Consider the following 288,358-nt stretch of genomic DNA (forward strand, 5'->3'; position numbering starts at 1 on the left):
TTTTGCACAAATAGGCATACACTTACTGAATCAGATAAATACTTTGAATTGAATCATGTCATTGAACTGAACCCTTGAAGCAATTTTAATTGACTTAGGTCTTTTAAAATGATTGCAAACTTGGATTTAATCACAAATTGGAATCAGATCTTGCCTGATTTACACATTCCTACTAACTATATTCATACATAAAATGTGAAGCTAAACCAATGAACACAAAAGTTATCTGATGATGGATCACTACAATTCTCTATCTAAATCAGCCTTGTCTACTTCAAGCACATACAACCTCAGGGCTGCACATGATCCTTTGATCATTTTTGAAAGTTCTGTCATGCCCTTTTCAATCACAATCCTGAAAAAGCATTTCAAAAACTGAAAATGGATTGGGAAGCCCTAAAATAATCTCTATTCATTTAAGCAAAGAAATCTTAAGCAAAAAAAATTCCCCACACAAATTAGGGAACAAAACCAACCACATTTGCATAATGTCTCCAACCACTGAGGTTCTTGGTTTTCTCTAAAGAATGTTATGGTTCCCAAACATCAAAACACTGCTCAGTCCTCTTTTGTTTTTCCTGGCAATTAGGTTGTCAAGTTGGTGTCTATGCTATAATTTACTAATCTGACCATCTACTGGAGATGCTAGGGATTTAATTGAGAAGACCTATTAAATGGTAGGGAATGTACTCTGTCATTTAACAAGATTATTTCTTTCCAAAGGGCTTAAGTTTGGCAATACTGGAGAAAAAAAATAGGATAGTACTGAACCTAGGCAGTCCCAACAATAACAACATTAATAACAATAGCAAAGTGAATCCAGTGACCCTGGATTCACAGAATGAATGTTGAAACAAAAATATTTAAAAAGGTATTTTAAAAATGCTATATGTAGAAAGGAAAGTAGAACCCCATTTAATTGCTCTCTCCCCAGCACAAGGTATGGTGTTTAGATGGTTTGAGTGTCAACATTCCAGCTTCAGTCATACATGGGAGACAATTCTTCATCATTTATTGATCAGGTAATTGATGTTGAACTGATAATGCCTATGGCGATTGAACGAAGTGTGTCTGAAAATGATAAAAGGCATAGAACAGATTAGTAGTTTGTAGTTCTGGATTTGTAGTTTTGCTTTATTCTTTTTATATTCCATTGCTTGATTGTAGGATACCTAAGATTACTGTAGTACTTAATCCAAAAAGGAAATCATACAGAATCATTGATCCATATCAATATCATTAGAGAACTTTTTGTAAAAATTCAATTGAGAGATCTGTAATTAGGGTCTGTAATGAGAAGAACTGATTCCAACTCAATCCTATCAAGGTCAGGTTGATGTTGTTATTATTGGGACTGCCTAAGTTCAGGCATCTTCCATATTTACTCCTAGATGAAGTTACACTTCCCTATTTAGAAGTGGTGTGCGATCTGGGGGCATCTTGGAGCATTGGTCCTCTAGGAGCCTTTTGGAGGGAGCCTTTTAGCAGTTCCATTGGGTGTGCCAATTGTATCTCTACCTGGATTGGGTGATCCTCAGTTACTCAAACCCTTGTCACCCCATAGCTCAATTATTGCAATGTGATCTACATATGGCTGTTCTTGAAAACTACTCAGAAGCTTCAACTGGTACAGAACATAGTAACAAAGCTATGAATAAGCCTTGGTATGCCCATGCTCTATGGATTGTACTGATTGCTGGTATTTTCTAAGTATGATTCAAAGCTAGTTATCACCTATAAAGCTGTGCATAGCATGAGACCTGGTTACCTGAGGCACCACTTGTCTCTTGTAGCTTCTGCCTAGTTGTTAAAACCTACAGAGTTGGTGCACTCTGGATCCTCTCACTCAAACATTGTTATTTCTTGGACCTGGGAAGCACACCTTCTTTTTAGCAGCACTTGCCCTCTGCAATGAGATCCCCCATGAAATCTTGAGGGCTTCCACCCAGAAGGTGTTCAGAAGGCTTTTGTAGGGAGTAAGGAAGATAATCTTGAAAGAGATATGCAGGATCTGTTTATTATTATTATTTTATTTTATTTTTAAAATTTATAAGCCGCCCCACTCCCGGAGGACTCTGGATGGCTAACAAGAAAAAACACATAAAACATAACAAAACAAACAGTACAAGAACAGTCATCCAGGGGTCAGATTTTATAAACCCCAGGCCTGCCGGAAAAGCCAGGTCTTAAGCAGCTTACAGAAAACCAACAGGGTGGGAGCGGTCCTAATCTCCGGGGGGAGCTGGTTCCAAAACGTGGGTGCCATCACAGAGAAAGCCCTCCGCGGCCCTGCCAAATGGCACTGCTTGGCCGACGGGACCTGAAGGAGGCCCAGCCTGTGGGATCTAACTGGACGTAGGGAACTATGAGGTAGTAGGCAAAGCAATGGAAGCAATTTTTAAGTCCACAAGGAGATGTGGCAGATGTCCTCCCTTTACTGAACCATAAAAAGGAGGAGGGGATAACAGAACAATCAGACTCTCAAGATTCTGTTATTATCTGCCTTGGGGAAGGGTTAATTGGACCATTGTTGTGCAAGGTTTCTGACCGCTTCAGGGTGAGATTAATCCTAGGAAACATTGAACTAATGAGTTCTGAGAATGTTTCAATTCCTATAATAAATATGATTCAAATCAAAGATGCAGCTCAGTTGCAAATTTTAGCTATATGTCTCTGGCCAATGATTAATACATGATATCCTAAGTAAACAATCTCTTTAAGGCTGCAACTAAGAAACACCAGTCCTAGATTTCCATTTCATATAAATTCAAAAGCTCTTAGATTCTTAATTCTAGAATAGGACTTTTTTTCACTTGCATCAAGCTTATATAAGTCAGATTTTAGCCTAAAGCAAACTGATTTTTTAAAACTTTGCATTCATCTAGAGAGTTACAGAATGAAATTACAGGATATATGTACTAATAACATATCCCTCTTTTCCTGAGATGATCCTTTTAAAATATGATTACGAGCAGAAACCAGGCATTAAATTAAATGATCTTTGGGTCACTTCGAGCTTTAAGATTTTATTCTTTATTTTTGTGATTTCTACAGCTAAAGGAATATATTCAGACTTAATGCACAATGTTCAACTGGCAATGAAAACTGGTGTCAACTGGATCAAGTCAGAAATCTGTAACTACCTGCAGTTTTTTCTAAGACTCTTTTCAGAAAGACCATCTTACAGAACTTAAAACCTGGATTTCTGTATACATTTCAAATTCTGTCTATAGCAAATATGAGCTATGTTAAGCCTTTTGTAAACTTTTGGAAAGGAGGATTGAGAAGATAAACCATTATTTTTTTTCTCTGGTAAGGTTTGAAAGCTGGTAACATAACAAGAGCAGCTCCAGGACCAGATGAATCCAGCTGGGCATATTATCTTTCTCCTCACCTGGAAACACTGATGATGTGGCTGTTTATGATGGCCCACAATATGAGCCAGGCATGCAAACCACACACACTTTAACAAAGCAAGCAAGAGAATATATCTTGGGGTCCACTTGCAAAGCTGAACTCAGAGAAATTTGCACATTTTCCAATAAGCTGCTTTAGAACTGGAGTTTTATACCAGGGTTAGGGTTATCATAAAGCATTACAAAGTCTCTGTTCTCCATTGCCTTAGCTGGAATCAAGAGCCAAGTGGTCTCTTTCTTCAAAAACAGTGTGCAAAAACAGTTGACTTGGTAACATTAGAGGGAAAAAAATGACAGCAAAGCCCAAGCCAATGGTATTTAAACAAGAAAAGGTCTTACCAGGAGGCAAAATGCTATAGAGTTGCAATGGCAATGTTTTGACCCCTATTCTTTCATTTTATTGCAGAAAGAGTTATGAAGTCCTTTTTTTTTTCTTCCGTTCAATCATGTCCAATACTTGGAGACTGCCTAGCCCTAGACATGTGCCTGCAATTTTCTTGGCAAGGTTTTTGCATTGCCTCCTTCCTAGGGCTGAAAAGAAGTGACTAGGCCAAGGTCACCCAGCTGGCTGTGTGTCTAAGATGGGCCTAGAACTCCTAGTCTCCCAGTTTCTAGCCTGAAGCCTTAACTTCTATACCAAACTAGCTCTTGTGAAGCCCATATAGCTGCCTTGAATCCAGACTAATTTCTATCTCCCAGGGATGCTGGAGCATTCATTTCATCATCACTGTTAAAATAGAAATCTGCTGATGCTTGAAAATTCTGCTGTCTGAATGATGACACATGGGGGAAATTATTATTATTATGTTCATGCTATTCATTTTCTGTGTTTTAATGTTCTGTTTGTTATTTATAAAACACTTAACATCAATGGAAATGTAGTAGCATATAAGAGGAAGGAAGAAGGGGATTTAACTGACATTCTAGCTAGTTTTTATCTGAGGAATGAGGGAAAGATATCTTCAGGTTCATTTCAGACAACAAAATTGCTCAAGAAAAGTCCTAGATTAATTGCTATTAGGTGCCTTTCTTTCCTGTTTTTATAGATTCATATGGTGTAGCCATTTTGATTGAGAATGGTTCAGGTCAAACAATAATAAACCTACATCAAATGAACTGATACTTAGTGAGAATACTCAGAAAATAAGACTTTAAGATAAGGATCAGAAGTGCTGAACTAAAGCTTCCTACTATTAAATATGACCACTGCTGAGGGATACTGGGAGTTGTCATACAGCAATCTGTCAGATGCTAATAACCAGGAGCATTTGTTGAGTTCAAATTACAGAAAAGTTTATTATTGTTACCTCTGTTCAAGAATCTAGTCAACTAATGGTCAAAATTAAATTGGCCCTAGATAAAGGTCAACAGAATTCATGGTGTCTGGCTGGACTTGGGTCTCATGGTAACACAATGACTCCAAACGTATGACACATTTAACCCCACCTTCCAGCTCAGCCTGCTCTTCTTCTACACAACCTATGCTATACTAATTGTGTTTTTTCTCATCAAATTCTATATCATAGTTGCTCACTATTACTCAATATGAAAGTAAAAAATTGACCTTTTATTTACAGACCTCAAAGGGAATAGTGGAGGTCAAAGACCTCAGAATATTGTGTGAAAAGAGCACTCTGCTTAGAAGATTTCAGCTACCAGGCCATACCTCTTACTAAGTTGTTGTGATAACAGTGTGATATCTTGTGAAACATACTCCTTTACTTTTAACAAGAGAGAAAGATTTTGCATGTCTCCTATTTGGATTAAAAATGCCTTTTGGATTAACAAAAGATTCATAGGACAGGTTCTGTTCACATGACTTTCATAAGTAGGTCAAAGGAGAAGCTATGTGTCATGCAAACATGAAATCCCAACTGTAAAGGCAAGAAAAGGTCAGTTTTATTACAAAACAGTTACGGGCTTATTTTGGATAAATAAACTCTTCCAATTAACTAGATACAGAGACAGAAACCCACAGCAGCTCTGAGAAACTGAAGCTTCTTAACACTCTGTTGCTTTTAACATTATTTTCAATTTCTAAGGAAACAATTGCTTAGATCACTTGAAGTTCATATGACTTGCATGCTGCTGAATAATCATCCCTAGATTCACTTATAACTAAAGAATAGAAGTTCTGAAGACAAAGGTCATTTGAACTTTCTCAAGATTCTTTTCACCAAGAGATTGGTATATTGAGAGATCTTAACTGATTTTAACACCATGAATCTTAGGATAAAATATGCCAACCATGCAAAGTGTCAGTGTAATCATTTGAAGTGGCCAAACATTTGCACAAAGTTTAGGATGCAAAAAGCTAGTCTCCTTCCACCTTAACATCTTTTGATGATGAAAAAGGATTGTTCTCACATTATTGCCCTTCAGCACAGCAATAAAGTAACATAGTTTTTCCTTGGTTATCTGGAAGCAGAATTCAAAATGGTTTCACACAGGCAAGAGTATGACAATTCCTAAATGAACTAACTAATTAATTGCCTATGTGTCAGGGAATTGCATAGCAAGTGTCCAAATGGAGCCAGAGACACTGACATGAACTTGTAGTTTTATATAAATATATTTTATATCTATATATACACAGTAAAGACGATAGTCAGGCACATCACTACATCATGAGGTAAATCACACAGTACACAAAGGATACAGAAGAAAAAGGTGGGAAAAAGGGGAAACTCCCCCTCCTCGCCCACAGCAACCAATCACAGCACAGATTGCCTCATGCAGGAGCCAGTAATTTCAAACCAATCAACTATAACTGTGTGCTCTGACTCACTGTACAACCCCACTGTTCCAGCTATTAAATTTAAATATCTTAACTATTTGGACTAAATATCTTAACTATCTGGACTATTTGCCACTGGATATTGTGGTAACAATTATCAACCAGCTTTGATTACATTCTTGCTTAGTTCCAGCTGTATTAGTATGAAAAAATATCTGTTTTATAGGAACAGAGTAACATTCTCTTGGTCTTGTGCTGGATGTAGAGAAGGTTTATGTCCAGTTGGAGCATTACCTCAACAGACTAAACTGTCTTTCATCTTCTCCTATTTCTCCATTTATTTGTTACCAGGCTAACAGATTATTTTCTATCTGTCTTGGCTTTCATTAGGCTCAGATTTCTCTTTCAGGAACTGAGCAAGCAAATATCTATCTCCAAATACTCCTCAGGAACAGCTTTTCACCAATGAAGAACTGAGTTGAAACATGAGGGAGGGAGAAAAGTTCACAAATCTGGCCAATGGACTCTTAATAGAAAAATAATTCTAAGGAAACAACTGTTTTAAATTCTAGGGAAAGGTATAGAGCATGGATGTCAAACTCAACCGCGTCACAAGACATATCTTGACATATTGTGATGTTTTTTGCCTTTGTGGAGCTGGGGTGGGCATGGCCTATGCGTGACACATCCGGCCATGGGCCGTCAATTTGACACCCTTGGTAGAGGAACCTTTGAGAAAGAAGTTAGAAAAAAGCTGTTTGCTTCTATATAGGATATTAAGATTCTAGGAAACAATTTCTCATTACTGTATAGGAGGATGACCTTGTTACCTCCTTCCCCAATGCCCAAGGGAGCAAATTCAACAAGAGGACAAAAAAGATCACAGATCAGCATACATTCAATGTATGCTAATTTATTTAAATAAATGATTTGATATATAATTTCAACAGTCTTTTTTATAATAAGGATCAAATGGGCCTATTCCTTCTGAGTTTGTTGTTTAGTTAGACATTGAAGGACAGTTTAAAAACCCTGGTACTTAAAAGGACTTTATTCTTAAACCAAACTTGGACCATCCTGTATTTATTGTATTTTTATTTGTGAGTTCACAGAGAATAAGGAGATATACTAAGGAATTTTCATGGATGCATTTACAACTATCTGCTGTAAATAGAAATCTATTTTATATTCTGAACCAGAAAATAACTTTAATCATTCTTGCTTTATAATGCAGCCATATGTAACGAACTGGGGAAAAACCTATATTCCAAATCAGATAATTACAGAATTAAGATACTTATTTTCTAGACACAATGGGTAATAAGAATGGATGGATTTTAATTTGTCTTAATTTCTCATATTTCCAATGTTAAATTCAATTTTTCCCATTTCTGCATCACTTTGAGATCTCTTTTGCAATCTTGTTCATTTCAAGTGAAAACAAAATGTATACCGGTGAAACAGGAAAAGGTTTTATTTGACTTGGTCAGCTTTTTCAAAATTCTTAAAAGGTGATGAAAAGTCTGCATGCAAACACCAAAGTTTTAGAAGATAAAATGGAGTCAGAACAAGGTTCACATTTTATTCATAACAGGAAGAAAATTTACATACAAATGTGTGTAGTTCCATAGAGGATGGTAAAAAAGATACACTGATTATAACACAAGTTTCAGAATAGTTCATTCTAAAATGCAAATTTAAAACTACATATTTTTCTGGGCAATGGCTGACTAACTCTACCTCCTCTCACAGATGTTTGATTAACATGCATTATTGTTTTTCATATATTTACCCATAACAAATACTTCATATGAATACACACACACACACATGAACTCTTTGTTATGGGTAAATATATGAATAAAGGGGACATCCCTGGTCTTAAACAGGTAATGATTCATAGCCAACCAGTAACATCCTGTCAAATATAAACGCAACTCTAATCATGAGAAAAGCCAACATCTTCTGGAATAGTGAGTTCTTATTTCTCAAGGGAAAATATTTGGGATTGAGAAGTGAAATAGAAAAGCCGCCTCAAAGCTAAAACATCACTCTGAGATTGGAATTTGAAGGGTGATGCATTCTGTTTCTAAAACTTTCCAGTTGGTTTCATTCTATCTAGGTTCAGCTCTTTCCTCACCTCAAGCCCTTTTGTCCTTAGCTTGCCACATCCTGGCTAATAGTGTGCGCACACCGAGACTAAATAAGGCCAGACAAGCAGGCAGGGGATTTTCTGAGAGTTGTCAGGTGGATTGTGATGTGCTAAGTGGAGTGTGTAGAGAGAAGAGATGGAGAGGGAGGAGAAAGGAAGGAGGGAAGAGGAAATCTGTTGGGCGGGGTGCCAAATCAACCTCTGGTCGGGTGACAGCCTCACAAGGACACCAAGCCAAACGTGACTGACTGAAAAGTCATTCCGAAGCTGGGCACCATCTCCCCCCTCCCTCCTTCCTCTCTCCCGCTCCCTCCCTCTCTCGCTCTCTGTGTCATCTCCAGCAAGGATTTTCAGCTCGGTTGCTGAGTTGCTGCTTATCAAAAGCCAGATAAAAGTATGCGCGGATTAGTGATTGCCCCCCTCCTTTCCTCCCAATAACGGGGGTAGGGAGAGAGATCCTCTCTCTGCTTCCAAGTTATTGCTTTTATATGCCGCACCTCTGTGCATTCAACTGGAACAGCTTCCTTTACGCATTGAAGTGAAAAGAAAAAGGGAGGAGAAGGAAGCCAGCCAGCGAGGGAAGAAAAGAGCACCAAGCGCCGCTCCCTCTTCTTCCCCCTCCACGCTTTCAGGCCTCAAATAGTTCCGGGCTTAAGGGGGAGTGGGGGAGCAAGAGTAGGGTATTCTCGCGTGTACATGTGTGTGGTGGTATGGGTGTGTGTGTGGGGGGGGTAAGGATAGTTGGAAGCATTATTGATGATTCTGGTTTCGTTACAGCAAACCTAGGCAGACAGGAGATTATAAGTGATGAGCTGAAATAATTATATTCTGACAAAAAAATAATTTGGATAGCTCTCCCGCCCTCCTCCACTCCATATTCCAAGCAAGGAACGGGATGAGCAGGTATCATCAGCGCCATCATTTTAAAAAGCATAAATGGGACATTTGTACACTAGTAATAAACAAACCGTTTCTCAAAACGGCAGGTCCCTCCCTCAGATCTGATGAATGGATTCTTCAGTTTCACGTGGCAGCTCTGGAATTTTCTTGACACTCGTGGACTGGGATCCCTTCCCCCATCTTTTTCCCACACTCTGACACCTACAATTTGACACTGCCTTTCATGAAGTTTCCTCCCTCATTAAAACGTGGATTTCTTTTCCCCAACCCCACAAGAGGCGGGGGAGGGGAGAGAGACAGAAAACATTTTTTCAGCAAACCAATTCCCTCTGCCCTAATATATTTTAACCCTAATTGCTTTTAAAACCATAAAACGATCGATTAATTTATTGATCGGTGATTAATAAGCGGAGCTGCACCCAAGGTGACCCATCCCAAGAGAACCCTCTTTATAATTGCCGAGGGGCTGGCTTCCTGTCTACGGGTGCGTGAGAGAGCCGGGGAGGTAATTGAAACAGCTACATTTAGGTTCCACCTTAACAGCGCACCTTAAAAGATTATCTCGGTTATTTCACAGGCACCGAGCCGGCACTAATAGTGCAAGGCAGATATTGAAAAGCAGCGCAGGGCCAGGCAGATCTATTAGAAATTCCCATCCACGCGTCTCATACATATTGATTTCTGACACCAAGCAGCAGTGAAAGCCCCCATGGGAATAATATATTTAGCAGAGTTCGCTGCGAGAAGGTCACAGGGTGCATACAGATTAGCTTCAGAGGACCAAGACACTAGTGTTGGAGCCAAATGGTAGATTTTATATCATTTTAATCTAAACTTTTATAATCCTTTTAGCTCTTCCTTCTCTGGGTGGCAGAAGGAAGAGTCCTCTCTCCACTACCTTGCATCTTCCTTCCCCTTTGCTTTTAACTCCACATCTCGGTGTGCTAATGCTGTTGGGGAAGGAAATACTCCTTGTTCTAAAGCAAGGAAAGTCAAGAGGGGCTTCCCCTCCTTCTTTTTAAGAGGAAGGGGGGATCGTCATCTGAAATGAAGATATTCTAGCCGAGAGATTTCCTTGCATTGGGGGAGATTAAGATGACAGGGACGGGTGGAGAGAAAATGCACCAATCTAGTTAATGCTTAGAAATTCAAATCCCATTTATTTTCTTTGGCCCTGTTCCCACCTTCAAACCACATGTCTTTCAGATTTCTTAAAGCTTTTTTTTAGTATAGCCAGAATTGTATAGTGAGCATGGGGTAAACAAACACACAGAAAAACCAATCACAAATGATTTTTAATTACCTCTCTGGCTTATTTGTTTTTTAAAAATCTATTTTATTATACAAAGAGTTGTTGTGATTCTATCAGTTGAAAATGATACTTGTAAAGACTGGAAGATGCCAGGAGTGCCAAAAAAGAAGGCTTTGGATTGACACATTTTAATGCAAAAATGAAATGCAGTCAGGCAACAAAGGGAGTTAATAACATTTTTATAAAGAGACACATGTAATAAAAATATATCCACATAAACCCTCTGTATTTAAGTCAGACATTTTGTCCTTGGAAAGGTTAACTTTTACTGGCTAAACAAATGAGCAAAACAGAAATAACTGTGTGATCTTCAAGGAGAGAAATCCCATTTAAGCCTTATAACCAGCTCCCTTCGTCCTTGTCAATTAAAATATTCAGTTTGAGTATGGAGGTTTTTACTTTCCCTGCATTAGGAGTGTCAAGACACTATTTTCAGAAATATCTCTTCTTGGGAAAGGTGGAAGAAGAGTTCTACATTTCAAAGTTAGAAGAGGAGAAAAAAAATCTGCTTTCAGTAATTCCAAACATCTGACATTTTATTCATGGATGAAGTGTCTACCTGGAGGCAAGTAGATGGGTATGGATTTTGATATATTGATTTTTAAAATTATTTATCATGGTGTGTTTATTTGCAAAAAAATAGGACATCACATCCTAAATGATAGACTTTCTGAGAAAATGTCTTCTTAGGTGGAAGTAATTAGGAAATACTAACAAAAATGTATTCTCTCTCTCCCCCTTCCCTCTCTCTCCACACACATACACACACAATTCATGAAGAATGGAAATTGCTTCCCTTATTGCTCCTATCATAAAGTGCAATAAGAAATAACAAATTCAGGAAGAATTACCTGTTCTGCCTATTAAAATGGAATATTAATATATGAGAAGTTGGAAAGGAGGTAAAAAAAAGGGGGGGGAATTTAATTCTTAGAGGTGAATCATTAATAACAATAAAATCTGTGGCAAATATTTATAATAACAACTAAGCTGCTATCTAATTCCTCAGCATATTTCAACTGAAAAAGTGCACTTTGATTTAAATTGAGAGGCTTTTAGGGTTAAGGATGGAGAAATAAAATTGGTGTGTATTGTATTGTTTTGAAGTAGATGCGCATTTTTAAAAATAGTCCCTATCTTCTGTTTCCTGTTCCTATCTCAGTTAACATCTTAAAATAATTCAATGATTTGCTTTGCATTATTTAAAATGATAATAGTAATTATTCCAGGATAATTTCTAGATTTAAAAGGAACTAAAAATATTCAAAAGTTTAGGAGAATAAATGTTTCTGGAATAGAAAAAGTAGTTTACTTCAGAATGGGGAGGAACATCAATGAACAAGGTCAACATAATTAATAAGGCCATCTTGAGAGCTGCCCCCTGATTAAGAAAGTCTTCTTTAAAAAGCTTTCATAGATGAATTCAGTTGCTCCTCTACATAACGTTTAATTCCACTGGGTTTGTCTTGCTTTTTTCTAATATTTAGATGCACACCCATTATTATTGCCACACTCTAATCTTGCTTTTGGTTGATTATCACAATATTCCAAACTACATATAAATCAGTGTGGATGTGAAATATATCTTTGCTAATTATACAGTGAAGAACCACAAATTGACAGCATCTTTCTTTTGACAAGGCCATCTCTATGTATAAGTTTGTCTCTCAGGTAGCCCATCTCACCAATATCATGCTGCCAGGACTGTGTCTAAATTCCCACAGTTGCTGCCTCTGCTGTTTTGGTGCAACCATAAATCTTTCATGTTAAACAGTATTTACTGTTGTAAGAAAGTGTCCTCATATGCTACTAGTCAGATTTTCAAAATGCTTACTTTCTTATGTTTTAATCAGCCTCTGGTATTGTTATAGCAAAACAGTCATAACACCAGCCAGGACACTCAGTTTGAGGAAGGAAATAGTTCTGGAAATCAGAAAAATGTCTCCTTGCTGACTCTATGAATAGTTTAAAAAATGAAGAAATCAGCCAAAAAATAAGTCTAATGGAAAAGGAGGAGGCAACAATTGACATGGAAGAGAGGAAGATTCGCAGGTAATAGAATAAGTACAGGTACTTATTCTTACAAAAGTTCATTTAGTGATGGTTCAAAGTTGCAACAGTACTGAAAAAAGTGACATGACCATTTTTCACACTTATGACCGTTGCAGCATCTCCATGGTCACGTGATCAAAATTCAGACACTTAACAATTGACTCAGAGTTATGATAGTTGCAGTGTCCCAAGGTCATGTGATCCCCTTTTGCAACCTTCTGATAAGCAAAGTCAATAGGGGAACAAGATTCACTTAACAACCATGTTACTAACTTAAGAACTGCAGCGATTCACTTTATATGTGGCAAGAAAAATGGGGCAAAGTTCACTTAACAAATGTCTTGCTTGACAACAGAAATTTTGCACTCAATTGTGGTCATAAGTCGAGGATTACCTGTAGTGGTAGCAGGCTCACTACACAAACCTTGTATTGATTTTGTCTGTCAAGTGTGTATGAGAGAGAAATAGAGAGAACGAAAGAGAGAGAAATGGGCAATATTTTTCACTGAAACCTGCACCTTTTCTATATTTTTGATCCCTGCTTGGGCTTGGGAAACATCAATTGAATAGAAGTAGTTGAATTTGGAAGATTTCCTTTTTATGCTTTATTGCAGGTCAAACTGCCGGCCCATGGGCCGGATGTGTCATGCCAAAACCGCGCCCACCCCATTGCTGGCAATGGAGAAAAAATTGCAATACGTCGCGCAAGTTTCACATGCCTGCTTTATTGGGATTAAGAACCAAAACGCCCACTTAGTTCCTCACTTTCATGAAGGAATTCAAACAAAATCTGTCTATCCTTTTCTTGGACAGTTGCCAACTCTATTCTAGAAATTAAAATGGGATCTCAAAATACTTCCTCTTTAGATTAAGGTCAGCAGGAGAAAAATCTAGAAACAGCACTGTAGTAGCTTTATAGTAGCTAACAAGAATTTGCATATAAGTTTAATAAAAAGCAATAGGTATTTACTAAGTGATACAAACATTGAAGTAAAATAAATTACAGTTTTAGTTGAAAAGGATTGGAAGCATTATTTAGTTACAGTACTCAAGCCTTCACTTCATTGTCTTTTCCATTGAACTTTAGATGTTATTGTTGTTTTAAAAAAAATCTCACAAGCCTGAAAGATGCCTATCACTGGCCCAGAACAGCTTTGTTGTTGTTAATTGCGAAGTCATGTCCGACCATCGCGACCCCATGGACAATGTTCCTCCAGGTCTTCCTGTCCTCTACCATCTTCTGGAGTCCATTTAAGTTCACACCTACTGCTTCAGTGACTCCATCCAGCCATCTCATTCTCTGTCATCCCATTCTTCTATTGCCCTCTCTTTGCCTCAGCCCTAGAAGGAGACAATGGCAAACCATTTCTTAAAAATCTTGCCAAGAAACCTGCAGGGATTTGTCCAAGTTATTTCAGAGAACTGGACAAGATAGAACAGGATAGGAAAAAGGAAAAAAAATCTGTCCTTACCAGTCATTAACTATTTCAATCAAGGTCTCCTTATTCTTTAATGTTTGAGAACAGCTTTACTAGCACACCAACATTAAAGAATAAGGAGACCTTGACTGAAATAGTTAATGACTGGTAAGGACAGATTTTTTTTTTCCTTTTTCCTATCCTGTTCTGTCTTGTCCAGTTCTCTGAAATAACTTGGACAAATCCCTGAAGGTTCCTTGGCAAGATTTTTAAGAAATGGTTTGCCATTGTCTCCTTCCTAGGGCTGAGGCAAAGTGACTGGCTCAAGATCACCCAGCTGGCATTGTGCCTAAGGCAGGACTAGAACTCACATACTCCCATTTTCCAGACCTATGTCTTTGCTCTACTTTATTACTCAAAGTCAGATTTACCTTCAGCAAGCAAAACAAAACAGAACTTTTGGTGATACCAACAGCTTTGATAAATCTCCAATTCAGGGTAGTACAGAAATAAAACTAAAGAACATTATGCATGGATGGTACAACAAAGATCCACATTTTTTATCCGAGCTTGCCACCAAGGAGGTCTTCTGTGTTCACAGCAGTCTTGAATATTTTTTACAGATAAAATGAAGGAATAAGCCGGACCACTTAATAAGAAGCCACATGAAATTTCCATATCATGTTGGGGGTGGGAAGTGGTAATTCATTACACCTATTTAATATTCTTCTTTAGATAACAGCATAAAAAAGAGTTTAATTTTCATAGTATATTATGATTTCCAATACTGCTAATATTACTTCTTTTCTTAGGATGCTGTAGAATTAAGTGTTTCTGGGAATAAAATGCAAGCGCATAAACAACTGTGTGGGGATTTATATTTGCACATTTGTTATGTGTGTGGTCTGCAGATCCAGAGGCTGACAGTATCTGCCACCAAAAGACTATAGAGATATAGTCTCTTTTTGTAAAGAAAAGCAAGAAAGGGTGGGGGTGGGGGACATAGCCCAGCAAACATGCATTTACTTTCAGCAGAAGTAGACCCACTTCAGTTCCTGCTGTGCAGGAGGGAGAGCCTGTCTGCTCTGTCTAAAAAGGCATCTCTCCTTCCTATTATACATAAATATATCTCACACTCCAAATCACCAGTCTGCATCATGAGGTGCAGCTCAATGGCTTTTTTGCAGGAAGAAAAAAAGCACCAGGGCTGTTAAGAAAAAGGCTTAATGCATTCTCATTAAAGCAGGTGGGGGAGTACAACTCAACCTTTCTGGGAAGCACAACAATCTTGTGCCTTCCTGGAGTCCAACTCCCTCAATCCCTGAGCTGTACATGGCTTTTTTTTTCATGCAGTTCAGAAAAATACTTCCCAAGCTTCATGTAAAGAGAGCAGGACTGAGCAGAGAGACCCTTATGGCATTAACAGTTTGTTTGCTTGGACCTTTTGGAAAATGGCCCCTCCCTTTTCCCCCTTGGTGTTTCAATGACAAGGCTCTACATTCATTCATTCATTCATTCACTTTATCAGACATAAGAAAAAAGGGGAGGGATGGTAAGAGACGAAGGGGGACGGAAAATGTTGGGGATAAAATAAATGCTGCTAAATCCTTCTGATAGGTGTAAAATGAAGGGAGCCTCAAATCTATCTGCAAGTGTAAAAGGAGGCTGATCTCAGACTTGGAAAGATTTGTGGTTCCCTGTGGCAATATTGCTTTTGCTCCAATATGCAGGCAACCCCAGCTGTTTCAGATTGTGGAGGGAAGGAAGATGAGAAGGAGTTGGGCTACATTGTGGCTGCAATGTGGATGATTATATAGAAAACAGGATGTGAAAATCACGTTTTGGAGACCCAAAGGAAAATTAGGATATGATGGTGAGAGGAGAAGGAACAGGGGATGGCAAGCAAATTTTCCATTGAGTGCAGCCGGTTCCTCAGAAAAGAGCTATCTTGAGAATTAATGCCAACTAGATCTCAAAATTTGGTTGTTTCATTATTGGATGAATTGGATTGGATTCCTTATTTATAATCATGCTTTAGCGTACATAGTACTTTGCAAAGTGCAAGAAGACAGAGTCCAGTCTAAAGAGCTTAGAATCTGAAATTTAGCACAAAGGAAGGGTAACAAAACATTTAATGATATGTGGCAGTGACTTAGAACAGGGCTTTTCAACCAATGGTACGGATACCACTTGTGGTACATTGGCACCTGGCAGGTGGTACGCGACCATCCTAGAAAAGTGGTAGCGGGGGAGAGGAATGAGCTGAACTGGTGGCAGCACCGCACAAGCCTGAGTGAGAGACGGGTGGAGCTGCAGAGCTGTCAGGGCTCAGCGGAAGCGCCAGGATCAGTACCGCTTTCCAGCTGATCGGTGCTTCAGGGCTGTCAGGGCTCAGTGGAAGTGCCAGGATCAGCGCCAGGCTCTAGCTGGAGCTTGGTGCTGATCCTGGCTGTTCTGCTGAGCCCAGAAGAAGCGTCAATCAGCTGGAACATTGCAGCATCTCCAGGGTCTTGTGATTTACATTCACATGCTTGGCAACTGATTCATATTTATGACGGTCACAGTGTCCCAGGGTCATGTGAAGTGACCAAAACCTGCTGCAACCATCCAGCAGACGGGGAGGGGGAATAAAAACCAAACACCCCACCCCCGCTGCCAATCTTCAACAGAAATGCTCACAACAATGAAGCCTCAGACAGGAGGAAGAGTGCCGCCGGGTGGGCAGGCAGGTGTCTTGCTCGGCTGTGGCTTGGGAGAAATTTTTTTCAGTGCCATTGTAACTTTGAAAAGTCACTAAGCGAACTGTTGTAAGTCGAGGACTACCTATACTTTATCACTTTTTTTCCTTTTTTGGGGGGGGGGTCATCAAGTTTTTGACACCGTGCTAGGTGACTGGTGGTACTCGGATGTTGCCATATCCTAAAAGTGGTACAATGGGTGAAAAGGTTGAAAAGCCCTGACTTAGAAGAAGGGACACAGATTAGACAACCAGCATATAAAAGATGCCACCGAAAGAGGGAGGGCACGGAAATCATTTCAGAAGAGACCAACCCGTTTTCCAGAGAGTAAAACAAAGTGTGTGTGTGTGGGGGGGGAAGTATTCATTTTTTTTGTCTGAATTACCTCAAAGGGCTAACAAAAAGAGAAAAGGGGTAGAAGAAAGTCATGCAAAGTCATTTCAGGGCAGTTTTAAATACAATACACAAACTGCACATCATACAACTCCATTTTGTTATTTTATGCTCTACTGGACTACCGGGCACAATGCTATAAGCATTTAGTCATGACTAAAGTCATGACCCCATGCAGTTGTCTTCATTAGTGCCAGTGGAATCTTTAGTTTAGTCTAACTCTCAAATCTATTTAGATGAAGTTCTAGATGAATCACAGTAGCATATTGGAAATTTTGAGAAACTGAAGGAAAGTAGAAAAGCTGAGCTTGAGAAAGAATTTGAAGATGACTAGTGATATCATACAAATATTTCAGGAAACCGTTCAAAGTTTAAGGAGCAGCTATATAATGTTGGGTGGTGGAGTTAAGGAAATTAAAATTACAGATGTGGGCGGACTAGAGCATATGATGATTTTATAGATAATATTAGGTGTTAGATTAGTCTCCCCTAATATGTTGCTCTCTAGGATTACAGTTCTGTGAAATCCTAGTAATGAGATGGGAAAACTGCTTTACTTGACTTATGACCACATATGAGCTCAACATTTCCATTACTAAGCAAGACAGTTAAGTAAGTTTTGCTCCATTTTACAACCTTTCTTGCCATGGGTATTAAGTGAATTACTGCAGTTATTATGTTATAAACATGGTTGTTAAGTGAGTCTGGCTTCCCCATTGGCTTTGTTTATCGAATGGTCTCAGAAGACTATCACATAATCCTGGGACACTGCAGCCATCATAAATACATGCCAGTTGCCAAGCTTTCGAATTTTGAACATATGATCATGTGGATGCTGCAACCATTGTAAATGTGAAAAAGGATCAAAGTCACCTTTTTTCAGTGCCATTGTAACTTTTAATGGTCACTAAACAAGTGGTTGTAAGCCAAGGACTACCTATATTTTCTTATTTCTGTCCACTGCAGTTCCTAATGTTTTTAGAATTTGGCATCGGGATTATATCCTAAGATTTTTTCATGAACCTGAGTAGAGGTTGCTAATTTTATAGACTTTATAGAGGAGAGTCATGTAAATAAACTGTATACCCATACTCAGAGGAAGAAACCAGGAAGAAGAGGAGAATTTACTTTCCATTGCCTAAACAACACAAAAGGATCTCTGACCATTTTGCTGAAATCTATAGCTAGTTTACCTAGTACTGAATTTTATATAATTAGTACTATTTCTTTTGGTAGGATGACCCATGGTGGCGCAGTGGTTAGAATGCAGTATTGCAGGCTAACTCTGCTCACATTGCCAGAAGTTCAATTCCTTTGATCCTGATCGACTCAAGGTTGACTCAGACTTCCATCCTTCCGAGGTCGGTAAAATGAGGACCCAGATAGTTGGAGGAAATGTACTGACTCTGTAAAGTGCTTAGAGAATGCTGTAAAGCACTGTGAAGTGGTATATAAGTTTAAGTGTTATTCCTATGACCATCAATAAGGCTTTATGTAAAAGATATTCATATTATTGCAACCAGGCTTGTTGACACAATAAAGTATTCTGGCATAGGTAAACATCCTGGAAGAGCTTGTTTTATCTTTCATGAGCATGGTCTGAGCATACATGATTCACCTTGTTGAAACTAAGCAGGTCTGAGTTGTCAGAAGCTGAATGGGAAACCACCTGCACATTCCTACCTTTGTATCCTCTGTGATAAAAGGCACTGCACCTAACAACACAAAAACTTCCCATATGTTTTTACAATCTCAGTGATTGGAACAAGCTGGACGACAGTCAATAATCTAAGGTAAGTTTATGGCATCTATTATTCCAGTAAAGTGGATTATGCAGACAACATCCAATCATCTTTAATGGATATTGTGCAGTTGTTGAGAAAAAAGATAACTGGTTAAAAGCACTAAATGTCTAACAAAGATCACTGACTGAGATACCCTGGAATTGCCCTCTGTGCATATTCTTGTATTGACAAGTAAAGACAGAAAACTGGTAAAACAGCTTTTGAATTTTTATTGTATGAAGGACTGATAGGAACCATGTATTTCTCTTGTTTTTAGCAGAGCTTAAAAAAATAACCCAGAGGAATTTCTTATCATTGACCTTGTAGATTCATATATTATCAGTAAATCTCTCACAATTATCTGCTTCTTCTCCTCAGATTCAAATGGTATGTTATTCTAGGTTATTTCTGATGATTATCCAGACTCTAAATGCACTGCAGCCATTGATAAAGGCTGTTACTTTGCATGGGGAAAGATTCAAGAACAGAAGTATCTTTAACCCTTTCCCCCAAACCATTGCTCCCTATTAAAACAAACTTTTCCTAGTCTCCCCTCCATCTAAGTACCTGAGTCTTGCAGTGTTGGGCAAAATCTAGAAAAGTAATATAAATAAATATCTATAAATTTTTCATTCTTGAATGAATGAAGCACCTATGTCTTTTAGTTCAAACAAACAAACAAACAACCTTTGTAAGACAATCATAGATTTTCCAGCATAGCATAAAGTTTCATCCTCATTTAATTATTTGTGCAGAGTTAGATTGGGGTCAGAGAAGGGGATGAATAGGATAGAATTGAAAATTGAATATAAGAACAAGAAAAAGGGAAGGCGGCTTTCAGATAGTTCAATTATTCTGATATTGTTTATCTCTAAAGGAGAGGGAGACTGTACCATGGGATCTATGTGACACCTTTTAATGTATGATTGATCATAAAGCTGCAACTCCTAAGACAAACACATTGGTTCAATGTTTTAAAAGAATTTAAGTAGTTTGAAAATGGAGACGTAATAACCCAGGCCTAGGACCATGTACTGAAGCAGTGTTGTAAACCTGAGGCTCAAGTACCATAGGTCACCATATAATGTCTTAGATTTGGCCCCTGGAGACCTACCAAAGCCATCACTTTATTCTGATTGTTTGAATAAATATAATTATATTGATTAATCTATTTTGGCATACTTCAAAATATATGTATATTTTGGATATGCATATATGTGCCATTTGGGGGGTGTCCTCCTAGAGTCATGATTCCTGCCTGAACAGGTGGCATTTGTGGCTAGGAGGCTCTTTGCTCAGATTAGTCTTGTTCACCAATTATACCAAGTCTTGGATCAGCAGGCCCTGCCTACAGTCACCTTTAGATTGAATTACTGCAATGCAGTCTACATGAGGCTGCCCTTGTAGAGTATTCAGAAGTTTCAGCTTGTACAGAATGCAGTTTTGTGCTCCTAGAAGAGTGCATGTTACAACTCTGTTCCACACACTGGACTGGTTGCTAGTTTGCTTTTGGGTCCAATTAAAGTCCTTCATAGTATGGGAGTGAGATATTTGAGGGACTGCATTTCTCCACTTATATTAGCCTGTCCCATCAGAAGGCAAGCTGCAGTTACCATCAGTTAGGGATCCACAACTGATGGGTCCGAATAGACATGCCTTTTCTGCTGTGCTGTCCACCTTACGGAACATCCTCCCCCCCCAAAAAAAATTAGATTAGGCACATCTCTTTTAACATTCCATAAGGCCCTCAAGACCAGGTTATTTGATCAAGCCTGGGGTTCCCATGGAACTAGAAACTTGTTTAGATGGGTCCATTGTTAAAGGGGCTTGTTCTCTTGTTCTCCTTCCACTTTGACTGTATTTTAGACTTTTTAGAATATTTATTATTAGGGTTTTTTATATTTCAAGTCACTATTTTTATTCATTTTGTCAATGTAGTGCATCCCCCTTGTGAGATAGACTGCTATATAAATTTGATAGATAAACAAACATTTAAAAAATAATTCTCTATTCAGAAATATAAGTGAAAAAACTTTCTCATAAAAGTTTCTAGTAGACCAAATGATGTTTAAATATTTCAGTCTACTTAATAAAGTTACATCATATCAGTAAGGTTGTAATGATAGTTGCAAGAGAGAAAAAATGGGAAATCATCTATTTTAGGGATATTCCTCCTCCTCTTCTTCTTCAGAAGATTTACATGGAATTTTAAATTTGGTAACAGATTATTATAATTTTTTTTTTCAAAAATAAGATATTCATAACTATTTCATAATTGCAAAGCATCCATTTCACCCAGTGCCTGACAGGTGATGCACTAATCGTATCTGAACTAATAATGAGTCCAACTGCATAGAAACTCTGTAGTGAAATTCTTTGTCCTCATGCTTGATGGAGAATTTTGATGGACTTTTTGCTCATTGCATAAAATCTGATTTCTTGTCCAAGTTTGGGGTAAAATAAGGAAATGCTCAAAAAGCAATTTCAAAACTCCACTTCCAGCTGCACAAAAAATGCAAAGTCAATAGAACCTGAAACATTTTCTTAATGTGGATGCTATTTAGTATAAGGAAGAAAGAAAAGATAAACAGGAAGAATCATAACAGATCAATCCTGGTAGAAATGGATGCTAAGCATTTGTCCCCAAGTTCTTCCATAAAAACACCAGCAGATCTTTCCCATGTCTGCTATTTTACTGCAAGCTGCTCATTTTAGTCAAATGGCTACGCCACCTCTCTTTTGTATTTATTTACCCGTTATTTTTGATATTGTTCCAAAATTGTGCAGTAATCAGCCCGGCACTAAATGGCCTGACGGGGATGTAATTAATTATTCTCAATGCCTTTTCAATGAACGTGTTAAAAAGCAGGGAATCAAAACCTCCCTCTCCCTCCCCATGTAATCGTATACCTCAGCTGGCTTTATTGGCTCAAAGGGAGGGGGAAGAAAAAGGCACATTTGCTTCCCTGCTGATAGCATGTTAAGCATGCTCACTTCACAGGCAGCACAGATGAAAGTATAATTGCATGGAAGGTGAATTGATTGCAATTAACCTCAGGACTTGGCCCCAGGCTGGGTTCTCTCACCTTCTTCCCAGGAAAGGTGTCATCAGAGGCGTAATAGGAATGCACATATTGCAGCAGAGAACATACATTTTGGGTGAAAGTACATAAATCACAAGGGGAGAAACATGCATTTGTAACCAAATGCTCAAATTTAGAAATGAAGCACATAAATCAGAGACTGATGCTGTTGAATTATATCAGGAAACATAAATTTATAGTAGGATCCAAGGGTCAGCAAAGAGTTCACTGAATAATGAAATGAGCTCCCATAAAAAGAAAGGGCTACATTTCTGTGAAACCAAAGGTATTGCAACACAACCTTCAGAAAGGTTGAGGCTGGAAATAATTCCACGCATCCTCTCCAAATGTATTAAAGTTCCAGTCAGTCTATGTAGATTGAGAAAGAACTATTCCCCTTACTAACTGTGAAGTCCTTTACAGATGAGGAAGAGGAAGTTGGACAAAACTTGCACATCTTCTCAGAGCAACCTTCTTTCTCCTGATTGCTTTCTTGATGTTTAGTTTTCAAGAATGGTTGCAGGAATTGGGTATGTCTAGTTTAATGAAAAGAAAGACTAGGGATAACACGATGGCAGTGTTCCAATATTTAAGGGACTGACACAAAGAAGAGAAGGTCAACCTATTCTCCAAAACACCAGAAGAAAGACAAGAAACAATGGATGGAAACTAACCAAGGAAGGAATTAAGTTAGAACTATGGAGAAATTTCCTGATAGTTAGAACAATTAAACATGGAATGACTTGCCTCCAGAAGTTGTGGATGCTCCAACACTGGAAGTTTTTGTAAAGAGATTGGACAACCATGCTGGAAAGACTACAGAGAAGAGCAACAAAGATGATTAGGGGACTGGAGACTAAAACATGACAAAGAGCTGCAAGAATTGGATTTGTGTAGTCTAGAGAAAAGAAGGAGAGAACAGTTAACCAGTTTAACAGCTTGTGAGTGCTTAAGAAGAGATTGGACAACCATTTTTCTAAAATGGTATAGAGCAGTGATGGCGAACCTTTTAGAGACCGAGTCCCCAAACTGCAACCCCAAATCCACTTATGCATCATCGGGTGCCGGGTGGGTGTGGCTGTTGGCTGGGTGTGGCCCATTGGGTGGGCGTGGCTATGGTGGTAACGGCAGACTCGGTGGGACTAAAAAGTTCAATCAATCAATGCCAACTTTACAAGATCTTTTTTTTTCCCCCCGCAAGGTTGAAATTGACTGATTGATTGAACCTTTTTTTTTTTTTTTTGCACATGGTGGCGGAGGCCTAAAGCAAAAAGGTTTTATAAAACCCATCTGAAGGCCTAGGACTGGGGCAACGACGTGCTTGCCCACAGAGAGGGCTCTGAGTGCCGCCTCTGGCACCCGTGCCATAGGTTCGCCACCACTGGTGTAGAGTTTCCTGCTTGAGCAGAAGGTTGGATTAGAAGATCTCTAAGATCCCTTTCAACTCTGTTATTCTGTTAACTCCGAAAAGGGCATGATTTGAGAAATTCTGCAGAGGAAGTTGAGGAACCGTCCCCATCAAGATAATTTTGAGAAAAATTGCTAAGGAGATTCTCAAAAGTCCTTATGTTTTGCAGCTTTCAGACCCAGATGTTTTACCCTGCATCACTGGGGCAGCTTATTAGAAAAAAAGAATTGCTGGCCTGTTTTCAGGCTACTCAAGCATCACTAATACACACACAAAAGATGGCACAATGGTTTCTAGCTGAGCAACTAGGGTTAGAGATAGGGGAGCGGTTTGTTAGGTTCGCATTACCAAATGCTCACTTTTCAAAGCACAGGCAAACTAAAATGTAACTCAGTAGTTACACTACTGCAGGTTTGTGGTGCAGGTTTCTTAATTAAAAACAAGAACAGATTTAGCAACTAGGCATATATTAGAAGAGTATGAAAATAATATGCAAAAATGTGCTAAATCAAGGAAAATATTTGCACTAAGTATGGGGTTTAGAAAACACTAGTACAATAGTGTAGATTAAGAGAAGTGCAGAAAACTGCTTATATACTTTCAACTGGTTTCTTAAAAAAACTAGTATACTGATCAGAAATGAGATAAAATGAATTTAAGCATGGAAGAATCGAAAATTGAGTAAAGATCGATTCCTTCAACTACATAGTGGATCACGTAACACATGTAATTGGTCACAGGATTGGAAGGATTGGATTGGTTCATAGGAAATCTGAATTTCTGGGAAGCTTGTCAAATAAGTCACAAAATACTCTTTCATAACACAATGATTAATTTAATTTTTGAGAAAGAGTGAACAAGCAAGCAAAAGGGAAAAAGAAAAAAAGAAAAAAAATTAATTAGTATAGAACTATAATATCTGCTGACAACAGAATTACCAAAATTTACTGTTAGTGCTCACTATATTGTAGATTTAAAATTAGCCATAAAACATTAAATTACATTTAAATACATTATTTTTTAACAATGTAAGAACAATCTTTAACCATTTTTTACCAATGTAACAATGTGCATTTTTCTTGTTTTCTGAGAAAGGCTGAGAAGAGGGCTGCCCTGTTTTTTTTAAGCCCCTCCTTTCCCAATTAACTATCATTGGTTAATATATAATTGTGATTCCTAATGTAGTTTGAGACTATATGAGTCATTCAACACTCACTTCGATGAGCATCAGTTTCCCTGTCTCTTCTGTTTTATTTACATTTAAAAGAGATGCTTTTAATTTAAAAATAAAAAACAAAACCAACCTCCAGTATATTTTTATTTCCACGAATTCCTCTGAGCACCAAAGGGATACTGTAATATATAAATGATAACTACTGTGCTGCAGTTTTAAGTCTGGAAACGTGTTTACCTACCTAAATAAAACAATTAATCAGGAGAAATTTGCGGAACAGGAAGCTAAAAGAAATAATAGATAACATTCTCATAAATCAATACTTTATCACCATTAATTCTCCACAAGGGAGCCATTTTATAAATGGGCAATTTCTCCCCAGCATCCATTTTGTGAGAGAAGCACTCCATGCTCTACACATTTCAAATGAGCCCACCAGCTGAAAAAAGTTAAGGACCCATTTTCTATACAGTGGTGGCATCAATGTTGTTGGTCTTTGAATCCAGATGCAGATTTCCTTCTATGATATGCTACTTAAGATCTAGGAAGGCATTCTGGTGTAACAGTATGGTTTGTAAAAACTCTTCTTGTTAAATCTGCAGGTTAAAAGCATTGCGAGGAAATGAATGGTGTAACAAGTCTTCTTTATTGATTACTCCAACACAACAGCAACAGAAAAAATGGCGTGCAGGCCTTTTATAGTGTTCTTGCAAAAGCCAGCGTCAGCCAATGAATGCAAGGCTGTTTTCGCACCTTGCGCATGTGTGCAAGGCTGGAGACAGCCAGTCTGGTCCCTGGCTGCCTTGTGTTTTGCCGGGGACCCTTTGCAACATTTCTGAGCCTGCTGAATGATTTAGCAGGCCCAGGACATAACACCCCTCCCCCCTAGATAAAACAATAAGTACCCTTATTGTTATAGTAGCACACATATATGTGTTCAATTCGCAGGTTGATGTTGTTGTTATACATTATGCCTGCACACAGGCAGACCACTCATCCATTGTTTAATATGTATAAGAATACAATCACAATGCTTAATACCTTGAGGTGTAGCACCCCTCCATTTGAGTGTTTGTTCTGCAATTTGAAGAACTAGTAAAATTTCCTTATGCTTGACAGAAACCTCACATAATCTTTAAGATGTTTAGGTGGACCCTTGGCCCGCTTGACCTTCTTATGGCCAGTGTGTGTGTGCCTGGACTGCCAGCTCACCTACCAGGCTAGGCAGACCAGGACTTTGGTGCCCCAAAGACCCAGGTGATCCATCCAGCTGCTGACTGGCTGGATCCTCTAAATCCAAGCCAAGGTTCCTTTGGGGGGGGTGGAATTCGTCAAGTCCAGTGGTGGGGTGGAATTCCCCAAGTCCACAATAGACTCCTCTTGGGAGCACTGTCCCTCGAGCCTAAGACCAGAGGCTGGAGTGGCCTGAGTGGCGGATGTGCCCCAATAACCCATGGCCCCCGTATATGTGCTGGAGGTGCCAGAGTCAAGAGCTGCCTCCATGGCAAACCCCCTTTCTGGAGACTCCCTGTCTGGAGCAATAGCTGAAGTGTGTGAATGCCCCCTTTCTGCCTGTGGAACATGTGCGGTAGCATGTGAAGAACTGCTAGAGCAGGGAGACTGTGGTCCAGAATTATGATTATGGTCCTCCTCCCCTCCGAGAGCAGAGCCAGGAGTGGAATATTGCTGGGAAGTCTCCAGCGCAGTTGGTCTATGTGACATCGGATGACACACCCATCGTCCAAGGCCACTTTGTATGACAGCGGCCCAGAGACCTTGCCTACCACTGCTGTGACCCAGAGATGTCCAGGTCCATAGTTCCTTGCCTAGACTGGATCACCCACCTGTAGTCTCCTAGGTGCCCGTGGCTGCGACACTTGTGAAGCCACCCAGTCTGGGTGCAACCTGTCCAGTTTTTTGATGAGGCGACGACCCCAGCAGAGTTCTGCTGGGCTCTTTCCTGTGGCTGTGCAAGGTGTGGTGCATTGTGAGAGAAGGAAATCAGCTAACCTGTAATGCCAGCTGTCATAAGTGAGTCTCTTGAGGGCATCTTTGGTATTGCACACCATCCTCTCTGCCTGGCAGTTGGAAGATGGGTGAAACAGTGCTGAAGTTGCATGCTGGATCAAGCTGATCTGTAGAAAAGCCTGAAACTCAGAAGAAGTGAATTGGGGGCCATTGTCTTAGACCAGGACATCTGGAAGTCATTGGAGGCGAAGATCCCTCTCAACACCTAGATGGTCCTAGCAGTAGTAGTGGAGGAAACAGGTACAACCTCTAGCCACTTGGAATGGCTGTCAATGAGGACAAGGAAGAATTGCCCCTGAAAGAGTCCAGCGTAACTATATGCACCCTTGACCAAGGGGCTTGTGTCTCCTCCCACCTGCGTACAGGGGCCTGAGGCATTTCAGGCCTTGACTGTTGGCACACTTGGCACCCGTGAACCTGGGCCTCGATGTCTTTATTGAGCCCAGACCACCAGAGATGGCTGCACGCAAGCGCTTTCATCCAGACTATACCCGGATGTCCCTCATGCAGAGAGATCAAGACTCTAATCCTCAATGAGGCTGGGATGACTATCCTGCTACTACATAGCAGGCACCCTTTGAATGTGGAAAGTTCATGCTTCCTTTGCCAGAAGCTTTGAAATTCAGTATCTGGACATGTGTCAGGCCATCCTGACAACACCCATGTCAGCATGCATGTAAGCGTGTGACCAGTGGCAGTTTCTGCAGCCACGTGCCTAGCATTGAGGGGAGATTCAGGCAACTCCTGAATAGAGAGAATGTTAATAGCAGGAGCAGAGTCTGCCTCTATCTGTTTTAGAGGTAATCTGCTGAGGCCATCTGCGTGACCCATTTCATTCCCAGGTTTGTGAATCAAAGTGTAATCATATGCTGACAGGAAAATTGACCATCTCAGCATTCCAGGAGATATTATGTGAGGGGTCTGCTTGTTTATGGTAAACAAACCCAGCAGAGGCTTATGGTCTGTATAGACAGTAAAGTGGCGACCATATAAGAAATCATGAAATTTCTTTATGCCAGCCACTATGGCCAAGGCTTCTCTATCAATCTGAGCATAATTGCGCTCTGCAGATGACAGAGTCCTTGAATAATAGGCCACAGGGACTTGTGTCCCATCAGCCTTCAGGTGGCTAAGTACTGCTCCCACCCCATAAGGCAGTGGTTTTCAACCTTCCTAATGCTGCGACCCTTTAATACAGTTCCTCATGTTGTGGTGACCCCCAACCCCATCCAGCTGGCTGGGAAGGAAGGTTGGGGCAGGAAGGCTGTTCTACCGGCTCCGCTCAGCCTGGTTGGAGAAGCGCCATTCCTCTCTCTCTCTCTCTTTCCTCTCTTTCTCTTTCCTCTCTCTTCTCTCTCTCTTTCCTCTTTCTCTCTTTCCTTCCTCTTTCTCTTTTTCTCTTTCCTCTTTTTCTCTTTTTCCTCTCTCTTTTCTTGTTTCTCTCTTTCCTCTCTCTCTTTCTCTTTCCTCTCTTTCTTTCTTTCTCTTTCTCTTTCCTCTGTCTTTCTCTCTTTCTCTCTCTCTCTTTCTCTGTTTCCTTTTTCTCTCTTTCCTCTCTCTTTATCTCTCTCTCTCTCTCTCTCTCTTTCCTCTCTCTTTTCCTCTCTCTTTCTTACAGCAGCATCGTCGGGGGTCCCCACCGCTCCTGGCCCGGCCTCCACCGCATCCTCAGCCAAACGGGCAGGGAGGGGGAGCAGGACGGGAGGCAGCAGCTCCAATGGTGGCAGCAGCACGGCTGCATTGTCGGGGGTCCCTGGTGCCCCCGGCACAGCTGCTGCCACTGCCTCTGTGCTGCCCGGCCTCGCCCTCCGCCCATCAATGGAGCCACGGTGAGGACAGCGCCCACCCGAGCTGCCTGGGGGGCAGCAGGAGGAAGAAGGAGAGGAGGAGGCAAGAAAGCAGCCGCCCCAGCCGGGACTCTGCGCTGCCCAGCCTTGCCCTCTGCCCATCGATGGAGCCGAAGTGGGGGCTGGTGCTGCATGGCCCCTGCCATCCCCTCTGCCAGCCCAGCTGCTCCCCCCCCCAGGCACACCTCTTGTCCCGGCGCCCGCCCGAGCCACCTGGGGGGCAGCAGGAGGAAGAAGGGGAGGAAGAAGAGGAGAGCAAGGAAGCCGCCACCAGTGCCAGGCCCCAGAAGGAGGCTTTCCTATCATTGCTGCATCTCCTTCTTCCTTTCCGGCCAGCAGGGGCAATGGTCGGGCTGGCTGAGGATCGCAGGGGCTGGTCTCCCTTGGGCCACAGCGTGTGGGAGGACTGGCCTGCTCAGTGGAGCTTCCAGTGGGCCACTCCCAGCAGGCATCCCGGGGCTTCCCCTGGCGGCTTCAAAGCCACGAGGCCCTGGCCGCGCTTCTCCCAGCGGATGGGGCACCCAGGCGTAGGGCCAATCAGGAGCCCTGCAGGAGGTAAGTCCGCCTGAGAGAGAGAGAGAAGGGAAGCGAAAGTGCCTCTCTGTCTCTCTCTCTGCAAATGGCGGAAGAGGCCATGCGGAGATGGATGCGGAGCGGTGTCTCGTTTCTTAAGACCATCGGAAATATGTGTTTTCTGATGGTCTTAGGTGACCCCTGTGAAAGGGTCATTCAACCCCCAAAGGAGTCATGACCCACAGGTTGAGAACCGCTGCCATAAGGGGATGCATCACATGCAATGCACACTTGCAATTGCTCATTGAAATGCGCTAAGACCACATTTGAAGAGAGCAAGGCTTGATCTCATTGAAACTCCTTTCATGGACCTTTGTCCACTGCCGTGGAGCCTGTTTATCCAAAAGCCAGTGTAACGGCTCAGCCACTGCAGCCTTGTGTGGAAGAAATGCATGATAAAAATTTAGGAGTCCCAGAAAAGCCTGAAGTTCGCTTTTGGACTGGGGACTTGGGGCCTGCTGAATTTTTTGGAGCTGGATTCAACAGGGTGGATGCCTTGAGCATCAATTCTGAAGCCTAAGAATTCAGTGGAAGTGACTCCAATTTTACATTTATCTTGCTTCAGTTTCAGACCCGCTTGGCGGAAACAAAAGAAGACAGCCCTTAATCTTTCAGCTAAGTTTAGAGATGATTCTCCAGCAATGAGGACGTCATCGAAGTAGGGACAGACCCCAGAAATACCATGGAGCTCCATTACACTTTGGAAGATGCCAGGGGCTACATTAACCCCAAACCGCAGTCTTTTGACCTTAAAGGTTCCCCGGTGTGTTACAATTGTTTTTTTTTTTTTTTATTGAACATTTTTATAAATTTTTACAAAAAAGACAAAAAGACAGAAAAACAGAAAAAAATACAACAATTCAAAAACAAAAAATACAAAATACACAAAAAACTAAACATAACATCCCCTTCCGCACCCCCCCCAGAACACCCCCCTTCCCCCCCCCTGAGCTTCCCAGAGCAGAATATAGGCTTAATTGAAAAGGAATTAGAAAATATATATGTAAAAAGAAAATGAAAGTTTAAAACTAGGAAATATATATATATATATATATATATATATATATATATATATATATATATATATATATATATAAATAAATAAAAATTATAAAAAGGCAACATGGTATTTTTTTATATCCAATTTAAATTGTATAAATTCTATCCATTTATCCCAAACAGCAAGAAATTTCTCTTGCGTTTGATCCTTTAAAAAAGCCGAAATCTTTGCCATTTCCGCCAGATAAGACACTTTGGAAAACCATTCCTGCAGTGTAGGCAAGGATTCCTTCTTCCAATATTGTCCTATTAACAGCCTTGCGGCTGTGATCAAATTTAACATCAATATAGCCTCCTTTGTATCACAATCAATAGTTATACCCAATAAAAATAACTGCGGAGTAAATTTTACCCTCCTTCTAAAAATTCTCTGGATATTCCACCATATCTTAATCCAAAATGCTTTTATCTCTTTACACGACCACCAAATATGATAATAAGTGGCATCCAAACAGTCACATCTCCAACATTTAGGCTGTAGGTCAGGGTACATGAAAGACATTTTTTGTGAGTCAAGGTGCCATCTATAAAACATTTTGTAAAAATTCTCCCTTAAATTCTGTGCCTGCGTAAATTTGACATTTCTTACCCATATGATTTCCCATATGTCCAATGGGACTGGTTCACCAAAGTTTTGGGCCCATTTAATCATACAATCTTTAATTAATTCCGTTTCCGAATCCAGTTCGACTAGCACCCCATAAATTCTCTTAATATGGGCTTGTCTTTGATCCTTCACTTGCTTAATAAGATTTTCATCTTCTCTAAGAAAGCCCACCTTACAATCCACCTTCCATCTATCTGCTAGTTGCCTATATTGGAACCAAGAATAAATGATATTTTCTTGTGCTAAATCCTCCCGTAGTTTTAATTGCCAATTTTGTCCATCCCATCTGAGTAATTGTCTATAAGACACCATGTCCATTTTGACACCTCTTTTTATTCCCTCTATCGCATGCCAGGGTATAGCCCATAATGGTACTTTAAAATCATTTTTGTAATACTTTCTCCAAACCCTAAGTAAGGAAATTCTTATAATGTGAGATTTAAAAACCCAGTCCACTTTTTTGTTAAATATTAAATAGGCATGCCACCCATAGAGTAAATCCCATCCCTCTAGATAAAGTATCTCGAGATTTGTCAAGTTTACCCAGTCACTAATTATTGTTAAAACCGCAGCATCATATTGTTTGAGCCTCAGCTGTTGCCTCATCAACAGGTAACTGTTGGTAGACCTGTGCCAAATCAAGTTTTACAAAAAGTTGCCCCCCCCTCAAGGGAGGCCAGAATGTGGCTAACTACAGGCACTGGATATGCATGCTGTTGCAGCGCTTTATTCAGTGTACATTTACAGTCCGCACAAATTCGGACTTCTCCATTAGCCTTTAGAGGCATTACAATGGGGGGTTCCCATGGACTAGAGCAGGGGTAGGCAACCCAAAATACTCAAAGAGCCACTTGGACCCGTTTCCCACTGAAAACAAAACACAGGGAGCCGCAAAACCCTTTGGATATCTAAAATGAAGATAAGACTGCATATATCCACATATATATGGATATATGCAGTCTTATCTTCATTTTAGATGTCAAAAGGATCTGTCTCTCTCTCTCTCCCTCTCCCCCTCCCTCTTTCTGCCCTTGGACTGCTAGTCTTCTTCCCCCTTTGTGTGTGTGTGTGTGTGTGTGTGTGAGAGAGAGAGAGAGAGAGAGAGAGAGAGAGAGGCACTTGCGCTTCCCCCCCTTTCTCTCTTTCCTCTCCCTCTTTCTTCTCTCCCTTTCTTTCCTCTCCTCCCTTTCTCTTTCCTCTTTCTTCTCCCTTTTTCTTTCCTTTCTCCCTTTCCTCTTTCTATTTACTCTCTTCCCCTTTCCTCTCCCTCTCCCTTTCTCTTCCTTCCTCTTTCTCCCTTTCTTTCCTCTTTCCTTTTCTCTTTCTCCCTCTTTCCTCTTTTTTCTTTCCTCTCTCCCTTTTTTCCTTTCTCCCTCTTTCCCCCTTTCTATTTCTTTCCTCTCCCTCTCCCTCCCCTTCTTTCATCTCCCTTTCTCTTTTCTTTCTCCCTTTCCTCTTTCCTTTCTCTTTCCTCTCCCTTTCTCTTTTCTTCCTCTTTCCTCTCTTTCTCCCTCTTTCTATTTCTTTCCTCTCTCCTACTCTCCCTTTCTTTCATCTCCCCTTCTCTTTCTCCCTTTCTTTCCTCTTTCCTCTCTCCCCTCCCTTTCTTTTCTTTCTTCTTTTATTTTCTCCCTTTCTTTCCTGTCTCCCTCTTTCTATTTCTTTCCTCTCCCCCTCTCCCTCACCTTCTTTCATCTCCTTTTCTCTTTCTCCCTTCGTTTCCTCTCTCTTTCCTCTCTCCCCCTCCCCCTCTTTCTCTTTTCTTTCCCTTTCTTTCTTTCCTCTTTCTCCCTCTTTCTATTTCTTTCCTCTCTCCCCTCTGCCTTTCTTTCATCTCCCTTTCTCTTTCTTCCTTTCTTTCTTTCCTTTCTCCCTTTCCTCTTTCCTTTCTTTCCTCTTTCTCTTTCCTCTCTCTCACCCTCTCCCTTCCTCTTTTCTCTCTCTCCCCCTGTCCCTTTCTTTCATCTCCCTTTCTCTTTCTCCCTCTTTCTTTCCTTTCTCTCCCCTCTCCCTCTCTCTTTCCTCTCCCTTTCTCTTTCTTCCTTTCCTTTCTCTTTCTTTCCTCCCTCTTTCCTCCCTCTCTCCCTCTCTTCACCTCCCCCCCTTTACTAACAGAACCAGTTCACCTACCAAAATGTTTAACTTCCTCCCTTAGAAATGGGCAATGTAGATTCACCACATTCTGACAAAGAAATGCCAGCACCTCTCATCAATTCTGCTGCAGGAACAGCAAACGCTGTTTGTTAGCAATATCTGGAGAGCTACAGTTCATCCGCACCCTCCTGAAAGGCTGTCCCATCCATTGCAATGTCATGCTTTGAAAGGCCCCTCCCCCTCCTCCGCTTCAAGCCGACTGCACCCAGCAGGGAGCCTCAGTAGCCGGCGTGGAAGAGAGCAGGGGAGGAAAAGAGACAGACCATCTCCTCGCAGCTCACTTCCAATCCCAAAGTGGTGAATCCTGCTTGGGATTTGGGACTGAGAGGGGGGAAATCTTGGCTCCTAAGCTGCAGGGACTTCCAACCATAGAGCTTGCTTGGCTCTGTTCCCAACCAGCGCCACGCGTGCGCAAAACAACAGCAACAAAATACTGCGATTGAGACTTACCCGCCTGCCTGGCTCCCGGGCCTCGGTAGCAAACCATTTGAAGCAAGCAGCCTCGTCCGCAGAGAGAGGAGAGGAGAGGAGAGGAGAGGAGAGAGTGAGGGCGGATGAGATGAGTTTGTGGCAGGGATAACAAGGATTCAGGAGAAGCTAGCACGAAAGTTCCGTGTCTTTTGACTTAGCTCACCTTGTCCCCCACTGGTTCTTTGCCCGAACAAGTCACCCTCTCTTTTTCTCTCTTTCCTCTGCCCCCCCCTCTCCAGATGAAGAGAGAGAGAGAGAAAGAAAGAAAGGCAAACGGCGCCAAAGGGGCAGGGAGGCAGGAGGCAGTAAAAGTCGCTGAGAGGTGCCCGGGACCCCACGGACCAGCCCGGGGAGATGCGTGGTGAGCTCGGCTCCTAGGGAATGGCCTGGGGATGGACCAGGAAATGATGCCCCCCTGCTGAAGCCTGCCCAGCCCAGGGAGACATATGGCTGGGTGAGTGGCCCAGGGACGGCACAGGAAGCAATGTCCCTGCCGCCGCCCCAGCCAGGACTGCCACCTGGCCCGGGCAGACACGTGGCCGGCTCAACGGCCCAGGAAGTGATGTTCCTGCCACCCCAGCCGGGACTGAAGCCTGGGAGGGCAGCAGGAGGAAGAAGGGGGGAGGAGGGGGGGAGGAGGAGGCTCCGGAGCCGCAGGAGATGGCTCAAAGAGCCGCATGCGGCTCCGGAGCCGCGGGTTGCCGACCCCTGGACTAGAGTCTACAGGTTCTAATATGCCCTGCTGAAGCAGCTTGTCCAGCTCTGCATCAATTTTGCTTTTGAGAACAAAAGGCACCCTTCTAGGCTTAATCCTAATGGGTGTGATAGTTGGGTCTAAGCGTAAGGCAATGGGAGGCCCCTTGTATGAACAAAGCTCTGTGCTAAACACATCAGCAAACTCCTTGCAGACTTCTGCAAGACCTAACATTTGCAGGCTGTGAAGCCCAGTCACTTGGATCCCAAGGACCTCGAACCAATCGAGTCCAATGAGACTCGTGTGATCACCCCCAATTACCACCACATCTAGTAGGCCTACAAAAGCCCTATGCTGCACCTTGAGCATAGCCTCCCCCTTCATGCTGACTCTGGAATTCTGGAAGTCAGTGAGAATTAAGTTTAATGGCCTGAGTTTTACTCGAAGGCCACTACTGCTGCAAATCCTTTTGAAGATGTCATGAGAAATAATTGATAAAGCGGACCCTGTGTCCAACTCCATCAACAAAGGAACCCCCTGCAACTTCACGTCAATGTGAAGCTTTTTTTAAAGTGGCTTATGTGTTCCTGTTCTTAAAATGCTCCTGCATGATGTGCAGAAACCCACCCTGTGTTGGCTGGGGATCCTGGTACCTTTCTGAAGCAATTCTTCCCTAGGCTGGACCTTCTGGTAACCCAAACAGATGGAGGCAATGTGGCTTTGCCTGCCACATGCCTGGCAAATGACGGAGCAGAATCTGCAGTCAGCATGCTTGTGGCATCCTCCACACCCGAAACACTGAGAAGATACAGGGGCCTTGTCTGGATGCTCCTTCAGCCTTCTCTCTGCTGACTGGTGTAGCCTATCCACCTCCTCTTCAGGACCTGGTCTGGATCTTCTTGAGCGACCTCTTGATGGATGGTAACGGTGGCTGGAGGATTTCTGGTGAGCCGCAAGGCCTTCACAGTGCCGCCCACTGCTTCTTCAGCTGCAACTTCTCAAGCCATCTTGGAACAAAACATCTTCCTTGGCGAAGATCTTCTGCTGCAGCTCAGACGAAATGGTCCTGCAGCCTCTCTTCCAGATCCTTGAATTCACAAGGCCTCGTTATTTGCCTTAAGGCAGCAATAAAGTTCGCAGCAGACTCACCAGGCCTCTGGTCCCTCTGCTCGAACGTGTGTCGCCAAGCAATCACTGAAAGTTTAGGTTGGAAATTTTCTTTCAGCCTCTTCTTTAAATCTGCATAAGACACTGACTACAAATCTGGGACTACCAGATTTTCTGCAAATGTTTCTTGTCCACACACACACAGCAGGGTAGCCGCTTTAAGGCCGTCTTCTCTTATCTGATTAACCCTGAAGTAATTCTCCTCCCGCACCACGTATGAGTTCCAGTGTTCTGAGTGGGAAATATCAAAGTCTGACAACTGGCCTATTTTAGACATCTTAGCCTTCTGCAACCCTCATCAACGCCTTCGCTGCAAACCTCTTTTTTGCTGGGAAGAGGTCCTTCTGCCAAGCTCACCTTCACGATGCTGTACTGGCAGGTAGAGTTGCGATGCTGGACACCAAACTTTCCCAGAGCTTCAGGACTTCCTTGGTCAGTCCTATCTTCTTCTGTTGGTAATCTTGTTTGCAGCGATCCCACCTTCGTCGCCACTGTTAAATCTGCGGGTTAAAAGCATTGCGAGGAAATGAATGGTGTAACAGCAAGTCTTCTTTATTGATTACTCCAACACAACAGCAACAGAAAAAATGGCATGCAGACCTTTTATAGTGTTCTTGCAAAAGCCAGCATCAGCCAATGAATGCAAAGCTATTTTCATGCCTTGCGCATGCGCGCAAGGCTGGAGACAGCCAGTCTGATCCCGGGCAGCCTTGTGATTTGCCCGGGACCCTTTGCAACATTTCTGAGCCTGCTGAATGATTCAGCAGGCCCAGGACATAACACTTCTCATCCTGTATTATTCATTGTACTTATTTCTTAGGGTCTGACTCTATTTGGAAAAGCAAAAACAATACTGGAAGTTATAAGATTCTGAAGAAAAAAGTGACAGATAATTGAGAAATTCAGAGTAAAGTTGAATTGGAATTTTAAAATATCAGTGACTAAGAGAGATTCAATATTAAAACCCGAACGAAGAAGTAACATGTCTGGCAGAATTTGGTGGAATTGAAATTTAAGAAGGACGAGAAGAAAGAGAAAGAGATATGCCAAATCAGGAGTCAGGCTTCGTAGATCACAGGCATAGGAAGATAGAATGAGAGAAAGCATGCCATGTCTTCAAACTGTGTTAATGATTCTGCATAATTCTTAAGTTTAGATCCCTTCCCTTAGTGTTAGAGAATTATAACTCAAAATCCAGATTTGAACCAAAAATTGCAGAAGTATTCCTGGTCATTTCATAAACTGCATTCAACTTCCTATTCTGTGATCAATGAAGTTAGAAAACACAGTGAAAGTTGGTGTTGATGCTTTCGGATCTCAACAGTCTATTGTGCCTGGGCAGCATATGATTGGACCGGCATATTTTTTTAAAAAAATTGTGCATACCCAATTTACCAAACATCTTTAATCTTAATTTTTTTAAAAAAATAAATTAAAGAATTAAAAATGCAAACTAAGAAAAAAAAATGCAGAAAAAGCCCTACCTTATATTTTATACTTATCAAGAGTTACTGGTTTACTAATGAATTCACTGCTATACTATGAATAATAAAAAATATTGTAAATAATAAATCTTGTAAATCTTTGGTTTGGGGCCATTGTGAAAATCTATATACACCACTCCCCAAAGCTTTCAGCAATCTAAAGCTGACCTAAGTCTTAGTATAATGGGTCAAAGTCAAATTACATGCACTATACATTTATTTCTGCCTGTATGCCTGTATGCATGAATTATGTTGATGTTAAAATTCATATTTTAAATGCACATACATGCTTGGTAATATCATGGGTTTTGCTCAATGAATCAGGAGGTCTTTAGTTATAAACAGAGTATATGATCCCTTCTATTTTTTTATGCAGAAAGACATATACCAACCTTAGTTTGTTCACTGTGCAAATTAGAAGAATGTTTATTCTGCCCTCCACTTGACCCTAACACATAGGTTTCTCATTCCTGAGTTGCAGTGGCTAAATCTTATAGTTAAAGAATATTAGACAAGCAAAAAGACAAAGTCCCCAAGGGAATTTTTGGTACTTTTTAGTCAGTATTGGTTCCTGGCAACTGCTAGATATGTCCCTGCAGGTTTTTGGCAAGGATTTTCAGTAGTATTCCTGTAGTAGTTTGCCATTGTCTGGTTCCTAGGGCTGAGAGAAAGTGACTGGCCCAAGGTCACCCAGCTGACTTCATGCTGAAGGCAGGACTAGAACTTGCCATCTCCCAGTTTCTTTTCTTTTTTAAAAAATATTTTATTAATTTTCTAGTTTTACAATCAAATACTTAATAGACAATGTGTTGTCTGGGTCTATTAGTAATTCAGTGGTTGTTGTTGTTGTTAGTTGCGAAGTTGTGTCTGACCCATTGCGACCCCATGGACAACGTTCCTCCAGGCCTTCCTGTCCCAGGCAAATACAATTATTATTATTAATAAATAGACAATTGAATATCAAAATCTTGTTTCATTTTTCTCATAATATCAATAATGTCAGTTTTAGATAACTTTTCTAACCAAAACGTATTTTAATTGCATTTGCACTTAATATTCATATGTTCAATCAGTATCCTGTTTTTGCTTTAAAAAAATAATAATTTCCCATCAGTGTTCAAAATGTCTCTATTGTTTATAATTTCAAAGTAAGTTATATTTGGGTAACCAAAAGCTTCCCTTATTCAAACTTCATAGCATTTTCCTGTTTCCCTTCTCATACCAAAATCTAATATTCTAATTACAAATCTTATCTTTCTAGTTATAATAGTACTTCTGTTTCTAGCAATTATCTTTTCTCCACCATACTCAAACATCTAGTTAATAATATAATATCCCATCTAATGGATCAAAACCTCTATTTTCTTCAGTCTTACTCTAGCTTTCTTCCTTTGCAAACTAACTTTCGAAGTCAGTACAAGTAATTTTTCCTCTGTTTTTGTGTATATTGTTTGGAATAAGAAAGACCATTTGGTTAAAGTATTTTTGGAAGAACGAACCCATTGATATTCATTTAACAGCCTCCCTCCTTCTCCAATTCCCCACAGTTCTCCTAACAGCTCTATCTTCTATTCAATCAGCTCTTCTTCCTTTTCCTCAAATGTGTCCTGAATTCTTGATTGGTAAGATGACTTTTCCATTTCCGATATTATCGCTCCATTTTCTACTTCTTCAATTGTCTGAATCTGTCATTTAGTTCCTTCCTTTAGGTCCTCCATCTTTGGATCTGCTTCCTCTAGTTTTTCTTCTATTTTCTGGGTTGCTAGTTCCTTCTTTGTAGTCATGTTCTGGGTTTGTAAATTTAGATTAGGAAATTGTTCTTTTATCTCCTTTGTGTTATTTCTAGTCTCATCATGAGCTAAAGCAATAGTCTCTTGTACTGATTTCAACATGAAGAGAATTTCTTTCTGATCTTCATCCATATTTTCTTGGTGGTATATCAAACTGAAGACTTTGGGGACAGGTATTAGAGATGGGTTTTTTTCCATTTAAAACTGAGTATGGGGCACCTATTTTATTTTTTTGTAGGTGTTATTTATAATAAAAATTGTTCATCAAAGATTTGTAATCCAAAATATTCCATCATCTCAAGCAATGAAGTGTGTTTCTCCTGCAGGGAAATAGTTCCATAACACAGCTCTGAAAGTCAGTTAATATTTGGACTTCTGGTTTTGCATGGTAATGACCTGTCAGAGGCTTGCAGATTCTCCACACCCTAGTGGCTAATTTCACCTGCCAGGGGACCCTAAATGGGTCTAAGTCGCCCTGGAGAGGTGACAAAGAAAGAAGGGTGCTCCAGCGATTATGGAATGGTGGCAGCTGTTTTGTTCGACTTGGGGAAAGTCTTCTAACCCAACAGGAGAAAGACTGCCGTATTGCATCGACCAGCGCAAGCTACTTGCAACCAAAGTCCAAAAGCACTACCAGCACAACTGTGAACAGCGTGCTTGAAACTGGGTGAGGAATTTGATCTTCTCTTTTCTATTTTACATTTAATTCCCTGGAAAAGATCCCCAAGAAGCAAAATATCTCTGAAAGGGAAGGAGGTGGATTTCCGCCCCACCCTTATACTAACGGAAGTGGCAAATTAATCTTTTTATGGGGGATCAAAATATATGGAAGTGAAATAAATATAAAACCTGAAACTTAAAACTTAAATCTGGATAAATCTAAAATTGTTTTAATGGTTAAAACTCTCATTTCAGAGATAATTGTTCATTTTGGAAATTGAAAAACAAATAGTTGCTGACACCTAATCAATCAATTAGATAGATGGAACACCTACATAAACATGAACACAAAAATTTAAATTGTAATTATATATGCACTGTTAAAGCATCCAAATATAGATATATGTGGACACAACACTGAGACATCTTTTAAAATCCTTTTTTACTGTTCTTCATGTTTCTAATGCCTTTTAGAGCTATCTTTAGCAATGAGTACTTTAACAGTACAATGGTTATGACTTTTGCCTTGAAAGTAGAAGGTTGCTAATCCAAATCCTGACAGAAACATGTAATTTACATTATTATTTCTCTCTTCCTTAGCTTCTTATTTTATCCTGAGCTTTTAAAAAGAAAAATCCCATTATTCACTGTTTCATTCTTCTTTCATTCTTCTTCACCTGTTTCAGAAAGTTTCAGTATTGGCTCAAATCATTTTGACAGTTAACAAAGAATTAATAGAGGGCAATATCATCTGTTTATGCCCTCCAGTTGCAACCAAAAGATGTTGTGTCATCTTTAGCAAAAAAAAAAAAAAAAAGTACATGGTGTCAATATCCAGCTTGAGAATCTAAATAAAATTCCAGGTTCATTCTGTTTCTGAAAATCCGAACCTCTCACGTAGTTTACACAAACAATTTCACTTTGTTACAGGAACTGTCTGCTTCTTCTCCACACCTGCTGCAGTATCCTTGGAAAGGTTTCAGGCTCTCATGCTCTTCAACAGAATTGTTTGTCCATCTAACCAATTCTAAAACAACACCTCCCCCACTTACTCTAATGGCAAGTTGAAATGAAGAGGCATGTAGCTGCCAAAGTTTCATTCTTGACATATCGACCCCCTCAAAAGAAGAATGAATCTGGAAATATATAAAAATGCAAATATGCATATATTTTATATATATATTATATATATATTATATATATATATATATATATATATATATATATATATATATATATATATATATATATATATATATATATATATAAAATAAAACTTAATCACCAGGAAAAGTTAAAACATTAAAAGTTTTAAATATAAAACACTAAAAGTTTTAGATATAAAACATTAAAAGTTTTAATAATAAAAATAGAAACCTAGCTTTCATTGGCTCCTGCCAACTTTGTCAGGGCAAACATGAATCAATGGGAGTAAACATTTATAAGTGAGTTAACGCCTGTGCTCGACTTCTGGGCCGCATAACGGGCCCAGGTCGACCAATCGTAGCATCTGTTGTAATTGCTGCATGATTGAATGACTCATCCACTTGTGTCACGCGTCCCTTATCAGAATGTGCACAAGCCTCCGACTCCCCATTCGTCCACATCCGTGGTCTAGGAGGATCATCGATCTTGTTCCAACTCAAAATATCATCCCCACCACCAAGTAGTTTCCCCCTTCTCTCTTTTTTGGGATTCTCCGTGTGTCCAGGGCCCTCTCCCCCTCCACCATTCTGGAATCCATCCTTAACATTGTGGTGTTCATTATTACGGGGCCTCACTCTAGGTATTCTGCACATACTTACACTACATGGTTCACCCCCACACACCATTTTCCTGGCACTTCCAACCTCGCCAAGCTCCGTAACAATTGTTCTTCCCCCCCTTTTTTTCCCTGACAGTTGCCAACTCATTGCAGGGGCTGGACTATAAATTCTGTCATCCGGTCACCGAGGTAGTCAAAATCCCCAAAGGTTGTTGCTTGCATACTTTAATGAGTTGGTTCCTCTCACTCCTCCCCCAAGTAGGGTGCGATAATACAGTGACCACGCTTTCATTCCCCACCATTGATTGTGCTGCCTTCCGAGAACGTGTGGTCATTCCTGCGGTAGGGGATTTACGGTAGCTTTCCCCTTGTGTGTTTGTAGGGGGTATGGTTAGATTGTCACTCCGAGCTCTCGTCTCCCTCCATGGAGGCGAATGCATCTCCGATCGACTGGTATGCAAGCTGGTCGTCACGAGGGTTCCCAAGGGGGTGGGGAAGATATCTAGTGTGTCGGAAATTAAATCCTTAAAGCTGACAGGTATTTCTTTCCGTGACAGTCACATTTCCATTGCGACACTCCAGGGGGTCTCAGGTCATCGGCTGTTGTTTGCCTGGGTATTAGTCCTTTCCAATAATGGAGTACAGCCATCATTATTGAGTTGCCTGTGGTGCAGTGAATGGGTGCGGGCTTCCCATGCCCTCAATGTTAAGCCCACATATATGCATAGGAATATGAGGTCGCTTGGGAGCTTGGCTGTGTTCTGATTGGGTGGAGGTGTGTTCTGAATGGTTAGGGGCTTGGCTGTGCTCTGATTGGCTGGGGGAGTGTTCTGTTTGGTTGTGCTCAGGTTAGTCTGAGTTGCAGGGGGGTTTAAGATGGTGCCTTGCTATTTTTTGGCTTCGCGTTCGTGGTCATGCCTCATCTTCATGGTGGGTGTCAGTTTGCTTTTTGTATGGATTGGAGGGGTTTAAAGTGGCTAATGATGCAGCTGTGGTCTGGCTTCTGGTTTGTGGTCATGCCTCATCATTGGTGTGGCTTTGGGTTTGCTTTTTGCATGGATATGTGGTGGTGACATCCTGTGTGGTTTTTGTGAGTGTGGGTCTGGTGTCATTTTTTGTGTTAGGGAGTCATTTGTCAATAAGGGCGGATTTCCAAATGGCTGGTAGACGGGAGGTATCATCTCGCTTGTTCATGCTGTGTGGGCGTTTTTCTATCTCGATGGCTTCTCTGATTATTCTGTTATTAAAATGTTCAGTTTTGGCGATAGTTCTGGTATTTTTAAAGTCAATTTCCGTTGTCATGGATAAGACGCTGTATACCACCAAGGTGCTTCAACTCCTCAATGATAGAACTGCCTAGAGAATAGTTGAGAAGGATCCCTCAGTTACACTTAGGAATAAAATCAACAAACTGCTTAATAACCTTAAACGCAGTAAGAAAATTGGAGATGATAGCCTAAAGAAGATATGCCTCTGTGACATGGCACTCGCAAGATTTTATGGGCTTCCAAAAATCCACAAGGAAGGCATCCCACTTTGCCCTATCGTATCATTTATAGGTACCCCTACATCGGGATTAGCGAAGTGGCTTAGCACTCGTCTGGGCCACCTTGTAAGGCAGCCCCACAACAGTCAATTCTGCAGAAGAATTCCTCAACAGAATTAAGACCCTTAGGGTGGAGGATGATGAGAGGATGGTATCGTTTGATATTACCTCCCTCTTCACCACCATCCCCCAGGACTTAGCCATTTCAGCCCTGGGAGAGCACTTGAGGAACACAGAAGGAAGCCACCACCAGGACTCCCTTCAGACAGACGACCTCCTGCGATTAGTGGAAATATGTCTCACCATCTATTTCACCTTCCAGGGTACCATCTTCGAACAAGTTAAAGGGACACCTATGGGCTCCCCCATTTCTAGCACTATAGCGGAAATAGTACTCCAACAGCTAGAACACAGGGCTATGGCCTTATACCAACCCAAATTTTGGGTTCGGCTACCTTTATGAGAGCACTAAACTCAATCTGCTCCGACATCCAGTTTACAGTGGAGGAAGAAAAACAAGGTCACCTAGCCTTCCTGGACGTGTCAATATACCGTCAGCTGGATGGGACATTACTTACAGGGGTGTTTCGTAAACCCACCCACACGGACAGAATACTCCACTATAGGAGCAACCACCCAGTGTCTCATAAAGCTAGCTGCATTAAAGCATTGTTTAAGCGCGTGGACTCCCACTGCAGCACTGAGGAGTTTAAGAAGAAAGAAAGAAAGGCAATATCTTTTCCGGATTTGTCAACGTAATGGGTATCCTTTGAGGTTTATCAGACAGTACAGTCTTACACCCCAGTCCCGGAACAACCAAAAGAGAGAGGAACCATCATTACAAAAAATGCGTGTCTCTTTACCATATATTAATAACGTCTCGGAAGCAACAGCCAGACTGCTGGCCCCCCATGGAATAGAAGTGGCCCACAGACCCAATCAGACATTACGGTCCAAAGTCATTCGCCCCAAGAACCCACTCCTTGCCATGGATAGATCAGCAGTAATCTACAAAATCAATTGCAAGAACTACGATGGCAATTATGTGGGTGAAACAGCTAAGCGTTTAAGATCTCGCCTGCATGAACATCATAAGAAGGGGCGAACAGCATTCTCAATTGTGGATGCATATGGCACAACATGGCCACCAGTTTGACTTTGTGAATGTTCGCGTTATGTCTGAGGATGCCACTAAGGGAGACCGGCTACTGAAAGAGGCGTGGTATTCCAACAGAGACACGGTTAATCGTCACATTGACTTACATCCAGCGCAACAAGCATTGAGGAAATGGGATTTTAAACACCATGCCAATCGTTATAAGTGGTCTGAACAATGCTTGTATAGCTATAAATGTGACGGGATACCTGGCCTCTATCCTGAACACATAGATGGAACTTTGGCTAACCCTTGACACTCCAGGGGCACCCCCGTTTCGCCTGATCAACACCAATACCATTCTAATGAATGTCTGGGGAGGCCACCACTGCTAAACACATGTAATCATCCACTGATGGAAGACCTCCCCCTTCCCCAATATCACCACGATAAACCCCCACCCCTGGAACTTAACAACAACTATGGAGAGTGTAGAAGATCCAGCATGAGGAGTTTACAGCCCGACACTGTGAAGAACGTCGACGGAGATCAAAAGAAAAAAGGGGGGGAGGAGAAGAATGAAAGCATGGCTCGATTGCCCAGGCATACAGTGAAAGGGAGAGACACGGTGTTCTGCCTAGACCCTCTCCAGACAAGGAATACCCCCACCAACGATCCAGCCCCCCCCCAGACGAACACTTTGAAATCCCCCCAAAAATGAGCACAAGAGAGGAGAGTGAGAACACAGGGAATCAGAATGCAGAGATCCGGAGACCTGGCATCCACCTGAATGCCACTCCTACTAGCAATGGGGAAGAGTGTGTGATAGGGAGGAGGGGGGATGATGAATTGAGAGGTGGAGTAAGCACCCGATCATGCAGCAAACAAATGGAATGGTGGAGAACTTTAAACCCCTCCAATCATTCCCATACTGTGTTATAAGTTCTAATAAACCATCAATCTCCTGATTCGGTTGTTCCAAAATTAAAACCAAATCATCCGCAAATGCCCGCAATTTATACTCATTCTTCCTTATCTTTACACCCTTAATTAACTTTGATTCCCGAATCTGAATCAATAAAATTTCCAATGTTAAAACAAATAACAATGGGGATAATGGACATCCTTGTCTTGTCCCTTTTTGAATATTAAAATTCTCAGTCAATCCCCCATTTACAACAATTTGTGCAGATTGCTGCTGATATATAGCTTTAAGTGCATGTAAGAAATTATCCCCAAAATTCATTTTCTCTACCAAAGAGAATAAAAATTGCCAGTCTGGTTTTAAAGTTAATAATCATAGGATTAAGATATTATCTAAGAATATGTCAGTTAAAGATAGGGAAAGTTTGATTAAAGCCACAGGTTTTCAGATGGTAAAAAAGGTTAAATATTTGGGAGTATATCTAACTGCTTCAAATGGAAAATTGTATAAGAACAATTATGAACCACTATGGGCAAAAGTCCAAAAGGATTTAAGAGATTGGAAAAAATTGCAATTGTCATTGTTGGGGAGAATTTCAGCTGTAAAAATGAATGTTCTACCAAAGTTTCTTTTTTTGTTTCAGATGATACCTATTCTTAAAAAAGAGGCAAATTTGGAGGAATGGCAAAAGGGTATCAATAATTTTATATGGGCCGGGAAGAAACCAAGGGTTAAATTTAAGATATTACAGGATGCTCGAGAAAGAGGGGGACTTAAGGCACCTAATTTGAAATTATATTATGATGCAGCCGCCCTAACTTGGTTAAGTGATTGGCTTAATTTAACAAATATGGATATTCTTTTTTTGGAAGGTTGGGATTTAATATATGGTTGGCATGCATATTTAATTTTTAATAAGAAAGTTGATCGGACTTTTAAATCACATATTTTGAGGAATGCCTTACTTCGTGTTTGGAAGAAGTATTATTATAGATTAAATTATAAAATACCTATCTGGGGGATTCCCAGACATGCAATTGAGGGAACTTCTAAGGGGACAAATTTTGACAAAATCTCGTATAAAGAATTGTTAATTTGCTCTGGTTCGAACTGGCATTTGAAATCCTTAGATGTATTAAGGCAGCAAAATATTCTACAGTCATGGTTTCAATATTTACAAATAATGGATAGATGGACTGTAGATAAGAAAGAGGGAATAACACTAGAAGATAGACAATTGGTTATTCAGATTATGTGGTGGTCTCCCATGGAGAATGAGACACGCAGGCAGGTATCTCGGGATGAGAGCCCAGAGGTCTCTATAGTTCATGGCAACTCCTAGATTGGGTAGAATCCCTCTGCTGATTTGAGTCTCTAAACTACCACCCAATGTTAGGGGTGGATCCGAGGAACCAGTATCACGTTTGTTCCGCAGGCGTCCATCAGGGAGATGAGGCAAAGCATATACAGCAGGAGTCAAAAGGCCCAGTGTACAGGTGCCTTTCCAATCCTTAGGCACCTGACGATAGGCTCTAAGGCCACATAGTAGCCACATATCGGGTAACTCATAATAACCCTGGTGAGACTCATTAGCAAATGTTATTATGGATTCCATGTCAAGGCAAGCCATGTAGGTACTGATGTTTGCCCATTGATTGCTTCGATAAGTGTCATTTACCTTAGTAAGGTTGCTTTTGATGGATTTGCATTTCTTTGCTGAATTCCATATAATAACTTGTTGACAATTACTATAAGTTCCCAAATAAATGGCAGTACGGAATAGTCCTGTGCTATAAAAACAAAATCTGGCAGGTTCCATTATACGAGCGCCCACAGCATATGTCATATTCAATGTCTCTGTAGTTATGCTCCACAGCTGCTTCCATCCTGTTTCATTGAACGGGATGGCATGGAAAATAAGGCCACCACGACTGTCACCAGGAATTTGCATGCAGATCCAACAGTTCGTGACATTAAGTGTAAGAGCAGTGCGCCTGGCATCCCGTACAAAAGCATTAAAAGCCCACAGTCCCTGATCCTCATATGTCTGGCTGAGGTGGTGTACGTTGAGCCATATAAGGACGAACACAACGAGCTGGAGTCCAAATGATCTCGCCATGGTCGTCTATTGCAGCATAGCCTCGACCCCAAGTAATGAGGGAGGCAGGCCCTTTCCAGGTGGGATCAGGCAAACGTCGATAGTATACCTGGGGGCGTGAAGAATCTGTGGGAGAAGCAGAAAAATGCCTGCTTGCGGCAGTTGAGCCAGGGGTGCCAGAAACATTCAAAAAGTTTAAGGTAAAAAGTACAAGATTAAGAGTGTTTTGTATCCCAGGCAAGCCGGGGGTATTTTCCCCTTTCTTTTTTGCATGCATGTCTAGAGCCCTTTTTACGGTCTGATTGGCTCGTTCCACGATCGCTTGACCAGTGGAGTTATATGGAATGCCATTGATTAAAAAAGGCATCACCAGTTTTTGGGGAGTAATTTGCTTTGTTAGTGCCAATAAATCAAAGGAAGAATTCCCAGGGTGAGGTGCATATGCAGCCTTTGGAATAGGTGGTGCTGGACGTGGTAATAAAATCAAGCGTGCCACCGTATCCCCCCGGTTCATTGTGACAGGGAGATTGGTATAAAATTGGACTTTTAGGGTGTCTTTATATGTGGGATCTATCAAACCTGGAAGCACAAACACTCCTTGTTCCCGAGCAACAGGTGTGGGAAGGATTATTGCCTCCGTTTCCGGAGGCAAGGGTCCAGAATAAAGGGTTTCAGCAACCGTGAGTAGGTTAGGAAAAGTAACAGAAAGATCAGAAGCCAATTTTAAATCAATGCCAGAAAAACATTGCGAAGCAGAAGAAGTAAGGTCTGAAAAGAATGCAGCCTTTGGAGAGGGGTTAGCTGCAGACTCCTTTGTTAGTTTAACAGGGAACAACTCTGTCTCGGATAGTTCAGAAACGCTTAAATCACCATTGTTTAAAGCCTTTTGAAAAGCATCACCGGGCCGGGAGAGAGGAGGCAACGTGGCAGGAACAGGAGAGGCTGTTTGCTGTTTATCAGGATCCATAAAATTTGCAGGGGCAGAAGGGTTAAAACCTGTTCCAGGGGGTAAGGGAGTGGCCAACATAACAGACGGATTTTTATACGGTGGAGGATCTAATAAAGGCTGATGAGGCGGTTCAGCATAGGTTTGAATCAGAGTATAGGCAATTTTCCAAAGGCACAAAATCTCTGGGGGGGCTCTCGGAGACTGATGGAGAACAGTACCAATTTTCCTCCATGTATCTACTTTTAAAGATCCAGACTCCGGATAGGATGAGCAGTTAGCCCATACGTAAGCAAGCAATTTAACAGCCTCAGATTTAGAAAGGTGACGGGTTAATTTCTGTTCCTGATCAGTAAGATATTTTTTCCTGCCAAGTAGCCTCAGCTCTTCCACATGCTGCTTTTGAGCATGAGACATTCCACCCCCCATACTTACGAAGAGGAGTCAGTTGCCAGCAACTTCGTCGGGTGCACCAAGCCTATTCCAGGCGATAAGTAAACAGTTGGCAGGGACGTATCCTTCAGTGGATCACGTCGGGGTCACCAGATGTGGTGGTCTCCCATGGAGAATGAGACACGCAGGCAGGTATCTCGGGATGAGAGCCCAGAGCTGACTCCAGCACCCTCTTTTATTGTTACTAAGGTTTTTACATCACACAGCATAATCAAAAGACGTATATAGGGGTGGTTACAATGTATCAAATAACAGACACTTTCCAGATGCAAGGCTAGCAGGTGTTCTTATCAGAGTCTGTCCAAATGGTTGATATATGCATCCTGTGTCTAGAGCGGTCCGTTTATTATCTCTGGGGCCCTTGTGGGAGATGCCTATGGGCAGATGCCCATGGACATTTTTGTACAATTAATCCCACAAGATTAAAAACCAAAGTCCGGCTCATATAAAAAGAATATACAATGTTTTATTAGAGTTAGATTCGGAAACAGAATTGGTTAAAGACTGTATGATTAAATGGGCTCAGAATATACAGGAGCCGATCTCATTGGATTTATGGGAGACAATTTGGATAAGAAATGTTAAATTCACACAAGCTCAAAATTTGAGAGAAAATTTTTATAAAATGTTCTATAGATGGCACTTAGATCCTAAAAAATTATCTTGTATGTATTCCAATATACAGCCCAAATGTTGGAGATGTGGCAATAATGATGCGACATACTTTCATATTTGGTGGAATTGTAAAAAAGTAAAGGCTTTTGGGATTATGATTTGGTGGAACATTCAAAAGATTATTAGAAAAAAGATAAAGTTTACTCCTCAACTATTTTTACTTGATATTTTTGTTGATTTGAATGAAAAAGAAACTACTTTGATGTTGAATTTATTAACTGCAGCAAAGTTACTAGTAGGTTTATATTGGAAGAAAGATTCCTTGCCTACTTTAGAAGAATGGATATTTAAAGTATCTAGTTTTGCAGAAATGGCAAAAATTTCTGCTTATTTAAAGGATCATACACAAGAAAGATATATTATTGTATGGGGAAGGTGGATAGATTATATTCAGAAAACGTATGGAATTAAAAATTTTCATTTATTTTATGAATGAATTTTAAATATTATAGAGAATTGTTTTATAGGTTATGGAGTTAAAGGTTAATTATGATATTTTTTTCTCTTTTTTCTTTTCTTTTTTTTCTTTTTTCTTAATTATTATAATTTTTTTTATTAACCCTGTATTCTGCTCTGGGAAGTGAAGGGAGGGGGATTGGGGTGGGAGGGAGGGTAAGGTTTTTTTTTTCTACTTTAAAATTTTATTGTATTTTTAAAAATAAAAATTTTTCAATAAAAAAAAGAGATAAACCCCTCCAATCCATACATGAAGCAAACTGACAACCTCCATGAAGATGAGGCACGACTACGAACGCGAAGCCAAAAAATAGCAAGGCAGCCCAAAATCTTAAACCCCCCTGCAACTCAGACTAACCTGAGCACAACCAAACAGATCACTCCCCCAGCCAATCACAGCACAGCCAACCCCCCAGCCAATCAGAGCACAGCCAACCCCCCAGCCAATCAGAGCACAGCCAAGCCCCTAACCAATCAGAACACACCTCCACCCAATCAGAACACAGCCAAGCTCCCACCCAATCAGTTCATACCCCCACTGGCAGTTAAAAGGAAGAAACAGCTAAGACCACACATTGTTGCTTGAAGCACAAAGGTGAAAACAGCCTGAAGATGACGAATGGGACTTCGTCGAAACATCGCCAAGACACTTCCAATTTTATGCGGGAGAAAACCCGAACAACCAAAGACCTACATATAATTACATACATACATACATACATACACACACACACATACATACACACACACACACACACACACACACAAATTGATTAGGGGTTTAATTTCCTAATCTCCCCTCTCACAAGGGTCATTCAGGGTATCTAGAATGGAATTTCTTTATTAGCTTAGTGGCTCTAACATTATTTGCTGCTACCCATTGTGCCTCCACAATTGGTTATCCTTTCCACCTTACTTGATATTGCAGTTTTCCTCTATAATATCTAGAATACAAAATTTCTTCAATTTCGTAATGCCTCTCTCCCTCAACTAAAATTGGGAGTGGAGGTGGTTTCTCTACTGGCCTCATTCTTAAACCTTGAGCAGGCTTTAATAAGCTATAATGAAACATTGGGTAAATCTGTTTAAAACCCCTTGGCAATTGCAGTTTTACAGTAACTGGATTGATGACTCTTGTGTCTATAAAAAGACCTATATATTTTGGACCAAATTTTTTACAAGGTATTTTAAGATTCAAGTATTTCGTGGACAAGTATACCTTGTTGCCCACATTAAACTCTTTTTGAGTAGCTCTTTTCCTATCTGCCTGTTTTTTAAATTTTTGTATGCTTTTTCCAAAGTTTTGTGTATCCCAACCCATGTGTCCTTTATATTGTCCATCCACTCTATTAATGTTGTTGAAGAGGGGGTTTCTTATAGGAATTCAGGCATAGCCACATATTCGATCCCTGTAGCTATTTCAAAAGGGGTAAGTCCTGTGCTGCTATGTACCTCATTATTGCATTCTACTTCAGCCAATGATTTTGTTGATAATTTACATAGAATCTTACATATTGTTCTATCATTGCGTTCTTACATTCTGCCACTCCACTAGTACATAGGTGAAATTGGGAACTGATAGATCAGATGAACTCTCTCCAAAATTTTGCTGTGAAACACACCCCTCTATTGAAATGATTCTTTTGGGGACACCATATAGCCTATAAATATGCTGTATAAATATCTTGGCCAAGTTTTTAGCTGAGGGGAGCTTTAGACAAGCTACAAAGTGTGCTTGTTTTGAGAATAAGTCAACTATTATAGTATTTCCAGCACTCTCAGACAATTCAACAATGAAGTCCATTGCTATTTCTTCCCATGATCTCCTAGGGTTAGCCACTAGTTGTACTAAACCCAGGGTTTCCCCAGGCAATCGCTTCATGGAAGCACAAACTGAGCAACTAGCAACATATTCTTTTATATCCCTTTTCATTTTTGACCACCAAAACTTTCTTTTCATGAGATAAAGAGTTTTTACAAATCCAAAATGACCATTTGATTTTGCATCATGAACCATTTCTAACATTAGTGTCCTTTGATTACTTGGGACATACAGTTTAGTCCCTTTCCATGCCGTATCTTGTTTAATCATTAGATCATCTTTCTGGTTCTGGAAACAACTATCTTGTTCCAAAGCCTCTTTAAACTTTTGCCTCAGTGAATCTGACGCTAACCTGGAGGGGTTTTCCCCTGCGAGGAACCCCTCATGCTGGTGCTCCAAGCTGGCTGGATGGAATTATAGAATTTACCACTTCTTCCTTAGTACTCTTGTATTGAAGCAATGTGAAAGAGCATCAGTCAAAATAAATTCCCGTGGTATGTAACATAGATTAAAATTAAATTGATCTAAATATTGAGCCCATCTTACTTGTTTAGGGGACAATTTTCTTGGGGTCTATAGAAATTTGCAAACCCCAAAAAACTGTGCAATTGCTTTCTGGTCTGGTGAGCTTCCCACTCTAATATTGCTTTTACTTTCCCAGGCTCCATTTCTATGCCTCCTGCAGAGAAACTGTACCCCAAGTAATCTAATTTAGTTTTGTGAAAATCACATTTTGATAATTTGGCCTACAGCTGTTTTTCTAATAACCTTTTAAACACTAATCTTAGTAGTTTTATATGCTCTTCCATCATTTCAGTGTAAATTAAGATATTATCTAAATATACCAACACCCCCTTATACAAATATTCATGTAGCATCTCATTTATCAACTGCATGAATACTGCAGGTGCCCCATGTAGCCCGAATGGCATCACTCTGAATTGATAACACCAGTGGTGGTATTCAAATATGTGAACAACTGGTTCTCTTATGGATGCTGCTTCTGGAAATCCATTCTGGGCCTCGGCAATAAAAAATTAGCTACCGGTTCTGCTGAAGTGTGCGAACTGGCTGAATCCCACCACTGGATAACACCCTAAAGGGCAATTAAATGCAGTTTTCCACTCATCCCCTTCTTTAATCCTTAATCAATAATAGGCTTCTCTCAGGTCTAGTTTTGTAAGAAAAAAATCCCCTTAGATAGATACCTAATATGTCTTTCCACTGATATAGGGTTGAGATTTTTATAATCAACACACATCTTAAAGCCCCCATCTTTATTATCTCTAAATAAAAGACAGCCATTTTGATTTTTCAGATTGAATGAACCCCCGGCATCAGGTTTTTATCTAGAAACCCTCTAAGTTCTTCCATTTCTTTAGGCATCGTTGCATACATCTTCGGTTTAGGAAACTTAGCTCCTGGGACTATCTCTATAGCGTAGTCTTTTGGTCAATGAGGTGGGAGTACATTGGATTCCTTTTCACTAAATACTTCAGTTAAGTCTCTGTATTCTACTGGCAAACTGTGTTCTAGCTGCCTGTCTGCTTTTAGTGTAGTCGCTGACAACACTTTCAATTTCTTAACTGCAGGCTTGTGGCAAGTAGCTGGCGTTTCCTTCGGCTTTTGCTGATTGATTGCTCTTTTCCTCATTTGCCACTTATTGTTATTCCAATCTACTGAAGGATTCCATTTCTCTAGCCAAGCTAATTCTAAAATCATATTTTCAGTCACCCCAGGGCTACAATAAAATGAATGATTTCAGTATTTCCAAGCTTTACAGTCACTGGTTCAGTGAGACAAGTTGCAGGTTCTCTCCCCATAACAGACCCAGCTAGCTGCTCAACTTTCTGAGCTGCATCCTACTTTTTTCTATCATTTGCAAGCTGACCACACCTTGTGCACCCCAGTCCAGTAACTCGCTTCTTTCTGAATGGCCTCTGATAGCCAAATGCAGGCTGGGGGATGCCGCACACTTCAATCCGGAACTCCATTCTCAGTTGCAGAGGCATTTCCTGGAGGCCTCTGACAGCAAAATGAAGGCTGGGGGCGATACATGCGAGAAGTAGCAAGCAGCCGCAGAAGAAGTGGGCTGGCTGGGTGGGGCTGCCGTGTAGTGAGACTGTAGAAAAGACTCCCCCTGAAAATAAGACCTGGTGCCTCTTTTGGAGGAAAAAAAATAAGACCAGGTCTAATTTCTGGGGAAACACAGTAGGTCAATTCTGCCTGAACTGGTATAGGGTCTCCTGCTTGAGCAGGGGATGAACTAGGAGATCTCCAAGGCCTCTACCATCCCTATTCTGATTCTAATTGATCAGGGAATATGATTTTTGATTTGTACGTAATGAGACAACTGTAAAAGAATCTTCCTCCTACCAGTGCACTGTGCATAGAATATATTTGTGTACAATGCCCCCACCAAATTGAATTAAGTTAGAGATTGCTATGTCTTTGGTAACTTATTTCATTTCTCTGTATCTTGCTTTTCCCACAGGTTCATAAAACAGCTCAGTGAAAGATGTGACTGTATTAGACTTGTTGGCTGAACCAGACTCAAATTCTGCCCAATTATCATCTAAGATTATCCTATACATATTTTCAGGAAGTGTGAAAGAAATCTGAATCTGCAATCCTGAAGTAGAACCAATCCCCTTTGATGTATATTTCAAAGCTGAATATGCTTCTATCACTCATATGATTTATGATAGTGACTAAATCTCAAATTAAACATGTGACGATCAAGCCCATGTTGCATATTTATCAAAAGACAAAGCACTTTACAGAGATGTTCTTTAATCTTCTAAATTTTCCAATATGGGAAAGATAGATAGTTTCCAAGGCACGAAAGATAAACAATCTAATGAGAGTGAGCTCAAATAAACAGATCAAATGTCTTCCAGGTGATTCTGCATTTATTCAACAACTGGGTTATTCAGTAATTAAACAGAGGATGCGATTTTACATAGATTTGGGCCTCGTTGTGACTTCTTTTCTTAAAGAATGGTCTACAAAAGGGGTAGGAAGGAAACATGTTACACAATGAGTTAATCCCACAGTCTTTAATAGGACCCACAACTAAATAGATATGCTCAACACTTTGCATATATGCATTATAAATTGTTTAAGTTGTGGAAAGAATAAAACTAAGGGTAAGTGGTGTGGGAAACTTAGATTTATCCCAACTTGACTTAAAGAATTTTTCTCTGGTCTTCATTTTCAGTTAAACCAGCTTTAATTATACTTCTCAGACTAGTATCTAGAATGTAAAACAGCCATCCTTGGGAGGGTACAATATTTCTAGGGCAAAAAATGGCAGTAATAAAGAACAATGTCACAATACATTGCTGAGCTGAAAAACCCAATGAAACAACATAATACACTCTTTCTGCTCTTGTTAGCATGAGTTGGTAAATATTGTAAAAAAAAAAATATCCTATACATATGTACATACCCAGGTGCATAAACTAAAAAGGGCTGTGCAAGATCAGATTTCGCTTCATTTTCACAGTGTACAGAAATGCAAACATAGCATCTCTTTACAAATTTCTAAAGCAGCTATATCTTTCTGATTGTGTGTATACACACACACACACACACAAACACACACAAAAGAAACTTTTTAAAAAACATTTTTATTCAGTTATAAAAACAAGTTGACATTACTAGATCCTATTTTTTAAATTTCTTTGTTGGTTGTAATTTATTTTCAGTAATTAAAAAATGCAACTTTACTTGGTCAGAAAATTTATTTTCATGTAACAATAATTTAGGCTCTTATATTGAAGTTCAAGTGCATATTACACACATAGAAGAACAAACCACTTTTTCTTGACTATTCAGCAAATATGGTTGAATTTTTTATGGAGAATATAAAATTATGGACAAGTCTTAATTTTACAGAATTCCACAGTTCTGGGGAAAGGGTCACAAATAATATCAGGGTCCATGTAAGGCCTGCAGATAATTCTGGTGATAATAATACTCAGTTTCTTTTATTTTTCCTTTGTATGATAAGGCTCTGAATTATTAGATTGTGATTTTGAGGTATCATCAACATGCTTGCCTTTTTCTTCCATGTATTGATTTTAGGGTTTTGTTCAAGTCACTGAGCACACAGAATTAGGCTCAGTTTTAGCTTGAGTCTTATTTTCCTTTCTTGCAGACAATTGATGTGCACTGTGCACATACATGGAGATAAAAAAAATGCAAACAAAGAAATATGCAATAAAATCAAAATTCTTTATATGCTGTGGTTGAATCAAGATGCATATATGCCAGTGTGTGCCAGTGCTATTTGTAATAAATAAAATGATGTAAAGCAAAAATATAGCAGCATTTATGAAGATACTGATTATAATTAAATTTAGAAATTGTTGAATGAAAAACACCAAAAAATAATAACCCAATATGAAACATGCCATTTTCATAAAGTCTAATATGAATTAAGCCTAAATCTTGTGAATTAAGTGTAACCTAGCATATACTTACCACTTGGATTTTTGTTCTTCCTTTTCCAAAAGTTGCAGCACAATTGTATGATCATCATTATTATAAAAATTAATTCAGAGTTTTAATTTAATTTTGAAATAAATATTTTTAAATAGTACTCTTTGAAAGAAAATACAACTACTTTGAAACTGTAAACTCGTGTAAAGGTGTGGCAGCCTGGAGACGGATTTACACCTTTTATGAAATGTGAAACCACAGAACAATCAGATAAAATGAAAGCATTTGCTCATTCTTGCTTCACTCTCCATTATGTGCTGGGAAGATATCTCCTGTCAATCTTCAGGCATTCTCCTTTCTTCCTATACCTCAATTTTCCCATTCCACGATGCCTGTTGTGGGAAGGAGAGAATGAGTTAGCTATGAGTGTGGCATAATACATGTCAGAAGGGATGGTAACTTTTGGAGCATGCTGAAAGAAAGGCCATACAGTAGCAGTTCCAATAGCCTACTAGATGCCACAGCAAAAAGAAGGAAGCATGTGGCACAATAACGAAGACAACATGATGATGTATTTTTGTATACTACTCTACCTTTTAAAGAAGCCAAAGAGCTCATAGTTTTCAAAAAAAGAACCTACAATAAAATAGCAGACAATGTTAAATGACAAATATTTATCTTGATTATCTCTTAAAACATTTCTCAAAATTAAACTATACTAATTAATATTATTCTTAAATGTTGAGTCCTGGGATCATGGTTATTCTGCCAAAGTGCAGGGGAAGTACCTTCGTAAAGTAGACAGCATGAGATCCAGAATTTTGCCGGTTGTGGCTTTCTTAAGAAGAATTCATCATTATCCACCATGGACTAGAACATAATTTGTTGTGCAAAACTTGCAATGATATCATCATTACTCTACTCAGCTCTGGGAAGGACATCTGGAGTCACAGGTAGAGTAGACAAAACTATTTCTACCAACCCATTTGTGTGCACCTAAATTTGAATCCAACCTGTCCTAATTTACTCTTCTATAACTTTTTACTTATATTGAAGAAAAGAGTAACTGATCAGAGAGGGACTGATCAAAGGATTGTGTCTTTGAGATCTTAAGGCTGCTTTCAGAACAATTTGCCATTATAGCATTACAACCACATCATATGCTTAAAAAAAAAGATATGAGGAAAGAAAATAAGCAAAAGAAAGGACAGGCAAAATAATCTTTCTTGGGTTTTTTTCCCATTAAAAGGGCTATGTAGGTGGGAAGGATACAAATCAGGCATAGATTCACCCTAAAGACATTTTAAATGACTACAGGCATTTCTCCATGACATTTTGTCATCTTAGCTGACTGTTAGGGGCTTAATACATTCCTGGCGGCTGCAGTAATCTATCAGTTATTGGCATCTCTTGCCAGTAAAGCTTAACCTTAATGACAGAGGTTGTGTGAAAACTCCAAAAAACTAAATCTCTACCCTGGACACAGAGGATATATATCTGAGAAGAAAAGGGGGGAAATGCATATATTCCAAAACTCAGAAAGTGCCTTTTCAAACCCAAAAGTACACTGAATTAATAACATTTGCAAATGTTGTATATCTTTGCCTTAACTATGTATGATTGGATATTGCTACATTTGGTCTGTTTTCAGGCCATCATCTTTGAATGGACAGTAATGCTGGAAACATTGATATTAGTTTCTGCTGGAAAGAGAGGTTGGATGTTTTTATAAATTCATTTACTGTTTAAAACTCTTTTATATTGTGTGATTTAAACTTTGTAAACTATCATGAAGATAGAGAAAAAAGTATAAACAGATGACTAATACACCAAAACATACTGGATATCTTCAGGAGTAGATGGGATTTTGGGGAACTCAAATCAATAAGTTGCATTTGGATGAAATTTTCTTCAGGGGGGATTCTTCAAGTAAACCCATTTCCTCACCATCATTTTCACTTTCAGTGACCATAATTTTTGAAACTGACCTGCAATTGTCAAGTCTAGGGGGTGAAATGCAGGGGTGAAATGCAGAAATATGTTGAGTTCACCAAGAACCAATTATTTATCTCTCTAGCTACTCCAATAAGAGAATGGAAAACCTAGAATAATTAGTGCCCATCCCACTAAGCTCTTACAGCTCCTAGTGATACAAATGTCTATTCTCCCCACTCTAGGCAAAAGGGAAATTACAATTAATTGTACCTCCCCCACATATGCACCTAATATTGCTGTAATGGTTTCTATTATTAATCAATTCCATGCATTAAAACCATATTTGCAGTTTTCGAACCAGCCAAGTATAATTTCCTGTGTGTCTAACCACAATTGCCTGCTTCCATAGTGGCTTGAGTATTTGAAAGAGGAATATCTTGAACAATGCAAGCAAGCTTCAGGAGTTCTACTTTTAAAATGCAGTTTCAGATGGAGAGCACTTCTTGAAAGTCTTTCACGGCACAGAGAAGCATGGGTGAAATGAGCAAGGTGGAAGAGAGCAGAGATCTTTTTGTTCCCCTTCTTTTTAGCAAGGAACTTCCCTACCTTCAAGGCATCAGGACTGAGGATTGAGGAATAGCCTTGGAAGGGCTCGCTTCAGCTCAAGAGGTGGGAAAAGGCCCACAAATTCCTGTGTGGCAAAAGAAAAGGGTTTTTTAAAAAAAATTTCAGATAAACCAATTCAAAGTCTGAAAAGAAAAAGAACTCTCAAGTGAATGAACGTCTTCTGAGTAGACAGTTTTGGAGCTGATCCCGAGTGATACAAAGCTCCCATGTGGAGGTCCCACCACTGAGCCCGGGGGGGGGGGAATCACTGTTTAAGAATTCACATAATTGTATGTTTATTACCCACCTCCCCACCATTCTTAAACTTTCTTGTGTAAAACATCTGAAAAGGAGAAATTGTCTGTGCTCTGATCTCCCATGAAGAAAAAATGATGATGACACTGCAAACTTGTTCATCACACATTACATCACAGTTTTGACTAAAATCTGTCTGCCCCAGTGGCCGAAAGCTTAGAGGAATGTGTGCTAAACATTGTACTGATGTTCTTCTCTGTTAATTTATATGGCAATAATTAGCTCCAATTTCAGGATCAACCTGAAACATACAGTCAAACTAGGCTACGATAGCATAGGCAGAAGTATATCAAACCAGCCAGCTCAAATGACAGAAGAATGCCCTTGATTAATGAAGAGGGTGGCATAATGTTACCTTAGCAGCCCGGTACAGTTGCTACCTGGCTGGCTGAGAGAGATGTCTCCTGTAATTAATGCAACTTTCACCTTTTGCTTTTAACATGCCTCCTAATTAAGCTGCTCAGACTCTTAACTTTAGCATCTGACCAGAACAGCTCCAAAATGATTTATTTCAGAATGATACCGGTGGTGTCTCCCTCATCCATTCTGTTACACTGGCATATAAAGTCATGTATCTTACTCAAAGGAAGAAAGAAACACGCTGCGCTTAGAAGAATCTCATCTCCTCTTTTACCTATTAGACAATTGCCTAATTCATGAGAACTTGCAGGAGTCTTTTGTTGCTCAATATTTCCTAGATTTTAAATTTTAGAATAATATCCAGCATTTGTTCAAAATGTGAAAAGGCCTAAGGGGATATGATATTAGGGACTTAATTAGCTCTGTGTGCACAATGCTTGATTATAATTTTTTAAAACATAAATCTGTGAGGTTGCTTTAGAGGGCAAGTCAGAGCTATACGGTGGCAAGGGTTTGTAAGGAGTCTTTATGCCCATGCTCACAACAGAAGGCATGCTCTTACTGGTATTAATGGGATAGTTTTACCTCTTACAAATATTGTACTAATTTATTTCCATTTTGTCAATATGAAGAAAAGTATTAGAATGGCAGGGCAACAGAATTAAACCTTGGAGCAGTCTATATTTCTATGTTTTTTTTAAAGAAATTACAGCAAGGTTAACAAGTATATTAACTCTGCCTATAGAAATCAGTAGAAATCAGTAGAACTCAATTTAGCTGAATTATACCCAAAATCTCTATATGATATTTTAAAGACGCGTACCAACTGTATGATTCGGCCTTAATTGCATGAGACCAAGTCAGAAGCTCTGTAATTCAAATATTTGTGCTTCTTATCACTGGAAACAACAAATATCTTTTTTCTTTTATTAAATGGAGAAAAATTACAGAAATACTAACATGAAATCTGTCTCAAATAAAAGCAATTCTTAGCATGTTCTCTGGATCCAGGCATTGTGAACGGTAGGATGTACAACTTCTACCAGCTGAAAGGCTGCACCAGATTTTCCATGGCATGTTAACTGCCATATTCCAAACTATCTGCTAAGTTTAAAGACTCCCATTTTGTTCACTGTACTTCCCTAAAGCAGCCTAGCATAGAAACATTGGTGCATAGTTCTGCTTCTACCCACTCTGAGGAGCCTAGAATGTATGCCATATGACCACTGGGCCATACTTTTTGCACCCTCCATGTACGACTAAGCTTGTTGCATGAACCCAACCAACTGTGGTTATTCCATAGAGCATTATTAAGCAAACTATATCTTAGCCAGTCAGAAAGAATAATAGGAGGGGGGAGGGCAGATGATGGCTTTAGTGAAAATGATGAAAAAGACAGTTGAACATCCAGCATTTTTCAAGCAACCAACAATTTCCATAACGAGACTCCATAAAACCACACAGAATCCATAAAACCAGCTCTCTAGAAACAGAGCTGGTTGCCTTTTTCCTTGCCAGGGTAGCTGTAGGCAAAAACTGCTCAGGAGTTAATGAAGCATCTCCTATTGCTGCCCTACTTGTAAAGATAAATTTGCTTGGAAAAGGGCATGAACTGGGCAAGAATTTCAGGGGGGGATTAGGGTCTGACATTACATTTGTGCAATGAAAGTCATTTTTCATCATTGCCCTCATTCACCCTCACTCTGATATGCCTCCTAAAATATTAAATGCGGCCCCTTTTTTTCCCCATGCTTTAGTCAGAAACAAATCCTCACAGTGTGAAACCTCCCAAAGAGATTTTCTTCAAACAAGCAGGATACCTTCCTTGAAGGTGTCGTATGGCTATATGACCCAACCACAACTGACGAGCCTAAGTGGTCCCCAAAACTGGAGCCTTTTAACAATAGATGCTTCTGAAATGTCAAGGTAGGTTTGGCTGGTGTCATTAAACAAGTTGCTGTAATTACCCCTCTTTTTTAAAAAATGGTAGTTAAGAGGCTTCCAGCTGGCTGATTTGGAACCCCACCTAACTGTGTTTCTGCCTAAATGAAAAAGACATGAATATGATTACGAGATGGTGTCTGAATCCCGCAAGCAATGGAGCAGCGACTTCCTAATTGTCAGCTGGACTGTGCTATGCCTGCTGAAAATAATTAGAGTGCAGCAGCTTCAGCAGGCCGTTAAAAAAAAAAAACTGCACTGCACAATTTTTTTTTATCGGGTACCATCAGCTTCCTGTTCGTTTGTGACACAGTCGTTCTGCCAGGCTAGGGGACAGGGAAGGAAGGAAGGAAGGCATTATCTCTAATGCACACAAATAATGCAGCCCTCAAGGAGCGAAGTGGATGAACTGGACGTGACATGTGAGACAGACAGAAACAATTCACCAAATAAATTCAAAGCCAAAGTCTCCAGGGGAAAGAATAACTGAATGAATAAGTTGGGGGTGGGGGTGGGGAGGGAGGAAAACCTTCATTCTCTTTCTTTTTATCCCTTTTTTTTACAAAAAAGCAGAAAAAGCTAGCCAGAATCTTTCTTAATTACTTCTTCTTTCAATGACAGAATTGTAATTTATCATTTAGTTGTAATTTGACATATGTTCACACCTTTGCCATTTCCAATTTCCTCCTTCGTTCTAATTGTCTGTTTCACTCGCCTGTCATGCACTCCTCTTGGGATTAATTCGAGCTGTCTGTCTGCGCCACGCTACTGGCACACTTGGGGCTGCCGAGAGCGTGACAGCGCCAGCGTGCCCACAGTTTATCGAAGGCATTACTCAGCCATCATGCTTCTGCGTCCTCTTCCCTGGCTGCCCTTCCCCAGTGCCACATTGTTTATTGTTTATTCCATTCTCCCTTTTTCACACTGCTGGCTTCTCAATGTTTTATTAAGCTCTAATTATGCTCTTAGCTGTCAGTGGGGGAGGGGAGAGAAAATGTTGGCGTTAATTACTAGGAAGAGGCTACTAGAAGAAGTGATAAATAGACCAGTAGATGTCTCTCTCTGTCTCTTGCTTCTGGACTAGACTTAAATATACTTCTTCCATCTTTTCCCACAGCTGCTTGTACCCCCAGTTTTAGCCTCGCTTTCATAGCTGCTTAGTTGCTCCCCTCAGCTTTCACACCAACAGCCTTCCACAAACCACCTTTGCTCTTGGTACACGGTGACAGAGTATTCAATTTCTTCCACATGACTGCAGCCTTTTATTATGGCCACAGCTCTCTATTATCTTCTCTTCAATTTCATACTAACGTTGCCGGCTCCAGTCAACTTGAATGTGGAGTATGGGTTGACAAGAGATGGGAACATTGTTGGGAAAGATATTTGTGGCATTCCTGAGACAGATGGGTGATCAGAGCTAAACATTAACTTGCTGGTAGTTATGACCATGTGATAAATAGTCTCTGTATTTTGCAGATTGCTTCTGCTGAGCCTATCCCTGGTCTTGTTTCCCCACCCCCTTTTTTTTGGCTTTGCCCGCCTGTAAGACAGTTGTTTATTTTCTGGATTCATCATCCAAATGCATAGATGTAGGTGATGATGGCTTTCGAGAAGGCTTGCAAATAATGGAATTATCTCTTTTGTCAAGATGACAGTGGCAGGAAAACAGAACTAATTTAGCTACTGTCTGTTTCTCCCAGACAAGAAGCACACATATGTACATTTCTTATTTTCACCTTGTAACAATCCTATAACTAGGTTAGATAATGAGCACTTTTTTCAAACATTATGTTGTAAGAAAAATGGTTAAATTAAGATGTTAGTAGGGAGCTCCCTATTTTAAATGGAGAATCTCTGTTGCATCATATTATTTCATATCATTATGCTTAAAGTATACATTTTTGTATTCAGTCATATGTATTTTGTACAATTTATTCACATTTTAGTACACATTTTGTATTAATGTATCCTGTGAAAGGTCTGCACCATTCTGATTCAAAAGAAGAAAGAAAACAGAAAAAAAATCTGTGGTTGTTTTTATATATAGTATGCACTAGTATCTTATGTAAAAAAAAGTCTTAATATGCATTTTTATGTTAACCCTTTAAAATATGTATGTATTTGTGTATGCATTTTCTCCAAATATATACATTTTTCAGTGTGTTATTTGTGCTGAAAATATTTTGAATCAACATTACAGAACTCTTATGAATGACATGCCTATTTGTGCCATAGCAGATGCTGTTTTGGCAGTTCACACCATTTCATTTGAAAGGAAATCCATGACAGATTTCTCTGACATTCCTAGTGCCATTTATATATCATCATAGAAGAAAGAAAGAAAGAAAGAAAGAAAGAAAGAGAAAGAAAGAAAGAAAGAAAGAAAGAAAGAAAGAAAGAAAGAAAGAAAGAAAAAGAAACATAGCACCTAAAGAATAAGAGAAGATAACCCTGGAAAATAATCGCTATAACAGAAATACAATTTATCACTTCACAGTGAGAAAGACTGAATTTAACAGGCTTTCAATTTGAGCAGATATTTATAAAACTGCATTATTAATGGCATTTCTAATCTCTTCTTGTCTTAGAAGACACTTTACTAACGCAACATAGAAGCATATGCATGAATGTTCATTACAATATAAAATACACTATGCAAATGAGACAAATTAGGCAAATTTTAAAAACTATATAGTTTCATTTTAATTTTTTTAACACGTCTGTGACTGAACAAACTCTATGCTATGCCATGCCATATACTTTTACTCATTTTTACAAAAGTTACACAAGTAATCTATATCATTTTTCATATTTTGCACCAGTTGTACAATGATATCAAGATGCATATGATGTCACTTGCCCATTTATAAAGGTACCCATGGGCATAACTACCCTACTAAATCTGTGTCTTGTGTCAAAGTTCACCACATTTTAATCAACGCCCTTCTAAAATAGATTCCCACAAAATAGCCCTCTCAAAACTGATAACAATAATTATCTATCAGGACTGTGTACATTTAAAAATGATTCAGAAGTGTTTTAGATCTCAGTCAACCACCCATCTCTCTCTGCTACTCATTAAAGCAACCACATAATTTTTCCACCTTCAATACTGTTTGAAGAAACATGCCTCTTTTTTTAAAAAAAAATAATCATTAAAGCAGCTCTTAAAGTAGCAGTAATTTATTCCAGGCTATTTATTGTTCATTTTGTAAAATTGCAATTTAAGGAAAACAAACAGAAAACAAAATAATCAGAACAAGACAAAATGACCTGAGCTATATTTTATATGATTATGCAGTAATAATACAGGACAAGACTTAATGGATTAGATTAATAATATCTGAAAAATCCTAGATTGAAATGTATGGTATCATTAAAGATGAAACAACCCAAAACACCCTTTAAAGGGAAAAAAAAAAACCCCAAAGACAGTAAAATACGTATTTTTACATGCAGAAAATAGCAGAAGAAATACGAGAAATAAAAAAAAACAAATAAGAAAAATAAGCTCATCTAACCACTAAAAAAGAAATAATAAAAATATATGGATTAATTGATCAAAAAGATTCCATAGTAGATGGTATGTATGAGGCATAGTAAAACATTCTAGATTGTTAAATGGACTCTAGAAAATATTCTAATACTAAAACTTCAGGTTTTGATGAAATATCAGTAGGGCTGCTTAAATTCTAACAACAAGGTACTAATAAAGCGTTACTTGGTTTTTATAAGTGGCTATGCAATACATGGCACAGGCCAAAGGACTGGACAATTCAGATTATATTCTGATAATAAAACAAGGGCAATGCTAAAGAAACTTCAAAAAAACCAGACAATAACATTTATTTCATAAGTTAATAAAGTAACATTGAAGATTTTGCCACAAAAACCTCAATAATACTTCAGGCAAGGACTGCCAGATGTACAATATAAGAAACAGGGATATCTGAGACCACATTGCTAATCTAATGCTTAATGGAAAGTGGGATAAGCAAGGAAGTTCCAAAAACATTTTTTGTTTCATAATTACATAAAAGGTTTTTGATTTTGTAGAGGAGTACAGATAGACCATAAAAAGCCCTCATCTTGTATTAAATTATATTATAACTAGGAAGCAATGGTTAGAAAATAGCTCAGCTCCTAAACAGTTCAAAATTCAGAAGGAAATGTACTATATTCTATATTTCTATATTATTTAATTTACATAGAAAAATGCTGAAACATAAAATCAGACTTAAAATTTCTAGGGAAAATATTAGTAACCTCAGATGTACTGTTGATTGTATATCCAGCCATTCTGATTGTATATCCAGTCATTCTGACTTTAGGAACCTCTTGAAAGGACAGAATGTAAAAGTCAGTCTGCTGCTCAATATTTAAAAAGGTTAGATTATGCTCTACATCCTTGCATTAAAGCATTCATCCATGTCCATAGACAACTTTTGCTTTTTTTCTAATTTTACAAATTTAGGGAAAAGTGTGGCCTTGACATTTTGGAAATTAAACATAGATTAAACAATCTTTTATTGCAGGGTAGGGGCAAAATGCCTTCTTACTTTTTAAACTCATGTTTACATTATTCATCCATAAATATGACACCAGTCACTGATATTTTATTTATATCCTACCTTTATTATTTTTAGAAATAATTCAAGACAGCGAGCATTCCTAATACATCTTTCTCCTCTTCCCCCTCCCCACCACAACAATCCTGTGAAGTGGGTTGGGCTGGGAGAGAATGACTGCTCCAAAGTCACTCAGGCGGCTTTCATGCCCGAGATGTGGCTAAAACTCACAGTCTACCAGTTTCTAGCCTGGTGCCTTAACCACTAGACCAGGGGTAGGCAACCTTGGCTCTTTTATGACTCGTGGACTTCAACTCCCAGAATTCCTGAGCCAGCATGGCTGGCTCAGGAATTCTGGGAGTTGAAGTCCACAAGTCATAAAAGAGCCAAGGCTGCCTACCCCTGCACTAGACCAAACAGATTCTCTACATTTTGTAAAGATTCATCTTTGATTTATTCTCAGAAATGTCTTTTAAGAGCCTGATCTGGTTTCATTAAAAAAAGAAAGTAACAGAAAAAATTACGAACGAATAATTGAAAGTAGTAATTTTTTTAACATTCTTCTTTATACTTTGCCCTCTTATTTTACCATGTAAATTTTACTATGCAAATTTTGGAGTTAGGGGGTTGATTTAATAAAATATCAATTATATTCTATATTTATAAGCCCTTTCTGCAATCATGGCTACTTTTCGGAGAAAAGCAGAGAGGCATAGGCCTAAATATCAGCTTTAGCATAACGTGTAGGTTCGGCCTCAAGTTTGGACAAGATAGAAAGATAAAACTTATTAACATACACCTGAGTTTCCCAGTAATAGTTATTACTGACTTAGCTGCAATTTCTACTGGCAAATAAAAAAAACACTGAATTTTAAAATAGAATTAAAGTAAATAATGGCTCTAGACATTATGTTTGCATTTGAATAGTAGATGAAATTTGATAAGCAGACAATGTAAATGGACTCTCCATGCCCTTATTATGACCAAAAGACTGATACTGCAGCATTGAAAAGATAAATTTATGCCCCCTTTCATCCAATGGACTGAAGACCTGATTACACTTGCCACCCATGGTAATGAAATATAGGCCTCATTTATACAAAACACTGTAGGTTAAAAAAAAAAGATACTCATATAAATATATTAGAAAAACATACATCTGGAATAATATTTGCATTGGATGTGTGTGTGTGTCTGTCTGTATACATATACATATATGCATTTATGTTGCTTATTATGTCTTATTATGGGTGGGTTGTCATGAGGGGGACACTATCTGCTGGATGTGGTTGATGTGCTGTCTGTGTCCTTGGTTCTAGGAGTTTTCAAAATTTTAATTGCTTTATTTATTTATTTTACTGTTTGTAAGCTTCCCAGAGTCACTTTATTGGGGAGATAGACAGCATATAAATTTAATAAACAAACAAGTAAATATTTTTTTTCATTTTTTTCTTATAGCACTTTTAATGTTTTTTTTCTTCTCTTTCACAATGTATGTATCATTATCCCTATTATTTTTATCTTTTGCTCCTTTTTTGTTAATTAAAAATGATAAAAATAAATTTTAAAAAATGTTTGAATTTGGGCCACTTTACCTCAGAGAATCTTCTTTCTCTTGAAGCTGCTGGTAATCCACTCAGAAGTTTCCATGTGATTTCAAGTATGTTCTGGTACAGTAGCTTCTATTTTAAATAATCCTCCTTGGAGCACATTAATTGCCACTATGGACAGAGTAATGTATTCCCCTTTCTCTTTAAATTCCTTAAATGAATCATTAAGGCCCAGACTTTAAATTCTCTTCAATTACAGGAGCTTTGGGAACATTTTCAGTTAGAGGCCTACAGTGTATTTAGAACTACATTACTTACATGTGTTTAATGTTCTTTGGGAAAGAAGAATCTAAATCTATTGCCATGTTTCTCAACCTTGGCAACTTTAAGATGTGTGAACTTCAACTCCCTGAATTTCCCAAACAGCACGGCTACTGGTGAATTCTGTGAGTTGAAGTCCACCCATCCTAAGTTGTCAAATTGAGAAACATTGGATTAGGCACAAAAAACTGAACCTAAGTATCTTATACAAGATTATGCTTGAAAGGTTGTCTTCTCTTCTGTTTATGCATATCCTTCTTGCATCAGTTTTAGCTTCTCAAAAATGTGCCTTTCATTGAAGCAATTTTATCTTTAAAATAATGATTGTAAGATGTATATATATATATATATATATAGCGGGTCTGGCTGGCTGAAAGCCTGCTCGAGGAGAGGGAAGCTTGGACAGCTGCTACCAGTTTTGGGCACGGCGGGCTTGGATTGGGCAGAAGGAAAGAAAAAGGAGGAAAGAAAGGGAGTGGGGGTGGTTGCTGTTGCTGTTGTCAGAGACAGACCAGGTGAAGCGAAAGAGGGATTTGAGGTTTTAGCTGATCCCTTTCTCAGAAGGAGAGGGAAGGAGAGAGTGAGAAGGTAGAATTTTATTGCTTCTTTCGCAGGGGGGGGGAATATCCTGAGCGGCGGCAAGAGAGAGAGTAAGGAGAGAGAAAGTTGCTGGAGTTGCTAAATTCAGTTTTTAACAATAAAGAAAAGGGGGGAGGGGTTTTGACATCAAAGAAATAAGATTACCAATCTAATCCAAAAAGAAAACCCCACAAAAATCCAAGACAGAGAACAAGAAAATGGCAAAGCCCTCCTCCCATACATAAAAGGCACCACAGACAGAATCAGCAAGATCCTCCACAAACACAACATCATTCTGCACAAACAGAAAAATATCCACCATCCTAAGAAACCCCAAAGACAAAATTGAATTAGAAAATCAAGGAGTATATGAAATCCCATGCACTGCTTGCCCCACCACATACATCGGACAAACCAACAGAAGAATAAGTGCACGCATTGAAGAACACAAGAACTCAGTCAAAAAAGAGGAACCAACTTCTTCCCTGGTCCAACATCTTAAAGCCACAGGACATGAAATTGATTTTAAAAAGACCAGAACTATCGCCAAAACTGAACACTTTAATAACAGAATAATCAGAGAAGCCATCGAGATAGAAAAACGCCCACACAGCATGAATAAACGAGATGATACCTCCCGCCTCCCAGCCCTTTGGAAACCCGCCCTTATTGACAAACGAGTCCCTAGCACAAAGAATGACACCAGACCCACACTCAACGAAAACCACACAGGATGTCACCACCACATATCCATGCAAAAAGCAAACCCAAACCCACACCGATGATGAGGTACGACCACAAACCAGAAGCCAGACCACAGCTGCATCGATAGCCACTTTAAACCCCTCCAATCCATACAAAAAGCAAACTGACACCCACCATGAAAATGAGGCACGACCACGAACGCAAAGCCAAAAAATAGCAAGGCAGCCCACCATCTTAAATCCCCCTGCAACTCAGACTAACCCGAGCACAACAAAGCCCCCACCCAAACAGAACACTCCCCCATCCAATCAGATCACAGCCAACCCCCATCCAATCAGAGCAGAGCCAAGCCCCTAACCAATCAGAACATATCTCCACCCAATCAGAACACAGCCAAGCTCCCACCCAATCAGTTCATACCCCCACTGGCAGTTAAAAGGAAGAAACAGCTACGATCACACATTGTTCCTAGAAGCACGAAGCCGAAAACACCAGCCTGAAGATGACGAATGGGACTTCGTCGAAACATCACCAAGACACTTCCAATTTTACGTGGGAGAAAACCTGAATAACCAAAGACCTACATACAAACACCCACAAAAACCTCAGAAAACACACACACACACACACACACACGTACGTACGTACGTACGTATGTATGTATGTATGTATGTATGTATCACTACTCTCTCTAGCAAAGGGCAACAGAGCAGAGCTCCAGATTTCTGGATGGCCATTAGATGTAGCAAAGATTTGGGTTTTTCAGTGCTGACATCTTATGATTGGCTGGGTTTTTACAGCTAAGATCTGCCAGTGTTATCAGGGCAGTCTTCATGATATATTTATTTATACAATTTATATACTACCCACTACAAAGAGTGAAAACAGTTTTATAGCTTTTTGAAAGCAAAGATCTGTACAGAAAATCTGCATCTGTTTGCATTCTCAGCTTTTAGCTCCATAACATATGGAGTTTTCAAAGAGAATATACAGGTGTATATAGAGGAGGAGAATATTAAGCAGGGAAGAAATTAAATGAGAACTGATAGAAAAGGGAAAGGATGAAAAAGAAGTGCTACAAAAGTAAAACATAGGAGAAGGAAAAGAAACAAAAGGTAGAGATTAAGTATAGTTGCTTTAGACATAACTGAACAGAGAGCAACGTGATGGTCTAATGGTGAAGATGCTTGCCTCATGCTTGGAAGATTGAGAGTTCAATCCTAGGTAGAGGCACATTTTTCCCTCCTAGGGCACAAAGAAAAAATACCTGCTGTGAACTCTGCATGGCGTCTGGAAGGGCATCCAGCCAGTAAACGCTCAGCTCCAGTCAGTTGCCTTGACTATATCCCAAAGGAATTAAAAGGTGGTAAAAAGGTAGAAAAAAAGGGAAACATATCTGAATAGAAAAAATCCAGATGATCATTAGATGACAGTATGAGTTTTTTTTCCTCCTATATCTCTTTGGTTCCATCTAGTGATCTTTCATATTTTTGCAGTCCAGATCTGTTGCTCATGACACATTAAAAACAATTAGGTAAATCTCTTGCTTTGACTTTTCATAAGTAATACTGCACTGTAGTTTTAAAATGAACTCATTAGATTAAACTAGAATAGGTCTCATATGGATTCTTTTTCCTTTCCATCCTATCATTCCTTGTCAGCTTTTTCAGATAAAAATCTCAATTCAAAACAGCATTTATCAATGTTTCCTTATGAAGTTAAAGTGAAATTTCATGTAGCTGGAATTCTGTGATGATTTCTGAGTATTCTATTTTCATACAAAATTAAATGAATTCAAAAGAGAACAAAAATATGATCAAAAATATAGAAAATAAATTCTATGAAAAAATTAAGAAGACAGCATGTCTTAGATAGAAAATACAAGTTAAATTTTAAATAATAAAAATTTCAGAGACCTGAAGTTGTGTAAGAGAAAAAAAAAACCTGCTCCCAAAGTCTTGACAAAATGTAATGGATGGAAAATAAAAGTTAATCGATTTTAACTGAACCTTTAAAGAAGAACCTTTGTGATAAATGTAATTGGATAATGAAACTATCCAATTGATGCTGAGGATTTGGAAGACCCTCCCATTGAAGACTGACACTCTAGTTCACAGGTTGGCAACCTGCGGCTCCGGAGCCGCATGCGGCTCTTTGAGCCTTCCCCTGTGGCTCCCAGCCTCCTCTGCCTTTGCAGAGAGAGACAGAGAGAGGCAATTGCACTTCCCTGCTTCTCTCTCTCTCTCTCTCTCTCTCTCTCTCTCTGTGTGTGTGTGTGTGTGTGTGTATGTGTGTGTGTGTATGTAAAAGAGAGTGCACTCACAGTGTTCTCCGAGGAGCTGAAAAGCTTTCTGGGCGGAGCTCCTCCCTTTGCTGCGTCTCTAAAGGAAGCAGGAAGGGCAGGAGAGAGCTAGCTAGCCCAGCTAGGCTGACTCAGGAATTCTGGGAGTTGAAGTCCATGAGTCATAAAAGAGATGAGGTTGCCTACCCCGGAGGTTGTTGGACAACAGCTTGAAGCTTGCCAAGTGAGCAGCAGATGGGGGGGGGGAGAAAGAGAGAGAGAGAAAGAGAGAGAGAGGGAGAGAGAGAGAGTGGGGGAAGAGGAGTGGCAGACCAAGGGCAGATAGAGAGGGAGGGAGAGAGAGACCCTTTTGACATCTAAAATGAAGATAACACTGCACATATCCTTTTTTTATCTGTGTGTGTATGTAATTTTATTCTCTTAAAGCATTCTCTTGGTGATCATTGTTTTAATAGTATGGATATTCCCAAGAGTCATATTTTTACTTTTATTTTTAATGTGTATATGTGTGTGTGTGTGTGTGTGTGTGTGTGTGTGTGTGTGTATACACACATACACATACACATACACACACACACACCTATAATAAAGGTAAAAAAGGATATATGCAGTGTTATCTTCATTTTAGATATCAAAAGGGTTTTGCGGCTCCCAGTGTTTTGTTTTTGGTGGGAAACGGGTCCAAGTGGCTCTTTGAGTGTTTTGGGTTGCCTACCCCTGCTCTAGTTCTAGATTTCCTTCACTGAAGATGAAATCAGTCTGGGAGCAAAACCAGCCCTACCAAAAGGAAACAACAGATACTTGCTGAGGGCAGGGGAACACTTGATGGACTGCCATGAAATTTCTGCATGCCTTGGATGTCTTAAAATGTTTCCTGGAATGTGACAGAAGACACATTATTGCTGAGAGTAAGATTCATTTCTTAGTCCAGTCATGATGGAGGGAGTGTTATCTATTTTGCCTCAGGCAAAAAAATTATCTTGGTTTGGCGTTGGCTTGAGGTGCTAATAACTAAGATCCTTTCTCATTCTTTTCAGCTGAGATTTAGTATGATTCAGATCAGATACAAAAAATACCAAGTTCTTGTTTGTACTAAATGTATAGAACTAACACAAGTAGAATTCATATGGACTACACAAAGCCACCTTCTGGATGATTATGCGATGCTGAGTCTCAGGAAGTCTGGGAAGCTATTATCATGATCAGGAATAAAGGAAAAATAACTAATAAAACTGTTTGGCCTAATAAAATGGTTTCATAGATGTTTTAATGCTTAGCCAAAATGGTTTAAAATATACTAATAGCTTACTAGGAGAATGAAATTTAAAAATCAGGGTCTATTTGAAAAACTGGGAATGAAGAAATTGGTCCATGAGGGTTACTGAAGGCTTGCTGATTGAAATAAAGGCTAAAAGTATAAAGTTGATATGAGTGTGGGTTTGGGTGGACTACATTGTTAAGGGGTATTATTATCCTTTTCATATAAACAAAATCACAATATAAGGTCTTGCCTTACTCCCTCTCGGTGGACACATCCTTGTATTCTGTTTCCTGAACAGTTTAATAAATTTGTCTCTAGGAGATTGCATGGTCTGTACTTGTAAACTGGGTTGAGGGGGTGTTTCTCTTCAATGGGCAAGTCACATTTCACAGTTTGTTAATTTTTCACATTACTCATGTGAATGTATGGTAGTTTCTGGGCATTCATCCGTTGGACTCTTCTAACCTCCTTTTGACTAATTCCCCCCCCCCGCCCCCATCCAAAAACAGTATGAATGACAATGTCTGGCATTTACTCAGGGAATGACATGCACATTCTGCATCTACATTTGAACTGATCACCTTAATAATGAAGAATGGAGGTTAGGGACTTTGAGATTTAGACTGTGGTGGGAGGGATATTGTTCAATTATCAATCCAAAAACATAAAGGTTCTGCACAGACCAATTCATGTCTATGGAGATTGTCAATCATCCAGTTCATACTTATCCCAAAAGTGCTTTTTCAGGAGGCAACTGGACTTTCTTGTTTCTCTTTGATGATGTTTCACTTCTCATCGAAGAAACTTCTTCAGTTTTCAGAAGCAGCTTCTTGGGTGAGAAGCGAAACGTCTTCAAAGAAAAACAAGAAAGTCCAGTTGCCTCCTGAAAAAGCACCTTTGGGAAACTTATTCATGTATAAATTGCTATTTTCACTTGCTGCTGCTACTTCTAGGTAGCTTATACAAATCTTACCCTTTCACACAGGGCATCTGAATTAATGTTTGTGCAGACCACGTCCACCAGAGGTATGTCATATATGACTCTAAGCAAGAAAAATTAGTACATATATACTCATTTCCTCTAGAGCACATCTCTCCCTTTCTTAGCCTAACCATCTAGGAATCACCTCTACTTTTGCAGTCCTGATATGGTTTGCCTACGTTGCTTTAATTTATACCCAGCTCACAGTCTTCTCAGTTAATTATATCAAATGTCCTAATTGAGCACAAATGCTTTCTGGGTTTTTCTCTTGTCGAAATGAAAATTAGTTGTGTCTGGATTTTGAAAGACAGTCTGAAGCACAGACATTTTTTGAAGTCTATGTTAAACAGATATGTTGGGGGGGGGGAGCAGCCTGTTTCAATGACTTGGTTGGAAAGTCTATATTGTATCTAAGGTATACTTTTACTGTTGATCAAATTTGTTTCTGTTATGCACATATGTAGCTTATTGGCTACATAAATTCAGCTTCTTAAGAGCTGTTTGACATTATATATTGCCATAATATATACTGTAAGTCTACTTCTATCAATAGGTCATATGTTACATTACTACAAGATGCCTGTGGTGAAAGGAGCAATGATCACACATTTAACCTAGCCCCAAAGAAAAGATGCTTATATCACATCTTTATAAGCATTATCCTCAATTTCTATTCAGCATAATTAATACAGTGGAAAACCTCCAGCACTTGTGAAGGATCTTCTTAGTAAAGATCCTTTAAATTATTATGTAATGCTCTGAATATTTAATTTATTTATCAATTGTATGTCACATGTCCATGTGTATAGAATCCTATACGATATGCCACTAGTTATTGTAGAAATGGTTTATGTGACTCTGGGGTTAGGGATAATATATATCTCTGCTCCCCTTATTAGGTTTACCCTGTTCATGAAGGTATAGTGTTATTTGTTAAAGTAAGCTCCCACAACTATGTTGGTTTGGGAATACCTGACTGTAGTAAAATATTGGGATTCTCCTGTAACCCTTTTATACCGCTTTCAGTATGTCTAACAGTGTCCATATGATGACTCCATCTCAAGGAATCAGCAGTACTGACATCAAGAGAGAAGCCAACAAAATGTGGCTAGCCCCAATTAATAATAATAATAATAATAACCCGGGTCCTGGGTAAGGACTCGATAGGTAGACAAAATGCCAAATCCAGTCTGAACATCTGGCTGACTGTGCGATGATTGATAATAATAATAAAAGTTGGAAGGGACCTTGGAAATTATTCCTGCTCAGGCAGGAAACCCTATACAAGTCATAAAAGAGCCAAGGTTGCCTACCCCTGCCCTATACCATTACAGACAAATGGCTGTCCAGCCTCTTCTTAAAAACTTCCAGTGTTGGAGCATTCACAGCTTCTGGAGGCAGGTTGTTCCACTGGTTAATTGTTCTAACTGTCAGGAAGTTTCTCCTTAGTACTAGGTTGCTTCTCTCCTTGATTAGTTTCCATCCGTTGCTTCTTGTCCTGCCTTCAGGAGCTTTGGAGAATAGCTTGATTCCCTCTTCTTTGTGGCAACTCCTGAGATATTGGAATACTGCTATCATGTCCCCCCTTGTCCTTCTCTTCATTAAACTAGACATATCCAATTCCAGCAACTGTTCCTTATATGTTTTAGCCTCCAGTCCCCTAATCATCTTTGTTGCTCTTCTCTGTACTCTTTCTAGAGCAGACATGTCAAACACAAGGCCTGGGGGCCGATGCGGCCCACAAAGTGGTTTAATGTGGCCTGCAAAGCCATCCTGGAAACAGTGAGGGAATGGCCCCCTCTGCCTTGGCCCTGGCCCAGGCCAGCTGGGAGCCAATGTACAATTTTGTGGTGGCCATCTATGCTGAAATGCATTCAGTCTTAGCTCCATAAGCCTCCCTCCTGCATGGTCTGAGAGGAACAGTGAGGCTCCTCCAGTGGACCATGCCTTGGCACTTGCTCTGGTCCCACCCCCTTCTGCCAGAGATCCTCAGATCTATCCACTTCTGCCCAGGCCCTCACAGGCACCCTTGACGCGAACAATGTAGAGCTGGCCACACCCACCCTGGCCACACCCACCCGGTCCCCTGAGGGCAACCACAATGCTGATGCGGCCCTCAATGAAATTGAGTTTGACACCCCTGTTCTAGAGTCTCCACATCTTTTTTACATTGTGGTGACCAAAACTAAGACAAAGCCTGCTAAAAGTTCTGTTATGGCAGGGTTTTAAATAACTCTGTACCTTTCACAATTTTAGGCAATGTACCATATGAACATTCGTAGGGATAACAATGTATTCAGCTCAACAGCTACAGTATATTTCCATTCGTCAGCAAAGGATAGAACAACTCTGATGGGGTTTAAGAGCAAGCTGTCAGCTGTCCAGGGTACTGAAATGCTGGGTCTAGACTGCCTTTCTAGAATTTTTAGAGATGCACAATTGTCCCTGAACAACCAATATATTAAATATTTATTAAATCCACATATTTAGTAACTACATGAATTGCATTTAGTTGATGCAATTTAAATTACAATAAGTTATATTGATTTTTTTTTTCTGCACCATGTATTTGTAGTGTGGTCTCCAGATTACCAATAAGCTAAATGCTTCTCTAAGGTTGAAAACAGCGTGCATGTTGTCTTAGACTGTATTCCTTTTCCTTGAATGCTCCTTCTTTGCCTTCTGTGACCTTCTTTGCAGATTTGACTCTGTATAATTGATTAATATATTTTGTATCAGCTCAGAATTGTTTATCAGACAGATATGCTTCTTCTGCAGGACACTATCTATTTAACTGATTCCTTCCTCCCCCCCCCCAAAAAAGAGATAAGGCTCCCAGGGCATTTACTGTTTAAAGGTCAGTAATATGTTAGTCCCTCCTTCCTAATTCATAACATCAAAGTCATAACATAAAAGAAAAAGGGAATGGGGGGATTAGAATAAGTGTGTGCATGAAATTTTCCTTCTTGTATTTTTTTTTAAAAAAATATTCATCAATTTGGGAAAGGGAGAAATGTTCTTTTACAAAGATGAATGTACTCATGGAAGTAAATCATAAAGTAAAGTTGCTAATTCCTACTACAGTACTTACACATCTTGTTATTGTGCTATTCTAAGACACTTTTCCTTGAGTTTCTCCAAAAATCAGCACTTATATTGTTTATTTGGAACTTGGAGTTAAGCATTTTTATTTCTCTGAGCTTTGATAAATAATTAGTGTTTCCCCTTGAGTTTTCATAATAATTTGTGTTTTTTTGGTGTAGATTTTACTTTTATACTTTTATTTTTCATAATTATGCTCCACATAATGCCTAATGGATCCAACCTTGGGCAATGTATTTGTGAGTACACACAGACACACAGAGACAGACAGAGAGAAGAGATAGAAAGACATACTTCTTTTCATGCATATAAAATAATGTAAATGCTATTTGGTCTTTCTGACTAGGTGCTTTCCTGGAAACAAAGCCATTCAGAACAGAGAGTGGAGAGAACAAATAAACTGAAAAAAAACCCAGCTGTCCCAATGAAGAGGTAGAAAAAAAGGCATGTTATTACGGTAGAGGTTTGTTTGGCTTCTGATAAATGCAGCAGGATTGTGACTGAATACAAGTAAGGGAGAGATCCTAGAAATGATTTAGGCAAAGTAATAGAATTGGATTGGCTGTATGGTTTTATTTTGTTCTCCATAAACTGCATCTTGGTTGCTTCCACACAAGCCTGGACTTGTCAGTCACATCCTCCCTTACAAACAGAAGCTTATGAAAGCAAAAAATGGAAGAGAATGAAGAGTAATTCAAGTGGAAACCATTTTTAATTTCAGATACAACTCTGCAGAGGATCCTTAAAGGTGTTTTATTTGCTTTCTCTTTTGTCCAGTAGGAAAAAGTCAGATTCTGTGATATAAAATTTTTGTTTCAGCATTTTGCGTTCTCATCAGTGTGAGTGATGTTTCCAAAGCATCCTGGGTGAGGGGATGCATATGCTATTTTCCCCACGTGTTGTTTTATAGCTTCATTTAATCACTTAGCCTAATTGCACTGTTTGCCAGAGAGCTCAAAGAGCAATAGGACTAAGCAGGCTTTGCTCCCAGACATAATTTACTGCAGACAAACCATACAAATATCAGCATAAAAATACATGAAACAGAAATGCTATCTAGGATGGTAGAATACTGACTTTAAAAAGTGGCTACATTTCAGAGCCTTTACTTTTTTTCCCCCCAAAACAATTTTTATTAGTTTTCCATTTTACAGCAACACAACTTAAGAACCCACATGGAAACATGGTGATCAATTTTTTTAAGAACAAACAATAACATAGTAAATATATACACAATATTTCTTAAAAATTTCCCTCTCTATCTATATAGAATATTATAATCAAATTAATACATTTTCAAATAAATTTATTCATTACTATGTCTAACCATCAACTGCATTAATAATAAAAATTTCAATCTATAAAAACCTATATTTCTTCACACATTTAAACTTAAACTTTAAAAACTCTTCATTTATTTAAAAAATTATAATCAAGTCAATATCTTTCTAAAACCAATTCATTTAGTAATATAACATTTTATCCAGGTTATATAATTAAAAATAAACTAACATTCTCTATCTATTTATATTGTTATAAGCTTATTAAAACATTTCTAAAGCAAATTTTCATTGAATATATCGCTCTATATAAATTTCATTAATCAATAAAAATTTACAAACTCCTTATCCATCCCAAATATCCTGTATCATGCTTCCTTAATTTTGCAAATATCTAATCTTAAACTAACATATTCATTTACTATTCAGGTGCCCCAAGTGTTTTTTTATTTAAGCATTATTAACTCCAAAAATAAATTATTCTCTTTCTCACCAATATTTTATTGTTTTTCACTGTTTCTCCAAATCTCCAATAATTAATTCCATCTTTTCCCATATTTCAGTTCTTTTCTCATTATACCATCCCTAATATTAAAAACACATAAAGCTCTTTTAACAAAGTCCAAATCCAAATCAATCCAGATCGCTATAAAACCTTTATCACCTTACTATAATCAGATTTAATATTTATATCTTATTCTGGGTTTCTTTCTATTCCAAACAAGTTTCCATAATCGGGCCTCTGCCTGCCACACTATACACTCCAAAAAGGAAGCTCCCATTGTGCATTTTGTTAAGTTAGTATGAAAGTTATAGTTAATCTGAGTAACTCGTAACAGAACATCATTTCCCCTTTCTTTTAATGTTGAATAAATTTCAATTAAAATCCTTTCTTTTATATCGTCCTCTTTGATCACGTTTTTCTCTTCTTCCCGTGTTTTTTCCTTTATCTCAAAGTCAAATGGCATCTGCAGGCCAACTTGTCCTTCTGAAGCAAAATCCTCCAGTTCCTTATCATAAATCCTTTGTCCATTGATATCAAGTCTTTTTTCCAAAATCAATTGATAGTCCAACTGTTAGTTTACTTCTTCCAACTCAGTAAGCAGAGCACAAGTCTCTTGTGTATAAACTAATGTTTCACTTAATCCTTGTATTTTGCCTTGTCGATACAAAGAAATCTCATTTGAACAAGCAATTATCTTCTCCGTATTTTCCAAAATTTTATCCAAAATATACTTTAAGTAAGATCTACACCAGTTTCCTCCATTTTTACTATATTTAAAATCCTTATCCTTTTGAAGGAGACTATGTTTAAAAAACGATCACAATATGCATCTCCTCCCAGCTTCCTGGTCTTTTTCCTTTGTTCAAAATGAAAGCCTTTCCAGCAAAGAAAAGATAGCAAGTACAATGAATAGATTTGTCAGAAAGTGTCCCCCAGAAAATGATCAAGATTAGTCAGGTATTCAATCCTTCCGGACACCATAAAAGTAAAAGTAAACAATATTCTCCAAATATTATGAAAAACTTTCTTGAGGCTCCCAATATCCAAAAATAAAATCCTTTAAGCTTCTCTTCCCCCATTTAAAAAGCCGCTTCACCAGAAAAGGGAATAATTCCAAGAAAAAAAAAAACTTTTCACAGGTATAAAGAAAATAGAGGTGAAAGGAAAGTCTCACTGAGTTCTCCATGGTTGGTCCATTTGCTTAGCTGATCGTGTGGCTTGCAGTTGGCGCAGCTAAATGATCGGCCATTTTACTGGCCGATCTTTGCCCTGTCAGCCCAAAGGAGATACTCAGTGCACAGAGGATGCTGCTGCTCCTCTGCAACTATCCGAGAAGCTTCCTCAATGGTAGACACTCCTCCAGAGCATCGTTTCAACCCTCTAAGGGGTCTACCGGCAGGGGGCGACTCCCTTGACCCGACCGCACCGCCGCGAACTGCATTTCAGAGCCTTTTCTATGTCCGGCAATTGCTTTGTGGTCTTATTCAGACATAATGGTATGAACAAGCTTTAATTCTGCATTTCCCCTTTCTTTTTTTATACATACTGGAAAATTGAAAACACCTGCTTCTCCTGTAGAATGAAATGAAAGCCAATGTTTATTCTAATAATTGCTAGCTGAAAGTTAATGAATATCTATCAGATTTGCCTATATCAGTCACAATTCAAACTTTCAAATAGCCATACTTTCATTAAACAATTTAAACATGAAATTACATGAAGCAGTTTGCATTCAGTCTCCTATGCAGTTTTCCTTAAGCACATGTTGTTTTCCTAGTATATACAGAGAAAAAGATCACTGTAAAAGAGAAATTAAGTACAACTGTGTTTCTAGTCATATATTAGTCCTGGATGTGTAGATAAGCTCTCTTTGCTAAAAATATATGGCAGAAAATTATTCAACATCTCTGGAAATAAATCAGAACCTCATTCTGACTTGATATCCTGGTTGATAATCTAAAAACAAATCACATTTCCATCACCTGGAACATAAGAAAAAGTTCTTCTTAGATAAGCAGAGGAAACAGAAGATTCCTAGACTTATAAAAGGGACGACATGTGAATGTTATACATGCAAAATACTTGCAAAGGCTTGTTCCTGGAATATTAAACCATGGTTTCATGTTACATATGAAAGGAGCCTAAGAATACTTGCTTAGTTCCACTGAGAAAAAAGGAATATTTTTTACACCATGATAGAACTGTCACTGTTTAGACTCAAATTTCCTATTGCTGCAGTGATCACATCTAACTACATCTGATGTAACACATTTATGATATGGAAAAAAAATAAAATGCATATTGTTTATTAACCTTGCTTTCCCACAGTGTCTTGCAGCAAGATAAACAGGTGAGACAACCATCCCAAAAATTATCTGTGTTTTACAGATTTCTTTATCCCATAAAAGATACATATGTATTCCCACAAGTGGAGAAAATGGTTTCTTCTACCGTATAAGTACTATCCAACCATCACAAATTTTGCAAAGAAATAACAAGTCTCGCTTGACACCACATCTGGATTGATCCTTCTTCAACAACAGATCATTCAAATTGGTATAGGATTCCTGATTATTTGAAATAATGTTCTCTAAAATAAATAATGGGAAAATTGAAAATTAAGACTACAGTTCTAGCCAGAACTTTTGAAACTTTATTCTATCAAAACCCAGAACATGGGACTGAAAATACTTTAGTACTTCAATATTTATAGGAAATAATGTGATTTTGTTTCTCTTTCAGAAATGCTATCTGTAAGAAAATTGCATGACAACATCTGAATATACCTATCCCTTTAGCATTTCAGAAAACATACATTTTTCTCTCTCTCACTCTCTGCTTCTTTATTCATTCATCATGCATCCTTTTCCAATTTTAGTGTCCTTATAGTCAAATGCCGTTGTAACTATCTCTATGTTCATATTACTTCTGGTTTTTTAATTTTCTTTTCAAGAAAAAAATAATTAGAAATAAAACAGAATACTCTATGTCTTTTCATTGGTATTGCTAAAGGCACTAGTTATGAAAACAACTGGCGATGAACCAAAACTTTGAATTTGCTGCTAGAGATCAATATAAGTTTCGCAAAAGAGCAATTTTGCCAATGGATGATGCAAAGGCAAAAACAGAAAAGATGGGACATTAAGGAGGTAAATTTTTTCTCCTGCAAATTTCCTTTTTAATTAAGAACAATGCAAGGTAATTTAATATTTTAGAAATATTTTCCAGTAAAATCTTTCCATAGATTTTCAATTAAATATTTTTTGGTTCTAGAAAGAATTGCTTTGCTTCCAGCTATTACTCTGATTTAGGAAGGGTGTGATGATGAAAGATTATAGCTTGAGATATATTTTTTAAAATAAGCCTAATATAAAACTGCAGTCTATTTTCTTCACTTTATATGAGAGTGTAGATATCAAAATAATTTATATAACTTATGTAAATGTATAAAGAATCATTACTGGAAAAAGTTGCTTTTATTATTCTAGCTGAACATTTTATGAATTACTACTTTTAGATTTACACACAGTGCCCTTTTTAAAGATAGAATCAATATTGAAAATTATATAAACAGATGGTTTGATAAGGCTAGTTTATAAAGCCATTTCCTTAATAATAGTTTCTCATAGTCTTCAGAAGGAAACATTTCCCCTTCCACAGATACTAGCTTGGTTTATCATACCACTTGCACAGGAGCTGCATAACGCTAACTGTAAAATGTACAATCCCAGTGGAAAGTAAACTGGATTATTGAAAGTCCAGATTCTGGAAAAAATATATCTGATCTGACACAAAAATTAGTGGGTTTCGATGCCACCCACCAGTTCTGTAAAACTCTTAGTAGGATTTGCACCTTGCACAGCATCTGTCAAGGTTCTCAGTTTGAATGGGGCAGTGTCCTCCACTGTGATGCTCCACTGTGATGCTCCTCGTCAGACACCGGATCATATGGTGACTAGCTGCCATTTGAGAGCTTATATGGAGAAATAGCAGACTTTTCTCCAGCTAACAAATACCCCACTTAATTGGATAAATAGCCTAGATATTAATACATAGAACAATTATTCCATTCTCATAAACCAACATTTTTCAAAATGTAACCTATAAATTATATATAACTTCTTGAATTCTTCATACCTTACAAAATTCAATACATATTTCCATCGTAAGAGTTCCATTACACTTATTAGCATTAGTATTATGTGCTCCTTTTATATATTTTTATTATTGTTATCCATGTATTCTATGCCATGTGCTAAAGAAATAAATGTCATACCACATATGCAACTGTGCTGCTAAGTCCATTCAAGCAAGTCCTCATCTGTAAAACTCTTAGTAGGATTTGCACCTTGCACAGCAACTGTCAAGGTTCTCAGTTTGAATGGGGCAGAGTGTCCTCCACTGTGATGCTCCACTGTGATGCTCCTCGTCAGATACCGGATCAAATGGTGACTATGAATCTATGGTTCATTACTGCTACAATCAGATATACTCCATAATATATTAAACCATAGGCAGGTTGCAGCCTGCTTTATAGTGGGAAAAGGTTGAGGGCCTATGGAAGGGCATTTGATAGATGCAGTGGTGACACGGGGTCTGCTAAAGGACATATTGCTCCTGGCCTGCTCTTTCCTAGGTTTTGTGAGGGATGAGGGATAATTGTATTATCTTCTCTCACTATAGCAATGGCTAGATTCACATTTTGTAAGGTATTAGGTTATATTATTGACTAAGCAAACCTGTAACCTTGGATTTCGACTACCTTCAAGTGCTGCTATTCTTTCAGATTCACTGAAATTGGTTCTTTTAGAACAGGCATGTAAAACTGCCAGCCTGCAGGCCAGATGCATCATGTCGAAACTGCACCCACCTCATTGCCGGCAATGGGGGAAAAGTTCTGATACGTCGCGCGATGTCACGTGACGTCGCGAGTTTGACATGCCTGTTTTAGAAAGTTAAGTAAAGCAAGAAGAAGAAAAACATTTTCCAAATTCTAGTGTTTTTTTGTTTCATCTATACTTGTTAAGTTTTATATTTTGCTTTATCATGATGGGCAAACTCAGTCAGTTACTACTATTAAGCTTATTCTGCTGTGATTCTCACATCCCATTTTTGTGGGGTTATGCACAAAATGAGGGAATTAAGAATCAATATAGCTATGCCCTTCTAAAGTGCTATCCATGCTTGATTTCCAATGAGGATTTATGACAAACTAGACATCTCTGAAGAGGCAGAGATGGCATTACAGTGAGATTGGCAAATAGAAGTTACATTCTGGCCAGCAAAATTTCTCCAGAAAAAGAAGAGATAATGAAAGAACCCATTTGTACTCTGGACAGGTGCAGCGTTTTCTGCAGTCAGCTCATGAGTTGAGCAGTTGGGAGTTGAGGGATTTTCACCAGTCTCACAGCTTCAATATAGATTTATGGAAACAGAGTTCTGAAAAGACTCGTTTTTTTAAAATCACTTTTGGAAATAGTTTTTAAACTGCTTTTCAACTATTAAGAACCTCCTGATTGTCAGATTTTGCAGTAATGTATAGGAGACCCTATGCATTACTGCAAAAAATGCATTCCTATGCATTCTTAGCAAAAAAAAGTTTTAAAGATAAGATTGGGGGGGGGCAGGGAGGAGTAAACAGCAAAAAAGCAATTAGAATATAGTTTTTGGAAAGTTACAAACAGATTAAGGGTCCAGGTGAATTTAAAATACGATTTTGAAATTAATTATATGCATTCTTCCTGTGGGAACATTATGCTGTGAATTCTTAAAAGAAAACATGTAGGACAAGAATGAAGGTGAATATACGTGTCCCAGGATAATGCTGCAGGATCCAATCTGGGTCAGTCACCAGGACCAGAGGTTTAGTCTTCTGAGCTTTCTGACTCGTGCTGGAGCCCATCCTCAGGGAACTTGTCTCCAGTAGAGCGTGTGCTGTTCTCTGTGTGGTATTTATACTGCCTGTTGTAAGTGGCTTTTTAGATGTTGATGGGGTGTGTTGATGGTTGGCTTTTGTCATTAGCTGTCATTTGCTTGTGCTGCCCAGCCCTCAGCTTCTAAGTACTTGATAGGCTGGTGGTAAATCAGCACTTCTGTTGACTGACAAGGGGCCCATTTCCCAGGCTTCAGTCAAATTCAAAGACAAGAATTACCTGCACAACCCTGAAACTGTGTGGATTTAAAAATGACAAGCTACAAAAATGATACGGAAAAAGATGTTATCCTAAATATACAAATAAAAACACTGATATTTTAATAATTAAAAGGGATACACAAATAGCACACCAAAAGACAAACTTGGATAATACTCTTAGATTTACAAAGGAATGTTGTTAAACCTCTGAAGAATTTTGTGAGAAACAACAAAATAAAAAATAAAAATGCTTACTTGAAGTAATTAAAGAATATATTGTTAAAAGGAAAAGGAAGAGAAGGAAGAAATATAAACCAGGTGCATTTGATCAGGGTTAAAACAGATTTGTTACTTCTGATAACCTTTAAGCAACAGATGGAAACTAACCAAAGAGAGAAGCAACCTAGAACTAAAGAGAAATGTCCTGACAGTGAGAACAATTAATCAGTGGAACAACTTGCCTCCAGAAGTTTGCTCCAACACTGGAAGTTTTTAAGAAGAGACTGGACAGCCATTTGTCTGAAATGGTATAGGGTTCCCTGCCTGAGCAGGGGGTTGGACTAGATGACCTCTATTATGATTATGATTATTATTGTTGTTGTTGTTGTTGTTACTATAACTACTACTACTACTTTCTCTACTACTACTACTTTCTCTGACCATGACTGAGTGATGAGGTTTTAAGGATTAGGTTATAGTTAAGAAATGAGGCATGGAATGAAGAGATAATTTCTTGTACTTTAAGAGAAGGTGGTAAGTTGTTAAAATGATTAAAATGTGATGAAGGGGGAAGTTCTTTTATATATTTCTTCTTTGCTTTCTCTGTTTTTAATTTTTCTCTTTCTCTTTAATTTCTTCTTGCATTATTTTTATTCTTTTAATTATTGTACTTTGTATTAGTTTTTCTCTCTTTAACTTCAATGTTTAATAAAATTATTATTTTTTTAAAAGACAGTATTGTGCAATACGGTTATAACACCTATTTTTATATATAATAGATGCTAATTCTAATTAATTATGTGTCAAGTCGTGTTTACATAAAGTGTAAATGCTACACTTTATGCCCAGGTACATGAAAACAGCTCACTTGTTTAACAATTGTTTAGAACAGTGGTTCTCAACCTGTGGGTCGGGACCCCATTTGGGGTCGAACGACCATTTCACAGGGGTCGCCAAACAATGAAAAGAATTTAAGATGATTGATCTAACAAGCTTTGTAATTTTACCAATTAATATTTGCACATATCAGCATGTTTTATTAAGGATTCTGGTGATATATATCTAATACACAACTGATATTATTTTGGCATTTCTTCCAGTGTCAATGTGAAAGGAGATTGTTCTTTTCCCTCTCCCATCTGAAGTTATTTTAAATACTTATATTAAAAATATTACTTTTTTTTAAGTGATCTTGGGCATATGATTAACAAACTGAATTGAAATGAAATTAATTGAATGCCTTAGACCAGTGGTTCTCAACCTGTGGGTCGGGACCTCATTAGGGGTCGAACGACCATTTCACGGGGGTCGCCAAACAATGCAGTCCGCCATTTTTCCCCCTTTTCCTTAGCTGTGCTACTCCCTTTTATTCTATTGGCTTTTGAAAGCCAATAGAATAGACTCTCTTAAATAGAGTCTAATTCTATTGGCTTTCAAAAGCCAATAGGAATTGTCCAGGCTGTCTCTGCCCTGCTGAGCCCGCCAAAAGTCCCATTCTGCAAACGGTGCTGCACCAGTTGAGTAGTCCTCGACTTACGACCGGTTGAGTAGTTCTCGACTTATGACCGGTTGGGTTCGCAGCATTAAAAAGGTTGAGAACCACTGGTTTAGAATCATTTTACCTTATTCTATTGCATCAAAAGGAGTCAGATGTCAATGCTTTTCTTTTTCTTTTCCTCCTTAGCCTATACCACAGGTCGGCAACCTGCGGCTCCGGAGCCGCATGCGGCTCTTTGAGCCTTCCCCTGTGGCTCCCAGCCTCCTCTGCCTTTGCAGAGAGAGACAGAGACAGAGAGAGGCAATTGCACTTCCCTGCTTCTCTTTCTCTCTCTCTCTCTCTCTCTCTCTCTCTCTCTCTCTCTGTGTGTGTGTGTGTGTGTGTGTTTGTGTGTGTGTGTGTAAAAGAGAGTGCACTCACAGTGTTCTCCGAGGAGCTGAAAAGCTTTCTGGGCGGAGCTCCTCCCTTTGCTGCGTCTCTGCGGGAAGCAGGAAGGGCAGGAGAGAGCTAGCTAGCCCAGCTAGGCTGACTCAGGAATTCTGGGAGTTGAAGTCCATAAGTCATAAAAGAGACAAGGTTGCCTACCCCGGAGGTTGTTGGACAACAGCTTGAAGCTTGCCAGGTGAGCAGCAGATAGGAGGGGGGGGGGGAGAAAGAGAGAGAGAGAAAGAGAGAGAGAGGGAGAGAGAGAGAGTGGGAGAAGAGGAGTGGCAGACCAAGGGCAGATAGAGAGGGAGGGAGAGAGAGACCCTTTTGACATCTAAAATGAAGATAACACTGCATATATCCTTTTTTTACCTGTGTGTGTATGTAATTTTATTCTCTTAAAGCATTCTCTTGGTAATCATTGTTTTAATAGTATGGATATTCCCAAGAGTCATATTTTTACTTTTATTTTTAATGTGTATATGTGTGTGTGTGTGTCTGTGTGTGTGTGTGTGTGTGTGTATACACATATACACATACACACACACACACACACATACACACACCTATAATAAAGGTAAAAAAGGATATATGCAGTGTTATCTTCATTTTAGATATCAAAAGGGTTTTGCGGCTCCCAGTGTTTTGTTTTTGGTGGGAAACGGGTCCAAGTGGCTCTTTGAGTGTTTTGGGTTGCCTACCCCTGCCCTATACTTTGTCCTCTTCCTCTTTTCCTCCCCTATTTTCCCATTATCATCATTTTTCTTTGTATTTGTTTTTTATATTTTGACAAACAAATAAAAATATTTAAACCCAACAATTGGTTAGACTCTGTTTTAAATATTTATGATATCATAATCACCTTCCTTTTTCTACATGGATAACTAGTTTATGTTACCTTTATGTATGTTATATTTATAATCTCTACATGTATCAGGTGTAAACAACCAGGTCTGCATGTGAAGGTTCAAAATTGTTGTTTTATTGTTTAAGCCTATGCATAGGAATCTTCTCAGACTAATGATTTTCACCTGGGCAAAAATAGATAAGGGTCAACATCATACAAGGATGGTTGGACTTCATCCTTTTGTGACTATACAGAAACTCTAAACTGATGCCCTGCTTGACTCCTCCCCCTGGCTCTCCAATCTCTGCACTGCAACATTGCCTTCTCAAAAAACCCCAAATCAGCTATGATTACAGAAGGTATTTTGTCTTGTTACCTGACCAATGATCTTCAGGATTCACATTAATCACAGCCTGTAACAAGAGATTAATTTTATTGTAATGGCTATTTTTTCCAGTTCTCTGAAGTATGAACAAAGGACTGTTTAATTGACTTAGAGAAGGAGAGCTTCATTTTTTCATGCCTTCTATATAACTTAAAAATAGGCAACAAAAGAAATGTACTCCTTTACATTTGATATTTCTGCCTTTCTTATTAAAAAAAAATTACATTAAAGTTGGCAAAACCTTATTTTTTAACACTCTCCAGCAAAATCTTCTAGCTGTTGATTTTCATCCGGTGCCATTCCAGGAGGTTTCGGTGTTCAGCAATACTTTTTCCCACAGTTCTCCTGCCACCCAAAGCAGTATTTACAAGAGCTGTTTAAGCACAAGAGATAGGACATCTGAAAAGACTGAAATACCATTGCCAAAAGCAATCTAAATAACTAATTTTCTCTAACCATGTGCAGAAATTGCTACAAGAAAAACTGTTATCATTATTGAACCTGTGTAGGAGTTTTATTTTGGATTAGCTCTATACAGTCATTTTTCCTCTTTTCTTTTTAGCTGCTATAGTAGTTGTTCATCTAAACAAAATTCCTTCAAATACATTCAGTGGATAGTATTATTTCATACAAATCTCAAATCGTAACATAGAGTACATAACGGGATGCATACATTTGTGAATTTTAATGAGCTGTTCTCATTCTAAGCTTCTTACCATATATATGCAAATTATAGTCAGGTGCTGCCAGCAACCTAGAGGCAAACTATACTTTGAGTCAAACAGCAAATAGCATTCTGCAAGTCTGTAGTATCTTTACATTTAAAACACCTAAACTTTAAAGAAGAAAACAAATCCAGGCCAACCTTTTGGAAATCTTCCTTGGCTTCATATTTGGAGGTGCATAACTGTTTGATAAGACCGTGTGCATATATCTAAAAAGTTATGGAACCTATCTGACATTTTGCTGCACATCTTTGTGTCATTATCCATTTTCTTGCTCCTCCAGCATTTTCTTCCTTCCTTCCATCAGTGGCGGCAAGGCAGTCACATAGAATTACAAAGCAAACTCCTGTCTGTGGAAGAAGGAATGTGATTTTCTGCAGCACAAAATCTGGTGTAAGGGAGAATAAATTCTAGATATATTCTTGGCTCATCAAAGTGAACTGGGGAAAAAAAGTGCTGAATGCCCGATTTAGGGGGGAAAAAAAGTGGTTGATGTCAAAAGACCTGACGAGACAGGCAAAGCTTTTTTTAGCCCTACGGAGTCAGTGCCCATGAATTACATTGCCATGAAATGTTGGAAGCAATTATAAGCAATTTCCTTAAATATAGAGTTGAACAGCAAGAAAGACTTTAGATATCTTTGGCATTTTGCTTCTGAGGTACAGTACATCCGTAAGAAAAACATAGCATTTGGCTACTGATAGAATTATTATCGTTGGGAGATTTAAAATGAGAATTCACACCCAGGAAGTATAAACCAAACAAACTTCCCCTCTATTACTTGTAAACATTTGACTATGAAACTGCAGACAAATGCACAATTTAATATGAGATTGTTTAAGAAATAACACCAACAGAAACAACCTAGTTAAAGAATAGATAGGAAGGATAAGGCAGAGCCCTGGGCAGGATCCTGAACAAAACAAGAGCTATCAGGCAAATTGGAACCAGGTCTGAAGAGTAATTCAATCAGAAGACCAACCAGGTAAGGTAAAGATAAAAGATTAGCCATAATCAAAACTCTCTTTGTGTAGTGCTGGGTTTGCTTGATACTTTAAAACATGAACTAGCAAAATGAAGAATCCTTCAAGACAAGTTGTCTTCTGATGACTTCACCAATATGTTCGTGTACTTTTCTTGGCAACAGTTTAAATGGTTTGCTTTCCACAAGGATATCTATTTTTTTTATTTCCCAGTCAAAGCCCAATATTTGTTGGTGGACTTCCATTAGAGTACTTATCAGTTTGCAGGGATAATCAGAAGCTCAGATGTTAGCCATGACTTTAAAAATAAAAGCTCACCTCTTTTATATGCTCTAATTTTAAAATAATAAAAGCCATTCCATTGCTTGATGAAAAGAATTTAAGTTGATTGATCTAATAAGCTTTGTAATTTTACCAATTAATATTTGCACATATTGGCATGTTTTATTAAGGATTCTGGTGGTATATATCTAATACCCAACTGATATTATTTTGGCATTTCCTCCAGTGTCAATGTGAAAGGAGATTGTTCTTTTCCCTCTCCCATCTGAAGTTATTTTAAATACTTGTATTAAAAATATTACTTTTTTTTAAGTGATCTTGGGCATATGATTAACAAATTGAATTGAAATGAAATGAATTGAATGCCTTAGACCAGTGGTTCTCAACCTGTGGGTCGGGACCTCATTAGGGGTCGAACGACCATTTCACGGGGGTCGCCAAACAATGCAGTCCGCCATTTTTCCCCCTTTTCCTTAGCTGTGCTACTCCCTTGAATAGAGTCTAATTCTATTGGCTTTCAAAAGCCAATTGGAATTGTCCAGGCTGTCTCTGCCCTGCTGAGCCCGCCAAAAGTCCCATTCTGCAAACGGTGCTGCACCAGTTGAGTAGTCCTCGACTTACGACCGGTTGAGTAGTCCTCGATTTACGACCGGTTGGCGGGTTGCGGCATTAAAAAGGTTGAGAACCACTGCCTTAGACTGATGGACAATGGATTCATAAAAGAAAAGAAGAGGACGAATAACATTGAATCAATTCTAGTCAGCCTAACAGTCTTTCTCCACCTGCAGTTTACAGCAGCACCAAAATCCTGACAATCCCCAAAATTCTCATCTCTTTTCCAGCCTATGATTTAAGCAGCCTTATAATTTTACTCTGTTGAACACAATAAAAACAGTGTGCTTTCCGTCCATTCACTTAACCCATAACTGCCCTGTCACAACTTTATGTTGTGTAAAAGTTGTAATACTTTGCCATTCTTTGCAACAGAGGAAAGTCCAGCTGACGTGTAGTGGATGCAACCAGAAATTGTTTTAGGTGGCTTAGGAGGTGAACTCACAAGCTTTTCTGTCAGATCATTTGCCAGTTTCTAGTTTCTTCTCATATTTGCCTGTTCTGTTTTCCAAATATCTTTCCCAAGTACCTTGTATCATTAGCATCTAATTCACTATTCAGATTATTGTTATGCAACTCTGCATTTCTGTACTTCCCAAATGGGGTCAAAATGGTACAACTATTCTGCTTTTTTTGTCATTGCTGAAAATAAAATATCTTGAATTGGACTTTTGTTGGTTATTTGTTTATTTCCTTATATTTGTCAGTCTCAGTGACATCCAGCCCCTAAAATATGAAGCATAGCTGTTCAATAACTACTCAATTTTTATCTAGCCCTAAGTAACCCTGAAATAATGTCCTCCTTGTATGTGACTAATTATACCTCTTGAAGTTGGAACTTTTGGTGCTGTTTAGTTATTTTTTTCATAATCATACAACCAGGACATGGACAAGAGTAACTAGGTTGTCCCTGACCAAGAAGTAACTGATTCCTGGTTACAGTGGCAATGGTACATCTAGCAGCATCCTCATATTAAATTATTTTTGAGGAATTATAATCCTTTCGAGAATAAATATATTTCCCAATTCCCATTGTTGGAAAGAATCCATCCACAAATTCTCCATCTTGTTAGGATTCAGTTTTAATTGATCAGCTGTCATCTACTTCACTACTGCATCCAGGCCCTGCTTCAGAATATCTGCTGTTTCTCCTGATTCAGAAGTTACAGAGAAATAGAAATGAATATCATCACATATTGATAATACACAGACTCAAACTTTCTAATGAACCACTCCATTGGGCTTTATATTGATGTCAAATAGCGTTGAGAACAAAGTAGAGTCTTGTGGCACCACATATCATATTATTAAGCATCAGAAGTACAGTCATCATTCCTGAAACTGACAAATATATGAGCAAATATGTGTGCAAATAAGTGTGGAATCATCATAACATAATGCTCTACGTCTGCACTCATGAAGAGTGTATAGGAAGATGCCATAGCTGATAGTATCAGAAGTTGCTAAGATATCCAAAAACAGGGTTATACTCCATCTGTCTTACACATCAATCATGGGTGATTTTTTTCCAAAAGAGGTTTAACTGAAAAAGGTTGTCTCATCGAAGAATATCTGTAGTTATCTAGACAACACCCTCTGTAGCACCTTGCTCCCAAAAGAGATACTTATAAGAGTTCAACATCTGATGAAATCTTTTAGATCTAGGGAGGCTTCTTCAGACTAGACCATTGTTATCACTTCTTGTATCTACCCTGCCAAGCCAAGATGCATGCTAGTGTCTTGTCTACATTGCTAGTCCTCAAAAACTGGAATTGGCCCATTGCATTTAAATCAGCATAAAAATGAATGGTAAAAACTCCTCTCAAATCTATAACAAGATCTTTAAGAGCACCAATATTTGATTTTCTAGAGCAAAGAACCTTTGATTACCCTTAATAGTTGTGCTGAACAGCTACTTCAGATAATGAAGACTGTAAGATCTTCTTTAAGGCCTTCTTTGCCATGCAGTAGGCATGATGTATATACTAAAGCATATCAGATTAATTTCAAAGAAGCCTTAAAGACATGCATTCAAACCTACTTCATTGTTCAGAGTTGTATAGAAAAACAGAAAAAAAAGCCCAAGCTTTAAAGCACTTAGAGGGAATGATGTCAGCAGCTGACTCTATTTTTCTATTCAGTAGGTCAACAAGAGTAGGCACAATATTACAGGCTCTAGATTCTGGAAAATTCCACAGACCATTCAAAAACCAAGTTGCATAAATCTCCAGGAATGAACTATCTCTTACCTTTGTTAAGGTATTACAAACCAGGAGGAGCATAATGTTAATCCACCTTGGCAGTCTCCTTCTCCCAAGGTTCTCCCATAAAACTATTGGATAGATAGGCTAGTTTGAACCTGACATACTCTAGTCCAGGGTAGGCAACCTGACATACTCTAGTCCAGGGGTAGGCAACCTTGGCTCTTTTATGACTCATGGACTTCAATTCCCAGAATTCCTGAGCCAGCATGGCTGGCTCACGAATTCTGGGAGTTGAAGTCCATGAGTCATAAAAGAGCCAAGATTGCCTACCCCTGCTCTAGTCTGTCCAGCTGGGAAGTACTTAGTTCATCTATCAAGGACACCTATCTTCTGCCCAGTTCTAGAAAATAAGGGGACAAGGGCCATTGCAATCTACTTGTCCAAAGGCCAGAAATGCAAAGCTTAACATAAATAACCCAGAAACACAAGAATTGTTTGTGTAATTATTCAGTCTTTCTTAAAGAAAGTGTTAATAATAAACCAAAGAAGCCAAATCTCTGGATACAAAAAGGAATATGGTTAAATAAAAAGAAAACAAGGTAAGAGAAAACTTAACTACATTGTTGCTCATTATCTTCTTAAATAAACTCCTGGGTTTCAGCCCATCTTCACTGCAGAGAAGGTAATGGAGCGAGATGACCTGGTTCTCCTGCTTTGATCTTTACAGATAGCTCCCATTTGGATAATGCTTCCTTTTGAGCACTTATTCTCAATTTGTGTGAATGTGGGTGATAAGTAAAGACCAGTCACTTTAGGGAAACTGGACATTGGCTTTGTCCAGTCAAGACAATAGTCTATCTATGAAGCATTTGCCTTAGCCAACAAATTCAAAATATTTATAAACCCACCTTCCTAATGACACTTGGTGGAATTACAAAGGCACAGTCTGCTTTAATTTGTTGTGTTTTTGTATAAATAGGATTACATGGGAGAAGATTTTGGGAGGAGTGAGGTGGAGCAGTTTAATTCCATTGATTCAGGCTTCTCAGTATGCAGTCAATTTACCAGAAGCTTGAGGCATATCAAAATTACAAGTTTGTCACACCCGGCAGTCTTTTCTCGTTGATGCTTTCCCTTCAGTGCTAAAAACAAGCAAATACCAGGGGAAAAAAATGCTAAAGAGGAAATTGCTTGGGTAGACAGGAGGGGGGGAGGAGAGATGGAAGCATCATCTTCCCGCTGCTATTCTATTTCTAATTTTCATATTATGATCTCTCCAGTTTGCATGCATACATAAGTTCACACATACATATTATCATAATTTTAGAGACTTTTGTTCTCAAACCTAAACATTTATTAAATGACCAATTTCATCTTGAAAAAAAGACTGCTTAAAAATAGATGGGATAACAGGAGATATCAGTGATACTTTTGAGATTGCTTTCCAGCAACCTTTATTCAGATGTTTGGAAGACATTCTTGTTTATTTCACTAACAAATTGGCCAACTTAAATAGCTCCAAAATTTTCACTGTCACTTTGAATAAGTCCTAATTGGATCAGGACAGCAATACTGTGTGAGCTCCCACTATTTTACTGTCAGCATTCAATGCTGCAGATCTCTTGATCAGAGGAACAGTTTTTGAAGATTTGGCTGCAGTACCTCTGCCATGGGACCTCACTCTGAAATAAGACCAGTGGTGGGATTCAGCCAGTTCGCACCAGTTCAGCAGAACCGGTAGCTAATTTTTTGTTGCCCAGGCCCAGAATGGACTTCCAGAAGCGGCATCCACACAGAGAACTGGTTGAATCCCACCACTGAATCAGACCCTCCTCAAGTCCAGTGAATTCACTTTGAGAGTGTTCTGGAGGGCCTTAAAAGCATGACTGTTCTTCCACATGTTGGTTTAGATAGTTGGAGCCTCTCCAGGATATATGGTATACTCATCATGTTGACCAATTCTACCATGTAGTTATTAATATCGTCATATGTATTTGGTATATTTTTTGTTTGGTTTCATGCTGAGAGGCTCCCAGACTTATATGCAGTAAGACAGTGTCCAAGTTGAAGAGACTGAACAGGTTGAATTCTAAGAGGCAAAAGGCAAAATGTTTAATTTACCTCTTCTAAATGTTCTTCTGTTCTTGCATTCTCTATCTTGCTTTTTTCCATTACTATTTTCTTAAAAATATACTTTATTAAATTTCTACAAAAAATAAAATATGAACAATAAAAATGTGAATTAAAAAGGAAAAAAATAGAGAAGGGGAAAGTGCAAGGAAATAAAAAAAATAAGAAAAGGAGAACTTCCAACTTTCTTTGATATAATATATAAGATACATTACCCTTATGATTTAAAATTCAATACATATTATTTCTATAATCATAAATAATTCTATTTATCAAATTTAATTCCAAAAGAGCATTTATTTCAATTTCCAGCAAAAAGTCCAAAAGTACCAATAAAGAAAAATATTTGTAGCTCAGAGTTGAAATGAGGGGTACTTAAGCTCTCTGAGTTTGGTTGTTTTCTTGAAGATGTTTCATTACCCAAACTGATGATGTTACCTAGTGTGGGTAATGAAATGTCTTCAAGAAAACAACCAAGCTCAAAGAGCACTAAGGACCCCTCAAGTCCCAAAGTGGTTTGCTTGTAGAAAAAAAGTTAGAAACTCTTTTCTTTAATCAAGGCAGTTAATTTCACCATCTCAGGTTTTTTTTCCCATTGTTATTTGTTCATTCAAGTCAATTCCTTAATAAACACAAGGGAATGGAGAGACTCTCCCATTCTTGGGGGAAAAAATCTGGGATTATATCTAATAGCTGATTTTATTTCCTTGGATTAAAATGTTCATTCATCTGATCATTTCCAATGCTGAGATTTTTGGCCCCTTCCTTCCCCCACCATGGAACCCAAATGACCATGAGTTAGATTATCCATAGATCAAGAGGGTCTGCTTAAAGTTACTCATGCCCAACTTACCTTCTAATTGGATTGCTACAATGTTCTCTATATGGAGCTGCCCTTGAAGAAGTATGCAGAAATTTCAGATGGTGCAGTTATGTATATCTAGAACTACACATATTGCACTTCTGTCCAGTGTGCTGATTTGGTTACCTGCTTCCATGTCCAGTTCAAGGTACTGGTTTTGATTTTTAAATCCCTACTTGGCATGGGATGGTTATTTGAGAGACCACTTCTCTCTGATTACATCTGATTGTGCTCTGTGTAGCATGCTCCTCCAGGGAATTTGTCTGTGTGTGTGTAAAAAGAAGGGAGTCACCTGAGTCATCATCTAATATTATGGTTCGTCTCCTGGGGTTTCCAGGTCAATTTCATATGCAGAGTAGCCAGGATATGGCCAAAGATATTGGAAGCTTGGAATAACATCTAATTTATATGATCCAAAACAACCCTATCAAAAAATGGTATCCTCTGTACTGTCTCTGGGCTTCATTTTCTCCATTCTTTCTTTTTGGAAATGAAAAGAATAGCTCAGTGAAGACTAATTTGGCCCAAAGCGAGGAGTGGGCAGGTGCTGCCAGGCAGGTGAGAGAAAAGAGTTCCTTACAGCTCCATCTCTCAGGCAGGTGTCATTTGCAGCTGTAGCCCTTGCATCTTCCCTGGGTGCGTAAGTGCTGAAGGAATTATGTTACATACACAGTAGAGCCCATTAATTAAATTACAGATCCCTGACAGCAGCAGCAGCAGGAGAGGGATCATCAATCACCACACAAACAGGCTGGCACATGAGCAGCATCAAGTAAAAGGCAGGAACATAAAGCACAACGGAGTCTAGCTAATCTTGGGTTTCCTGGCTGTGGCCACTTCATTAGTTTGGTGTAGTGTTTAATTCAGGGGTGGATAACATTTTGAGGGCCAAGGGTTGCCCTTAACATTTCTGGGGAAGGCTGAGGGGTATAACATGAGGTGGTAGTGGGGTTTCTTTATATTTTATCTGTAAGGCCTTACAGATAAAATATAAAGAAATTATATTTTAGGAATATAATTAGGGATAATTATATTCCTAAAATTTTAGGAATATAATTAGGAATTAAACTGCAGTCTTTATCTGTTTCTCTTTCAAAATAGCAGGAATGCCACCAATTTTTAGTAATCATCGTCTGAGAGGCTTCTGTGGGCTGCAAAAAGGAAACTTGTAGAGAAATAGGAAGGTGATCTTGATGGAGATAGATAGGAACCATTACCTAGGCAAAAGGGGCTGAAACATGTTATTTAAGTCCAGAGACATGATATAACATTAGGAGACAGATCAGACAGACACTACGCTGATTCACTGAACTACAAGGAGAAGGTCTGATTAGCACAATCAGATTCTATTATTATACAATCTAATTAAAAGTAATTTTGGTCATCCTGTGAGTTGATTTCCTGGCCTGGTCTGCCTAATAATGCCTAGTGTTGCTTTCTAGGTGGAACAAGAGCTGGATGCCGCCCCTCCCCCCTATTGTTAGGAAGAACTGAAGACTCAGGCTTTCAGCAAGAGAAAGTGAGGCCCGGTGCTTCAATGTGCTTTCCATCTTTTATATTTAATTTTTATTGATTTTATGGTAATTTCTGATTGTTGTGAACCATCTAGAGTTGTAGAGAATTAGGCAGTGTATAAGTTTAATAAATTATTGTAGTTAGTCACACAGTCAGCTCGATGTTTACATTGGATTTGGTATTTTTATCCACCAATTGAGTCCTTTCCAATGACCTGCGATAGGCAGAAATTGTTGTTTCATAATATTAAAGATATCTTTGCAGGATGCAAGCAGTCCCAAGTAAATTTGCATTTTGCAATTGACTGGTGGTGATTTCATTAGTACTGATGATGTTCAAGTGATGTTCCAGATATTTTTGGATTGCACCCAAGACACCTATCACTATTGATATTATCTTTGCTTTCTTTTGCTACAGTCATTCTATTTCTATTTGCAGGTCTTTGTATTTTGTTAACTTCTCCAGTTCTTTATATTCTATTCTCCAGAATACTAACCAGGTTCTCCAGAATATGACTCAGGTACTGCCACATCCACTATCCAAACTTTCCTGTCTTATTTTATCATCAGTTTTTAAGTTTGGGATGTCATGTGGCAGATGCTTGTCTGTTTGAATTCCAAAGTCTCAGAGTACTTCAGCTTCTTCATTTTCTATTACTTTATTTTGTGGTTCCACCAGTTCTTACTTGCAGGTAACTGCTCCATTGTTGCTACTTTGTCATGCCATTGTTGGTAGTCAGTCTTTGTGATATTCTTGCAGCAGCTAATGAGGTATTCCACTGTTTTTTCAGCTTCTTTGCAGAGGCGACATTTGCTATCTATTGCTGTCTTCTCAATTCTGACTTTTTATGCATTTGTTTTTAAGGCTTGTTATTAGTGTTACTGTTTGTATTATTGCAGTTGGCAGTTATATGGGAACTTGAAGCCGAAGCTTGTCCATCTATGCTTTAATTGTTCTTCTAGATTAGAACATAAAAAATCCTTAAGGCTGACTATGAGCTATTTTAGAGTTCAGGCAGCATGAAGTACTGTATTGTACTGTATTGGAGCAATTTCCAACTTTTTTCTTTAACTGGACTCTTTGCTGCCATCAAGTGGCTGTGAAATTTTTGCAGTCTAAATATGGTAGTTCAACATAACAAGAACAAAAACTGCCATTCTATTATTAAGTTACAAGCAAAGAAAGTTTGATAAGGAATAAAACTTGGAGGGAAGCTTTGTGTAAAAAGACAAGGTACTCTTCATATGAAGATGAATTCCTGAACTGAACAAAGTGTTCCGCAGTCCTCTATTTGGCAACTGTATTTCTCTCCACTGTTATTTTGTGATTGTCTCAAGTCAGTGAACTGTAGAATTCTAATAAAAGTGATAACCTAGGTCTCGGAGGAGGTGCTCAGGATGCTCAAGAGATTCAATTCAATTCTGACAGAGTGGCTATAAGAGCAAATTCCCTATTGCAGATCATCATCAGCATCACCTAACATCTGTTATGTAATATGACTGATAGACCTTGAGGTTGTCATTGATCGGTGTATTCTCTGGGAAGGACTGATAGGTCTTTTCTCCAGAAATCAGAATCATTGTTCAGGTCAAGTAGCACTGGACCACTAGAGCATGACAAATCTACAAATGCATTGGGCTCTGTAGCCTCATCCAGTTAATGTGGCAATCTGTTCATGTTTGAGCTTCATGCCATGCTGGACTCAAACCTCCTCCCAACAGACTTCAGGTCACTGTGCACTGATGTTAAATATCAGAAGAAATAGCAGAAAGAAGCATTTCTGGTATCTGCAGTCCAGGTTTTCTTTTAAACTGCAATCCCAAGAGTCTCTGTGTACCACTAGATTATGATAATGTTTTCTCGACCATAAAGATAGGGACAATGGTCTTCAAGTTCATAGTTTTAGCCCACCTAAACAAAGAGGCATTCCTGAAAGATAATGACACTAGGGATTAGAAGAAACAGAAAAACTGTTCTTCAAAAGTGTTTTGGTCTTAGCTTATTTTAACCTATTAGCTGGGAAAGCCATTGTCTATGGACTAACATACAATCAGTTGTATTGATAAAGTTGACCTGATCAGGCTGATCAGGCAGGGGCCTCCCTGGAGGTATACTTCACCAGGACAGAGATTTAATTAAGGTAAGTTTATTCTTTCTGTTTCAGAAACAACATTTCAACATTTGACAGGATAAGACTATTTTCATAAAGCACTTTCCTTGATTCATTGTCTTCCTTTGACTTTTTCATCTCCCTTTTCCAGAATGAATATGAATTTTGAAAACAACAAAAAACCAACCTTAAGTTCTACATCCAATCTTTATGTCCAATATTTTTTCTATGTACATATATACAGCTTCACAAAAAGGGTATTCTGCAATACCCCCCCCAAAAAAAACAAAGACAAGAAAAGGACAATAAAGTAGTTTCCAAATTGTCTACGTTAGTATTTAACATGCCCTACTCCTACTTAAAAATAAAAACTATCACAAATTGTTTACAAACTAAATTCTTACTAAGGGCCTCTCTCTGACTGCTTGTTTTCTGGACTGGCAAGCTAATATATTAGAAATGAAATGGAATGCTTTGTGCATTTTTAAGTCATAGAATTATATATATTATCACTGTATCATACATTATGATAAAAAGTAATATTTTTTTCTCACTTATGGAGTGGATTAAGTTTTGGAAGTAGAAATACCACTACAAAAAACCATTCAGCACAAGATTCTAGGAAAGCATTTCAACTGACATGTGGTATTCCTATTGCTTGGAAGTGGGCCTAATAAAGGCTAAATCTATAGTTTGGATGAGATTCATTCATTCATTGATTCATTCATTCATTCATTCATTCATCCAATTTAGGAACTACACAACTCACACTAGGAAAAGATGAAAGAAAACAGTTCAGAAACCAAGAGAAGAAATGTATTTAACTTCACTTTGTTTTCATCGTAAGCTTTCACCTGGCCCTTTTCGATCTTTCCCACACATTTGGAATCTGAAGGTAAAGAAAAATGGGGTAAATAGGGCAGTCTCTCCACTTGCTGGTGAGATGAGTTATGAACAAGAATGGAATGCGCCAAAACAGAAGCTTCCTGATTGAGGTTAAATTCTGCAAATACAATGTTGGGATTTGGTTACACAATGTTTAGTTGCGCAATATTTCAAATAGCCCAAACATTCACCACTGTGCACCAGCCTGAAATAGCCAATAAGAGTTGCTCCAGTCCCACCTATTCTTAACTACCTGACGACATCTCTAGTATGATGGTGGTGACGTGTAGCCGTTTTTACATGCCTTGTAGCTCTTGTTGGATGCTCTTAGGCTCTAATGTGAATATTACTTAAATATCATTTGACAAAGGATGATTAAAGTCTATCTCACTCATGGCTTCGAACAAGATGAAGATAATTATGAGGACATGGGAAGGTGATATTGGCAGGGCATGTACCCAGGCTAGGAATAAGTGAGAAAAGATTCAGAAACAGACATGCGGCAGAAAGGAAATAGAGGATTTTTTTTTTTACAAAAGGGAGAAAAATGAGATGAATGAAACAATGAAAAGGAAGACTAAAACTGCTGAAAAATTACAGACAGATTGACAATAGAGTTATGATTATAGAAAATGCCAACTAAATATTGCAAGAAACATGGAATTTCCACACTATGCCATTTTTCTGGTGATATTTGATATGTATGATATGAGATCACTATCGCTATCTCACCATGGGCAATAGTAGAAGGAGAAAGATATGGCAAATAAGAGAAAAGGAAGGAACATGGAATACCAGCCGTTCCTTCTCTTTTGTGATATCCAATTCCACACTCAGGTTTAAATGAAGGCTTTGATTTGGAAGCATGACCACAAAAGATTTCTTAAGTAATAAATTGCTATTAAGACAACATTCAAATGTGCCATGTTTAATATCAGCTCATCCTTTTACAACTTGACTGATGGGGCAAAATTAGGGTGGAAGTAGTGTGCAAATTATTCCTGAGCATCTGCAGAAGTCTATCTGTGTGTGTCCATGCATATGTATACTCAACAGGGAAATTACAGTGCGAATTTCTGAGTGGAAAAGTAGCAACTAAAATGATGTTTAATCCTTTCCGTACCTCCATGTTTCATCTATAATTTTTTCCATAATTTCTTTGTTACTTTAAGATGCTTCCATTGCAGGGAAAACAGAAGTAGGTAAATAAGGATCCAGCCATTTTGCTGTCATCTGCTGTTTTAATTTTCTCTGCCACTTGGTACTCACTGTGTGAAGACTAAATTTCTACCAGAGACCTGAGCAATTTCTATTCTGAGGTATTAATAAACCAAGCAAACAGGAGTGAGCATCTCCTGCATCCTGCCCTTTGGGAAGCTTTCTCCAAAATGTACAAAGGGCTTTGAAAAACAGTGGTGACTCACAGCGCCAACAACAACTTGTTGACAAATAGTGGTGATACATATACACATGCATTATGTCAATGTGATAAAGGGTAAAAAAGGAAAAATGTATCCCCCCCACACTAGATATCTGTAATCAATGATTGGACTTAAGTGTTCTGCCAATTAGGTGGAGTCAACTTAATCTTGTGCATGACTGGGTCAATCTTAGGTTAAATGTAATCCCCTGGAGTTTGGTTGTCTGGATCAATTAGTACTAGTAAGTTAAGAGAATCAACAGGACTCCCAAGATGAAGCTAGTTTCTGTCCTGGCTCTGTCCGTCCAGGAATAAAAATAAATAGAGTTGTGGAGAGTGGAATGCACTGGGAAACTTTCTGTGCCAATTTTATTCAGCAGCTACCAGCAGAGGCCAAACCAAAAGAAATGCAAAGCAAAGAAGTGGGGAGAGGGGAGGGTGCTTTCAGGGCAATCAAGCCCATCCCCCAACATGAGGCAGCCAGGAAATGTACATAGTGGTCACAGAGGAGAAAAAGAGAATGTGTGCCTGCATCAGCTTGAAATGATCCCACCCACTATGGGTCACCTGACTTTTCCACCAGGAAATGGGTGTGAAGCACATCAGATTTTACATACTTTGCAACAGCTGCTTGATGCTGTCTGACTTAAAGGGGAAAGTATTACCGTAGAATAGCTAAGGGTGATCTAAGGTTACCTTATCATAGACTGAAGATGAGATGAAGGCAATGTCATGGGGACAGAGTAGAAAAAAATATAATAACAAGGCATACTAATACAGGTAGTCTTCAACTTACAGCAGTTTGTTTAGTGACCGTTCAAAGTTACAGCAGTGCTGAAAAAGTGACATAACCATTTTTTACACTAACGAACATTACAGCATCCCCAGAATCATGTGATCAAAATTTGGATGTAGAACAATTGATTCATATGTATGATGGTTGCAGTGTCCTGGGATCCTGTGAACAGTTTTTTCAACCTTCTGACAAGCAAAGTCAGTGGGGAAGCCAGATTCACTTAACAACCGTGTTACTAACTTGACAACTGCAGTCATTTCCTTGACAACTGTGGCAAGAAAGGTCGTAAAATGGGACAAATTCACTTAACAAATGTCTCACTTAGCAACATAAATTTTGGGCTCAATTGTGATTGTAAGTCCAGGACTAACTCTACTATGTTTGAGTGTAAGTGGGCAAAAGCCCTTTTCAGTCAAGGAGTATTTCAGCTTATCCAGAGCGAATCTGGAAACGGATTTCTTTTTTCATTTTACATTGAAATGAAGGTCAAAAATAAATGGTTGGAGGAATGCAAACTTCTTGGTCCACTAATCTTCAACAATGTGACCCAGTATATTGTACCCCATTAACCATGTGAGGCTGTTAGGAAGAAAAGAGCTTTAACTCTCTCTCAACAAGTATTTATTAAAGTCCTGATTCTGAGAACAATTCATATTTATCCTTGAGAGAATTAACATTTGAGTTACATTGTCTTTGACAGTTTTTTTTTCTCCACAGAAAAGAGTCACATTACCCTCAAAATTCATGGTTTCTTCTTAAAATCACCCTAAAACCCTGTGTCAGGCAGATAAGTGACTTAAGAAATTATCTTACATTAAGCTCAAAACAACGATCATGTACAATAGTGCCAGGACAGATAAGAGATATTTCTATACACAATGATGGATGCCTTCCCCAAGGAATTTACAGTCTTTATTCCAACTGTGGGAAGATAAAGCAAAAGAAAGGGAAAGAATAAAGGATAGAAAAGAGTGAATATGACACTCTCTGCCCCAGGGAAGCTATGAATTTCATTTTGATTGGAAGCCAAAGAGAAAGTAAAAGGTGATCAGATTCTAGTTCAGGTTATTCTCCTTGTCAAAGATCAGAAACAAAGGAGATTCCAGGAAGTCATTTCTGCAGCTAAAGGAAGGCATATGCCATTCTACAGTTTTGTTACCCATAAATTTGGAGCCCATTCTCCTTTAGGTATGTTACACAAAAGTTGCAGCAAATTCATGAACTTGTATAGAATGCTTGTTAAAGGTGAAAACATGGATGGACAAAATTTAAGACTTGGAAATGCTGGCAAAAAGGTGGTAAGAGCCTCTCATTTGTTGTGGAGGAGTGAAATATTTGTCAAAACAAAAAGTGAAATTGTTTGTGTGTGAGAGGGTACTTCTTGTATCTGGAAGTTTGAATGGTGGGCATCTCCTGAGAAATTTAATTTGAAGTGGGAATGTGGTCCTTAAGAAGTGTATGTGGCAAAGCAAGGAAAACATGGGATTAAGAATGAATGGGTGTTGAATGAATGTGGATTGATTACAAAAATGAGTGAGTGGTATGAAAAAAATCAGGTGATTTGGACAAATAGAACGAATGAGAATCATATTCTTAAGCAAGTATATAAAGGAAGAGTGAATGGGTTGTAATTAATGGGAAGGCCAAGGAATTGATGATTGGATGCAGTTGATGAGACCCTCAGAAGCAGAGAGAAGTATGAAGAACAAAAAATAGTGTATACATATGGTGGAAGCAAGGATGAGCAAGTACATGAATGGTATAATTGTAAACTAGCTTTAACTGTGTCACATTTTATTTTCCTTATTTCCTGCATTTATTTTCTTTTGCTGATTATTTCATATTCCTTTTCTGTGGTCTGCATAAGTTGCTTATGCCTCCTTCAATTCCTATAATTTTTAATTTCACCCCTTATCTTTCACAGCAAGAATAGATGTAGATCTCCTGCAATATGCTGCAGTTATGGCGAGAAAAGCCTGTTTGCAATCTGGTTTCTACTGGGAATTGGCAGATTAATATATTTGAGGTCTGTAAGATTTCCACATGTGGACATAGAGAACTCCATGAAGTCCCAAACTACAGTAGCTTCATCTGCAATGAATATATATTCCTATATATAATTCAGGACTTTGTCTTAGCTTTCAAAAAATATCTCCCCTATTTTTCTTTTCACTTTTGTTCTTTATATCAAAAGTGGCATGTGTCTCTTTTTTATTACCATGAACCAATAAAATCATAGCTAAAAACCCATTTTTTGGCTAAGTTCAGGTCACACTGAATTTTCTCCCAGCTTTTAGCCTTATCACAAGTTTTTACCTTTTAAAATTAGCCTTAATACAATATACAGTATATAGGACCACCGTTTCTCTATTCAGGAAAAAATAGCTGAGAAGAAAGCAGAACTTTCTCAGAAATTGACTACACATTCATATTTCAAAAGTAATAAAAGACAATTTAATTTTTAATTGTCAAGTCTGTCTTAGTGAAGGAAGGGTAAATGAAATTGAAAACTGAAAAAAGTCAACAGATATTCTGCTGAGATGCTTTACCATTCAAGGTAGCTGGAAAAGAAATGGAAATTGGCAAGGTGGCACACCATGCAGAGCGACAGTTGTACTTTTCCTTCTTTGTGCTCTGAAACATAAAGCTGCTGTCATGACAACAGTAATTCTGAAACTACAGGTGTGTGCGTGTGTGTGTGTGTGTGTGTGTGTTGTGTGATGTTTAAGCCTTACTGGAGTGCAATGGTGCTATTGTTACAAGAGTAGGAACAAAGTCTAGAGCCTCACACCTTCTGGGCAGAATGAAGAATGCATTGAATCAATGGAAAGATAGGTGAGTAAGGAGGCAGGTGAATACTTACAAAGTTGTACTACTGTATGTAGCAACTTCCTTACTCAGCAGGGAATGAGGTGGGGAATCTGATTGTGTTGAGGGCTAATGGAGCTGATTAGATGCCAGGCAGAACTGATAGATGCTTTATTAGACCCAAATGATTGATCTATCAGTGATCTAGTTGAGATATGGAATAATAACAGAATCTTGTTGGAACATGGTAATCATTCTCTGCCCTTTTTCAGAGCCATCATGCTCCAAGTATTGTGGCTAAAACATAAGATCAAAAGGGCTTGAATAACTGTGGCAGAAATATATGGATGAATCCATTGGACACAGTATCAATACCATCATAAATCATATGCTGTGGCTGTTTGAGAAATATCTATCACATTTAGAAACTGCCCATCTCCCTCAGAGAGTAGTATAAAAAATTGGCCAAAGGACATCTTTTGCAATTGTTGGGAAGATGATGTGGCCCACTGACACCTTAGTAATGTTTGAGGTCTGCTATAAGCAACTTGCACGTTTGTTCAGAAATAAGTTCAAAATATGTATTAAGCATCCAGGACACCATGCAGTAATGTGTGATTGAATCAGCTTTTCTCCCAAAGAAGTAGGTAAGGGCCTTGGAGTTGTTCACACTACTATTTGCCCTTTAGATCCTCTATTGGCTTGGCTTATAAGGGCTGCTAAAGTTTTCACTCTGACAATAATTTTTGAGATAATCAACATATCTTTTCAGCAGGTGGAGTTTCCCAAGGCTTAATTTAAAATGTTCACATTATCGTATGAAGCCTAAAAGGATTTAGGCTTAAATTATCTGCAAAATCTCTACAACCTACTAATACTCTATGATCTCAATGCAACAACTGGATGGTTTAACATGCACTTTTTATGAGGTTGTTACCCTTCTTATTTCATTTTGAGAGCAGGTTTAAAACCCTAACGTTTTTAGAAGTTTTAGCATTTAGTTTTAACTTTGTTTTCAGATCTTAAGCAGTTTAAGAATTCCACATGTCCTACACAGATTCGTACCAGCAAACCAGTGCTTTGGAATGAGAGCTGATAGGCAGGTAGGCAGGCAGAATATTCTGGAGTATCTATCTTGTATATGTAGAATATGCCAATAGCCAACAACTCTGTATCCTTCACTAACCCAGTAATCAGCGAAGAAGCATCAGTTTGGCAGCTAAAGATGAATACCACTGCAACCAGTGGTTAAATATGCCACAGCAGTGGCCACATGCAATGTGGGAATTATAGTTTGCTTACCCAACACCAACTAAAATTAAGATTAATTCTCCCCTTCCAAATATATTTCTTGAAGGCTCCCTCAAACCTAGCAAGTTCCTCTGCCTTCTATTTCATTCTTCCCATTTTAAGCAATGCTTTTTTGGTGCAATTTTGTAATTTTCCCTTCTCCCTTGATGCATGACACACTTTATAGATTGCCTCAATGTAGTCATAAAAATTATGCTTGGACTCTTTAAATTGGAAGAGCACCAAGACTTTTACTTGTCCCATTTTTAGCAACTTCATTGGATTCCTATTATATTTTAATAGAATTTTTTAAAAATAGATTTACTGTTTTCAGTGGTTGTCTCTACTATCTGGGAATGGAATAATTTAGTATATGCATAAATGAATTTCTCTTTTATTTCATCAGGAAGACTTAAAAAGAGAGGGTGAGTAATGCCAATTTTGTATTTCTGGGCCCAAAATGAATCTTTTTTCTGGTCCCTTGGAAAGAAAATATATGCTACTCTATGCATTTCTGTCTCATATGCTACTGGCTATCCACTCCTTTGGGAGTATTTTGCTCCAGGGAGTATTTTTTGTTCATATGAGAAGTCTTGAATAAATTCAGAGTCTAATAATAAGGACCCATTCCTGCCATACAGTCTTCAATATCTAGAGAAACAGATCACAATTAATTGCTCATTCCCCTCCCTTTTATTTAAGCACTCAGAATTCCTATAGATCTTCCCCCATATCAAAATAAGCAAGAAAATGATAAGAGAACACCTATCTGACCTTGATGAATATAAATCACCAGGACCTGACAGATTATATCCCAGAGTTCTGGCAGATGTTATCTCAAAACCATTGCACTACATCTTTCAAAAATCCTGGAGCACCGGGGAAGTACCTGATGATTGGAAAAGGGCTGATATGGTTCCCATCTTCAAGAAAGGAAAAAAAGCAGACCCAGGAAACTACAGACCAATCAACTTAACATCAATACCTGGGAAGATCCTGGAAAAGATAATCAAAAAACAGATTTGCAAACAACTAGAAGCAAGCAAAGTTATAATCAGTAGCCAGCACGGGTTTGTCAAAAACAGATCATGTCAAACCAATCTTATTTCATTCTTTGATAAAGTCACTAAATTAGTAGACCAGCAAAACACTGTGGACATTAGATACTTAGATTTCAGTAAGGCATTTGGCAAAGTAGACCACAACCTGCTGCTTAGTAAGCTACAAAAGAGTGGGATAGACAACAACACCATCAGATGGATCTGTAGCTGGCTGACAAACCATACTCAGTGAGTAGTCCTCAATAGTACTACATCCACATGGAGAGAAGTAAGCACTGGGGTACCACAAGGCTCCATCTTAGGCCCAGTACTCTTCAATATCTTCATTAATTACTTAGAAGAGGGAATAGAAGGGGAACTCATCACATTTGCAAATGACACTAAACTGGCAGGAATACCCCAGAAGACGAGCTCAGGATACAAAAAGATCTTGACAAACTTGAACAATGGGCCCTATCCAACAGAATGAATTGTAATGTGGAGAAAAGCAAAGTTTTACATTTAGGCAGAAAAAATCAAAGGTACAAATACAGATTAGGCGAGACCTGGATCAAAAACAGTAACTGTGAAAGCGACCTTGGAGTCCTAGTGGACAGTCACTTGACTATGAGCCAGCAGTGTGCAGCAGCAGCTAAAAAAGCTAATACAATCCTGGGTTGTATAAACAGAGGCATAGAATCAAGATCACGTGAAGCATTAGTACCGCTTTATAAAACCCTAGTGAGACCACACCTGGAATACTGCAACCAACTTTGGTCACCATACTACAAAAAAGATGTTGAAAACTTGGAGAAAGTTCAGAGAAGAGCAACTAAAATGATCAAAGCCCTAGAGACTAAAACGTATGAAGAACAGCTGCAGGACTTGGGTTTGGCTAGTCTAAAGAAAAGAAGAAACAGGGGTGACATGATAGCAGTATTCCAGTATTTGAGGGGTTGCCACAAAGAAGAGGGGGTCATGTTATTCACCAAGGCACCAGAAGGCAGGATAAGAAACAATGGCTGAAAACTGACCAAAGAGAGAAGCAACCTGGAATTAAGGAGAAACTTCCTAACAGTGTGGACAATTAACCAGTGGAACAGCTTGCCTTCAGAAATTGTGGACACACCATCACTGGAGGTTTTTAAGAAGAGACTAGACAGTCACTTGTCTGAAATAGTATAGGTTCTCTTGCTCAAGCAGGGGGCTGGACTAGAAGACCTCCAAGGTCCCTTCCAGCTCCTATTCTGTTCTGTTCTATTCTTCCCTTCAATCTCTCAACAGACTTTAGAATACAAATACTGTACATATACAATAAACAAATATATTCCCAAAAACTCTCCCAGTTTATTATTTTTAAGGAAAATTCAAATAAAAAGATTGAGCATTGTTGCTGGAGGTCAGTTCAAAGATTTGACTGGCTGGTATAGTGTGACAAATGTCACCTTACCCCCTTTGCATCAAAGTGCACAATATCCAAAAATAGTCAAATTATTTTGACATCTGAAGAAGATCTTCAAACTGGTAGTAGAAACATAATACATTTCTAGTCCTATCCCAATACCCACTGGCAGTTGACTCATTCTGCTCAATCCTTTTTAACATCTACATGAAACTTCCAGAAATGGTCATCTGATGGCATGAAGGTGATGATATCCAGTTAAGTAGCTCCAATCACCTACTAACAGAAGACATTAATAAAGATCTGTTTTATTGATATGAAGTATTGATCTGGATATGGATCTGGAACGGAGATAACAGGCTGAAGCAGAACCCAAGCAAGTTATAGTTGCTGTGTCCATTGGGGTTCTCCATTGATGCCACAACTTTGCATGGGTAAACAATGCCTGTGTGGAAGCAGGTCCATGATTTGGGAGTCCTTCTAGACTCGTGGCACCTATTTAAGCAGCAGATGAAAGCTGTGGCTAGAGGAACCTTTAACCAGGTTTAATTGATGTGTCACTTGCAGACGTATTTGGTGCAGAAGGAGCTGATTAGAGCAACTTGTATCCTCATTATCTCCATATTAAGCTACTTCAATGCACTTTACATGGGACTGCCTTTAAAAACTGTACAGAAATTACAACTAGTCCAAAATGCTGTGGCCCATGTGTTAACTGGCATACAAGTTTGGGTATGTATATACACTAATACTGCAGTGTCTGTATTGGTTGTCATTTGAGTTCTTTGCTTAATTTAAAGTGCTGTTCTTAATTTATAAAATCCATTAATAGTTGGCAATTGAATATATTCAGGACCACCTCCTCAATGAATTAGCCCAACCTAGTAGATTGTTCAGGAAGAAACACAGACAGATAGACAGACAGACAGACAGACAGACAGACAGACAGACAGACAAACAGACAGAGATAGATAGATAGATAGATAGATAGATAGATAGATAGATAGATAGACAGATAGATATAGATATATGTTATCTGTATATCTATATATCTATCTATATATTATATATCTATATTATATGATGTTCTCTATATCTATATATCTATCTATATGTTATATATCTATATTATATATCATGTTATCTATATCTATATATCTATATATTATATATATGTGTTATATATATGTTATATGTATATATATTTATCTATATATATGTGTGTGTGTTTGTAACAATGATAGAAAGAAATAGATAGATAGATAGATAGATAGATAGATAGATAGATAGATAGATAGATGTAATTGTTGTTGTTGAACCATGTGAGGGTTTTTTTAAAATTTAGTTATTTAATGGTAAATTTTATTTGTATCATGGAGCCACTGAGAATTGCCAGATTGTAATGAAACAAAGAAAGTCTAACTTAAGCTAAATAAATAAGGAGCTTGAGATTTCTTTTTCCCAGACTTCTCCTTTATTGACTGTTCCCTGCTCTCAATGTCTATTCTGTTTTTAGTTTGGTTACTCAAGTTGCCCTTCAAATTCTTTTCCGAAACCTATTTTTAATTACTTCATTGCTATTTATAGTCAATAGACTAGTCCTAGGGAAAGTGCTCAAATGATTCACTTCTGCATCTTACTCTCTGGCTATTTTTGAATTAGCTAAACAGATTTTGGGAAGGAAGAAAGATAAATTTAAAAGGATTCAGACTTGGTAGGAAAGAATTACAGATTGCTTTGACCTATTGATTTATTCCTGAAGGTGTTTACATTTCAAAGAGATGTATAGTTCCACTCTATAAAAAAGAACAATGTAGTTCTGTCCCCATTCAATTAGATGAATATGTATTAAAAGAGCCAGTACAGAAAGGGACTGTGGGGACTTAACATTGCTCCCTTCCCCATTTCGTACAACTTCCCTGGATTGTGCTGAACATGGGCCTTTGAACTAGTGCCAGACAGAGACAACCTCATGCATTTATTCCTGCCAATTTTCATTCACTTTGATGAAAAATAGTTTACTTTCAACTAATTTCAAAGGAGAAGAGAATTTCAGAAAAATCCTAATGGCTGGGTGCTGTTATTGCATTTATTTAGTTGCAGGATGGCCAAAGTGCATACTTTGTTTGCTTTGTTTCATTGGACTCATTCTCTTATCTCTCCAGCTGTATCACAAATATCCCCAGGAACTATTTTTGTATGACATGTCCTCATGAAGTTACTTCATCGACCCTCTCCCCCCCCCCCAGCTCACAGCTGAGATACCTTAGAGTTGTCTTTAGTTGTTTGTGTTTGAAAGTAGTGTTTTTCCTCTCTTCCAGACACATTTTTTGCTGTGGTTGAGAGAATTACAAAGTGCTCTGAGAGGAACCAAAAGGACCAAATGAAATTCTTTGGGAATGGGAATGGATTTTTGCAAAATACCACAAGAGCAGAACAGACTGTACATTCCTTCACTTTTATCAGACAGCAACTTCTCTCCTGCATGAAGAAGCTGTTGGGAAGAGGACCAAAAGTATTAAGAAAGCCTCTAATAAAGGGGGCTCAAAAGCATTTAGCTGGTTTCCAGAGTTCTGTAACCTAATCTCCTTTTCCTTGCAGTAATGAGTCTCTATTAATGAGACTCATTCAGAATCTAAATTTCTGCAATTAAAGGCTTAGCAATATTTTTTTTGGGTGAGGCACCTGCTAAATTTATTTTATTAATAAAACTTATATTCTGCTACCATCACAAAACCTATATTCTGCTACCATATATAGTTTACAGAGTAAGAATATGAGTTCTCTGCTACATTCATCAGGGACCTGTGAAGTGAAACATGGGGCCTTCTGCAAATCTATCAGCAGATCATTGCATTGTCTACATAGTCCTCCATAGGTTTTATGGATTGAAAGCTGAATCAACTGGCAGAAATCAACTGGCAGTGGGTGGAAGTGGCAAGAAGGTGACAAGCAACAGGGAGAAAGCAGAACTATCTAGCTCATTTTTTGCATCTGTCTTTACACAAAGGGAAAAAACAGACCAACCTATCAAAAATAGTGCCATAAAAAAACAAAACAGAAACACAAGTTAAGATAGGCAAGAAAATGGTTAGGGAGCACCTGTCCAGCCTAGATGAGTTCAAATCGCCAGGACCAGATGGATTACACCCCAGAGTTCTCAAGGAACTGGCAGATGTGATATCGGAGCCACTGAACTATATTTTTCAAAGATCCTGGAACACAGGGGAACTACCAGAGGACTGGAAAAGAGCTGATGTAGTTCCCATCCTCAAAAAAGGAAAAAAAAATGGATCCAGGAAATTACAGACCTATCAGCCTGACCTCAATACCTGGGAAGATCCTGGAAAAGATAATCAAACAACGAATCAACGAACACCTAGAGGCAAACAAAGTCATTACTAAAAGCCAACATGGGTTTGTCAAAAATAGATCATGCCAGACAAATCTTATTGCATTCTTTGACCAAGTGACAAAATTAGTGGATCAGAGGAATGCTGTGGACATAATTTACTTGGACTTCAGTAAGGCATTTGATAAAGTAGATCACAACCTACTACTTGACAAGATAGAAAAATGTGGGGTAGACAGAACCACCACCAGATGGATCCGTAGCTGGCTGACCGGCCGTACTCAGCGAGTGGTCCTCAATGGAACTGCATCTATATGGAGGGAAGTGTGTAGTGGGGTGCCCCAGGGCTCTGTTCTGGGCCCAGTACTCTTCAACATCTTCATCAACGATTTGGATGAAGGGATAGATGGGGAACTCATCAAATTTGCAGACGACACCAAGCTGGCAGGAATAGCCAACACTCCAGAAGACAGGCTTAAGATACAGAAGGATCTGGACAGACTTGAACACTGGGCACTAACTAACAAAATGAAATTCAATGGTGAAAAAAGCAAGGTTCTACATTTAGGCAAGAAAAACCAAATGCACAAGTACAGCATAGGTGGCACCATGCTCAATAGTAGTAACTGTGAGAGGGACCTCGGAGTCCTAGTAGACAATCACTTAAATATGAGCCAGCAGTGTGCTGCAGCTGCCAAAAAGGCCAACACAGTGCTAGGCTGCATTAACAGAGGGATAGAATCAAGATCACGTGAAGTATTAATACCACTCTTCAATGCCTTGGTAAGGCCACACTTGGAATACTGCATCCAGTTTTGGTCACCACGATGTAAAAAAGATGTTGAGACTCTAGAAAGAGTACAGAGAAGAGCAACAAAGATGATTAGGGGACTGGAGGCTAAAACATATAAGGAACGGTTACTAGAATTGGGTATGTCTAGTTTAACGAAGAGAAGGACAAGGGGGGACATGATAGCAGTATTCCAATATCTCAGGGGCTGCCATAAAGAAGAGGGAATTAAGCTATTTTCCAAAGCACCTGAAGGCAGGACAAGAAGCAACGGGTGGAAACTAATCAAGGAGAGAAGCAACCTAGAACTAAGGAGAAACTTCCTGACAGTGAGAACAATTAATCAGTGGAACAGCTTGCCTCCAGAAGCAGTAAATGCTCCAACACTGGAAGTTTTTAAGAAGAGACTGGACAGCCATTTGTCCAAAATGGTATAGGGTTTCCTGCCCGAGCAGGGGGTTGGACTAGATGACCTCCAAAGTCCCTTCCAACTTTACTACTATTATTATTATTATTAAATCTATTATGCATTGTGCCCTTTCTAGTTTTTGAATATACCTACTATCTGTCAACATTAAAGGTCTGCTTTGCTAGCCAATATTGCCCATGATAGTATATCAGGGAGCTGCATCCAGAGAAATATTGCTCTGTAGAAACTCTAGGCAGAAATTCATTTATAAGTTTGAACAGTACTTGCTGGTTTGAATGCAACTAGTACTCAACATGAGACAGAACTAAGAGAATTGTATTCCCAGTTGGAACAAGGGTAGCATGAGGGAGTGCTTCTTTGGAAAGAGAATAACTTCTACAAGACAGGGCACCAACCCTGCTATTGTAGAAGCAGGAAAGCAGAAGCCATGGTGAATTGCTCATGACTGATTAGTATAATCCTAAAATTACATTCCTGTGTGTCATCATGCTCCTAACTTCAGGAAGTATAGAGGATACTGTGTAAGGAGATGAAGGATAGAACCACTGAAGTCAGAAAGAGTGGCAAAATAGACATTAACATACCTACTTGCATCCATTATATGCACAGATAGAATATGGTGGCCCATTGAAGGTATGCCATGCGATAGCACTGACTGTTGTCAGCTGTCTAGGACCATCTCAGCTTTGTCCATCATAAATACCAAGAATCCAAGAACTGCTGGTAGCATAGCTATATTTGTTTCAGTTAGCTCTAGATGTGGATCTGCCCTACTTTCAGGGGTCAGTTTTCAATGGAGGGAAAGCAGAGTAATGCAGAGGATGTCTGAACCATCAAGGAACTCTGGATGTGATATATACATATCTTCCCTTGGTTGTTGGAACTGTTGTCTAAGCAATAGATGCAGGACATCAAGATGAAGGAAATTAACCACACAACTGAAAATTAATTAATTATAAAGATTTCACAAAAACCTAAAAATTTCACAACAACCTTGTTGGAAGCCCTTATTTTCATTCTGTACTAAGTTACTGCAGCAGCCCCTGGGGAGTTTTCCATCCATATGTCTTTTGCAGGTCTCATTAACAATTCAAGGTAGCTGCGGAGATTATGACCAATTCTGTCACGGCTTTGGTAGGATCCAAAGTTCACTGCTCTTCTGGTTGATCATTAACCAAATCATAATAGTCTTCAGGAAGGGATAATACACACATCTGAGAAGCAACCAGTACTTCATGCTTGCTGTATTACAGGCAACACAAATACCATATGTCACAACAATTAAGGATCGAAATAGTTCTATATCATTGTAGAGGTTACTGTGAAGACTCAGAAGAATAGAATGAAATATACCAGGGTGTATGATAGACGAACTTGATTAAAAGTGGTTTTGCAGCACATAATAGATATACATGTGAATGAATTTTGTGTGTGTGTAGATAGATAGATAGATAGATAGATAGATAGATAGATAGATAGATAGATAGATAGATAGATAGATAGATAGATAGATAGATAGATAGATAGATAGGCAGGCAGGCAGGCAGGCAGGCAGGCAGGCAGGCAGGCAGGCAGGCAGGCAGGCAGGCAGGCAGGCAGATGACTTTTGTGTGTAAAGTACCTTGATACCATTCTTTTATATAATTCTTGTTAATTTTAATTGTTTTTATATATATTTTACCATTTGTAAGCCTCTTAGAGTTGCCCTATTGTTGAAATGGACGACATATAACATTAATAAAATAAATAAATATATTATAATTGCATTTGCTTATAGCCGGCTTTTGCTGTCCTGATTAATGCAATATAACTTATGAATTCTTTGGGACATGGAATCTTTCCTTTTGTTAAGTTCAAATGATTGTTTAAAGAATCATATACTGTACATTGATACTGTAAATATCAATAGTAATAATTTAGCACAAAGGTATCACACAAGGAAAAAAAATGAAAGCAGCAGAGAATTCAATACACCTAGTTTTTCAGTGTAGTAAAAGTTCAACTTACAAATGATTCCAAGAATAAAACAATGCAAACTTTTCTTTGGAAGTTAGACTCATTTTAGCAGAAATTTTAGCCTGGAATTTGTAAACTGATATTTTTATAGTAACATCTCCAGTCCCCCTTCATAAAAACATCCATGACAGTTTGTTTCCAATCTTTATAAAAACTGATTCTGCATATCCAATGCTGTGTTGCCTCATCACTTCCCCCCCCACACACACTTAAGTCTCTGCTACAACAGAGCTATTAAGATAAATGGTTGGTATTTTCCTTTTTCTGAAATCTATCAGTATTTTTTACCTCAGTAATGTTTAATTTAGACAATAATGTATATGATTTTGTCATTATAGCATATAATATATGCTATATTGTCTTGTAGACAATCTAAAAGAGTTTTTTGTGCATGTGTGATTTTAGTTTTTCAGCCTTTTATCATTGTAAAATAAATGAACAAGAGAAAGAAGAAAATATAAAGATTTGGGGAGAGAGAGCACAACATTGGGTAAATAATCAATGTAACGTTGAATCATCTCTTTTTCTTTCCTTCCGAACACTTCTGTTTGCCACCCCATAGACAATTATTACTCTTAAGGGTAAACACAATAACACCAGGAAAGGCATTTCTCCTTCTGTTACATGTTAAATGCTAGAAGCTAGAAGAGCTGGATGTAAAATAAAAACCAACACTGATTTACTCTGTATTCAGGATTTGTTCTATTAACCCATGTATTATGATTATCGTATTGCACTTAGCTGCAGCTTCAGAAGAACACCATTATTTTTATCAATGTGCTGTTGGTAATGGACCTCAGAAAAATGTGCTTTATAGAGGTGGAACAAACCATTAAAAGTACAACTTATAAGCCTGGTCACCTTTCCATCCATTGGAATACAAATAAAAAGTACCTGTTCTTGGGCCTCGTACTAAGAAAATAAGAAATCTAATGAAGCAGGCCATGCAATCTGGCATTTTATCTATTTTTCATTGGACAGTGAATATCCACTAGGAGTTTTTTTCCACCTGAAAACTCTGATTTGTCAGAAAAAAAACATTTTCCACAAAAAAAATGCCATTTCCACCAAAGCTCCTGTTCAGAGATTCCTAGTTGATGTATGCAGCTTGGCTGTATGGATTGCAGGTATTCCTAGAATAAGAGCACTAGATCTGGTATTTTAGGAAATGTAGTCTTATAGATATAAAAATAATTAAATAATTTAGGCAAGATAAAGTCACTGTTGGTTAAGCGTTCTAATGCATCTGGATACGATTATACAATCTATTTTAGACGGTATGCTCCATTCTCTTGTAGGTGGCCAGCTTGGGGTGCTTTTTAAGCTTACATTTTTTCCAAATTTACAAACAAGGGTAGAAGGAAGCAGGGCATCTTCATTGTTTTTCCTTACATAAGCATAGCTGGCCCTGCCATAAGAAGAAACAATGGGGAGGATTTTCTATCAGTTAGCAGAATTTGAGTTTCATAAAAGAGCAATGAATAAGTTTGGTATTTGTACATTTTTATTTTTCAGGATAGGTAGAGGCACTTGTAATATTTGTCTGATTTTGTATGGGTAGTTATACATCTTGATTAATTTGTATGGGAATATGATTTCAGGCAATGACTAAAATTAGTTTTTTTGTCTCCTAATTACTACCATGCACAGTACTGTATATGGGCCTCCTGCCAGAATAAACTGATATTTCCAAATGTAGCCTTTTACCTGGGATTTAAAATATTTCCTCCTTTCAGTTACATTGGTTGTATATTAAGTTCTGGTCTTCAAAAGTAGTTTAGGAACAACTGACTTCTCTTTAAGACCATCTGCTCCTCTATGATAAGTTATAACATTGAATACCTACTAATTGTCCCATTGCTTCTTAAGATTATATACTGGAAAGAAACATGACTTCAGTGATGGGTATGCCAAAATTACAAAATAAGTTCTATGCTCAGTAAATATCCACTGAGCATGAGGGTTATTTTTTTTCTTCTATTTTAAATAATAGGGTCTACTTTATTTCAAGTTTTGTGACTGATAGAAATGAAGCCAAGGACATAGGTAGAGTTTTTGCATAAGTTCCAAGCTAGCATCAGGACAACAAGCTGTAGATACCTGGGAAATCACACAAGCCATTTTGTACTCTGCAAGCACAACAACATGGGTTTTCTTTAATAGTCATGGGTTGGAGACCTAGACAAGACACAGACACATTCACCTTCTTGGCCAATAGAATTTCACTAAGAAGGAGTCCATCACACGTGCATTTGTATGCAAATGATGCTTCTTTACATGTCTTTGTCATTGAATGGTTCTGGATAGGACTAACTGATGTAACTCCCTGATTCTCTTACAACTCTACTTTTTTTTTTTTGTATGCAGCATGTTAAGTCCAATCTTTATAAGAGCATTTGTTTATCGTTATCCTTTTCATACTTGCATTTATTGACGAAACATGACTTATGAACTCCCCATATCTCCATCTTTTCTGCCTAGGAATATTATAAACACAGTGAACAAGGACAACATGAAGTCTTACAGAAGAGATTTTCCCCTTCAGATGCACTGCAAATGTGCTATCCTGTTTTTCTCTAGTTAATTGGGCTTAGGGTAATTATAGATCAGCCGGTATAAATGGAGAGCCCGGGGTTAGGAAGGCAGAATTAGGAGTTTATACAAGGTTTTTCTCATGTACTCATTAATAAACAATCACTTTCTTGAAATCACATTTATCACATTTATATTTTATTGTGTTCCACTAATCTGGATGAAATGTTAATATATATATATTGCTAGTCCATGTATGATATGCCATATGCTAAATAAACTTTCTTGAATCATCTTGATAAGAAATAAAAGTGATATACAGCATGGAAATGATCCTGCAAACCAGAATTAACAAGTTGAATGAACTGCAATTGATCAGTGACCCACCTGATTTAGCAAGTCCATTGCTACCATGGTTGACTAAGATGCAAAAGCAATAGAGGAAGAGATTTGGGCATGTGCAAAAATATCCTTTGTGCTTGTCATGGAAAACTGGCGAGCATATGTTTATTTTGTTTTTATGAGCTGCTTTTTCTAGTTAAAAGGATCTGAAATGTTATCCAACATAAACATGACAAACATATAAAATGTACACAGCACAGTAATAACAGTCAAATGGAAAACCTTAAAAGCTTAAATTCACAGAATAATCATCATCTAAAACATCGACAAAGAGCAAAAGTAAAGCAAAACAGAAGCTTGGGATATAAAACTCCTAATAGCAGGAAGACAATCAAAGTAAGTGATGATCAGACTTGGGGGGGGGGCAAGATAGGAATTTACAAAAAGTATTATAGTTGTGGCCACTTCTAGACTTAATGAAAGGAAAACATCACTGAACAAAGAGTTCAGGAGACGTACACACTGATCAGACGTTGCATTCAAAGTTCTTGTTAGGCTTTGGAGAATGAAAATAGCGGCAATTTCTACTCCCCAAAACCTAAGAAGAATTTTCAAGGCAACCCATAATTAGCTACATTATGTTGATTTGCTATGTTGAAACTGGGAGTAGAAACCCTGCTCTAGCTGAGGCTGCTAAAGATCTCATGGTCCTCTCCACCCAAAAGGGAAAGAAAAGGACACTGGAGAAGGTTGATGCTTTCTTTCCTCTGTTGCTGCTCTTTCCAACTAGATGGGAGAAACTGAGAAAACTCATGTTCTTTTCATGCCTTTTTGTTCGTTTGTTTTGGCTACTGAGGGGGAAATATAATTCTGTCAAGCTAGCATTTCCCTTACAGAACTTAAAACTTAGAAACTATGACGAGGCAAGTGTTCCTTCCAAAGAAGAAACAGAGGCACAGAATCTCAGAATGAACAGAGCTTTCGAGGTACTGAAGCTCCTGCATGGGACACGGGAAGATAAGGGTGTAGAATCTTCAAGAGATAATGTCTTAAGAAACTTATCTGACTCTGTTTGACTTCTGAAAGGAAAAGCCACTTGCTTCTACCTTTGGTTTTGTAAAATAGTTGTAATGAATTAGATATTAAGCAAGTTTGAGCATATCCAGGCTTCAGTTTTCTGGTCTATTCCTTTAGACAATAGACATGTCTCAACAAAATCAAACACATCTACATCCCAGGCTGACTTTCTTTAGCTAAACAGTGCTGTATAAATTTTGTATGCCACCTGATTAGATAATTCACATTAGTTATTAATCAGCTGGAATTGCCCTCTTTGGAAGATATTACAGGAAACACAGTGTTTGGGCTACATTTGTGGATGCTACAGTGATAGTAAAATCTGGAGAGGAAAAGACAAAGCAGAAACTGGGCTAGTGATCAAATGTTTCTTCCAATTTCACCAACATCATAGGGAATTTCAAGAGGCTCTTTCAGGATAGTTCTACCTTTGAAAATCTATTTTTTTTCTTTTCTCTCTTCCATATGTTTCTCCAATAAGGCAATTTATATTTTGCAATTTTGTATATTTGTGCCATATCATAGCTAAGCCACTAATTTCTGGTGGCAGAAGAGAAAATGTTTCTGCATGACAGGAAGAGGCACAAGGATTGTGCTGTAGGAAACAACATGTCTGTGAGCTTCAGATTACACTGAATCATGGAGAGATCAGTCAAATGAAAAATGAATTTGCCATTTTCTTCCTCCTTCCACTATGCTGCAAAATGATTCTCTCTCTCCTTAATCAATTCTCTAGGGAGAGGCTATGTATCAGTCATTCCCACCAATAAACACACAGAGACAGGTCACACAACTGTCTTTTGAATTTAGCTCTTGTAGTATAAATGCACTGATTTCTCTATGGTTGTGTGAGTGCATATAATGAGTACATTTAGAATTAAAATCAGATAAAATAGTTCTGAAAAATGCAACTTACTTTGCCCCACTGAAGCTTAAAGCCCACCTTGGTTTAATTTAACATTGGTTTAACAATAGGTTGAAGACTATGCAAAAAAAGAATTTGCAAAATTTGAGAATCGTTTTAAAAATGCTAGATTCTGGTCTGCTATGGATTTGAATGATTGTGATGTTCTTGATGAGAAGCTTTGAATTTCCATATCAAAGGAACCATCATCTGTTTAACCCTTCACAGCAGTTTCCATTCTGACACTTTTTTATAATAGTGTAAATCTTGTAATCCTTCTTTCACCTGAATTAATTAAATGTCACAACATATCTTCCAAGATAAATGCACTGTCTTTATTTGAGGACTTAGTCAGGCTGATAGATATCACATTAAGAAGAATCTCTGCAATTGTCCCCAATCTGCTGTTATCTAAATTTGTTGACACAAAACGCTTATTATTCACAGACTGTACTATTGGTCTAATGGGATTTATTGTCCAGTACCAGCTTGGGGAAAGCTGACCTATGGCTCTTTCCCCTCTGCTGAGTTGAAGGACAATTTCTTCATCATTAAGTGAGCATAAAACTATACTGGCATGAAATGTTCTGCTCACATTACTGAATAACAGAATAACAGAGTTGGAATGGACCTTGGAGGGCTTCTAGCAGGAGACCTTATACTATTCTGGACAAATGACTGTCCAATCTCTTCTTTAAAAACCTCCAGTGATGGAGCATCCACAATTTCTTAAGGCAAGCCTTTCCACTGCTTAATTGTTCTCATTGTCAGGAAATTTCTCCTTAGCTCTAGGTTGCTTCTCTCCTTGATTAATTTCCATCCTTTGTTTCTTGTCTCGCCTTCTGATGCTTTGGTAAATAGGTTGACTCTCTCTTCCTTGTGGCAGCCCCTCAAATATTAGAACACTGCTATCATGTCATTCGTGATCCTTCTTTTCACTGGACCAGACATATCCAATTCCTGCAACTGTTCTTCATATGTTTTAGCCTCTAGCCCCCTAATCATCTTTGTTGCTCTTCTCTGCACTCTTTCCAGAGTCTCTCTACTGATTTCTACTGTTTAGCTCTATTCTGTACTGATTTTCCTTGAAAAAAAACACAAAAAATAAAATCATTGGTTGATTCCTCTGGTTTGGTTTCCTCTTTTTTCAGCATGTGCAAAACCTGCCTGGAAAAAACTTTCTCCTATCATACCACTGCAGCAGGAATAGGATGCATCTGGCTGCAGCTCTCTTCTTGTGCCCTTTTTCCTATACCTCATTCTGTTGTAACTTGAGTTTTTAAAAAGGCCATCAAGTGAACTAAGAAACAAGTAGCATTTTTATTTTGGATTTATCTCCACTTTGTTTCTTTAGATGGGCAACAGTTGTAGACTCCTTTATAAGGTATGGGTCATGAGATTCAAACACAGCAAATTAATTCTATTGTAGACTACCAACAGAACACTATTTTGATCTAGTTTTTAGGGATGAAACAGTAGAAGGGCAGTAGAGAATGGTGATTCTGGGTTACAGTAAAGGGAAGAAAATTTACTCGCACTAGCTTGAAAAAGCCAGTAGGTGCCATTCTTATTCCTCTCCTTAATTTGGCCTCTGATATAATGAGTGATAAAGATTTTACACACCTTACAATGTCTTTAGATAGTATTAGTTTAAATTACTATTTTAATATTAGTACAACTAAGGATGACTTAAGTCTGCCTCATTCGTGAGCTAATTATATGAAGATAATGGTTAATTTATTTAGCTCATAGTACTATTCTGCATCCTGAATGGCCAAAATATTCATGTGGGTATGAATGGCTGAAGTAATTTTCAGGGGATACTTGGAAATACAGCTATGTTTCTCACTTATTTACTACTTGATTATAAAGGCTAAGGAAAACAACCAATGTGCAAGTAAAAAAAAAAAAAGCATGGCAATGTATTCTTCATTGGTTAGCAACTGGGCTTGTGTGGATTTTTTAAGACAAAAATGATCCAGCCTATTTACTTTTTTTGCTAAGCACCTTGAAAAATCAGTTGTTGGTCATCTGTCATACTTTGATATTTAATAGAATCAGAGAAGATGAAAGAATTAACAACCTATTACTCAAAAATTTCAATTGGTATACCACCAAAATCAGAGGTATAATCAAAAAGAGAAACTCAGAGATCCAACATCAGCTTCTTCTCCTGATAATCTTACTTCTGAAAAGCTCAGAGCACCTAGAGCTGTGACTTCTGTTGTAGCAGGAGACAACTGTTCCCTGAAATTGAGAACTGTTTTGGGTGAACAGGCAGAAGAGGCAATTCCTTTTGCTTGACTGTTTGCTTGTTGCCTGTATATAAGCAAGGAGAAAATCCCACACTCACTAACACTGTTGAGGTTACTTATCATCACCCTATTGAGGATGGGGTCCAAAATAAATCCAAAAGCTTGGCAGAATAAACCTCTGGTCCCACTGACCAACTCAGATTGGATCATGTTACTATCAGCCAGTGAAATGTCTGCAAGCAATCAAACCCAGATAGCATCAAAGACTCCACAGTTGAGCTAGAGGTAGTCTCTGCTATTGTGCAAATGGTTTACTATTGCCTTATTCTTAGATAATGTTATCTCTCTTAAATCCTTAGCAGTTCTGATGGCCCTGATGTATAAAGTGATAACTAGGTCCAATTCTGCTTAGCTTTTCTCTAAGGTCAGTCATGGGGTCTAGGTCCTTTGACTCATTTGAACCTATGTATGAATATGCATGGATAAAATTGCACTGCTAGCTTTCTCAAAATGTTGTACTTATTTACCCAGGGGAACCCTCCCCCTGTTTAAATTAGTTTTACAATTGGTTGCACAAGAAAAATAGAATCAAACAAACCTTGGTATGGAATGGCACGAGAAACAACAGTTAAGCAGGCATCAAACTTAAAAGCTTTGCAATAAGGATTAATGAGAGATCTTTTAAAACCTGGAAGCCAATAATATCTTGCAGCTTTGGGATGCCTTTAAGGTTAAAGCAAAAGTGTTTGACCAGTCTCTGCTTTTATGGTAATGAGTCCCAGATTGCAGAGATCATATTATTGGTGTGGAGGGTGGGGGTGGGCAGGAAAGAGGAAGAATAGAAGCTATCTTATACATCAGGTCTTTGCTATGCTACATCATTACGGCTGCAGCACTTTGCACACATTTTCTAATAGATGGCCTTTTTGGTAATACATCACCAATGTGACAGCACGGTGATGATCTACTACCCTGAGTGCTGTAATGCTGATCATAGGGCTGTGGCTCTAGTAATAATGTGGGTTTGCTCCAGGGAGAAGAAAAGTGGCATCCTTTCATAAAGGTGAACCAAATGCTTATTACTGGAGGGGAAAGAAAAAGAATATGACTAATCCAGGCAGCTGGGCTGAGAAACCAGAGAACTAAAGGCCTACCTAGAGGGCTGTAATTTCAGGAATTTGGAATTCTGTTGTAATGCTTCCAGGCATATAGTCCAAATGTGCCCCATCTGTCCACATGGCTGATAAAGGATAATATGCAGGGCTCAGCACAGCCTCAGCAGCTGATGGCGTAATATTAACACATTATGGCAGCTGCAATAATGTTGAGCATGTAGAGAGAGTTAATCTGGCAAATAGGATAGGTTTTTATTGCAAGGGACAATCTTCTTCAGCTGCATTTGTTCTTACCCAATCCAAAAAGCTTTCATAATAGGAAAAGGACAGAAATGCCATTTTTTTACATACAAATCTTAGGTTCTTATTGAATTACTGGTCTCCTTCCTTGGTGTCTGTCAATCCTTCCCTTAAAAATCTTCCCATTGGCAGAGCTGGCTGTCTACTGTATCCAATCAGGAGTTTAGAGAGTGAAATAGCCTAGATTGGTATTTCTCAAACCTGGCAACTTTAAAAAGTGTGGACTTGAACTCCCAGAATTACCATTGTTGGCTGGGGATTCTGAGATTGAAATCTACACATCTTAACTTGCCAAGTTTGAGAAATACTGGCCAAGATGTTACCTAAAGGTGATAGTTTTGCCTGGAAAGCAGTTCAGGCAACCCTATGTTAGCAGAACATTTAAAGGTTTTAAAAGATCGGACTGCTTATAATAGCACCAGATTCTATAAGGAACACTGTCTTCTTTTCCAGCACTCCTTGTAATGATCATTTGATAGAAGTTTAAGAGTGTGAGGTTTTCAAAAGATTTTAAAAATGTATGGAAATGGAGATTAAAAAACTATCCCTTAAAGTCGAACACATAATGGAGCAGACATAGTTTAACCAGTAATTCTTTATGCAGGATTAATTCTCGTATCTCTTTCCTGTGCTAGCTACAGCTCACAACTAACTTATGTTCCTTGTTGTCCTGCAATGTAATGATTAATACTGCTCTGAAGCTGCATGTATCGTTTCAGCTCTATACAAAAGCATGGATAATTCTATAGAAATATAGATGAATCTGTAAGTTCTATCTTTCTCTGGACTGTTAGCTAGTAAATCATCATCTCCTTGTTTTAGCTTTTCAGTAAAAGTTATATGGGAGTTTTTACTTTACATGAAATTTCTGAAAGACATTCTTTACATTGGTATATAAAATCTATAGAATTCAAATACAATATTAATGATTGCAAGTTGTTGTAATTTGGAAGCAAGCTTTGAAAGAAAAACATAATAAAATGCACATATGCCACATTTATATGGTATAGTGGCTAGGCTAGGTCCAAAGAATCTTCAGTTACAAAAGCTTAGTAGATAACTTTGGGCCAGTTACTGTTGCTCAGCTCTGCCTACTTCAATTACTATCCCTCTATTCAATCTACCTTTGAGCATAAAAACTAAAGGTAGGCATGCTTAAGTACTTGAGTTTCTAAAGGGAAGGTGACATAAAACTAACAAAATTAAAACAAGAAACAAAAGCAGTTGAACATTAGTCATAAGATGCAGTAGACAACTGATAGTTATATTATTAAGCATAAGAGCAGACAACTGTACCAGATATAGTTTAAAGATCCATAGAGGAAGCATCACTAGGTATAGTACATTCTGTCAGGCCAGGTATTGAAACCAGAAGCACAAAACCTCACCAATGTCCACTGTCTTACATCCATTGTGTTTGAGATTAAATCTTCTCAGTCTGGACATATTGTGAATATGACTGGAACTCTTCGTATCTTCAAAATCTAATTTAGGTCTAAATCAGACTCCAGTTAGGAGGGTTCGGTTGATGATCATAGCTGCTGCTCATTCATAATGCTCAGATTCTGATTTTTGAGTCAGAAAAGTGGGTTGGTCTTCATTCACACCGTACAATATATTTATTCTTTTGCTTGCCACCTTGACAACAATACAGAGGTATATATTTAGTTATATTCTACCTTTTTGGGCCCAATTGAACTTAACTAAGCCTGACCTTCATTATCATGCAGAATAGAATTTCTTAGAACACACTTTCCTAACTGACTTTTTTTTTTACAAGCCCTGCCTCTATAGTCTGGTATGATATTGATTCATTCCCATCTCAATGAGCAACTGATCAGCTTTCAGCGCTCATAACATCCATCTTTCTGCCTGAGTTGTAGGATTCTTGTTTCCTGGGAGATTTAATTGCAGATTCTGAAGGACTAAATGCCTTTTTTGTTCTCTGCTCACAGATGCTGGCAGGACAATAAAAACTGCATTGGGTATCCTAACTCCTTGAAAGAATATATAGGGTACAGTACTTGTCATCATTATCTTCCATTTAAATTCTGTACGTTTTGCTCTGCTGACAATAAACTCACATTTACAAAAGATATTTTATAGAAAATTGCATCTGGGTATGTATTTTGAAGACAAGTTCATCATTCAAAACATGAAGAAGGGAATTAGAGGACAGCTATGTCGGGCTTAATACTTGCTAACAGGAAGAAGTGGTCAAATAGTGGGGACCTTGGGGAACAAAAAGACCATGTAATCCTATAATTTGCCTTATTCTGGACAGAGAGAAGTGAAAATGGCCAGGTTAGTGTTTTAGATCTCAAGATATTCAGTTTCAACTAAGGTAAAAAGCAGGAAGGATTCCACAGATGGAGATCCTGGAGACAAAAACAGTTCAGGAGAGTTTGGAAATTCTGAAAAATTAAAAAGGGAGACTTCTAATGGGACCAGTGTAGTTGTACCAGCATCTTTCTGAGAAACTGAGAAACAAAAAGGACAAGTTTCAAAAATGGAAAAAAGGGCACATAATAGAGTAGAATATTAGGAAATGGCCTAAATCTGCAAGGTTGGGGTCAGGAAAGATATGTCTCAGCATGAATTAAGACTTGCTGTGAACATCAAAAATAACCAAAAAGGATTCTTTGAATGTGTCCTGAACAAGAGAAAAATCAAGAAAGTTCACTGGTCGGGAAGATGGCAAGATGGTGATAGGAAACAGGAAGAAAACAGAAGTACTTAATTCCTGCTTTGCACCTGTTTTTTTTTTCCACAAAAGGAAAAAAAAGCAGTCCAAATTGTCAGAAGCAGTATTATACGAAACAGAAAAGAAATGCAAATCAAAATAGGTAAGAAACTGGTGAGAAAAAAATAGTTGCTTTGGATGAATTCAAATATCCTGGACCAGATGTTAAAAAAACTGGCAGATACCATCTCGGAGTCACTGACTTAAATCTTTGAGAAATTCTGAATCACAATGCCAGAAAACTGAAGAACAGTCAGTTCTCGTAGTTAAAACTGGGGCGGAGGGGGAAGGTGGATTCGATAAACTACAGGTCAACCAGCTTGAAAATCCTAGGAAGGATAATAAAGCAGTGGGTTTGCAGGCACTTAGAAATGATCACAGTGACTACCAGAAGCCAGCATGGATTTGCTAAAAACAGGTCATGCTAGACAATTTTAACTGCTTTTTTTTGACAATGTGACAGGATTAGTGACCCATTACATTGTGCATGTAATGTACTTAGGCTTCAAGAAAGTGTAAAAGTAGGTTGTAGTCTCCTCCTTGATAAACTAATATGGGATGCATGGTCCCACTATTAGATGGACTCACAACTGTGATACTTAATGGGCCTATGAAAGGAGATTCACAGTGAGTTATCTCTCCTGGATCCAGTATCCTTATGCATCTTCATAAAACCTGGACTGTAACCTAGACTTGGAAAGTGAAGAATATTTCAAAAAAGGCAAATAACTGTCTATGCCCTTTTCTGCTATATATTCTGATAAATGTTGAAATAATTAGCAAGTTTCACAAACCTTGCTAAACTACAGTGTAGCTTGCTTCAGTTTTGTCTATCACATAATTGAACCAAAGTCCTGTAGTCTTTATATCAGTCATGTGATACAGACCTAGTTATTTGTAGTTCATGAAGCATACATGATTAAACATACTATGCCTTTATATAATGTGTGATCTTAATCATTGAATATATTGCTCCATCATTTTTTAAAATGAACATGTTTTACTAATATCTCCATCTATTCCTAACTGTAATGATGCCAACATGATGAAAGATACATATACCCTTTTTGTAATTATATCATACATCACACACAAGTATATGAGAGATAAAGTTTACACCAACATATTTCATGTTTTGTCCTTCTCTCCAGATTCTTATGGCTACTTAAGAATTTTTTCCTTTCTTTGTTTTGTGTCTCTTGGATTTATAAATTTATATACTGGTATTTTCCAGTAAAAAGTGTTAAATGAATTCTTGTTGGTTGAATTCATACCTTCTGTAATACCCTCTGAATGTGTTGCAGATCAGTTCCCATCAGCTTCTAGTCATCATAGTCTATGGTTCTGTTATCTAGGAATTTTAGAAACTAAACACATCTGGAAGGCACCAGGGTGGTAACAGCTGGTGTGAGGGAAAGTCGGTTTTCTGAGATTTAAAGGGGCATTCCTGTTGTTCACTCTTGGAAGAAATAAAAAGGAATTCCAGAATTGTTTCAAGAGATGTTGTTAAGTGAAAATGAATTTCACTTAGTTACATTTTAATTGCATAGTTTTACTTACTTATTATTTGAAATGTTATCCTGCCTTTCCAGCAATCAGTGTTTCTCAAGTCAGCTAAAGAAACAACCAAGCAAGCAAAATAAAGTGTGAACTACAACAACAATCTTATTAATAACACAAAACAAAAACAATCACTGCCCCTCAATTTACAGTAGCAATCAATATCTGCCTGAGCATAACAGGCTTACCAAAATTTTAAAAAAATTCTACTTGCTAAAGAGATGCAACTATTAATTGGGCATCTTTGGCAAGAGGTTTCGGTGTTTAGGAGCAGTCTCCTCCTGGTCCAGGAATAGGTTCAACTGACACACAACCTGAAGTTGCACAAAGACTTCCACATGCTCCTTAAGCAGGAGTTGCAAGTCCAGGAAGTCCTCCAGATTATGCACAGGTTCAGTCCCCCAGATTATGCACAGTGAATACTTATGCATAGTATGTATTCTTTATTACCCCACAAAATCCATTAACTCTGTTGGTAGTTTTGTTGATATAGGACCTGATACCTTTTAGTATTTATATTAAAGTTGGATAGAAAGAGTCAAACTAAGTCATTTTGTGGTTACTCGTACTAGTAACGTCACATATATAGTCATTAGCTCATAATATTCGTGCTCATAATGTTTGATAATCTCAGCATGTGCATGAATGAATACACACACATATACATAATCTCTCTATTTCATTTTTGTCTATTGATAGATATTTCTAGCACCATCTGCTTTCCTTTAAATTCCTTTGAACAAAGAGCCAATATCGGAGAGACAGCAAAGATATTTGTATAAAGTGGACAGAAATCCCAGAAGATGAAGGGAAGAGGGAGATAATTTCTACATTTGTCTATCTATCTTACACACTAATTAATGTGAGGTTGGTCAAGGCAGTTGTGAACTTTTATTGATTATTTCTATTTAATTTCTATAGAGCTGATTGCCATGGCAGCAAGGTGCTTCAATAACAGAAAATTAAAATACAAAACAAAAGCTGTTAATTAAATGTGAAACCCAATAAATGAATTTCACACAGCCTCAAAGGTCACTGAACTCCACATACAAGAAGCAGAAAGGTTCTTTTAAGAATAATATGTATTTGGCTTTCTCCTTCGCTACTTCTGCTTCTCACATCCCAACAATGCAACCTGTGGAAACTGAAAGACTTGAAATCCCATGACTTATCCCCATTGATAATTTTCTAAAGAAAAAAGACAGAATTTAATTTCAGCTTGGGCAGATTCATGAATTACATCATATAGTATGGCATTACCATTTGTGAAACAATTATGGCCTCAATGGGAACAGTGGAACTAATTGGATTTAATCAGCTCATTTTTACATCTTTATATAAATTTATATCACTGTTAGTAGATAGGATGATAGATAGGTAGGATGATCATAAAAGAGACTACGTCCAGCTCCTATTTATGCTCACCTACCAAAAATATATGGAAGGATAGACAGAAATTGCCTTCGCTTTCTAAACTTTTAATATTTGAAAGAATCCAATGCTAGATTCTATGAAGAATAAAAACTTTATTTTCTGCATTTCTTGGAATGATACTGGGACTATCACAGATATATAGACAATTGAAGAACCATTGAAAATAATTCTTTATTTTTTAATAACTTGCTATTTGTTTTTGCATGTTTAAACAAAACAAGAAAAATGATGTTGGCCATCATAAACTTGGCAAAATAAGTGTACTCTTATTCCGATTATACAAAAATTTGCAGGATTGCAAATTATGTCCCAAAGGACACATTAAAATGGACCACATTAAAATAGAGATTAGCCATCTCTAATACCAATTTAAAAATCTAATTCAATCACATAAAATAAAGGGCTTATTAAGTTTTATTAATTTAATTGTTCCATGTTTCTAAAGCAGGTAGCATGATTTATCTGGGTACCTGCAAATGAATGTTGGAGAGAGACTGGTGGAGCCAGGGGAGGAGTCAAATGGGGAATTAGTCTGGAATTCCTATGCGGGGCTTGAACCTTATCTAATCTTACCCAAGTGTAAATAGTCAGTCTGAGAAGATTCCTATGTATAAGCTTGAATTGATGGCACATATGGATTTGGTTGTTTGCGCCTCACAATAAATGCCCAGTACAATGTGAAACTTATTCATTATGAATAAGCGTTATGTCTCAATAGCAAACAATGTTTACATAAATTAAAGTTTACCATCAACAATTATTATAGGAGTGAGCAATCTTTGGGGCTTCAAGTCCTGAACCAGGATTTCCAGGCTGTATCTATGTTTATGCATGTGAGACATAATACACACCACATAGGAAATTTGATGAAAAATGTGTGTGAGTTGTGAGTTACCCATATCTGTTTTAGAGAGCCATATGTATTGCCACAGGTATTAACCATCTCTTCCCATTTCATGCTTCATGATAGCTTTATGAGAGGAGGAAGAGTAGAAGTAGGCTTAGAGTCCTTTGATTCCTAATCTTGATTTTTATGTAGAACACATCTTCTGAACATATGCTATTTTACAGGGTTTTTTCCTATTGAATCATGGAACATAAGAAGCTTGCTTCTGCTAGAGTTCACTTTTACCTGAAAATAAGCATTGGTCATTGTAGAAAAGAGATTATACAGTATATTTGAATTAAAAATAGTAATATGAGCATTTATAATTGGCAAACTGCCCATGTGACCATTCCCTGGCTAGGAAATGCAGGAGGAGAAGGAGGAGGAAGAGAATGAGGAAGAGGAGGAAGAGGAGGAAGAAGAGTAGATCACATTGCAGTCACCCATTCAAGAAATGACAAGGCAAAGGTCACCACAAGTAATGCCTCCAGATCCAGGAAAGGGGATAATTGACACAGAAGATGATTCTGTGGAAAAGCCCCTAAGAAGACACAACCATTGCTTGTTTGTTGAACAAAAGCCACAAGTCCAGGAGGTCCCCCTCCCCTGGTTCTATACCTGTTCTATTTGGGGCATTGCAACCTCACTTAGAACTAAGGATGGAAAACCTCCAGATCTGGATTGAAGACTTAAAATCCAAACTCCTTGATTTGGTTGGAGAGAAACCTATTCCTCAGTAGGGTTTATTTATTTATTTTATTTACAGTCTCAGACCAATGGTCCTTCAAAGAGCCTCTGAAACTTAATATTGCCTTACTCTATGTTGTCACATTGTAGGCCCAAATTTATATAAAGAGATTTTCTCCACTGCTAAATGGAGATGTTGTTCACCTATCCTCAGCAGGTTGTTCATTGACAAGAACTTTCTATCTCTGTTGCCAATCCTATCTCACCTCTGTTGCTACTGTTAATCCAAGAACTTGCAATGACGTTAGTAGAGATGAAACATTTCCAGGAAGCCCCATGGAGGATAATACTCTTCTAAAATTTCATTCTACATATTTATTATTGATAGATATAAGCCAGGTATGTCAAACTCACGACATCACGTGACGTCGCGCAAGGTATCGTGACTTTTTCCTCATTTTCAGCATTGGGGTGGGCGCGATTTCAGCATGACACATCCAGCCCGCGGGCCGACAATTCGACATGCCTGATAGAAGCCCAAAGATATTTTTCAAGTCAAGTAAATAAAGCCACCATCATTAAATTATAATTCTAATTTAGCTAATGAAATCCCTTGACATTTATTTTCCCAAATAAATTTCCATATAATTGACAAATTATAATAATTTGTCAATCTTAAGAAAGTGTTTGTTTGGAATTAAGATTGGAATGTCCATCAAGACAAAAATAAAATGAGAACAATATTAATTTAAGATTAATTTTAACATTCATTTACCCCAGATATTAAATGGAATTTTAATTCATCTATTTACTTCCAATTCAATCTTTTCTAAAATGTTCAATGTATTTATTTTTACATATTAAAAATATTTTTGAGAATGTAGCATCCTAGCATTTAATATAATCAGTAGAAATTACAAAATGTTAGGCTATTACCTTTGGGCTCCAATATCTCAATACAATCATGTAAAGAGTTGGAGTAGCTTATATGTATTATTTTATATGTACTATAAAATAAATAAATAACAGTAAATCTCAAGGGCATATAAACAGTCAGTGATCCTTCACCCCACAAAGACAAGTCATTCATCTCAATGAACTGCATTTTTCTGCATTAAGATGGGGCTAATCTGATTTGATTGGCTGCTTCTTTTTGACAAAAGGGACTTGTGTGCATATGTGGCACATACTCAGAATCCTAATTTTTTGATTGCATAACAGCAGTGCTAAGTTCACCCGATGCTTTTTAGACAATTTGGAGAGAAAATGAATGAATATGAACTTTCTTATGTAAGCTGAAAGCTGTAATAGTTAGATTTATCATACACACACACACACACACACACGAGAGAGAGAGACACACATACACACACACACACATACTGTGTGTATATATATATATATATATATATATATATATATATATATATATATATATACAGAGAAAGAGATATGGTTCTAATCATTGTAATCAGCACATGAATATCTCTGTAATACTTATAATAAATTATGGAGAATAATTTTTGCACCATTATGTATAAATACAAAAATAAATTGAATGAACCTACGATATTTTCTGAAACAGTGTGCTACTGATTATTCATTTTAGTAATTGGGTCTAGTCTTATTCATGTCTACCTCATACATCAATCAATGGCTTGACTTAGTTCCAGCTCTTGTGGAGGCAACATATGGGGGAAGAAACCATTAACTTTGGTTCCCAGGACTATAAAATGTCTAATAAACTCAGTTGCAGTTGTGCCAGATTCATGCGAAAGAAGCAGCTGGTGCAGCTTTCTTTGTCTATTAAGTGATGTTTTTGCCTTCGTTATGAAAAGGGAGGGCAGGATGTAGAACTTTCGTAATTCACGTTCCTTCTTCATAGGTTTAATACAACTCCTCACACAATCTGTTTATTCCACTGCTGTGAAACATAATCAGGAAATAACTCTTAATGACTTGCCATTTTCAACTATTTCCACTGCTTCTAAGGTCTCTCTTTTCAGTTTCAAAATTATATTAAAAAGTGCCGCATACTATGTCAGTCTGGCTACTCAGTGAGGTCAAGGCCCTGCCTATTTCTTCAGTTACTAATCAAATACTCACAATGCTTGGAATATACAGCTCTGTTTTTAAGCCTTTGAAACATCTCATAGACGTTTCCCTGCCTGTCTTCTCACAACATGCTGAAACACAGAACTAGTCATCTAGTCATGCCTCAGTTGCACATCCAGAATGTTGAATGCATTATAGCTTGGTTGACCAGAAGAATCATATTTTGGCCTAGTCCATGTTTGGCTATTTCAGACTGATAAAGACTTTTCCCCTCCCTGACAGTTCCTGGTCAGCCTTGTCTGCTACTCTTACGCTGTTGTCTCCCTAAAGAGCTGGACACAACGGTATGTGGATTTTGAATGGAAGTCCTTGTTGCAGCTTCAAATAATAAAAACACTGGGAAGTTTTACAGTGAAATAACATAAGGATGAAATAGTATAAAAGACTGAAGGAATGTACCATTGAAATAATGGAATCTCACCTGACTCCAACCCTATTGCCCCTAAAAAAATATATCAAGGAATGACCATCTGTGCAGAAAAAAAATCCTAAATTAAAAGGTACTTCTGATTCAAATTCTTTCAAGCTTGTTTTTAGAACCTTTATTCAATTGCAAGATAGCAATTAGCAAGAGACAGCAAAATTCCTGCCATTTTAGTTTTTAGCCATCTCAAGGATGAGTGAATAACACAGCAATTCAGCAACGGGGGCAAGCCCATTCCCTAAACTGTGGGTTGCTCTTCCTGGGAATTCTGCAACTTAAAGTCCAAAATATCTGGGGAGTACCAGCACGGCAAAGATTGTCCTAAACTGAAGCAAAACTGTCCTTTTAAATGGATAAGCAATATTGTTGTCTTTTTGTTGCCTGAAATAGTAATGTTAAGTTCCAATTGATTTTCTCTGCTTATGCAATATTTCATTTCTCGTTAATATTGGAGCATTTTAATTTCTCTCAAAATACTGAGAGCCAATATTTTGAATTAATATACATGTAACCTCAATTCCCATCTCTAAGAAACTTGGGCTTCTACTTTACTTAGAAAGTTTGGTCAAGACTTTTTATACTCAGTAATTTGTATCAAGGGGTATCTTCCAATGCCCTGAAGCCCTGAGAAATTGTGTAGTGTGGTCTGATCATCAATCAACTTTGCTGCAGGAAAAGTGCTAAAATTGCAACTCTTGTGGCCTGCATCAGGCGTAATAATGAAAAGACCAAGGAAATTCTAGACAAAAGTTCTATCCCATGTTTGGTACAAAATGAGCTTTCTAGTGATCAAACAATATCGAAAGTAGGGGATATCTTCATCATCATCATCAACATCATCATCACTAATCCAGTGGTGTGCAAAGACATTATTATCTTATACAGTAATTGCTTTAATGTGTAGTTTCAAAAGTTTCACAAATACAAAAATATTGCCCCCTAGTTTGCTTTAGACCGCTAATGAGGCTTAAAACAAAACAAAAAGCCAATATTTGATAAAGCGATCAGAGGTTTAAGCATTGTTTATTTGTTTGTAGAAAGAATTACCTCAAGATAAATAAAAGTCATTTTTCTCCAAGAGAGATGATTCACCTTTTGTTTTCACTTTGTTTTTCTGGCCATCAAAATGTCACAAATGACAAACAAAAGGAGGTGCAAGAAGCTGGGAAGGCAAATAAAACTTATTTGGGATGCAAAAATTGCACTAGGTATTTATTAATTTTGTTTATAGTATGTACAACCTCTCCCAATTTCAAAGGAGTCTGGATTGTGTATAACATCAAACAGAGCATCAACATAAATCCAAATGAGTATTAAAAACAGAAGATATCAACAAAGTAAAGCAAGGATAATATTAAAAAATAAAAGTCAAGAGAGGTGCTCAGTCAGTGATCTTGGATCAAAAGCCCATTGAAATGAATCAGCTTTGACATGCTTAGTGAATTGCATCATGGTTGAGGCTAGTTGTTTTCTGAGAGAAAATATTCCACAAGGCAGGTGCTTTATGGTACACTTCAATTAGCTTGATTGTCATAAGGAAAGCTGACTAGAAGCAGCTTTGGTGTGTACTCGGAAGATTCCTTATGGATTCAGAATATGGATCATTTGGACAAAATATTCTTGTCTGTTTTCTTTTCAAAGATAATGAGAATATGCTGGATGTATGGGTAATAAGACTTACGTGCTTAATAATGAAAAAGTTACCATATTCCAGTGGTGGCGAACCTATGGCACAAGTACCAGAGGCGTCACTCAGACCCCTCTCTGTGGGCACGCGCATCGTCACCCCAGTCCTAGGCGTTCAGCTGGATTTTATACAACCTTTTTGCTTTAGGCCTCCGCCGCCATGTGCAAAAAAAAAAAGGTTCAATCAGTCAATTTCAACTTCTCGTGGGAAAAAAAAGTTCTTGCAAAGTTGGAATTGATTGATTGAACTTTTTAGTACCGCCCAGTCTGCTGTTACCACTGCAGCCATGCCCACCCAATTGGCCACACCCAGCCAATGGGCCACACCCATCCAGCACTTGATGATGCATAAGTGGATTTTGGGTTGCAGTTTGGGCACTCAATCTCTAAAAGGTTCGCCATCACTGCCCTATTCTATGGCTTTGCTACATTTGATAGAAGATGCTGGTATTTTAATTTATGTCATAACAAAGATACCATTTCAGATTTCAAAGAGGAAATGCAAAGGAATTGCGGTGGGTATCAGAACAAGATTAATATGTTCAAGTTTAAATGGCAAAAAACTTGAAATAGGGACAGTCTGTCTGTGCAGTTTCAGAGAGTTTTTTCTTGTTCTATTTTCTTTTTATCTGTTTCAGAGGCCATTAAAAACAACTTAGACTTCTGGGGCCCCAGTTTTCTTTCAGTCTTTACTTGCATCAACACTTATGGCTGAGTTCTCAAGGATTGGGACCTTGTAATCTTTGTCTCTATATATATAAAAAAGGAAAAGAAGAATGAACTGATAATTATAGACCAACCAACCTCCTCCACATAATCAGCAAACTTTACACAGATCTCTAATGGAAATTCTTGGTCTAGCTAGAACAAGAAAACAGAACAAGGAAACTGGCTTTAAAGAAGGCCAATCCACCACTGACCAGTGAGATCATCTCTTTGAAAAACACTCCTGCAGAAATACAATCTTCTTTACTATTTATTTATTTATAAAATTTCTACACCACCCATATTACCTAAGTGACTCTGGATGATTTGCAACAACATGGTTTATTCTGCTTTCATAGACTTCAAAATAGCATTTGATTCCATAGCCTGAGCTAAATTGTGGGGGAAACTGGAGGTTTCCTTGATTGAACAATATCTACTTCATTTAATATGTATGCTGCATGAAGGGACCTCATTCAAAGTAAGATATAACCCCCAGGGTTATCTCATCAGTGCCACTGCAACTGAGAAAGACATCAAGGAAAGCTGCATATTAGACCCACTTTTATTCAATTTCTATATCAACTCCATGGTGAAACATCTCCACAAAATGAACTTTTATTCTCCCAAAGTTGCTGGAAGACAATGCTATCAGTACCCTATTTTTTATAAAAAAAATTTAGACTCTGTTTTTGTGTTTAGTATAGACTGTTTTTAGTCTATACTAAACACGTTTTGTATGTACCATCTGTTTTAATATTTTTTAAAATATTTTCTAGGTGTGCATAATTTTTATTTTTACACTCTGATAAATCTTCTATGCTTTTTAATCACTGTACTCCACCTCGTTATGCTGGTCTATGATGTAAAGAAAACTGACTTGATTTGATATGTCATCTCTTATTAAAAGCACAGAGGTAAAGGACAGACTGGGAGTTATATTCTTATTTTCTGTCCTGCAACTTCAGTCTATCTAATGCATTGCATCCATGTAATTCTGGTTCACTCATAAATTGCAAAAAATATGATTACTTTCTAAGTAGAAGACATCCAGTTTCTTGAATTAATCACAAAAGGTGGGGAAACAGGCATTGCCTTCTTTCTTGCCAGCAAGGCAATGAATTCAACACAATGAATTCTTTCCCCATCCCCTTACGGACAGATCCATCTCCTGAGGCTGTGAGAGGAGAAGATAAAATGGCAATGTGGGAGACATTGCTTCCTGCAGTATTAATTTGATGCATGTCCTCTTTGTTTACTGAAAGAGGGTCTTCTAATTTAACACAAAGAGAGGAGTCCAACTAATGAGAAAGTAAGAAATAATCTCTTCCTTAATTTCTTTCTCCTTTCATACTCTCTTCAGGCCCAAGTCTTGGGAGATAATAGGAGATAAAAGGAAAGGGAAATATAGAAAGAGGAAAGTGAAGGAGAATGCTAGCCCAAAGATTTTTTTGGTAACTTTGTCCCAAAACAAGATAGTGTATCCACCCATTTTGCCTATAGAAACCAACCACAAATCAATTGAATCCATCTGAAATCAGGGCTGTGTCCTTACACAGGTGGCAACATCTGGTTGACCTTACTGGAGCCCATAAACTAAGCATATGACTGGGCAATATCAATCTGTAGAATAGAGGGGATAACTGAACAGACTTTCCATAAGTCGGGAATGAATTATTTCTCTAAAACTGCCAAGTTAGTCTTTGTGCATAAAACAGGACTAGAATTCATGATCTCATGATAGATATGTAATGTGCCCAAATCATTTACTGATCTTCATGTACTGGATACCCCAATTCCTTACAGTATTTCTTTGTTTCTATATCCTTGATCCTCTATGTCAATGTACAGTATTCTAACAATCACTTATATATAATGATGCTAGGGTTTTTATTTTGAAAAATACATTCTAATCTCTACCATATTAGATGGATTTTGAAGCCCTTGCAATGCTGAACCAGTCCATGTCAAAAGTTATTTTAACTGAAGATATCATTTCTCTGTTTTATTTTGTCAGGTGTAACTGCAACTCTAACAAAAATTCATCATTTAATAAGCAAAGTCTACTGGCAAGATGCTACCTGTTTTTTATTCATTTATTCAAACTGTGCTTTCTTTCAAGAAGTTTAGAATGGATTAAAGTTGTTTTCTCTTCTCCAAAAACATGTAAAGACTAATGGGATCTTCTTCACACTTTTTTTATTGAAAAGCATTATATGGCAGGCTCGTCTTGTCATTTCTTTATTGTTTGATTTGTGTTTGGAATCCTTACCATGTATGAGTAGATGTCATATTAAGATTTATGGTTTGATTTGTTTGGCTAACATGAAGGAATTCTGTTTGAAATAATACATTGGTATTTATTGGTAAACCTAAATATATCATACCAGAATTAATAAAATTGATGGTTTTGGAATCATCTCTGAATATTATATAAATTGTCTAAATCTGAATTGATGTCTTTGGGGACTATTTGATGTCTAAATCAGTTGGTTGCTGTTGTGTTTTTCCAGAATAGTTTTGATGGTGTCTGGAAGCAATTACCTATCTAGGGATAAGAGAACCTAGAGATATAGTTCAGATATTTAAACTGAATGTAATTATATTTATATTAGAAATATCCACAAAATTAGACAGATAGTCCATATTTAAACTTAATTTGAGGTAGAATTTGTATTTTAAAATTATTTTTCCTTGTGTCATTTATACTACACATAATATTCCTCCAAATATTTCTAGAAGTATTTTCAAAAATGTAATGTACCAGTTGGATATTTATTTGAAGAAATTCTCCTCATTTTTAGTCAAGAATCATCAATTGTACATATATATAAGATACAGACTTCAAAATAAACACTAGTTTTCAAGAAATATTTGGTTTGCATAATAATTTGACTCAAATTGTTTTGCAACTTTTTTTTAATCTAGCCATTTATATATACAACTGAAAATAAAGGTTAATGCTTCCCCATAGAAAATTCAAAATGTACAGCAGCCATTCCACTTAATTTCTGAAAATGATTTATTTTCTTTCTGTCACCATAGTAACAGCATTATTGACCATAGACCAGATGGATAGAATGGTAAGCTACAATTCAGATGTAAACAACAATAGTAGAAAGTCTGCATTACATTTATTTGTCATAACTGCCTTTTATTTATTTTTTTTAATTTTCTACCTTTTAACTACTTAGTTTGATTTAGTCCCAGCTATGTACCAAAACAAGTATGGAAGATAAATAATGAAGCAAATATAAAAATAAAAAATATTTCTTAAGTTGGTACTTGCTGTATTTGTAATCTGGACCATTATTGAAACCTCTCCAGCTTTCAAAAAATTTCATAATCAAATTAAATACATGCATCTGCATTAATTTGCTTTTTTGAATGGGAAAATTAAGTTGAAACCAAGATGGGGGTTTGTTGAAATAATTGGGTTGTCCACTGATAATCTCAATGAACTTTTCCATTCTGAAATATTGCAAATAGGAGTGCATTGAGAAGAGGCTGGAGAGAGTGGAAAGTGAAGGGAAAACAGCCAAACTCTTTGACGGTGTTAGCATTCAGGACTGCTCCAATGGCTAATAGTGACAATTTCTGCGGTAACCAAGGAAACCAAAGTCCCAAAAGACAGGCCTTGTTTTATATGGTTGGAGTCTACGATGTATATCTGATTTGTTTGTTTCAAATGCTTTGAAACCAGGACTGAATGCACATGAGGGCAACTTTATTTTCCTTTGAGCATGATTCAGAGCAGGTATGTGAACATGCAAACATTTGGATATCATCAAGGAATCCTTGCTTGGAACATTGGCTTTCAATAGAGATTGTTGTCAGATGGCCTGCAACTGCTCTGCAACACATGGGCTTATAGTTGAGATGTAATGGGAAGGAGATTATCACATATTCTTGCCTTACCTAAAAGCTTGAGAAAAGAACAAAAGAAAAAGAAATCATTTATCTCAGTGTCCCAAAGGTGCTTTTAAAAAGGCAACTGGACTTTCTTGTTTTTTTTCCTTGAAAACATTTCACTTCTCATTCAAGAAGCTTATTTAGTTCTGATTGAATGGTGGGGAATAGAAAGATTTCTGTTATTTGCAGTCATCTGGTTGTTAACTGTCTGGGAGTTGTTGAGGCCACTTGGGAATTTATCTGTAGCCTAGGGTCACCTCAATTAGAGTGCAAATGGGTGTGGAATCTTCCTGGGACTGATGAAAGGATTGTGCTATAGACAGGAGACAGGTGGTATTATATCACAAGAATAAGTGGTATATCCCATCATCAATTTTGAAATTTTCAAAAGAAAGCTCAAAAGCCTGGGAGCTAGGTGGTAATCTTGTATTCAGACCATGGACCAGGGCTGGAAAGTGAACAAATACTACAGGTCAACAACTGGCTATGTAAATGGTATTGCTAGGAGAGATTTGCCAATGGGGAACATGGTCTGAATATGTCATACTATTGATAGAGGATGGGCCGTACCTCAAAAGGACTGGTGAACTTGATTAGAATAATTTTAAATTGATTCCTTTGGGAAGTAGACATGAAAATCTGAACAGTAAGGTTGTCAGGTAAAACATAAAATATGAATGCATTGTTGAAATGAGACTTCTATAACCATTCAACAAACAATCTGAAAGAACAAAAAAATCAGAAACTTCATGGTGTTCCTTCTATATAATGTGATGCTATTGATCTCTTAGAATAGAAATTTAAACATGATTTTATAGCTGCATTGGAGTCATGATAATATGTCTCCAACTGATATAATTGAAGGATACCATTTTTCAAAAGAAATAGAGCAACGGAGCCCCTAATTTTAATGGGATTTAAATGCAGAGTTATCAAACATCTGTCTTAGATTTGTTTTAGGGTTATAATAAACTAAGAATACAAGGAGCAGAATTTCAAGGAGCAACTAATGGGAAAAGGAACACAAGATTGGTAGGAATTTCCAAGGAAGAATCTACTAAAAGCACATAATCAGCAGCAGTGAGCAATTAACAATTAACATGATGCAGCTCCCTAGAAAGTGAATGCAATCTTGGAATGTACAGCACAGAATCCAGATCAAGAATTTTTTTCCTTTCTATTCTGCCCTGGTCAGTCCCCAAGTGGAAAACTGGTTCTAAGCACCAGAATTCAAAGCAAACAATAATAAATTAGAGTAATCCAGAGGAGGCTATTAAGAAAATAAAGAGTCAGGAAGCGAACTCTATGAGGAACAGTTAAAAATTGAGTATTTTTAACTTACAGAAGAATTAACTATGGGAGATAAGATAGCAGTCTTCAAATATTGGAAGAGTTGTCACATAGAAGAAGAAGTAGTTATTCTCCATTGTCCCAGGGCACATAATTAAAATCAGTGGATTGAAACTACAAAGAAGTAGGCTCAGTCTAACATATGGAGAAACTTCCTCACTATGTCAGCTATCAGCCAGTAGAACAGACTGCCACATGAAGTTCCCCTTCTTTGTCATACTTCAAACAACTCTCAAATTAGGGAAAGTACATTCTACATCATTCTGTTTTGGTTAGACCATATCATATCCAGTTTTTAGGCACCAAGCATTAAGAAGGATTTAAGCAAAATTAAAACAGTTTGAGAAAAAGTAGTGAGGATATTCAGGGCCCTAGAAATCAAAACTTGTTAAGAGCAGATGAAAGGGTTGTGTATATTTAGCATGTAACGTACAATAGCTAATAAATAGTATACAGATTTAAAAACAAGATGTAAAACAATAACTGTCTAACCTTGAATAATCAAGAAGGATATGACAGCACTTTTCACATATCTAAATGATGTCACATGAAAGGTCAGGACCTATTCTCTGTCATTCCAGAGTTCAGGAAATGGAATAATGGAATTAAGTTACAGGAAGGGAGATTCTGTTAAATGTTAACAAAAATCTCCTAAAGATAAAAGTAGTTTGATAATAGAATCAATTTTCTTCATTGGATCTGTTCTCAATAGAGCAGTGGTGGTGAACCTATGGCACGGGTGCCAGAGGCGGCACTCGGAACCCTCTCTGTGGGCACACGTGCCATTGCCCCAGCCTTGCCTCCCCCACAACGCCCTCCTCACCAACAGCCCCCCTGGAGGAGAATTGCCCCCAAGCGTGGCTCACGCAGAGCAGTGCAGCCAAGGACATGGCAGCCAGACAGAGTAGACAAGACTCTGCCCTCATGCCCCATCATGCACAGTTGTTGCTGCGGGGCGTGGGCAGAGGGCGTGGCCGCCATGGCGCTACTGGGCAATCTGTGGCGGGCCCTGGAGGTGGTAAGTGGCCCTGAGGACAGGCAGGGTGGGGGCGGAGTGGGGGTGGGGTGGGGGCAGGGTAGGGCAGGGGTGGAGTGGGGCGGGGCGGGGCCGGTTTTTGGCACTTGGTCTCTAAAAGGTTCGCCATCACTGTCATAGAGGCTAGACAATCTTCTCTCTGGGATGCTTAAATTTGTGTGCCACCAAGAATTGTCTGTATAAATTTAATAAATAAATAAATGTAAATAAATACATACGGATCCATGCACTAAGATGCTTAGACTTAATGGCTTAAATGGCTTGGCCCAGTTCTCTAAATCTATAAAGTTCTTATTCTGAGTTTAATAATGGAATATATCAGTCAGAACTGAAGACGCTTCTTGAATGAGAAGCGAAACATCTTAAAGGAAAAACAAAGAATGTCCAGATGCCTTTTGAAAAAGCACCTTTGCAGTAATTAAGCTATGTAATGGATTTAATACATGCAGGCTATATTAAAGAAAAGGAAAATCATACTTGAATGAAATGTGCCATTCTCTTTCCCCACCACAAAGCATGACTTTTCTTTCTGAAAACATTTTTTCTACTTTCACTTTCTCCAAGTTTTAGCCAAAGAAATTTTATTTTACTTTTCAAGGCAGATTTTGCAGAAATTTTGAGGCGTTTTTACTTCAGTGTACAGGTAGTGCTTGGCTTATGACCACAACTGAGTCCAACATTTCTGTTGGTCAGTGAGACAATTGTTAAGTGAATTTTGCTCCATTTTATATCCTTCCTTGCAATAGTTGTTAAGTTAATCATTGCAGCTATTAAGTTAATAACACAGTTTTCAATTGAATCTGGCTTCTCCATTTACTTTGCTTGTCAGAATGTTGCAAAAGGTGTTCACATGACCCCAGGACATTGCAACTGTCACAAATTTGAGCAAGTTGGCAAGAACAAGAATTCTGATCACATGACCATGGGGATGCTGCAACGGTCGTAAGTGTGAAAAATGGTCATAAGTCACTTTTTTCAGTGCCATTGTAACTTTGAATGGCCACTAAACAAATGGTTGTAAATCAAGGATTACCTGTAATTACAACTTTTCTTTCGATGTCCTTTGGAAGTGGAAGAAAGCCTGGATAAAGGTCTGCACTGAAGACAGTATGGACATTTAGATAGCAATGGGGAGATTAGGCAAATTTTAGTAGATATTAATAAAGCCATATATATTGTGTAGGTTTGCATATCAAGACAGAGGGTATTTGTGCTTAAGAAAAATCAATTTTGTTTACATTCAGCCAAAATAATTTCAGATTGTTTTTGTTTTATCACTATCATAATGATAGAAGAGGAATATTACTTCCGCTGAAATGTACTGGGATTTCGTCTGCATTTTGCTATTACTGTTCATTCAGTTTGATTGAAGACAATTTTCTGTCACTTTTCTTTCAAAGGAGAACAGAACACTGGTGAAATCCAAGGTGGCATGATGTGTTTTTGTACTTAAGAGATGGCAAAAGGGATGTCCTCATTTTCATTGCCAATATTTCATGCTAATATTCCACCCTGTGGTTATCACTCCAGCATCTGCACCTTCTCTTGCTTCCCACACTTCCGAGGGAGAATATCATCGGTAAATTTGTTTTTTTTCATTAATCATTTTAAGATTGAAAACTTTGAGCAGCCAGGGAGGCTTTCACAGTGACAGGAAGATATCCAAAATCTTTTCTATCACCAATAATTAAGTAATGTCAAAAAATCATCAAGAGATTATGGGAAGGGGGACTCTTCACCTTAAAAATGTAGTAGAAAAAAAGGACATTTCTTTTTATTTATTACCATTGTTAGATTTGCATCCCAGCTTTCCTTTAAGAATCCCAGATGGCTTTCATGCAGATTTCCTTTCAATTAAAAGGCAGTCCTCGACTTAACGACCACAACTGGGACCAGAATTTCCATTGCTAAGCAAGGCAGGTATTAAGTGAGTGATGCCCAATTTTATGACCTTTTTTGCCACCGTAAATCACTGTAGTTGTTAAGTCAATCACACGGTTGTTAAGCAAATCTGGCTTCCCCATTTGACTTAAAAGTTGGCTGGCAAATTCAAGGACGGTGTTCCTTACAAGGTTGAACAACAAAATCAAACAGCCTGTTATGCATAAAGTAGGCTTCAAACTCACATTTAGGAGCCGTGATGGTGCAGTGGTTAGAATGCAGTACTGCAGGCTACTTCTGCTGACTGCCGTTTGGCATTTCGATTCTCACCGGCTCAAGATTGACTCAGCCTTCCGTCCTTCCGAGGTTGGTAAAATGAGGACCCAGATTGTTGGGGGCAATATGCTGACTATGTAAAACCACTTAGAAAGGGTGTAAAACACTGTGAAGTGCTATATAAGTCTAAGTGCTATTGCTATTTAAAGTATCTTGGCAAAAAAAATGCTTTGCAAAAAAAAACCACAACCCATGAACAAATGATGTAATTTTTCAATGAGACAAAAACACAGATGAAAATAATGCCAGAAAAATAATTTTGCTCATTTCTAGTGAACTTTGAACACCCAGACTGAAACAATTTTGCTGTTGATTTTATGTCCAGTAATGCTGGGATGGACTAGAAACTTCTATAGGTACAAAATTCTCCAATTCTCATTCACACATTCAATATGTTTAATCATTTAAACTTCTGTATCCAAATCAGAGACAAAACATAGCCAATCATTAGGATAACTGATTATGCACCAATGCATGTCATTCTCACTGCACATTTCTATTCATCAATGCTACTTTAAATTTTTAATTTCTGATTCTATATAATGACCATTTCTTCATATATGTATTTTCTTTGCTATGAGTGCTTTGTCTCTATGTTGATTATGTTGCCAAATAGTCTTTGGAATCATACTGGAGTTTCAAAACTTGAAAAAACTGGAAATACCTGCTGTCTCCAGGTATTACCATTCCCACTTTCCAGAGTTTTTATCTTTCTTATCAACATTTGTTAAGTCTGGGGTGTTATGTGGCAGATGTTTGTCTCTTTGAATTCTAAAGTCTTCAGTGTGCTTGATGTTGTCAGTTTGATAGATGCCCAGATAGTTGTAGTGGATAGTCTTTATCCAGACTCTTGATTTTATTTCCATAGCATGTCTTGATTCCATCAGTTTTCACTAACTTTTCCTATTGATAGTGAAGATGGCTTATTTGTCCAGTCCAAACTCCATTGCAATGTCCTGGCTGTATACAGAGATAATGTCAAGCAGTGATTCTATTTCAGATGTTGCTTTTCCACTCAGCTTCAGATTATCCATGTATCCCAGGTGAAATAGCCTGGCAGGTGTTTTTATGCTTGATAGTCCTGGCCTGACTTGTTCAATATTGTTGACAGAGGAATCAGTGTATTAACAAACAGTAGTGGTGATAGTAAGTATCCATGAAAGATTCCTCTCTTGATATTAACCTCCCCTATTCTATCACCATTGACCAGGAACTATGTCTTCCACTGTGCCTTTGATCTTTGCACAAGTCTTCTGATGTTTCTACTGGCTTCTATTATTTCTAGGCACTTGATTGCCCAATCATGTAGCAGGGTATTGAGTGCTTTCTTGTAACCAATCCAAACTACATTCAAAGTGGTCTTGAATGTTATACAATGTAAAAGATAAATTGTATATACTTTAAACTTAATATAATTGTTGTTCTCTGTAACAAATTGGAATCAATGCTAAATATTAAAACTTAAAATTAGTCAGAACAGAATACTATAAAGTTTATGAATGTTTAGGATAGAAAAATAAATAATGATGATACATATAGGACAAGCTAATTGATATAAACAGAACTGTACCTTACTTGGTATGATACAGTATGACATAATTCAGCATTGCTTCAAATATTTGCAATAGCATTTTTATGGTACTGATCCGATAGATGGGAAATCGTTATCCTCATGCCTAGTGTCCAGTTTTCTCTTAACCTAAGATTTAATTCCTCTTTTATCCATTTGCAATCTTTGTTAAGCTGGCATGAATAAATAAAAATAAAAATAATATATGTGCATTTTCATGCTTCCCTCTAAAATATAACTTTCCTTTAGTAGTTGATACCAATATAGTGTGTTGTCTATGTTCTTCTCATAAGCATATACAGCTTACCACTTTACTCTAATATTTGTATCCTTCTGTGCCCTTATTGGTTATAGAATGCCATCATAACATTTAGAAATGTGCAAATGTCAAAGTATAATTGCAATTTGGTTTGGATATTGGCTCAGGAAATGGAAGTTAGTCAATTTCACATGTTACTGGAAAAGAACTTCCCCCTGTTCTTTTTTTGCAGCCTTGGGGGAATAATATAGTTGGTCATGGATAAGAAAGTAAGATACCAAGAAATGAATGTGTAAGTACTATGGACCAATCTTACTCGTATGTCAGTCATGTCACCATGAACAGGACATCTGGAGCCATATTGTCCAATCTGATCCTGTGCATACAGTTGTGGATTTATTGATTGTTCTTCCTTTAAAAATCTTTAAAAAATAAATTAAATTTTATGCACTGATAAAAAAAAAATAGGAATACAGGAATGGTAGTAATTGTGCCAGGAATATTCCCCAGCCACGATGCTATTACAACTGCTAAATTTCCTCCTCATTTAATTGTCTCAACAGACTTCTGATGTGCAGTGATAAAAAGCTTGGCGATTTATTTATTTGTCTCTCCAAACTGTCAGCGTCCAATAGATGGGCTTTATTTAAAAAAAAATGTTTTCTTTCAATTTGTTCTCTTTCTGCAGTGAAATCTTTTGCTTGCAGACCCACATGCTTTAGGAACCGTTGCAATTAATAAAAAAATTTAAAGAGATGAACAGGAACCACTTGGGTTTTTACTGTGAAGATTCTATTGTGTGCTTCATTCTTCCTTATTTAATCTTCAGATGAGATAACAGACACTTCTGCAACACTTATCTACTTTTTAATTCCTATTTTTTTTTCTTTACATGGCATACAATAGGTGTCTACAACAAAAAAATAATAATATCAAATGGGGACAAAATGTAATTCAGAACTTAAAACCCTTGTCTTTTACTTTTTGTTAATTCCCTTGAAGTTTTTAGTTGAATAATTTGTACATGACAGCAACATGCTAACTGCAAAATGGAATGCTTGTGGCTTCTTGTGGTTAAAATGCTGTTTCCTCTATATTTTCATTGCCTCTCATAGCAAATACCTACCTCTTGAGAGGAGAAATAGGGCTATTTTTAAAAATAGCTTTCAGTTCCTACATTCAAAGTCTCTTGCGGCATTCATAGCCCATGAATCCAGAACATTAATTCCAATATCCTTCCCTGTTGTGTGTGAATCTTTGTAAGACAAACGCCCTTTGATGAGCAGAACCCTAATAATGCCACCCCACATGGGAACTCACATACATAAGTCCATAGACTTTCTTCCTGCAGATGTTGGTCATGAATATATTCATGTTGCAAGAAAGCCAACATCATTTGGATATATTGATGGGGGCAGTGGGGCTTATTAGAAGACTTCATTAAATATTCAGATCTATATGATATATGTATTTGTATTTTTCTATCTACTTTTTGTTTCCTTTTTTTGTAAACAGAAAATTTTGAAACAACAACCAAAGATCTCACAATAGAATTATAATTTTCCAAGTCTCGGTGAACATTGAGTCTACAGAGATGAGTGAAAATGTAATAACTCGCGACACTGTATGATTAATCTTCTAGATTTATTCTGAATATCAGAGGCAAGACCTAGTAGCTTTGCTACTTTCTTTGGGATGAAGAATCCAAAAGCAGCTTAGTTCCATTTCACTATTGTTTCTAAAGATGGATCTCAAATCTTCATAAGAAAAGAAAGGCTTTATCTCGTATTAAACAGTTCAAAAGAGAAACGGAGGAAAAGAAATAGAAAACGGAAGATGGAAATTGATCTAGTTCAGGGGTATCAAACTCAATTTCATTGAGGACCGCATCAGCATTGTGGTTGCCCACAGGGGGCTGGGTGGGTGTGGCCAGGGTGGGTGTGGCCTACTGGGTGGGTGTGGATGGAGTGGGTGTGGCCTATTGGGTGGGCATGGGCAGCTCTACATCGTTCGCGTCAAGGGTGCCTGTGGGGGCCTGGGTAGGAGTGGGACAGATCTGAAGGTCTCTGGCAAAAGCAGGTAGGACCAGGGCAAGTGCCAAGGCATGGTTCACTGGAGGAGCCTCACTGACTGCTGAAACCCCTCCCCCAGAACCCATGAAGCCGGATATGTGAAGTAGGTGAGGGCCATTTGCTGGCCACTTCCAGGCGATGGTGCATTTCTTCATTCCTCACAAAGGGTGACACCTCCCCAGCATGCACCAGGGGACAGGGGCGACATGGCAGGGGCTGGTTCCTCGCTGTTTCCAGACAGCCTTGTGGAGCTAAGATTGAATGTGGCATAGATGGCCACCACAAAATTGTACATTGGCTCCCAGCCGGCCTGGGCCAGGGCCAAGGCAGTGGGGGGCCGTTCCCTCACTGTTTCCAGGATGGCTTCGCAGGCCACATGAAACCACTTTGCAGGCCGCATCCGGCCCCTGGGCCTTGTGTTTGACATGTCTGATTTAGTTACTCTTCTGAGGGGGAAATAATGGGAAATAATTTATGTTATGAATGAAGGCAAATACATGTGTCTCAGGATAATGCTACAGGATCCAACCCAAGTTGGTCACCGAAATCAGCGGTTTCATTTTCCGAGTTTTCGGACTCATGCTAGAACCCATCCTCAGGGAATTTCTCTCTACATAAACAGAAACTTTGGTAGGGAAAGCTCCCTGAGGATGGGCTCCAGCACATATTTGAAAGTTTTAATGAAATGGTAGCTCTATCATCTGTCCCCAAGACCGACCCAGATTAGCTCCCATAATTCATGTATGTTGTGTGATTGAAAACACAAGGGAAGGAAAAGAGAATGACACGTCCCCTTTCTAAGAATTAGAAGCTACCCTTTCTGATAAATTATAAGGCTTGACTCATATGAGTAGTCATGCAATCAAAATCATGGGGATTCTGACTAACTAACCAACTTTGTTGATGTCAGTGGTGTGTACTAGCATTTGATAACCAGTCAGCAAATTTACAATCCTGTCTGTGAAATGGGACCTCCATCACTACCTCCTGGGGTCTGGTAAGGGAAGTGATTCTGATTCCTTTTGATCATCTGGGAGTGGCGGCCTGTGATTTTTATGCCCCCTCCCCCCACAATATTGATTACCTCCAGGAATTTTAATAGTTCCAGAAAATGGTTATCATCTTCATTATCATCATCATCATCATCTCCTTTCACATGGAGCACATATGGCAGCAAAATTCTTCCAATGAATCCTATCCATAGCAGTGTCTTCGGCATCTTCCCATCTAGTTATCTTTCTATCAAAAAGTGTTTACCACTACGATACAAATAGAAATGGAATTTTATAAGCAAATGAAGCAGGAATTAACATGTTGCGGCTGAAAAGAGAAGCAGGAAAAAAAGAGACTTATAGGAATAAACAGGAGCAAGTACAACTATGGATTCAGGTTTAGCTCATTGGCTAGCCAACTTCGCTAATATAAGCTGTGTGTCTGCATGGGTAACCAGATGTACTGTTGCCTAACACAGAACAGAAACAGCATTCCATAAATCAACGTGAACATCTATCACTTTATTTAGGCACTCAAAGCAGAATATCTTCTCTCTGTTTTGCAGAAAAATCTACTAATGCTGCTGCTTTATGAATGTCCAAATTCAGCAGCCTAAGGCAGCTTCCTGACAAATAGTTGGACTGACCATGAGTTACAGCCTCAATTCTGTGCAAGGATCTGAATCCAAACCTCCACAATCTTCCAATATCCTATAATCTGCCATTTCCCCAGGTATTTAAAGCTTTTTTAAAAAAACAGAACATCAAATATGAGTGTTTTGAAAATACTTGAAGATGAAATGTGTTTTATCAAAGGAATTGCAACATGCATTGTCCGTTCATTGGATATGGATTTGTAGGAGCTAGTTTTAAGTTTGTCAGGTAGAGCAATAACATAAGTCTGAACATATTACTGGAGTTTAAATAAAAGTGCAGCCATGCAATTTAATTTACGCCTTGATATTGGGCTCACAGCCTTGGAGAGCGATCTTGACACAACAATTTGTAGAATTTAATTAACGTTCTGACATCTGATTTTGCTTCATTAATGCATAAACCCCATTAGTCTCATTTATCCTCTAGACTGTTTGTTTCTTGATAAGCTTTCAGTTATTGTGATTTTGTTTATATACACATACATATACACACAAATATTTTAGAATAATATCCTGCAAATAGCTTCAGTAACACTAGTTGCCTTCCAACCAATTTCATCCAATGCCAGAGGAGACGTACCTTTCCTTCACCATTCATATTCATTAAGAAAAATATTTTCTTATATCTATGCCAGCCCAATGGTTCTTTCAGAGAAAAGTGACAGGTATAATCTAAAGTATATTTTACATTACACTACTTCAGGGTGGCAGCAAAACCAACAAAATGACAATATGTTCTCCTTTTAACCCTCCTACCATATCCTCCATCCTCCATAGTTTTATAATTTCAAATATTATCTGGTTTTTTAAACATTTCTTCTGGGCAGCTTTTCTCTGTGGCACAGTGCTTCCCTAATAACTGCTAACCGCAAGTTAACAAGCTCTGCTCTGTGACCCTAATTAATAGATTAGTACCCTCCAAGGGCTTGAGCTGGTTCCTGAAATTGACAAGACCTTAGTTACATGCTGAAGATTTTTGCCTCCCCACTGTGTCTAGCATAATCCTGCAATTGAAAAGCCAGGTTTGTGTTGTTGTTAAGTTTTAATGTTTATGTTCCCCAGGAAAGCTTAATAATAATAACAACAATAACAACAACAACAACAACAACAATAATGTTGGAAGGGACTTTGGAGGTCTTCAAGTCCAACCCCCTGCTCAGGCAGGACATCCTACACCAGAGGTTTCAAACTGCCGGCCCATGGGCTGGTTTCATCATACCGAAGCACCCACCCCATTGCCAGCAATGCAAAAAGAGTTGTGATACGTCGCGACACGTCATGTGACATCACGAGTTTGACACCTGTGCCCTGGCCTATATCATTTCAGACAAATGGCTGTCCAGTCTCTTCTTAAAAACTTCCAGTGTTGGAGCATCCATAACCTTTGGAGGCAGGTTGTTCCACTGATTAATTGTTCTAACTATCAGAAAATTTCTCCTTGGTTCTAGGTTGCTTTTCCCTTTGGTTATTTTCCATCCATTGCTTCTTGTCCTGCCTTCAGGTGCTTTGTAGAATAGCTTGACTCCCTCTTCTTTGTAGCCACCCCTGAGATATTGGAACACTGCTCACATGTCACCCCTCGTCCTTCTCTTCATTAAACTTTATCCTACATGGATAAATTTCAAAAACTGTAAAAAGTAACAGAATAACAGAGTTGGAAGAGACCTTTGAGGTCTTCTTAGCAGAAGACCCTATACTGTTCCAGACAAATGGCTTCCCAGACTCTTCTTAAAAGCCTCCAGTGATGGAGCACCCAAAACATCTGAAGCTAAATTATTCCACTCATTAATTTTTCTCATTGTTAGGAAATTTCTCCTTAGTTCTAGGGTGCTTCTCTCCTTGATTAGTTCCCATCCATTATTTCTTGTCTTCCCTTCTGGTGCTTTGGAAAATAGATTAATCTTCTCTTCTATATATGTATATAGTAATTCTATATACATGTAGGCATAAAAACATTTTTAAATTTTTTGTAGTTTTTCACTAATTATTGTCATCCATACCAAGAAAGTGAAAGTTATGTATCTTCCTTTTTCCTCCTTTTGCCCTCCTTTCCAATTATCTATTTCTTTCTTTGCCTGTTCACATATCTGGTAACTCTATGCTATGTTCTTTGAGAAAGCAAGGAGAGAAGATTGATGCAAGGATATTTTATGACTTTGCAGGATACAGTGAAAAGAGACCATCATCCTCCACTAAATGAGGAAGTCACAAAGCAGGTAATGATGGCAACAGCAGAGATTAGCAGAGCAAAGTATATTTGGTGTGTTCTAATTGACTCCCCACTCTGGGGGACAGATTTTCTGATCTGGCAAATGTTTATTCTGATTTCTAATTAAAAATTCTTATGAACATTCTAAAGCAGTGATTCTCAACGTTTGTGTGATGGCGACCCCCGTCACACAAACGTTCCGTGCATGCGCGGCGCTGCCCCATGCACGGCGCGCATGCGCGGCGGTGCCCCCATGTGCGGCGCACATGCGCGGCGGCGCCCCCTGAGGGGAGAAAATGGCGGATCGCCTTCTTTGGCGACCCCCGAAAAATGGTCGATTGACCCCAAATGGGGTCACGACCCATAGGTTGAGAACCACTGTTCTAAAGATTGAACCAAGGGTAGATTAAGGTTACATTTACTTTTTTACATTTTACATAATGGCTTCTACCTCTTAATTGTTAAAACTCTGAGATGTTCAAGGCTGTTCTCTTTCAGGACAAAGGACCAAGCTTTCACCTTAAATGGCCATTTACCCATGCAACTACTGGGAAGAAAGCTTCTCTTCTTGGAAGATCCCAGTGTTATTACAAGCATTCTGAGTTTATTAACCAGGGTGAAGAGGTGGGGGAGAGAAGTTGAGACAGCGACTCTACCTACAATGCCACTTTTCCCCTCTGAAAAAAATGAAATGTAGGTAGATTTTATTTTGGAGTTATCTTATGGCTCAGATGAAGTAAAACCAAAGTCCCCAACCTTTCCAGCTTGGCGGCCCGGTGTGGCACAGGGGGGGCAAGTCACAGGTGCGCATGCTTATGCATAGCTCCATTTGTTCAAGCAGCGGGTGTGCATGCCCTACACTCACACAAATTGAGCTTCTTGCACAAAGAGAAGGTGGTGGCACTTCCGTGCGAAGCTCCACTCATGTGAGCGAAGTGTGCTTGAGCAGAGTCTGCTGAAGCTCCACCCGTGAGCACAAAGCATCGTTCACTTGTGGGAATAGAGCTTCACATACAAACACTTGCCCATCTTTCCCATGGTCCAGTTTTGAACAGGTCATGGCCTGATAGTGGGCCACAGCCCAGGGATTGGGTATCCCTGAAGTAAAAGGTGCAATTAACTTCAACCATTACAGAATTATTGTTAATCCCTATTGAGGAATTTTTTGGCTGTTGACTTGTTAACAACACTGCTTGATGGCTGTGTCTAGTTCTGATGGAGGATTCTGTTTCAATGTCAGTATCTCCTCTGCTTAACCATCTGCTTCTGAAATTCCCTTTCCTGGACTCTCCTTGTTGTTTCAAACATCTGAAAAGGAAACAAATTGTAGATGCTTTCAGAAATCAGGAAGGAAGATCAGTTTTGTTGGTTGCCATGTTTCTCATGCTCATCATCCAAGCAAGCCAGTGTTTAAATTTTCAGATCAGTTTTGGATTTCCTGAAAGCAACCCAGCAAATGGAGAATATTGTTTACCGTGAACTTTTTCTTGATGTACCATTTAAAAAAATAGTTTTTGAGAAATGCTATTCAAACTAAGTCTTCCACATATAGTTATGTTATTAGCATCATGTCACAAAAGAAAAACATAAGGTCAGTTAAGAATGGATCCTTCTGCCTCATTTATTTAACTAGATGAATAATATCTGTATATGACAATGCAAAATATATGCAAAGCTGAAAAGTTATTAGTGCTCTTCCCCACCCCGCCTGATCTACTTTGTTCTTGAGAACAATGGAATAGTTAGGCCATCTGGTGGCAAGGGAAGAATTGGCAATCCAATTTCCTAATTAAAATAAATGTATAAGAGTATGTTGGTGTGGGTATCTCTGTGTGAGATAAACTAAAGGATTGAAAACAAACTGCAAGGCAATTTATTCCTACATGGCTACAATAGTTTGAAACGGATCACCACTAAATTGGAAGAAGGATTTCTGAATGGTTCCATTCCCTTTGAGAAAAAAGAATGGATTGTATCTGGCCTGCAGACTCTTTCTGCCATCAATCAATAATGCCTTTTTGTTCAAACCTCCCTTCAGTCTTTGGATTCACCTCCAAGTACTCAGTTGTCTCAATTGTTATGAAAACTAGGTATTTGTATTTGCTTATCTTCCTCCAATTCTAGTTGTCCTTTTACCTCTTTAAATCTTGCAATCTAAGCGCACAAGTAGAAACTATCTGATGGAGCAACTTTTCTCAATTTGGGAATTTGAGCCTGAAAGAACAACTATTAGGAAACTCAACATATATTGCCTTTCACATTTTGAGAAAGCAAATGTGCTTTCTCAGGTTTGGCTACATTTGTCAGGAATGCAAGCTATCCCTCTTTCTATAATGAAGCTCACTGGGAATCTGGGAGGAATAATCCACCAAAGAAAAGAAGCCAAATTAATGATTAAATTTTGGGCCACAATCTTGGTTCTTATGTTGCCATTTGTACTTTTTTCAGTTTTTGATAGAATATTGGATGATAACTTGTGGATATTATATACTTGGGAAATATAACAAGTTTTATGTTATCTAAATTTATATATTGGGACAAATTCAAAATCTGTTTGAATCTTTATAGTAATAGTAGTAAAGTTGGAAGGGACCTTGGAGGCCATCTAGTCCAACCCCCTGCTCAGGCAGGAAACCCTACACCATTTCGGACAAATGGCTGTCCAGTCTCTTCTTAACAAACTTCCAGTGTTGGAGCATTTACTGCTTCTGGAGGCAGGTTGTTCCACTGATTAATTGTTCTCACTGTCAGGAAGTTTCTCCTTAGTTCTAGGTTGCTTCTCTCCTTGATTAGTTTCCACCCGTTGCTTCTTGTCCTGCCTTGAGGTGCTTTGGAAAATAGCTTAATTCCCTCTTCTTTATGGCAGCCCCTGAGATATTGGAATACTGCTATCATATTATTTCCCTTATAAATGCAAGTACAAGCTTTCTAAACTAAAATAAATCAACACCGAATTCTTCCTATGATTTCACTGGGTTTCACAAGTTTGTGTATTTGTTTTATGAATAAAACCTTCTTTTCATAAAATCATAATCAAACATCTCATTACAAATAGGGTAGAAATACATTATTATTTGGGAATGCATGCTTGAGCATTTTTAAGTCCTAGCAAATCTTCATCCATCAAAACATAAACACTTATATTTCTTTCTATTCATTGCAAAACTGCTACTATGCCAACATGAATCTCTACAGAAATAACATTCTTGATATCCAAGTGCTTTAAAGAAGATTCTGGCCATCTTGATAAATGATATTTCAGTACATTCTCTTTTTACATATCAGTACCTTCAAAATAAATTATTAATGACACTTGCATGCATGTGTAGGTGTGCATAGATGATAGAGCTACCATTTCATTAAAAATAGGCTAGCTTGCTTCTGTGACTAAATGTGGTATGTTCTATGTTCGTATTTTTAAATACAATCTCAATTTTTTTCCATTCTATGGATGATAAAATCCAGGAATTTGTTGTGGTAATTTTAAAAAGTGAACTGAACAAAGTGACATACATTTGCAAATTCAATTAAAACTGCTTCTTAGTAGAGAAAGGATCACACTCAATCTGCCTACTAGACAATTGTTAAGACAAAGTATATAATAAAAAACAGCTGGTGTCTTAATCCAATATAGGTAGTCCTTGATTTATAACAGTTCATTTAGTGACTTCAAAATTACAACAGCGCTGAAAAAAGTGACTTGTGAACATTTTTCACACAACCTTTGTAGTATCCCCATCATTATGTGATCAAAATTCAGATGCTTAGCAACTGGTTCATACTTGTGACAATTGCTGTTTCCAAGGTCACGTGATCACCTTTTGCAACCTTTTGACAAGCAAAATCAATAAGGAAGTCAGATTCACTTAACAACCATGTTGCTAACTTATCAACTGCAGTGATTCACTTAAAAACTGTGGCAAGAAGGTCATAAAAGGTCACATAACAAATTTCACTTAACAATCAAAATTTTGGGCTCAATTGTGGTCCTAAGTCAAGGACTACCTTGATTTACCTTGAATGCTATTGGCAGAATACAACAAAAATACAAGCCCCACTTTTTAAAACTAAACCTTTAAAGTTTCTGTTTGCATATGTGAAATTGTTTAATTTATCCTGCATTCACATGTTTCAAAATTCAGGTTTTTGAGATATTTACAAATCTTGGTAATATATGAATATAATTATACTTCCTAATTGGTGGCAAGCATGCAACATTGTATTGGCTTCCAAGATAGCCTCTTGATTAGAAAGTATAATTTACATAGAATACCATGAAAGTACATGAAATAAAGTATGTTGGTTATATATACTGGTCAAAATATGCCAAAATTTGTTGGTACTACTCTTACCATTAGCAGAGAGTGTAATCTGTGGCACATATACAACTAGGTTTATACTTTCCCTACTTTTATAAAACTAGTGATGCACAGCTAATCAGATCTGAAGCAGAAAAGATGCTTTAGGGAGATTTGTATAGTAGCTGCATGGTCTCAGGAAAATATACATTTGTGTTAAAGAGGCACCCTATTAATCCAGTGACATATTTTCCTGGGACTGTCCACTGTGTGAGCTCAGAATCAGAAAAATCTTCTTTAAAGTAGTGCTGACAAGTACCACTGCGTTTCTGGATAACAATTCTGATGGTGATGTGTGTGATGTTCCCTTAATCATTTAATATATTTCTGGATCAATGGATGGGGAATGCTTTTGGTGACTTCAAAGAAGTGTCGATTGGGATCATGAATGTATGTGCATGCAGATGATGCCATGTTTTGGCTGAGAACCCAAATTTCTTGTAGAAAATGTTAGATAGATAACATGATGTTACAAACAGTAGGAATCTGAAAATTAGTATATCAAAGACCAAAACAATTGCGTTGGACACAGAAAATGGGGGGATAATTATGTTACCCATAAATAGCAAAATAATAATAATAAGTAGATGAATTTATATACCTTGCCAGAATGTTTACTAAAGATGGGGAAATGGATGGAAAACTTTAAAGATGTATAGTCTCGACAGAAAAGTAGTGGGTAATACAGTGTGCGTTCTCTTGTGAGGAATGTTTCTGCCTTTTTTGTGAAATATGGGTATGTCAGTCAAATAAGCTGAATGCAATAGAAACAAGGTATATGTACATGTTACAGCAAGAAGAGCTGGAATCAAGAATGCTGAAGAAATGTAGACTGAATGAAAAAATGAATATCAAGTACAAAATAAGTTTACTGAGCTAGTTTGATTATATACAGAAAATGAAAGAGGATCATGTTACAACATAAATATATGAAGGAAGAACAAATAGATTGAATGGAAGTGATAGATCAAGAGCAGTGGGTGGAGATGGTGAAATCTTTAAAACAAGAGAGGTAAAAAGTTTAAAGAAAAAAAGAAATATATGAAGTGGTATATGGATTTGATGGAGGCTAAGAAAAATTGCAAGGATAATTTCTTTGGCTTGATCTATAGAATTATATGCAGTATACAACCTCACTGAACCTCTCAAGAGAGATTTAGGGTGTTAAATTATGTCATGCCTCTGTATAGTGTTTCTTACTGCCTTATTACCTTTCTGGTAATATTCACTCATCCACCTCTTAATTTACAGAAATCAACAGGAAAGGGTCTCATCTTTCTCTTTTTAATTTATATTTATTGATTCTACATAAAGTAAAAAGCAAATTGAATGAAAAACACAGAAAAGAAGTGCAAGAAATGGAAAAAAGCAAAAAAAGAAAACTAAAGTTATGAAATACTATGATTTCTAACCTTCTATTAAATGGCTATTAACAAACCTATTGTCTCCCCCCGCCTTTAATTCTTCCAGAAATCTTTTCAATCCCTTATTTAATTCTCATCTGTTTCAATCTTTAAATGCTTAAACTATTATTTTTGGTTTTTTTCTCTTCTTTTGGCAAAAAGTCCATAAAAGGTTTCCAGTCTTTCTAAAAAGACTGGAGGTCACTATGTAGGTTAGTTTTGCCATATCCAATAGTTCTCACTTTGTTAGGATCCATTCCTCCACTGTGGGAATTTCAATATTCTTTGTGCATATAATAATCCTGCTGCTGTTATCATACACAAAATTAATCTTCTTAAATACCACTAAAAAGTTCTTTTTTTTACAATATTAATCATTAAAAAATATATCATTGTATGTGTTGAGTCCTCGGTTAATGGCAATGACGGCGCAAAACATTCTGTGGTTTCAGAAACTCTTTATTGTCTTCAGTAGCCCCCGTTACAACTCTGAGCAGAACAAACCTCTCAGCCTCTCTTAAAGACGATCCCCAGGCCAAAAAGCAACATTTAGGCGCACTGCGTGCCTCGCGCATGCGTGTGACCGCTGGCGCCAGCCAGACTGGTCCCGGGCAGCTTGCAACTGCCCGGGACCATTGCAACATCCCGAGCCTGCCTTTGCAGGCTCAGGACACAACACCCCTTCCCCCCCCCGGCTAAGACTACATGAATAATTACACACGACCTCAACACGAGCGTGGTGTACCCACCCTTGCTCAATGGTACCATGCTATTGTTCTGGGGATTAATTCCCAGTGTCCCCTTTTCCGGCTTCCACAGAAACACCCTCTTACTGTTTCTGCTTTGCCAGCAGAGTTATAAAATCTTCAAGATATTAGGGAGACCTCTTATTTCTCTGTGATCTCCGTAGGCCCTGATAATTCCCAGATACACCTTGTCCAGAGGAGGCTATAGGTTCACCCCCTGGTGGCCCCCGTGGACCATGTCCCGCTGCCTGGCCTGCTTGCTTGCCCACCGGGCTCGTTAGACCAGGACTTTGCTCTCTCTCTAACCTGGTTGACCGGCCTAGTTGCAGGTGTTCTGGCCCCTCTAGAAGGCTGCCACTGTTGGGCAACTCTGAAGAGCCTCTTGAGCCCACACTGGACCTAGCATGAGGCTGCCTTCCTCCACTCCCCAGTTCCATAGTAGGACTGTCTGTAATTTCAGTACTGTCCCAAAACTCAGTTGCCCCCTCCGTTGAACCAGAGGGTTCAGGATCTAGATTTGGCCCTTCTAACACTTCCCTGTGAGAATGTCCTTTTCTGGGGACGGTGGCGAAGTTGGGCCAATTGCGTTGATTGTGTGCCAGCTCTCTTGCAATGTTTGAGTTATTAGGATGCTCCCGGTTATTCTCCCTGACTAGAGTGCTGAAAGGTGTAAGTTTGTAATGATTATGCCCCCGGAGTGACTCCCTGGCTGGAGTATGCACTGTAGCCTGTGTGCTAGCTAGTTCCCCTGAATTCCTGTTCGGAACACTCGCGGAATCTTGTGATAGGCCGTCTGTGGCCTCTCTGTTGGGGCCTGGTTGCTGCCAACACCCCTCCCTTTGCCCGTAGGGGTTCCCCTCCCCCCCTGGAAGGGAACCAGGAGTCTCTGAAGGTAAGTTCAGTCTTGTACGCAGCTGGTTGATATGCCGTCACAGGATACGACCATCATCCAAGGAGACCTCGTAGGACAAAGGACCTGTAAACTTTCAAACTAGAGCAGGAACCCACAAGTGACCTGGCCCGTAGTTACGGGTCCATACTGGGGCACCCACTTGTAATTGCCTCGGTGCCCTGGCTTGTGTAACCCTAGGAGGCAATCTGTCCGGGTACAACCGGTCAAGTTTAATAGTAAGTTTGCACCCCCAGCGAAGTTCAGCTGGGCTTCTCCCCGTAGAAGTGGAAGGTGTAGCAAGGAGGAAGTCAGTCAATCTGTGATGCCAGTCCCAATAGGTCAGTTTCTTTAAAGCATCCTTGGTGATGCAGACCATCCGTTCAGCCATCCCGTTGGTGGAAGGGTGGAAGGGCGCAGAGGTGTCATGACGAATCATGTTGGCCTGTAAGGAAGCTTGGAATTCGGAAGAAGTGAATTGAGGGCCATTGTCAGACACCAAAACATCCGGAAGCCCATGTGCAGCAAAAACCCCCCTCAGTACTTGGATAGTCTTTGCAGTGATAGTGGAAGAGACAGGTACAACCTCAAGCCATTTTGAATAGCTATCAACCAGGACCAAGAAGAATTGACCCTGAAAGGGCCCAGTGTAATCGATGTGCACCCTAGACCATGGAGACTGTGTTTCTTCCCATCTATGCACAGGAGCCTGAGGCATTTCTGGGCGTGAGCGCTGACAAAGGTGGCAAGCATGCACCTTAGCCTCAATTTCCTTGTCTAACCCAGGCCACCACAAATGGCTGTGCGCAAGCGCCTTCATTCGTACAACGCCAGGATGACCCTCGTGAAGGGAACCTAAAACCCTAGACCTCATTGAGGTAGGAATGACAACTCTGCTGCCCCACAGCAGACAACCCTGGAAAGTGGATAACTCGTTCCTTTTCAGCCAGAAACTCTGAAACCCAGTACCTGGACAACTCTCTGGCCATCCAGACAAAGCCCAGGATAAGACACGAGAGAGTGTGAGATCTGTGGCTGATTGAGCAGCCACATCCCTGGCGTTTAGAGGTGATTCAGGCAGTGCCTGAATTGAAAGGATGTTGATTGCCGGGGCCGGATCAGCCTCTACTACTTGTAAGGGTAATCTACTGAGGCCATCAGCATGGCCCATTTCTTTGCCAGGTTTGTGAATTAGAGAAAAGTCATAGGCTGACAGGAAGATTGACCATCTGAGCATCCTGGGGGAGATGATGTGGGGGGTCTGTTTGTTAGTGGTAAACAACCCCAACAAAGGCTTATGATCAGTGTAGACTGTGAAATGTCTGCCATATAAAAATCATGGAATTTTTTAATTCCAGCAACAACAGCTAAAGCCTCCCTGTCTATCTGGGCATAATTCCTTTCAGCAGAAGACAAGGTTCTGGAGTAATATGCAACAGGAATCTGTGTTCCATCTGGTCTGAAGTGACTGAGTACTGCTCCTACTCCATAAGGAGAAGCATCACAAGCGATGCACACAGGAAGAGTTTCATTGAAGTGTGCAAGCACATTGTTGGACGTTAGTAAGGCCTTAACCTCATTGAAGCTTGCTTCATGTGCCTGTGACCACTGCCACACTGCTTGTTTGTCCAGAAGCCTATGAAGTGGTTCAGCTACATTAGCCTTGTTAGGAATGAATGAATTATAAAAATTCAAGAGTCCCAGAAAAGCTTGCAGTTCAGCTTTGGACTTAGGTCTAGGAGCTTGCATGATAGCTTTAATTTGGACTCAGCAGGATGAATCCCATTGGCATCAATTTTGAATCCCAGGAAATCTGTAGAAGGCACCCCAATTTTACATTTGTCCTTTTTAAGCTTGAGTCCTGTTTTCTGGAACCGCAGCAGGACAGCCCTCAATCTCTCAGCTAGATTTTGGGTGGAGTCTCCAGCAATTAAGACATCATCAAAATAGGGGCAAACCCCTGGTATACTCCTCAAAGTATTTTCCATTACACTTTGGAAAATTCCAGGAGCCACGTTTACTCCAAATTGTAGTCTCTTGACTTTGAATGCCCCCCTATGAGTTACAATGGTTTGTGCTACAGCAGCAGCTTCATCAACAAGCAGCTGTTGATAAGCCTGTGCTAGGTCAAGCTTTGCAAAAACACGCAAAGGGATATGGCTGACTACAGGTACAGGATAGGCATGTTGTTGCAATGCCTTATTGAGAGTGCATTTGTAATCTGCACAGATGCGAATGTCCCCATTAGCCTTAAGAGGCATGACTATGGGAGTTTCCCAAGGACTGGAGTCAACAGGTTCTAAGATTCCTTGCTGAATTAATTTGTCCAATTCAGCATCAATTTTCCCTTTTAAAGCAAAAGGTACCCTTCTTGCCTTTACTCTGATAGGAGTGACAGTGGGGTCTAACTTCAAAGAGACTGGGGGCCCTTTGTATGCACCCAGCTGTGGGCTGAAAACATCTGCAAATTTTTTGCAGATTTCCTGTAAATCTACTGTTTGCATGCTATTGAGCCCTGTAACTTGTATTCCCAAGGCCTCAAACCAATCGAGTCCTATGAGACTCGTGCGCTCACCCCCCACTATCAATACATCTAATGTGTTAATGGCCTCCCCCTTAACACACACTCTGGAGTTTTGAAAGTCTGTTAGCACTATATTAGAGGGCCTAAGCTTGGCCTGAAAACCACTACCAGAACAAATCTTTCTGAATATGTGAATGGAGATGATTGAAAGTGCAGACCCAGTGTCTAGTTCCATGACCAATGGAACCCCTTGCAACTTCACCTTAAGTGACAGTTTCTTTTTGAGTGGCTTGTGTGTGCCTGTCCTATAAATGCGTCTTCGTGAAGCACAGAAACCCACCCTGTTTTGGCTGGGGACCCTGGTACCTTTCAGGCGCAATTCTTCTCGGGGTTGTACCTTCTGACGGCCCAGACACACAGCTGCTATGTGGCCTTGCTTCCCACATGCTCTACAGATTGCAGAACGGAACTTGCAGTCGGTCCTCTTGTGGCGATCTCCACACCCGAAGCACTTGGGTACAGGTGAAGCCTTTTCTTTGCCTTCTGTCTGCTTCCCTTCTTTGGTTGGGTAGAGATGATCTACTTCTTCACCAGGTTCCTCTTCCGAGCTTCCTTGGACTCCCTCGTGGTGCACGAAAACAGTTTCTGGAGTACTTCTGATAGGCCTCATATTCTTGATTGCCCCACTTGCTGCCTCTTCTGCAGTAACCTCTCTCAAGGCATCTTGGAACGATATATCCTCTTTAGCAAAAAGTCTTTGCTGCACATCTCTGTTTCTCAGCCCACATACAAATCTGTCTCTCAGTCTTTCCTCTAAGTCTTTAAACTCACAATGTTTAGCTGCTCTTCTTAATGCAGCAATGTACTCTTTAGCTGACTCACCAGCCTGTTGATCCCTCTGTTCAAAAGTATGTCTCCATGCAATAACAGACAACGTGGGCTGAAAATGCTCTTTTAATAATTTCTTTAAATCTGTGTAGGTAACAGATTCAAGAGATGCAGGGGCTACTAAGTTTTCAGCAATTTCAAATGCATCTTGACCACAAACACACAGCAGGGTGGCGGCCTTTAAGCCCTCTTCTCTCACTTGATTTACTCTGAAATAATTCTCTGATCAGGCCACATAAGATTCCCATCTTTCTGGATGTGTAACATCAAACTCAGAAAGTTTCCCTATCTTTGCCATCTTCAGTAAAGCAGGAAGCGTCTATCAGCCAGCTTAACTCCAACGAAGCTGTATTGGCAGGCAGTTGCTGAATTTAACGCCGTTTCCTCGCTGTCTCAGGACTCCAGGGTAAGCTTGCAATCTTTTGTGCAATTGTAAGGCAATACCATCCTCGTCGCCAGTGTTGAGTCCTCGATTAATGGCAATGACGGTGCGAGACATTCTGTGGTTTCAGAAACTCTTTATTGTCTTCAGTAGCCCCCGTTACAACTCTGAGCAGAACAAACCTCTCAGCCTCTCTTAAAGACGATCCCCGGGCCAAAAAGCAATATTTAGGCGTGCTGCGCGCCTCGTGCATGCGCGCGAGCGCTGGCGCCAGCCAGTCTGGTCCCGGGCAGCTTGCAACTGCCCAGGACCATTGCAACGTCCCAAGCCTGCCTTTGCAGGCTCAGGACACAACAGTATACATCTGTAACCAAAATTTCTTGGCTTTCTCATAATGTCCCATCATGTTTTTCACATTCCCAGCATTGACTTGAGATCCATTCATATATTTTGGATAATTTCTCTGGTGAAATGTACCACTGATACATTAATTTATAAAAAATATCTTGAATTATAACATGATATAATTTGCATCCTATTTAGCCACATTCTTTCCCATGTATGCATCTGTGTACAATAGCCAAAACTGGTAGCCCATTTTATCATACAAATACTTAATTTGTTCCTCTTCACTTTCAAATCTTGATAAAAGCTTATGCATTTTTGCAATTAAATGTTCATCATTTGTACATAACTCTTAAAATTCTATTTTATGTTTTTAATTTAGTACCCCCTTGTCTATATCAAATTTTTCTTTTGTGTACAGTATATGAGAACCATTGAAAGCAGTGTTCTTCTGCAGCCAGTTGTCCTCTTGACTCCATCTTCCTGTATTAATAAATCCTAATATATTAGCTGCTATTCTTTGCCTCTGTTTCTCTTCTGTAAAATGCTTCCTTTGCTAAGGCCAGTTGAGATATTTTTGAACACAACCTGGGATTGTATGAGAGCTTATTATTTCCTAGTGCCTTCAGATTAAACAAATACATTAAAGGCGAAAGAATAGAGCTATTAAAAAATGAATTGGGATTGTGGGGGTAATTTATCTGTTTTAGGGTCTCTGAAAATAGTTTTATTTATCATATCAGTTCATTCTGAGCTAGTCTAATCCAATTCAATGCCCTGAATTGAAAAGATATTCAGAAAAAAATCAAGTTATATTCTCCCAATCTAGCATAGGAAGAAGAGAACTAGCAGTAACTTTTTTGATGTTCAGTAGAACCAAATAATATTTGCAAGCAAACTTAAATGTTATGAGAGGGGAAGAATACTGAATGCCATAGTAGAAATCAAAGTAAACATTTTCAAATTTTGTCAATTCAAAATCTCTTGGTCTTTTTTCTTTAAAAAAGTGTGTCTATAGCTTTGTTTTGGGAATAGATATTTTGATATCAGTAATGACATTATTTTGTACAATGAAGAAGTTTAGACAGATGTGCTAAGGAGTCTGGCTGAATACGCATGATTCCAAGGAATGAGTGTGGTTTTCTTAAATCAGTGGGATTGGTTGTGATGTGTTGAATTAAACATTAAGTTCCTGGTCTTTTCCATAAAATAAATCAGCCATTAGACCAAGTCAGATAAGTAACATAGCTCATGAAATAATTCAACAGATGATAAAGATATAGCAAAATAAGGATTAATCTTAGTCCCCATGCTTTCTACATCCCTTGACTATTGGTGGTTTGATTACAAGCATCATTTTCATTGGTGGTTAGACTTGTCAATATCAGAATACAGTCCTCTCCTATCCTCTTTTGCTTAATGGAGTTTCATCATTAAGTGATGAAAGGTGACTGGATTGGTTGTGTTATTGTTGTTGTTCCTTTTTTTCCAGAGCTGCAGAACTGACAAGAGATCTCATGAAAACAGATTGGGAATGGTTCTCTGGAGACTCAGAATGAATGATAAGTTTTTTCTCTAGCCTGCATTTTTGGGAGTGGCAGGGTTAATGTAAAAGAACTGCATAGACTGTGGCTTCTAACAGGAGGAATTATTTTCTTTACACAGGATTTCATGTTCCAAGTAGGATTCTATCTCTTTTCAATGGAAAAGAAAAGAGGTATCCTATACTTTTCCTCAAAAAAAAAAAAAAAACCTGGTATGTTTGAATAGTGCTATGCAAAACAACAACACAAAACCCTCTACATCAGGGGTGTCATACTGCCGGCCTACAGGCCGGTTGCATCATATGGATGCTGAGCCCACCCCAGCTCCGGCAACACGAAAAAAGTCACAATACGCTGCAACATGTCACATGACATGGCGGGTTTGACACCCGTGCTCTACATGTTTCCCTACCAATTCTTATTCTGAGGAATTTTCTTTCTTTCTCTCTCTGAAAAAGGAAGAAGATAGCTTTACTAGCATTCTCATGAGACAAATACAATATGCTTGCATTCATTTCATGAGGAACTGGCTGAAGAGCATTAGTGAACTTTTTGTTTTCCGTTATATAATCCCCTCTCCAATGACCTGCAATATCACTGGCTTTCTATGTATTCATTAAATCCCAGGGGAAGTCATCATGAGGGACTTACTCCCACTTGGCTTTTTCAAAATGGAAGGCAGGACGGGGGGGGGAAAATGTAGTAAAAAACAGTAACAGCCACAGAAGCACTCTGATTCCAGTTTCCCACTGAAAAGTAATACTGGAATGGCTGATGTAATCTGAGACTAAGAGAAAGAGAGAGAAAGAGAGGGGGGGGAGATATCCAAGAAATGAACAGTATGATCATAGGTAGATCTAGAGATAAAAATGTATTTGCAAATTACTCCTGGGGATATATGCAGATAGGAAGATCACCCCCTCTTTGTTCCAAACTCTGGAATATACGTTTGTCCCCTTACCCATGCTTATGCCACACAGAATCCCCACAATAGAGTTTCCTGTCTTTTGCATTTCTCTTACCCCTCCTTAACAACAACAATTAGCCAAACTTGTGACTCACCTCACGTTCTAATCCCATCCGAGCCACAATGTTTATTTCACAGGACGTTCAATTAATTGGTAATACAATCTGCTGTGAAGCCTTGTTTCCTTTCCCTCTGTTGCTAAGTATAATCTGAATGGCACAGCAAGTCACAAAAGAAAAATAATTAAGCAACCTTGAAAGGGCAGGCTGCCACGATTTCACACACAGCAAAGTACTTATCCAAGGTCAAGGATTCTGACAGCTTCAGACTCAAAAACCATTTGGAAGACAAAAGTGGATTCTACATCCCGACCTGAAATATAAGATGAACAGCATATCCACATAGGATCTTTCTTGGCTCACAGATTGTGTTGGGAAAAGAAAGGAGAAATATCTAAAGAACATCCAGGTAGTAAGATAAATATGCAGTTTCCAGTGAAACCAATTGCCACCTGTTTGCTTCTCTCAGTGTTTCCTCCCGCTGCTTTTCTGCCTCAACAACATCTAATGGGCTTGTCTTGCAGCAAGATAGCCCATTGCTCTCCATCTTATAGTCCACCTTTTTTTTTTTTTTTAACTTTCTGACAATCCCAGCCCTTTGCCAAGAATATTTTCCTGATGTAACAGGAGAATATTCATGGGGCAGGAGGAAGGACTGAGAGAAGCAAACAGGTGGCAACTTTATTGAGGATTTCCTCTTTTCAGAGCAAAACAGAAAATCTCACGTTTTAGCTTAGGTTAGAAAGTCATGATAGCTAGGCCTAGCTAGTGACATGACGGAGTAAGTTTATCAGACTATTATTTTAATGCACAAAAATATTGTTGGACAAATGTTAAGTTTCAAAATAAACTGTACATGGTTTCTTCTCCCTTCAAACCAAGTATCTTATAATAATAATAGTAGTAAAGTTGGAAGGGACCTTGGAGGTCATCTAGTCCAACCCCCTGCTCGGGCAGGAAACCCTACACCATTTCAGACAAATGGCTGTCCAGTCTCTTCTTAAAAACTTCCAGTGTTGGAGCATTTACTGCTTCTGGAGGCAAGCTGTTCCGCTGATTGATTGTTCTCACTGTCAAGAAGTTTCTCCTTAGTTCTAGATTGCTTTTCTCTTTGATTAATTTCCACCCGTTGCTTCTTGTCCTGCCTTCAGGTGCTTTGGAAAATAGCTTGATTCCCTTTTCTTTATGGCAGCCCCTGAGATATTGGAATACTGCTATCATGTCCCCCCTTGTCCTTCTCTTCGTTAAACTAGACATACCCAATTCTAGCAACCGTTCCTTATATGTTTTAGCCTCCAGTCCCCTAATCATCTTTGTTGCTCTTCTCTGTACTCTTTCTAGAGTCTCAACATCTTTTTTACATCGTGGTGACCAAAACTGGATGCAGTATTCCAAGTGTGGCCTTACCAAGGCATTGAAGAGTGGTATTAATACTTCACGTGATCTTGATTCTATCCCTCTGTTAATGCAGCCTAGCACTGTGTTGGCCTTTTTGGCAGCTGCAGCACACTGCTGGCTCATATTTAAGTGATTGTCTACTAGGACTCCGAGGTCCCTCTTGAGACCTTTTCTTCCCCTTCCTTTCTGCTTGGTGGCAATCAGCCACCTTATATATCATGCTAGTGCAGTTGGATGTAGTGGAGCCAGATGGTGTAACGGTCAACACATCAGACTAGACACTAGACTAGTTCAAGTCCTACCTTAAGCTCAAAGCCAGCTGGGTAACTTTCTCTCAGCCCTAGGAAGAAGGACATGGAAAGTCACTTCCTAAAATATTGTCCAGGCATTTGTCCAGGCAGGGACCAGGAATCAAAACTGACTTGAAGGCATCAATTTAAAGTATGAGCAGAGCTGAAATCACACCAGCCTTGTGGGCTTAGGTGTTACTGCTGCTTTTCTGTAGACTTGTTGCTGCCACTGATCCTCCAATGGTACTTTCAGGAACCATGTTCTCATTAACTATTAGCCATTGACCATCTTTTATAGTATTTGTGTCCTTCCTCAAAATGATCTTTTTTTTTTTTTTAGTTCTATAAACCTCATTGTTCATCAAGGATGCAAGGGTGGACTAGGGAAGAACACTGGGGAAGGAATCTGATGGGAACCAATAGTATAGGGTTGGCTTAACATACATTAAAGCAAGTAAAATATTTCACATTATTAAACAGTATGAATTTTGTAGGAAGTTACAGACCTTGTAATATCCAGATGTGGATGACGATGTCCAGCTTTATTCTGTTGACCATGCTGGGTCTGCTGGAAGTTGTTCTTTAACATCTGGATGTTCAAATGCAATTCCCTGGTTTACACCCAACATTCTGTAATTGTACCACAAGGAAGAAGAAAAAAATGTGCTTTTATTTTTACTAATTATATAATAGCCAAAATTAAAAGTGATCGTTCTGTACAAGTTTTTATCATTTTAATAATGCAGGCTTATTTTTACATTCTTGTTTTGATTATTTAAGTTTTAAATATGTGAATTTTTCTTGAATATGACTATTTGTAAAAGACTGAGCATTAGCTATTCTATAAATGAAGTTAAATAAATAAAGGGCATGGTTAAGGACACATGAAAAGATCAAATAATTCAAACTTGATGAAATTAAGAAATGAACACACATCAAAAATCAAACTATATGGTCCACATACTCAAACACACACACACACACACACACACACACACACACACACACACGGAGAAGCATGAAATAAATACACATATTCAAAACATATTCAATGAATGCATTTTCTTATTGAAAAACACTTGAAAAAAATTCAGACTAGAAAAAATATATAAAGACATAATGGGATAGTTAGAACTTTCAATTAAAGACCCTGCTGTGAAATCAGACTGAGTTGTCACATGTCAAGCATTTATTAGTTCATTTCCATGAGGAATAAAGCAGATTTTGTCTTCTTTTCCTTTAAATTCATTTTATAAGCATTGTGATTAACTTTTTAACAAACAGTTATTAACATGTCAGAATAAGGATGTTTTAAAACTTTTCTGCTCCTGCTATTCTCAATACCTTATTTGCATCCAAAAATTGCAAAAGAAGAAAATTTTATCTTTTGAAGTTAGCTTGGTTAATTAATAAATTAATTGTCAATGCAGTTTTTAAGATAGGACTTGGGATATCTACCAGTTCCTTATAAATCTGCTTCATTTGCTTTTGTCTATCAATGCTTAGGACTGAGGTCCCTTTGGAGAAGAGTGAACATTTAAGCAAGAGCCATTTTTGTGCAACTGGGAGACTGGCCGTTCTAGCCCTGTCTTAGGCATGAAACTAGCTCTCAATCTGAGGAAGAAGGCCAAAGGAAGCAATTTCTCACAAGTATTGCAAAGAAAACTGCATGGACTTGAATGTGTTAATTGTCAGGACTCAAGACTAGCTTGAAGACACACACAGAAGCACACACCACCTCACTTAAGCATCCACCAAAATCAACAGTTTGAATATAGATTTGCATAAATATTTTAAATATATTATTAGCCTAGATGCAAATGTCAAAAACTGGACTATAATTCATACATTTGAGATGCTTATGACAAAGGAGATCTGGTAGGTTAGATGGAAACTACGGTGCTGATACATGTCTTCAAGGTTCATCTTGTTCCTTCTGATTTTTTTCTTCTACATTTGGACAGAACCACCACTTCAGTACAGGTTGTCCTTGACTGTTCATTTAACAATGGTCAAAATTTCAACAACCTTGGAAAGAGTGCTTTACAGCACATAAAGCACTTCTAGATGTCTCTAAATATTACACAGTCACATGATCAAGATCTTGGTGCTTGGCAACCTATTGGCACTCACAACTAGCTGCCAAGCGCCCTGCAATGACATGATTGTCCTTTGTAAACTTCTCTGCTGGCTTCCCAGAAAATGAATGTGGTAGCCAGCAGAGAAGATTGCAAGCTTCTGCCTCTTGTCAAGACGATTCCCTCTCATGTGTGAGGGCTGGCTGAAAGAGCTGCCTGCCAAAGGGAGCTGAATGCCTTCGGTGGGGTACAGAATTAGAGATCAGTTCCTGAAGATTTGAGCTCCATTCCTGCACCTTGTTAAAGGAGTTCCCTTCTGTGCGTGGAGGGTATCTGATCTCCTTTAAAAGGGTACAGAAATACAGCTCAAATCCTGAAAAGCAGCCCTCAGAGACAAGAGGAAGCCAAAACCCAAGCGGAGAACAGAGATGCAGCGTATTAAGGAAAGGAGTGCAGGGTGCTTCAGGGAGGTGGGGGAGGCCCTGATGCACTTGGTGCAGACCACATGAGCGACTCTCCATTGAGAGACTAAAAATCCTACTTAGATTTTGGCAGGGAAGATTTTCAGATCATGGGTGGTGCTTCCCACCACTCCTGACACATCTCCTTGATCCTTACATCGAGTTTCATCTGCTTAATAACACACAAGATTGGGAGTGCTGGAATTGCAGTCATTGAGTGAAGCAATCACATGGGCAGTCACATGACATTGTATGGCAAACCCATGACTGCTTCACTCAACAACTGACAGTTCAATCCCAATTGTAAGTCAAGAACTATCTATATAGGAAATTTCCTAATCAAAGATTGTCCTCTATTACAGGGGTCCCCAACCTCCATGCCATGGCCCGGTGCTGAGCTGCAGCCCATTGGGAACGAGGCTGCGCAGGTGCCAGGTGCACGCATGCAAAACCACCCCCTCTCCGCCCCAGACCGCTGGTCTGCAGAGCCAGAAAACTGGGGACCACTGCTCTATGAAATGTTCTATATTGTCATTACTCAATTATTGCAAGGATCTGACACCACCACCATCACCACCCCATTTAACAGGGAAATGTAATAAAATTAATTTTCTCAGCATTTATTTAAGAATTTTCTGTTTCTGGGAAGATGTAACACTCTAACCTTCCACCATTACCTTTAACAATGTGATTTAAAGTTTCCATTTGAAAATAATTGTATTAATTCCAGAGAAACTTATTGGCTGGCCTTCCCAACATCTCTAATGAAACTATCCTTCACCCATTGTTTTTGTTATTTATTAAACATTAAAAGCATCTTAGGGAATAATTGTTCCCTGCAACATAATTCCAGTGACATCAGCAACAGATTACTTGATACCAACAAGAATATTTTCCCAACCATGTTGTGAATAGTATAATATGCTATGTTGTTAGTGAAAGTAAAACAATACTATGCCCTTCAAACACAAGCAGAATTTTACTATTTTTTTCCTTCTTTGGAAAACTCCCAAGTTTACATAATCAATAAAAATGTCAATGTAGTGAAGGTTTCAAGAAACCCAAGTATCATATAAAATAAGCTACTGAAGCTTGAATTTAATCCAAATATCAGATGTATTCTCCCTGCTATTCATACATTCGGGGATATATATAGATCAGGTTGCTCAGCCCTTTCCCATAAGTAGTCTGTAAGTCTTGTGTAGTCTAAATTTTGGAATCAGTTACTCAAACTCAAGTTTTCAAATGAATTATTTTAAACAATTAGAATGTGATTACCAGTATACAAACATATTAACTATTAAAGAAAAGGCATGTTCTATTTAATATTCATCTAATACTGCCTCCATTTGAGCATCTTGTATTAACATTAACTATATGCCAATGCACAAAGCTTTATCCAATATATTTCTAATAACGTGGTATGGGTGTATAGCCTACATGAAAACTGTCTTAGCAACCATTAGCCAGACTAAGTTGAACTTAAGACACTGAGAAAGAGACTCTGGTTAATATTTAGTTTTTAAGAAGAGACTGGACAATCTGAGCAGGGGGTTGGACTTGATGAACTCCAAAGTCCCTTCCAACTTTATTATTATTATTATTATTATTATTATTATTATTATTATTATTATTATTATTATTATTATTATCTTTTATTCATTAGACATGAACCTCAGTCAACTGAACATTCAAATTGGCTGGCGCTGATGGTTGACACGGCTTGCTACCAGCATCCTAGATGTCAACCAGGTATCTCTTTAAAATATAAGATGTTCCGAGTAGCGCAGTTTTTTGTAACATTGCTGGAGTTATTACAGGAAGCTGCAGTTTCTTGATGTGTTTTGCAAAGTTTTTGGACATAGTTCCTAGTGCCCCGATGACAATGAGTACCACTGTTACATGTTTCATCCATAATCGCGCAGTTTCGATGGCCAGGTGGCGATATTTCATAATTTTTTCCAGTTCTTTTTCTTCGACTCTGGCATCTCCTGGTACAGCAATATCAATCAGCTGTACGCTTCGGTTCTCTACAACTGTGATATCCAGCGCATTGTGTTCCAAATGGCAATCTGTCTGTATTCAAAAGTCCCACAAGATCTTCACCCTCTCATTCTCAACAACCTATTCCACTCTATGTTCCCACGACTTTTCAGACACAGGCAAGGTATTTTTTACACAATGCCCAGTGGATTAATTTAGCAACTTGGTCATGTCTAGATTTGTAATCAGTTTGCTGCACTCACAAATTAGGTGTGAAACAGTTTCAACTTTGTCATTACAAAGTCAGCAATTTGGATTATCAGTGGATTTTTGTATCTTCGCTTTCATGGCATTAGTTTGTAGTGCTTGTTCTTGAGCAACCAGTATTAGGCCTTCTGTTTCTTTCTTGATAGTTCCCATCTTAAGCCATGCCCATGTCAAGTTATTATCACATTTTCCTTCAATGCTTTTCAAATGCTGTCCATGCAAAGCTTTGGTTTTCCATCTATTTAATCTGTCATCCAGCCGTTTTCCTTATATTCTGCCTTTGTTTCTGTTATTTTTATAGTGCTTTCTGTTTTCACAGCCTGCAGCAGTTTTTCTGTACTTTGATTCACATAGTCATTCAAACTTCGTTTTTCTTCTTCTACAGTTTGGTGGATTTGCAATAGTCCTCTGCCCCCTATTTTTCTTGGCAGGTACAACCTGTCGATGTCACTTCGTGGATGTAAAGTATGGTGCATATTCAGAAGTTTACGCATTTTCCAGTCTAGGTTTTCCAGTTCAGCCAAAGTCCAGTTGATAATTCCAGCTGGGTAGCGTATCACCGGGACTGCCCATGTATTAATGGCTTTAATTATGTTTCCAGCATTCAGCTTTGATTTTAAAATTTTGTGACTCTCCTGATGTATTTCTTTTGCGTTGACTCTTTGACTTTTCCATTCAATATGTTATCTGCTTCCAACATGCCTAGGTATTTGTAACCATCATCCTTTGGTAGTGCTTTCACAATACTTCCATTTCCCAGTTCTATTCCTTCTATTTTTGCCATTTTTCCTCGTTGCATAAATAATACAGCACATTTTCCAAGTCCAAAGTTCATTCTGATGTTGCTGCTAAATAGTTGGACTGCGTTGAGTATTGATTCAAGTTCAGTGTGGCTTTTCACATACAGTTTTAAGTCATCCATGTACAGCAGATGGTTTATCTTGCCATGCTGGCCTGAGATGTAGTATCCCAGTTTTGTGTTTCATAAGATTATTGTCAATGGAATTAATGCGATGTTGAACAGTAGTGGTGAAAGTGAGTCCCCTTGGAAAATTCCTCATCTGATGTTAATTTCACCAATGTTCTCCCCATTTACTGTTAGGGCTGTTTTCCATTTTTGCATATTTGCTTTAAAAAATGTACAGATATTTTTGCTGATTCCAAAGTTTTCCAAACATGCATTAATCCAGGTATGGGGTAATGAGTCGAATGCCTTCTTGTAATTAATCCACGCCACATTTAAGTTCATTTTCCGTCATTTTGCATTTTTAAGTGCCATTTTGTCAATGAGCAGCTGATCTTTTGTTCCTCTTGATTTTTTATAATTTCCTTTTTGTTCTACCAGGTACAGACTGTTTTCCATCAGATGACTGAATACTGAATTTGCCACTATTCTTGTAAAAAGTTTGAACGTTGTTGGCAAATAAGTAATTGGGCGGTAGTTACTTGGTTCTGTGCTCTTTTCTGGGTCCTTCATTATCAAGTATGTTCGACCAGCTGTTAACCATTCTTCACTTGTGGCATTTTAAAGCATTTCATCAAACTGAGTGGCCATGCAGTGATGAAGGCTGGTGAGATGTTTCAACTAGTATCCATGCAGCTCATCCAGGCCAGGTGCACTCCAGTTCTTGACCTTCTTTACTTGTTTTGCAACCATATCAATGGTTATTACAATATTCTTCATTTTGTTTTGTGTTGCTTGTTTTTGGATATCTTTGATCCAGGAGGCAGTTTTATTATGTTCCACTGGGTTTTCCCACAGTTCTTTCCAAAAGTTTAAAGTTTTTTCTTTATATGGGAGAACACTAGCTTGGACTTGATTTTTGTCAAGTGACCGGTAGAAGAGGTGCTGGTTTCTTCTGAACGGGACATTTTCACGATATTGTTTTATTCGTCCTTCGTATCTTTCAATTTTCTTTGCTGTTGCTAATACATGCTGTTTTAATTCTTCCATGGTTTCCATTATTGTTTTTTCCTCGAGGTTATATTTTTTGTATAAACTACTTTTCAGCTTTTCATTCTTTAGTTTTCCTTCTTTCAAATATTTCAATTTGCTGACATCTCCTCGTAGTTTTTTTATTTTATTTTCAAGTCAAATTTTCCACTTTGGTGTTCCAGTGGGCTTCTTTTTTAGCATTTTATAACCCAATTCTGCAGTTATAACAGCGGCTGTACTGTAAATTAGTTGGTTTGTTTCATACAGTGTGCTGGATGGGATGGAAGTTAATATGTTGTTCACAGCACTTAGTATATCTTTCATTCGTTTGCTATGCACTTCACGACTGGCAGGCAGTCTTTTTCTTTCTGTGTTTTCTTTGATGTGGTTTTCAATCTTTTCTTTCAGCATTTTTGCTAGATCACTTAGCTCTACATTTTTGAGTTGTTGCACAGGGGAATCTTCATCCTGTGTGGCAGCTTCATCCGCTGGTTGGTCAGTTTGTTGGTCAGTTTGTTCAGGTGTTGGAACAATTTTTCCAGCCTGTTCATCATCATTACTTGTTGTTTTCTTTTTAGCCAATGTTTCCAGTTGTTGCATTTCCACATCTGTAAAAACTTTATTACGGATGATGTAACACCTTTGATCCATTAATCGTTGTTCAATTACATCACTTTCCGGATGTTTTTCCTTCCACAGTTGCATCATTCTTTTTTGGAACCCCCTGGCTTTTGGTTCTGCCTGGTAGTAACATTGGATGATTTCTCGATTTTCTTCGGTTGTCCAGGTTTTGCACTTTTGTTCCAGTCGCTTTGCAGTTGTACGCTCTGGTTCCCCAGCAGTAACAACTGAGCCCTGTGGCCCATTTTTCAATAGATGTCCAGGAGCCATAGCACGTGACGTGGTCCTTGTTGACCCAGGCGATGACTGAACCAGTATGGGATTTTTTTTTAATTTCTTCTCATCATTAGTGATGGGAAGTGCCTGGGTTGGTTCACGGTGGCTAAGCCACTACTGGTCCAGAGATCAGTAATCCTATAATCATAGGGACCACACCCGATAGCCATCCAGGCCCAGCCATGGGTTGTTGTTGTTGTTGTTGTTGTTGTTGTTGTTATTTGGATGGGGCCATGGCTGTTGGCTTGACTGGGAAAAGTAAGAACAGGAAAAGACAATGGCAAACCAAGCCTATTTTATTGTCAAGAAAATTAAAAAAGCACAATTACTAGGAACTGAACTTGTTGGCATGACATGCAGAAAGTAACAAAAGAATAAACCTCATTGAATGCAGTGAGAATTATTGAAGTGTGCCATGAAGCTTGCAGGTGCCTACAGAACTGAAACAAGAGATCTGAAAAAAAATGTGTTTTTTAATATGACATTTAAAAAAGCAGGTATATAGATGCCTTTATGCATTGTTCAGCCTAACAAGGTTAAGGCTGACTCAACTTTTCATCTTTCCGAGGTCAGTAAAATGAAGACACAGATCGTTGGGGGCAACATGTAAGTAATGCTCACATTGTAAATCATCCAGAGTGCTATAAAACGCTATGGGGCAGTATATAAGCCTAAATGTATTGCTAATGCTATTGTTGCTCTATATAATTCTTCTTCATAAAAGACATATGAGAGATAAAAGATTTAATTTGCATCAGAGCGTCCTTCAAAAGTATTTTCTTTTATACTCCTGCATTCCTACAGGATTTGGCAAATCATACTCTGCTCTGTTTAACCCTGTTATAATAGTTACAAATCTATTAAAATACTATGTGTCACTCTTATGGAAGGAAAAGAAAATAAATTCCCACTTCATCAGATATTTGTGAAATATTCCTAATAAGATCATAGGGTTAATCCTCAGAATATAGCAGTGTTTTTTTGTTTCCCCTTGATGGCTCAAGTTGATTTTTATTGCACTAAAAAGAGTTGAAGCCATGTTCCTGCTATACTCACCTTGTTCATCGCAGGCTGCTTATCAGCTCCAACTAGCATCAATAGCCAATGCATCTGGAATTGGTGGATACAAATGTGATTAGTTTGGTTTATTTTGGCATTGCTAAAAATTAGCATGAAGTGAGAAGGGGAAAAAAAGGAGTCTATGCAAGCTGAAAGTTGTATGAATCATTAGCTATCAGAACTGTGTTTGGTTCTTGGGCTGCTATTGGAATGTCCACATTAACCATGGACAAATACTACATGTCCAAATAGAACAGTGCTGTTGTCTACTATTCTAAGCTGTAATGTACTGTGCTGATTATAAAAGATTTAAGTATCAGTGACAGCACCGTTTACATGAATCTCCTTATTTTATTGAGTTGTAAGACTTTGTGTGTCAGATGCCATTATCATTCTTCTTGTGCTGCTTCTAAATAGACAGGAAAGTTCTTCTCAGTAGAAACTACTGCCATTGCATGAGGTTACCCACTGTTTGCTCTATACTACAGAGTTAATCTATGGATTGAGAGGCAGTCACAGCCAGCCATTTGAATGCTTTCAAAAATGAAATAAACAATTGCATGGTGGACTAGTTGATCAGTGGCTTTCTGTTTACCTGTTGCTGAATCACAGGCAAGAGGCTTTTGAAACCAATTGGGAAGCCATACAGAAGAACCTTCCTTTCCATACTTGGAAGTTCCCCAAATATATGTGATTGGCCACATTGTGCTACAAAATGCTGGACCACATGAACCATGGTACTGGTTAAGCAGGGTACTTTTTATTGGTTTTTAAAATCATGTACATGAGTACGTGAGCTTAAATGGACTCCAGAAGATGGTAGAGGACAGGAAGGCCTGGAGGAACGTTGTTCATGGGCTTGCAATGGGTCGGACACGACTTCGCAACTATCAACAACAACAACAACATGTTCATTATGAAGCCATAACAAATGGAGCATCATATAGGATCAAGTAATGCAGGTAAGGTACTGGTATCTTATTTTACTAATAACAGTTTAAGGCCATCATTAAAAGCAATAACATGCTGAATACAGCTAGCCCTCAGCTTACAACTATTTGTTTAGCAACCATTCAATGCTACGATATTGAAAAAAATGACTTAAGACCAGCCCTCACAGTTATAATTGTTGCAGTATCCCCACAGTCACGTGGTCAAAATTTCTATGTTTGATAACTTACATGGATTTATGATGGTTGTAGCATCCCAGGGTCATGTGATTGTCATTTCCCAGCTGGCTTCCGATGAGCAAAGTCAAAGGGGGAAACCAGATTCGTTTAACAACTGCATGATTCATTTTACAGCTGCAACAATTGTGGCAAAAAGGTCATAACATTGGGCATGACTCACTTAATAACTGCCTTACTTTAGCAACAGAAATTCTGGTCCCGATTGTAGTTGTCTGTCGAGGACTACCTGTATGGTACTGTTGTTTCCTCTTCATTTACCGAGCAGAAAACAAAGAAGAGTATCCTTTATCTGGTGGGAAAAGAGAATACTATCTTTACTTCATTCTTTCGTTCAATCAAAGGTAAGGAACTTCAGATTTTGGTTAAGGGTAGAAAGCGTCAATAGCTCCCATTGTGCTTGGCAAAGGTATTTCAATCAAAATAGATTGAAGGACTCTGAGCAGCACCTTCAGTGAAAACCATTATCTGTAGTACGTTCTGTTTGTACAAGTAGAGATATTAAACAGTGTCAAGACTGAGCCAAGAGAAAGAGAGATTAAAAATGAAGCAGACGATAACACGTCAGGGAAATCTAGTGGTTGGGAAGGGGAATTGTAAAGTCTATAATTCTCACACGCCAGCAGAAGAGGGCTCTCGTGGGCTCTTTATGCCGCCAGGAAGAGGTTTTACTCTTATTTCCCATGGCAACATTTCCAAGGCATAAATCAAACGCAAATGAATAACCTTTGATTTATCATTCCTAATAGAGAACTACATCATATTGATATGTCATCGCATTTCAGCACAACCATTATGATGCCAATCATCATGTAATTTTTCTTTATGTTATAATTGGCAATGAGGATGTTCAGTACTATTCAGTCCAATTAGATTTCCTTGTTATTTTTGTAGTATATAAGGGCATACCTGTTACTACCATTTCTAGCACTTTCTCATCATAGTCATTTCCTTAAAGAGACTCTGAAAGGTCACCTTGATTATAGCAAGGCGAGGAAAAATAACAAAGGACACAAATAGTAGTGCAAACGCAATCATCTAAATATATAGAGATATACGTACATACGTGCTACACAGTCTTGCATTTGAATCACAAGATAATATCTTCCCATATTGTTGTCAAGGGCAAGGGGAAAGCTGTTATTCTATCACTCTCTTCCTGCCAGATCAATTTTCAGCACTGACAAAAGAGGTTTTTTTTTAAAAAAAAAATATCTCCATATAACACACAGATCAGAATATGCTTGCTTGGTTCATGCAAGCGTACTTAACTAAGACTCGGTATCTACATTTGCATAACATGCTAAGTCTGAATAGTTTTAACTTGGGTTAGTTTCTATGGTTTCACACAATGAATTGTTCAGACTCAGAATGTCTGCTGACCCTGTATTGCAGTGAATCCTGGTGTATAAACACAATCCTGATGTATAAACACAACCATGAACTAAAATGAAGTGCTTAAGACTTTTACTAATTTTGACTCCCTAAATATGTTTTCAAGTTCCTTAAGGTGCATCATATGTAAAACTGAGGAAGAAATGGTTAAAAAAATAAAATAAAAGTTTTTGGATTAAAGTATAAAACTCAGCCTGGCATCCTTATTAACAATATCTTTCATGAATTCATCTGAGTATTTTCAAGTTATGAAATGATTTTTCCCAAACTGAAAGCATAATTTCTTTATTTTTTTGAGAACAACTGCAACCACTGACGTTGCCTCCTTTGGAAACAAAAGAACACATATTGCCTGGCCTCATGTATCACACACTGGCTGTATGCATGCAACACACTGAAGCTCAAACTCAGCACACATTTAGCCTATCATGCTATGTGAATTCACCTGCACACTTTGTTTTGGTTCAGCATTGCATACAAAATGGAATACAAGAGAAAAACAGAATTAAGTTAGTGTCTAAGTCTAAATGATGGCATATTTTAATATAGTATGGAGTTTTTGAATATACAATGGTGTTCTGATTCCTGCATAACATTTAAAAGAAGCAATGGTTAAAAACAACAACAAAAACTTCATTAGGGCTTTGCAGAATGTGCAACCTTAGCCACCGAGTCAGACTATTGATCTAGTTGTCCTGCTTTCCTAATACATCCTCTGAAAATCTAGCTCTATTTGGGACTGACCTTGGAATTTCTTCAAAATATGTGTTTTGCCACAGAGTGAGGGTATAATTTTTGAGACCTGATTTGGTGCAAAGGTTATGATGCTAGACTAGAAACCAGGGGTCCATGTGCTCCAGTCCTCCCTTCATAGGGAAACCAGCTGGGTGATTTTGGGCCAGTCACTTTCAGTCCAATCCACTTTACAAGGGAACTGTGGTGAGGAAAATGAGAGTGGGGATTGTTATGTACTTGAGTTGCAAAAACTAAAAATGGGACATAAATGCAATAAATACACTTTTTATAGCATCTCCATAATTATTTGAAAGCCTTCCCAACCTGTGGTCAACATATTATGTTGGATATATGATGACCACTGAAATTTCAACAAATTTGAGGGGAGTGCTAGGCTGTGGGATTGTCCCAGACAGGCAAATCCTACAGGCATTAGCTAGGGGTGTGGTTTTTTTAAAAGAATGCAAAGAATAAACATTCATCTTTTTCCCCTTGCTTCTTATTCCTACCTAACTACAATGGAAGTGTGGGAAATTCTCAGGTGTCCTTCTCCCAGATTTTTTTTCTCTTCAATGATGTGCAAGAATAACATAAAATCTCCATGACCAGATTAGATCCATTTCAAAATGCAAATGCTTCAAAATATCTAATCTTGAGACCTCAAGCCATTTTCCTAGAGCTGGACTGAAAGCATTCCCTATGCTTGAATGGAGTTGAGAACAACCTGGAATAAGACCAAGAGAAAATCTCTGAAGACCAATTTCATGCCCTGCCTACCCACGAAACATGCAGCAAGCAAGCAATAAGCTGGGAAAGCACATGTGCAGAGTGGTATCTCAGCAAATGAATGACTTGAGTTCTGTGCTAAAACACAATATATAGTATGTTTAGGTGTATATATAGTATGTTTAGGTGTGTGTCATGTATGTGTTTCACTTTGAGAGTAGGCAACTAAATTTCATTTTTGATGTGTGCCGTTGTGCCCACAATAAAAAAATGACAATAAAGGTTATCTTATCTTAAAAATAGCCCAACACTAAGGTTTTCCCAGTTGCAATGTATGGACTATAAGAAAGGCTGAGCGCCAAAGAATTGAGGCCTTTGAACTATGGTGCTGGAGAAGACTCCTGCGAGTCTCTTGGACTGCAAGGCGTTCAAACCGATCAGTCCTAGAAGAGATCAACCCCGACTGCTCTTTAGAAGGCCAGATCCTGAAGCTGAAACTCAAGTACTTTGGCCATCTAATGAGAAGGAAGGACTCACTGGAGAAGGGCCTAATACTGGGAAAGATTGAGAGCAATAGAAGAAGGGGATGACAGAGAATGAGATGGCTGGATGGAGTTACTGAAGCACTAGGTGTGAACTTAAATGGACTCCAGAAGATGGTAGAGGACAGGAAGACCTGGAGGAACGTTGTCCATGGGGTTGCGATGGGTCGGACACGACTTCACAATTAACAACAACAACAAGGAGAGATGGGGCAATATTGCTGCCCAGGGTATAGAATCATAGGGTTGAAAGGACCTCAGAGGTCTTCTAGTCCAACCCCTACTCAAGGCAGGAGTCTTATACAATCTGAGTCCAATGGTTGTCCAGTCTATTTTTGAAAACCTCTACAATCCCAGGAAGCCGCTATTAATTGCTCTCACTGTCAAAACGTATGACTAGGTATTGATAAATCCACCTCCAGAGTATAAGTGACAGCTGCAGGGTTCAGCTAGGCTATGTGTCACCCCATCACAGCTCTTCTTCATAGCTATATTGGTTATATTCTGCCTTATTCCAAGAACCTGTGAGACTAATTCTCTTTCTTATAACTGGAATGGGCAAGATACCTTTTTGGAAAGGAAACAAGTGAGCAAGATAAGGACATATGACTTAATTCATGATTTGTGCTATTCCCAGTTTATTTTGTTGTTCAGTCGCTAAGTCATGTCCAATTTTTCGTGACCCATGGACCATAGCATGACAGCCTCAAGCCATGATGTCCTCCACAGTCTCCCAGAGTTTACCAAAATTCATATTTGTTGTGTCCAGTTTATTTGTCCATGATTTATTGAATATTCCAGAATAAATTGGACTTATACAACACACAAAGCTGTAGGTAGCACACATGGCAATATTGAATGCAATCTGTTTTTTATATAGTTAGGTCTTGATTGACAACTGTAATGGAGCTTTGCCATTATGGTATTAAGTTGTGGCAGTCATAAAGTAGGTCACATGTCTGACCTGATTTTTTTTTTTTTTTTACCTATTCTTGTAGAGCTCATTGAGAGAAGCCTTTCTTTGCTATGGGGTGCTTTTGCAAAAAAAAAAAAAAAAAAAGTAAGTAAATATCATTTTGGGTGAAATAGATGTAAATCAGAGTCATGTGACTGCTGGATGTTACAAATGCAGGCTGGTTGCTGAGCACCCAAAATGCAGTCACATGACTTCAGAGGGCGCAGCTGTTGGAATTTCAGAACTGGGTCCTAAGTACCTTTTGGGGTGTCTATCTAATTTTGAATGATTGCTAAGGGACTGATTGTAAATTGAGGATTGCCTGTATTGGGCATGCTGTAATTTGGACCTGCTATAATCCAAAAGATTATAAATCAATTTTATGTTGACTCCAAAAGCTGCAGACGTGAGCTTTCTGACTTGAACTATGCACTTATTCCTTGATTAATGGCAATAATTCTACTTCAAATTTAAACAGCAGCTTAGCATTTTGAAATATATAACACAAACCTTGTACAGTAGGACAATATTAGCTGCATTTGTACAGTGCATTTAATTTGCTTAAATTAATTCATTTTCAGCACTTAACACTGAACCATTAATTGACTGAGTTGGGTTTGCCTATAAAAAGCTCAATAACAGATTTTGGCAGTAGCCAAGTTAGCATTCATAAATGCAGCAATTAGATTGGTAATTAACCTGATCAAACCTGTTGTGCGAACACAGCCATGATACTGCAATGGGTGTGGGTGTGAAAATCAACAGCTAAAGTCATTTTTTCACAAGTAGTTGCAACATCTTAGAGCATCCTCCACCCAGTAATGGGATTGAGCTGGTTCGCATCACTTCGGCAGAACTGGTAGCTAATTTTTTGTTGCCCAGGCCCAGAATGGACATCTGGAAGTGGCATCCACACAGAGAACCAGTTGTTCACATATTTGAATCCCACCACTACCTCCACCCCGTATCACTAGGGGAATATAAAGCTTGTCTTTATTAGTTATATTAGCAGAGTGATATATAGATCCCTTATAATTGCTGATCTCATTGAATAATGAATATTCAATAATGAAATGGTCTAATAAACTCTTTAGACACAATCCAACTTTGCTCCAAACTGAGTAGAGGGGTTGCCCATTTCGTAGTTCAGCTCTTTACCACCAATTCCATTATTCCTTGGCTAGAAACCAACTCTTTTGAAATGGCTAATATGGATAGACAAAATACAATAAAAAGAATAAGAATTACTAGTGTAGGCAAATATGTTTTTCCTTTTTCTATTTCTCATATTAAAAAGGTAACTATAATTTTACTTGTCTTTATTCCACTTAGAGAATCTGGATAAGTATATTATGTCCCATGATTCCTGGTCTGAATAGAGCACAAGGTGCTTTTTTGCCCAGCAAAAAATTGCTTTGCAGAACTGAGTACAGCAAGAGTATTGATGGCCTCTTGCTTTGAGGGCTCACAAAGGACAAAGAGATTGATGAAGAAGGAATCCACCCAAGCAGGAACAGCTGGACAGAAGGAGCAGCAGAGGGCTATTGTTCTCTTTTTACAGCTGAGCTTTCCAGAAGCATTTTGTTGACCGTTTTAAGAGCAACAACCCGGAATTGACTAAAGAGCTCTTGTTATATGCACTTTGGTCAAAGGAAGCCTTTTGGATTGCCGGGGGAGGGGGGAATTGAGACAATTGCCCCAACCCCGCCCATGGCAATCAAAGCAAGATTCGGTATTTGAAATGACCAAATTGATCGATATTTTCACTGTCAGCCATAAATCATTAAAAATGTATTTTTTGCCAACTGTTAGGAAGATTACGAAAGTCTTCTTCCGTAGACTATCTGCTTGCGTGCAATTATTAACGACTTAAGAACCTGAGCAGAATTTCTCATCTGAAATATTGATCTTCGAGCTTTTTTATTTCTCTCTCCTTCTGGACTCCTGGCAAGGCTGCAACGTGGGATCATCTCAGCTGTCTAAGCTGGAAGAGACGCCAGAAGCGAACCAGCGAGCGAGCACGCCCGCCACCTCCCGGACCGCCGGCGCAGCGCGCCCAGGGGCTACTCTTTCCCCCGTCTGCGCCTGCCCTCCGAAAGGCTTCATTGTCTCTCTAGCAAGCGATTCCCGCCCCGCTGCGCGTTCAAAGCGGGCATGAACTACCCATCCCAGCCTCACTGGGGATACGTGTCTTTCCGGTCCAATCTACTGCGGCGAGGAAACAAGATGGATGCGTGAATAAAAGTTCAATCAAAGGCAGCGCCGGAGAGGCTGCGCGTGGCTGGAGGTGGGAACGACCACGCGAAAGGGAGGCGGGCGGTCCTCGAACGGGGAGAGATTCGCCAGTTTGCACGTCAATAATGTATAAAAAGCTCCGATTTTCCGCACTGCATCTTGTTGACGCCATTGCAACAGGGTGAGCATTTTACCTCGTCAGTTTAAAGGAGAGATTCGGTCTTTAATTTCTACTCTTTCTCATGCTTGCGGTTGCTGTTTGGAAATTGCCAAGAAGTGAGAGAAAGATAAACGTTAACCCTTGGGGCACTGGAGGAATCGCTTAAGTGTACTTTACACACGAGCTCAGAATTATTAATTTTGTGCCATGCGTGACGCTTCTAAAAGGATAGGATCTGAATTTGGATCTGCAGTATAAATTATCATGTGCAGATTTTGTGTATTATTATTGTTGTTGGAAGGGACCTTGGAGGTCATCAAGTCCAACCCCCTACTCAGGCAGGAAACCCTATACCATTTTAGACAAATGGTTGTCCAGTCTCTTAAACCTTCCAGTGTTGGAGTATTCACAACTTCTGGAGGCAGAAGTTTTGTCTTCTTTGAAAATAAATGCATCATAGATATACATGTCCTCTCCTCCAGTCTTCCATTTCTATTAAGCTTGATTAACTGATTATGGGCCATCAGGTCGTTGTTGATTTTCTCCATAAATTCCTGTTAAGAAATTGGAGATTATTTTACTCCATTGCCTATTTACGTAGTAGCAGAAGACAGGCTACTGGCCTTTCTTTACTTGAGCAATCCTTCCTCAGAATGTGCGTTAAACATTCAATGTTCCCATATCAAAGTCACACAAGAATAAAACAACTGTAATCATAAAAGGGAGGTTTGGAAATGATGCATAATCTGGAGAAAGAAAATAAATACATTTTTCTTGAGTCTGACATTAGAAGCTGTTGTGGTGTATGAAGAGGAATAGTGTGTGATTCAAGAGAGAAAACAAGCGTATATTTAACCTGTTGAATTCACTAACAGAAGAAGTAGAGCATCTTTTCCCAGTCAGGGTATGCTCCAATATGTTAGATTAACTTATCATAATTCCCCAACCAACTTGGCCATTGCAGACAATTCTGGAAGTCTGTGCATTTGGTAGGTAGTCATATTAAGGAAGCTAATGCAGAATTTGTCATGATCCCACATGTTTTATGAATATAAACTATCTGTTGGGGGATGATAAATAAGAAACTATCTTCATCCACTGCTGTTTAGCTACTCTTGACATATTATACTAAATACTCATTTCTAATACATTTTGATCCATCTATATAACATAAAAACTCTTTATCTTTTTGTAACCTTTAATTGGGCGTAATGGTGCATCATAACTTTTAATAACTTTTTTAAATCAAGGTATCTCAAATGGGCTCTGAAAGAAAGTGCCCAATAGGTCCATGGGACCTATTACTCCCATGTGGTTGAAATTTGGCAAAGATACGGCCCCTGTGGTTCTGCTACAATCATGTTTACATGATTATCATTTCCAATGCTTGGTGTCAGCTTCCCACAAGGAAAATCAGTGGAGAAGCTAGCAGGAAGTCAGAATCAGTTGCTTCAATTCCCACTGATTTTGTCTGTCGGTGGTCATTCTTTTTCTCTGTTTAGGTAAAGAATTATCTCTGAAATGACCCAATGGTTCATGGTTGTCTAGTTCTCCAGTTCAGTCTAGCACAAATCTCACATTGACAGAACTGGAGAATGATAACTTTATATACTAGTATGTTTATGAGTGTTGTCTTCTATATTATATTATTCTCTTCTTTACATACCACTGCCTTCTGCAACTTGAAGAATTAGATAAAGTAAACTAGGAACAAATTCCATCATTTGCTGGTGGAAGAAATCCTCATTTTATAAGAAACAGGTATCTCAGCTAGGGTTGGGCTCCCTCTACTGCCACATTGAAGCTATATATTCATCTGCCTTTCAGAAATATTAAAATGTATATTCTGAATTTGTACAACATGCATACAAAATACTTTTGTGTGCTTTATTTGTACCCAACTTTCTCCTGGTTTTTTTTTTTTTCTTTTGATGGATGATTTCCTTCCTCTCTTCCTCTGCCTTTTGTTGCCATTTGGGTCCCACCTTCTAATTTCTTGTCTCTTTGATAAAACTCGGAGAAAAAGTTTTGCCTCCTGGTGGGATTTGACAGTGAGTGCTGCCCTGATAGCAAGACATGAATCAAATGAGAAATCACTCTCTTTTATTCAGCCCAGCAGTTAGAAAGGTTGGCATGCTGTGATTAGAGCTTTGTTTAGGACTGCTAGAGTAATGTGGCTTGCAGTCCTGTCACAGGAACAATCACAAGATGAGGAAGTTCACAGGTAGACATTTATGTTAATACCACTGAGACATCAGTGGGTGGCAGAGAAGAAACAACTTCTTTGCCTTTCAGATTCATCTTTTGTGAACATATTTCCTATTCTCCTTTTTCCTACCACAGCAGAAGTCAAAGCCGTTGGTGATAGTCTCCCCATCTCTCTGCAAGGAAAGTTGGTCATTTGAATTTATGACTATTATTAAAGCAAGATCTCTGCCAGAAATGTTCAATAATAGTTGTAGCTTTTCCTTTGGAAGAGAATACTATAATATAGAACACAACATTCATAAAGCTTGCAGCAAACTCTGACATGGGTTTGTCTCACTTAAATATTATGTGTTCCACCAAACAGTGGATAACATACCAAATTACACAAAAAGGCTGATATGTAGCTTGCTTACATGTCTCCCTCCCTCCCTCCCTCCTTCTTTCCTTCCTTCCTTGTCAGCAAGGCAGTGATACAAAATGAGGCATTAATCAGTTAAAAAGCAAATACCAAAATAAATACCCAAATTATTCTCCAAATTAAAGTAATTGGATACTTGTAGTATTTTATTTATTTATTTATTTATTTATTTATTTATTTATTTATTTATTTATTTATTTATTTATTTAAAATAAGCATCCTTTTTCCAAACTGATTCGAATTTTGTAGGTATAAGTATCATGGCTCTTGTTTGCATGACAGGCTAAAGTGCAGTGGTCTCCAACCTTTCCAGCTTTATGGACCGGTGGGGGGGGAGGAGATGGTTCTGTGAGTGTGCGCCCACTGCTTGCACAAATGAAGCTGCGTGCACTTGCCTCCCACTGTGTGTACAAGTGGAGCTGCGCATGTGTGCGTGCTCACCCACTGCCTCCGCAGCCTAATTTGGAACACGCCACAGCCTGGTAATGGGCCGGGATTTAGGGACCACTGCTTAAGTGGATCAAGAGCAGGGGTGTCAAACTCAATTTCATTGAGGGCCGCATCAGCATTGCGGTTGTCCTCGGGCCGGGTGGGTGTGGCCAGGGTGGGTGCAGCCTACTGTGTGGGCGTGGATGGAGTGGGTGTGGCCTACTGGGTGGGCATGACCGGATCTACATCATTCGCATCAAGGGTGCCTGTGGGGGCCTGGGCAGGAGTGGGACAGATCTGAGGGTCTCTGGCAGAAGGGGGTGGGACCAGGGCAAGTGCCAAGGCATGGTTCACTGGAGGAGCCTCTCAGGCCATGCGGGGGGGGCTGGATGGTGGTGCGGGCTGCCGGGAGCCCTGGACAGCAGAGGTCAAATGCCCAGCCTGGCCCTCGAGCACCCGCAGCATTAAGCCCAGCCCCACTTCCCCAAGGTGGGCTCCCAGCTGCACTTACCTCCTCCTCAAGGTTGCTGCTGCTGTGCTTGTTCTCCTTACCCAGGTTGCTCATGATGGGTACGAGGGCAAAGTCAGAGGGAGGCCCATTCCCTCTCCATGGGAGGAGACCCGACTTTGTATCCAAAGCTTCCTTAGCAATAGGATGGGAGACCCCCAGGATAGGCCAGGAGGAGGGGGCAAGGGGATGGTGAAAGGGCAGCAGGGCAGGACTAAGGCAGGACTTCCCTCAGACCCTCCCTCTCCTTCTTCTTTCCTTCCTGCCTAAGTACAGGGTAGTGGGAAAATATTTGAGATGAGGGAGGGAGAAAAACAGAGAAGAAACGCAGTTGGGGAGGTCAGCCTTCATGAGGAATGAAGAAATGCACCATCGCCTGGAAGTGGCCAGCACATGGCCATCACCTACTTCACATATCTGGCTTAGTGGGCTCTGGGGGAGGGGATGCCATGAGCAGCGTGAGAGTCAATGTTACCTGCACAATGCAGCCCAGCCCCCAGCCAGCCCAGTTTCGACAAGCAGCAGGGCGCTCTCCTCACAGCGCCAAGAGATTGAGCCAGCTTTGCACCTTGCTGCCTGCTGAAACTGGCAGGCTGGAGGCTAGGCAGCATTGCACTTCTCATCAGATTCACGCCACCTGGCTCAGCTCTTGGCGCTGTGAGGAGAGCGCCCCGCTTCCTGCTGAAACTGGGCAGGGTGGGAGCTGGGTGGCCTCGCGTTTCTTTTTGGATTTGCACTGCCTGGCTCAGCCTCTCGGCGTTGTGAGGAGAACGCCCTGCTGTCTGCCGAAACCCCTCCCCCAGAGCCCATCAAGCTGGATATGTGAAGTAGGCAAGGGCCATTTGCTGGCCACTTCCAGGCGATGGTGCATTTCTTCATTCCTCACAAAGGGGGACACCTCCCCAGCAAGCACCCAGGGGGTGGGGCCAACGTGGCAGGGGCTGGTTCCTCGCTGTTTCCAGATGGCCTTGTGGAGCTAAGACTGAATGCGTTTCAGCATAGATGGCCACCACAAAATTGTACATTGGCTCCTGGCTGGCTTGGGCCAAGGCCAAGGCAGAGGGGGTCATTCCCTCACTGTTTCCAGGATGTCTTTGCGGGCCACATGAAACCACTTCGCGGGCCGCATCCGGCCCCCGGGCCTTGTGTTTGACATGTCTGATCAAGAGGAAGGCTAGTGTCTTATATGTAGGCCCAAACCCAGTCAATTATCTCATCAGATATCCCAAAGAGATGTTAATCTGAATAGTACTTGTGAATGCTATTGTGACTGTTTGGAGCTGTTCCCCTAATGTTCCTTAAAGGCACCAGAGCTATCATACCTATTAAATCCCAGAAAGAGAGACACAGATTTATTTTGTAAAAATTTAAATAGATTCAACAGACAAAACACAATTTCACAGGGTTCTGTCCTTTACAATGTATTCTGCTCTTCTGGAGCTCTTCATAATTAATTTTTAGTATCCTGAATAGTTTGGTGTCATCTGCAGATTTAGCCAGACCACTGCTTATCCTTAAGTCAAGATAATTTTGAACAAATTAAAAAGCACTGATCCCAAAACAGATCTACTCGTGCAGAACCATCCCATATCCCCGCCAGTCTGCAAAGCTGGAAAGGTTGGAGACCACCGCACTTAAGCATGTCATGCAAGCAAGATTCATGATGCTTATACCTACAAAAAACATATATTTTTCAAAACTTTTAAAATTAAATTTACATATTATAGAATGGAAACTCACCCAATGAATTCAGTAAAACTTTGCTAATTCCAGTGGTCTTAATTTTTATAATACAGATTGTCCTCGTCTTACAACAGTTTGTTTGGTGACCATTCAAAGTTACAATGGCTTTGAGAAATGTGACTTACGATCATTTTTCACAAACCCGTGCAGCATCCCCATGATTTGTGTGATCAAAATTCAGATGCTTAGCAACTGGTTCATATTTATGATGTTGCTGTGTCCTAGGATCATATGATCCTCTTTTGCAACTTTCTGGGAAGCAAAGTCAATGGGGAAGCCAGATTCACTTAACAACCGGGTTACTAACTTAACAACTGCAGTGATTCACTTAACAACTGTGGCAAGAAAGGACATAAAATGGGGTGAAACTTACTTAAATGTCTCACTTAACAACAGAAATTTTGGGCTCAATTGTCGTAAGTCGAGGACTACCTGTATACAGTTAAAACAAAATCTCAAAAAGCGATTAAGGTATAAGGCTCAGTTGAGCTTAATGTCTGCAAAAATTAAAAGGCCTTGCTAATGCGATCTTAATATAATCCCAACTCCCAGCTGTTCCATCCATAAGCCAGTTATAAAAACAGCAGCTTCTGCAGTCTACTCAGGAGTTGAGGTGGTCTCCCATGGAGAATGAGACACACACACAGGTATCTCGGGATGGGAGCCCAGAGCTGACTCTTGCACCCTATTTTATTGTTACTAAGGTTTTTACATCACACAGCGTAAGCAAAAGACATATATAGGGGTGGTTACAATGTATCAAATAACAGACACTTTCCAGATGCAAGGCTACTGCAGGTGTTCTTATCAGAGTCTGTCCAAATGGTTGATGAATGCATCCTGTGTCTGGAGCAGTCCGTTTGTTATCTCAAGGCCCTTGTGGGAGATGCCCATGGACATATTTGTGCAATTAATCCCACATCTCCTGCTTTTGTGTTTTTTTTAATGTTACTCACTTCCAGTTCCAGAAGGGATCTTGATTCACTGATTAAGGCGTCCTTCCTAGTGGAGGGCGTAACATTTTTGCACATTTGCAGGAGGGAGGGAATACATTGAATGCAACAACATAGCAATACAAATAATATCAAAATGGTTACTATAATAGAAATCAAAGATCGTAGCCAGGATCCATCCGGTAGCCAGGACCAAAGGGCACCCCAAATATCCACGGTGCCTGATCCATCGCTGCGTAAGGGATTATTTTGGAGCATAGATTCCATTTTCCTGGCTGTAGCAGAAATATTAGGTTGAAAATCATGTATATACATACAACAATGAGAATGAATTAAGGCACATACACCGCCTTTTGCTGCTAAAATAATATCTAAAGCATACCGATTTTGCAAAACTACTTCCCTTATTTCCCCATTTCTTGATTAATCATTTTAATGCTGTTGATTGTTTCATTAAACATATGAACAGTCCAATTATTAAGCAAATGAAGGTCCCTATAGTTCATGGCAACTCCTAGATTGGGTAGAATTCCTCTGCTGATTTGAGTCTCTAAACTACCACCCAATGCCAGGGGTGGATCTGAGGAGCCAGCACCATGTTTGGACCTTGTGGGAGGTGTCTATGGGTATTTGTGCAATTAATCCCACAAGGAGTGACTTGTGGGATTAATTGCACAAATATGTCCATGGGCATCTCCCACAAGGGCCTTGTGATAACAAACGGACTGCTCCAGACACAGGATGCATTCATCAACCATTTGGATAGACTCTGATAAGAACACCTGCGTAGCCTTCCATCTAGAGAGTGTCTGTTATTTGATACATTGTAACCACCCCTATATACATCTTTTGATTACGCTGTGTGATGTAAAAACGTTAGTAACAATAAAATAGGGTGTTGGAGTCAGCTCTGGGCTCCCATCCCAAGATACCTGTGTGCGTGTCTCATTCTCCATGGGAGACCACCTCATCTGGTGACCCCGACGTAATCCACTGAAGGATACGTCCCTGCCGACCCTTTACTTATCGCCTGGAATAGGCTTGGTGCACCCGACGAAGTTGCTGGCAACTGACTCCTCTTCGTTAGTATGGGGGGTGGAATGTCTCACGCTCAAAAGCAGCATGTGGAAGAGCTGAGGCTACTTGGCAGGAAAAAATATCTTACTGATCAGGAACAGAAATTAACCCGTCACCTTTCTAAATCTGAGGCTGTTAAATTGCTTGCTTACGTATGGGCTAACTGCTCATCTTATCCGGAGTCTGGATCTTTAAAAGTAGATACATGGAGGAAAATCAGCGCCGTCCTCCATCAGTCTCCAAGAGCCCCCCCAGAGATTTTGTGTCTTTGGAAAATTGCCTATACCCTGATTCAAACCCATGCTGACTCGCCTCATCAGCCTTTATTAGACCCTCCACCGTATAAAAATCCGTCTGTTATGTTGGCCACTCCCTTACCCCCTGGAGCTGGTTTTAACCCTCCTTCGTCCCCTGCAAATTTTATGGATCCTGATAAACAACAAACAGCCTCTCCTGTTCCTGCCACGTTGCCGCCTGTCTCCCGGCCCAGAATCATCCGTGGTGCTTTTCAAAAGGCTTTAAACAATGGTGATTTAAGCGTTTCTGAACTATCCGAGACAGAGTTGTTCCCTGTTACTTACCAACAGACTGCAGCAGGCATAGTAGTTGATTGGGAAGCACTTCCCTTGGCTATGATCCGAGAATTGAAAAAGGCTACAAAAGATTATGGCATAACCAGTCCCTATACTAGAGGACTGATACATTCAATTGCTAGTGCATATCAAATGTTGCCTCAAGATTGGAAAGATCTGTTCCGCATGCTTCTTAACGGAACGCAATACGTAGTTTTTGAATCTGAATATAAAAGAGAGGCACAAAACAGAGCTAATCACCCAGGTTCACAATGGACAGCAGAACAACTCTTTGGAGAAGGCAATTTTGCTACCCTTAATGCTCAGGCTCAAACTTTTAGTCCCTTTGCATTTCCAATTATTAATACTTGTGTTCTTTCTGCCATGGCTCGTGTTGATGAGTCTGGCACCCCGATTCAATCTTTTTCTGCCATTCGCCAAACTGCAACTGAATCCTATGCAGACTTTGTGAATCGCCTGCAAGTTGCCATTGAGCGTCAAATTTCAAACAGAGATGCAGCAAATGAAATCCTCATAAAATTGGCTTATGAACATGCAAATGTGGACTGCCAGTCCATTCTTAAACCAATTGTTTCCACTCCCACGGCCACTCTAGCAGACTTTCTTAAAGCCTGCCGCATTGTGGGAACCAATGCTTTTCAAATGGACACTCTTGCAGCTGCAATCCAAAAGGGGAATCAACCCCAAGGCACTTGCTTCAATTGTAAAAAACCTGGTCATTTTAAAAAACAATGCAGAGCCCCAGGAGGCGGCGCGGCTCGACCCGCTGCCATCCCCGGAGCCAAGCCCAAAACTGTGTGCCCAAAATGTAAAAAGGGTTTTCATTGGGCCAATCAGTGCTGTTCCTCTCAGTCCAATCAGGGAAACAAACAAAGGGGTCTGCAGCTAACCCCTCTCCAAAGGCTACATCCTTTTCAGACCTTACTTCTTCTGCTTCGCAATGTTTTTCTGGCATAGATTTAAAATTGGCTTCTGATCTTTCTGTTACTTTTCCTAACCTACTCACGGTTGCTGAAACCCTTTATTCTGGACCCTTGCCTCCGGAAACGGAGGCAATAATCCTTCCCACATCTGTTGCTCGGGAACAAGGAGTGTTTGTGCTTCCAGGTATGATAGATCCCACATATAGAGACACCCTAAAAGTCCAATTTTATACCAATCTCCCTGTCACAATGAACCGGGGGGATACGGTGGCACGCTTGGTTTTATTACCACGTGCAGCACCATCCATTCCAGAAGTTGCATATGCACCTCACTCTGGGAATTCTTCCTCTGATTTATTGGCACTAACAAAGCAAATTACTCCCCAAAAACTGCTGATGCCTTTTTTAATCAATGGCATTCTCTTCTCTGGTCTTGTAGACTCTGGTGCGGATGTCTCAGTCATAAGAACAGCTGAATGGCCCTCTAACTGGCCCCTGGAATCCTCACCAGCAGTCAGGGGACTGGGAGGACTTCAACAAGCAAGCTCCAGTAAAAATTGGCTTACTGCACAACGAATCACAAAAGGCATTTCTGCTAAATTTAAACCTGTCGTCCTCCCTCTTCACACAAATTTATGGGGCAGAGACTTACTCTCTCAATTTAATGCGAAGTTAACTCTGGAAGACTAACAATGCCTCCTTCACCCATGAAGCTTACGCTCCTTTCTGACACCCCCGTGTGGGTAGACCAATGGCCACTCACTTTAGAAAAACAAGAAGCATTGCAGAAACTGGTATATCAGCAAATACAATCTGGCCATTTGGAACCAACTACCAGTCCTTATAACACCCCAGTATTTGTAGTCAAGAAGAAATCAGGCAACTGGAGGATTATTCATGATTTACGCCTCATTAACATAATAATTAAACCCATGGGTCCGCTACAGTGCGGAATGCCCAACCCAAATATGATCCCCAAAGATTATGATTTGGCAATTATTGATTTAAAAGACTTTTTACCATTCCTTTACACCCTGATGACAAACAACTTTTTTCCTTTTCTTTGCCTCAAACTAACATGTCCCGCCCTACTCCTCACTATCAATGGACTGTTCTTCCCCAAGGCATGCTTAACAGCCCCACCATATGTCAAGCTTTTGTGGCCGCTGCCTTGTTGCCTTTTCGCAAATCCTATCCTAACTTTTTGCTTTATCACTATATGGATGACATTCTCCTAGCTGCCCCGGGTCCTCCTGGCACAGTACAAACTGTCCTTCCCCAACTCATCCAGCTTTTAGCTTCTTATGGCTTTATTGTTGCCCCAGAAAAAGTTCAGACCCAATCTCCCTTTTTATATCTGGGACACAAAGTCCTAGCCTCTCATTCTGTTCCAGTACTCCCTGCCATCCACCTTCCTTCTCCTCTCACTTTAGTTGCTTTACAACAAATCTTGGGCACCATAAATTTTGTGCGTCCATTTCTTGCGCTCACCACTGCCCAATTGGTACCCTTGTTTTTGGCTTTGCGAGACCACACTTCCCCCTCCTCTGTTGTTGTTCTTAACCCCACTCAAAAACATGTTTTTGCCTTAATTAATAGTGCCCTCTCCACCCGCTGGGTGGACCGAGCCATTCCCAATGAGCCTTTGTCTTTGGCCATATTTAATACTCCCTCTATTCCTACAGCTGCCCTTCTCCAACATCAAAAGGAGAGCGTCTCCATTGTTGAATGGATTCACCTCCCCAATACCCCTCGCAAATCTATCAATCCACTGCCATATATGTTTGCTCTTTTAATTACAAAGGGCCGTTTTCGAGCAAAATGTTTAATTGGATTTGATATTGTTTTTTTATATGTCCCCATGTCTCTTACTATATGGGAACCTTTATTTGCCTCTTCAGATGTATTGCAACTTTCTCTTGCTGACTGGGCAGGATCTGTTTCCTGTCATATTCCCTCTGACCCTCGCTTCCAACTCCTTAATAATGTTTCCATTTCTCTGCATTCTCCCATTTCCTCCTCTCCCATTCCTAACTCTGTCACCCTGTATGTTGATGGCAGCAAGACTTATGGTTCATGTATATGGAAGGAGGGTGAACAATGGCACACAAAAATTACTCCTCCTCAAACTTCTGCTCAGTGTGCTGAACTTGCCGCTACAATTCTGGCCTTACAAACTTTTTCTTCTGACCCTTTTAATCTTATTTTAGATAGTCTTTATATATATAAAGTTCTCACTTCTTTATCTGATTCATATGTGTCACCCTCATTGGATGACTCTCTCCTCAGTCTATTTCTCACACTCCAATCCCTTCTTCATTCCCGCTCTACTTGTTTTTTTTCCTGCTCATATTAGAAGTCACCAACCTTTCCCTGGTATTATCTCCGAAGGCAATGCCAAGGCGGATGCTGCCGCTTCGGCTGCCTCCACTCACCAGGACGTTTCTGTCCTTGTTTTATCTCCCATAACCCCATGGGACAGCCATTCATATTTTCATCAAAATAAGAAGGCTTTAATGAAACAATTTTCTTTAACAGCTAAGGAGGCTGCGGCTATCATACAACAATGTCCCACCTGCAGCCTCCAAGCACACTCTGTTCCTCAAGGGGTCAACCCAAGAGGGACGCAGAGCTGTCAACTTTGGCAAATGGATGTTACGCAATATTTGCCATTTGCCCCCTGGAAATATTTGCATGTTTCCATTGACACCTATTCAGGTTTTATTATGGCCACCCCTCAAAGGGGTGAGTCTGCTAAACATGTTATTAATCATTGTATTCGTACCTTTTCTATCCTGGGCAATCCAAAAGAAATTAAAACTGACAATGCTCCTGCTTATACCAGCACCTCCTTTGCGCAGTTTTGCTCTCGCTGGTCTATTGTTCATAAATTTGGCATTCCATATAACTCCACTGGTCAAGCGATCGTGGAACGAGCCAATCAGACCGTAAAAAGGGCTCTAGACATGCATGCAAAAAAGAAAGGGGAAAATACCCCCGGCTTGCCTGGGATACAAAACACTCTTAATCTTGTAATTTTTATCTTAAACTTTTTGAATGTTTCTGGCACCCCTGGCTCAACTGCCGCAAGCAGGCATTTTTCTGCTTCTCCCACAGATTCTTCATGCCCCCAGGTATACTATCGACGTTTGCCTGATCCCACCTGGAAAGGGCCTGCCTCCTTTCGAGGCTACGCTTCAATAGACGACCATGGCGAGATCATTTGGACTCCAGCTCGTTGTGTTCGTCCTTATATGGCTCAACGTACACCACCTCAGCCAGGCATATGAGGATCAGGGACTGTGGGCTTTTAATGCTTTTGTACGGGATGCCAGGCGCACCGCTCTTACACTTAACGTCACGAACTGTTGGATTTGCATGCAAATTCCTGGTGACAGTCATGGTGGCCTTATTTTCCATGCCATTCCGTTCAATGAAACAGGATGGAAGCATTGCAATGTCTCTGAGCATAACTACAGAGACATTGCATAAGACATATGCTGTGGGCGCTCGTATAATGGAACCTGCCAGATTTTGTTTTTATAGCACAGGACTATTCCGTACTGCCATTTATTTGGGAACTTATAGTAATTGTCAACAAGTTATTATATGGAATTCAGCAAAGAAATGCAAATCCATCAAAAGCAACCTTACTAAGATAAATGACACTTATCGAAGCAATCAATGGACAAACATCAATACCTACATGGCTTGCCTTGACATGGAATCCATAATAACATTTGCTAATGAGTCTCACCAGGGTTATTATGAGTTACCCGATATGTGGCTACTATGTGGCCGTAGAGCCTATCGCCAGGTGCCTAAGGATTGGAAAGGCACCTGTACACTGGGCCTTTTGACCCCTGCTGTATATGCCTTGCCTCATCTCCCTGATGGACGCCTGCGGAACAAACGTGATACTGGTTCCTCGGATCCACCCCTAACATTGGGTGGTAGTTTAGAGACTCAAATCAGCAGAGGGATTCTACCCAATCTAGGAGTTGCCATGAACTATAGAGACCTTCATTTGCTTAACAATTGGACTGTTCATATGTTTAATGAAACAATCAACAGCATTAAAATGATTAATCAAGAAATGGGGGAAATAAGGGAAGTAGTTTTGCAAAATCGGTATGCTTTAGATATTATTTTAGCAGCGAAAGGCGGTGTATGTGCCTTAATTCATTCTCATTGTTGTATGTATATACATGATTTTCAACCTAATATTTCTGCTACAGCAAGGAAAATGGAAAGTATGCTCCAAAATAATCCCTTACGCAGTGATGGATCAGGCACCATGGATATCTGGGGTGCCCTTTGGTCCTGGCTACCGGATGGATCCTGGCTACAATCTTTGATTTCTATTATAGTAACCATTTTGATATTATTTGTATTGCTATGTTGTTGCATTCAATGTATTCCCTCCCTCCTGCAAATGTGCAAAAATGTTACGCCCTCCACTAGGAAGGACGCCTTAATCAGTGAATCAAGATCCCTTCTGGAACTGGAAGTGAGTAACATTAAAAAAAACACAAAAGCAGGAGATGTGGGATTAATTGCACAAATATGTCCATGGGCATCTCCCACAAGGGCCTTGAGATAACAAATGGACTGCTCCAGACACAGGATGCATTCATCAACCATTTGGACAGACTCTGATAAGAACACCTGTGTAGCCTTGCATCTAGAGAGTGTCTGTTATTTGATACATTGTAACCACCCCTATATACGTCTTTTGATTATGCTGTGTGATGTAAAAACGTTAGTAACAATAAAATAGGGTGTTGGAGTCAGCTCTGGGCTCCCATCCCGAGATACCTGTGTGCATGTCTCATTCTCCATGGGAGACCACCTCAGTGACTGTCCAGAGTTTCATGGATGATCTCAACTATCCATTGTTTCGAAGAGATTACAGCAGCTCAAATACAGCATCCAGTGGTGGTTCCCCTTGCAAAAGCTGGCTTGCTATCCAGTGAAAGCCGATAAGACATCAGCTTGCCATGACGCTTAGAGGAAGTCAGATTTATATTATTATGGTTGGTTACATAGTCAGATGTTTAGAATGGATTTAGCATTTTTGTCCACCTATTGAGTCTGGCCCAAGGAGCTGGAATAGGCAGATATTATTGTTTAATAAAATTAAACATATTGTTGCAAAAGGTTTCCAGATATCCTCATGTGCTATAAGAACTTTACTTGATCAGTGTCAAAAGGTGAAGCCATAATGATGGTCAGTAGTGGTTTACAGAAGTTGGGTTTTCCTAACAGTGGTGAAGACTCTTGCATCAGTGGCTCTACAAACAGGACTATTAAAAATGTTAGAATACATCTAGCCATGTAGTTCAAATCAGGTTTTGCAGATCCTGCCAGTCTTGTATATTAGTGTTGAACATTAGAGAAAATACAAAGCTAAATATGGCAATATTGTATTACCAAAAAGAAATAGGAAGGAGGAGGAGAAATCGAGTATAATGTGATACAGAGAAAAAGAAAGTTGATTAAATACTTGGCCAACATCTAAGTGGAGTTATACAATACCCTTACCAGATCAGTTAACAGATTAGAGGTTGCATTCACACATGTTGGTAAGCTCAGTTTTAATATAAGTGTACCTTTTTGTGCCTTAGTGAACCTAGATTCTTTAATTAGTTATAGTTGCATGTCCTGCGTGCACTCAGAAAATGGATTAACTTTATTTAGAGTTGAGCATGTTACTAAGTTGAGCATGTTGTATGATGCCAACTGTATAGTAATATAAAGCTATTATTGCTTTCTCTTGTTTTCCACTGGAGGATGCTGCTTCCCTATAAATGAACAACTCTATAATTTCATCTTCATTCTTATCAGTTGTAGGATGAGAACAATAACGAAACAGAAAAATGGAACACAGCCTGTAATGATTTTATGGGAAATTAAATTGTGCTATCAGTAATTTGTCCCATTGATTTCTAAGTGCATGATTAAGTTTGGATCCAAAGCAATGAATATAAATTGAAAATAATTAAGGGGAAGGAATTACAAGGGGAAAAAAAGCAGCCAAGATTTAAACGTTACATATTTACTAAATAAGCATAATTTAGGGGGAAAACGTTTATTTCTCTTTTATTGATTTTTCGACCTTATAACCCACGAATATACAAATTTTCCCTTATCTGAGTCTCTAATGGGAAAAATGAATGATTTTTTGCCCCCCCCAAATAAAATGTTTGGTATTTTCTTTCTTTGTTATTGTGTTTATTCTTGAGTCCTTTGACTATAATAAACTTTTTCATTCATTCAAATGCAATTGTTCTCTTTATAACTGTTCTGTTACCTTTAAATTGAATTTACCTTTAAAAAAAGAGCATGTGCCAGTGTTCCTCAACTATCCACTGTCCAGATGTGTTATGACTTGTAACAATATACCTGGGGGACATCAGACTAGAAAAGAGTACACCAGTCCTATGAAAAACACAGGTTAGCAAATCCAAATTTCAAGTTGCCCTAAGAAAAGCACAGATGAATGCACTTAAACAGGTTAGAGCAGGAAACAAAGAGCAGTATGGATTCTATGGAACAAGAAAACTTGGGAAATCAAATACAAATCTTTGCAAAATAAATGAACTGAAACTTTTGAATATAACTTTAAGAGCTGCTTATGATATCATATCTAGGCTCACTATTCAATTATTTTGAAATGTTTAATTAAAGCTAAAAGTATATACCAGTTTACTTGGGAGTAACTCTGTTGAGCTTCATGGAAATTACATCTAACACATGTTAAGAATTGTACAGTAAGATAGTCAACATGGCTGAATTCATAGTAACTGAGAAAATTTAAGGAATGGCAGTAGCATTTCAACAACCTGGTGGAATATTATATACTTCCATTAGGAAAATTGTATTACACATTTTTAACCTAGAAAAAATATTGTCTGAAATAAATTCATTATTTTTGCAGAGAGAAATAGGATGCACTCTGAAAATGTATTTGGAACTCCAGTGATTTTTGAAACTATCTTCCCCAAATGTTGAGAAGATGGGCCACCAACTTAAAATTTATGGAAATTTCTTCAAGACAGTTTAGATATATTAGGTAATACATCACCTTTTCATGCTCTAGCCAATCATTATCATAACCTCATTTTTAAATCATGTATCCAGGGCTTGAGAAGCAAAACACAGGATCTGCTCTATTACAGCAGTTATCATTTAGATGAAATATCCAGTAATGTCCACAAGATGTCAGCAATGTTCAGACCATTTACTAGTGGATACAACTTCATATTCTCCCTACCTGAAGTGAAAAGAAAAAATAGGTAACTGACATAAGTCTGTCATTAGATTGATGAATGTAATTTAAAGGCATTAAAATATACTTTTTATGTAATTTAACCCTAATTTCAGGTATAAATGCAAATCTGAAATTGGGACGTTATAATATGAGAGGGTGAATGATTCTACACTGCAAAAAAATGAAGTTGGGAGCTGTTATGCTTCAAAGAATTGACCCAAATCAGAAATGTCACAGAACGTGCCTTGTTATCTCTTCATTCCAGTTAGAGACTCTGACTGAATTGTCAATTATACCAACAATGGCTATTAAAGGCTGTTCACGTCATCTAGATATCTGGATAACTCAGGATGAAAGGTACTAGTGGCACTTGTGATTTTTTAAGAGGATGGAATTGGTAATTTTCCTGAATATGGTAGGCCTGTACAAAGCACTTCTGCTCTGTCTCAAGATGTCACTTTAGTCTGGACCAACATAGTGATGCAGTTGAAGACAGTATTTCAATTTAGGAAATTAAGTTATTTACTCCCCTGAGTGGAGCACTGCAATTTGATTTGGCTAGCTGCTTCAAGTCAATAAAAAGATCGAAGAAGCCCCTTTTCATGTCTGGTGTCTGGTGTCAACACTGCTAACATTGGATGTTCCTGCTCTGAAAACTGATGAAAATGCAGCCATTTTCTCTTCTCTTTTAAATGTTTTTCTTACTTTAAGAATTCAGGTGCAGCGTGGCTAGACAATCACCTTTCCCAGGCCTGGGTCTATCGGTCTGTCCCTAACCTATTGAAGGAGTGGTATCAGGCAGCAGTAAGATTGGATGTTGAGCTGGCTCTTTATAACAAGCCACCACCTCAGGAAGCTGGGCAGAAGCCAGAACAGACCAGATGACCGCACCCCCGTAATCCTCAAGCCATCATGGTCATGGAGCCCCCCAGACCACCTGCTGGTCCACCAATCAAGTGCTTCAGATGTGGGCAACAGGGACACCGAGTGGCGAGCTGCCTGGTCCCATACCCTGAACAGCAGAGCAGATCAGGACCACCAGTGAGAAAGAAACCAGTCCAGCAGCCAGCAAAAGAGAAATCAAACTGGACCACGCAAGAACCCATCGCCCAGGTCACGTCGCCCACACAGGAGAGCGCCAAGGCCCAAGCTGGACCCACCACCGCTCTGCCCTCCTACGACAGCGACGATGAGGGAAAGAACAATCTGATGGTGAATCGACTATTCCGTCTTTTTCTCTCGCTGGCAAACTCATAGTCCCCATGATGGGTGCACAAATAGATTTGAAAATATTAGTGGACTCGGGGTGCTCCCGGAGTGTTATTATCTTGCCACTTGCCCTTAAACTGGTATATGAGCAAGATTGCTCTCCAAACCCGTGAGATTTGAGCAAGCCAATGGCTCTTTAATTGGAAGAAATTTGGTCACACAATTGACAGAGCTAGTATGCTTAGAAATAGGTGAACATTGGGAGTTTATTCGCTTCATGGTAGCTCCGAAGATGACTGAGGCAGTGATTCTAGGGCTAGCCTGGATGGACAAATGGAAACTGTTTATCTGGTGGGAAAAGGGGATGAGGACTGTGAGGTTACCTATAGGGCCCAAGCCCCCCCCCCAATTTAGCCGATATTACTGAAGAGTTTAGGCCGTCCATCAAGTTAGCAAAGATAGCCACCCTGTCTCAACCAGGTGAACCACTCATCCCCAGCGAATACCAGGATCTAGCAGAGGTGTTTAGTGAGAAAGAATACAACACCTTGCCTCCCCACTGGCCCAATGATTGCACCATTGAACTGTTACCAGGAGCTAAACTCCCACAGTCGAGGATGTATGTCATGACCCCCCTCGAAATGGAGGAATTGCAACAGTATCTAAACAAGAACCTAGCAAGAGGATTTATCGAACGGGCCAAATCTTAGGTGAGAGCTCCAGTGTTATTTAAAGAGAAAAAAGACGGGTCACTTCGTCTCTGCATAGACTATAAAGGGTTAAATCCTGTGACCATAGAGAACAAATGCCCCCTACCCTTCCTGAAGGACTTACTAACCCAGCTGGCGAAGGGGAGTGTCTTCACTAAGTTGGCCCTACGAGAGGCATATTACCGAGTAAGAATAAGAGAAGATGAAGGGGAAAACTGCTTTTAACTGTCCCATGGAAAGTTATCAATTTAAAGTCATGCCGTTTGGACTACAGGGGGCTCCAGCTGACTTCATGCAGCTGATCAACCAGGTACTAATGATCATTTATACCAGGGGTTCTCAACCTTGGCAACTTTAAGACTTGTGGACTTCAACTCCCAGAAGCAAAGCTGGCTGAGGAATTCTGGGAGTTGAAGTCCACAAGTCTTAAAGTTGCCAAGGTTGAGAACCCCTGATTTATACAAAGGAGTTTTGGTGTACCTTGATGATATCCTGATATACAGCACGAATATGGCTGACCATGTAAAAGTAGTGCGTGAAGTGTTAAAGAAGTTGTTGAATGCCAAACTATATGTTAAACTATCAAAGTGTGAGTTCCATCAGACCCGACTAGATTATCTTGGCTACAGAAGTTCCAGTGAGGGCATTGAAATGGACTCTGCTAAAGTGAAAGCCGTAATCTAATGGCAACCCCCAAAGACTCGCAAACAGCTTCAGAGCTTTCTGGGATTCACCAACTTTTACCGACAGTTCATCCCCTTCTTTGCCGAAATTGCTTTCAGCAAAGAAGGATAAAGCTGGTGCTTTAGCCAGATTACCTCAATACAAAGCCAGTGTGAAGAGGTTAATGAAGCAATTATATCCATCCTTTGATTCTCTCTCTCTCTCTCTCTCTCTCTCTCTCTCTCTCTCTCTCTCTCTCTCTCTCTCTCTCTCTCTCTCTCTCTCTCTCTCTCTCTCTCTCGGCAGTCTCCGTGTTCAGCCTCTTGCTATTTCTTTTCTTCTTAACAGATAATACAGGGTTGTTTTGTAAAATCCATGAATTATTATTGTCCTTAAAAATAAACAATCAGCATTCTCATGAAAAACTGGTCCATTAGACTAATTAATTTAATATTAATTTAATCATCTGATTCCACTAAGGTACTACCATACATGGAAACAAATGGCAAAGGCCAACAGATTTTACAAGATTTCAGTCTGTTCTTGGATGGTTTCAGAATAAAGTTCTGGTATTGAGGGGCTGTCATAGGGAGGAGGATGTCAATTTATTCTCCAAAGCACTTGAGAGCAGGACAAAAAGCAATGGGTGGAAGCTGGTTAAAGAGAGATCCAGTCTGGAACTAATGAGAAATTTCCTGACAGGAAGAACAATTAGTGAGCCTGGACTTGCCTCCCAGAGTGATGGCTGCTCCATAGATGGAGCTCTTCAAGAAAAGATTGGACAGCCATTTGTCCAGCATGCAATAAGGTCTTCTGACTTGGACAGAGGGTTGGATTTGAAGACCTCCAAGGTCCCTTCCAGCCCTGTGATTCTGTTATTTTCTCTCTTCTTAATTTCAGAAAGAAGGCATTTATTTACTGAGAGTCTAATTTTCACTGGCATTCAGAATATCTTTCATAGGTTGTAAAGCAGTTAAATTGTAAAGTGATTAAGGAGGTGAGGCTTTTGCCAGTCAAATGAAAGGGAAGGCTACACAGCAATTTAACAAGTTTTAATCAGCTCCCAACCACTCAAACCCTGATTGACCACAAGAAACTAAATTCCAGCAGGTTCCTTGCAAGGAGCAGCTCTTCTAGAGCACAAGTGGATGATTCCAGGATCTCTCCTTCCTTCAGAGAAATTTTTGCCAGCCAGAATAATGCCCTGTCCGGCAATTCCACTGCTGTGCTGTCTCTGATTGCAAAGCTGCTCATGGAGAGATCTAACCAGCCATAACGCCTCAGCTCTTTTCCACCACATCTTCATAATGCTCCTTTCCTTGTCCGCAGACAATGAGTGACACAGAGGCTGTAAGAGTATTAAAGTATTAAAGTAATATTTTCTTCCTTATTCTGAAACCATCCAAAAACAGATTCAGGTCATGTAAAATCAGTTGGCCTTTGCCATTCAATTCCATGTGTGGTGGTACCATGGTACCAGATCACTAAAATGATTTGAAACAGAGGCAATTTAGCAATTGGCAACTTTGATCTCATAGCTTTCTGCCCATTCAACTGTGGGTGGATAGCAGTAGAATTTGGCAGTGACAAAATGTCCTTTCTCTGTCCTCTTTTTTTACACATGAACAACAAAGCAGAGGTTGCTATCCCTAAGAGTCTTGTTATCTTAAAAAACGTATAGAATCTCTGTGGAGTTGAAAGCTTTCCAATAGGAAAGGTGTGATAGAGTATGATATCTTATTTTACAACATACCAGATTTTGTTTTTTTTTATTTTTAAAAAAAACCTTAAAAATTCAGTCAAGTAAAACAGAGGCCATAGGATATGTCTATGCCTACCTGGAGACTGGTTAGAGAGCATCCAGCAGCTGCCATTGAAACCCCTACCTTACTCTGCTTGATATGAGAAGCAATTATAAATCAGACATTGCTGCCACTTTCAGCGTCACTCTAACTTTGAAGATGGAGGAACTTCAAAACCAGGAATTATACTTTACATGAAGACACTTTAAGCCAATCTACTGGCTGTGGTAAATTAGGGCTTGCTCAATATTTCCTTAATCCTGGAGAAAGTATGGGGCAGAAGAGTGTGAGATGCAGATTTTCCCAGATAAGGATGAAGACATACCGGTAAGTATCCATGTGGAGCTGGGATGGGGGGAGGAGCAACAAATGACAAAATGTAAACTATGAAATCACAATACAAACTCTGATTCTTTCATATTTGCAAGTGTGACACAAATATGAAAGGTCAGTATTTTCGTTGGGACATCATGGTATGCATTTTATTATTTTGGTGTCATAGTTTAGAACAAATGTCTGTGAGGATAAAAGAATAGAAGGCAACCCCCCTCCCCCCAAATCTACTAAATATTCAGTGAACATTAAAACATTAGAAAAAAATGACTGACAACCTACAAGTGGGAGTGGGTACAAGTCATCTGGAAGATGCAGAGAAGAATAAAGATAGTTCTAAGGTTGGGTGGGTTTTGACCATCAGATACTGTTGTATTTGCAGTTTCTAAATCTGGATTAGTTGCTTAGCTTTGGATTTTTGAATGAATGCATGAAATTTCATTTCACATGCAAAATTTGCAGTTCGCTAAATTTCACCATGCAGTTCATATCAATTTCATATTTGTGCTGATATGGTATACTGTAGAAATTATGATTGATTAACTTATTTTGAATAGTGGTAGAATCTTTTATTTACTTGATTATTCATCTGCAAATTCAAATTTGATGATAATTCTGCGTGAAAACTATTTATTTGAAATTAGTGTTTTGTGTTTGCTATGACTAAATGTTGAAACATAGACCTTTATATAAAACAAAGATTGTCACATTTTTAGACAAAATTCAAGTCCCTAATCTGGTTTCACGTGTTGGACGTCAACTTTTATGGCTAGCAAATATGAAAGTCCCCAGTTTATTATCTGACCATTGATTTGCTAGATGCTATGTATAAATTCTCTTCAGATCCACAATATTGCTTGCAGATATGTTTTCCTGATATGGTTGCCAAACCAAGAATTCTACACCTCTACCTGTCTAATTTGATTTTCCATGCTCCTCTTAGCAAAAAGCCAAGGACAGGAATACTAGTTGTTACCATACTTAACTGCTGAAAAGTCTTAATAGTCTTGATTTAAATTTCATCCACTTAATAAAAGTTTGGGTTAGACAAAAACGCATGCAGCTGTCACTGAATGCCCTGGCTATCCAAAAAAGGATATACAACTATGCCAGAAGCCAACACAGGCAGTGATTGGATGACCTACTGACTGATGGGTTTGCTATATGTTTTACCTGTGACTGAAGGCATCCTTTAAATGGAAATTAATCTTTCCTACCTAATTACTTCCTGTGGTATTTTTTAAACCAAATGCTTAAAGCAGACTAATTACTAACTGCTTCTTTCTGTCTTGGCTGCCAAAATATTCTAATAGCCAAGTCTGAGCAGTAACATACCACTGATTCAAGGCATTCTGTCATTAAGTAGCTAATAGACACATCAGCCTTAATTACATACCTATTGAGACGCTCCATCTACAAGCCTCAGGCAATTGCCAAATGGATTTTTGCCACTAAGAAGTTAGTCTGCAGTGAGAGTGGAAGAAGGAAGGAATAAAGTGAATTCCATTTCATCAGCTCAATGTAGCAGCAATTTCAAGCTGAATATATGTTCAGTTAATGTCACTGTTTGCATCAGACACAGTTTTTGGAGAAATGTGCTGTTACATCCTACTTATCATGTGTTTACTTAGAGTTGGTGCCAAAGCTGGATCTCTTGTATCACTATGGCCTTGGTGGACTACAATGTTTCATCTGTGTTTTCTTTGTAAAATGCATTAATTTAAACACAAAGAGACTGTCTTCCGTAGCTTTTTTAAAAGAAGGCTATGAATGTCAGCAAGTTAAATAATAAATTTGAATACATTACTGTCATATAATGTTGGGAAGAATATTCCATACTGAATATTTTATTCACACAAAAATATGCAATTAATGGGCCACTGATTTCTAAGATAAAAGTTCAGAGAACCGATAGTTTTCATATAAATCATGAATGGCAGCAAGGTTTTGTGTGTATGCACATATACAAACACACTGTAACAGAGTAGAAAGGCAGCTAAATATTGGTTTAAATCTTTGGATCTGTGTTTTATACCATTAATGTTTATTCTGTTTTGCACAGATGCTTTGTAACTAATTTCCCCAAAACTGAGCTCAGAAACACTTCATCATCTGCTGTAAAGCTTCCCTTCTGCCAAGATGCCATCAATCCAGTAGAGAAGGGGCAGAAAAGAGCTTTTTCACTAATTATACCACAGCAGTAGCAGTACTCAGATAAAGGCTTAAAAGGAGACCCTGCGTCACTCAGCAGCAGGCACCACAGTGGAAAGTGGAATAGGTACATGCAGTTCAGTATAATTCTGTTCAGAGTTGTAGCTCTTGGTTATGGCTATGTTTTCCAACCTCAGAAACTTTTTAGATGTGGAAACATCTACTCCCAGAATTCCCCAGGCAATATGGGAATTGAAATCCATAAATCAATGAGAAACATTGGTGTATGGCAGGGATCTTCAAACTTGGCAACTTTACGACTTGTGGACTTTAACTCCCAGAATTCCTCAGCCAGCCCTGGCTGGCTGAGGAATTCTGGGAGTTGAAGTCCACAAGTCTTAAAGTTGCTGAGTTTGAAAACCCCTGGTGTATGGGATGAGTAGGTAACCTAGATGAATGAAAGCAAATACAGTATATGAGTCCCAGGATAATATTTCAGGATCCAATCTGGATCTGTTACCAGAACAACAGGTTTAGTTTCTGAGCTTTTGGACTTCTTGTACTGAAAGGTGAAAAAGAAGTTCCCTGAGGATGGGCTGCAACTCAAGTCCGAAAGCTCGGAAGACTAAACCCCTGGTCCTATTGACTGACTCAAATTGGTTCCTGCAGGTAACCTACAACCCAGTGCAAATGGAGTCCCAAACCTTATTGTTGAGATCTTTGGAGCAGCAAAAATATCACAGTAATTAGTAGCAAGTTGCCAAATTACAGCAATCTAACAACTGTTGAATTCTCAGTAGGACACAGAATTCATTTACCTAGTTAGCAATAGAACCATTCCTGGATATGTAATATCTTCTGATGGTGACGTGAACTTGTCTGTAATATAAATAAGTCCACAAATAATTATAAACCATCAAAGGCAAAGCAATTCAGAAAGTTTTTTTATATCCTCAAACTGAGCAATGATGAGGCTAATCAAAACACTTGGGATATTGCTACAGCAATGCTCAGACTGTTTGCAGTCCTCAGCTCTTCACTTACCAATTTATCATGAGTAGGTTTGTGTGCTTTGTAATTAAATAATAATGTTTTACATTACTTAAATCAATGGATTGCAGCTGTCTTATGGAGAAGGCTCATAAATCCACAGTTATGAAGGTTTCATTTTATTTGACTTTTAATTAAAAGAGATTTGGATTGAGAAAAAAATATTTTTTGGTCCTCAGTAAATTAAAAGACACTTGCTCCTGGGGAGGAAAGCTATGGCAAATCTAGACAACATACTAAAAAGCAGAGACATCACCCTGCCAACAAAAGTACATATAGTCAAGGCCATGGTTTTCCTAGTTGCAATGTATGGCTGTGAAAGTTGGACCATAAGAAAGGCTGAGCGCAAAAGAATTGAGGCCTTTGAACTATGGTGCTGGAGAAGACTCCTGCAAGTCCCCTGGACTGCAAGGTGATCAAACCAGTCAGTACTAGAGGAGATCAACCCTGGCTGCTCTCTAGAAGGCCAGATCCTGAAGTTGAAACTCAAGTACTTTGGCCACCTAATGAGAAGGAAGGACTCATTGGAGAAGAGCCTAATGCTGGGAAAGATTGAGGCAATAGAAGAATGGGATGACAGAGAATGAGGTGGCTGGATGGAGTCACTGAAGCAGTAGGCATGAGCTTAAATGGACTCCAGAAGATGGTAGAGGACAGGAAGGCCTGGAGGAACGTTGTCCATGAGGTCGCGATGGGTCGGACACTAACTAACAACAACAACAAAAAAAACCTGAATAAATTCTCTCTGCTGTGAGTAATAATCAAAATTTTCAGAGGGGGGATATGAGAAACATGTCCTTTTTGTAGGAGAATTAACTGGAATCAATCAAACCAATCAGTCCAATCTATCAAAATTTTTATTATGTTCATGGACTGGACTCTTTGACAGAGAAGATACTTTTGTAATGCTATCAAGAAAATCTGTCTAAATGGTCAATGAAATAATCCTATTAGGAATAGAAAATCTAAGATAGTTATTTTGTTTTGCTGTAACCAAATAACAAGCAGAGACTACTTTGCAGCAAACTTTTTGATAAAATAAGATACAGGCAATTATGTTATGATGAAACCTTAAATAGCAGTCAGAAGTGTTTTTATTTCATCTGTTCATTATTTAAAGTGGATTTTAGAGACCTTCATAATGGTGATAGCTGGATTCTGCATTTGAACGCAATGAACTTCTGTATAATCAACTCTAACTGATCAGTGAATATAATGTCTGAAGAACCTAACATTGAAGCTTGGGGAAAATATTGGGCAGTTTGTTTACCTAGCAGCATTAACTGGATTTTTCAGTCTGCCAGAATTTTATGAAGGTCTCTTAAAAACTAAGGAGAAAACAAGGGTGTATATTCAAATGCAACTAATTTTTAATCATCAGAACTTTGCTTCTCTGGGATTTATTTTTTTTTTAAAAAAATGGCACTGAAGCCTGAAAAAACTTAAATCTCCCTGGTATAGAAGGGGTTTTGGCAAATGATTGGCACATGACATAATCCTAGAACAATTTCAGTTGTCTATTTTTGGTTTACTGGACTGGGAGTAGCTATTCAGAGAGAGGTATCAAAGTAGAAAATTGAAGCCTGCTATGAGTGTGAGGCATTCACGTGTAAGTTCCATGCAGCTCCTTTTCCATTAACATTTTCTTTCTGAACCAAATATGTGCTATTTTGATATGAAAGTAATATATCAATCTGAGCAATAGTCAAAGTCAGGATAGTTTCAGTTCTACTGAATAATTTATTATTATCTATAGTCCAGAAAATATAATGGATTGCTGTTCCTGAACAAAAAAACCCTAATATGCTGAATGGTAATTCTGCCTAAAACAATGTCATTAAATTACAAATTGCCAGGTGAACGTCTTTATAATACCTGCCATTAAATAATCTGAAGCTTAATAATTTAGAGGCATACTGTGAAAATATCTCCTGCATCCATATATCAGCAAATCAATACTTATCATTCCTTGTGGCATTGTCATTAATCCTCATAGGAATAGACAGGTTTTAAATTTAAAAAAAAAAACAACCTCACCTTTGAATTAGTGTTGTGCAAAACTTTAATAGAGTTCTTCAATTATGTAATAGTTGAATCTCAAAGCAGACCTGCAAAGCATTTTGCACACGACAAGTGCACTTCCTCACAGGCATAGTAACACTAAGCATGCTTTATTCCAGTCCTTAACTCAGTAGAAAAATATGGAGTATACAAGAGCTAATGTGAAACAAGTGAAGAAAAGTAATTGATGGACTAGTCTTTATTTTTTGCCTTCCAGCAAACATCACCTGCTGGCAGAAAAAATACAACCTGCTTTCCCTAACTGGGATAGCTCTAGACCTGGGGGAGGAAGCAGGTTTTGACAGCTTCTTGTCAAAAAGCTTTTAATTCCCACCAAGAAGCTACATGCATGTATATATTCATGAGAGACAGAAGCTTTACTCCAAGGATTACTAAGTGGGTAGGACTACTCAGTAAAGCAGAAAGGGCTGTGACCTCTATTAAATTGCACTGCCTCTCCTGTTGTTTTAAAGTAACAGGTGGGTACAAATTTAATACCCATAATATTTTGATTGGGAACATCATTTAAGTTTAAGTTAGAGAATGAAGGTAACAGGCAGTCCTCAACTTCTGATCACAGCTTGGGCCAGAATTTCTGCCATAAGTAATGCAGTTGTAAAGTGTAGTGTCACATAATTGTATTGCTTAGGGACAGTCCCAGTTGCCATCATAACTCCAGACATGCAGGTCATTAGTCAGGAAGCGGAGCATGTCCCAAGTAAGGAACATGGGTTTCTCAGGGGACTGGGGAGGCCCTAAGAGGCTGCACATGAGTTTAGACTGGGGGTGATGTAGTAGGGTACATTCTCAGGGAGACCAGGAAAAGAGAGTGCATGCATGCATGTGTATGAGCGCAGGGTGGCTGAAAAAGAAAACACAGCTCTGGGATGAAAGAAACTTCAGATGTCCCTGGATGCCCTAACCTGGCCCAGCAGCCTGGCACAAAGCTGTAGTGCACCAGGGAGCCCCAACAGCATAGTGCAATGCTGCGGCACCCCAGGAAGCCCCAAAAGGCTTCTTGGTATGCTGTGGCTGTGGGATGCAAGAAGAGCCCAACAGCATGAAGCCCTAGCTTGGGCCAGCAGCATGGCACAAAGGGGTTACTTCCCATCCTGGGAAGCTGCAGCTACCCCAGTCTGGTCCCAGATGCAATCGCCTTCACCACCCTGTACTCCGAGGCTCCAGCACCCTGTGCTCTGCCACCCCAGCTGACCTTCACCATCTTCTGGCTACTGCTGTTGACAAAGTGTGCCAAGCCTGGCCTTTCATGAGGCAGCTATTGGTCATATGAGACCATCTTGCAAAGAAATCTGGGGAAGAATACCTCGTGTGGTCAGCAGCTGCCTTTTAAAGGGTAGGCTGGGCATGTCTGATTAGCAGGAGCAAGAAATGAGCAAAAATCAACTAGCGGGGCAGGGGCTGTGGAGTGCAGGGAACTACAAGGGTAGATAGGTGGATGAGAGGTATGTTGAACTGCCCTATAGTCATAAGTATGGTGGGCTGCCAAATGCCTGAATTTTGATCACTTGACCAAAGACATTACAGGGACCCTAAGTTTGGGGACCAAGTCTTAAGTCCTTCATTCAGTGCTGCTGTAACTTTGTCACTGAACAAATGGTTATATGTTGAGGACTACCTGTATCTCTGTTTTTCAGCCTTGAAATGGTATGAAGATGTCATTAAGTTTAATAGTCACTTCCTTTGTTTCATAGTAGACAAATGTAGGTATTTGATTATGAAATATTAGATGAATTAAATTCCTCAGGCCAGCTGCACAATAGGATATGGGAGGTAATAAAATAATGAAATAATAAAATATAAACATTAAGGGCTGTAAAATGGGACACAAAGACCTACTGAAATAAATATGCCATTGGGAAAAAATGTCAAAAGGAAACGTTTGCTGATTTTGGTCACTTCCGACCTATTCTCAAAACAACTACATTTCATGGCATACCCCAAGGTCCTGGCTGGATGAACCCTTGCAAGATTGTTCAACACATCTATTCTGGCAAGAATTCTTAAAGTTGTTAGGGACTACCCAGGGGATCAGCTCCTCACACCACCCTCAGACTAATACTCCTGTGAATGTAGGAATGGCATATTGGAACAATACCCCAGGTGTTCTATCAATTATCAACAGCAGAGGTCTCCAACCTTCTGGGCACCGGGGACTGGTTCCAGGGAGAGAGGTTTTTCCGTGGACCGGAGAGAGTGTGGTTTTGTGTACTGCCTGCATCCCATGGATGGGGCTTTGCTTGTTTATTTGGACCAGTTGCTGGCATGCTGTGGCCCAGTACTGGTCCACAGACCAGGGGTTGGGGACCCCTGATCAACAGGATGATTGGTGTAGTGGTTGACACATCAGGCAAGAAACCAGGAGACCATGATTCTAGTCCTGCCTTTGTCATGAAGCTAGCTGGATGATCTTGGGCCAGTCACTCTTTCTCAGCCCTAGGAAGCAGACAAGGCTAACCACTTCTGAAGTCTTGGCAAGAAAACTGCAGTGACTAGTACAGGCAGAATAATAATAATAAAGAACCCTGACTTGAAATCACTAAGAATTAAAGCATCAATGTTAACAGTGTGGGCTTAGAATAAAGGAAGTGGGAGCTGGAACAAGTGGTTGTGATTGGTCACCTTGATTTTTTTGCCCGCAACCCTTTGTGTATGTGAAGATAGCTATCACACTGTCACTTTATTACTAAGTACTAGTTTAAAGAAGAGTCTCAGGTAAGTTTCCACAGTCTTCTTGTTTGGCAAGAGAATGACAAATGACCTCTATTCTCTGAGCTGTAATTTAGAATTATGAATAGAAAGCTGACTGAAATGATCACATTTTAAAATTAAAGACTTCAGACAAATTTTAATTGCCTGGTAACAAGTAATCAAACTAAAGCTCTTCTGGATTCTTAGAAACCACTGTAGGCTTAGATAAGAAAAAACCTCAGAGATTCTAAATTATAATTTACTCAGCTAATTTGTTTTGATGAAGTCTTAATCAAAGAAACTATAAAAGATAATACAGTATATAGAAAATTTTGTAATAACATTGAAATAATTTTGTTCATGAGATTCTTGTTAAATTGTAGAAGGATAAGACTTCTTGGTTAATCTTGCCTATTATTTATTTTGAACCATAAACAGCATCCTATTCATAGCTTTGTTTACTTTTTTCCAGAGTTTGGCTTATTGCTTGGGGTAGTTTGTTTGTTTTCTTGTTTTTGTCTATAGTTCTAAGAAATCTCTCATTACATCCATGACTAACTGCTTAGTGAATAGTATTGTATTCATTATTTTTCATAAAGAACTCCCAATTTTTCATAAAAGAACCCCCAATTAAGTTGCTGTGATGAACAGATACCAAGTCAGAGTACGATAAAGCCATTTTCTTGTTGTTCTGGTATTGTTCTTTTTCACTTGAAGGCTTGTTCCTTAAGTCCAATGCTTCCTACATCCCCGTGCTTGAAGAAAGTATATCAATATGGTCATACAACACCTGCTTGATACGACAATTTATTGGAACCTGCCTAACTGTTCTAATAACAGAATAGAATAACAGAGTAACATAATAATAGAGTTGGAAAAGACCTTGGAGGTCTTCTAGTCCAAGCCCCTACTCAAGCAGGAAACCCTATATCATTTCAGACAAATCTCTTCTTGAAAACCTCTTGTGTTGGAGTATCCACAACTTTTGGAGGCAAGTCATTCCACTGATTCTAACTGTCAGGAAATTTCTCCTTAGTTCTAGGTTGCTTCTCTCCTTGATTAGTTTCCATCCATTGCTTCTTGTCCTGCCTTCAGGTGCTTTGCAGAATAGGCTGACCCCCTCTTCTTTGCAGCAGCCCCTTAGATATTGGAACATTGCTATCATGTCATCTCTAGTCCTTCTTTTCATTAAGCTGTGATTGGCTATCTTGTGATGTAGAGCACTAGCTTATTTTCTGCTCACATACAGACCTTCTAGCCTGCCTACAAACTAAGTGGCCAAATTTCCATCTAGTTAGCACATCAGTACAGCTAAAAGAAAATCCTGTTTACTCTGCAATGGATGATTCTCTTTTTCAGGAATAAACATTGATAAACAGGTCTCTGGAGGAAGAAATGGCTGACTGAAGGTAGCTTCAGGGAACGTGGAGACAGTGACAGTGGCAAAGAATGAAGATCTGGTGCATGGACTGGCTCTTCAAACCTCTCTGGACAAGGATCACCCACATGTGCTCCACAATGCTGCTCCACACAAGGAGACCACAAGTTTGTTCATGAAAATGTTTCAGGAAATAACTGTCATTTCAGTTAAGGCAGACATCCCTAGAAATATGTCTGAATCCTGAAATGCTTCTCTCTGATCAATTGCTTAATTAGCACACTTCTCATTCCTAGTTTGAATCTCTCTCTTTGTATGTCTCTGTCTCTCTCATTTTAGAATGCAATAAATCAAGATCATTTCCCCAATAATTTACACTGTTTACCAGAGTTATCCAACCATCAATATACAAAAATAACTGTAATAAAGATAGGCATTCTGTAACTTCATTGATGAGTGAAATTAGTTGCTACAAGGGAAAGATCCACCCAACTGTGTGTGGATTGTTTATCCTGTTGATTGAAGCCCTGGATTCAAATACCCTCAAATCCTGCCCAAGTAGCATCACATTTTTATTTCCAGTTCCTTTCCTCAAGGGAGGAAATTCAACCATTTTATTGTCTGTGATAGATTCAGGTCAGAGTTGAGATTCCTAAAAAAATATAAAAGCAGCAATTGCAGGTGGCAGCCCACAATTTAAAGAAATGAAAGAATCATGTTAAGTTTGGGGGGAGGGGAAGCATTAAGAAATGCCAGCAGTACTTTTTCATCAAGATTTATTGGCTCTAATTTTATGGGATAGGATGCTTCGAAGACAGATGCAGCAATTATTAGGATTGTTGAGGTTGGGAACAATCAAACCTCTAAGGATGGAAAAAACTGATTTGTTTCCTTGCTTCTTGTTAATATTTCATCTTCTAACTCAGTGGTTCTCAACCTTTTTAATGCCGCGACCCCCAACCGGTCGTACGTCGAGGATTACTCAACCGGTCGTAAGTCGAGGACTACTCAACTGGTGCAGCACCGTTTGCAGAATGGGACTTTTGGCAGGCTCAGCAGGGCAGAGACAGCCTGGACAATTCCTATTGGCTTTTGAAAGCCAATAGAATTAGACTCTATTCAAGAGAGTCTATTCTATTGGCTTTCAAAAGCCAATAGAATAGAAGGGAGTAGCACAGCTAAGGAAAAGGGGGAAAAAAGATGGCGGACTGCATTGTTTGGCGATCCCCATGAAATGGTGTTTGACCCCAAATGGGGTCCCGACCCACAGGTTGAGAACCACTGTTCTAACTAAAGACATATCAAAAAACTGAACAGATAAAAGAACTAATTCAGTATGTGAGTTGATCTGAAAAATGACACCATTGACAAAGCTGTTATTATTTCAATACAGGATATAAATTCCAGCATTATTTCTAGAAACCTCAGGTAAGTCTTCATTTGCCTCATAATATGTATCACAAAATAGCAGAAATTAACAACATAGATATTCAGGCAGTCCTTATGATCACAATTGGAACCAGAAGCAAGGTGGTTATTATGGTTATTAAGGGAGTCAAGGGAGTCAACATTTGATTGTTAAGCAAATCCAGCTTTCTCCATTGGCTTTGCTTGTCAGAAGCTGACTGGAAAGGTCGCAAATGGCAATTGCATGGTGCTACAACCATCATAAATACATGTGCTTGTCAAGTGATCAAATTCTGATCATTTGACCATGGGATGCTGTAAATATCTTAATGCGAGGATTAGTGGTAAGTCACTTTTTTCAGTGCTGTTATACCTTCAAATGGTTACATAACAAATGGTTGTAAGTCAAGGACTATCTGTGCTGCAAGATAATTTTAAAAGGTTCAATGTTTGGCATTTTATACAGTATTGCCCAGAATGTTGATTACTCAAGTTATTTGGCACACTAAGACAAAAAATCGCCTGGTATCTCAAAGCTCACATGTTCAACTTGACTTGGTGTTCACCCCTTAGCCCATTCTCTTGTTGCCATCTACCTCATTGTCTAAACAGATGCTTCAGATTTGGCTCGTAACTGGTTTTGCTTCAATTCAGTTTAGAGTTTCCAGACCGCTTTTCAACTGTACATTTCATTCTGGCCAAACAGAAGACTATATTTTGAACCAGGAGCTTTCTTCTGTCAAGTTGGTCTTTCAGATCTGACATCTACAGGAAACAGCACTGACCCTAGAAATGTTCAGACAAGCTGAAGAATCTGAAACATCACAAGATGTCATGTAAGTTAAGTTTAGTTAGGTCAGGTGGGCACATTTTTCTTCATTTTAAATTTCTGATTCTTATATTTTAAGGACACAAAACTAGCAGAATGACGCTAGAATATCTTATGTCTTGGCCTCCTGACCTCCATTCTGTGCTTTGAAAAGTCTGAGTGACCTTCCGTACTAAATTCTTGAAAGCCAAATTTGAAATCTCTTCCTTAAGATCTGTACCCAGCAAGATCAGAACTCTTGCAGAGACTATATAAAGACGATCACCCATGGGAACCCTTTATCATTTTACTTTTCTTTTTCTTGGGCACAGGCAAAATATCACAGTGGTAGTCCCAAAGGTGCTTTTTCAAGAGGCAACTGGACTTTTCTTTGTTTTTTCTTTGAAGACGTTTTGCTTCTCATTCAAGAAGCTTTTTCAGTGCTGAAGAGTGCTATGCTATGTGTATTCCTCCTTTCTCAAGGAAGGAGATTTTGCAACTGCCACAACAACTGGTCAGTGGGGTAATACCTTTATTGTTACGTAAGTCTTCAGCAATGCAACTGCTTGTGTCTGCTATATATTGAAGAATTTGTTTACAACAACTTAGTTCTTGTCTCTACTCAACTGTCATATTTTGAGGCCATCTATAGACAGCTTCCACACTTTTTGCTTCAGGAGAACTTCCACTGCCAAAGTTTACTGTTTCCTTCTAAAGCTTCAGGCAGTTTGGAACTTCCTTTGAGCCCATCAAAACTTCCAACAAGCATTCTCTTAATCCCTGTTGTCAACTGAGATTGGAACATCCCCCATTTATTGGATTATTCCTCATTTTGGTGCAGATCAATTCAGTTGCCTTTTGCTTAAATCTTCCAGCTACAGTTAGAGTCACCTAGTTTTCCATTGTTCCATGCTACTTGAAAGCAATCCCCAGATCTTGGTGTGTCTCAGTGCTCCCACCCTCTCAGTGGATGGAGAAGAGAAGTTTGAAGAGAAGAATTCTTATCTTTAATAGATTCCTGGCTTGTTGGTATATTTTATTCCCTGGGATGGGGACCAGAATACTTGTTTGGGAAGAGCTGTAAGCAATGTGCAGGCATCTTTTCTCATTCATTTATGAAGATATTTGCAATGTTCTCATAAGCCCAGGTCACTCAACTGTCAGCCACGGATGTTATGATAGATTTAAGAGTCCTATCAAGACTCTTCACTGAAATTAAGTGAAGAACCTCTGCAAGGTAGATGATTTTTTCAGGACAAAATGAACCACTCTATAAAGGAAGATTGCCCAGAAACAATGCATACCAAATTAATCCTTCTCTGAGTCTGTACTCAAAGCCCAGCCCATCATACCTCTCTGGTAAAGATAAGATTTTAAGCAAAATCTAGCGAATAGTTTTCAGAGCAGTTTCAGCATAGTAACAGGTAGGCACGTGAAAGAAAAAAAGAAATAAAAGAAAGGTTAAAAAAAGGTGGGCAACATGGCCATTTTGCTGAAAAAAAAGATGAAATTGTGATTTATGGGTTTAATGATTAGAAAGAATAGAATATGGAAAGAAGGGAGCCATGAGGTAACTTTGGAGAGAGGATAAAATATAATTGCTTGTATAACTTGCCTGAAAAAGTTTGGAAGCCACTTCTTTTTACCTTTTTTTAGTTTCTTTTTTATCATTTTTCTTTCATGTCCATTTATTTATCTTTCTTTTATTTTGCTTTCTTTTTTCTTTAAATTTTTACCACTTTTACTTTGCAAAAAGTAATTCTTTAATAAAAAAATAATTTCCAAAGACAGAAAGAGAACAGATGGTCAAGAAAATAATCAGAGGGAGAGATTTAATTAGAACGCTATATGAGGTGCATCATATTTGAGAAATATTAGTGTTCAAAGCATAATTTATTTTCTATCATAACATTCAGTGATCCTGTTAAGGCGTTGTCAGGTAGAGCAAAAAGAAAAGGTTCTCCCATTAACTCCTCCATGTGGGAATACATACCTGAATTTCATTTCTCCACAAAAATAATTTTAACTAGAGACAGTATGTTGTGGTAAGCACCATTTCCAATGCCCTGGAATGGTAGTAATCTCATAGTGGGATACAAAAGGGGGACAGATGTTCCATATGGATATCGTCCCTACTCTTTGCAGGCAGAAAGCAAATGAATGAGGAAAAACTTTTAAGACATTTAAAAAATCAGTGACCAACAAATGATTGCCATGCTTATCAGAGACCATTGGAGAATTTCCATACCCTCTCCAAAAATGTCCAATTTTTGTGCTCTCAAACAGGATAGAAAATTTCAATTTGCAGGAATGCAAATTGTAAGAGCCATCCTACTAATACTTATTCTTATCTGTCAACAATAAGAAATCAGTCTCTTTCCTTTAAATCTCTCTTCTGCATATGTATCAGTGGTGGGATTCAAATATGAGAACAACCAATTGTCTGTGTGGATGCCGCTTCCAGATGTCCATTCTGGGCCTAGGCAACAAAAAATTAGCTACCAGTTCTGCCGAAGTGGTGCGAACTGACTGAATCCCATCACTGATATGTATGTATTTCTCTCTCTCTCACTCACACACACACAGAGAGACAGACAGACAGACATATCACACACGACTGCACATGTTATGTGACTGGCTGGACTTTTTGCATCAAGCACAGGCAAACAGATGGATAGTTTTTTTGTGCCAGTTCCTATAAACTATAAAAGGCTATTTGAATGAAAGAGTCAGCTTCCCATGAGAGCAATTCACTGGCTTTAAATAAAATATAAGTTGAAAAATATCAGAGAAACATTCTGTTTTGAACCTAAATCCAAAACCTACTGGTTAATCTCACATTCAATTTATACACAGCATTCTACAGCTTCCTGAAAGTAATCCATGCTTTACAGCCTTCATGATCAAGTCTCTGCTTGAAAACTGCTATTGATAATTAGGCTTTTGTATTTTCCTTTTCTGTATTAGTGGTAAATATAACAAAGTTTTGTGGAGGCAAAAGTATGAACACAAGCTTGAAGTTTATTTTCTGTGTATTCTTTTGCACTTCCTGTCAGTTAGGGGAACCGAGCAACCTGTTGAGGCTAACAACCAACATTTTGATTATGTCAATAACATAATGTTCAATTTACTGTATATAACATATCTCACCATCCTTTATAATTCCGGCATATAAAAATAGAGGACAGTGATTTCTCCCTGCTCTATTCAGGGAATAAAGATTTATCATAAGGGATGAGAAAAACAGTCTATATTTTATGTTTCATATATTTGTTTCTCACATAATAAAGATTTTTTTTAAAAAAATGCACATACTTGCAAAACAATGCATCCTCTAACAGTATGCCAGGTAAACATTTTTTTAAAAAAAATGTGTCTTTATAAAATGTTTTTTAGAATCAGTATGAAAGTTTTTGGACAACTAATTTCTATACTATTAATCTGAGCTAGTTTGGTGTAGTGGTTAAGGCACTAGGTTGCAATATACTGGGAGACTGAGTTCTAGTCCTAACTTAGACACAAAGCCAGTTAGGTGACTCTGAGCCAGTCAAAACACTTTCCAAATATTGCAAAGAAAACTGCCAGGCATTCCAGGCAGTTACCAAAATTCAACACTAACTGAAAGGCAAAACAAATAAATAATAAAATAAATCTGGGGGATGTATGTCGATTCGGTTCCTATTTGGATTTGCAAATGATAAGTTTCTCAAACGTCCCACTTTCCTGCATTTCTTCTGCAGATTTCTGCAATCTCCTGTGATGGTGCTTCTGAAAGAGGGCTGCTTGGATAGGCATTGTGCAAAGAAAATTGCTAAAAGTTAAAAGAAAATTGTTAAAAGTTAAAAGAAAATGGTTAAAAGTTTGTTCAATAACAGCACCTGCACTCTGGAATGATGTCCCCTGGAGATCTGCATAGCTCCTTTCTTGCTGGAAGTCTTTAAAAACACACTGTTTTCCCAAGCCTTGCGGGGAGCCTTATTGATGCAGATGCTACAGATTTTTCCTTTATTGTTTTTTCTTTGTTTTCTTTTTTTCTTTAATTGTAAGTCACTGAGACTCATTTTTGAAGCTAGATAGTCTCTAAATTGGATGGATGGATGATATCAAATAATAAAGAATTGCTCTTTCAATTTTAAACCAATTAATTTCTTTGGATCTTAATCAATTATTAGTAAATTAATAAAATGGGACCTGATTGCCAGATGCAGGTAGAGATATGGAAAAAGAACATTTTCTTAACTCCAAATTCTATGATGTCTACTCCATGACAATCTATTCATATATTAATCAAGTATAGAAAAATGAAATACTATATGCACACAACATAGATGCTGATACACACATTGTCCTGAAAAGAGCAGTGTGGAAATATCACGTTGAAGAGATCCATAAAATAATGTTGCTACTCTGTCAGAGACCCAGCTGCTAGCAGCCCCTTATCACCAGTCTTCTCTGGGCTCAGAAACTAAGCAGGACTGGGCTACTTAGTGACTGAATGGGAGATGCCAAATCATACAGAGCCATAGTCTACTCTATATGGACAGATGAAAGCTATTCCAGAAAAAAGCGTTGCCAAACTACTTCTATATAGTACATTTGCTAAGACAAATACATAGTTGTACCCCAGAAATCATTAAGTATTGGACTCAACTTGAGGATATTTTTACATTGGCATTTTGCACTCCCTTAAGAGACAAATTTCTGTTTTATGTGTCTCAGAAAAAGACAGAGGTATAGATGGGGGGGGGGGTGAACCCAGCATGGCTTACTGAAAGCCAGTTGTTTCTGCTATGCTTTTTCTATTTCTATTTTTTATATTTTTAATAAAATTAAGTGATATCTGCCAATGTTTTTAACCACTCATTTTTCAACTTAGCTCTATCACATAAAGGAAAACAGAAAGATGATGTATATTGCTAGAATTAAAACTTTAAATAGAATAGTGATTTAGCAGAAGGAGGGGAATATTTATAGAGGCTATATTTATAGAATGATGCTTGGTCAAGACATTAATAGCCCAAATGACACCCACTATAGAAACACTGAACCACTGTCAAATAGCAAAGCAATAATGAAATGTGTGAAATTTTGGATCCCTGCCAAATATATACTGAAGTATGCCCAGGGATTTTAGTTTCATGGGTCAAACAAACAAAAACGTGGGTCTACTAAAATAAAAACAGACAGCTACAATAGTGTCTCTTTCCTGTAACAGTCCAACCTCGGCATATTATGTGAAGTATTTTGTGGGATTAATTAATCCTAAATCAATGTGCACCATATTGAGATGAGAAGTAAAATATGCAGAAAGAAATGGAACTGAACTTCTTTAGTTCACAAGTAGAAAATCATATTTTATAAGTTCTTCCTTATATATAAACTCCTTGATTGATAACATATCAAGGGGAAACTTGCTAACCTTGGGCTTGTTATATTTTTGCATTATACAAGAGTATCTCAAGGGTAATGTATTAGTAATCCTTCAGTTAAGAATCCCAGGTTAGAGAAGGCAAAATTCACCCCAAATGTGAAGTGATGTTTTATACTCTTTGAATCATATCATGACCTCTTCCTTGTTGATGTTTGCAGAAATAGTAGAAAAAGTGAAGAAGAGCTTATTTACTCCAATATTTACAGAGGGTTCATTTTAAAATAGCAGATGTAACTAGAATGATCAAATGTAGAAGAAAAGTCAAAAATAATATAAGGCAGATAAAATATCAGACAAAAACAGACATTAAAGATATTAAATTGTATTGGGTGAAGAAAATCCAGCATAGTGATGCGACAAAGATCAGGAAAGTGAAATAGGCCCTTAGCAATTTTGGAGATGAAAACTGAATGACAACTCATAAAACAGAGTCATAAAAAAATTAAACAGTAGATTCTTCAGGGACCAGATTAACTGATGTCTACAACTTGAGACCACTGCGCAAGTTGTCTGTGGCAAAAGCACCTGAAACAGAGGTGATTTTTTTTCCCAGGTCTCCTGATACCTTCATCTTATCATCATGCATGAATAAGTCATCCTTAGTTGTTCCATTTTGGGGAGGGCAAGTAAGAAGTCTCCCTGAAAAGTGTAAGAATCCTAAACTCAAGCATCCCCTGGGCAATGACACAGAGTGTGCTAATTCTTCCACAGACGCAGCCAGTCAATCCTTATGAGAAGTTCTCAGGACGCCTTATGCTGAAAGAAAGAAAGAAAGAAAGAAAGAAAGAAAGAAAGAAAGAAAGAAAGAAAGAAAGAAAGAAAGAAAGAGGGAGGGAGGGATTAATTTCCATTGTTAAACTAGGATTTCATTTGTTTTATGACATTGCCCAACTGTATGTAAGATCTGTTAGGCTTTGTCAACTGATATTTTAGAAGGAAAGTGACCCAAAAGAAAAGCAACAAGATTTGGATGGGAATCAGCTAAAGGGAAGCTTCATGGTGGTGTAATTTCTTGCTGGCTTCAGAATGTGTGGAAAGCAGTTCAGTTCAGCAATGAGAAATGGCAGAAATCTAATGGGAATAATATTCTGGAGGCTTAAAAGAAAGATTTGGACTTGGCCATTGTCCTTGTCTATCATAATGAGATGTCTGTCGCCTTCCAACCTAATGACTTAACTATTTTTTAATGCACTCAGTAGACTTTTCTGCCATGTGCCATCTCCTCTTGGCTGTTAGGTCATAATTGCTGTTCCAATATAGTCTGTGTGCTTTTAAATTCATTGATGCTTTTGATGGAAGTTCTGCCATTCTTTGTATTTATTTAGTTTTGTTCATCATTGCAACTTCCAATGAAACTGTGTGTATGTGTGTGCTTAAGGACCTTTCTATATTATATAATGTGTTCCTTCCCTAATATATGTAGCTATTTCCCAAGATAGCATTTATTTAATTACCAACTGATCAGTGTCTATTATTTATGGAAATAATGGCATTTCATGATACCTTGTAAAAGCCCCCATCGCTCACAGAGGAGATTATATTGATAGTCTAATAATTCTTGACAATTTTAATGTGATATTCAGTAATGATGTCTGCAGAACTTTTTGTTGCTGGCATTGCTTGTCTCCTTGGTACAAATAATTTTTTTATTGGAAAATTGGTTATTTTTTAAAAACAAATCTGAAAAAATTATGGGGTTGTTGAGTTTATGCATGGCTTATTTGCTGTGATTAGTTTCAGGAAGCTCTATAAAACAAAATTAATACCCTACGTGGAATTAATACCCCATATTAGAAGAATCTCACAAAATGTCATCATAGCATTTCAATACAAAATAAAGGTTTTTATTTATCTCCATTTCTATACTTCAGTTTCCAGGATGCTAGCCCTTAATTTTATTATAGAAATCAACTATCTTATTTCCAACATTTTAGCATGAATCCAAATGGTGAAGTAAAAGTGAGTCTTTACTAATATAGCCATTATACAATTAAATTAAATACTTAAATACGCTGATGTATGCATAATTATACATTATACTGTATAATTATATGTAAATAATTAAACGGTTTAATGTACAGAATAGAGTAAATATAATCAACTGGGAAAAGGGAATGGCAACTCACTTGAGTCTTCTGCCAAGAAAACCAGATGGATATTAACAACCAAGCATGTCAACAGGATACTGCAAGATGAGGCTCCAAGGCTGAATATTATCCAACAAGCTATTGAGAAGACCAGAGGGAAAGTATACGCAACACTGGTATTTATGATGTGACTAGATTAAAGCTGAAATATACCGAGCTGTTGACACTGCCAGAGGCTAAAGAAAAGTTCAGCACTGTAAAAAAAATGTATGACATTAGTGGAGGGAATATCAGAATCACGAACCAAGGCAACTCAGCGGTGTCCGACCAAAAATGTCATAATTAAACATTGACAGTCTGGAACTCCATGAACAGAAATGAACTAGAATAGGTCACTTCTCATCAGAAGAATGTGAGTACTTTTACTGCAGACAAGAAATTCACAGAACAAGTGTTGTAGTCCATTATTCTGAACAAAAACAGTGTGTAGATATAATACCAAAATGATACAATATTCTCAATTCAAATCCATGGCAAGTCTATTCTCCAGGAAAAGGTACAGCTTACTTTGTGTAAATGCAGCTTAATCTGAATCAAACATAAATTAACTCTGCAGAAATCTTCGTGCATGAAAAGAAATTTGTTCTACCCTGCTGGTTCCAGCTATTCAGTCACTGAGTGATTTCCAGCTGTGCCCCCACTCTCAGAAGCGTTCTCTGCAACATTAAAGCCCAGTGACATCACATTGGAAGTAATTATGCAAAATTATACTTGCTGCTGTGTTTTAACCGAATAACTGTTCCCTGCAGGTAGCAAGTTATATAGACCTGGATCTGTCCTATATGCACTAGTTGGTCTCATATTACATCAATTGTACCCAAATAAATAAACTGTATGGCTCCTTGCTTCTCAAACAATATTTATATAGCAACAATCAAGATCTTCCTTTTTCCGAACAAAAGAAACATTGATATTCTTTCATAAAATGTCATACTGACATGTTTGTAAAACAGGAAACAGGTGGAAGGTTGTTCATCACTGATATATCAAAAAAATATACTCTTTTTGATAACATTGAAAAATCAAGCTCCCTGGTAAAGACCAAACAAGGTTTAGGAAACAGCAGAAGATTGTCAGCCAGAAAGTGGTTGGCATATACTTGACAACAAATCCTAGGTTTTTCCAAGTTTGTGGATATCAGACTTGACTTTGTATATCCAAAGCTCCCTTGTTTCTCTAAAAATGCCAAACAGAACCTCATTGGAATTCTGGTAGGGAAAGAACAGGTGAAGCAAGAATATCAAACAATTTCAGCTCACTTTGTCTGTGCCCTCAAGCTAATCACCAGAGTCAGCAAGTTAGTGCTTGAATAAAGGAATACCAGGGAAGGATCATCAGCTTGGGAGGTCCAAAAATATTCTGGAGGAATGCAATGGCAAAACCCTTCCATACTGTGGCCAAGAAAATCACTCAAAGCAAACTTTATTTACTCATTATGGCCTGGCAGTGGAGAGCAAGAAGTCTTTACCCTGTAAGCATATGTGCTGTTGTGATATTAGACAATAACAGCGAATGCTAAAACTTTGTCTGTAGAAGAAATCTGTTAAAACAGAATACTATTCAGAAAGTTAACAACAGGTTAGGACAGTGGCATTTGCAGGAGCTTGTTTTTCTCATCAGAATACTATCTTCACCCCTCTTGTACATGTATGCAGAGTCATAAAATAAATAGAAAAGGGCAAGCTTGGATGTGATGGTGCTTCATCGTTCTGTCCTCCTGTGGAAACCAGTGGCTAGAATAAAAAGAGTAATACAAAAACATATGAACATTCGAAGAATTGGTTCTTGTCTACTACCCCAAACAGTAAAATATAGACAGGGGAGGGAAGAATCATAAGATTGGGATACATGAATATTCATTGGAAAGTTCTAAGATGAATTCAGTTGGTGCATACTGACAACAGAACCAGAATTTCTTGTAAGGGACCATAGTTCTAATAGGAAGAACATCTGAGTTAACTATTAGGCCCAGCAGGAGTGAGAAGCTTTGTTCCATCACTGATGATTCTGTTATTATCAGAAGTCCTTGAGATCGAGGTTAGCTAAAAACTGATAGAAACTAGACAGAGATGGCAACTTTGATATCAGCGGGAAGCTGTGAATTGAATGCCATAAGAGGGGGGAAAAACAGGCTGGGTGGTAGAATTGCCATTCACTTTCGGAAGATTACTTAAGATAGAGGTAGATCAGTTGCTCTCTGTTGAAACAAGGCTTCACAATGTGGTATCAATTTTTATCTTGATAATCTGAAGGTGACAAGTATTTGCCCCACAGTGGGAAATCTGGGGATGCTGTCTGTTCAGCCCTAACAGTGGTGGTCTTGAAAGTGTTATGTACCTAATTGTCTAGAGGGAACCTTCTCTAGTTTCAACAATCAAAGTGCCGTTTCTATTCTAGCAAAAAAAATGCCATCCCCAGGAAAATCCTTACGGGTTTGTGTAATCCACCTATGGACCAAGCCTGATTTCCAAATGCTTTTGTTTTATAACTGAGCAGATGTCAGGTAATCATGAAGTTATTGGAGTTGAAAAAAAAATCATGTGAATAAATCTTTTCTTTAGAGTGTTTAAAGTATGCTACCATTAAAGCTAGCAATATTTCTTCAAGCAAATAATAATGCAATTTCACTAGTGATAAGGAAAATAAGTGAAACTGTTAATGGTAGCAACAATGAGAATCAGTGAGTGCTCACTCACTATAACCCAGTTCTACCAGCTGTTTCTCCAGTAATAATATTACTGTTTTTCATCAGTCATTTTAAAAATTTCACTCATTTTGAGTGAAATATAACTTTCATGTTATGTTTCATTTGGTGAAAGTAGGATCCGCTCTATAGATTTCATCTGATTCTTCAGCTTTGGCATGGATGCTGCTCAGGCTTTCTGTTTAAACAGAGTTACCATGATCCCAATTGGTGGATTTACACTTCTTTAATGCTCCTACTTATTTATTTGTTTGTTTGGCATTTGTTGCCAATTTCACCATCGGGCTACTTTGGGCAGTTTACAACAATAAAATGGGACAAATGATAAAAATGTAAAAATAATAATAGTAAAAGATAATACAATAAAAATAAACAATGGAAGTACAATAATATGAAATTAAAAAGATGAGTTGAAAGGGAGCAGGAAGAGCAGGGGGCAGGTGAGCTCAGCTACTTAGTCCAGCAGCCACCTCCAGTAATGTCTTTCCCTATTGTGTCCCCAGGCCAACTAGCAGGGCCTGGTCTTCTGGCCCTTGTGGAAGGATAGGAGGGTAAGGGTAAACCTCAACCTGGGAGCAGGATGTTCCAGAGGGCCGGTGCTATAGAAGAAGGCTTTTCTCCTGGATTCCATCAATAGGGGTTCCTTGACCGATGGGATCCTCAGCAGGCCCTCCTCTGCCAGCATGAATAGGGCAGGCTTGTCTTATGCCAAGAACAAGCATGCAATTGCTTTTCTTTCTCTAGTGGGTGTTTCAGAACAAATTGTTTCCTTCAGTAAGCCATTTATATTAGCCCTGCTTCTTGACCCGCCCACCCTCGCCCCCGATAGTTGAGATCTTTTCTCTAATGGTGACCAAGCTGAGGTCCACAAGTTTATCCCAGACAGCTGACATTAAATTCTGATTCTTTTCCTAGGCTTTGGGCTAGAATAGATATGGACCCCTTGTGTGCTGTGTGGATCATCTTAGATTTTCTGGGTTTTTTTTTCTTTTCTTCCAGATGCCTGTTGTCCTTTTGTTTGTATTTTTTAAAAAGTATTTTATACTATGGGCTACCCAGAATTGCAGTGCAAGTGGATGGTTTTAGAAATATAATAAATAAATAAATAAATAACACTCAGGTTATCATTTGTCATGACTTTGGGCATAAAATCGGGTTAAATATTAGTGTTTTTTATATTGCCAAAATTTAGTGGCATATTTTGTTCCAGAAAATAAGTAATTATATATCTTTTTTTTTAAATAATTGTATTTATTTGGGGGGATTTTAACGTAATGCTTAATTTTTAAAAGTCTTTCTCTGTGCATGCCTGTTTTTGTATTGATATCCTTGAGCATTTATAGATTGGAGTCATGCATATGCTAAAAGGTTATCTCCCTCTGTCTAAGTGACTAATAGCTAAGATACACTGAAAAATCACTTGCTGTCATATAGCATCCCCAAATTTCAGGAGCTCATTTAAGAAACCTTAATTTGTATTGTTCTGTCAAGTGAAGTGTCAAGGCTGTTTGATAGAATAATGGCAAAAACCTGTTTTTTTTTTAATGCATCATTAGTGACAATATTTGGCTGAAATTATTTGGGTAGTTACTTTTTTAAATACAATTCTATAGCCTTACTCTCTAAAACTTCAAAGGACAATGCTATGCTAGTCTATCAATCAAACAAACAAAAGTTTAATTATTCTTTCCTATATAGTCTATATTGTGTCTCAGATTGCAAAATTTGACAGTTCGCAAATTCATGCTTTTGATTCCATAGTAATTGTATATTCCATTTTCATGCTAATGATAGATTATTATCTTTGAAAATTTGGATTTCGATACAACCATAAATTATGAAACCTTTTCTTTCACAAGGCTTTGCAGTTGGCAAAAAATATTCATTATTTGCTCTTTTATGTTTATCACAGTATCGATTCAGCAGTAAAATTTTACATGACGAGTGAAGGAATAGAAAAGATGCACAACACCATGTGTCCTTTTTTCATGCAAGTTTGTCAAATGATTTCACCATCAGTAATAGCATTTATAATGCAGAAATACTTCTGTAGAGGCACCACAGATTAAGTTTTCTGGTTATATGCATCCTTCTAACTTCAAGACACAGGGAAAATGCACCTGAACAGAATAGAAATTCCTCTCAGATGAGGTTTATTTATTTTCTTTTTGTCTCTTTAAGTTACCAAATCTAATTAAATATTTTACATTCTGTCTTCTTTGTCTGCATTGGAAGGCATAATATAAATCTACAACCATATGTATTTCCACTTCCAAAATATTTTTCAGATAATAATATTCAGCTTTTATATTATTCCATCCTTTTCCGATTGTACCATTTGTGAGTGAAGCTTTTAAAGAAAGCATAATACAGGGGTGTCAAACTTGCAACGTCACATGATGTGTCATGACGTATCATGATTTTTTTGCCATTGCCGGCAATGAGGGGGGGTATGGTTTAGCTATGATGCCTCCGGCCCGCAGGCCAACAGTTTGACACTCCTGACATAATACAATGTGTCCTCTGACTGAGGCATTTGAATCTGCCAATTGGGATGGTGTCACCTGCTAGCCAATAAAGAAAGTCTGGTAGAACCAGTCATGGTAGTGGATGTCAAAGAGTAAAGACCACTAGTAATCTGCTCTGCCACCTAAAATAACAATCCCACTGTATCTCATGTTAGATGTGCCTGAAGAACCCAAATATGCCTATCAGGCTGTGGGTATATATGAAGCTCAGCTTTATGTTCCCTCACCTTATGCACTTAGATCATGGAACCCCCTTCACTGTAATTCAACACTCAACAGAAGTGAGTGTCATCTGTCATCAGCTCCATAACAGAAACAGAATAACAGTTGGAAGGGACCTTGGAGGTCTTCTAATCCAACCCCCTACTCAGCAGCAAACTCTATACCATTTGGACAAATGGCTGTCCAGTCTCTTCTTAAAAACTTCCAGTGTTGGAGCTTTCACTGCTTCTGGAAGCAGGTTGTTTCACTGGTTAATTGTTCTAACTGTCAGGAAATTTCTCTTTAGTTCTAAGTTGCTTCTCTCCTTGATTATTTTCCATCCATTGCTTCTTGTCCTGCCTTCAGGCGCCTTGGAAAAGAGCTTGACTCCCTCTTCTTTGTGGCAGCCCCTGAGATATTGGAACACTGCTACCATGTCACCTCTTTTTTTCATCATTATCAAGCTAGACTAAGATTTGCTCAGATATTTCACTACCAAAGATTAGGTGGACATATTTTTTTTTAACTCTGCTCCCATGGAATTTGCAGTCCACTTTGACTTACCTCTAATAAAGCTAAGCAGGATCAAGATCAAGTAACTACTTGATTGGGGCTGTAGAATGGATTAGAAAATTGAGAAAATACCCTACTAGAAAACAATGATAAGCCATTTCTCTATTATTCTCAAGAAAATTACATGGATGTGTTCATATAGTCACCAGAACTCAAAGGAATCTTTATTTACATTTGAAATAAAATGCAGATTGAGAAGTTCTTGGCAGTACATTATATTAAGGTAATTAAATTTTATTCTTCAGCTGAACCTGAATTATCTTTATATTGCTTCTAGTTATTCAGCATTGGTAATATCACAGTTCCAGGCTCCTCAGTGCTAACATTTCAAGTAAAACTATTCTACATGTTCATATATATTCTACATTCTCCAGCAGAATTTATCTGTGAATTGCCTCATTTTCCTCAGCAAATTACTTAGAATATGCGGTGACAGAATCTGCAATCATAGATTTGAAATGTGCATTGTAGGTAGAGTTTTATTGGGATTTACCCCAATAGTGGAAATGGACAGATGTTTATATGTTAATAGTCACAATGTCTCTCTGTTTAACAACAGCAAGTAGCAATTTGCAATTCAAATCTGTTCTTAGCTTAACAGGTCTCCCTCTATTTGCTTTTTAATATTTCTTTCCCAAACAAATCTCTTGTTCACCACTAATGGACATTGCATCTGGACTAAAATTTCAATAAAAATGCAACATCTGCCAGGGAATACTTAATACACACAAAATACATTACATTAATATTGTAAAATTAATTTCTTATTTTGTATGGTGCATTCCGTCATGGTCCAACTTCAGACTGTCTGAAAAAAAAATCATCCCATAATTTCTGCAGCTGTCAATCATAAGAATCATTCCCATTGAAGGGGAACTCTACCCAGCTGCATATTGTATGGAAGAATCTCATACTTGAATTTCTCACTAAGGGATCAAATCCTAAACCAATAAAATATGAACATCAGGGATAATGCCAGAATGAATCCAGTAGCTATTGTAGGCTTTGAATAATAGGATATTAGTTTCCTATGGAGAATCATTCAAAATATTTTCTCACTCCTATTTTGAACTGGCCCTGTTCAATCTAATACAAATTATCTTGCTGTTCTTTTCTCTCTTTCTCTTCAGTTTTCATACAGACATTGTAGGTGCTTCATCACTGGAGGTCTTTAAGAAAAGACTGAACAGCCTTCTATCTGAAATGGTATAGGGCAGGGGTCTGCAACCTTAACAAGTTTAAGACTTGTGGACTTCAGCTCCCAGAATTCCTCAGCCAGCTATGCTATGCTGGCTGAAGAATTCTGGGAGCTGAAGTCCACAAGTCTTAAACTTGTCAAGGTTGCAGACCCATGGTATAGAGTCTCCTGCTTGAGAAGAGTGTTGGACTAGAGGACCTCCAAGGTCCCTTCCAGCTCTATTCCAATTGATTGATTGAACTGGGAAAGAGAGAAATTCTGCATATGTAGTCTATCTGGTTTAATTTATGTGTTGGCCTTTGGCTGTAATAATAAATTGATTGATTGTTGTTGTTGTTGTTAATTGCAAAGTTGTGTCTGACCCATCGCGATCCCATGGACAACGTTCCTCCAGGTCTTCCTGTCCTCTACCATCTTCTGGAGTCCATTTAAGTTCACACCTACTGCTTCAGTGACTCCATCCAGCCACCTCATTCTCTGTCGTCCCATTCTTCTATTGCCCTCAATCTTTCCCAGCATTAGGCTCTTCTCCAGTGAGTCCTTCCTTCTCATTAGGTGGCCAAAGTATTTGAGTTTCAACTTCAGGATCTGACCTTCTAAAGAGCAGTTGGGGTTGATCATTTCTAGGACTGACCGGTTTGAATGCCTTGCAGTCCAAGGGACTTGCAGGAGTCTTCTCCAGATTGTAGTCTATCTAACCATAATTAAGTCTTTAGAGTAGTCCTTACATTTTATGTTTTAGAATTATTAAATGAAAATAAAATCAGGTCACTTTTCTCTGTATTAGTTTCAGATCCTGTTAGGATACAAAATAAATTAAAAAGTATCATACAGTGTATATGTTTAATAGAAATCTGAATGTGAAAAGTTATTTCCCTTTAAAAACATTGCTGAATCATCAAATTGTATTGTTGGTTGCCACTTAAATTTATTCTTTTTAAATGTTTTTTAATTCTTTTTATTATATAAAAGCAAATATTCATATATGAATAATAGTTTTTTTATTTTTATTATAACATTTACAACTTTTTCCCCCTAGGACTTAATAGTTCACTTCCTTTTTCTCCTCAACTTTGTGTGATTTCCTATTGATTTAACACATCAGCATTTTATAGTACATGCAATTATTCCTTCTGTTGAGATTGCACATTAGAAACAATTCATGCATGTCAAGTTTTATAGTGAAAGTCTTTTCAGTTTGGGGTGAGGTTTCACCAAGCAGACATGAACAGCTTGGGGGGAATATCAGATTTTTTTTTTTAAAGTTGCATAATTAGCCTGTTCACAGCCTGAATATTATACTTATTCAAGCATCAGATTTGCAAAAGATATTAAGAAATCGGAACATTTCAGATGACAGATCATAAGGACCCTAGAAAGAAAAAACATAAGGAATGATTGAATTCACTGTTTAACCTGGAAAAGAGAAGGCTATGGGAAAGCATAATGAGTGTCTTTGGCTATTGAAAGAATATTGTGTAAAGGATGGGGAGGGGGTTAGATCTGTTTGTTGTATTACAGAAGATTAGACCAGAAAATGGGTTTAAATTACAAAGAAGCAAATCTGACACCCAGAAAATTTCTTAAGAATTGCTCAAAAGGGTACCATTTGATCTCTTTTTTAAAAGTTTTTTTTTTACTTTTTCCTCTTCTGTTTATTAATTTTAAAACCTGCTAATGCACCAAATTGTTTTAATTTGCCCATTAATATTTCAATTCCTTTTAAAGGATCTTCTATAACCAACATCAAGTCATCTGTAGAAGTCCTAAACTTATAAGCTTCTTTTTAAATCTTTCCCAATACTCTTATGTTATATCTCTATTCAGTATTTCAAGAATAAAAATAAACAAGAGAGGAGACAGTTGGCATCCCTAGTCTCTTCCTTTTGAATCTCACAGGGTTTTATTAGATTCCAGTAACAATTACCTGTGTTTTCTGTGAAGTGTAAATCAATCTTACCCATTTTGTAAAGTTCTCTCCAGAATTCATATCTTTGAAAACCTTGAAGAAGAAATCCCAGTTCAAATTATCAAAGGCCTTCTCTGCATCTGAAATGATCAACACATTTCTAACACTGACCTTTAAGTGTCTTTAGGTAAAATCCCATGTTGAACCTCATGAATAAATTTTTGCTAAACGATTTTCAGTCTGTCATCTAGGATCATGGTGACAGACAGAGAGAAACTTTATTTCAATTGTTCACCCAAAAAAATAAATTCAATAAAACAAACAAAGCAAAGTTAACCCCTGCGACAAAGACTATTGGCCACCATTTGTGGGCAAAGCTTACATACAATATAGCAGAATTTGGTGACTTTTAGAGAAATAAATTTGTGCTGGTTGTCTAATAAATAATGCAAATAAAAATTACAGGAGTGTCCTGAAAATGTGATTAAAATGGATAATTGACTGGTGACAAATGTCTCTGTAAAACGGTCAATATAACAGAACATGAGTATGGTTTCTATGGCATTCGAATCATGGGGGCCTTATTAAATTTCATATGGGGTCTTCTATATTTCCCTTCCCAAAAAGCTGTGGGGAGAATATTAAATCAGTCTAAAGATAAGGCTCTCCTGAATTTGGGGACTGTACTCTGATATAAATATGAAGCTGGTATAGGTGCTAATATATGGTTATTTACCAATTTATCATACTGTAAGAAAAAGCAGTGATCTATAAGGTCTTTTGCCTTAATATTGATCTAGCTTGGTCAGGCCCTAAGGCTTAAATGGTATTACTAGAAAGCCATATTGCTCAGTTTCTTTTGAACAGCTGTTTCCCAAAAATTGAAGTTGTCTACCAATTATAGATGGGTCAGTTCAATAGGACAGTGGTGTAGTTTTAACCAATAGGTAAAGATATTTTTCCAGAGATTGGATTCAAGTTTACTGACTCCAGCTTCCCATCAAAACACTGCATTTGGAGTACAGCAGGTAACCAGGAAAATGCTTCTTAAAAAAATTAATTCTTTCTACGTTAATCATGCTGTTATATGGTCTTAATTGTACCTTGTAGTAATTGTGTTTGGAATTTGGCTGCAAACAACTTAATTGCAGCAAGGATAAGCTGTGCTCCTCTGAAAAAAAATAGTAAGTTTGAATAACTGATGCAGATCTCTGTGCATTACAGGATACATAATCCAGATGGGGATCAATATGAACAACTAGTAGTCCTTACTCAATGATATTAACCTATAGTTTCTTATTAAATCTTGTCTCTTTTTGGGTATTGATGCTATATTAGCCTCTTTCCATCTCCCTGATATCTTTCCTCCCTGTAAAATTAATCATATTTTCTAAAGATTGTAAAAGTTCATCCTCAAAACATTTATAATAAGAACATGGTCCAGGCATGTTTCCTTATAATCTTTTTATAGTTTCAGAAACTTCCCCTATTGTTATAGGTCCTTTGTCTCGATTCCTTTGTAATCCTTGATAAATTTTGTTTCTTTAAATATTCATTTAATTTCTCTAGAGAGATGTCACTTCCTTTATACAAATTAGAATAATATTGATGAAATGATTTTTGTATGGCTGCACTGTCAATTAATAGTCTCTCTCTCTCTCTTTCTCCTTCTCTCTCTCTCTCTCTCTCTCTCTCTCTCTCTCTCTCTCTCTCTCTCTTGTAATTTCAATAACCTTAACAATCTTCAAATCTCAAGATAAAATAACAGTGTTGGACTGAGGATGCCTTAAAAGTGCTTGGTAAAGTATTAATAGCAACAAATAACAATGTAGAGCAACCTTTCCCAGTTCCCTGATTTCAAAAAGGCTATGTCGAATGGGGAAAATGGGATTGTTATACAACTTACTTTGGAGGCAGTAGATTGGGGAAGGCTGGCGCTGAGCAGTTTATTTAATGAAATCACCAACTAAAAGGAACCCAAACATTTCAGTTCTTTTTCCCATGTTCCACAATTTATCTGTTTCCATGAAGGGTGGGTACAAAATCTTGAACTAACTGGAAATCAAACTGGATTATACACTTGGAAATGGAATGTGCACTTGGATAAATTGTGGACGGGAGTCTTGACAGCATTGCATTTCCCCAGGGAGGAAGCAGTAGACATAAGCCCAAATTAAGAGACTGCATAGTGCCCTATGGCAGACTGCTTAGAATGCAGTATTGCAGATAAACTCTGCCCACAGCCTGGAGTTCAATCTTGATGGGGCTCAAGATTTACTCCTCTTCCATCTTTCCAAGGTTGGAAAAATGAGGACCCAGATTGTTGGGGGCAATATACTGACATTGTAAAACACCCAAAGAGTGTTGTAAAACACTATGAGGCAGTATATAAATCTAAGTGCTATTACTATTGCTAGTCCTGAGCTAAATGGGGGAGGGGATAGAGGTTCAGAGTTGCTGCATTTTGAAATCTCTCAGGATATACTTATTAGATTAGATGGTTATAGCTTTAGTCTAGTTATAGCTTTGATTCTCTCCATTAGGTGTAAGCAAATAAAGGATTAGACTTGATTGCATTTCACTTTGTCATCCTTGGGTTCGGGTGCATCAAGAAGGAACCTTTTGACTTCCGGTGGTTCCAACGATGACGAATGGCGGCGTTTTACAAAGCCGCCCGTTCCTGGTGCGTGTAAAAGCCGTGGGACTTTGACAATCAGCTGTCCCGCGGCTTGAATCTCCTCCCTGGGAAAAAGGGAGGAGGAGAGCTCTCAGGTAGAGGTAAGAGCTCCCCTGGATCCCTGTTATTTTGGGGATCGGAGGGTAGAGCTCCCTCGGAGCCTGAGCAACTCCGCGTTCCAGGGAGACTTCATTCCGAAGCTTTTGGGATGAAGCAAGTTGCCGCTTCCACATCTGCTTTTTTTTCCCAGCTGCTTGTGAGTATTTGAAAGCAGACGGAGCAGACCAGGAGAGACTGTGCTCAAGTTTGATGGTGCCTTTAACTTCAGCAAGTTTCCTCTTCCTCTTCTTTTGTTCACTTTCCCTTTAGAAGAAAGGGAAAGTGAAAAGTAAAATGGCGATCGTCTTTCTTGCCTGATTTGCATTACAAAGTAAAACCTGGATACAGATTAACTCTTTAAATACAGAAGTAAGAATTTGGTTTTTATTCTTTCCTCCTTTTTCTTCTCTATTTTTTTTCTAAGAATACTTAAAAGAACTGTGCCCCTTTTTTTTCTTTTTCTCTTTTTTTTCCAATAAGAATCTTTCTTTTTGGAACTTAAGAAAATGGCTTCAAAACGTCTGCCTCCTGCCCCTAAGGTTCCTATTTCTTCACCAATGCCTCAGCCTGCATCTCAGAAACCAAAATCACCTCCACCTTCTCCTCCTCCTGCAATTTCTCTTAATGATTTACAAGATGCTTTAAAACAGCATGCCTTGGATATTAAGGAGGAGGTAAAAGATCTTATAATTGCAGAGAGGGCTAATACAGAAGAATTATTGGAGAAAAAGAACAAACAAGTAAGAGACCATATCCTTCTGGCCTTTCAGGGCTTAGCCCTGCACATAGAGAGGATTGATGACCAGATGGAAAAGATTACTGAAAATGCATCAAGGATGGAATTTAGAATGCAGGAGGTAGAGAACAAGATAGAAATTACACAGGATGAACAGATCATTTCACAATATAGGGAGATGGAACATGCATTGCGTATCAGGGGCCTGAGGGAGAACCCTCAGGAAGACTTAAAGATGCTTATTGTGAAAGATATTGCTCCTAATATTGGCTGGCGGCCTGAAATAATTGAGAATGAGATAGAAAAAAATTTTAGAGTTAATTCACGGGTTGCTAGACAGAGAAATCTACCAAGAGATGTGGTTATTTATTTTTCTAGAAGATCTATCTGTAATGAAATTATACAGGCTTTTTACAAACAAAAGTTTCAAATTGCTGATCAAGACGTGATAATTTTAAAAGAGATACCTCCAAAAATTTTAAGAGCCAGAAAAGATTTTACTTTCTTGTCTGATGAGCTGAAACATCGTCAAATTCAGTTCAGATGGGAGATTCCAAGAGGAATAATAGTAAATTATGAAGGGATACGTCACAGATTAACTACTGTTTCCAAAGCAAGAGATTTTTATCAGTCTATCTTAAAAGCAAGATTGTCACCACCTCCACAAATAAGGATAACGGAAGAGTCTCTTATGGCAGGAGCCTCATCAATGATGGTTATGGAACAAGCTGCACAGAATTCTGACATAAAAGAGCAAAGGATGACATGAGCTGCCCATAAACGTAAAGAAAAAGAGCAGTTGCAGAAGAGTGGTGAAAGTTTGGTTGTTACAGAGCCTGTGGGAGGGGCAAGACCAAAAAGATCTTCGACAGCAGATCTGCAGGCCATGCTCCAGAGGCTCCAGGCCGGTGGAGATGGTCAGGTTCCTGACCTGGAATGTTAATGGCTTAAACGTGCCACAGAAACGAAGAAAGATTTTCCATTATTTGAAACAACATAATAATGATTTGATATGTTTGCAGGAGACTCATATAACTTTAAAGGATTCTAAATTCTTGATGAATTCCCGTCTGGGCACACATTTTACTGATTCAGATTAAAAACCAAGGTCCGGCTCATATAAAAAGAATATACAATGTTTTATTAGAGTTAGATTCGGAAACAGAATTGGTTAAAGACTGTATGATTAAATGGGCTCAGAATATACAGGAGCCGATCTCATTGGATTTATGGGAGACAATTTGGATAAGAAATGTTAAATTTACACAAGCTCAAAATTTGAGAGAAAATTTTTATAAAATGTTTTATAGATGGCACTTAGATCCTAAAAAATTATCTTGTATGTATTCCAACATACAGCCCAAATGTTGGAGATGTGGCAATAATGATGCGACATACTTTCATATTTGGTGGAATTGTAAAAAAGTAAAGGCTTTTTGGATTATGATTTGGTGGAACATTCAAAAGATTTTTAGAAAAAAGATAAAGTTTACTCCTCAACTATTTTTACTTGGTATTTTTGTTGACTTAAATGAAAAAGAAACTACTTTGATGTTGAATTTATTAACTGCAGCAAGGTTACTAGTAGGTTTATATTGGAAGAAAGATTCCTTGCCTACTTTAGAAGAATGGATATTTAAAGTATCTAGTTTTGCAGAAATGGCAAAAATTTCTGCTTATTTAAAGGATCATACACAAGAAAGATATATTACTGTATGGGGAAGGTGGATAGATTATATTCAGAAAAAGTATGGAATTAAAAAGTTTCATTTATTTTATGAATGAATATCAAATATTATAGAGAATTGTTTTATAGGTTATGGAGTTAAAGGTTAACTATGATAATTTTTTTCTCTTTTTTTTCTTTTTTCTTAATTATTATAATTTTCTTTTTTTTTAACCCTGTATTCTGCTCTGGGAAGTGAAGGGAGGGGGGTTGGGGGTGGGAGGGAGGGTAAGGGGGGGTTTCTCTATTTTAAAATTTTATTGTATTTTTATAAATGATTGTATGTTTTAAAAAATAAAAAATTTTCAATTAAAAAAAAAAAGAAGGAACCTTTTAGGCCCCTGTGTTGAATTGCTAACTCAGTGCAGGAATTCTTTCAGATAGCTATCCAACTTCTGCTTAAACACATCCAATGAAGGCCAGCCTACCTCTCGGAAATTGGTTCTACCAGTACCACTGAATTGCTTTTCCCATTAAAGAAGTTCTTCCTAGCATTCAACAGAATTTGTCTTCCTGTAACTTAAAGCCATTTGCTTCCAATCAGGGATGATACAAAACAAATCCTGACTTCCTTCTGTGGGAAATAACTGTGCTTAGTTGAAGAATGCTATTATATCCCTTTCATTCTTCTCTTTTCAAGACTACATATTCAGAATTCATCTTTTTTCACAAAAGTTAGTTTCCAGACAATCATCTTCATTGCTCTACTTTTAATCTATTCAGTTGTTTGAATCTTTTAAAAATTGTTATCTCAACATTAAGGTGACCAACCGTCCTCCTTTAGGGAGGACAGTCCTTTTGTGAGTTCTGTCCTCCCTTGAAAAGTGTCCTCCTACATGTCCTCCTTTTCAATATTTGAATCTGCAGGGCTTTTTTTCCTCATAGAACGCTCAGAACAGCGTTCCGGCACCTTTTTTGATGTTTTTTTTTTAACTTTTGCATGAGCTGTACTACTCCCCCTATTGGCTTTCGAAAGCCAATAAGAATTGCTGATGAGTGTGCCAAAACACCCGGCTGGCAAACTTTGCACATGTAAGTTGTCTGCAGGAAAGGCGAATTGGCAGGAACTTTGCACCCCTGCCTGCTACCCAACTAGTTAGTCCCGAAGATACCTGGAGGAGACTGGAGCAGCGATGCCATGGTAACTTTCTCTTGATCTTCGGCCCTGCTAGGGCAATAATGGCTGTGGGTGCAACAGGCAGGGGCGGCGGGGCTGCTGCAGGTGGGGGTGTGAGGGGTGGCGGTGGCCAGCTGCCCCCCGTACTGTGGGAGCCGTGGGGCCTGCTCTACACGGGACTGCGCAGGGTGGGTGGTGGTGCTGGCAGGACGGCTACAGGCAGGGTGTGTCAATGGCGGGCTGCCCTCCCAGGGCCGGAGCCAGCGCAGCTGGTACTTTGAGAGCCGCAGGGCCCACTCTACACGGCGGGACAGCAGTGCTGGCGGGGTGGCTGCGGGCGGGGGCACGGCATGTAAGCATAATTACGATATAAAATATTATTGTTACAAATGTTTTTATTATGCATTTATCATATTATAGTGTATCTATATTATTGTTGCAATGAATAAAATGTTTCTTTTATTTACAATATTTTTTTCTTCAATTTATTTGTGTCCTCATTTTCATTGTAAAAAAGTTGGTCACCTTATCAACATAGTCTTTGCAATGGGGTCTAACCAATGCACAATAGACAGGAAATAAATGTCTCTGTGTTATGGAAACTGTCTTGATGCAGTTTAAAATTGTATTTACCTCATTTATAGTCATATCACATTGAGATCTGTATTCAGTCTGTGATCAATTACAATTCTAATAGTGTATTTGCAAGAACAAAGATGAAGGACTGCAAGCTATTGAACTTAATTATTGTATCAGTGTTAATTACTTTCTATGTATTAATTTAATTAATAATGCATATTATTTAAGAAAAAAACATAAGATGAAATGTTCAGGTACTTATATAAATGAAAGGCTGTCTTCTGGATGGAAAGTGGAAGATGCAGTAGTTGAATTAAGTCCCAGAGGTGCTTTGTCAAGAGGCACATTTGGGACAACTATGACCTGGATGACTGAGAATTTAGTTGAATTAAGATTCTGTCATAAACCTTCTATGTCTGCCCATATTCTATTTTTGAGTTAGAAATTGTAATAGAAAGTAGTACAATGTTAAAATATTTAAATTTAGTAGGTGGATCAGTGGGGTTATGCAATGAGCCAGAACACAAAGTTGTGGTTGACTGGTTGAAGATTGCTGGCTCCTGAGTGAGGCAATCAGTGCTGTGATTGGTTGCTCTGGGTATGGAAAGGGGGTTCCCTTCCCCCCCCCCGCCACCTTTTTTTCCTGTGTGTGCTCTGCGTGGTCTGTAATTTACTTCATGAATTCCTGCTGTGATGACTTACCTGATGATGTCCTGTTTGCCTGACTAACTTGTTTACAGTATATATAGATGCAAAATATACTTATTTATATAAAACTACAAGTTCATGTCAGTGTTTCTGATTTCATTTGGACACCTGCTGCTCAATTCCCTGACATGCAATATAAAGCTTCTTTCGTGAGCCTTGGCAGAAATGGCGGCTCTGGGATGGCTGAATTTTCCAAATGTTGATGTCATACAAGAGGGTATCCAGGATTCAGATGTCTGGTATAATGTCGTGATGATGTATCAGAAGTTAACTAACACAACCAATTCAGCCAATAGTGGCAGTAAAATATTATGCTGATTAGGTAAGAAACAACTTGATGTATTGATTGATTGAAAGAAACTTTTGAAAAATATATTATTTGCAGGTTTTATATGGAGAATATTAAAGCTACTTTTCATGATTATGGTAATACCTTCATGATATTTTGGACGGAGAGTTCTGAAATCAACATACCTAATAAAAGATAGCTTAGAAACAAGTTGCATTTAAATTGCTTGTAGCAAAGCCAAGATTTCACCTCTAGATCCTTCAGCCTTAAACAAGGGAAGAACTTCCCAACACCTAATATCTGTTTGGGCTTTAGTGCCAAGTAGTTCCTCCTTGGAATTATTTCTGATTCCCCAACTTAACTTCAGGAATGGATTCAATTTTCTCTGTGCTGTCCCATAGTTCTCTCAAAGTTATGGCTCATGGTCACTTAATCATACTATTTATTGAAAAGATTTTTTTTTTACCATGTCATTCATCTAACAAAAATTCCCAGAGCAGCTAACATATAGTGGAACCAGATAAATGACCTGAATGTCACAGGACTGAAAGAAGAAGAAAATGATCAGCACTGATTTTTAAAATTAAATAGAATATTAAAACTCAACAGAAAACTACCAAATACTGTAGACTAGAAATATAAGGACCAGCTCAGAGTGGAGATCACCGTAGCATGGGAAGACAATTCTGTCTTAGTTTGTCTCTCTTGCTCTCTGTCATTCCTTTGATTCTGGTCCTTCCTATCCACCCAAGGAAAGCAAGACTTGCTGGCTGATTTCTATATTGGTAGGCCTGCCAATCCCTGATTTTGCCTTTTAGGGATTGTCCCTTCTTAATTAGTCCCTATTCCTTCCTTTGCTTCTCAGATGTTTGTACCTTTATGTCCCTTTTCCACATTCTCGACTTTGATACTAGCATATACTCTTTTTTATTATTATTTGGGGGGTTTCACCCAGTTATTGTATTACTATTGCTCTGATGCAGTAATAAAGGGTTAAAAGTTTTCTTTCATTCCTATATTCCACTGTACACCTATAGAAACCTGGTAGGATGAAAGTACTGATGATTTAGTTTCATAGCTGAAGCAGAGCAGCATCAACTGAATCTTTGTGATTTTGTTTACTATAATGCCACTTGAAGATTTTGAAAAAGGGGAAAAAAGGAGAAAGGAGGTTTCCAAAAGTGGACATGCAGTAGAAAAATAAAAAAAGGACATGCTTCATTGAGCCTGGAAGAAACAAAAAGGAGTCATCTTGAAAAAATAACAGAATGACAGAGTTGGAAAGGACCTTGGGGGGTCTTCTAGTCCAAACCCCTGCTCAAGAAGAAGACCATATACCATTTAAGACAAATGGCTTTCTAATCTCTTCTTTAAAATCTCCAGTGATGGAACACCCACAACTTCCGAAGGCAAGTTGTTCCATTGATTGATTGGTCTATCTATCGGGAAATAATCAGAATTCTTCTTATTTCTAGGTTGGTTCTCTCCTTGATTAGTTTCCATCCATTGCTTCTTGTCCTGTCTTCAGGTACTTTACAGAATAGGTTGACCTCTTCTTCTTTGTAACAGCCCCTTTGATATTGGAACACTGCTATCATGTCATCCCTAGTCCTTCTCTTCATTAGACTAGACATACCCAGTTCCTGCAACTGTTCTTCATGCAAGGAGTTTCTAGAAGGGATGGGAAAAGCCACCAGCAAGAAAAGTTCATCAACTTAATGGGCCATTAATTTCATCAATGTAATTGGATCCATTGCAAAGTAATTAAAAAATAGCAGCTGCTGACAAGCAGATAACATAGCAGTTCAGTAGTTCAAGATGAAATATCAGCTCAGGGCAGTGTCCAGGCCATGGAGGAAAGGGATGATGCTGGGCATTGTAGCTATTTGGAACGGGCTTCTTTTAGAATGGAGTGAAGCACTAGAGGCCATCTGTTCTGAAGAGCTTAGAATGGTTTAGGTTAGAAAACAGCAGTTTTGAACTAAAGTTGGCACTAGATGCATTTGTACAGGGCTGGGAGAGGGAGTAAAGGACATCATCTGTTCATGCCTGAAGAAGCAATGGGTGGCCCATATTGGCAATGGAGCAAGCAGAAAGTCTGGATCTGCCCTTAATCTTCAGTGACCCAAATTCGTTATACATAAAGAGACCTGTTATGCACACTAGGAGCATTACTATGTTGGTAATATAATAATAACCTTTGGTCCACGTTGTTTTGAAAGAGCTATTGCTGTTGTAGAAAGTTTCAGTCAGCTGTCTTGCCAGTTTGCTGTAAAGAATAATTGTGTTTGGACCTGCGTGTGTTCTAATTCTTTCCACTGTGGTATAACAGGGTGCTTTTTATTATCAGTACCTATTGAATAGTGGGTAAGTTTATCACAGATGGAAAAAAAGATTAAATCTTCATTCTCAGCAAACTAGGATCCTAATCGTAATTGAATGCAGCTTTTTTAATTAATTGAAACTAGAATATATTGAACTGCACAAGTTACTGTTTGATTCTATATGATAAAACTGAAAGCATTCACATTCTATGACTATCTCAGATATCATCTTCTGCAGTTTATCTCCATATTAGCCTAATCTTAGTCTTCTGCAAAAGAGTGACTGGTTGTTGAATGTCCAGACAGGTGGCTTCTTATGAAATGAAACATTTCATTTTACAATGTTAATTAGTTTGCTTTCATTTGAAGCTAGTAAGTTTGTAGCAAGGACATCTTTTGAAGAAGTATATTTTTTCTTAATAAACCATGGTAAAAGAACCTAGTGAAGAATAGATGTTGAAGCTGTTTCATTTCTGAGACTGGAACTTCAAGAAAAAGGCAAAATGGGCTACAATAAGCATATGATTTTGTAGATACTTGCTCATGAATATACAATTGTTTCTCTCAGTACTAATAGTTGGCTTATTCTGAAGACATGGCAGTTTTCCTCTCCAATTAAAGCACTTTTTTCCAGTTGAGAAACCTAATAGTGTCTTTATTTCCTATGCAGAAAAGATTCTCTTTCTAGGGAATCCCTAATGAATTTCATGTCATTTAAAACTGAATAGCATAAAATGCCTAAGTGGCATAGTTTTCTAAATATAATATGAGTTGGTCTAAAATCCTGATCTTTGGGCAGCCTCATCCTATTTCTTGATATCCTGATCATTACGAATTCCAGTTAGAGAGGAAAGCAATCACAAGCCAAATACAAGCTCTTATAGCCCCAATTCATCAAGAATTCAGGTTTTACCCATACCTCATTTAAATCCCTCTCTGGGCATTTAATAAGATGCTCAAACTCATTTGGTGTAAGACATTCTGAATAAGGTCTATTTAGGAATTACAAGCAAGATAGCATTTTTGTCTGTGTAAACATGATAGGCTAATGCAATTTCTTAGAACGTTATTGCTATTTTTATCTCTGCATAAGTTAACAAAATGATTTGCCTATAAGCCTAATACTGTCTGAACAAATTATTCTTTGAAAAAAGAGCTGCCACAATACATTGATTTTCTGTCTTTTTGCCCCTCCTTGCTGGCTTCATAAGAACAATACATGCATACTTCCTTCTCTCTCTCTCTCTCTCTCTCTCTCTCTCTCTCTCTCTCTCTCTCTCTCTCTCTCTCTCTCTCTCTCTCTCTCCCTCTCCCTCTCCCTCCCTCCCTCTCCCTCCCCCTCTCTTTCTTTTTCTCTTCTACTACTACTTGAAATGTGCTTGAAGAGTTCCCTAATGCTTGCATTACAGCAATTTTGGCTCTGTTTATCTAGAGTCAAATCAGATTCTTACATATCTAAGAGCTTTCCAGTACATCAAAATATTTATTATCTTCTGTATGGGAAAAAAACCTATTATTTTCTTGGTCACTTGGAAGATCATTTTTTCATTTGTTTTATTGCTAAAGAAACAATCTTTGGGAATATGTAGTCTTGCCCTTTCTAGTCTTTATGTAAGAGATAACAGTATATGTCTCCAATTTAAATAAAATACTGCTTAAGAAGAAAGGCTTTTTTTCTTAATGGCAAAATACCTAAGTTAATTTTCAGAGGATATACTCTGAAGAAAAGGACTCCAAATACAGGTAACATACAGATAGTCCTCGACTTATGACCACAATTGAGCCCAAAATTGCTGTTGCTAAGTAAGATAGCTATTAATTGAGCTTTGCCCCATTTTACATCCTTTCTTGCCACAGTTGTTAAGTGAATCATTGCAGTTAAGTTAGGAACACAGTTGTTAAGTGAACCTGGTTTTCCCATTGACTTTCTTGTTCAGAAAGTCACAAAGGGTGATCATGTGACTCCAAGGCATTGTAACCTTTATAAATACATTTCAGTTGTCAAGAATCACATTTTTCTCCTGAATGGATTTTGCCTGTAGCATTCCTTTATGAATGGAGCCACTTGGGGAGGCTGCCTTAGCTGGCAGCCAGTACTTACTACATTTTTTTTTCTTCCTTAAGTGCTGGCTGCTGGTTCCTTAACTTTCCTTTCTAGCCAGTAGCTAATTCTTAAAGGGGAATGCACCTTTTTAAGCTAATTCCCTCAGCAGCTTGTGTTTTCTGTCTCTGGAGGCTTTTCCTTGTTTGATGAATATATGGAAGAGGGAAAATATGGGGGGTGTTGAGTCCGTGGCGGGAAAACAGACACGAGAAGCAGCTGGAGTTCTCAGTTTCATTTATTCAGCGTTCAGCTTACAGGAAGATGGCTTCAGCCTCGCCCAAACGCCTCGCAGCCTCTTATATAGGCAACTCCCGGGTAAATGGGTTACTTTTCCAGCGCCAGCACCCGCGCATGCGCACGGCGCTGGCGACAGCCTGTCTGGTCCCGGGCAGCTTTGCACCTGCCCGGGACTGCCTGCAAACGCCCGAGCCGTTTGCAAGGCTCGGGACATAACAGGGGGAGTCAAATTCTTCCTTCAGAAGGAGATGGGAATGAGAAAGGAGGGAGGCAGAGAAGGAGGGAAAGAGGGAAGGAAGTCCCACCTTAGCACTTGACCACCAGCAGCCCTGCCATTGACTTTCCTCATCAAAAGGTTGCAAAAGGGGATCACATGACCCTGGGACACTATGACCATCATAAATATGAATCAGTTGCCAAGTATCCAAATATAAATCACATGACCCTGGGCATGCTGCAATGGTCATAAGTGTGAAAAAAGGTCATAAGTCATTTCAGTGCAATTGCAACTTTGAAGATTTTTTTTTTATCATCAAGTTTTTGACACCTTACTAGGTGGTACTCGAATATTGCCATATCCTAAAAGTGGTACAATTGGTGGTTGAAAAGCTCTGCTTTAGAGCACGTTTTCAAGATAGCCCTCTTTGACTTGTGCTTCCTCTACTGCTATGAAGAGACATAGTATCTTAGCTCAGCCTGCATGGCATGTTTAGCTGGGTATACTGGGGGGAGAACAGAGGGGAAAATATGGAATATGTTGATGCAAATAGTCTACCCAAACAAACATCCATTCAACTAATTCAGAGCAGGTTAATTGATCTGAAGGAGATGCAGTCTTGTTTGAAATTAAACTAACACCCCCCAAATTAGCTATTTTGTCTTGTGCAAACTACTATATTTATGAGAGTTAGGGCTTTTCCACCCAGCAATTTTCAACTGCTTGACTTTCTTGCGTAGTCTGGGCAGAAATGAAGCTGGGTGTCAATCTGTTTCAGTATTTCAACCTCCTACTCTGCTTTGACCACAGCTTGGTATTTTGTATAAGCCAGGGGTCTTCAGACTTGGCCCTTTTATGACTTGTGGACTTCAAGTCCCAGAATTCCTCAGCCAGGCACGCTGAGACAGTATAGGCAGTGGTTAACAGAGTCCCTAATCAATGGATTCCTTCTTCCTTTTTCCATCCCATCCAAAGCAGAAAAGTAAGCACCAGTTTTTTGCCTTTCTGTCAATATTTATTTTGAAACCAGAAGAAGAAGAAGAAGAAGAAGAAGAAGAAGAAGAAGAAGAAGAAGAAGAAGAAGAAGAAGAAGAAGAAGAAGAAGAAGAAGAAGAAGAAGAAGAAGAAGAAGAAGAAGAAGAAGAAGAAGAAGAAGAAGAAGAAGAAGCAGAAGAAGAAGAAGAAGAAGAAGAAGAAGAAGAAGAAGAAGAAGAAGAAGAAGAAGAAGAAGAAGAAGAAGAAGAGTAATAATGCCATTTTACAGTTCTTCCTGTCAGGTGGGCTAGTGGGAAAATTGTCAAAATTCTAGTCAATTTCATCCAGTTAAAACAAAAGCAAAGGATCATTTTTTCAGCATTATATTACTGAATGTATAACAGCAGACAGGGAGAGTACATATTGGCCAATTAGAATAGAAGCATTTGTGGCTGTGTTGCAAAGTCCACAGTAGGTGGACTTAATGCAAAAAACTAAAATGCCAAGTTATAATAAATTTTAATTCTGATCATCATTATATTATATTAGTTGGCTTTAATTGTAGTTGTTTTTCTTTTATACTTGTTTATGGATGATTTTTAAAATGTTACCCAGAGTGACCTTCTCTGAGGTGGGCAGGCATATAAAAGCAATAAATAAATAATTTGGGGAAATTATACCTTGTTGTTCAAGTCTTTAGAAACCTGATGAATTCTTCAAACAATCTCTTTTCCTTCCCCAAAATAATCTTCCACCTTTCCTGACTTGGGAAAGTCAGCAGAGATTGCCAAAAGCTATGGAAAAGATAGGGTTTTATTCCTATTTTGATTGGTTCCAAGTCAAAAGTACCTATGTGTTTCTCACAATGGGGCCATTTTTTAAAGCTTATGAATCTGACTGTCCAAGATACTTTGGGTTTAGATCAAATGTTTTCATCCTTGGCAAGTTTAAGATGTATTTATTTTTCTTATTTTTACATTTTGTTGGCTGGCTATTTTATCTCAAGGTAACTGTCGGTGGCTTACAATCATAAATTCCTCAGCATGCTAAGGAATTCCTTAAATTGCCAAAATTGAGGTACATTGATTTAGACACTCACATTAGATAATTAAATGTCTTTTAAGCACTTTGAATGCTTATTGAATGTTTATAGTTTTGTTTGCTCTCCCTCCTACCCCATCTACCAATATAAACGTGATAATATGTCATAATGTTCTGCAGATAAAACAACACAAATTTTATTTATAATTTACTGGAAGAACTAAATGAAATTATAATCAATTGGGAAACACACTTATATGAAAGCAAATTTCTATTCAAGTCACTAGGACTTATTCAAGGCACCATTTCATTTTTTAATATGATGGGGCAAAGACATTTTGCAGAGCTAGACAAAGATGTGTTGTGAAGGAATAAACAGCAGAAAGAAGAAAGAATAAGCACTGCATTTTTGTTTTCCTTTTTTATACTTTACAATAACTAAGAATATAATCAATTATCAAAATACTGTATGTAATGCCAAGGAAATAAATAATCTTTGTAAAGTCGATCTGGCCAAGCATCTGAACCATAATCAAAAAGTCCCTGTATGTAGCTAAGACACTTTTCTAAATTGGGCTGTAGATTTGATCTCTGAGCTTGGTGATTTGGCTGCACAAACACTTCCTGGCTATCGAAAGACACGACCCATTATCCCTTATATCCATCCATGAAAATTCAGAAGGACACAAGTTTGATCTAATGGGGACCACAGTTGTAACCCAAGCGAAATCAAGGGGAGAAAGGGAATTCCTCAAAGCCTGGTTCTCCACAATAAGTTAATGAACAGACATATTGACATCGACCCAGTCTACCAACCGCTGAGAATGAAGGAACTACTTCAACCACAATCCCGAAGGCAGTGTTTAAAATGAGCAAACAGGCACCCCACCACACAGCAAAAATCACAACCCCCACAAGAAAGCAGATCACGTCCTGACAATAACAGCCAGCCAAACAAACATCCTGAAACCAGACCCAAAACTCAGAGGCAACCAAATGAACAGACACCATTTGCATCACACAGACAATGCTTAAACACCAAGGACCATGGCCCAGCAACAACAACCAGCCAATCAAACAGTCTGAAACCAGACCATGACTCAGAAACATCCAGACAAACAACACCCACACCATTTAAAGACCAGTGCTCTGATAGATGAGCACAATTCAAAGCACATTCAGATTGCCTCCCCCCCCCCTGAATGGAGACAAAATGTTTGCAGTCAATTCACTAAGCTCAGAGATCAAACCTACAGCCCAACTACCAACCCAAGCTACTAATATTCAAACACATCTCAACTTTTCTAAATTAATAGTGTACAATGGAGAAATCTTATTTCATTTAAGCTCAATTCCTGGTGAATAATGTCACTCCAGCTCTGCATTTCCCAATCAATTCACAAATGTGTTCATTCACATATACATATGTAATATGGGGGTTATAGTAGTGTTATATTACATTACAGCAAAAGGATTGCAATATAATTCATGGAATGTAGGTATATCAGCATGAATAAATTGTTGCCTTGCTATTGTTAGATTAGAGGTTGGCAAGCCATATATGAGGTAATTTACAAGCAACATCTTGATGATGGAAATTAAGACAGAAGATAGCACTCATCTGGTTTCTCATTTTAGCCGTTGTGTTTGCTTGAAAAGAATTACAAATGACTGTAATTTGCACTGAAAAGGAGAATAAAAATAAGTGAGCTGAGTTTTAATATTGTACCAGCGAATTTTAACTATATTTAAGCTGTCCTTCCATCTACATACAGTATCATCATTTATACTTATAATGGTTATTAACCTGCACAAATCACATCATGAAGTAAATATAGCTATAGTTCTATAGGCTATACTATAAGAATAATAATAAAAAATGAAGGCTACACATAAATATTTTTAATTAAAAATATATAAATGGAAAACATTAAAACTAATGAGTAAGAATAAAATAAAAAATGAAACTTAAAAATTAAAATAGATGCCACTAAATAAAGCAGTGGATTCAACTAAAAGAATTTATGGATTCTAAACTTCATTTATGAATAAGCCTCTGACAAATCATGCAAGAATATAATGCAATAAATAACAGGATAAATAAGAAGCAAAGCACAGATTTCATCTAAAGGCTAATAACTGAATCAAATCACACTTCATGCTGAGAATAAGTCATATCTGTTTAACCATGCTTATTGGATTCAGTTGTTCTTAATTACCTATGCTTTCTTTTATTTTCAATATAGATATTTCCACAATGGCTGTTCTTGATACGGACTCTAGACACAAGGTTTGATTGATGTTGCCCCATCAAAAGTCATTTATTATAAAAATGTAAAGCTTTCCAGGATCTGGAAATGGCCAGTAGGACAGTGTTTCTTATTTTTGAATGTCTCTTTCTATATTTCCATAATCTATTATTTTAAATTTTATTTTGTATTCCTATTCCCTCTTCTATTTTATTTTGTCTGTATTTTCTTTAATTCTATATCTACTGTATATGGTGTCCCAATGTTATGGTACCTCCTGACAGTTTCTTTGGGTCTTGTTACCAATGAGAGTCAGTTAACTTCTGCTGCCTTTAGTTTTTTAAGAGTGAAAATATTAGATCATTTCCCAAAGGAAAATGGACTTCCTTTTGCTTTTCTTTGAAAACATTTTACTTCTCAACTAAGAAGCTTCTTTGGATCTGAAAAGCACCTTTGAGACAACCATGACCTGGATGATTGAGAATCTCCATAGACATTGCATTGTTTCCTATCCCCAGCAGTCACAATTTCATCTTCCTGGAGAAGTTTCACAGGCTTTTGTTATTATGCTGCCAAATATTACCTCCCACCCTCTACCAATTTCCACTGATAATCTACATACTGTGTTGTTTTTGGGACTCTGTAGTAAAGTTTCCATTTGGCTTGCAACTTACACTCCATGCTTGACAAAAGAAATAGAATCTAAGCCTCCTCTTTTAGATTCTTTAATGTTTTCTTTTTCCTAGGTTCTGTAATAGGGCAATCAAGTGTTCCAATGGCCCATCCATGCAAATGTTTTCCATTTTGCCCTTTTAAATCCATACAGTGAGTTATACCATCTCATGAATCCAATCAGGCTTTCCATGGGTGCAGTTCACCAGAGCCAAGTCTTAAAACCACTGACCAGCTATTGCTCCATAGGCATTTTTTTTTTTGCTTCAATTTGGTTTCCAGAAGGAAAGTGGCTCCATTGTCTGGGTAGTGCTTCTAGGGGTGCTGCCAGTTTTGGTTTAGCTATGTGTTGCATCTTGGCTCCTACAGTTAAAGACATCCTTATCCCTCTGAGTCCAGAACTCCCTGGAAATTTGAACAGCTCCCTACAGAGATTTTTTAATATATATATAAAGTTTTATTAATTTTTAAGAATTACAGTCTTTAGAGCTTAGTAAACAACATGTTGTCTGGGTTCACATATTTAACATTAATTTCTTCAATATAAGTCTATTCAGTACCACACAATCCAGTATTTTTTCCCTGATCCTCCTTTCTTCCCCATATTTTTTTCATTTTCCCCTCATTACACAATTACAATTTTTGGTACTGTTGATGTATACAGAGTTAGATATGAACATCTTCATACTATTTTACTAATATTGTACAAATAACAATAATATCAATTCATTAATCAATATCTTGTTTTTCGTGCTCTTGTTAAGGTTTAATTTAAAGTATCTTTGTCAGTTATGATTTTCTCAATATTAATTACATTTATTCACATATTTAACATTATTTTTTAACATTAATTAACATTAATTAATTTATGAAAGTTGCTTGGCATGAGGAAGACAATTTAGATAGGGTATTTTTGAGGGGGAATTCCACCCATTTATGTTCCTTAAGCAACTCCCATCTTTCTTCTCCCTCAATTTCTCCCCTCATCTTTTGTCTCCAAACTGTAACATTTCCCCTAACAGCTCTATGTTCTACTCCCCAAAATCTTCTTCCTTGTCATCAGGTGCATCTTGCAAGCTTAAAGAGTAAGGGGTCTTTTGCAATTTCATTGTTATGGGTAGGTCTTGCAGTATTTTATTTGTGTATGATAGTTTATATTTCCCTTCTTTCATCTCTTCTGTCTCTTGGTCCATTTCCTCTGCTTCATCTTCTGATCTCTGGTTTATTTGTTCATACTTTGTGTTGTTGTCTGGGAACTTTCTATTTGTAGATTTAATTTGGAGATTTGCTCATTTATATTATCTAAATTATTTTTAGTCTCATTGTGGTTTCTTTTTATGTCCTCTTTGTATGCAACAACTATTTGATGAATTAGTTGTAGTGCAAAGTATATTTTCTTCTAAAAGATATTTGTTTTTTCTTGAGGCATCATTCCTGGAGATCCTCTAATATCACCAGTCTCAGTAAGAGTAAAACAAAGTTTCCTCTAGCTTTCTGATCTTTATATACAGCCTTTATAATCCAATAGATTTTAGAATAAAGATCCAGTCCTAAAAGCAATATTTTATAGTGATCTTTTGTCTCAAGCATCCAAAAATTGTCAGTCAGGCAATTATAATCCACAATGTTCAAAATTCAAAGTGTTCAAAGTGAAAACAGCTCAAAAGTCTCTCCCAGCCAGACATAATCAAAGGTCAAGTTTTTCTTTCTCTTCCACTAGCTCTTGAGATTAAAAGTTCAAGCTCAGTGGGTGTTTATAGCCCAACAAAGTGAGGGTGATAAGTATGCCAAAATATTTTCCTTTATTGCCAGCTGTTTTCCCTTAGGATAGGAATCACCAAGCAGGCAGGAAGCTAGTTATAATGCTGTACTCAAATCCACCACTAGATGTCATTCAAAATCCATTTTCCACTCTTAAAACAAAGGATTGATTTCTTTTTTTATTGAAAATTTTTAAATTTTACAAAACAATACGGTTCCCTTCCCCGAGCCCCCCCCCGACCTTCCCAGAGCTGAATACAGGCTTAATTAATATTTTTTCAAAAAGTCTTAAAACAGATATAAACCATGAACAAATCTAAATACAAATTATAATATACATATATAATACAAATTATTTTATACATATAATATATGTATAAAAAAACAAAAATACAAAGAAATACAAGAAAATAGGAAGAAAGAAAAAGAAAAAAAGTCTATAAAATATCTTAAATTTTAGATATAAATTATTGAAAAGCTAAATAATATTTTTTTATATCCAACTTATATTGTATAAAGTCTATCCATTTTTTCCATACCAAAAAATACTTCTCTTGTGATTGGTCTTTCAAGAAAGCCGAAATCTTTGCCATTTCCGCCAAATAAGAAACTTTTAAAAACCACTCTTGCAAAGTAGGCAAAGATTCCTTCTTCCAACATTGCCCTACTAACGACCTTGCCGCTGTGATTAAATTTAACATCAATATAGTCTCTTTAGTATCACAATCAAAAACAATACATAACAAAAACAATTGTGGGGTAAATTTTACCCTTCTTCTAAAAATTCTTTGAATATTCCACCATATCTTAATCCAAAAAGCTTTTATATTTTTACATGACCACCAGATATGATAATAAGTATTGATTTCTTATGTTTCACCTCAATGTTTTTTTTCATAGAGAAAATCTTAACTATTATCTCAGTTCTCAAATTTCAAAATTGTAGCTTTATGTTACTTCCACTTCAATATTGTATATTTCTGTCCCACATAGAAATTAAAATGCTGCTTCCATTCACATTCAGAGGTTTTTATCTTCTTGGAAGCCTTTCCCAGGAAATTCAGTTGTAAAATAGTAAAGAAATCAATATTCTCACCCAGTTCCAAACATAGTGTTTGTTGTTGTTGTTGTTGTTAGTTGCAAAGTCATGTCCAACCCATCATGACCCCATGGACAACATTTCTCCAGGCCTTTCTATCCTCTACCATCTTCTGGAGTCCATTTAAGCTCACGCCTACTGCTTTAGTGACTCCATCCAGCCACTTCATTCTCTGTCATCCTCTTCTTCTGTTGCCCTCAATCTTTCCCAGCATTAGGCCCTTCTCCAGTGAGTCCTTCCTTCTCATTAGGTGGCCAAAGTATTTGAGTTTCAACTTCAGGATCTGGCCTTCTAAAGAGCAGTCAGGGTTGATCTCTTCTAGGACTGACCGGTTTGAACACCTTGCAATCCAAGGGACTAGCAGGAGTCTTCTCCAGCATCATAGTTCAAAGTCCTCAATTCTTTGTCACTCAGCCTTTTTTATGGTCCAAAATATACTGTTTATGATGTGTTAATTGGTGTTTTTCTTCTTCGGCTGTCAGCAATTAATGACTGGCCATAGGAATGTAGCCAGTCTTTTCTGCTGCCGGTTTGGAGGGCTTTTCTCAGATTGAACAGAAAGATCACTATCTCTCTGTGATCAATGAGACACCCTTTCTTCTTCATCATCTCTTTGGGGTGACTTTAGGTCCTTTTTAGGGCCCCCAGCAGGGCAAAATCGGTCATGGAAGGTAGAGCCCTGCCTTCCTGCATCTGTCTCACTGCAATGCAAAACTGGAAATCCCACCTTACTGAAATGTTAAAGAGTCCTAAAGACCTGACTCTTCATCCAGTCTTTGGAGATGACAATTGATGCCCCTTTCCTTCTTTCTTTCTTTCTTTCTTTCTTTCTTTCTTTCTTTCTTTCTTTCTTTCTTTCTTTCTTTTTTCCTCTGTCATTGTTGTCCTTTGTCTTAGTCCGCTTTTAGATTTCCTGTATTGTGACTTTTTAAATGTTTTAATAATTGTAAGCTGCTGGGAGTAAGACAGCATATACATTTTTATTGTTGTTGTTGTTGTTGTTGATATTATTCCTACAGTCATCCAAAAGTTTAGACTAGATTTGGTGTTTTTGTCTACCTACTGAGACAATAGGTAGGGGTAAGCAGATGTTGTTGTTTAATAATGTAATTATTTTTGTTGCATAGTCAGCCAGACATTTCGATTGGATTTGGCATTTTTCTTTACTATTGAGTTTTTCTCAAGAACCTGGGATAGGTAGATATTGTTGTTCAATAATATTAAAGGTATCCCAGTAGGATGTAAATTGTCTCAAGTAAAGCTACTTTTGTAATTGACTGACAGTGACTTTGCTTATGGTGTTCATGTTCCAGTTGTTTTGGGATTGCACCCAAGATGCCTATTACTATCCTCATTATGTTATTGTTACTAGTATTTATTCATTTTATTTATTTATATTCTGCCTTTATTATCCCTTACCCAACAATTTTGTCACCCTGAGGTTTGTTTTATGGAGTTCTTCATAAAAGGAAAGGTAGGGTTGTATTAAGACCTGGGTCCAACCAAAATATTTGCATATCTAGGCAAAGAAGGAATGCCCACTCTTATGGATGGTGAATTATAATTACAGAATTCCAATAATTTCATAGTTACCAAAAGATACAAAACTGTGTCTATGTGGTATCATTGAAATAGGTTACTGCTCAGGAAAATAGATCGTACATGAAATATTTTTATAGATACCCTGGATTTAGTTTGTTTTGTATTCTTTCTGCACCAGATATACTTTGACTCATACCAAGTATATTTTGAATCACAGATTTCCTAATATATTGTCAAAGCAGAAAGCTGTTATCCATCATAAAATTTTATTGGCACAGACATATTTTGATCGATTTGCCCTCAATAGGACTTGTCTCTGCAAGAGTTTAGTATTAGCAAATATGCAATGTCTTTTTCTCTTGGCAGCTAGTGATTTAAAAACACATTTTGGATTTGATATCTGAAAAAATTACATGGACAATATAAATGGTGAGTTACACTTCATTTGAGACGTTGTTGCTTTCTTGGTGTAATAGCGCTGGTAAATTCATTCCAGCTAATGCTATGAAAATATACCAAGTTGCAATTAAGAGGTTTATTGTTGTTTTTGTTCTCTTCAGGGGTTATAAAAGACGATTGCCTATTAATCAATCCTGAGTGTACGATCAAACTGTCACATATAATTTCAATTACATATAAAGAAAAGTGGTGTCTGCTTTCAATAACTTCCGTTTTGCTTCCAACTAAATGAATCTAAATTCATTTTAACTCTAGAGCAGAAATATTCCTGAGATTTTTTACAAGGTGTTTGGGGAAAAGACATCTTATTTACATGCCTCAGAGGGTACCTAATCTCGCTCACAGGTTTTAAAGCCTCTTTGGGGATTATGGACTGTTATGTCCTCTTGATGTCCATTCCTTGAAGATGATTCTTTGATTTTGCAAAGACTTCCATCTGTTGAATAGTGGGCTGGAGTAAAACATGTCCTCAGTCATTTATTCCTTTTTCATGGTTAGCACTCCTAGACCTTTTCCCAGCCAAGTACCAGCCAGAACTCTTCGGAGATGCCATCCTGAGTTAGCAGCTTCATCCTTTGAAGGAAGTTGAGGGGGCAATTATTCTGGGGAAATCAGAAAATCCATTTAACATTCAGATAGGAAATTGAATTTGGACACCCTGATTATTAGGTCTTGGCAATGTGTGGCACTAAGAGGGATAGCCCTCACTGAATCGTTTAGCCTGGAATCAGAAATGCTTGTTTTAATTTGCACAGAATGGCTTTCATCCAAAGGAAGTATTCAGGAAAAAGATTGTGTAAGCAAATATGCAGTGAACAAACTTAACCACAAAATATATTCTAATGTATCTGCATTGATATGACTCCTTTACAAACCTTTCTGCATTTCGTTCTAGGAAATGAAATGTTTACAATCTCTTCACAGCTAGTGCTGATGCTTTTCTCTCTCTCTCTCTCTCTCTCTCTCTCTCTCTCTCTCTCTCTCTCTCTCTCTCTCTCTCTCTCTCTCTCTGTCTTTTCTCCAGCAGCTATAAAGACTCCCAGATGCCAACTAGCTAGAAAGTCTTCACCTCTCAGGCCAAAAATTTAATCCATCATGAGCAGTCAGTTCCAACGTTGTTGCTTGTTTTATTATGTGTCATCATAGCCGTCTTAGCAACCACATAAATTTTTTCCATGGTGATCTGTCCCTAACCTGGTTCTTTAGCCTTTCCATCAGTGCCCTGTTTGCCATTGTAACTGAGTCCATCCACCTTGCTGCTGTCTCTTCTTCTTCCCTTTCCTTCTACTTTTCCTAATATTAGAAATTTCTCCAGAGATCCATCCTTATATAGCCCATTAAATATATACTTCTAAACCCCTCTGAGGACTGGAAAACATCTCAGCATGTTTGCAACTATGCATGTTTTTTTGGTCTCAGAAGGGAGGGTAAATTAAGAGAAGCAAGGTTTGCAATCTGATTCCACCAACTGCTCCAATCTTCAGCTAACCTTGGAAATTACTTCTCTTTTAAAAAAAAATATTCATACAGAAATGGATCTAGTATTTTTAAAAGTCTAGGTGCAGATAGTTCAATTAAAAAAGAAAAATGGCAGTGAAGCAAAGGCCCCAGACAGCCTGTTTTCTAATCTTTCTTACAAAAGAAACATCTAAAATTTAAACAGACGTGTTCCAATTTGATGCTAATGACTACTTTCCTTTGTTTTTTAGTACCTCTATTGTTATGCCAATATCATTGTAGGGAAAAGCCAGACCCTGTTAAAAGAAGGATGGAAATGACTGATTACATATCCTTATCAGCAGGATGAATGCTTTGCTGCAGTTGCTATAATTACATATCTTTTTATTTGTGGTTGCTTTTCCCATAATTTTTTAAGAGGCTTTTCAAAGATGTTTGTACTAGTGAAGAATCTGGCTTGCTTTCAGTGATGATGTTTGGGTGAGGGAAAAGATCCCTAAAGTTATTGCAATCTGTAAGGTTAGAATGGGTTGAATAAAAGTGCAAGTTCAGAAAAAAACCAAAGTTGAATGTACAACATGCGACAATACAGCATGAGTACTCCAGCATAGGATCCCAACCAGCAAACAATACTTCCTTCCAGGATACTGTTTCACTGTCTCTCAGTTATTGTTTCTCTAAAAATAGTCAACTTCTTGCACACCATTATGCTAGTCTCCTTCTTTTGAAGCTCCTTCTTTTGCCTATATACTGATTTATACTGAATTCACTTAGCATGCATACATTCATGCTCCCACACTCAGGTAACACAGGCATACATGCATGCTTACATTATATATACATATACATACATACATATACATACATACATACATACACACACACACACACACACACACACACACACACACACACACACATATATATATATATATATTAAAAATTAACATAAAAATTGAGGAACGTAGTCTCCTGGGTGTATACATATTCAAAAGATAAAAACGAGCACCAGGAGGTAAAACAATTAAATGTTTAATAAATAAATAACCTAGCTTTCGATGGCTATATTGCTGCCATCATCGTCAGGGTGTTAAAAGCCAGAGGGTGGGGGAGCTCGTTTATAAGCACAAACGCGCCTGCAAGAACTTAGAACTCAGAAATACTTCTGACATGAGTGATGAAAGGATCAATCGACCGGGCCCCATAACGAGGTCTATGAGCCGTGTGCAGGCGCGTTTGTGCTTATAAACGAGCTCCCCCACCCTCTGGCTTTTAACACCCTGACGATGATGGCAGCAATATAGCCATCGAAAGCTAGGTTATTTATTTATTAAACATTTAATTGTTTTACCTCCTGGTGCTCGTTTTTATCTTTTGAATATATATATATATATATATATATATATATATATATATATATATATATATATATATATATATATATATATTAAAAATTACATTAAAAATTGAAGAATAGCGATTCCTGGGTACATACATTTCAGTAAAAAAGGAAAGCGATCACCAGGAAGTAAAACACCAAGGTTTTAATAAATAAAATCAAGCTTTCGATGGCTAACATCTGCCATCATCGTCAGGATACAAGCCAGCTAGTGAGGAAACCTGCTTATAAGCATAGCCACACCTAAACTCTACGCATGGACCTTGTAACAGGTCCAAGCCGACTAATCCTTGTTTCACTTACAGCCTTCAGTGATTCTTTCTTATAGCTCTTACTTACATTCACACAACCACCCACTTCCCCCCTCCCTTTAGTTCCTGAGTCATATAGGCAACGTGTGTTTCTCAAAATTAAAGGGTCCTCTGCACTATTGAGTTGATTCTTCTTCCTGTGTTCCTCAGGACGTTTCTCTCCTCCACTCCTCCGGCACGCATCGCACTCATTTGCATTCTTCAATCCTGTCACTCCTTCAATCCCCCCACAATCCTTGCCACCAATCTCATTCACACTTCCCCCCCCCCACTGTTCCCAGCATATCGCATCCTCCGTGCTCCTCCTTCATGCCATCCGGTGCAACTCTCAATCCGGTTGCCTCTCTTTCAGTCTTCCGTAACGCCGCTCTCTGGGAGCGCGTGACCACCCCCATAATGGGGCGGCTGTAAGTATTGATCTTCTGTACATCCATTGAAGGCATGTCTCTGTCTCGGTGGCTCTGATCGGTGTGGCCGCATAGCAAAGGTGTTATTCTGCCGTCGCTCGTAGTAGGTGTTGCCTTTTTTGAATTTCTATCCATTTCCAAGGCACCGGCGACCAGGTGCGTTGTAGCGGGGGCACCATTGGGGACAGTGGAGCCGATATGGTCACTGGGGTAGCGAGTTTGTTTTGTGTTAATTGGGACACTTGTTGTTCTTATTCTTGAGTATTGGGTACAATGCAAGAAGGTGTCTGGGGCATCCTTTAATTTTGAGAAACACACGTTGCCTATATGACTCAGGAACTAAAGGGAGGGGGGAAGTGGGTGGTTGTGTGGATGTAAGTAAGAGCTATAAGAAAGACTCATTGAAGGCTGTAAGTGAAGCAAGGATTAGTCGGCTTGGACCTGTTACAAGGTCCATGCGTAGAGTTTAGGTGTGGCTATGCTTATAAGCAGGTTTCCTCACTAGCTAGCTTGCATTCTGACAATGATGGCAGGTGCTAGCCATTGAAAGCTAGGTGGATGTAAGTAAGAGCTAAAAGAAAGAATCACTGAAGGCTGTAAGTGAAGTAAGGATTAGTTGGTTTGGACCTGTTCAAGGTCCATGCGTAGAGTTTAGGTGTGGCTATGCTTATAAGCAGGTTTCCTCACTAGCTGGCTTGTATCCTGATGATGATGGCAGATGTTAGCCATCGAAAGCTTGATTTTATTTATTAAAACCTTGGTGTTTTATTTCCTGGTGATCGCTTCCTTTTTTACTGAATATATATATATATATATATATATATATATATATATATATATATATATATATATATATATATATATGTTTTCTGAGGTTTTCGCGGGTATTTGTATGTAGGTCTTTGGTTGTTCGGGTTTTCTCCCGCGTAAAATTGGAAGTGTCTTGGTGACGTTTCGACGAAGTCCCATTCGTCATCTTCAGGCTGGTGTTTTCAGTTTCGTGCTTTGAGACCACATAGACCACACATTGCTGCTCAAAGCACGAAGCTGAAAACATCAGCCTGAAGATGACGAATGGGACTTCGTCGAAACGTCGCCAAGACACTTCCAATTTTACGCGGGAGAAAACCCGAATATATATATATATATATACTGGAAATCAAGAAAACATATCTACTAACCTGCACTGGATCAGTGTGGTAGATTTGTGAGATTGGCAGTTATATAAATTTGAGAAATTAACAAATAAGAACAAATAAATGAATTTCAGTCTATACCTTCAGTGAAAAGACCTTTTTTCAGCTTTGAACTGATTAATTTGGGTTGCTATAGATGTAAACATAAAAACATTTGTTTGGCTATAAACTATAACAAAAAGAGATCAGTAAATTGGAAAATTAACACTGCACAATATAATTTAAACAATAGTAAATTTATAGCCTGCTTTTCCTTCAAGAGCTCAAAGAAGCATGCAGTAGGTTTTCCTGAAAAATAGTGATTCAAATGAGTTTTCAAGACTGAATATGCATCTGTGTCTGGATCCCACCAATCTTAATCCAGTGCCCAAACCACTGCAGTACATTTACGTCTTGTACTTGACACGGTATTTTTTTTTTATCAGTCCCTGTTTCTAATTACTTTACTTTGGAAGTAGTGTTTAATGCTACAGTTCCTGTACAATGCCTGTACAGTTCAAATGGATTTGATTAGGTACGTTTGTCTAAATTATCTATTATAATCATACATAGATATTCTCTAATATCTTTTTAGAATAGCATACAATCATCCTGCATGCCCAAACTTCCCACTCTGCAATTTCTAAATCCAGTTGGTACATTACCTGTTGCTTACTCTCATGATTCTCAGAGGGTGGAAAGCAGCCCAACACTATACCATAGAAGAAATATCTCTTTCGTTACTTTCCTTCATAATTTAAGACCAGAATACATTACAGTATCATTAAAGTGATTACCTTATAGTTATAAAGTCATTCTGATCAGAAAAAAACAGCATAAAATCTGTCTTTCAATTTTATGGGCAGGTGATTTAAATCATACATTGTAATTAATTTCAAAAGTAGATGATGAGAGTTGCAAAATCAAGGAGAATCATCTCTCAACAGTGCTATAAAAATAAGACTGTGCTTTACTTCAATGATGGTTCACACAAGGCACCCATCTGAAGCTTTTTCATAAAGCAATACTTTGTGAAGATCACAAAATGAGGGTATCATATTTGCTTTGCCTTTCTCTGGGGTGTCATCCAGTTCCAGTTGCTGGCAGAGTCTTCTGTGCATCTTTATATTTGTGGGATAGGCCTTGGGATGATACAAAGCACATTGATGAGACAAATCATGTTCCTTTCACATCTTAATGACTTGATCTATAGAATCTCCATGCTTCAACAATGCTGATCTTACAGTTTTCATTCAATGCAACAGTTACTTTTGTAGTTGTTCATAAAGGCACAACAAACATAGAACTTACTATTTATTTCTGGAAAAAAACCTTTATTTTTGACTGAGTTTTTACTTCCTGTTTTCTTGTCCTCTGCAATTGTCCAAGTCAATGAAAGCATGCTGACTGTAGAATTCTGGGAGATAAAGTCAACACATCTTAAAGTTGCCAAGTAAAAAAAGCACTGATATACTGTATATCAGGGGTGTTAAACTGCTGGCCTATGGGCTAGATGCGTCACGCCAAAACCGTGCTCACCCCATTGCTGGCAATGGGGAAAAAGTCATGATACATCGTGACACGTCACATGACATTGCAAGTTTGACACCCCTGCTGTATATCATAAGCCATAAGCCAATGAACTAAACAGGAATAAACTTCAACTAGACAGGTGATATCCTGAAAGGAATTACAAACAAATTATACTGAAAAGCTTTGGTGCTAATGGCTAACTGGCGGGTTATTGGGTTATTGGCATGTTGATTTATATATATTTACATGCACCTTAGAACATATGTGTCCCTTAGAACATCTTAAAACATATATGTGATGGGCAGCTGCTGTTTCCAGGCAGAGTGGGAGATCTATATCTAACCAATCAGAAAGTTTGTTGCTTTGATAGCTGTTGAGGTAGAGAGCCATTAAAGTGAAACCTTTGTTGGGAGACTGAGAAAGGGATGGAAGAGAAGGCAGACATAATCCACCAAGACATAGCAGGCAAGTCAGTTGACAGCTCATCACATAATTGGCAATTTAGCCCAAACAGAGAGAAATCTGGGAAGAAGTATTTCAAATCTCACAAAGAAACCCACCTTAATGAATCCAGTATAAATGAGACTGGAAAATTAGTTTCCAGCTGTGGGGGTTTTGGCATTTTTCTAAGCTTGGTTGCTTCTTTGAGATACTTCATTACTAATCTCATCAGTGCAGGTGATGTCGGGGTTGCTCCCTGATTATATATTGTCCTATCAGTTTAGGTGAGGGTGTGGCTTCTTCCTTGATGGTTCCTTGATTAGATGTTGTTTTCTGTTAATCCATGTTTATCTGAGTGTTGGCTGCTGGAGGGAATATACAGTAGCTAGTCTTCTAGTTTCCTTTCTTATTGCCTCCTTAGAATGGAATGTAAATATGGTTTGTCTATGTCTATTGATGATTGATTTGTTGAATGTCAAATTTAAACAGAAAGTAAAGATTATCATTGTCTATTGACAGTGTGTCTCTAATTTTTACGTTATCATTGTCTGTAATTTCTACATTTCATTTCTCCCCGTTACTATTTATTTTTCCTTTCTTATCCATGATCTTAACATCCTGATACTAACGATCAGAGCTATGGTCCATGAAAACCTGTAAAATAATAAGTGTTAGTTCATAAGTGGCCGCAAGGCTGCCAGTGAAGGTACATAATTTTTTTTCTCTTGAGATTAATCATTTTTTTGGCACTAGAGATAACGAAGTGTAAAAGCATCATTATAAATGTTCATTCTGAAGGCTTTTCCACACTTACATGCATTCTTAGTCCTTGAATCAGCAGAAAGCAAACCAGTTCAAATTGGGCTAGCCTGATAATCAAAATCCACTCTGATGAAATTAACAATTACCGTTGCCCTTACAGCTTTAGCACAGCATAATTTAAGGGAGCTACTAGTGGATTTTTGCAGCTGTATTTCCTCTCCTATCTAGTATAACTTGTCAGTGAGAAACGCACACATAAATGACTGCCTTTTACATGTGGTAGGCGATGGCTTCGCTAACTATGTCTGAGTGCCTGAGCTGGAGGCTTTGACCATTTTTCAACTTATCAGAATGACAGGTCACTAGTGAACTTTTTCATTTTACTGGCCTGTCATTCAAGTGATTTGAAATATGGTATATCACTCTTCTGGAGGAGCACTACACCCATGGCCACAAAGAATCAGGCTGACAGGTTGAAGTAGAGGACAGATCCCATCCTTCAGCAATACTGATAGTTACTAAGCCATAAAAAGAGGACATAGGCAGAATTCTTGCCAGCTTCATTCCATTTCCCAAATAGCCCAGTTCAATAAGGGTGCTAAAGGAATGCCAGTGCTCATGAGAGACTGTAGCCAGCTGCATCCAGAACTAGTCCAAGAAGCAGTCAGGCATTGTAGAAGGCAAAATAGTGCTGCTCACAAACCAATAACTGTCTTGTGCCAGGCCAAGCAAACATACACAAAAAGGTGGTTTTGTTCTCTATAAATGAGGCTTGCAAACACACATCCTGGTAGTATATAAAGAAGTTTGCCTTATTAGAGTTTCAGATCAAAACAGCACACAGCAAAGCAGTCAGGTGGAATCTAAGAATCAGAGCTTATAGCAGATTTATCGGCCGCTCCATGTTCAAAGTCAGGGTTGTGAGGTTGGTTAGTCAAGGTGCATGGAATGGGAGTTAACAGCTGTTTGTCATTAACACAGAGCTTATATTTGCGGGTCCATTTTAATAGACGCAGCTGGCACAGCTCATTTAGCAGGGCAAGATTCCTTCCACATGAGCAGTCTTGCAGAGTGACTTTCCTCTGCTCTCTTTGCAGCCCCTTAAACTCTTGCATTGGGAGGGAATGATAATTCTGTACCCTTATCTTCGTAGAGGGATGGCAGCAATGTTTGTTATTTGCTGTTTTGACCCACCTCCTCTACGGCTCAGACAGCAGTCCATCTGGTGATACTGGAGCTGGCTGCTCTTGTTGGTTTAGGGTTTATGTATATCTGACTCTGAACTGTAGTCCACCATGACAGTAATAGAAACTGTACACATAATGGCCAAACATTGTGCCAGCAGTAGCCTTTTTCTTCACAGATGGGCCTAGTCTTCCAAAGACTACAAAACACATATTTTAAAAGTCTAGTCTAGAAAAGCAGTAAAACACTTAGAGATATGATGCAATACCTGAAGGGCATGTTCAAAGGTGCCAGGCCGATGACTCTGTGGGAGCTAGATGTTCTGTGTGTCATGTAATATAAGCCAAAATGACCTTGGAGAATAATGCCCAGGACAGTGTCCTATTGGGAAGGGGGTGGGGAATAGGGAAACTATAGTAGCTTCAAGTAGCCAATCCAAGCTGGGCTTTGTTCACTAATCACCAACATCATCAAGCAAAGGTTCCTATATTATTCATATAGCAAAGCTTGTATTGTGGAGAAGAAGGAAATATTACTTTGAAACTAGTACAGCTAAAGTCAAATACTTTTAAAATGGTTAGCAAGACACGAGCATAAGCCCTTTATTATGACTGAAATGTTGAAACCATGAGCTACAACATCTATGAAGGTAAAACACTGGAATTTAGGGCAGGCATTCCCAAAGGCCTATCTTTAAATAAATGTATGGATGAGAGAGTTGATGTCTATAGAGGAAGAGCTGATGTGATGGACTACAGTGAAGCAGCAGATTCACAAGAAGGAGGAGCACATGGCATAAAGGGGAGTGGGACCACAGTTCAGAGTTAGGAGACGGGAAAGAGATCTAGAGTAGCAACTACTGAGAATATTCCAGTGTATACCTGTTAGGGTAAGAGTAGAGAGATTTTAGTCTGACAATATTCTATCTATTGTGTGTAACCAAATAAAGAAATAAATCCTGGCTGACAATGAACAAATAAGCAAATGATCAGAAATTACTTTTATTCACTGACATTTGGAAATACTGTATGTACATGCAAAGATACATACATACTCTAAAAGGTGCTCATTGAAAACTTGAGCAGGTTGCACAGACTATAAACTGTGAAGTGGCAGAAGGAATAATTCAATTACATATTTTAGAGAAAACAATTACAAGGTTATGTAGATATTTGAATAATACTAAGGAATATGTGCATCTGTTGCAATTATGTATGTGTTTTCTTGTTAAGCTTTATAACTGGAAATAAAAAATAAACAAAAGAAATTTCAAGTATGTGGAATTTCATCATGACAGGAATTGATTCCATTTCTGTTCACTGAGTGTTGCTAGCAATTGTAGGTTGTCAGTTACCATGCTATTTTTAATCTTTGATTTCAAGCACTGTGGTATGTATGTATGTATGTATGTATATATACACACATACATACATATATATATTCAGAACCCTAGAAGTTCATTTCAGATAACATGATTTTCATATATAACAAAATTATTTATCCTTATACATGAAATTATTTAACACAAGTCTGTAATTCTCAATTGTATCACTAATCTGATGGGCATGGTTCATCTTGCCAATCCATCAGGAATAAATAAGACTGGGCTAGGGTGATATCAATGTGCTGGCTGTGGTTTTGCTGTTCAGGATTTCCCCAGAGGCCTGTAAAGTGGTCAAAGCCCATAAATCCAGAGGAAAACATGAAAGTTATGAGACCAGAGTGAACACTTTCCATGCATATTTTTCAAGAAATGAACAGAAGTTCCTGTCATTTAGGATCAGGGATAGATTAGTTGTGCAAAATGGACTGCTTCCTATGGAGCAGATACTTGTGGGCATAATGGGCAGTGGAAGAGAGTGCTATCTGAAGTCCTCAAAGAGAGAATACTGCAACATCCCTTGGCTACAGCTATATTGGACACCTATTTCCTGGTCTACAACTGTCAAAAAGTTGGTTGAGAAATGTCAGCTTTCTGAGATAGTTCAGGCAAGAAGCACAAACTATGAGTATCACAACTATCTTTAATGTAAGGTTACAATAACAGAATCTTGCAACTCTGAAAGCACTTCCCCCTTCCTTACTTTTATTTTCCAGAAAACTAGAGAGTCCCTTCTGAGACACTTTTCATGCCCCCTTTCCTTCTATGGACTGAGATATCTTTTGCATGATCATTGTCTAAGGCCAGGCTGTGGCTCTTTCTCCTGTCTTCCAATCCTCACCTATCATTTAAAAATCACCCTAAGGGGATGGAAAGTTAGGGGAAGAAACGCAGAATTGTGAAACTGGATGGTGCATGAGAGATCCAGCTAAGGGTAAGTTAGGTGATTGGAAGGTATGGTAGCTAGGTCATTTGTGTCATGCAAATAATGGCCCAATTGTGGTTTTACTGTAAGAAAATGATAAGTAATAGGATGGGAATGATAGACCACTCATTTTTACCCTTACAAAATAGCTGCCATGATAGTAATAAAGGCTGCCTGTTCATAAATATCTGCCGAGAGACCACTGAAATTGTGTGACCAATAAACAGTAAAATAATAATAAGCAAATAACAGTAAAACCTGGCAATGGCTAAGCAGAAAAACTGAAGAAAGAGACAGTTGGCCTAATTCTAACTGCACAAGACCAAGCCTTAAGATCAAATGCATGCAAAGCCAGAATTCAGAAGACAGCAACAGATAGCAAATACTGCCTTTGCAAACTGGCTGAAAAAACAGTAGACTTACCTAGTTAGTTGCCCAGACTGATTGCAAACAACAGCATGACAAAGTAGCAACAATGGTGCATTGGTGTGTCTACAAGAAATAGCATTCCCTTGCCTTCTACAAGACACTCTATGAACCACCTGATTAGAGTATTTCTTGTGCCAAAACAAACAGCTACTGACGATATATCATCCAACCTAAGAATATCATTTGCTAGGATGTTATATTCATAATACTAAATTTCTTTTTAAATTATTAAATACATTTCTTGACTTAGTTGAAAAGCCATCAGTCACTTCAGAATCTAACCATGAGGAAAGTTACCAGGATAACAACTGTGATGTTTACATGCCTCCAATGTACTTTGCAGCTAAAAAGAATTTCTGGTTTGAATATATCCAAGTTTAAGCATTGGAGTCATAGAGTGTAAGATAACAGTATTGAGCTATGAGAATTATTTGTATATTTGTAAGTTTAAATTTGTTTGTACTTCTTGTACTGCTGTTTCTGCCCTGAAACTGGCTTTATCATCTTCCTTTACACCTGATATTAACCACACAAGGATCACGTAAGAAATAGAATAGTGCCATGTATATCCATAAACACTGAAATTATAAACAAATTCATACATAACAATATTATGGAGCACCAGCCCATATTGGACCTGATGGCTTAGATATCCTATTTTCCATTTGAAATGCCCCTAAGTTACATTTTAAAATCCTAGCAAATCTGAATATTAGAGAGATCCAACTATGTCAAAGTTTCATTTCCCTTTGTAATCTTGCCTGGAGTACTCAGATTAGTTATCTGTTCTCCTTCTCAATCCCCCATACTGTTTTCTCATGTAAATGCTAATTGGGATTGAAATCAGGAAGTATTTCACCCTTAGGTATTGGTCCTCATGCCTACAGTAGTTCATCCTAGTCATATTAGCTTTTTGTATCTTCTTGCCTTAGATAATGCATAACTAAGGATAGATATCCTTATCCAGTCATGAAGCTCTTCTCTATTCAAAATTAAAGCTCTAGTGTCTAGGAGATTATTGCTTCAGACTTAAGGGCAATTCAGAATTCACTCAGTTAAATCACTTTATTTATACCTTCTTTTTTTTCTGGAAGAACTTGTGCCCAAGAGATCTGAGAATCTGACTTTCTGCCCCAAGCACACTGACTCTAATTTGCTCAGCTAGTATTAAAGTCCTACAAATGTGCAGGCCTGTCCCTTTTAGAAATTCCCAGCTAGTTTTCAGATACAATTTTAATGTTTGAATCTTATGAGATTCTTAACAATAAGCCTCTTTTTTTCTGTTTGACAACATTATTGAATTTTTAAGTTCAGCCCTGAAATACATACTGTAGCTACAGTATCTGTATTTTATTAAACTTGAAGGAGCCTTAGTTAGCATTACCAAGTGTGAGAGATATTGTTACAATCCAACAATATCTTGAATTAAGATGTGAAACTTCCATTGATTTAAGGCAACATTAGGGGTTGTGCATTGGTGGAATCAGGGAACTCAAATGTTGAGGTTTTAAAGTCTTCTGTGCAAGACTTAAGGCACCCATTTTACCTTAAAAAAACAACAACTCTGCAATACATTAGGCCAAATTTGGGGGGAGGGGTGGTTCTAAGAACTGCAAAAGGCATAATATTGGATTGCAGATGGCTTAGTCGGAATAATTTTAGTTTAAAGCAGTGTTTCCCAAAATTGACAATTTTAAGGCATGTGGACTTCAACTCCCAGAATTCCACAGCCAGCGTTGCTGGCTGTGGAATTCTGGGAGTTGAAGTCCTCATGCCTTAAAATTGTCAAGTTTGGGAAACACTGGTTTAAAGTATTAAATTTTAAACATTGTCTGGCTCAAAATGAGCAAATGGTAGATGTTGTGATACCATATACCCAAACAAAATCACAACTATTCTGAGCAATGGTAGGGACCCTTGGTTTAATTCTGAAGAAGAATCAGCAAATATCCTGGCATCAAGACTTTACATTCATTAACAGTCCATAATCAAAGTTAAGAGGGAAACTCACAGTGGAACTAATAGCAAAATCTTAGCATCTGATCCAATTTAGGCCATTGGTTGAGATACAGAAAATTCCCTACAGTTGATCAAGTGGAAGAGAATAAAATTATTATGTTCTGGATAGGCAGTGGAATTTCCAGAAAAACAAATAGGAGATGGCCATTGTGAAAATGTGTTCAGTGCCTCACTGAACTTAAAGAAAGTCATTTCTGCTGATGAACAGATTGGGATGTTTAGGTGTCCACCATTGGCTGCACCCACTTCACCCCCAGCCCATTCACAGGTAGCATTCCTCCTCCTCTGTCTCTCCCCCAGTAAATCTCCATGGCCAATGGCCCCGTGGCCCTCTGCCCCCAGCTCTTTGGTCTGGTCCTTTTCCCTAGGCACCATTTGTCCCAGGCATTTCACTCCATGGGACAAAAAGCCACCAGCCAATCAGGTGGCAGTCGGCAGCAATGGCACTGGAAGGATGACCAAAGGGCTGGGGGGCAGTGTGTGACAGGATCAGTGGCAGGCTGGGGGAGAGAGCAAGATCATCTGCAGTAGTGCACGGCTGCAGGTGCTGCGAGGGGGTGGCAGGTCAAAGGTGGTGACGCGCATCTGCTGGTGATGCAGGAGGGACACCAGGCCAATGGCAGTAACGTGTGGCTACTGGTGCTGTGGGGGGAGTGGCAGGTGAACTGCCCATTCAGCATTCAGGCCAGACCCCAGGAGCAGAGGCAACAGCAGCAGAGAGGGATGTCAAAATGGGACAAATGATGCTTGGGGGAAAGGGCCAGGCCAAAGGGCTGGGCAGATGGCCAGGGGGCCATTGGCCATGGAGAATCAATGGGGAAGGGCAAGTGGAGGAGGAAAGCTAGCTGTGAAGGGGCTGAGGTGGGTGGCTGGGAACAAAGTGGACACGGCCAACTGTGGGTGCTCCCAGTTTCTATTTAAAGCTGGCCCTTTCATACAACCTGACATCTCTGTACCTCTCCATACTTTCACTTTCATCTTGATAGAGGTGATAAACTCTCGGCTGATGGTTGAATTTTCAGATTGGAATTAGAATTTATAGTACCAAAAAGCAGAATGTGTAGGGGGTTTGGTCCGAAGAGACAGCTTCTTCGAGTCAGTCTACTTTTTCTCTTTTCCCTTAGATGTTTGGCCATGATGCAGAACAAGTGCTTCCACTCCTTTTACAATTTACTCAAACAATTTCCAAAATGGGAAATTGTCTGGAGGGGAGGGGGATAGTTTGTGAAAGATCTCTGCACTGTAGATCAGAATTTTCTTTAAATATATTGTACAGCCCAGCACTACCATATTGCTATACATCCCAACACTACTATATTGTACCATATTGGTACAGTAAATCCAAAACAAAATTAAAATATCTTGTAAAAAGCCGGATGTCTTTCTTTCTCATGTTAAATTCATTATGTATTCAAATTTAAAGAAACAATCTCATTGAACTATTATTTTAGAAATTCAAATACAATAAAGAGTTTATGATCTGCTGTCTTAATACAGTACATGAATAATTATCACCATTGAATATATTATTCAAACAAAATACTTTCATAATATAATTTTTGATATGCGCTATAATTTGGCTATATAAGTTGCAATTTATCCCTACAAATACACTAGTTAGAAAACACAAGTTTCCTGTTTGTTAACATTCTATCATCTTAATTATTTTCATGCATGCAGCCAATTCTTTTAAATCTCTGCTGAGAATCTGACAACATTCCATTATTAATGTATATTATTAATACATATATATTAATAATGGAATGTTGTCAGATTCTCAGCAGAGTTTTATTCAAAAAGTTAAATAGTTTTTGTTTTTCAGTTGTGAACAAATTCTAACATATTTAATCTTAATATGTTTGGGTTTGCACATATTTGCTCTTTGCAATTTCACAGGATATTCATTCATAACTAATGATATAACTCAATAGTCAAAACTTTTTTCAAAAAAATATATGTGATATAACTCTGTAATGTTTCAGTGTTGCCTAAAAAAATAAATTAGCATGATTACCCAACACACTGCAGTTTATATCCAAAGATTTTAAGGATAAAATTATCATAATTTATTCTTGAAAATTGTTGTATAGTACAATCTCATCATGTAAAAAGCATTAAAGCCTGCATTCATGGTAAATATATCACAGAGTATGAAAAAAAATAGTTCAATAGAATAGGAACTGCCACTTATATTTAAGATAATCCTCTATGACTGCATAGACATCCCAGCATCCTTCCTAAATAAAGAAACGTATCAGTCATAGTTTTGACAGTAGAACTAAGTATATCCAATTAAGTTGAAGAATGGGGAATTTTAGACAGAAAAAAAGAAATGGATCATTAAATTAATTAGGTTTCATACTATGTGATGATAGTGACCATGATTAAATTACATTTAACAAACTGATTGGAGAATAAGGCTATCAGTCATAATTTTTGCTAAGAATCAATAATCAGAGGGAGTATTGTCCTTATTTTAATTCATTTCTCAGTGCATACACTGCCCACCTCAGACGGTGGTGGTGGTGGTGGTGGTGATGATGATGATGATGATGATACACACAATGCAGTTTAAACTCTAAGAAAAGCTCAAAAGCTAAAATTAAGTGATAACAATGTTTTATCATATGATAAACATCAATCTGGAAATATCAAATTGTTCATTTATGAATAGCTTTTACTATTATTTTTATGTTATGTATTTTTCAGGGGCATCTGATTGAGATGTCTATGGTATAACTTTTCAACTTTCAAATTAATTGCTCTCTATCTTCAGCAATAATGTGGTGGGGGTTTTTTTCTGTGAGAATGTGGTATTTTCTTTTTGCAGCTGGGTCTGTTCCTTCAAATGCCTCTTCTTTGTTGTAAAGTTGGATTGCTCATATCAATGGCTGCTATACAGAAAAATTTAAACAGTTTATCTGCAGTTAAAAAATTACAAGCCATATAGTCTCGTTGTGAAAATTAATGTGTTTTTGAACAGAAGCTGCTTGAGACATACAATTGTGCTGAAATGAAACAGAGGATGCTCAAAATGAGATGGTCATTTTAAAAAAAGGATACAATGAATGGGAAGCACTTATATCTTAACTATTACAACGAGGTTGAGGCACACCGATTAGAAGGCAGAAGATCCCGAGTCTGTCACCCAGAAGCTCTCTGACTCTCCATACCTTAGTCCTATTGGTTCTTTCACCCTTCAAAAACTGTTGGAGAATTAATTCTTCCCCAAGAAAATAACTATTTTGGGGTGACCAGTACTGTAGTTTGTTTGTGATCTATTTTTCAATTTACTCTAATTTCACCTCTTCTTCCAACTGCTGGTTTGTTCTATATTATAAAATATCTTGGTATTGAAATAATATATTGTATCAAAACTGAGAAGATGGAGGAATAGATGGTTTGTATGGCTAGATTTAATAATAGGTTGAAGAACTGAGCAAGTTAAAGCCAACAATATATGGATACAGTTTTAGTTTCTTCATATGTCACTTGTTAATCGCTACTCTATATATTATCTGCTGATTTTATTATCACTATATTTATATTTTTGGTTGTACTTTATCATAGCTTCTCGTTGTTATATTTCACCCATATTTTTTAAAGAAAGGATTAAAAAGAGAGAACTGCATAGACTTTGAAGAGTAGATATGAAGATAATCTGCTGAAAATCCTCATATAACAAAATGTATTTCAGCATAAGTTGTACTAAATATGGAGGAGGAGGAGGAGGAGGAGGAGGAGGAGGAAAGAGATGAAGAGAAGAGAAGAAGAGCCTTTGTTCAACCTAGTCATGCTAAATATCTTGTCAATGTATTGAAACTAATTCTTCTAATCAATTTTTAGTCAATCTTACAATCCCATTCATAAAGATAAATGCCAGGAAAAAATGTATACAGCATATATTAAAAAAAAAGGAGAGGAGGATTTAGCAATTTATTTTGTTTTTCTTTTTTGTGTTATGAGACTTCAGGAGCTGTGGTTGCTTGAGAAGAAGGACCATGATTGAGTTCTGGGGCGTTTGTCTGTTTTTGTTTGCTTGCTTCATGGTTTCCATTGCACATCCTTAGAATAGTATATGATTATCATTTTCCTTCATGGGTATACAATTTCTCAGTAGGTACCCAACCAAATAAGCTCTATGTGTTCAGCATCACAATAGCTCCTAAGCTCTGCCCCAGCCTCACAGAACAGTAAAATCCAATTGTTCCACCTATTTTTGTGACCTTGACACCAATGTTCTCATTTCAGCTCTGTTCTGTGGCAAAGAAAAACATACAGACAGCTTCCTGAAGACCTGATAGTATCAGTTTGAAGATTCCAAGTGCAAAGTCTCTTTATATCTCCATATAATAAAAGTCACAGCTGCTTATTTTAAGAGCAGGATGAGTTAGGCAGGATACAAACAGCATGATCCTCATCTGAAGGTCTAAGTTACAGTGACCATGGAGAGAACTTTCAGCCCTCCCCAGAAATTATTTTAAGCTTCCCACTTTGGAAGAAATTGTGTACTTTTTTCTTTCTCTTGTTTCATTGAATTTCCTCTGAGAAGCTCTCTTTGGTTTAAAATCAGAAATCTGTATTCATGTTGTTGCTGTAATGAGCAGAGATGGCACTGTGGGGAATGAACGAGATGGAAAAGAAAACCTAACCAAACAGAGTAACAGACCAATATACTGTAGATGAGACAATCAGCCTGGCTTTGATTTTTAAAATCAGGCGTTGTTTGAGATCCTAAAAAGCAACATAAGAGCAAATAGCATTTCTTCTAAGTGCTTAGTGGAAGAACCACCTTAGAAAGTTTAATCGAGAATTCACAGGGTCATTCAAACAAAGCAAAGTCTTAGAAGCTGATATCCCAATATGGCAGAGAATAAGACTGTATAATAGCATTTTAAAAATCCTTTCTGTATTTCACTGGGAGCAATGTTTTTTTTCTTCCCACTACAGTAAAGAAGATAGCATAAAAGGCATTCACTAGCATCCACCTTCTTTGATCAAAACAAACAAACAAGAATATTTGTATGATGAATCTGAAAAAAATATGTTTCTATAAATTCCATATAAAATGTTATGTAAACTAAAAATATTAAATTGACTGCAATAATAATTCAAGAAAATGTTAGAAATGGAGAAAAGGGGGGGGAGAAATATACTATATAACATAAAATATATATTATATGATATATAAATATACTATATAATATTTTATATAATATAATATTATTTATTATATTATTTAAAAACCTATTACTATATATACTGGACTTGGAATCCTTTTCAGATGAAACCACAACCATACTTGCTAGGATGTATGGAAGAATAACTAAGTAAAAAGCATGGTGTCTTATTGTTGTATATGATAATTGTGGCAAAATTATTGTTGTTAAGTGCAGAAATGGAAAAATAAGGAAGCTCAAAATGTTGAAGATTGGATATTTAAAGTTATGGACTTGGCAGAGATGACTTAGTGATGTGTTTAATGAAAAAGAAATCTAAAGAGATTTTTTATTAAAGATTGGTGTCTGTTTATGGATTATATTACAAAAATATAAAAAATGAATTGATGATAAAGGCTTTTATATATTAAATAAGGGAAGATAGCAGAAAAATTAAATATATATTATTTGTATTGTGTTTTTATATTTATTTTTAATAAACTTATTTTATATAAAATACAGTGTTATTTTTTAAAAAAATAATTGCTTTTATTAGGAAAAAAATCCATTTAAAATCTAACATGGTTTCTTTATAGGGAAGGAAAACAATGGCTTGAGTAACTGTATTGCCTATGCATTTCCTCTGCATACTGATGGCATTGACACAGATTGGAGATATTCCAGATTTTGGATAAAGTTCTATATATCAGTTGAGTTCTATGCAGTAATATTGTTTTAGTCTCTATCTGTACCTCCAATTCATTCTTATTCATGTGCACTTTTCAGGATTTGGGCAATTACAGATGAACTAAATCATTTCACATCATAAATTGCAGGGTTGGAAGACTCTGGGTGTTCCAGCTGCTATTAATTGGTTACAAAGAATTAATTGCATTTTAAAATTGCATCCAAAATTAGCAGCTTCTCTGTACAAAAGATGCAGATTTGTCAATGTGTTGTCATTTTTGACATGGTGAATTCCACCCTAAAAGCACCCTCTCTTCTACCCAAGCTATGTTATTTAATAGAAAAATATTTTTTCAAGCCCTAGAATCCATTTAAAGTTACAAACTTCATAAATATATTTATGAGGTTTCAATTCTGTGATTTTCAGTGACTTTAAAACAGGGCTGTCAAACTCACAATGTCACATGATGTGTCACAACATATTGTGATTTTTTTCCCCATTGCCAAAGCTGGGGTGGGCACGGTTTCGGCATGATGCATCCGGCCCATGGGCCAGCCCCTGCTTTAAAAAGAATTAACATTGCAGTTAATCAGTAGGGGATAGTGGTTACACTGCTCTAAATTCCCTGTGAGTCACAAAGCTAAATAGAAGCATCTTCATAGTCTTAGTCCAAGTACTTCAAATTGTCTGGGTTGATTACTACCCAAGGATAGGAAATTCTTAGTTTTGGCACCACATTTATAGAATATTTTATGGGCGATGTTTAGTTATATTTTCCATGTATTACAAAACAAAACTACTTTCAAGATCAACTGCAGTGGGCATAGGTGATATTTTTGATGTCACACAGCAGGTTGAAGACAATCTCCAAACTTACCTATCATACAGCAATTAGGCTGGAAAAATCCCTTTCCTTGGCCTTTCTTTATTTTCCTTGTCAGAAACGTGTCTCCTTCAAATTTCACTTGTGCCAAAAAAAAAAAGTTTTTAAAAAAGTAGCAGGAAAGCACAGGTTAGACGGGGAAAACCATTTGATCCATTGCCTGGAATATTTCCAAACAAATTGTGAATTGTTATAGGATTGAGAAGGAAAAAAGAAAACTTGACATTCATGTAAGATGTTGAGTTAGTTATCTGAGGTCTTTTGGGTACATAAGTTAAAATATTGCAGCAGTAGACTGCACTGTAAATCCATATCCAGCAATTTTATGATTTACTGAGTCCTTTGGGATTGGGCGGCATATAAATATTGAAAATAAATAAATAAATAAATAAATAAATAAATAAATAAATAAATAAATAAATAAATAAATAATACTCCTTACTGGTTCTAGGTTTCCATTCTAAGCTTCTTCATGAAATCTGTCCTTTATCTATAAAGCCCATTAATTTAAATAACCTATTATCCGACTCATTGAGTGCTATTCTCCTAGAAAACATACTCTGTTTTCTCAAGCATACTCTGTTAAAGTGGCCCAGTTAAGACAATGATCATTTATTTCTGTTTGTTTACCTGCTTTTAAAGATTAACTTTTTATCAGAGATTCTCTTGCTACCATAAAATGTTGTCAGTCAGTGAAACAATTATAAAATGAATGTAGGACTTTTAAGTCATGTCAATGCAATTGATCCTTCTTTTTACATTTTTGAGTCAAAGTAGAATAAAGCACTTTTATTTAACTAAACATTCTGGATTTATTGCTATATACATTTTCACTTAAGGATTGGACTCTTAATGAAAAAGAAACATGCAGATTCATAGCTAATAGCTAAATAGCAAATAAACATTTATACATTACAGAGGAAGGAAGGAAGGAAGGAAGGAAGGAAGGAAGGAAGGAAGGAAGGAAGGAAGGAAGGAAGGAAGGAAGGAAGGAAGGAAGGAAAGAAAAACAAAACATTTCCATGAAACAGCTCCAGGTGTGGCCTCAAAAACTCAAAATCCTTCCCTGATTGAAAGCAAATTTCTATTTAATTTCTTGCAACTTGAAATGGTTGATACAAAGAATATAGTACATTGTTTGGCATTCAGGTCCAAGTTTTCTCATTGTGTTCACAATTATTAAATAAAAGGATTTTGTCCCCTGTATAATAAAGAACACTTCATTATGACAGCACAGGAAAATATGCAAAGTTCCTGTGAAAGCATTCCATCTGTTAAACAAATCTATAAAGCACATGTATTTTCAGTTCTGTTATCATAGTAAGCTGGTGGACATTGATATTAAAATAACCCATTGGAGTAAGAGCAGAAAAGGAAGCAAATACACATTTACTGTATCTTCATGAATAACATACTCTTCTAAAAATATCAAAAAGTTGAGATGAAAGATGACGTAAAATAATGACATAAAATAAAGCACAACACAGGAAAGTATATTGAATGGGTAGGACCTTCAGAATAGCTCAGATTCTTCGCTACTCTCTGCTACCAATCAACCATGACTTGTTACAGATATCAAAACATAATTTGTATTCACTTTGTTGATATAGAGCTAAAGTATAGATTATGTTAACTTCTGATAGGAAATAGCCCTGAAAGAAGAATGGATATAGAGAAGCAAAATAGGAAAATCTTAAAAAGTAGTGACACATTATGAAGTGGCCCAAGCAATGACCAGCAAAAATGATTGGTGCAGTTTGTCAGAGAAAAGGTGTGCACCCAAGAGAATCATGAAAGGAACATCTTGTCCTGACAGTTAGAACAATCAGCCAGTGGAATAACCTGCCTCCAGAAGCGGTGAATGCTCCAACACTGGAAGTTTTTTTTTTTTTTTATTGAAATTTTTCAAAAGTTTTACAAATAAAAATCCACCCCCCCCTCCCCAACCACCCCACCCCCCCCCGACTTCCCAGAACTGAATATAGGATTATTTAACAAATATTTTAAAAATAACATTTGCAATTTATAAAATAATTAATAATAATAATAAAAATCACAGTAATAATATATATAATAATAATATACATAACATAAACTTTAAAATGAATAATATATACTAAAAAAGAAAAAAAAATAAAAAGAGAAGAGAGAGAGAGAAAGAAGAAAGAAGAAAGTAGACGAAGAATAAAGCATATATATATATATAAAAAAAAATATGAATAATAATACATAAAAAATGTATATATATAAAAAAGAAAAAGAAGAAAGAAAGAAAGAAAAAACAATCATTACAAATTATAAAAAGGCTAAATAATATTTTTCCATATCCAAATTATGTTGTATAAAATTTATCCATTTTTCCCATACCGCAAAAAATTTTTCTTGAGATTGCTCCTTTAAGAAAGCCGAAATCTTTGCCATTTCTGCCAAATACGAAACTTTATGAAACCATTCTTGTAAAGTAGGCAAAGATTCCTTCTTCCAATATTGTCCTATTAACAACCTAGCGGCTGTAATCAAATTTAACATCAATATAACCTCCTTAGCATCACAGTCAATAACAATACCTAGTAAAAATAATTGCGGAGTAAATTTTACCCTCCTTTTAAAAATTCTTTGAATATTCCACCATATCTTAATCCAAAAAGCTTTTATATGCTTACACGTCCACCAAATATGGTAATAGGTAGCATCCAAATATCCACATCTCCAGCATTTCGGCTGTAGATTAGGGTACATAATGGACATTTTCTTTGGGTCAAGGTGCCATCTATAAAACATCTTATAAAAATTCTCTCTTAAATTTTGCGCTTGTGTGAATTTAACATTCCTTATCCAAATAAGTTCCCAAGTATCCATTGAAATCGTTTCACCAATATTCTGTGCCCATTTAATCATACAATCTTTAACTAGTTCAAGTTCTGAATCTAATTCCACTAAAACCCCATAAACTCTCTTAATATGGGTTGGCCTTTGATCTCTTACTTGTTTTAAAAAAATTTCATCTTCTCTAAGCCAGCCCATTTTACAATCCATCTTCCATCTATCCACTATTTGTCTATATTGGAACCATGAATAAGTTAAGTTTTCATGTGTTAATTCTTCCAAAGATTTTAACTGCCAGTCTTGGCCATCCCATCTTAATAACTGTACGTAAGAGACCTTGTCCATATTTACCCCTTTCCTTATACCTTCTATGGCATGCCGAGGTATAGCCCATAATGGTATTTTGAAGTCACTTTTATAATACTTTCTCCACACTCTTAGCAAAGAGTTTCTTATAATATGAGACTTAAAAACCCAATCCACTTTTTTATTAAATATTAAATAGGCATGCCATCCAAAAAATAGGTCCCAGCCTTCCAAATGAAGTATTTCTGTATTTGTTAAATTCACCCAGTCGCTAATCAATGTCAATACTACAGCATCATAATACAATTTCATATTTGGTACCTTGAGTCCACCTCTCTCACGAAAATCTTGCATTATTTTAAGTTTCACCCTTGGTTTTTTCCCTGCCCAAACAAATTTATTAATACCTTTTTGCCATTCATCTAAATTACGTTCGTTCTTTAAGATAGGTAACATTTGGAACAAAAAAATAAACTTTGGCAGGACATTCATTTTAATAACTGCAATTCTGCCCATAAGGGATAACTGTAAATTATTCCAGTTTTTTAAATCCTTCTGTACCTCCATCCACAGCTTTTCATAATTATTTTTATACAATTTTACATTAGAAGCAGATAATGTAACCCCCAAATATTTTACCTTATCAACAATTTCAAAGTCTGTTAAGTTAACTAGAGCCTGTTTATCACCATTAGTCATGTTTTTAGCTAATATTTTGGTCTTATTATTATTAATTTTAAAGCCAGAAACACGTCCATATTGTTGAATCAATTGTAATAATTTCACCACCGAAGAAACAGGTTGAGACAAAGTAACAACCAAGTCATCTGCAAAGGCTCTTAATTTATATTCTTTTTTATTAATTTCTATTCCTTTTATTTCTTGAGACTCCCGAATTTTAATCAACAAAATTTCCAGTGTTAAAACAAACAATAACGGAGACAACGGGCATCCCTGTCTTGTTCCTTTTTCTATTACAAAAGCCTCTGACAAACCCCCATTTACAATAATTTGAGCAGTCTGTTTTTGATATATATTGGATAATACTTGTAATATATTTTGTCCAAAATTCATCTCCTTGATTAAACACAGCATAAACTGCCAATTCACTTGATCAAAGGCTTTTTCAGCATCCAAAAATATCAGGCCTGCAGAGACTTGGTTATTCTTTTCTAAATACTCTAATAAATTAATAATTTGTCTAACGTTATTCTTCATATACCTTCCAGTTATAAAACCCGATTGATCCCTATGTATAAACTGCTGCAAGATCCCCATAAGCCTGTTAGCTAAAATTTTTGCAAAAATTTTATAATCCACATTTAAAAGAGATATAGGCCTATAATTTTTAGGCAAAGTAAGATCTTGACTATCTTTTGGAATCAATGATATAAATGCATTACGCCAGGATGGAGGGATCTCTAACCCCTGTAATAAATTATTAAACAGTTCACACAACGGTTGAGTCATCTCTTCTACTAAAGCTTTATAATAAATAGATGTCAACCCATCCGTACCCGGCGCTTTGCCCAATTTCAATTGTTTAATAGCTGTAACAATTTCTTCCTTAGTAATTAAACCGTTAATCTTTTTTTCCTGATCTTCTGTTAATTTAGGAAAGTTAACTTTGCCTAAATAATTATTTATATCTGTAATTTGAATATTAGTACCCTTATATAATTTTTGATAGTATTCTAAAAAAGATTTCTTAATCAATTCTTTCTGATAAACCAATTTACCATTATAATTTATTTTATCTATATTCCTCTGTTTCTGTTTTTTTCTTAACTGATAAGCCAACCATCTCCCTGGTTTATTAGCATTACAAAATATATTTTGTTTCATAAATAGCAAATTAGTTGCAGCTTGATCAGCCATCAGCATGTTAAATTGTGTTTTTAACAATTTTAAAGCTCCTTTAACCTTTTCATCTAAGGGATTTGAAATTAAAAGTTTCTCTTTTAATTTAATCTCCTCTTCCAAGTCTTTCCGTTTCTGAGTCTGTTTCTGTCTATGCAAATTATTCATTTTTATCAAAATACCACGCATAAAAGCTTTACTTGCATCCCAGACCATTGACATTGATGTTCCCTTGTTCATATTTAAAGTAAAATATTCCTTTAAACATTCCTTTAATTTATGAACATTTTTTTCTTGTTTAAATAAATTCTCATTCACCCTCCAGGATCTCCTATCTTCCTTCTCTACAAACAGTTCCATCCAAACTGGACTATGATCGGACAATGTCCTAGGAAAAATTTTTACATTCTTCACCCTGTTGTATAAATCTGTTGTGATCAAAAAGAAATCAATTCTTGAGAAAGATTGGTGTCTATCTGAGAAAAACGTAAAATCCTTTTCTTCTTGATTACGTTCACGCCAATAGTCTCTCAATTCCCAATCTTCTTTCATATCAAAAAAGGCTTTAGGTAATTTAGCCTGTTTAAAAAAGGTAGAAGAGCCTTTTTTGTCCATTTGTATATCTAAGACACCATTCCAGTCTCCCATTAAAATCACAGATCTATAGTCCAACAAAGTTATTTTCTGATGTAGTAACCTATAAAATTGCTCCTGTTGCTGGTTTGGTGCATACAACCCCACAATAAGAATTTTCTTGCCATATAAACCAAGTTCAAGCATAACATATCTTCCGTAAGGATCTGATTCTAACAAGGTAGCGGATAAATTCTGTTTAACATAGATTACCACACCCCCTTTCTTCCCAGGGGCGGGAGATACAAAATGAGATCCCAAGCGAGGATTATTTAAATATTTTTGATCTTTAGCTGTAATATGAGTTTCTTGCAAGCAAATAATATCATTGTTATGTTGTTTCAAATAGTGGTAAATTTTTTTTCTCTTTTGAGGAATGTTTAATCCATTAACATTCCAGGACAGGAGCTTTGCCATCTCCCTTGGCCTTCAGCCTGGAGAAGATCCGCTCAAATTCTGCTGCTGATGAATATGTAGCAGAGCTTTTGGGTCTTGCTCCTCCCACCGGCACTGAAGCAATTTGCTGAGTAGATTCTTCAATTTCTTTTTCTTTTTCTTTTTTCTGTTGTTCTTTTTCTTTACGTTTATGTGCTGCACGGGTCATTCTCTGTTCTTTAACCTCTGGTTGAGACATCCATACCACCTGTCCAGCAGTCATCATCCCTGTACCTTCAGATTTCTGTTCCATCTCTTTGTCACTCAAGACTTTATGCATCATGGGCAAAGGAGAGCCTGCTCCCAGGACCGTTTTATAAAATTCCTTAGCTTTAGCAACTGTATTAAGTCTATAACGTGTCCCCGCATGGCTCAAAACAATGCCCATCGGAATCTCCCATCTAAATGGCATTTGTCTTGCTTTAAGTTCATTTACTAAAAAAGCAAAATCTTTTCTGCTTCTTAAAATTTTAGGTGGAATTTCCTTTAAAATAATAATATCTTGGGCAGCAATCTGAAATCTTTTATTATAAAAAGTTTGTAGAATCTAATTTCGCAAAGACTTCTTAGCAAAATATATCACCACATCTCTAGGCAAATTCCTCTGTTTTGCAATCCAAGAATTAACTCTATAAATTCTTTCCACATCCCCACGTAACTCTTCTTTATCAATATTCAAAATAACAGCCAAGTCATTAATCACCATTTCCATCAAATCTTGAGTTTTATCTTCTTTCAGACCCCTTATTCTCAAAGCATATTCCATCTGTCTATACTGGAACATAAGAATATCATCTTGTGAAGTCTCCACTTTTTTCTCCATATCTTGAAATTTATAATCCAAAAGTTCAACTGTTTCTTCAATTTCCTCTACTCTGGAGTCCAGCTTCACAACCACTGAGGCCATTCCAGATAGAGCTAGAAGTATATCATCCCTCAAAATAGCATTATTCTGTTCTAAAAGCTCCTTCATCTCTTTCTTCATTTCCTCCTTAGTTTCAGATTTATTCTGGTCCAAAAGTTGTTTCATTTCCTCCCTAAACTGTGAGACAGCACTTACCATTATTTCTTTAATGTCTTGTGCTGATGTGCCAGATGGGGGAGGTGAAGGTGGAGTGGATTTAGGTTGCTGCACTGAGGGTATTATTTTAAGTTGTTGTTGCACAGTAGAAGTAGCAGGAGAAGAAGTTACTTTAGAAGCTGCAGTAGCTGGTTGTCGTTTTGAAGCCATTTTAATTTATCTTCCTTTCTTCTTAAAAATACCGATAAAAATAAGTAATCCAAAAAAAAATTAAAAATAAGATAAAATAGAATAAAATAAGATCAATCTAAAAGTCCCCAAGAATAAAAAAGTAAAAAAAGTAAAAAAAAAGCAGTATTAAACAACAATTCAGCCGATCCGTCTTTTAAAGGAAAAAAAACTTTCAAAACGCCATTTTACTTTCACTCTCACTTTTCCGCCCGAAAAAAAAGAGAAAGCTCAAAAAAATAAAAAAAAATCAGCAGATACTAAATAAACTAAATAAACTAAAAAAAAATAAAATAAAGCTAAACTATAAATAAAATCCTTTAAACAGTTCTGTCCGGTTTAAGATTACTCACGGTTTCTTTAAGTACGGAGATGGTAGCGGCGTCTCGCTTTGTTTCCGAAGAAACAAAGACAGCTGAGAGGCGGAGAAGGCAATGAACTCCGAGGGAACCCTCTTTCTACCCCCCTAAAAATAAAAATCCAGGGAGAGTTAAGAGGTTCTACCTCTATTCATGCGATCTCTACCCCTTCCCTTCGCCCGGGAAGGGGATTGCGAGCCGCGGGCCAGCTGGTAAACGCTGTGCTCCGCGGATCTGACACCTTCTCAGGAGGACGGCTACAAAGTAGCCGCCATCTCCACCGCTTTAACCACCGGAAGTCCCAACACTGGAAGTTTTTAAAAAGAGGCTGGACAGCCATTTGTCTGAAATGATATAGGGTTACTTGCCTGAGCAGGGGGTTGGACTAGATGACCTCCAAGTTTCCTTCCAACTTTATTATTACTATTATTATTATTATTGTTGTTGTTGTTGTTGTTGTTGCTTTGTTGTTGTTGTTGTCTCATTTCAGAGAGATGTAACTCTATTGATTACCCAGCTTATCTTTGGATATCCTTGCCTTATCCCTGTAACAGATTTGTCATTGAGGACAAAAAAATAGAGGAAGGAGTGCTACTGTACATACTTCACCTTATAATCATAACAAAAAATAAAGGGATACATAAATAGATAGATAGATAGATAGATAGATAGATAGATAGATAGATAGATAGATAGACATATAAACAAAAATCATCTCCCTTATAAATGATTGCAACAGACTATCTCGACCAAGATGTACCTTGACTGATGTATTGTACCCAGCTAAGCAGAAGCTAGCTAGTCATTTCTGAAGGATGACATAATTTCATTTTATACTGAAAATCCTGCATTGGTTAAAAAGATTGGTCTAGAAGACATCCAAGATCCATAATTTCTAAACTATTAAATTATATACTTAAATAGTTCTTGCCTGAAATTGATTGTTCAAATTACTAATATTTCTGGACCAAAACCCCATGTATTTTTACTTGCTCTTCTTTCCATTTTGTATTTCTATATAATTTGTTCAGGTTGCTGCATATGAACTGTTGACCACAGTTCGTGGTCCTGCAGTTTGTGTCACTGCTTCTATTATTTTTATTGAAATAATTGTTATTTTTAATGCACTTCTATCAAATATTTTCTTAAAGGTAGGCAATTTAGCGCCTCTGCTTTCCACCAGTTATTCTGAAATAGCACCATCAATCAGACTGCATTTGAGAGCCACAGCATCTGGCAGAAAAAGAAAATGCTGGAGTGAAGATTATAACTTGTCTAAAGCTCTGCAAGGAGCTTTGGAATGAGAAGTGTTTGTTCCGCAGGTGGAAAAACTTAAATTCGTTCATTGGCAGTTCCTTTTTAGAATTCCAGGGAGCAGCTGCTAAAAAGACATGTCCATAAAGTTCTACAGCCCCACTGGTAGGATAGACACACCATACAATACATTTAGATGGGCTGTTGCTCTGGCTTGTAAAATGTAAAAATAGTCAGTCCCATTTAACACAAACATTCCTATTTTACCAAAGCAGCATGACATATCTGCTTGTTTTTGTGAGCATAAAAAGAAATGCATGCACTTTATTAGAAATAAAGAGCTTGTAGACATCAAGAGCTTGTGGAAGCTACTGAAACTTGACTGCTACTTCAGTTCTAGGCTTGTTATGATTGATGTAAATCTTATCAGACATGGAATATGGGAAGATAAATTAATTTAAAGCTATATTAACAGAATCTTGCTTGTTTGAAAGTACAATTCTCCCTTTGTTATTTTTACAATCTGGGTAGGGTCCCTCCTGAGCTTCTGGGCAATGCTCTCTCTTATCTGACTGTTCCCTAGGCGCTTTATCTTTGTCCGGTCTTTGTCCAAATAGCATTACATTACTTTACTATATTAAAAAGTTAAACTAATCTTTTTAGTTGATTCATCTAGTCTGGTGTTGATGGTTTCTCTAAAATGCCAAGAGTATTTTCTGTAATCATCCAAACATCATTATGATACTGTAATTGTAATGAGGAAAGACTTTATATTTTTTCAATAGTAGCTGGATAGTGATTTAGGTTGGTGATTTCCTCCAACAAGGTGAACAACTATTTTCTCATAGACGTGACTCTGAGGATTACTTATGAAATGAATATATTTGTAAGAGTGGCCAATTATATTCTATGAAAGAGATGGATCATTACAGAATTACAGAGGATAACAACAACAACAAATCTTGTCCACAATAGAAAAGTATTCTAAAAGAAATAATTGGGCGATTCTGCAGCAGAAGACATAAGCTAACAAAGCACATTCATATAACTTTGGTACAATAATTGTTGCATTTGAATTTGCTGTGTGGAATAACTAATTATAAGAACAGTACAAGGTACATGAAATCTCAAAATTAAAAAATGAGCAGAAGCCTTAACACTGAGGTTTACAGGAAACCCTCACACACAGGTCAATATCTACAGTTTGATTCTCACCACCCACCGGAGAACAAAATGGGAGTGAACAGAACCCCACACCACTGGGCTGAAAATTTGCCTATCAGCAAAGATGGAAAAGAAAAAGAACTAAAACATGTCAAGGAAGCCCTCAGAACTTGTGGCTATCCCACTTGGGCCTGCATCACAACCCCCCCCCCCAAAAAAAATACCCAGCAGGAGCTCCTCCATAACAGACAAAGAAGAGAGCAACAAATGAAGCAACATTGTCATTCCATATGTTGCAGGAATACCTGAAAAGCTCAGGAGGATTTTAAAACAACACAATATATATACACACTTTAAACCCAAAAGAAGCTTGTTCACCCCAAGGATAAAACACCCAGACACAAACTGAGCAATGTGATATATGCAGTACAATGCAGTGAGACCTAGATAAAGCTATATTGTACATTGGAAAAATGAAACAACCGCTTCACAAACACATGACACAACATAGGAGAACAAACCTATCAGGACAAGATTCAGCAGTCCATTTGCATTTGAAAGACAAAGGTCACTTTTTTGAAGCCTGCAAAGTCCCCATTCTGGACCGAGAGGACCACTGGTTTGAAAGAGGGGTCAAAGAGGCCATCTACATTAAGACTGAACAGTCCTCTCTTAACATGGGGAGGGATACAGCACCATTTACCTACTGTTTACAACAGAGTCCTTTCAACAGTTCCAAGAAGGGTCCACATCCATTTGCACTACTCAGGTGATCCTGAGGGCACAGATAAATCTCCAAGTGGTCTCAATGACTCTCAGAATGAGTGCTAATGACCACATGATTGCTAGGAGTATAAATCCTTCCATCCTCCACCATTCAGTCAAAACTAAAAAGCTTTTTGGTTGAGAAGCAAAAGGTCTTTTGATAAAGGACCTTTGGAAACAACCATGACCTGGATGACTGAGAAACTCCATAGACATTCTATGGAGACAATAAAATCTAACATTCCCAAAAATATTTGCAAAGAATAACTATTTCAATTTTCATTTTAGTACCGTATCAGTAATATCAAGTAGGAGCTAGCAATTGGGATTAATAAAAAAAACTGATTTAAAGTAAACTGATAACATTCCATTTAAATGTTTATATTTTATACTAGCTGCAATATCTAAATTATAAAATACCACAAATAGATTTAACCTTCCTTCCCTCCCTCCCTCTCATTCCTTATTTTTTTCTTTTAGAATTGACAAATGGGATTAAAATTATTTTTATACCTAATTAAGTTACAGTGCTAAGGAGCACACGATCTTTGGTATAATTTCCTAGTATTTGTTTGACAAAATGTCTGTACAGTTTGTAAATACTCAAAATAATTTTCTCCCCACTCCCTAGAAAAAGGGTTACATTAGATTGTTAAGGTATAATGTGTTTTGAAAAACAAAGGGAAATCTCTTGTATTACTCTTTAGTACAGCAAGAACTGCTATAAAGAGATCATGTTCTCCTTTTTAAAATAGTAATTTACATTTCTCAGCAAATGTTTTAGCTTACATCCCATAATAAGGGATAATCTATCAACCTCAGAGGCAGTCGGGTCTGTCATTAAACTACTTATAACATCAGGTGGTCTTGTTTTGCTTTCTAATATTTGAAGAGGCTATCATATCATCTCTTGATTGCCTCTTCCTGTTAAAACTAAACTAATTCAGTTACTTCAATCCATCATCATAGGATTTAATCTAAAAACTCACCATCTTTATGAGAGCCTGTGATGCTATTGACCTTTTGGACAGAAGTACTGAAATCTGAGCATATAAGCAGAAACCAAAGGTTCGCAGGATGAGTAATTTTTGAGACCCACCCACTCACCATTCAAGTAGAGACCCTTAACCTAAAAACTGTTGCGTTCAGACCAGATAAACTTTCCTAAACACTTTGGAGTGCTCATCGGTGTAACGGAAAGTGATAGAAAATTAGTCTTCAAACTTAACATTGGTTTTAAAAACAATTAAAATATGACTACTGCACCTGAATCTTTGAGCACCCAGTTTTAGGGAATCGGATTCAAAAAGAAAATATTTGGGGGCAGAAAAATGTTCTGAGAGAAGATAAGAATTTTGTTGGAAAGGGTTCTCAATACAAGAAGAACATCATGGCT

At 38.2% G+C, this 288,358-nt stretch overlaps 1 long non-coding RNA gene across 1 annotated transcript; it reads right to left on the reverse strand.

The window, feature by feature from the left end:
• Positions 1 to 54,626: 54,626 nt before the first annotated feature.
• On the reverse strand, positions 54,627 to 166,175 carry LOC120311322. The gene is made up of 3 exons (XR_005557586.1): positions 165,981 to 166,175; positions 57,871 to 57,955; positions 54,627 to 55,721 (listed from the first exon to the last, which is right to left on the reverse strand). It is a non-coding gene; the product is annotated as an uncharacterized LOC120311322 (long non-coding RNA).
• Between the last annotated feature and the right edge of the window lie 122,183 nt (positions 166,176 to 288,358).

This window comes from Crotalus tigris, unplaced genomic scaffold (assembly GCF_016545835.1).
Source record: "Crotalus tigris isolate CLP2741 ecotype Arizona unplaced genomic scaffold, ASM1654583v1 scf7180000018350.1424685, whole genome shotgun sequence".
In the NCBI taxonomy this organism is placed as follows: domain Eukaryota; kingdom Metazoa; phylum Chordata; class Lepidosauria; order Squamata; family Viperidae; genus Crotalus; species Crotalus tigris.